The sequence below is a fragment of the Dama dama genome, chromosome 21 (genome assembly GCF_033118175.1).
Source record: "Dama dama isolate Ldn47 chromosome 21, ASM3311817v1, whole genome shotgun sequence".
Classification (NCBI taxonomy): domain Eukaryota; kingdom Metazoa; phylum Chordata; class Mammalia; order Artiodactyla; family Cervidae; genus Dama; species Dama dama.
Genome location: NC_083701.1, coordinates 8,016,038 through 8,304,395, shown reverse-complemented (window position 1 = coordinate 8,304,395; position 288,358 = coordinate 8,016,038). Strand labels below are relative to the sequence as shown.

Genomic DNA, 288,358 nt, shown 5'->3' with positions numbered 1-288,358 from the left:
AGTGATTTTGGAGCCCAAAAAAATAAAGCCTGACACTGTTTCCACTGTTTCCCCATCTATTTGCCATGAAGTGATGGGACCAGATGCCATGATCTTAGTTTTCTGAATGTTGAGCTGTAAGTCAACTTTTTCACTCTCCTCTTTCACTTTCATCAATATATATTATATTGTAACATGTTATATTTTAACAATCTGTATATTATACATAATATGCATATATTCTATATGTATACTTTATGTTATATATATTTTATATGTGTTCACATTATTATATATGTTTTAGAGATAAACAAGTGAAAGCGAGATGAAGAGGAGGGAGATTTATATATATATGTATATGTATATATATATTTATATATATATGTGTGTGTGTATATATATATATATATATATATATATATATATATATATAAAATCACAACCTATCTCAGATAGAGTTCCGCACAATACATATGAAGGGGCCAGAGCAATTATAGACAAAGTCAGCCTACCTAGCCAAGGAAGACTAGCTGTCTCTTCAACATTACAGTTTCTTATAAAAAGTTTTGCTTTTTATAAGCATCTGTCTTTTTTTTTGGCCATGCCACTTGGCTTGCAGGATCTTAGTTCCCAGACCAGGGATTGAACCTGGGTCATGGCAGTGAGAGTGCAGAGTCCTAACCACTGAACCGCTGGACATGCCCTATAAGCGTCCGTTTTCCTGGACAGGCTGGGAGGACGGGTTGCAGGCAAACGATGACGGTTCAGCTCCTCCACTTCCTGTTGATTTGCTGTCTGGCCCTGTGGTCACTGTCAGGCAGTCCAACCTCCTTCGCTCACTGTCATAACAACAGTTTTTACAACGTAAATCCGCCCAGTGTCACGACCAAAGCCCTTCCGGTCCTCCCTCACACTCTCCCGACACGACAGACTCGAGCCGGCGGTGGGTGAGGGCAGTCTGAGAGGGATGTTTTCCCCCTTGCTCACCACACCCCAGTTCTCAGCAGCATTTTCTGGCTCAGGAGGAAACGCCAGGACAGAGGTGATGAGGGCAGAGGACCCAGCACAGCAAGGATATGAATAGGACCGGTTCTCCCCGGACCAGCGGGAGTAGACAGGAGGCTATTGCTCTCCTGGCGCTTTTGAGGGGGTTCTGGAGATGCCCCTCCTGGTGACGACCTTGGATTGCAACCCCTGGAAACAGACGACGCCTCTCCTGCTCTGGAGCTCCATCCAGTCTCTACTGAGCTCCTCCTGGCTGCCCCCTGGGTTGGGGTCCCACATAAGCCCCCTGCCTGCAGGAACACACGTGTGTCCTTGCCCCACTGGGACATACAGGGGGGCTTGCAGCCATGGCGGCCATCACTCTTCCTGCTTCAAAGTAGGCCCACTGCTGTAACCTTATCCTTTCCTATTCCCAGATGGGATTCACACGCAGCACTTAGGATTCCTGAATTCATGGTGGCACAGGGGACACCAGCCCAGCTCTGTCAATTGTCCCTGTGAAACCCCTCAGACTCTGAGGTAGAAAGGAGTCGACATGTGGATGCATGGTACACCTACCTTCACTCTGATAAAAAAACTCTTTCAACCCTTCCATCCCCACCTCTTTAGAGGTTGGAGTGGATGATTTCCAGTGGTGACAGAGCAGATTTCAGCCTGGTAGCAGGCCCTGCATAAGTGACCTGGCCTGACCCACAACTCCTGGTATTCTTGGAATCAACTGTGTTAGCCTTTCATGTCTCAGCCAAAACTGAGACAAAAGACCCCTTTTAATGTCTTCTTGTTGTTGTTTAGTTCCTCAGTCATGTCTGACTCTTTTGCAACCCCATGGACTGTAGCCCACCTCTGCCCATGGGATTCTCCAGGCAAGAATACTGGAGTGGGTTGCCATTTCCTCCTCCAGGGGATCTTCCTAGACCAGGGATTGAACCCCTGTCTCCTGCACTGGCAGACAAATTCTTCAACACTGAGCCACCAAGGAAGCCTCATGCCCTGTTACCCTTGTATGATTAACTAATTAAGACTAACAATGTACAAAGGAATCTTTGGTTTCCCAGGCAAATATGGGACAAAAAGAGTCTCCTTCTAATACCCTGTTATATCTGCAAAATTAAATAATCAAAGACTAAATAACTTAGAAGAGAGCCCACAGGAGAAAGACCAGAGATAAAACTGTTAGGTTGTTAGAATAGGGAAAAGGAGTCCCAAATGGTGGTGGCTAAAAGACCTGGAAGGGAAAAGCCCATGAAAATAGAACAAAGGAAGGTCTGAGGACCGGAGTGAGAACCTCAGGTAAAACAAACAGCACTCCTGGCTGGCCCAGTTTACATAGGACCGGCCCAGAGAGAGAGAAACATATAAAAAGAGGAGCCAAAACTAGCTCTCTCTCTCTCTCCCGCGTGCTGGGGCTCTCTTCTCTTTGCCTCTTTGGATCGATGTGCCCTCATGCCTCGAAGATGGATTTTCCTGCTATTATCTAAATAAAATAGAGCTGTAACACTGACTTATCTAAGAGCTATAACACAGTCCGTTCAAGACCTGAGAGCTATAACACGGTCTGTCCAAGACCCAAGAACTGTGACACGCCGAGGGGGGCTTTAATGTCCATCACCCCAAATCTTTGTTGTGACGAGACAAAAACCGAGGAGCATACAACTCGCCTGACAGAATGAATCCCCTTTCTCCTATTCTTCACTACAGACATGCACAAATATTCACACATATAGGCATGCACACACACACATGCACACATGTTCACACTCACAGGCATGCACTCACATACACACATGTTTACACTTACAGACACACACATGCACACGTGTCCACACTTACAGACATGCACACATGTTCACACACATGAGCATGCACACATGCACATACATGCACACCACAAAAGGCCAGGAGACAGAAAATCTTTGGCAAGTTCTGGAAACAATGAGATGTTCAAATTTGTTAAAAGTGAAGTAAGACTCAATAAGAGTCCAGATAAGACAGATCCACAACATGTATCCCAAGTTCAAACATGGCTTCCAAATGTCTTGGTTATTTTTTTTCCATAATGCCTGTAAGAAATTACTATTTGACCTTTGGACAGGAACCAAAAGTCTGGGGAACTGAGAGTCAGAGTAAGGTCAGGTTTTGCTTTACATACAAAAGGATTTTCTACTGAGTCTGCATTACCATGATAAGCCGGGCCCAAAGCTATACTGGGCAGAAATGTCAATTCTTGCAGGAAGTTTCCCAAGTGGCGTGGTGGTAAAGAATCTGCCTGCCAATGCAGAAGATGTCTTACTAGAGATGCGGGTTTGATCCCTGGGTTGGGAAGATCCCCTGGAGAAGGAAATGGCAACCCACTCCAGTATTCTTGCCTGGAGAATCCCATGGGCAGAGGAGCCTGGTGGGCTACAGTCCATGGGGTCGCGAAGACTTGGACACGACTTAGTGATTAAACAACAACAACTTCACGCATAGGGGCAAATGGGCCACAGGCTACTGACCCTTCTGCCTGGCTGACTGAAAACTCAGGGGCTCCCATGACCTCATCCCCAGGTTTGATAAGTCACTAGGACTTACAGAATTCAGGAAAGTGCTTCACTTATGCTTACTGATTTACCATAAAGGATACAACTGAACAACAGCCAAATGGAAGGGGTGCGTTGAACAAGATATGAGGGGCAAAGAAAGCAGAGTAGCTATTTCTTCTCTGGGTGTACCACTCCTTACCCCCAGTACATCAATTCATTCATCAACCCAGATGTCTCTAAATGCCAGCATTTAGGGATTTTTATTGAGGTTCCATTGTGTGGTGTGATAGATTCAATCATTGGCTATTGGTGGTTGAATGTGATTCCCAGGTCCCCTCCTCTCTCCTTCCTGGCGGGGGTGGGGGCAGTGGGGATGGAGGGGGAGGTATGGTTGATAGTTCTAACCCTCTATTCAGAGGGTTGGTTTTTCTGGCAATCTACTGCAACTTTATAAAGCTACCTAGGGACCCACCAAGAGTCGCCTTATTAGCATGAACTCAGGTATGATCAAAAGGGTTCATTACGAATGAAAGACTCACCTATCATTTGGGAAATTCTAAGGGTTTAAGGAGCCCTATGACAGGAGCCTGAGACATACATCAAATAGCTCTTTATTTGTATTATACCACCCAGACCCAGTGGAGAAGGGAATGGCAGCCCACTCCAGTATTCTTGCCTGGAGAATCCCATGGACAGAGGAGGCTGGTGGGTCACAGTCCATGGGGGCATAAACGGACATGACTGAGTGACTAACATGCACACACACACACAGATAGCCAGCCTCCTACTCTGTAAGCCCCTACCCTGCTCCCCAAGCCCTGGGTCTCCCCGAGGGATTTTTCACTTCTCTGAACCTGCCATCCTCTCTTACCTCCTGGCCTTCGTCATCACTCGTCAACCTGGACCATCTCCCCTTGCTTGTCCCATCAGACCCAGTCTCCGGGATTTTGATGCCGGCTCAGGTGAAGCCGGAGGCCACCACTTCCCTTCAGGTTGGAGCCCTTGGGAGGGAGGTGGCCAAGTGCAGCTTGCTCTGCTCCACGCAACACATGATCTTACAACCCTAGTAGGACTTGCAGGTAAAACCGTCCCAGCAGACTTGACCCTCAACATCCCTGTAATCAAGATTTGTCCAGTAATCAGTTAGGCAAAATAAGGACCCCATCAGAGTATGGATTCTGTGTATCTAAAAAAAACATTGTTTTCTGAGGACGACCTCATTCTATGTTTTCTTTGCTTTTCAAGAATTCCTTGCAGTGATAAAATTAGTCTGTTCACAATATGTCTTAAGAAGGATAATTGAAATAAATATCACCTCTATATTCTCCCCAGGAGGACAGTGGTTATCGCCACTAACTATTTTGCTCTTTTGTTTCCAGTGCGTGATTCATCCCACCCCCTCCTACTCTGGACTGTTTCTTTAGCATAGTTCTTGATAATTAGGGTCCTTTCTATAATCACCCAAGAGGCTTTCACTTAATGCCACTTAAATATGGTAGTTGCCATAGGAAAATATCATTTCATGGGCCATTAATGGGCTTAACAGTCCTACTTAAAAAATATACATTCTCACAGTTCATAATTTCTATGCGGAGTTGAAGCAAAAGCACGATACTATGACCCCTCATTTCACTTCAGCTAATATTTATTTAATGCCTTCCTAGGCCTGATGCTCTGTGCATATATTCTCTTTAGCTCACCCAGCCACCCTACTGGATAGTCATTAATACCCTTAGAAATGAGGATGTGGGTTCAACAAGGTGAAGTTCCTCTGCAAATGGCAGAGTGCTGGGAGACAGCAGCGTCATGACCCAGCCACAGTGGGTCTGACTCTGAGGTCTGTGCTCTTTACTGTACCAAGTGGCCTCTGAGAAGCCAAGAGATACACTTGACACCTGTGGTGAAGAACCCAGAGTCTGGAGCCAAGCCGCTGGGTGCAGTGGCTGTCTCCACCACCAGCAGGTTTTGAGACCTTGGCCAGGTTCCCGTAGTCTGCCTGTGCCTCAGTTTCCCCAGCTGTAAAATAGGAACAATGGCAATAGTGACCCCATCAGACTCCTGAGAGTGAGACCACGCACAAAGCCAGGGAAAGGCAGCCCAGCGCCCACACATGTTCAGCGCATGTTCCTGTCTTCTATTATCTCCAGCCTCCTCGCACTGAACCTTCAGCCGCAGAACAAACCAGCCGTGTATGTTTCCATGAGCTGTGTGTGTTCCGCGTGCAAGTGCGTCAGGACATTGGTGTGGCCTCTGGGACTCTCTCATGCATATTATGACAATGGATGTGTCTCATGCATATTATGACAATGGATGTGATCTTCCAGGTTCCTGTATGAAACTTTAACCTTATATTTTGATACCTTGTATATTTCTCCTGTAGCTCCTGTAATATCTTTTATGGATGAAAACATTCTCTTTTTTTAATTTTTTACTTTATATTGGAGTATAGTTGATTAACAATGCTGTCCTAGTTTCCCACATGCAGCAAACTGATTCGGTTATAACTGAATATATGTATTCAGTTATATGTAATTTTTCAGACTTGTTTCCCATTTAGGTTGCTACATAATATTGAGCAGAGTTCTCTGTATTGTACAGTAGGTCTTTGTTGGTTATTCATTTAAAATAGAGCAATGTGTACATGTCAGCCCCAAACTCCATAACTATGCTTCCCCACCTCCTTCCCTCCTTCACATTCAATTCTTTATCTTCACACACAACTTAAGCCTTCGCCCACACTCTCCTCCCTCTTCTCCCCTGCCCCCGTGGTCTGGAACATTCTTCCATCACCCTTCTGCTGACCAGCAGCCCCCACTTGTGGGAGCAGAACTGACAGTAGGCCACTTCTGAGCAGAAGCTTTCAGAAGCTGCCTGTGGCCAGTGATGGCGTTTTCCCCTCTGCCGTGAGAACCAAACAGCCCCCACAAAAATCTCTGTCATTGCAATGGATCCCAGAACGAAGAGGACACTTGGAAAAGAGCCAAACCTGCCCACAGACAATATGTAGCATGAAAAAGAAATAAAGCTTTGCTGATGGAAGCCACTGACACTTTGGGATAAATGTTTCCTCAGCATAACTGGAGCCGAGGGCTACATCTCTGAACAGCCCCATCCCATCCATTCTGGCCCCTTCCACTCCCCTACTGGGTGATGTTTTAAAAACACAGACCTGATTCTGTAAGTCTCTTGCTTAAATAGGTTTTCCACTGCTCTCAGAAGAAATATCAAAGGTTTGATCACGGCTGCCACGGCTCTGATCCCAGCCTCCCTCTCCGGCGTCGTACGGTCCCACTATCTGTCTCCCCTGCACCCCGACCTCTGTGCCCTTTCTCACACCAGGAATGAATCACATTCCCTTCCACCCAAAAAATGCTGATTTTTCCCCCTAGAATTTTCTTCCCTTTCATTTCTCTATGTGTACTTAATTATTATTCTTCTTTAGACCTTGGCTCAAAAGAATTCGTGTTCATTCAAGGAGTGTTTCCCGAGTGTCTTCTAACGCTATGATCTCTTCTATCCTCTGAGGATACAGTGAAGACAGTTCTTCAGGGAAGACTTCTGCCCACATAGCACCTTGCCCTGTTCTGCTATGGTCCTTACTCCATATGTAATCGTACATCTGGGCTTCCCAGGTGGCACTAGTGGTAAAGAACCTGACTGCCAATGCAGAAGGCATAAGAGACTGGGGTTCAGTCCTTGGGTAGGGAAGATCCCCTGGAGGAGGACATGGCAACTCACTCCAGTATTTTTGCCTGGAGAATCCCATGGACAGAGGAGTCTGGTGGGCTACAATCCATGGGGTTGCAAAGAGCTGGACTGAAGTGATTTAGCTCACATGCATGCACACAATCATACATCTATATATGTGATCTATAGTTATTTGGATGATGTCTGTCTCCCTCACTAGACTAAAATATTCATGGAAACAGGGCCCAAATCTATAGCATTTTCCACTGTGTCCTCTACGTTTAATATAGAATTGGCACATAATACATTTCGTTGAGTATTTTGAATGAAACAGAACTTGGTATTAATATGTGGCAGACACATCTCATCAGAACTCTCTTTGCTGGGTACTGTTCTGATCTCTAGTTTGTGGGTTAAACATGCAAAAGTTAAATGACTTGCCACGGTCATCCAGCTAAAACGTGATAGAGCTGAGATTCAAATACAGGCCGTCTAGCCCCAAAGATCATGCCCTTAGCCACAAGATGAATGAGTGAATTAATTAACACAGGAAGAAGGGAAGGAGGAAGGGAGGAAGGAAGGCCTTTGGAGCGTGAACACTAGGCTCCATTTATTGCTAATGTCACAGGGCTGGCTAAGAAAAGATCCAGCACTTACCGAGTATTTAACAAGTACATGTTGAATGAATGAGACAATTAATCAACCATGGATAAACAAATGAATGAGCTGCCCCAAGTGGTTTGCAGTTTCCAAGAGCAGCAACATGGCAAGTCCCTTCCTTCTGGAACTTGGCACACACAAATACTTTCCTTGGCAGCAGTCACCTCTGAGTCTTCAGGTCAATGATGTGACCCTCCCTGTAGGACACGGAAGGTCCACCCATCTGAGAAGACCCTTGCCCAAAGGGAACCCTCAGGAACTAAGATGGGACCCTTCTCCCCATCTTAGATACCACCGTAGAAGGCTGAGCCTTCCCAGGGGAAGGTGGGGAGAGGAGAGCAGCCTGTAGTGCTTTCAACCCTCCATTCAGTTGGGGAAAGAGTCCAGCTTTTATCTCCGGGAACTCCAGACAGCAGTCATTTGCAGGGAGAGAGGTTTTACAGATGCTGCTGAACCTCATGGGATCACCAGCTGGAGAAAAGCTACTTAGGCAGTGTGTATGTCCCCTTGAGAAGCCACATCACACCTCTACCAAGCTAATCTGAAATGATTATCACACTAACACTCCTGGTCTTTGTGGACATACCAGTACTCCTCAGTTGATTTGGCTCCTAAAAAGATATACTGAAGGAGGAAACAGACAGAACATGCTTTATCTTGAAAGCAGGACTCCATCTTGGGCCAGACTGTGGACTTTGAGCTACATGCTCAGTATCTATGGAAACGACATACCAACTAGAAAATCAGGTCCCCGGAAGGAAGAGCCCCAGGGCTTGTACCTAGACTCTCTGTTGCCTAAAAGAATACCCTAATTGTCTGTGTAACCGAATAGAATCATACATTCTATTGTGCTTATTAGGGTATGACCACAGGCCTATTGATAATTGTCCACTGCTAACTACCTAGGCTTAAGGCATATGAATCACGGGTTAACTTTGACTGATCTTTCTTTTTCCTTTGTTCAGACTAGTTTCAGGGAATTTGGGGAGGCAGGTTTGTGCACGTACACTTAGGGTATACAAGGTTTTCGCAAAAACTGGTTGGGGTCCTTGGCTTAAAGGAGACTCTGCCTTGGCCCCGCCGGTGTAATAAACCGCACTCCACTATCTGCATTGTCCTTCTGAGTGAGTTTGCTTCCCAGAACATGTGGCTACAACAGTGCAACAGCATTGTCAAATCAGAATGCTTATGACATGGTCTCGGAATATTTCTCCATGAACTCAGAACACTTCTTTCAAAAAATGTTTAGGTCATTGAGACACTGTGCGTGAACGCTAAGTCACTTCAGTCGTATCCAACTCTTTGCGACTCCATGGACTAACCCACCCGGCTCCTCTGTCCATGAGATTCTCCAGGCAAGAGTACTGGAGTGGGTTGTCACGCCCTCCTCCACGGGACCTTCCCAACCCAGGGATGGAATCTGCGTCTCTTGTGTCTCCTGCACTGGCAGGCAGGTTCTTTACCACATTGCCTCCTGGGAAGCCCCACTGAGACACTGCTTGAGTTAAATGGATGCCTAAGACTGTACACCAGCTCCTAGGGGCTCACAGCGCAGGGAACAGAGACAGTTTTCTGGCAATTTCGAGCAGACAATGTTGGGACACCAAAGGAGAGAAACATCCCTTAGCTTAAGAGAGGGCATCTTGCAGACTGTAATACTAGAGTTGATCCTTACTAAGTTTCTTATATGGAAGGTCTTTGTAAAACAAACAAACTTTCCTAAAACAAATAATTGTCTTTATATTTTTCAAATGATGGCTTGCTGTTACTCACCAATAAAGGAAAATAACAATAACCAAGACATCTCCAGACATGGTCCAGGCTTGCTTTCTGCAAGCTCTGCTCACCCTCCTGTGGGCCCCCAGAGCCAGAAATGCCAGGGTTTCTACGTCGCTCTATTGTCATGAAGCAACCCTCAGGGTCTAGATTTGCTGGAATTCTTCAGAATTGACCAAGGCTCCCCAACTCTCAGACCTTCCCACAAGCTTTCCAGGCAGGACAGAGGGCCACATCCACATGTTCTCCCAGGCCCCCATGCTCTCCCGGTGAGGCCGTGATCAACATGAGGGCAGCCACTGCCTAACCACCTGCCTGGCTCCTAGAGGCACTCAGGGACTGTTTGCTGAGAAAGGACTGGTTAGATGGATTGCATCAATGATGGATAAACAGCAACTGTATCTGACAATCACACCTAACAAACCAGAAGGGAAACAAAATCTGCCTTTGTATAGGAAACAAAGAACTAACTAAATACTCTGTCACCGCTTACTCATTTTACTCCTGGGAGGAAACCAAACCCTACTTACAGTCCACTTATTATTCTTCTGGATAACATTGAAACATAGCCTAAAGCTTACAGGCATCAGCTCCAAATCCCAGCGCTGTCTCTTTCATGTATGTCTAATGCATCACTTCCTTCTTCTGGGTGTTCATAACAGGCATCCATTCATTTATTCATTCGAAGATTCAACAAACACTTCTGAAGTGCCTAGAATGTGTGAAGCATTGTTCTAAGCACACAAGGATATAGTAACAAAAAAACAAGGTTCTAATAAAGGAAATCAACCCTGAATATTTATTGGAAGGACTGATGCTGAAGCTCCAATACTTTGGCCACCTGACACAAAGAGCCTACTCACTGGAAAAGAACCTGATGCTGGGAAAGACTGAAGGCAAAAGAAGAAGGGTTAGTAGAGGATGAGATGGTGAGATAGCATCACCGACTCATTGGACATGAATTTGAACAAACCCCAAGAGACAGTGAAGGATGGGAAAACCTGGCATGCTGTAGTCTGTAGGGTTGCAAATAGACACAACTGAGCAACTGAACAACAAGCACAGTGAAGGAAGAGAGGCAAAGAACAACACAAATGATTAAAATATTGCATGTGAGATGGTAGATGCTATGGAGAAAATTACTGCAAGCAAGGTGGACAGCGAGTATTCAGGGGAACTAAAACTTAAACTGGGCTGGTCAAGGCAGGATTCTGAACACAGACCTAAAGAACAAGAGAGAGAGAGCCTGGGGCATAGTCCTCCAGAGGGCACAGCAGATGTGAATACCCTGAGACTTGAATGAGCTGGGTAAGTATGACGTACAAAAGAGAGGCAAATAAGGCTGATGCTCACTGGACCACAGGAGAGGAGGAGAGAGAGGTAATGAAGGCAGACCATCCAAGTCCAAGTCCATATTGATGTCCTTGACTTGTGCTCTGAGTGAGAGGGGGGATATTATGGGCCTTGGAGCAGTGGGTAATGGGAATCGACTTATATCTTATTGGTCCCTGGCTGCTGTGTTGAGCACAGACTGAAGGGAACAAGCCCAGAAGGATGGAGGCCAGGTAGGCAGCGAGGTCAGAGGTGGTGATGGTTTGGACCAGGGAGCCATTATGGGAGTGGCTAGAAGAGGTCAGATTCTGGGTATATTTTGGGAGTAGAGCCAAAAGGATTGATCATGTAGTGACAGATAAAGAATGAAGTCAGGATGACTTGAGGATTTTGACCTGCCTCGTTGAAAAAGAGACATGACATGGGTGGGTACGCAAAAAATGTCAAGTTGGTATCATTGACTATGATTTAATTTGTATAGAAACTTGATTATCAAGGTAGAAAAAGTAACTAAGGCGAGATATTCCTAGAGATTGATTGGAAGGAAGAGAAATGCCAGTTAGAAATAGAAGGCTGAACAACTTCATTAAGAGGAGACATGAGAAGTCACAAGAGCCACAGCCACTCAAAGCTAGTCCGTGGGGAGACCCACGTTCCAGCATGTCTAGTAAGTCCCTGGGAACTGTCTTAGAAAAGGTAATTTTTGTAATGCCAGTGAGTCAAACAGAAGATCAAATTATGTTTATTCTATTACACTTAAACAATCAGTAAAGTATGCAACTCATCACAGGAAAACATCCAACTGAAATATTTAAAATAAAACACTTGGCTTTGAAAAGGATGATTCCTCAGATACCTGAGAGAAAGCAGCTCCCTTTTGAGATTCTAGGAAGCTGTATTTTGTTGTAACAGTGGAAACTCATCTATGCTTAAAATCTGAGAGATGCAGTGACATCTATTACCTCCTTTGATGCTCATATAAGCACTTGGAGATAAATAACTATCCCTAACTTCATGGGCATGAATCTTTACTGGCCCAGGAATATGAAGTTAATTGCTAGAAGTCAATGGCAGAATGGACAAAGAGTCAACGGTGGGGATGCAGGGAAAGGATTCTTCCTGGTCAGTTTCTTGTCGCTGGTCTATGCTCTCCAGTGTCCACGTGCTCAGGAGAGCTGCCCACAGTGGTAATATCAAGACCTAGAACTGAAACCCAGTTCTGCCATTAACATCTGTGTGTTGTTTCTGGTGTTCAGTCGCTAAGTCATGTCCTATTCTTTGTGACCCCCTGAGCTGCAGCATGCCAGCATTCTCTATCCTTATCTATCTCCCAGAGTTTGTTCAAATTCATGTCCATTGAGTCGGTGATGCCATCCAACCATCTCATCTTCTGTAGCCCCCTTCACCTCCTGCCCTCAATCTTTCCCAGCATCAGGATCTTTTCCAATGAGTCGGCTCTTTGCATCACGTGGCCAAAGTATTGGAACTTCAGCATCAGTCCTTCCAGTGAATATTCAGGGTTGATTTCCCTTAGGACTGACTGGTAACCTACTCTAATCTAAATAAGGGTGAGCCAAACATCTTTAATTAATCCATGACAGTTTCCAGGAGTCCTGTGTTGAGAGATTCCATGATGAAACAGACTCAACTGGAAAGAGACATGAATTGAATTAGCAGCGTCTGCCAGGAGCAGTGGCTGGGCAACAGAGACATTTGTTGGGTTCTGTGATCTATAAATTCCCTTCCGAATCTCATGTCAGATGATTATGTCTAAACAGGAAAGTCTGGATCATGAATAAAGAAGGAATGGAAATTCACAAATAAAGCAGACTCTCTGTATATGAATCTGTTTTTCCACAACACCAAGAGCATCCAAAAGAGACTTTTTGTGTCAACATTCTCAAATATGTGTGCGTTTTTAGAATATCCTCATTCTGAAAAGCTCAAGGTGATATACTTTACTTATGCTTTTGTATACTTTCCAATTGCGTGTTGTAAAAATTTTATCTTAAATTATGAATCTGCCCTGCAATGCAGGAGACCAGGGTTTGATCCCTAGGTTGGGAAGGGAGAAGGAAATGGCAACCCACTCCAGTGTTCTTGCCTGGGAAATCCCATGGACAGAGGAGCCTGGTGGGCCACAGTCCGTGGGGCAGCAAAGAGGCGGACAGGACTGGGCAGCTAACAAACATGCCAAAAGGAATTTGCTCATATTTCCAGAAGGTATGTGACTGTTAATAGTGGAAGTCTTTTTATTGCCTTATCAGTTATTCTATACATCCTAATTTATTAAATATATGATATTTTTCCAAAGACATAAAATCCCTGGCCTAAAAGTAATAAATAGAACCTACAGTGGGAGCAGTATGATGTAATCTCCACACTCATCTTTACCAAGAATAATTTTCATGGTAAACAGCTTATGTTATTTTGCAGAGGGTGGTTTCTATGGCTTAATTGTGATGTCTCATTGTGCATCAAGGCTATAATAAACATTACTGATGCGTCTGTATAACAAAGGCTACCTTTGACCAACTCAAAAGGAAAAGGGCTAACGACAGCTTCTTTGACTCTGATTAACGCCAGGAAACCTCTAACGTTTACTGCTCCAAACACAATAGCATACCTATGAAATTCACTTGCCTCAGAGGTGTTACCTGTTTTGAGCCACAATATATGTCCAGGTACATTTTATGCCCTACTTAATTTAACACTCACAGCATTTATGACAGGTGTTTGGATTCTTAATCTTGGTATTAAAGATAAGGAGATAGATGTCGGCTCACTGACTCAATAAATATTTCTTGGGCACATATTAGATATCAGAAGCCAATTATATAATGGGTTATGTAACTAGTAGATGGGATTCTCAGGGGACGTTAGTGGTAAAGGATCTACCTGCCAACGCAGGAGACACAAGAGACTGGGGTTCAGTCCCTGGGTCAGGAAGATCCCCTGGAGGAGAGCATGACAACCCACACCAGTATTCTTGCCTGGAGAATCCCACAGACAGAGGAGCCTGGTGGGCCCCCAGCCCACGAGTCACAAAGAGTCGGACACGACTGGAGAGACTGAGCACGCACACAAAACCAGTAAGTGACGGAGCCCAGACCGGAACCGACGACCCGAGTCCACACACCTGATCTTCCTGCGCTCCAGCGTCTCTCACACTGTGCTCTGATATAGCACACCTACACCAGAAGCAACCAGGGTATTTGTAATACCATATCCTTGGTCCCCCCGCTGGCTCAGCGGTAAGGATTCACCAGCAATGCGGGAGACAGGAGTTCGATTCCTGGCTCGGGAAGATCCCCTGGAGAAGGAAATGGAAACCCACTCCAGTATTCTTGCCTGGAGAATCCCACGGACGGAGGAGACTGGTGGGCTACAGTCCCTGGGTCACAAAAAAGTCGAACACGATATAGCAACTAAACAATAACAACACAAGTCTCTAAAGTTAATGTACTATAAGAAATTAAAGGAAACATTAAATCTGTGGAGCTTGTAAACGTGACCACATACTATGCTGTATCCTCACTCCCAGTCCTTTGGTAGTGCTCTTCCGTGTGAAGCTCTGGGCTAGTCCGGGACTTCACTTTGACTGAGACCTTAGCAAACATGCTGCAAACCAAGACTTAAAAGGTATTTGTGGCTTCAAGCTTGTCTTCCCCCGCTGCTCGGAGGAACCTTGGGACTGCTGGGTGCAGGAGCCCGGCCTATCAACTGGAGGACGGAAGAGCACGTGTCTCAGTCGATGCCTTCTATGCCAGCTTGCCTGCCAACTGCCAGGTAGATGAGTGAGGTAATCACAGACATCCATACCCAGCCAAGCCAGCCAGAGCAGAAAAACCACCCAATTAACCTGCAGAAGAGTGAGAAATAGTAAACATGTTGTTATAAGTCACCAAGTTCTGTGGTGTTTATTTTTTTAATGTAACAAAAGCTAACTGAAAGACATTTGCTTGGTTTAATCAATAATATGCAAAAGACAACACTCTTTAAAAAGAAAAACAAGGAAGCATAAAGAGAAACACTAGAAAAGATGAAAAAGTCAGTGACTCCAAGCAGGAAATACTGCTAAGGCTAAAAATACAATAACAAAATCAATATCACAAGGGAGTAAAATAGAAATAACACTGCTAGAAAAACAATGGAGAGAACAAGCTACAGATTTCATCTCCGAATAGACAGGAAAAGGAATAAAATGTACATAATGGAAGTTTGATATGTAAGAAAAAGTTCTTAAGCATGAGTAATGCTAATTCTAGAAGGGGAAAAAAAAGGAAGAGCAATAACAAAGTTGGAAAAGGAGGCAGCGGAGGAGCAGTAGGCAAGGGGAAGAAGAAAACCTTCCAGAGTCCAGATGTGTAAGGCACACTGCATTCCAGGGGACAAGAATGCAGGGAACAGAAATACATCTTTGCACTGTATTAATTACAAGATCAGTAGAAACTACAAATTTCAGGTTGTCTTTATTCACAAAGAATCTGGAAGAAGAAAAGAGGAAAGCCAGGGACAGAGGTATGGAGGAAAGAGAAAAATAGAGTCTGCTGTTCTCTGTAGTGATCTACGTGGGAAAAGAATCTAAAAACAGTGGAGGCATGTGTATACCTGAATCACTGTGCTGTACAGTGGAAACTAACAATGTTTTAAATCAACTATAGGCCAATAAAAATTTTTTAAAATAAAGTGCATTTTAAAAATCTCTGTCAAAAAAATGCAAAATAAAAACTTATACGTTAAAAATAAACAGATAAATACCAATAAACTGAATCAAAAAAAAAAATGTCTATCACTGAAGGTGTCCCTACTATGTATGTACCTGTCCTTACTGTTCTAAACGCTTTATAGACTCTTTTTTTCCACTTAATCATTTTTTTAAATCATTAAACAACTTCATATACCACCACTACCACCTCTTGAATATAAAGCCCAGAAAATAAAAGATAATTACAACTGTTTTAAATATTAAAAGTGAGACACCATCTTGTTAGAAGGGATGAGAAAAATCATAATTTTGAACACTTAATTTTAAATAGTAAGCTAAGAAAACACTTTCATTTGAAAAATAGCAAGAACACAATAATACATTAAAATAAATATTAAGGAATTAGAAAATTAATTTCAGGAAAACTTAAAATTAAAAAACATGCTACATAAGGACTTCCCTGGTGGTCCAGTGGTTAAGAATCTGCCTTGCGATGAGGGGGATGTAGGTTCAATCCCTGGTCAGGGAACGAAGATCCTACACGCCACAGAGCAACTAAGCCTGCACGCTACAACTTCCAAGCCCAAGTGTCACAACTAGAGAATCCATGAGCTGCAATGAAAGATCCCGCATGACACAACAAAGAGCCTGTGTGCTGCAGCCAAGACCAGATGCAGCCAAATAAATAGATTAATATTTTTTAAAATTAAAAATGCTACATAGAAGAATAGAAGATTTTCAACTAGTCCTCATACATTGCTGATGGAAATATAAAATGGTTCAGCCACTTGGAAAAAGGCTTTCACAGTTCCTCAAAAATCAATATATATTGTTAACCAGCAATTTTATTCCTAGTTATATATGAAAGAGAAAAGAAAACACACGTGTCTACACAAAAACCTTTTCACTAATGGTACAGCAGCATTATTCACAATAGCCAAAAGATGAAAACAGCCCAAATGATAAGCCAAAGTGGTATATCCACAAAGGATTATTAGTGGGTAATAAAAAGGAATGGATACTGATACATGCTACAGTATGGATGAACTTTGAAACATGATATTATGTGAAGTAAACCAGACACAAAAAGACACATGCTATAATATATGACTTAATTTATAGAAGATGTCCAGAAAAGGCAAATCTATAGAGAAAGTAGAACGGTGGTTCCAGGGGTTGGAGGGAGGGGGAAATTGAGGGAGGCACTGTGAGTACAGGGTTTCTTTTCGGGAATGATAAACATGCTCTAAAATTAGAGAGTGGTGATGGTTGCACAACAAAACCACTGCATTATACATTTTTAAAGGATGAATTTTATGCTACATGAATTATATCTCAATAAAGCCATCATTTTAAAGTCGATTAGCATATAACTGACTCTAAGTTAGACAACAGTCTCAATGAAACGGAACACATAGATCAGAAACAGAACTTCATATAAATAAGAATTAATATATGATAAGGGAAGAACAGCAAATAAATAGAGAGGAATAGATTATTCAGGACATAGTGTAAAAAATGGCTTTTGCTTTAAAAATACATCAAATTTAGATTCTAACCACTATACGGCAAAATAAATCCTGTTAAGATTAATGATCTGTATGTATAAAGAAACTAGGTACAAACATAGAGTATTTATTGCTCTACAGAAGAGGATAGACTTTCTCAGCATAAAAACAACAGAAGAAAGCCACAAATTAGAACACCAAAGAGTGTGCTACCTTACAATATAAATAAACACCTACGGAAAAGAAAACACCTACGGAAAAGAAAACACCTACAAAATCTAAAAGACAGCAATAAAACTAAACAAAATGCACCTAATAACTTCTTCACCCTAGTGTTTACATTTTTATTAAATGAGTTCATTAAAATGGATGAATCCTTAATTAGAAAATGAATAAATAATATTAACAGACAGAAGAAAATCAAATAGCTAATGAATGTTCAATTTTATGAATAATAACAAAATATGGGGGCATTTTCCCACCTAGCCAACTGAAAAATACTTGCAAATTAGTGCTGCCAGGGGAAGAAGTGATGAGTTAGAAATTCTGGTGGCGGGACAGATCAGTATAGAAGCACTCCTGCAGTATGTAACAAGTTCTTAAAAACCCTAATAGCCAGGTAAGCACATAGCAATTTTTGAAATAAATTTAGTGAAATAAAGTTTAAGCTTTAAAAGAATTCATTTTCTGATAAATGTACTTCTAGGAAGCTATTATAAGAAAAAAAAATCAGACCCATTTACTACATTTCTTTAAAAGAAGTAATCAGACAGTGATGAGGACAAAAGCAGCCGTTTTAAAGCTGGACAAGGGAAAAAACAGAATTCTTATCAGAAAAAAAATAGCTATATCAAAAATGATTCATACATTATATTCAGTCATTGGACAAATATTTATTGAACATTACTGAACACCTACCATGTGCCCAAGTCGGTTCTAGGTAATTAGGATTATAGTGGAGACCAAAACAGACATTAGTATCTGACGCCGCATCTCCTATATGCTGTTGCTATTGTTTTAGTCATTAAGTCTTGTCTGACTCTTTTCGACCTCATGGACTTTAGGCTGCCAGGCTCCTCTGTCCATGGAATTTTCTAGGCAAGAATACTGGAGTGGGTTGCCATTTCCTACTCCAGGGGATCTTCCTGACCCAGACATGGGGTATTCCTGACCCAGGCAGATTCTTTGCCAGTGAGCCACCTGGGAAGCCCATTTCCTATATACAAGACAGACAGTAAATAAAATGTGCTGTATTATATGGCAATGAGTGCACTGGAGCAGCTGATAAACACTGGCATTCCTGGAAAACTCTTCCCATACACCCGGATGTTCCGAGGTTCCTTCTCAGTTGTGGATGCCCTCAGGTGGGCATTAAAGACCCTCGCACCTTGAACATACTAAAGTCCAGCCACCAGCCTCTTCCCCAGGTTTCCATCCAGTCCTGAGCACTGGCCCTGAGTTGGAGCATATTATACTTCCTAGCTTAGCTCTCCCTTCCCTCCACCCAGTTAAACGACCAGGTGTATGGCCACTGCTCTGCACCCTTCCATTGCTCTTGTCATCCAGGGATCCCGCGGGTGGGGCTGCGGTACAGCTCACACATTCATCTACTCTGCTGACCCATACACTACCCAGGCCCAGATGTTCTTCCCCCTCGGTCAGTGACGGCAAGGAACCGAAAAGATGATACTGCATCCTTCCTGCAGCAGAGGGTTCCTCCAGCCAATGGTCACAAGTTTTAGGGGGAACTTCTGGAGGTGTTGTTACTATATTTGCTTGCTGCTGTTTTGCAGATCTCTTCCATGAGGGGACTCAGTTTCCCCTCCAAACATGGGATTCTGGGTTTGAGAACGGCCTCAGATCTAGAAACTGGGTGACAGACCACAAGTTGTCCATGGTGATGGCTAGCTTTAGCCCTATATTCAACAGCTCTTGATTTTCTTCCATTTATACAAGTCAAGCGACATCATTGTTATATGCACTCTGTATGTACTCAATTTTTCAGTTGTGTCTGACTCTTTGAGCATGGACTGTAGTCCACCAGGCTCTTCTGTCCATGGAATTATGGACAAGAATACTGGAGTGGGTTGCCATTTCCTCCTCCAAAGGATCTTCCCATCCCAGGGATTCAACCTGCCGCTCTTGCATCTTCTTCATTGGCAGTAAGATTCTTTACCATTGATGCCACCTGGGAATGGCCAGCTTCAGCCCTCTCTTCACCAACTCTTGACACAAGTCAACCTACATCTTCGTTGGCCGCCTGCTTATCTCTGTGGCCCCTTAGATCACCGTGATCTACTGAACAGTGCTATCGATCCTATAAGTCCACATCATCTGGTGGTCCCTCTGGCCTTGCTGTCCCCTATACGGTAGTAATGATGTCTCCCTGATTCTGGGAGTTAAGCGTGGACACCTCCCTCCTACTAGTTAGACCTCATCGTGTCCATCACAAGGGCATCTTCTGTTGTCAAACCTGGCCCATAAATGCCACAGACTTTTCAGAATCCATGCCCCATCAACCAGCAGTATATCCCTATTGGCTAAACTAAAGGTGTGTCCTGCCTACCCTCCCAGGGAACATAATCAAGTAGTATACTCTGGTTTCACATAATAAATTCAGTTTATTCTTCCCATCTCTCCAAGCCTTCAGACCTCCTTCTCATTTTTCTGCTAAGACATCTCCATCTCATTAAGCCAGCACTGTTTCCAAGTCTCAAGAAGTCATCCCAACAGATTAGGATTGGCTCCAAGGTGTCTGTGCCAGGACATTAAATCTTGAATCACAGGAGAATGCCCTCATATCAATAAATCTCCTCCTACCCAGCTGTACACTGTAGATCGTCCAGTCTGTGTCCATGTATATTATCCAGATCCTGCAACAATTTCAGTATCTAAGCTATTTCCTCCAAGAGAAAAGGAAATGAAAAAGGGGAAATGGGGCCATTTCTAAAGAAAGATCTAAGGAGGAACTTCACAGAGAAGATACCAGATCTGAGTGTGTCAGGAGCTGAGCAGAGCTTCAGAGGGCAGAGAGGGCTGGGGAGAGAGAGACATGCTTGCCAGGTGTGAACAACTGCACGGGTTACCAAATGGCTGGGCACATTGAGGAAATAAGCAAGTAGGATGATTTATCAGGAGTGGAGAGTGTAATCGGAGAACAAGACAACACTCGGAAGCAGACGAGGGTCACGGAAGGAGGAGCATGTGTGCTAAATGCGGATGCTCCCAGGCTCACACGTCCACTAATGCTCACCCAGCCCAGGGAAGGATGACTGACAGCGAGTCTGTAGGACTCAAATATCTCATTTCAAAGGCTGTGGTTTGCAAGGACAGATATTCGTTCAGATACCCACCCCAAGACAATATTAGCCATGGAAACCCTACAGAGCAGACGCTGTGGGGAGGCTGAAATTCCCCCACATGTCAGAGTCACGTTTAGCGGAGCAAGCGATGTTACACCTCACCCGCTGCAGAGGATGGAGTGTCTGATTGACACCTGCCCATCAGACTGGCTGCCATTTTTTATTGCCACTGTGTTTCATATCTTTTGTGTCTCTATCTTACATCTATTTTACGCAGTTTCCCCGCTTTAGAGATGAGAAATTTGTGTTAAGGGAGATACAATGTCGTCCCCAAGCTGTCCCTGCCAGTCAGTGATAGACCTTGAATTCAGACTCAGGCTCCTTGGATGAGTCACCTCCAAACGTGCTGCTTTATCGCATTTGACGTGGAGACTGAACAGGATAACCTGAAGGTTGAAGCTCTTCAAGATTTGCATCTGTGCGTCTTCCTGTTTAATATCTGCCTAGTAAATTCTCTGGGTTATTGCTAGACAATTAATAAGAGCATTGTCAATGATTACAACATACACCAAAGTGTAAGGAGTTTACTGTGATTTTTATTATTAAAGCATCTGCCTGCAGTGCAGGAGACCCCGGCTCATTTCCTGGGCCAGGAAGATCAGTCGGAGAACCGATAGGCTACCCACTCCAGTATTCCTGGACTTTCCTTGTGGCTCAGCTGGAAAAGAATCCGCCTGCAATGTGGGAGACCTGGGTTCAATGTGGGTTCAATCCTTGGGTTGGGAAGATCTCCTGGAGAAGGGAAAGGCTACCCACTCCAGTATTCTGGCCTGGAGAATTCCATGGACTGTATAGTCCATGGGGTCACAAAGAGTCAGACACGACTGAGCAACTTTCACTTTATTACTAGTACTCACATTATTTTGCTTAATTTTTATTGTCATCAGCATCTTAATTTAAAATCATAACTGTCTGAAGATTATTAGCAAGGCAAGTAGTGCAAGCCCCATGGTGCTTTCTTCTTTTCTACTTGGGACTATAAATTAAATTGCGAGAAAACTAACCTTTACTCCAGAGGAGAGATGATTTAATGTTGAATGACACCAACCCAGGTAGAAAATATCCCTGATGAAATAGGAACTCCGAGAGTGATTTAATGCTCGGAGATGTTCAAACAGGAGCAAAACACCCCATGAGGCAATTAACTCCAGATAACGTGACCAATGGGTTTCTGAACCTTGATGAGCGAAGGTGAGGAAGGTCTATAAACTCTGCAGGGAGCCATCCAAGAGGATCTCGGTTTGTAATCAAAACATCCAGAGAGGGAGGGAGAGACGCATGGCATCTGGCAGAGAAGAATTATTTATCCAGATATTTACTCCACCTCGACACCAAGCATCTGGAGAGAGCATTCAGGCACCTGTCTGAGACTGTGTTTGTGATGGGGGTGGGGCACATGAGTGTGTGTGTGTGTGTGCGTGCGCGTGCGTGTGCACGTGAGGGAGAGACCGTATGAAGTGAAATAAATCAAGCATCTGCAGAAAAGATGGAATGACCAAGGTAGGATAGATTAGTTATAAGCCCTCAGTTCTAATTACTATTAGAACTACTTACTATCAGACACAGATGGATTTAAATCCCAGCTCTGACACTATGTGTTCCTTAGAAATTTTCTCAGGCTTCTGTTCCCTATTATGGAAAATGGGAATCGTAACCTAGAGGGTTTGTGCCGGCTACAGAATAAGTGATTAGTCAACCCTGTCCATTATTACAACCACTGTTATTGTTGCCAGTCTACTGTGTGAGCCCTGCAGATGGATAATAAAGCAAAAACCAGCTGGGTTGAATTTTCCTCTTTTTAACCAGATGTGTACATCTCTAACAATGCAGCTGGGATTTCAAATGGTCATGAAAGTAAAAGATTGGGTCACATTCAAAGAGTAGCTTTTGAATTATTTTGAAGCAAAGTCTTCATGAAACATAAGATTCTCTCAACACAATGTGTCCTGGGCATCACCTGGGAGCTTGTTAGAAATGCATGATCATGGGTCCCACCCTGGAGTCTCCTATATCAGAGTCTGCACTGTAACAAGATCACCCCATGACTCTTAAGCATGATAAAGTTCCAGGAGCACCGAGCCAGGACAGGGTCTGCACTTGTTCACAGTCACGTCAAATCCTCTCATGGATGGGAAGGAAATGTCCATGTAGCCAAGCTGCTGATCCACTAGATCCATCCATCCGTCAGTGAGACCTAATCAATCTGTGCCCCAACAAGGACAGAGCAGAGCTGAACAGCTCAAATGGAGCAAAGCCCAGCGCAATCAGCCTAAATGGGAAGCAGATTGTGTGTGTGAAGGGCCATCCAGTAAGACAGTCCCTTGCCCCCATGACGTTTACATCCTCTTAGTGGTAACAGAGGAGTAGAACACTATGTCAAAGTGCTCGATAAGTAACAAGGAGAGGAAGCGATTTTCTGACTTGGAAAATCAGAGTAGCCTTCTTGGGAAAGGTGGCATTTGGGATGGACAGTGATGTATGTGCAGGATTTCCACAGATGAAGAAGGGGAGGAAGAGGCAATTCAAGCAGAGGAAATCCATCGAGAAAAACAGCAGAGAAGTACCTGATGCATTCAGATGCATGAATGGACTCAACGAGAACTAAAGCTTGACCACGTATTTAGGGGTGGATCATATAGTTTTGCCTGGAGGAGGAAATGGCAACCCACTCAGTATTCTTGCCTGGAGAATCCCATGGACAGAGGAGCCTGGCGGGCTACAGTCCATGGGGTCGCAAAGAGTCAGACACAACTGAACAACTTAGCACATACACACACATGTGGTCTTGAAAGCTGAATTGGGTGTTTCATCTTCTACACCAAGGTGAAGAGAATCAAAACATCCAGGAATTCTGCCTTAAAGAGGAAAATGAGTTGACCATGTGTTTTTAGGCCACAACACCATACCTTTTTTGTTGTTGTTGTTGTTGTTGTTTAGTCGCTCAGTCGTACCCGACTCTCTGCGACTCCATGGACTGTAGCCCACCAGGCCCCTCTGTCCATGGGATTCTCCAGGCAAGAACACTGGAGTGGGTTGCCATTTCCTTCTTCAGAGGATCTTCCTGACCCAGGAATTGAACCCACGTCTCCTGCATTATAGGGAGATTCTTTACTGCTGAGCCACCTAGGAAGCCTCATCAATTTTCTTTAGACTTTTGCATAAACGATAGGGTGTAATCTCCATGACCAGGGACAAGACAACTCTATGTTATTCTGCCTTGACTTGTTGTGTGTAGTATCAGAATAAAACCCTTGCTGGTCCTCACTTTGGTATAAGATAGGGAAACCACCTCCGTCTGGGGATTTCTAGACTTACTCAGACATTCCTTATGCACTGTAATTTACCTATTCTTCTGCAGTGCAGAGCTATTCCTGGAAAGCAGCTGCTCATTTTGTCCCATTTTCCAGCCTCTCCTCACACATACATGTAATCATGAGATTAATTCTCACCAAAAGAGTGGGAGCAGAAGCAGTGTGTTCACGCCCGGATCAGAGCTTTAAGGAAGTGGCTGTGTCTTCACTCTTTTCCTTTCCTACAAGCTTGATGCAGATGATTTTGAGGCCCTAGGGGATGGTAGAGTCTGGGTCTTAAGTCTCCAGATGACAAAGCCAACTACCAGCCAGGAGCGTCCACACAGCACTGATACATACAAACAAGAAATAAGCTTCTATTGTGTCTAAGCCACTATACGTTTTGGGGTCTATATGATACAGCAGCTAGCATTACACTAATACAGACCTCACAGTGGCTATTGACAGAATCAAAGGAGAGACAGATAAGAAGGTGCTTTTTAAATTATAATATCCTACATAACACTCTTGCTGCACTAGATATTCAATAAATACGGTATTGATGGAGCAGCTAGTAGAGACCAAGCACGTACTTGGTTCCGAGTAATCGGTGATAACAGGACAGACAAGCTCTCTCTCCCAGGTTGGTATCCAGCCACTACCCAACAGCACTGGCTGAAGCATAAGATTCACACCATCTGCCTTTCAGCAGAGGAAATAGTGCGTCCTATCCTCATTTATCCATCCAAAGGGACAAAAATCAGGCAAAATTTGAGCCTCTCTCAATGAATGGCTTTCACTGAGTTTCTGTGTACGCATTCACTTTTAAATATCTAACTGGCTTTGTTCCAGGAAAATTTAAGACAGCCTAATTGAAAAATAAAAAGAAGCAAAAACAGAATGGCAATATGAAATGGAACCATGATTATAGCTAAATATGCAGTCACTAATGACTTACACACTCACTCTAAATTTAGCTCTGAATTTCCTGGAAGCCGAGTCAAAATGTGATATTCTTTAGTTGTTATGATATCTGTAATTAACTATTTAGTGTCTGTATTCTCACAGACCGAAGGCTTCAGGGAGGACAATGTCTATACTTACACTGTCGTACCCACATGATGTAGCCTAGTTCCCAGTCCACAGAAGTCCAGGATAAGCTTATCATCAGGTAAAAGCAATCAAGGCTGAGGTCCATTCACACCTGGCACTGGGACAGAGGCGTGTCCTCCTAGATCCTCAGCAAGATGGGCCAACATGGTGATGATGGGCCTCCTCAAGTGGACCCAACAGCAAGTGATCCACGACTGGTCCTCATTTTTTCCCAAACCCCACGTACTGATGACACCAAACCAAAGCACAATCCAGAAGAAACAGATTCTGTAGGGAATCCAGCATCCTGTGGTTCCAAACCCCAATTTTTGCTCATCTGATTTGGTTCGGGAACGACCATTGATGACCTGGAGGAGCAGATAGACACATGACTTCTTAAGAACCTGGATGGGAGGGGGGACTGGAGGAGAATGGATGCATGTTTATGTATGGCTGAGTCCTTTTGCTGTCCACCAGAAACTAACATAACATTGTTTATTGGCTACACTCCAATATAAAATAAAAAGTTTAATCTTAAAAAGCTAAAAGAAAAAAGAACCCTAGCAACACTATTTCCCTCGTGGTATTCTTAGATCCCATCAAGGAGGCAACTTGGACTTCATATCTTTGGCATATATAGGTCAGTGTAAGAAACTATTTTCTGAAACTAGAATCTCTTGTCTTCCACGTGGAAAATTGAAAGGAACTGTCTACTCTGTCACTTCGGGGTTCTAGTATGAAGCTATAATTGGTCAGATCAAAGTGACATATAAATGTCATTTTTGCTACAGAATTAGAGAAACCTTTTCTTCATGTCCTTTGGGTTCCTAGGGTTTTCACTTAGGGCCCTGACTCCAGAGACTGGATTGGCAAGATCACCACCAGTGCAGTCCCAGATAATTAATTAGAAAGGTGCCCAGTGCAGGTGGCATAGAGGACCAGCAGGGGCAGCAGAGAGCAGGGCTATGGCTGAGACAAGGCTCTGAATGGAGGCAGATTTACAAACCCAGGTCACTGTGGGGACTGCACACGATTCTGGAGCACATTCCCAAGAATGTATCAGAGTGAAAAAGCTGGGCTGGCGGTGAGCAGGAACCAGTGGCCTCTTGCACAACTCCATAGCAGTGTCCACACTGATGACATTGAGATCAATGCGATGGCGCCCCCTGGAGTTGCGTTGTCCATCTGTCCTGCAGGGCAGAGAGTGAGAGGGCTCATCATCAACAATAACAAGAACCAACACTTACTGAGTGCCTTGGATGCGCTGGGCACTGTGCTAAGTAAGGACTTCACCAGCTTATGAGGCTCTCACCACATCATCGTAAGTCGACACTACCGTCATTCTCATTTCACAAAAGCAGGGTTTGAGACTTAGAGAGATTAAGTAGTTACCCCAAGTCATTCAGCCAGTAACTGATGAAACTAGAATTCACACCCAATCTGACTTCACCATCCTTGCTCTTCACCACTCTGTTATACTGCCTTCCTAAGATTTGATAAAAGGAACTTCACTTTTTCAAGATGATGTACACAACAGTTTGCTTTTTACGGAAGTATAATGACTTCACAATGGTGTGTTAGCTTCTGCAGCACAACAGCATGAGTCTGCCATATGCATGCACATATCCCCTCTTTCTTGACCCTCTCACCCTCCGCCCATCCCTGTGACTCTCTAGAGCACCACGCTGAGTTCCCGGTGCTATTCAGCAGCTTCCCACTAACGATCTATTTGAATTCTGCCCTAGGAACTGAGGCCCCATCCCTAAATTTCCCCTGCCGATTCTACTACCATGTCTAAGGGGACATCTTCATATAATAGTGAGGTGTCAGGTAGGCACACGCATGCCTGCATCCTGGAGAGACATTAGGCCAGAGAGTCATTCACGGTCTAGCCCCGCCAAGTGCTCCCAGCACGGCAGGATGGATGCAGCCTCTAATAGAGCTCGGCAGAAGTGACCTAGGCATTTATTATCAAGCTCCACTGGCTAAATTCTCTTTTCTGATGCTAGCAGATGACTCCCATTCTCCATAACAAGCGTCAGGCAAGTATATTCAAGGGCAGGGCACTGTGGGGGGCTGCATTTTGAAGCCATGAAGTCAGGGCTCAGGGGGGGAGAGATGGCTTGTGACACATCATTCAGAGGGAAGTTGTCAGGGCAGAATGACCCCTTCCCAGCTGCCAGGGCCCCTGCAACCACCTGCAAAGGGATAAGGGGACAGACATCTTCACAGAAAGATTTCAGCAAGCTTTCTAGGCAACCCCCAGATGCTCTCTACTCCCTCAGCAGTGAATCAGTCTAGGTCTAAAAAGATGCAGCAAGATCCGTTTCATCCCGATGGCTCAATGGGTAAAGAATCTGCCTGCAATGCAGGAGATGAAAGAGATGCCAGTTCAATCCCTGGTCTCATTCAACCTGTCTAATTTTTAGAATGATACCCCCCAAATCTCATATACTTAATTATGAAAAGATGTGCATGTATGCACATGTGTATCATATGTATTGGTATCTGTGTCCCAGGTGGTGCTACTGGTGAAGAACCCTCTTGCAGTGCAGGAGATGGGAGTTTGATCCCTGGATCGGGAAGATTCACTGGAGGAGGAAATGGCAACCCACTCCAGTATTCTTGCCTGAGAAATCTCGTGGACAAAAAGAGCCTGGTGGGCTACAGTCAGTGGGGTCACAGAGTCAGACAGGACTCAGCACGAGTATGCAGAACTAAAACCCCCACCAAACAGGAGATGGTAACTACTTGATAAGAAGCAATGCCTCTTCCAGGAAAGGTCACAGTTTGTTCATCATCACCTGATGACAGATGACCTCTGAATTGAAGGAAAGCAGGCCCTGCACACACCCCGATCCATATCAGTAACCCCGTCCCCTTGGACTATAAAACTCCTCACAACTCCCCCCCGCCGCCGGGTCAGGACACAGCTCTGAAGGCATTTGCCTGCTGTGGCCCCCTTTGCCTGGCAAAGCAATAAAGCTATTCTTTTCTACTTCACCCAAAACTCTGTCTCAAAGATTTAATTTGGTGTCAGGGTACAAAGGCTGGATTCAGCTTCATAACCATTAATCAGCAGGGCTAGAATGGACCACAGGATTAATGAGCTTATGCCTTCATCTGTAACTTATGAAGCATGTCCTTGTACCATTCAGCATATACCAGACAATTAAGGACAATGCAAAAACACACAGGCCAAGATGATGTATAAATAGAAAAATGAAAAATGAACGTATATAAAGCAATGGAAAAATAAAAGCAATACAAAAAAAAGGCTTTACCTCCTAAACAAAAATTTTTACTTCCCTTAAATAAATACCTATTTGCTCACAGATCCAAGGATTGCATAATAAATGCAGCAAGACCTCAATAAAACCCTTTCAAGCTCAGATCACTGTTGAGAATGACTCACTTCCCAGAGAAGGTGGAGGATAATTAGGGTGGAAAAAAGTGGCTCAAGGAGCGTATCAATTAAAGCAAGGTTCAAACTGAGGCAGGAGGTACATGGATCCCCCCACAGGGTAAAGTGATATGGGATTTACTCCCTGAGGGCTGAAACTCCAAGACAAGAATAGCAGGACAACTAAAAGGAGGAGGATGGGCCCTGCACAGACCACATATTTCTCATCCTCCAAGTCTGGAGATCCCGTGGAGGAGGGAATGGCAACTCGCTCCAGTATTCTTACCTGGAGAATCCCATGAACAGAGGAGCCTGGAGGGCTACAGTCCACAGGTGGCCAAGAGTCGGACACAACTGAAGTGACTTAGCACACACGCAAAAGTCAGGAGATCTCCCCAACCACACATGCATAGAAAGGCTCCTTGGAGGTCAAAAGGGAGGTGATGTCAAGGGATGCTCTGCCCACAGGCCTTCTTGGTAGAATCCATCTTGGAAAGAGATGCATGCGCATCAGGTGTATCCGACTCTTCAAGATCCCATGGACTGTAGCCCACCAGGCTCCTCTGTCCATGGGATTCTCCAGGCAAGAATACTGGAGTGGGTTGCCATGCCCTCCTCCAGGGGATCTTCTGACCCAGGGATCGAACCCCCATGTCTCTTATGTCCCCTGCATTGGCAGGTGGGTTCTTTACAATTTGCGCCACCTGGGAAGGATCCTGAGATATACCAAATATGGATTGTGAACCAGACAAGTAAAAACGACAGGCCAAAGCAAACCTGGAAGAAATACCCCATAAAAGTAATTCAAACTGCCATGTGGGTGAGATTCAACAAATTCTCTCTTTGAGTCTGCCTGTGTGCCTATTAACACAGACTGTACTCTTTTTCCTCCTAATAAATACTTTACTTGCTTTACTACTTTCCATCTTTGTGGTAATTCTTTTCTGCAAAGCTGAAGAGCCAGGGTCCTTGTCTCTAACCACTGGTCTAGTGGCTAGGATCTGGTGCTCTCACCACCGTGACCCAGACTCAATATCTGCCTGGAAACCCAAGTCCTACTTCAAGCTATTTCAGGCTGAAGCCACCCAAGATCAAAACCACCACCATCAGAGTGCCTCCAGTTGTGAAGGAAGAGACTGTCACAATAGCTGGGACAAAGATGCTGGGTTTATTCCTTTCTAGGCAGAAGAAAGCTATACTTGCAAATCACAGACTCTCTGAACAACGAAAAGAGCATTATTTTTGAAGACATTAGAGGTCAGAGGGCTTCCCTGATAGCTCAGTTGGTAAAGAATCTGCCCACAATGCAGGAGACCCTGGTTCTATTCCTGGGTTGGGAAGATCCGCTACAGAAGGGATGGGCTACCCAAGGCTACCCACTCCAGTATTCTTGGGTTTCCCTTGTGGCACAGCTGGTAAACAATCTGCTTGCAACGTGGGAGACCTGGGTTCAATTCCTGGGTTGGGACGATCCCCTGGAGAAGGGAAAGGCTACCCATTCTAGTATTCTTGGGCTTCCCTTATGGCTTAGCTGGTAAAGAATCCAAATGCAATGCAGGAAACAATGCCCAAGTCTTCACCCCAGGTCTTCTCCCCAAGATCAGGGGATCCCAGAGAAGAACCCCTGGGATCTTCCCAACCCCTGGGAAGATCCCCTGGAGAAGGGACAGGCTATCCACTCCAGTATTCTGGCCTGGAGAATTCCATGGATTGTATAGTACACGAGGTCGCAAGGGGTTGCAAAGAGTCACAAAGTCTTTCCCAAAGAGGAGTATTTAGAAATTGGTTGGCATTCAGAATCATGGTCAAAAAAACACCAGAACAAAGCAACGACAAAAAAACACCAGAACAACCAAAGAAATGTTGACAAGACTGAAATTGGAGAACTTCCCCTTCCCACTCTGGAAACTTACTATAAAGCTAGTTATGAAGATGGCATGGTATTGGTGTAAGGATAAATCAAGGAAAGACAATTCAGAGTCCAGAAATAAATCCTTATTACTTATAATAAATTGAACTAGATAAAGGTGCTGCGGGGGCCCAGAGAAGGCCACCCCAAAATGTGCCTTGAAGGTATACTGAAGTTACTTAAGAAATGGCCAACATAAGAAGGGCACTCTAAATCTCCTTCTGGGCACTTCCCTGGCAGCCCAGCAGTTAAGATGCCCTGCTTCCTCCACTTGTTCAAGACAAAAAGGCTTTGGCCTCTCCTGAACATTTTTTTCTGTCCCCACGTCCACTGTGTTGGCAGATGCTGCTATCTTTTCAATGTATATCCAGAGACCCACCGCTTATCAATATTACCACCATGTCAAGAGCCAGCTACCATCTTGGACAATCACAACAGTCTTTTAACACACATCTCCCTGCTTTACCCTGGCTGCCCTAAAATTTGCTGTTAACTCAGTGGGCAGAGTAAGTTAAAAGGAAGTCCAATCATCTTCCCTGGAGGAGGAAACAGCGATTCACTCTGGTGTTCTTGCCTGGAGAATTCCATGGACACAGGAGCCTAGCAGACCTCAGTCCATGGGGTAGCAGAGAGTCAGAAACAAGTGAGTGACTAACACTTTCACTTTTCTTTTCCAATCATCTTATGCGTGCCTGCATGCTCAGTCACTTCAGTTGTGTCCAACTCTTTGCAACTCCATGGATTATAACCCACCAGGCTCCTCTGTCCATGGGATTCTCCAGGCAAGAATACTAGAGTGGGTTGCCATGCCTTCCTCCAGGGGATCTTGCTGACCCAGGGGTTGAACCCATGTCTCCTGCATTGGCAGGCAGATTCTTTACCACTGAGCCACCAGGGAAGCCCCCAATCACCTTACATTTCTGTGCAAAGCCCTCCGTGGCTGCTCATCTCAATTCAAATCTCTACTGTGTCCTACAAGGTCTTCTCTTAGAAAGTCCCACTTCTGTGACCTCTCCACTTCCTTCTACCCTCTCCACTCCCCCTATTCCGACTCCACCCACCCACCCACCTCTATCTTCTCACCGTTTATCAAAGATGCTATGCATGATGCTGCCTCACCTTTGCAGGTGTGCGTGTGGAGCTCCTCCATCACTCCTTACATACACTCAAATGTAACCTCAGTGAGGTCTCACCTGACCACACATCCCCTGTCCTCCTTGATGGACTGTAAAAAGAGGCCTCAATCTCTCTCCATCTACCCCTTCCTCTGCACTGTGACTCTTCAGACTCTCCCCAAGGCAGGCCTCCACCCTTTCCTAGACTAGTTTGATCTTCTTGCTGTCAAGGGACTCTCAAGAATCGTCTCCAGGACCACCATTTGAAAGCACCAACTCTTCGATGCTCAGCCTTCATTATGGTCCAACTCTCACATCCGTACATGACTACTGGAAAAATCATGGCTTTGACTATACAGACAAGTATTAACTGAGCCCAACCTTGAACTTTCACAAAGCACTTGAGTCGCATTCTGCCAAAGCAATATATCTAAGCTTGTCCTCATGAGATCCCCAGGAGTAAGGAAATCAACCAGGCCATAAGTAGTACAGAGGCAGACAGAGAACTGAGAGTATAAATAGCCTCTCACAGCTGGTGCATGTGGGATTACAAGTAATAACGTTTCCTCGCTGAAGACATTGCACTTCATTGCAGAACCACTTCAGTCGTTGCTCGGATGTGTTTTATAAATAATCCAGAACTCTCAGAGGGTCAGCCCTACGAAGATTCCACCCTCCTGTCAAGAGTTTCTTGAATCTCGGTAGCACCAGTCATGACTGAGTCCCTAGTTAAATCCTGACCTACTTTCGACAGCTCTAATCCGAAATTCTGTGCTATAGTGCCAAGTTGCTCACTGATTATTTGTAACTAATATATGGTGAATGTTATCACTGGGAGATTATGGGATGCCATGGGAACACCCAGCAGGACCTAACTTACTGTGGTCAAAGTGTAGACACTGGGGAGCCTTTCATAAGACAGGTGGTAAACTCCTGGGGTTATGTGATTTTTAACTTGAGAGAATTTCAAGGATAAGAAGTGAACACAGGGTGGGAAGGAGAGGGTGGGACAAACAGACACACATGCGCTTAGCACTGACATGTATACACTACCATCCGTAAGATAAACAGCCAGTGGGAATCTGCTCTGCAGCACAGGGGGTCAGCCTGTGCTGACATGCGTACATAGAGCTGGCTTATGTTTTTAGACAGCAGAAACTAAAACAGCACTGCAAAGCAATTATACTCCAATTACAAATTTTAAAAAGAAAGAGGGCCAAGAACTTCAAGTAATGGAAGCCAACAAAGGAGACAGAGATGGAACCGAGCAAGAGAGGAGAAAAGCAGGTGAAGGATGTCATGGTAGCCAAACTGGACACACATTTAAAAAGTAGGCAGTAGCTAGCAAATTCAGGCAATAGCAAGCTAGTTCTTTACAGATCAACTCTCTTGCCAAGAATAAAGCACAATCAGAATAAATTTTTCCAAAAAAAAAATGCCCCTATTTAAAATATTGGAAAACTACTCAGTCCTTGAGAGCATCAAGGCCAAAGAAAAGGAAAGCACAGGAATGTAAGCTAAAAATTATTACATGCCACTTTTTTTCCCCTCTGCTTTGAACCTAGAGCCTCCAAGAGGCTTGTGAGGCTGGAGGAACAAAACCTGGAAATCAGGATTGATGACAGACATGTCCTTGGTTAAACAGCATGGGTTTTCAGTGGAAATTCCTAAAGGATGAATTCATGAGAGCTGGCGAAGACATGAAACAGATCACTTCTCACAAATACTCATGTCTTTTTTTTTTTTTTTTTTTTAATTTACTTTTTATCTTGGGCTGTTCTGGGTCTCTTGGCTGCATGGGCTTTTCTCTAGTTGTGGCGAGCCGAGGCTACTCTCTGGTTGCCATGCTTCTCGTCTTGGCAGCTTCTCTAGATGAAGAGGATGGACTCTTTGGCATGTAAACTTCAGTGGTCGAGGCTCCCAGGTTCCAGATCACAGGCTCAATCGTTGTGGCACACGGACTTGGTTGCTCCACGGCATGTGGGATCTTCCAAATGCAGGACTCAAACCTGTGTCTCCTGCCTTGGGAAATGGATTCTTTACCCCTGAGCCACCAGTGAAGGTCCCTCAAAACCATTTTTGACAAACCAGGCTTGTCCAACAGAACTGTCTGTAACGATGCAAATATCCTCTCTCTGTGGGGTTCAATATGATAACCACAAGCTACATCTGACTGTTGAGCACTTGAAATGTGGCAAATGCAACTGAGGAATGGAATTTCTATTTTAATTTTAATTATTTTAAATATAACTTTAAATACCCACATCGAGATTGTTTCAGCTAAAGAAGAGTGACCTCACCCAACATCTGGCCTGATTTTCCCAGGGTGACCAACATCACTGAATAGTCCACACACAGGATACAAAGGCCAAGGCACTTGCCTTGATTCAGGACAATTTGGAAAAGCCATTTAGGCCTCTGAGCTCTCCATGGGGCTGTCCAAGCTCCACAGGGACCAATTCACACCTCAAATTCTTCCACTGACCATTCCTTTCGTACCTTTCCCTTCCATAGCTGTTGGTCCCAAGAGTATTCCCCAGTAAAACTCCTGCATGCTAACCTCCAACTCAGTAGTCTAGGTCCCGGGAAACCCAACTTGTAATATTTGGTGCTTGCAGTGGTCTAAGAAAGCAGATATTAATATGGGAATTTGGAGCTAGACACCCTCCACCCAGTTGGCAATGAGGCTCCATCACTGGTGGGAGGTGACACATAGCCTCTGGCACGGCAGCAACACAATTATACAAGTTTCACTAATTGTGAACTGGGACGGGATTCTGAAGGAAGAATTTACATTAATTAGTGTGATGTATCAGACATTTGAGAAATATGAGAGGAACAGTGACTGTAAGGACAGCAGAATTGAGTGCTGTTACTACGTTTTGATGAATGAGCTGGGGAAAAAAAATAATGAACAGCTGAGAGTAATTAAACACCAATTAAAAGATAACATGAAAGCCAGAGGGCTTCCTCAGTAGCATATAAACAGGCACTCCTCTCCCGGAGCACAGAAAGAGCTGAGCGCCTCGCCCCAGGGGCAAGTACAGAGAGTGGTCCAGTTCTAAACATGGCTGTGCTTGCAACGGAGTCAGGCCTGCTGTGACAGGGACCGAGGACAGGAGCTTGGCTGCAAAGCGACGCACCTCCGATGCACCGAGGACATCTGGACTCGTGCACGTGTGCCCAGTCGCTCAGCCGTGTCCGACTCCGGGACCCCATGGACTGTGGCCTGCCAGGCTCCTCTGTCCATGGGACTCTCCAGGCAAGAATACTGGAGTGCATTGCCATGCCCTCCTCCAGGGGATCTTCCCATCCCAGGGATCGAACCTGGGGTTTCTTATGTCTCCTGCACTGGCAGGCAGTTTCTTTACCACTAGCACCACCTGGGAAGCCCCAATTTCCCCTCACTCCCTGTTTAGAGCTAGGGCAATGCAAGGTCCTCCTGCGTCCAAGGAAACAGGCACCCCCTTCAGGATCTTGCCCCGTCTCCCCTCCAGGCCAGTAGGTCTATATATTTAAGTTGAGGCAAAGTCACAATAAAACTCAAGCGATAAGGGACCAAAAAGAACTAGACTCCAGGAGCAGCTTAACCTTGTCAGTATGCTCCATTTTCCATCGAGAGCCAGGGGAGTCTATGTGGGCCTGCATTCTGAGGGTGCTGGATATGACTCATCGTTCAGTCACTAAGTCATGTCCCAGACTCTTTGACACCCTGTGGACTGCAGCACGCCAGGCTCCTTTGTCCCCTATCTCCTGGAGCTTGCTCAAATTCGTGTCCATTGAGTCGGTGATGCCACCTAACCGTCCCATCCTCTGATGCCCTCTTCTCCTCCTGCCTTCAATCTTTCCCAGCCTCAGGGTCTTTTCCAACAAGTCGACTCTTCACATCAGATGGCCAAAGTACTGGAGCTTCACCGTCAGTCCTTCCAATGAATATTCAGGGTTGATTTCCTTTAAGATTGACTGGTTTGATCTCCTTGCAGTCCAAGGGATTCTCAAGCATCTTCTCCAATACCATAGTTCAAAAGCATCAATTCTTCAGTGCTCAGCCTTCTTTATGCTCCAAGGAGTCAGAACCTAAAGCTGGATACAAGTGAGTGTATTGCTTCTGAAGCTCTCTTGTGACATAGGAGTGACATGAAGCCAGGCCCTAAAAGATGCTGCTGATGACTCCTGGAAATGTGAAAAGAAAAGATGTCTCCCAATACATGAGACAGATGCGCTAGGTTTCTTTGGGAGACAGTGGAAGAAGGGATTAAACAGCTAAAAAAAAAAAAGCAGACGTGCTTAAGTGGATAGACCATGGAAAGCTGTAAATCCCCCTGGAGAACTCTTTTCCATGGGAGGAGCCAGAGGATCAGCTATTTCCCCAAGAAATGTGCTAGTGAGTGGACACCAGCATCACTGAGAAGCTTGGTGAGGCAGGGCAGAACAGGAGATGCCATTACACAACTGGGCTCAGTGATAGCAATGGGGATGGGGATTTAGAACAATAGAGTCCCGGTGGCTGTGTGTGACCCTCAGATGCCAGCTGGGTGCAAGCATCATAAATCTAAGTGCAGCCAAATACAGCCTGACCCACAGAGAGCTGCAGATATGGTTAATACAACACGGCAGCCCTAGGAGCAAATGCACGGGCAGCCATCAAGGACCTTGCTCAGTCTGCACTCAGTTCAGTGGCTCAGTCCTGTCCGACTCTTTGTGACCCCACGGACTGCAACACACCAGGCCTCCCTGTCCATCACCAACTGCCGGAGTCCATTGAGTCTGTGATGCAATCCAACCACCTCATCCTCTGTCATCCCCTTCTCCTGCCTTCAATCTTTCCCAGCATCAGGGTCTTTTCAAATGAGTCAGCTCTTCACATCAGGTGGCCAAAGTACTGGAGTTTCAGCTTCAACATCAGTCCTTCCAATGAATATTCAGGACTGATTTCCTTTAGGATGGACTGGTTGGATCTTCTTGCAGTCCAAGGGGCTCTTAACAGTCTTCTCCAACACCACACCTGTCTCCATTTCTCAACTATGTTTCCTCCATGTTGACTTTATTCCTAGGCAAAATTTTCCTTCAGAGTCGCCTATGGTAGCTTCAGTCCTGTATCTTCACAATTAAGTTAGCACTAGGGAAAGAAATAGCTTCTCAGTCCCAGTGGGTTTAGAAACAAGGTAGACTTTCCCTGGAATGGCCCATCATATCATGAGCCACCTCAAACAAGATGGATTTCCCAGGAGGTTATAAGGAATTGATTGACTGTTTTGGGGTCGAGTGCCAAATTTTGGGGCTTCCCTGGTGGCTCAGATGGTAAAGAATCCACCTGCAATGCGGGAGACCTGAGTTTGATCCCTGGGTTGGGCAGATCCCCTGTGGAGGGCATGGCAACCCACTCCAGTATTCTTGCCTAGAGAACCTTCATGGACTGTAGGGTTGAATCTGGACTGGTGGGCTACAGTCCATGGGGTCTCAAAGAGTCAGACACAACTGAGTGACTAAGTACAGCACAGCCAAATTTTTAGAATTGGAGGCTGTGGCCCCTAGTAGCATTACTCCTGGACCAATGCAAAAGGGGTCTCAGTCCTTGATCCCATTCTGTGAGGAAACACATCACAAATAGAAATAGGTTTATTTAAAAAAAAAAAAAAAAAAACAAGGGTGTGTTCGTCACCCAGGATCCAGCAGTCCCTCTTGAACTTCACTGCTCAGGCTCCAGGAAAAGACTTCTTCATGCCTCCTACGATGTCCTTGAAGTGGACTCAGACATTTCTTAAAGCACAGGTGGGAGATGGGGTCTCACCACCAGGAGACCCTTGAGGAGGTTTTGAAATAGTCATTGTGAGGAAGGTAAAGGGGTCCTCAGAGCTGATTCAGAACACCCCCACCCCTGCCTTTCCTGGACACGGTACTCTCTAATGACGCACCGAATGGATCATCTCTAATATTCCTGACCCTGGCTGAGCATCAGTGTGAAGAGAGGAGTCATGTCAGCTCACAGGCGGGCGGTCCAGCCCCGAAACAAGCCCATTTCTGCCTCTTTCTCCATCAAGCACTGGCCTCAGGCCCCCCGAAGTGCTCTGGTCCAGCTCTCAAGGGTCCTGCCAAATGGACTTGAGGAATGAAGAAATTCAAGTCCAGCCCATTTATTTTTAGCTAAATGAACCCTGACTTCCCACTGAAAGTGAGCGTGGCCTCCACCCCCACCTCCCCACCCCCCCCCGCCCCCCCCCCCCCCCGCCAGGACACAGAGCCAGAGGCGCAGAGTCCATCCTCTGGATCTCAAGCCCCACTCAGCATCTTCTCTGTCTCCTTTCCGGCAGGAATCTTTCTTATGTGCAGAGTTAACCATGTGGTGCCCTTGCAGAAAATCCTTATAAGATTCTACAATACGTCATTAAAAGTAACAGAGCACTTCCTACTTGCCAGCCTCTGTTATACGGACTTTGTATTAATTCAATATTTTAACCTCAATGACAACCGGACGATAGAAGCAGTGCCCCCCGTGTTACAGATCAGAAAATCAGGCACAGAGGGGGTGAGCACCCCACGAGGTCACACAGCAATCAAGTGTCAAAGTCAGGACCTGGACGCAGTGTCCGGTGCCCACGACCTGTACTCGTAACACCTGCACCATGCCGTCCCTGGAAAAGTGCGAGAAATGCAAGATCTCAAAGCAGGGAGAAAAGTCCGTGGGAATCCCACGTGCTGTGGGCTAGTCCACCCCCTCCCACTCCCTCTCTGAGCATCTCTCATCAGCCCGAGCAGGATCAGAGTGCTTCGGGGCCCGAGGGAATGCATTTCAGGGCGAAATGCAGCAGAATGGGATGAAAGCCCGTGCCTCCAGCTGTCCCTGTGCATCGCCCAGGTCGGGGGCTGAGAGGGGCCAGGCGAGGAGCTGGGGGGCAGCCCAGACGCAGGGACTTCTTTCCACTCACTGAGCACCAGCCAGAGCCCCAGAAGCCAAGAAGAGCAGCTTCAGGAACTGGGAGCTTTCATTTGAGGGAGACTTTGCTCTTTAATGAAGAGGGTGAGCGTTTGCTCTTGTGATCCATTCTCCAGACATCATTCAACACGTTTACTTCTTCAGTGCTCAGAGAGGGACCAGAGAGGAACCCAGCTACTTAGGGCAGAGGCAAGAGATGGATGTCCAGGCCCCCCAGGGTCCAGTCTGACCTTCTTCTGGCCCTTCTTCACTTCTTTGCTAGGCCCAGGCTATGCCCTCTGCCCGGGACATCTCCTCTCCCCACACCCTCATTCAAACTCTCTCCTGCTTACCCAGGCCAGATGCTACTTCCCCGCCATCCCCCTGCCCCCCGAGGTTCCCGCAGGATGTGGCCTCCTCTCTCAGGACCCCAGGACGTTTTCATTCTACTTTGCACTCACTTTCAGGAGGCTCCCCGCCCCTCCCCGCCACGGGCATGCTGGCACCCTTCTCTGCACTGGCAGCAGTGAGGTAGTCAAGGACCAGATGGACAGGACACACTTGGAGTCACAGGATTAGTCATCAGCGAAGCTGACCCTACCTCCAACGCGGGGGTTTGAAAGCCAGGACTAACAGCATTCTCTGACCTTGGACTTCCTGGCGAGCTCCACTGACCACTTACCCCCAGTGGATGCCTGCTCACTGCCCAGGGGCTTCTGCGTGCTCGTCTTTGGAACCTCATCCCCTGAACTTTTTGTATGACTCACCCAGGACCCTTGGTGGGCTTAAAGCTCCCCTTTCCACCTGCCCCCTCCTCTCCACACTCTGGCCACACTGGTCTGCTCACGTTTCTTTAATGCGGGAAACTCCACCTCTGTCCACCTTGTACCCTTCGCACACCTGGATCCCTTCAGCTGAGTTGTCTTCTTCATCCCCCAGCCTCCTTGTCCTCCAGCCTCCTATCCGGCCTCCTCATCTCAGCTTGGAGAACACTCACCTGCTCAGAGGAGGTCTGCCAGCTTCACAGTCTCACAGCCCTGTTAGGTGTTTATGTTTTTCTTTTTATAAATTTATTATACAAAAATAAGGAATTATTTGCTAATTCATTTAACATGTATTTCCCTGACTAAACTGGCCACATGTGTTTGTGCTCAGTTGTATTTGGACTCTTTGCGACCCCATGGACAGTAGCCCGCCAGGCCCCTCTGTCCATGGAATTTTCTACACAAGAATACTGGAGTGGGTTGCCATTTCCTTCCCCAGGGGATCTTCCCAACCCAAGGGCTGAACCCGTGTTCCCTGCATCTCCTGCTTCCCTGGCAGATTCTTTACCACTGCGGCTGCACGGGTATAAATTAAGCCTCACCTATTTTATCCATCATGACAGCTTTGTGCCTTGCATTGTACCTGCCAGGCGACGGTGACTCTTTCTCTATCTATACTTACATATTATAAATATTATGTGTGTATATCTATATCTATATCTATATCTGCTGAATAAGTAAATTAAAAACACTAAATGAAAGAAATAACCACTGGAAGGATCTTGGAGTACATAACCTAGAAAATTTCTTTTACTTTTAGAATTCAAGAAAGAACATCTTTTTAGACAAGAAAGGGAAACTCAGGTTCTGTCCTTTAAGAGAAAAGTCAGCTTTTCCAATCTCAGCTGCCTAGTCACGTGTTAAGGGTCCACCCAGATTTAATTGCACCATCTGTGGAGGTGGTTCACGTCTCAGGAAGCAAAAGAGATCAAGACGTTGGAAGGTGCCTATTTCACTTGACAGAGGAACAGACTGGAAGGAGCAGGCCGCCTGAGGAGCATTGGGAAGGAGCCCAGAGCCAAGCCTTGAGCTTCTGAACGCCCCAGAGCAGCAGGGGCAGAGCCTGGATGCATTCTCTCCAAAGTCAAAGCCCCAGAGCACAAAACTGTTCTTCCTGCCATTTGCTTCACTCACCCACAACAGCAAGAAAGGGCTGCTCAGCTTTGATTTGATACAGATGATTGAAAATATTGGGCCAGCCGTCTTCACACTCAGATTCAAGCGATGAAATCACAACCAAACAATGGCCTTGGGGCTCACCTTCAGGAGTCTCTCCTCCTCCGCCTGTATCACCCAAAGGGGCTGAAAGGAATTACTGAGTTCATATTCTGGCCCCTTCAATCTTAAAAACTGAACCAAAATGAAGTAGATTCAGAAAATCAGGTTGAACTGTCTGTGCTACCAACTAGTTAATTGGCCTTGGGGAAAACATGTAGCTTTCCTGAAACCTGGCTTTTTGACTTATAAACTATATATCAATTGTCTTTCTCACAGGATCATATCAAGGACCAAGAAAATACTTCCAGAAGCAGCCCAGTGCCATGGCGTGGAAACAGGCAGACTTGGACTGGATGTTGACTCTGCTCTTGTGTGCTGTGTGACCTTGGGCAAGTTACTTAACCTCTCTCAGCTTTAGTGTTATCAGCTGTAATTGGAAATACAAAGATTAATTGCCTATGGTTGCAAGAGTTATTGTAAGAATCAAATTAGAAAATGTATACAAATTATTTATGATGCCTAGTACATGGTAGAAATCCAAGAAATTACAGAAGCAGTAGCAGTATTAATAGCCTTAAAATAGAGTAAGCTATCATTGTTGTTGTTCAGTCACTAAGTCATGTCTGACTCTCTGCAACCCCATGGACTGCCGCACACCCGGCTTCCCTGTCCAGAGTTTGCTCAAACTCAAGTCTGTGATGAGTCATTGAGTCTATGATGCCATCCAATGTAATCTATAATATAATCAAGATGTCAAGATTACCAATGAAGTTAAATCCTATCTTTTTCATGAAGACTTTTCCTAAGAATTATTGCCTATTAATCATTCCTTTTCCTAAACTCCTACAGAACATCTCTGTACTGCATATTTGGAATTTAACCATATTTCTTCACATATTTGCTCACATGGTTTCAGTTGCTGTTAGAAATAAACATAGCTCACCCAGGCCACACCTCCTGAGCTGGAATGGGGATGCTATGGGGGGCAGTAGCCTGATTCAGAGCCTAGAGAGTTGGGGTCCAGGGATTTCATCTAGACTTGGTCCCCAGAACTGAGCATTCTCTTGGGGACAGATTTGCACCAAGTCCCCTCTCCTCTACACCTTAACACACAAAAACAAAAGCATGATTATAAATAAACCTGAATCCTAACACATCCTTTAGAGTGGGAAATAGTAATACCTAAGTATACGAGCATAGCTTTTCACAACCCAGGACTCCCATCACTGACCAGAGGACCTGGGAAGTACCCAGCATGAAGGAAGTGCTCAACAAAAATTTGCTGAATGAATATTATTTTTTTATTGAAGTATAGTTGATTTAAAAAGTGGTCTTAATTTCTTTTTTTAAGATTTTTTTTATGGGAACCATATTTAACATCTTTATTGAATCTGTTACAATATTGCTTCGGTTTCATATTCTGGTTTTTTTGGCCATGGGTCATGTGGGATTGTAGCTTCCCAACTAGGGATCGAACCAGTACTCCATGCATTGGAAGGCAAAGTCTTAACTTCTGGGCCACCAGGGATGTCCCAGTAAATGAGTATTATTAATGGGAGCATTGTTGGAGCAGCAGTTAACTGTTACGACAATGATGCTGCAAAAAAAGCAATCCAAAAAGCTTTGGTGACAAATAACTGCTCTTATATGTCAGATCAACTGCAAGCAAGTTAGGCAGCTGTGCTGTCCTGACTGAGAGATGAGGTGACTGCAGATGGATGACATCAGAAGAGCAGCTGGGCAGGAGTCTACCCTCTAGCACCCCACCCAACCCTCCTACCCTCCTAGGTTCCCCAGAGTCTCTGTGCTAAGATTCTGTGGCAGGCAGAAGTAAAATAGATAGAGGATGCTGGACTTGCAAAGTGCACACATAAACACAGGCTTCCCCAGCACATGCAGGACCAGCAAAATCGCAATGAGCTGGGCTAAGCCAGAAACAAGCTCAAACCCCATTGCCAAACTCCAGGAGGCAGAATTTGGGTCAGCGCAACTAATGGGCTACATCTAATGAGGGACCAGGGAGTGGGAAGGGCTCCTCTGGGGACAGGAGTGTTTGCCTACAAGAGGCAAATCATTCATTCCAGCCACTGCAAGGGAAGCCGTTTGCCTGGTGTCTGCATGTATCACCCTCCAGGGATTGTGCTCTTTTCCAGTTCACAGATCAGAAGTGTTCAGGTGGTAAGTGACTTATTATATCCCTTCTGAAAACCTGGATCCAGGGCTCAGATTGGTCCCACTGGATCCAAGATTACAGTCACAGACACAAACCATCGTGATGAATTACTGTCTTTAAATCTTGCAGGATTCAGTCAAAGCATCATTTGTCTCTTTTCCTGGCTCCAAAAGAGCCAGGTGTGTGGGGGGTTTTCAATCTTCACCAGTGGCTCACATAGAAAGAATACGAATATAAGGTGAGGCAGATGTTAGCCTCTGACCAAGGTCATTCCCCCCACAGGCCTATCTTCCTATGCCATGTGACCAGAAAGGGTGGAATGGCCATTATCCTTTTATCAGAACATGTTAATTCAGTCAGTAAATTTGCATACAGCATAATATGCCAGCCATTGGACTAGACATTAGTGTTAAGAATGGATAAGCCAGGGAACTCCCTGGCAGTCTAGAACTTTCACTGCTGAGGTAAAGAGTTTGATCCCTGGTTGGGGAACTAAGATCTCACAAGCTGCAAGGTGCAGCCTAAAAGAAATAATAATAAAGAATGAATAAGCCAGTTCCTAACCCTCAGTCAATGACTTACAGGTGGTTCTCACTCCTGAGTTTTGTTTTGGTTTTGGGGGTTTTTTTCCTGTCTATAGGGAAAAAGAGAATCATAAATAATTATAAAACCAGTTGGAAAAACATTGCAATGGATATATGAGCTACACAACAGGAGATTAACAAATGAACTTGAAGGAGGAGGTAATACTTAGCCTCCATCTTAAAGGATGAAGTGTGTGTGCCCAGTTGCTTGGTCATGTCTGACTTTTTGCAACCCCATGGACTGTAGCCCACCAGGCTCTTCTGTCCATGGGATTTCTCAGGCAAAAATACTGAAGCAGTACTATACTGGAGCAGGTGACCATTTCCTCCTCGAAGGGATCTTCCTGACCCAGGGATCAAACGAGAGTCTCCTGCATTTCTGGCACTGGCAGGTAGATTCTTTACCACTGTGCCACCTGGGAAGCCCAAAGGATGAAGAGGCAATCCTAAACAGAGAGAAAAGTATGTATGGGATATTGTGGACTGGCTCATTCAAACTCCTTCCCTACATCCTTCTAGGGGAGACTAGAAAGCCAAAATCCACATTTCACAGACTCCCTTGCAGCTAAGGTCTGGAAACAAATGAGAGTCCATCAATTAGATGCTTTTGAGTGGGATTTGAAAGGAGTAAACAACCTGAACCAAACTACCTTCCTTTTCTCGAGCTGCTTTTGCTGGTAAGGATGGCTATGGGAATTCAAATATTTTCTGCAGTAGCATTTCAGGATCTATTGTCTAACTCTATATCTTCCAATAAGCATTAGATATGATAGTAGGAGTCTTTTATTCTAGAAAAGCTTCCTTGACAACCTCAAAAATAGAAGCACCCCTCGTTAATCTATTCTCTGTTGATTTGGCAGTAATTCCTTCCAATGATTTTGTTAGCACTGAAATCCTTATACCAAATGCATTTCTGCTTAAAATACTTAAGCTGATTTCTATCTCTTGCATTTAATTCTTGCTGATATGGAATTTAGAATCAAACAAATGGTTAGAGATGGGAACTTAAGATTTTCTTTCTGAGCTTACAGAGTTTGCAAGCAAGAAAAATGCTATTACCATTTGAAAATGGGATACATGGTATACAGTGGCAAAACAGGTACTTAAATTATCACCTCTGAGCTTCCAGGTATGATGGTCCAACTGGTATCAGACTTGCCTTCCTACAACAAGCAATCATAATATTTCAAATGCACTGATTATAGCAAATGCCCTCTTCCAGCAATACAACAGATGACTCTACACCGTCACCAGATGGTCAATACTGAAATCAGATTGATTATATTCTTTGCAGCCAAAGATGGAGAAGCTCTACACAGTCAGCAAAAACAAGACCAGGAGCTGACTGTGGCTCAGATCATGAACTCCTTATTGTAAAATTCAGACTTAAATTGAAGAAAGTAGGGAAAACCACTAGACCATTCAGATATGACCTAAATCAAATCCCTTAAGATTATACAGTGGAGGTGACAAATAGATTTAAGGGATTAGATCTGATAGACAGAGTGCCGGAAGAACTATGGACAGAGTCTCATGGCATTGTACAGGAGGCAGGGATCAAGACCATCCCCAAGAAAAAGAAGTGCAAAAAGGCCAAATGGTTGTCTGAGGAGACCTTACAAATAGCTGTGAAAAGAAGGGAAGTGAAAGGCAAAGGAGAAAAGGAAAGCTATACCATCTGAAGGCAGATTTCCAAGAATAGCAAGGAGAGAAAAGAAAGCCTTCCTCAGCGATCAATGCAAAGAAATAGAGGAAAACAACAGAATGGGAAAGACTAGAGATCTCTTCAAGAAAATTAGAGATACCAAGGGAACATTTCATGCAAAGATGGGCTCAGTAAAGGACAGAAATGATATGGACCTAACAGAAGCAGAAGATATTGAGAAGAGGTGGCAAAAATACATGGAAGAACCATACAAAAAGATCTTAATGACCCAGATAACCACGATGGTGCGATCACTCACCTAGAGCCAGACATCCTGGAGTGCAAAGTCAAGCGGGCCTTAGTCACTAAAAACACAGTTAGTGGAAGTGATGGAATGCCAGCTGAGCTATTTCATGTCCTAAAAGATGATGCTGTTAAACTGCTGCACTCAATATGCCAGCAAATTTGGAAAACTCAGCAGTGGCCATAGGACTGGAAAAGTCAGTTTTCATTCCAATCCCAAAGAAAGGCAATGCCAAAGAATTCTCAAAGCTACCGCACAATTGCACTCATCTCACATGCTGGTAAAGTAATGCTCAAAATTCTCCAAGCCAGGCTTCAATAGTATGTGAACTGTGAACAATAGATGTTCAAACTGGATTTAGAAAAGGCAGAGGAACCAGAGATCAAATTGCCCACATCCGTTGTATTATCTAAACAACAAGAGAATTCCAGAAAAACATCTACTGCTTCATTGACTACGCCAAAGCCTTTGACTGTGTGGATTACAACAAACTGTGGAAAATTCTTCAAGAGATGGGAATATCAGACCACATTACCTGCCTCCTGAGAAATCTGTATGCAGATCAAGAAGCAATAGTTAGAATCAGATATGGAACAACAGACTGGTTCCAAATTGGGAAACAGTATGTCAAGGCTGTATATTGTCACCCTGCTTATTTAACTTCCATGCAGAGTACATCATGGGAAATGCTGGGCTGGATGAAGCACAAACTGGAATCAAGATTGCCGGGAGAAATATCAATAACCTCAGATATGCAGATGACACCACCCTTATGGCAGAAAGTGAAGAGAAACTAAGGAGCCTCTTGTTTAAAGTGAAAGAAGAGAGTGAAAAATCTGGCTTAAAACTCAACATTCAAAAAACAATCATGGCATCTGGTCCCATCACTTCATGGCAAATAGATGGTGAAACAATGGAAACAGTGACAGACTATTTTCTTGGGCTCCAAAATCATGGCAAATGGTGACTGCAGCCATGAAATTAAGAGTTGCTTGCTCCTTGGAAGAAAAGCTATGACCAACCTAGTTCAGTTCAGTCGCTCAGTCGTGTCCGACTCTTTGCGACCCCATGAATCATAGCATACCAGGCCTCCAGAACCCCATGACCAACCTAGACAGCATATTAAAAAGCAGAGACATTAATTTGTCAACAAAGGTCCATATAGTCAAATCTATGGTTTTTTCTGTTGTCACGTATGGATGTGAGAGTTGAATCATAAGGAAAGCTGAGCACCGAAAAATTGGTGCTTTTGGACTGTGGTGTTGGAAAAGATTCTTGAGAGTCCTTTAGACTGCAAGGAAATCAAACCAGTCCATCCTAAAGGAAATCAGTCCTGAATATCTATTGGAAGGACTGATGCTGAAGCTGATGCTCCAGTATTTTGGCCACCTGATGGGAAGAGCTGACTCATTGGAAAAGACCCTGATGCTGGGAAAGATTGAGGGTGGGAGGAGAAGGGCATGACAGAGGATGAGATGGTTGGATGGCATCACCGACTCGATGGACTTGAGTTTGAGCAGGCTCCAGGAGTTGGTGATAGACAGGGAAGCCTGGCATGCTGCACTCCATGGAGCTGCAAAGAATCAGACACAGCTGCGTGACTGAACTGAACTGAACTGAATATTTTTAAAAAAAGGTCTCAGGATAAAAAGCAGGAATTCTCAGAGCCCTTAATAAGCTATGCATTAAGAATTTCCAAAAGAGACCATCATAAGCAGAGACTACAAAATTTGACTCTCGGACCTTCCCTGGTGGCTCAGACTGTAAAGAATCCACCTGCAATACCAGATACCTAGGTTTGATCCCTGGGTTGGGAAGATCCCCTGGAGAAGGGAATCCCACTCCAGTGTGCTTGCCTGGAGAATTCCATGGAGTCTCAAAGAGTTGGACACAACAGTGTAACTAACACAACAACAGGACCACTCTACCAGGGAGCGTGTCACAGAACCATGTGCTATAGAATTCACTTTGGGAAATAGCCCCCTAAAACTCAGCTCAGGTATTTCTTGGGGTTTCTTGAACCCCAAGATCCTGGGTTCCCAGAGGGTGATGACATTCAGAGTAGGGTGACAGTTACAGTGACAAAAATCCTCTAGGAGTTCAGGGAGGGCACAGAAAAGGAAGAGGAAAGGGCTGAGGACAAATATCCTCCACAGTCCGACCCTGGCTCTGAGCCAGTCCCCACTCAAGTGCTACTTGACATCTGCAGGGTCATAAGCATCATTCAGTGCAAGAGGCCCTGGGAGCCCCCGGGGGAAATCTGGGTCCAACACCAGAAGGCTCATTTCCACCAAAGGAGACAGGAGCCCGGAGAATCGCCAGTGTTCAGGTGGAGAGGACGGCTTTGTGTATTCATGACAGAATTGTAAGGAAGGTCACCCGATATAAAAGAAACAGCTCAAAACCACAAAACACAGTTCTCCAGATCGCAGCTGAGCCTGACCAACTCTTCCTATGTGAGAAATGGGAGAACGCAGGGGTATTAAATGAAATAAACCACAAAATACAAAACAAAAACTCAAGTAATGACGAAAAGAGAGGTCATGTGACTGGCTGCATATTAAAATCCTGTAGGGACTTCCCTGGTGATCCAGCGGCTAAGAGTCCAAGCTACCAAAACAGGAGGTCAGTGTTCGATCCCTAGTCAGGGAACTAGATCCCACATGCCACAAATCAAAGTTCACGTGCAGTGAACTAACGCCCAATGTAGCCAAAAATAAATAAATAAAATCATACAAAGGCATGATCCTTTCATGTAGAGAGCATTTGATTGTTCACTATTCCACTTGATCTTCGTGACAGCACATGAAGCATTTTTTCCATTTTACAGGTGAAGAAACTGAAGCTTAGGAAGTACTGTGAATTTCCAGAGACCACATAATTAGTAAACATTACTAAAAAGTAAAATTACTTTAGTAAATTACATAAAGAATTACATTAGTAATTAGGGTTAATTACATTAGTAAAAATTTTTACTAATTTTACTAAAAAACTGACATTAGTAAAAATCCGGCAAAATTTTTACATTGGTGAAAATCCTGTAAAAATTACAGGATTGAGACACAAATGTAGCTCAACCGAAAAGAAAGGAGCCAGCCAGGGCTAGTCTCTGGCAACATTGTCAGAAGCATACCTTATCTAATCACTTTTCCAAGTCTCTCTTCTCATCACAGCTCCCACCCGCACCATCCCCACCATCAGACCGCTTCCCAGAGCTGCCCTTAACCTGGCAGCTCTTTTCCTCTGTGTGTGTGTGGAGTCACATCAGTCATGTCTGACTCCTTGCAACCCTATGGACCATAGCTCTCCAAGCTCCTATGTCCATGGGATTCTCCAGGCAAGAATACTGAAGTGGGTTGCCATTCCTTCTTCCAGACTCAGGGATCGAACCCACGTCTCTTAAGTCTTGTGCATTGGCGGAAGGGTTGATAGGATACTGACTCTCTCTGCCTCAGTCTCCCCATTCATAAAATGTGATAATGATTTCTTCCATGCCTACCCCATAAGTATCCAAAAAATAAAAGCATAGAAAAGTGCTTTAAAACAAAAAATCATGTGTACATTAGATATAACGTCCTCTTGTCTCATCCTATATTGATTCCTGCAGAATCAATACTATAAATAACTGCTTTTCCTCCAAACAGAAAATTGTCCATTTCTCTAATTATAAAATTATTCAAGCAGATTATGAATAACTTAGACAATACCAAAAGCATAGAGACGGAAGTGAAACATCCATTTTACACACACACATACACACAGGAACAGGTTCAATATATATACAGATATACAACTGATACTGTATACAGATATACAGCAAATATACAACAGATACAGATATACAACAGATAGACAAGATGATATTGTCATCTTTTTATAGACCATGGTCTTTGTCTTGTGGTGTAATATAGCACAGACAAAGAAAAACCTGGATCATAAAACCTTAAGCAACTTTATTGATGCAGGATGATTACCAATATCTTAAGAGCAAGGCTATTGGCATGTCCCAGTGTAGCTCCAGAGCTTAGGCTGATCTAAAACAGAAACGTCCGCTTTGCCCAGTATATCAAGTCTCTCTAACTCCAGGTCATCATCACCATAATAACCCAGAATCCATGAAAGTCAGTGCATATCATTTGATAGTGAAGTACACGCAGAATGACTGATGTCTGAGTGTGCTCATCACTCAGTTGTGTCCGACTCTTTGCGACCCCATGGATTATAGCCCACCAACCTCCTGTCTGTGGAATTTTCCAAGAGAGAATACTAGAGAGGGTTGCCATTTCCTCTTCCAAGGGATCTTCCCAATCTAGTGATCGAATCCACATCTCCTGCACTGCAGTAAGTTCATCTATATTAATATGTCTTCCTCTTTGTTCTCAAAGTTTAGATACGTTTAAGCCCGTGACTGATGTCTTAAAAGTGTCCAAACTTTGAGAAGAGAAAGGCATATTAATATAGATGACTTGACTCAGCCTATGTACCAACACTGCAATTTTAAAACACCTTCAAAAGATATTTTTCTTTAAATAAAAGATAAAATCATAATATTAATATATGTATAATTTTAAATGCCACTGCTTCCTGTTAATAAAATACCATGGGAAACTTATGTCAGTGAGCGTCTATCTATGCATTTGCCTTTTCTGGGCCCTTCATATTAATGGAATCATAGAAGATGTGATCTTCTGCCACTAGCTTCTTTCACTTAGTATAGTGCATTCAAGCAAGCACAGCATGCTTCAGTGCTTCATTCTTTTTTTTATTGCTGAATAATATTCCATTTCTGGATATACTACACTTCGTTTATCATAAGTTTTAATTCACACCGTAAATGGATGAGTAATAGGTTGTTGACTGTCTGTGTCCTCACTATTCCATCCTTTGATGAATGGCATATGGATCTTTTCAAATTTTTAATTTCTATAGACAGCAATGCAAATCATAGATGCATAAATATTTCTTTATATGCATACAATAATATCCTTTCCTCACACCATAAACAAAAATCAATTCCAGATGAATTAGAGATCTAAATATGAAAGATGGTAAACTTCTAGCTGGCAATACAGGAAAATATAAATATGTCCGCTTCTGCCGCGCGAAGCGTGTGTCTCAGCAGCCCAGGGCGCCGGAGAGGGAGCGGCCCCGACCTCGGGGCCACGGCCCTTGCTTCCTTTTCGTTGTCGCGAAACGCCGTGCGCCCCGTAACCGGGGCGATGGGTGCCAACGAGGACCAGGAGATGGAACTGGAGGCATTACGCTCTATTTATGAAGGAGATGAAAGTTTCCGGGAATTAAGTCCAGTTTCATTTCAATACAGGATAGGTGAAAATGGGGATCCCAAAGCCTTCCTCATAGAGATTTCCTGGACAGAAACCTATCCGCAGACCCCTCCCATCATATCCATGAATGCCTTTTTTAACAACACCATATCGTCAGACGTAAAACAGAGCATACTAGCCAAGTTACAGGAGGCGGTGGAAGTCCACCTCGGGACGGCCATGACCTACACGCTGTTTGAATACGCCAAGGACAATAAGGAGCAGTTCATGGAGAACCATCATCCCGTTCATTCTGCTACATCCATAAGCAATATCATCTCAGTTGAAACTCCTAGCACAGCCCCATCGAGCAAGAAAAAAGATAAAAAGGAACAACTTTCAAAAGCCCAGAAACGTAAGCTGGCAGATAAAACAGATCACAAAGGAGAACTTCCTAGAGGATGGAACTGGGTTGATGTGGTGAAGCATTTGAGCAAAACTGGCTCTAAAGACGATGAATAGCCCTTGGAATCCGAGACAAGGGAAGAGCATCCTTTAATAAGTAAACGGGGTTCAAAATCTTTCATTACTCTTTTCTGGTATTGAGGTGGCTTTTTATAAAACAATTGTTTTGTATGTTTCTTATGTAAAAAAAAAATGTTTCAAGTTGAAAGTAAAGGAATCTGGTTGTATTAAATTATTTTCACAAACTTGCCTTAATAAAAGGTGAAAATGTTACTGTTTAGTATAATATTTTATGGAACCAATTATAAACGGACAAATGCAAGGAATTATAAATAATCAATGTCAATTTATGTGATCTTATTCCGGTGGATATGATATTTCTTAAAGGAGTTTTAAGCTCTTTTCAAATTCTTATCCCAATGGAGAATATGAATGAACAATGTGTTCACAGTATGATCTGTATTAATAGGCTTCTCATCTTTAAGTCTTTGTTCCTTCCTTCTTTTAATTACTGAAGCATAAATTGCTTCAGAGAGATTTAAATACTAGTATTTGAACTTTATATGTAATATTCTTTCCAGGTCCTTTTTATTTTTCAAGGGTGAACTGCTTTTTAAGAAATATATATCTGTTAATATTTCTGATTTGGGTAATGATGTTTGATCCTGAGAGCTTTCAATAATATGTGGAATCAGAGAAAGGAAAAAAAAAAGATCTGCCAAATACTTTGGAAAATATTTGAATAAAAGTGCTGGTTCCCATTTAAACCATTTCTCTTTGCTGCATATACCTAGATGGGAGTAAAAGATGCCTTAATATTTAATTTTTATATTGTTAAAGACAGCGGTTTTAATAAATTCCTATTTATCCATTGTGTAAAAAAAAAAAAATATATATAAATATGTCCTTGGAGGAAGAAAAATTTCTTAAACAAAACACACATACACAAAGATGTAACCATTAAGATGGTTAAAAGATGAATAAACTGAACATTTTTAAGATTTAAAACTTTAAAAAACTCAAAGTCACCATTGAATAAGACATTTGCAGTACATGTACCCAACAAAGGTTTCATAGCCAAGATTCCTAGAACACTCCTCCAAATCAATAAGAAAAGAACAGGTAACCCAATAGAATATGGTTAAGAGAAGTGAATAAACACTTCACAGAAAGAATATCAAAACAAAAAATGAACACATGAAAGGCTCCTCCACACCTTCAGTCACAAAGAAATGCAAAGTTAAAGTCACAGTAAGACACAGCTACACACATATCAGAAGAGCTTTTTTTTAAATAATGAATTTGTAGAGCAGTCGGAACTCTCATGGCTGCTGACCTGGGTTTACATTCTGACACTCAGGTAATATTGTAGTATTACAATCACTCTGGAAAACTGCTCAGGAGTACTTACCAAAGCAAACATGTGCCCTAAGACCTAAAAATTCCATGCTGAGGTATGTATCCAACAAAAATAAACACATCCATGCATCAAAAGACATGTAATATGTTCAAAGCAACATAATTCACAGTATCCCAACACTGGACAAAAATATCTAACGACAGCCAAATAAATTGTGATATTTTGCTGTTGTTGAGTCGCTAAGTCTTATCTGACTCTTTTGTAACCCTATGTACTGTAGCCCTCCAGGCTCCTCTGTTCACAGGATTTCCCAGGCAAGAATACTGGAGTGGGTTGCCATGCCCTCCTCCAGAGACTCTTCCTAACCCGGAGATCAAACCCACATCTCCTGTACCTCCTGCCTTGGCAGGTAGATTCTTTACCACTAAGCCACCAGGGAAACCCAAATTGTGACATAGTCTTGTAATAGTAAATGATGCTTGATGAAAATGAACCATTGCTGCCTGCAAAAACATGGATGAAGCTCACAAATATATTGAATCAAGAAAGATAAACACAAGAGAGTAGATGACAAATGGTTCCCTTTGCATAAAGTAAAAAATCAGCAAAGATATTTGACAATGAATGAGGACAACAGGTAACTTTGGGGCATCAGTAAATGTTTCGTTTATGAAAATTCACCAAGCTACGCACGTGGTTTGTGTGTTTTTCTGTACGTATGCTATACTTTGATATACAACTTATATGAAAACGAGGGATACCCAAGAGTGCTGGATCAACTTCATGGCCCCCCCCGCCCCATTGTAAAACAAGCCCTTGTGATGGAGTGGTGAGTCTCCCCACTCACAGTGTAGAACTGGCCACCAACCCCCAGAGAAGGAGGAGGTGGCAGGGGAAGCATGGTCTGATGAGTAAGGAGGCTGGGAAGGAGATTGGTCCAGGAGAAGAGACTCAAGGACCTCAGCGATCTGCAGACTCAGTGGTTCCCCCTGACACCTGGGTTGAAGAAAACTAGGACTGGACACCCTCTGCTTCCTCAGTCTTCTAACTTTATTGAGGTTTTCAGTGGCTAAGTCAAAGATCTCTGGGCAAATGTCACATTGCACTTGAAAATATGTGGATCATTTTCAAATACCTTTTGATATTGATTTCTAGCATAATTCCAGTGATAAAAGAACAGACTCTCTACAATTTCAATACCTTTAGACCATGAAATTTTTGCACCTTGTTTTATGTCCCTGGATATGTTCCAGTGTCTCCTAGTTTATAAATCTATGGAAACTTGAACAGAATTTGTATCCTACTGTTGTGTCAAAATTGTACAAATCTTAATTATGTTGAATTGGTTCATGGTGCTTTTTAGGTCTACTAAATCCTTATTTTTTCTTTATATTCATTCTATTAATTTTGGAGAGCTTGAGAGTTTAAACACCAACTAAAAATCTTAATTTATCTACTTTAAAAAATATAGTAGAACTACATGTAACTTTGCTCTGCATTTTCCAAATCTCCTGTCAATGTGGTATCAGCATTCATAATTTAAAAAATTAAAAGGATAGAGAAAAAACAACAACAAAACAAACAAACAAAAAACTAGGATTGGAGATATGGGATCATCTCTGCTTCCCCGGCTAAAGCAGAAGGACTGGGAAGGTAGCACCTCCTCTCTGCACACCCACTGCCAACTGCCGCTGAGTCAGCGGAGACGTGGACCTTCCTCCGTCACACAGCCAGTGGCAAGCAGCCCATCCCACCCCCTCCACCCTCAAGAGATGGCTCCCAGTCATCATTAGAAGGATAGCAACAAAAAGGCCAGTTCGACACACAGAAAGCCATTTAGGGATATCAAGATTGTGATTATTTAAAATAAAAAAGAGAACGTGAAATTTGAGGACTTGCCTATTGCTCAGAGACAAGATAGATCTCAGCCCCTGCTCTGATGGAGCCAATGCTGGTTTCTGTTGAGTTGTTTCTCTATGATCAGTCGTACTTGGCCCACAGAATGCTAGATCTCCTGAAGGGTGCGTGACCGTGTTTTTTTTCTTTCGCTGCATATAGTTTATGTCCTCCTAAGGACAGCAAGGAGATCAAACCAGTCAATCATAAAGGAAATCAACCCTGAATACTCACTGGAAGGACTGATGCTGAAGCTGAAGCTCAATACTCTGGCCACCTGATCTGAAAGCCAGCTCATTAGAAAAGACTCTGATGCTGGGAAAGAGTGAGGGCAGGAGGAGAAGGGGGCAACAGAGGATGACATGGTTGGCTGGCATCACCGACTCAAAACTCCAGGAGGTAGTGAGGAACAGGGAAGCCTGGCGTGCTGCAGTCCATGTGGTCACAGAGAGACTTGACTTGATGGCTGAACAAAAATAACAGAGGAAGGGCACTCAGGAGAGTCCACCCTACTCATCCCCCAGAGGGGACATGATCTTCTCCTGCCCCATAGTGACAGACACAGAGAATTTTTTTCTTCATCAGTGAGAACTGGGGGAGGAAAGGGGGCTATGAGGAAAGAACCTGCTGAGAATGGAGGGAAAGGGGACAGTGAGGGGAAAGCTGGGTTCCACTGATGGTTCCGGTCTCTGAATCAAGCCACACTTTAACCTGCGTCCTCCTAGAGTTTTCTCTTCTGTGAGTCAGGGAATCTCCTTTGTTCTTTTTTTAAATTAATCTATTTATTTTAATTGGAGACTAATTACTTTACAGTATTGTCGCCTTTGTTCATAAGCCATTTGAGTGTCTTGTCTTTGTTGCTACAGGATTCATATCAGATATGTCAGTTATCCTAAAGAAACCGGAAATCCCTCAAACATAAAAACAAACTTCCTGATGAAACTCTCACCAGGTTACAAGAGAGTTTTTCCTTCCTCTCACTAATATAATTTTGACCTTTAAAAAAAGAAAGAAAATTTTCACTCCTGCCCCCAATCCTAGGCCATCAATTTGACAACAAAAGGCATGGGTCCCAGCAATCCCATTGCTGGGCATACACACCAAGGAAATGAGAATTGAAAGAGACACATGTACCCCAATGTTCATCACAGCACTGTTTACAATAGATAGGACTTGGCAACCTAGGTGTCCATCAGCAGACAAATGGATAAGAAAGTTGTGGTACATATACACAATGGAATATTACTCAGCTATTAAAAAGAATGCATTTGAATCAGTTCTAATGAAGTGGATGAAACTGGAGGCTGTTATATAGAGTGAAGTAAGTCAGAAAGAAAAATACCAACACAGTATACTAACACATATATATAGAATTTAGAAAGATGGTAACTATGAACCAATATGCAAGACAACGAAAGAGACACGGATATAAAGAACAGACTTTTGGACTCTGTGGGAGAAGGCAAGGGTGGGGTGATCTGAGAGAATAGCATTGAAACATATATATTACCGTATATGAAACAGATTGCCAGTCCATGTTCGACACATGAGACGGGGTGCTCAGGGCTGCTGCACTGGGAAGACCCCGAGGGATGGGATGGGGATGGAGGTGGGAGGGGGGTCCAGGATGGGGGACATATGTATACCCATGGCTGAGTCATGTCAATGTACGGCAAAAAACACTACAATATTGTAAAGTAATTAGCCTCCAATTAAAATAAATTAATTGATTTTCTCAAAAAAAGCATACACCCAACTCTCTTCTATTTTTCCAAGATTTCTCTCCCAGTTGGTGGAGAGGTGGGCTGTCCTACCAAAATCACAAAACGTCCCCTCAAAACAGGACATCCGCATCCTTTGATATGAGGACAATAACACACGCATACCAGCAAATGACCAGGGCAGGGTTCCACATCTGCCGACGTACCCCAGCAGCCACGCCCGTCACCCTGCATTTATCGTCCGGGGTCCTTACCAGGGCTGAGCTCTCACGGAACTCATTTTACAGAAGTGCCAGGACTTGACTCAGCCTCCTGGGTCTTGCACAGCCTGAGCTCCATCCCTGGCCTCTTCTGACTCCTGCACAAAAAGGAAACAGATGATTCTCTTCTCAGTGGGGCCGCCGGCTCCCTCCTTCCAATCCATTAAGCATGGCATGGAGCTGTGTAACTCTGCACACACCATCCTGCTCAGTATAAATAGGGACCATCCATCAGGAATGTCACAGACAGGAAGCCAATGAAGTTTCTACAACCAATTTACAATCAGAATCTGTTGTAAAATGCACACGGAAAATACCTTAACAGATTGAGAGGATGTGAAATACGTATTATGCATATGGCCTAGGGAGCCTGGTTAAATTCAGAGGAGGGAGCCCCAAGAAGAAAAAGTGGAAAATGCACAAAAATGAGGGGACAAAGGGTGACAAGGTGGGGTCTATCTTCACATTTGGAAATAAAAAATAACAGCGTGGCAAATAGGAACAGAGTGACAGTGTCCCATTATTTTTTTCCTATCTTGCAAAGTCAGCAAACCCAGGCATACTTGCAAATAAATGTTCTTCTTGATGCTGAATTTACTACCACTAGGCTAAAAAGTAAAAAAAAAAAAAAATTGAAGATTTCTATGGAGACAGAAAATAAATTTAGCCAAGGAGATAGCAGAGCAGGCTCTCTGAGCCTGGGCTGCCAACTTCCTGCAACCTCATCCCAGAAGATCGACTCACACGCGTGAAATATCAACCTGTGTTCAGGGGTGTCACTTCATTTTTTAGAAGCTTTACAACTATCTTTGCAGGAGAGGAAGGAGATCTGTCCATCCTTCTAACCACAGGCATCCTGCTGGCTTGGCTTCCAATCCCACTCTCCCCAGACCCTGCATCCTGACCGCCACTTCACTCCAAGCCCAAGACACCACCCCAAACCATTCCACCATCCACGTGACTTTTGTTGTTGTTTAGTCACCCAGTCCTGTCTGATTCTTTTGCAACTCCACAGACTGTAACCCACCAGGCTCCTCTGTCCATGGGATTCTCCAGCAAGAATACTGGAGTGGGTTGCCATTTCCTCCTCCAGGGGATCTTCCTGACCCAGGGATTGAACCCACGTCTTCCCACGCCTCCTACATTGGAAGCAGTCTTAACTGCTGAGCCACCAGGGAAGCCCTACGTGACTTTTCAGTTCAGTTCAGTTCAGTCGCTCAGTCGTGTCCGACTCTGGGAATTTTACCCAAGCTTAAAATTAAGATACCCACTGAATTCACAGCTGAATGCGTGAGTGCAATCAGGTTCATGATCTAGAATAGAAAGCACCACACAGAGATATTCCTAGGAGGGTTTGTAGGGTGCTATTACAGAGAAATATAATGAAATATTCAGGAGCAGAAAGGAGGTCCCACCCCCAGTACTGTGAGTCAAAAACCTAGAGTCCTTAAACTGCAACTATTGTTTTTTTTATGATAAAGTATTAGGAATGACTTTTAGAACACTTCTTTCAAAGCCATCTCAGAGATCAGTTGTTACTCTACAGTTCTTTACAAGTAAGCAATCTGATTCTCAAAGCTCATGTATATGCCCTCAATAGATCTGTGACCCTCCAGACCAGGGAAGGTGAGCTGGAGTGGTTGGTCACCAAAGACGAAACGTTAATTTCACATCACAGCAAGAAAATCATTTTCCCAGAAGTTACACAAGTCAGCAAACGATAATATTCAAGCCTCTAGCACTGGCCTTGTCCAGGGAAATAAATCTTGAATTTAAGGAGAGAAACTGCCCGAAGAGATTGGGGTGAAGTCACCTGTCTAGAAATTGACAAGACCGGTAACAAAATGCGGACGCTGAGTTCTCCGGCTCTGCAAGGTTAACAGAAATGTCTGTATAGATTGCAAACTGCAGGCCACCGGCTGCTGTAACTTCTCCAAAATGAATAAAACTCCTGTCAATTATAAACTAGTGAGCTTGACTTCCATCATAAAAACTGTCAGATGAAAATGAGAACCTTCTTTACAAGCCCAGCATTAAATATGACTTGTCAAATCAGTCCTGTTCTGAGCTTGCCAGTGGCAATGAACTCAGGGCCTGGAGTTTGCCATGCATATGGTCCAAGACAGGAAAGTGAAAATCCAGGGGAAGAGAGTTGCAGTGAAACTTATCTGATGATTCAGCCTTCTTTGCATATCTCTTTTAATGAAAAAAACCTTTCCCCTCATTTGAAAGAAGCCTTCCTTTCCCCTTGTCCTTCTCAGACCATGTGGTTCACTTGGGGTTGACCTGCACAGGTTCCATGGGTGGGTGGTAGGCAGTCTACCAGCCAGAGGAATCAATGAGCTCCATCCCTCACCATGGTGATTAGTTCCATTTGGATCACGTGACTCAAATCCTGTTAGTTTACAAATGAGCCCCCAGTACATGTAGGGCAAAGAGACTGAGGAAAGAGGCTGACAGTCTAGGTCACTGGTGGCAGGTTTAATAAGTAAGGGGACTAACTTAGGGCCAGAATTGTCTTGGGCTGCAAAATGAGTAGATGTCCACACCCAACCACGGGATTCTTAAAGATGTACAGAGAGGCCTTAACAGACCATCCAGATGGCTTCAACCACACATGCTCTCTCAAGGCCATGAGAACAGTGGGCAGAGCATACAGTCCAAGGGCAGGGGAGGGGTGAGGAGCCTCCAGCTCTCCAGGTCCGGTTCTCAGGTCAACCGGTGGTCACACCTTCTCCATGACCTCCTTCGACAATATCCACCCAGTGAAGTCAATCCTGTGAAGTTTGCTGGAACTCTTGAGAACCGTCTCTCTCTTATCTCTAGGATTGAGATCTTGCTAGAATGTAACCTGGAGTTTCTGGAAGCCGGTACAGGGACAGAAGGTGTATAAGAATAAGGAGAACTCAGAGGGAGACAGAGCTGAGTGATGGAGCATGAGGAGGTGAGGGCTTGCCCATCGGGCCCCAATCCTGCCTGACTCAGGTGAGATCCACTCCTGGCTTCTGCAAAAGCCACTAAATTTTCCTTTTCTCCATAAGGTGCTTCAGTTAACATCCTGCCTGATGTAATCACTGCACTCTCTGTGCCCTGAACAGCACCTCTCCCCAACTGGAACCATTTAGGTTTATCCTCAACCAGCTCAGGAACAAGCCTGCCCTTGCTCGGACTTAACAGAGGAGCTAGGGAATAGTGATTCAAAAGCTTTGATGGCTTCACTGTACCTGTTGCTGATAGGGGCTTTCCAGGAGGCACAGTGGTAAAGAACCCACCTGCCAATGCAGGAGACACAGGAGGCAAGGGTTCGATCCCTGCGTTGAGAAGATTCCCTGGAGGAGGAAATGGCAACCCACTCCAGTATTCTTTCCTGGAGAATCCCATGGCCAGAGGAGCCTGGCAGGTTACAGTTCACGGAGTTGCAAAGAGTCAGACACGACTGAGCAAGCATGCACGTGCTATCCCTCTCTGGTCCCCATTGTCAATAATGCCACTTCCGTCTTGTTCATGTAAACAAGCACCCCCAGGGTCTCCAGTTGTAGAGCCTGGATCCTGTCTCACTCTGTATGCCTTTGACAGTTTGTCTTCAGGAAATTTCCACACAGACACAACTCTACCATCTGTGATTCTAAACTGCCTAGAATAGTGCCTAGGATGTAACACAGATCCATCAGATCTTTGATAAAATTAACAGAGACCCCATTGATTATTTATAGCAGATGATGTGGGTGTCCCACCCAGATCTGTTACCAAGGGGGCACATTCACCCGCAGTTGGCAGGGTTGGCTGCTCAGGGCTCAGTTCTGTACCTACTCTGAAGGTTTGCCCTTGGCTTACCCATGACAGCACGTCTCTATGCTGTCTAGAGGTTAGATCTGCCTAGAGGTTACATCTGCCCCACAGCAGGGTGGAGCTTCTAGACAATGGCTAATTTTATCTAAGCCACCTTTCCTTTGGGCAAGACAACTACTGTGTGCAATTCACCCTCCTGGGCTCCCTGTGGGACCAGGCTGAGGCCAGGTTTTCTCTGATTGCCTAGTTTGGGTTTTTACCCCCAATCTTTCAGTTCAGTTCAGTTCAGTCGCTCAGTTGTGTCCAACTCTTTGCGACCCCATGAATCGCAGCACGCCAGGCCTCCCTGTCCATCACCAACTCCTGGAGTCTACCCAAACCCATGCCCATCAAGTCAGTGATGCATTCCAGTCATCCCATCCTCTGTCATCCCCTTCTCCTCCTGCCCCCAATCCCTCCCAGCATCAGGGTCTTTTCCAATAAGCTAACTGTTTGCATGAGGTGGCCAATCTTTACTGAGGTATAATTGACATGTAACGTTGTATAAGTTTAAGGTATATAAAATGTTGATTTGATACACCTATATGTTGTAAAATGCTTACCGCTGTAGGGTTACCTAACACCTCCATCATGTCACATAATTACCATTTCTTTTTTGTGGTGAGATTATTGAAGATCTGCTTGCTTGCAGATATATATACTGGAAAGTTTCCAGTATATAACAGTATTATTAACTATAACCACCATGTTATACCTTAGATTCCCAGAATCTGTTCATCTTATAACTCTAACCAACATCTATGCTTCCCCCCCACCCAGGACCCCGTAACTGCCATTCTAGTCTCTGTTTCTAGGAGTTCATAAAACCTAGTTTTCTTTGTCTCACTTCTTTCCTTGACCCATCCTGCTGACCTCAGTACCTCATGGGTCCCTCTTTTGAGGTTGGGAAGATCCCCTGGAGGAGGAAATAGCAACCCACTCCAGTATCCTTGCCTGAAAATTCCCGTGGACAGAGGAGCCTGGCAGGCTACAGTCCATGGGGTTACAAAGAGTCGGACACAACTGCGCAACTGCGCACACAGGTACTTTTGAGCAAGCCCTCAATAAATTGCTTTCAGGAGAACTTTTCAGATGTGGTTTCCAGGGATCTAGACCCAAAACATCGATCAAGCAATACTTGTCAATGTTCTGACCACACAGAGCACTACGCAGAAGAGTTGTCACTTCATGGAGACAGCGAGGGATGCACAGGTCACGGGCGGAGGTGGGGAGAAGGTGGGACGTTGCACAGGAAGCCCCATGAGGGAGAGCCCAGGGCAGACGGCTGCAGCAGGAGCACTGGGCAGATGAGACAGGAGGGGAAGCCAAGGGGAATACTTCACTTTCATCTCCTCTGTTTTACTTGAAATACAGCGTCCTGTGCGTGCTGTCGCTTCAGCCGTGTCCACACTCTGACACTCTATGGACTGTTGTCATAGGTTAATGCTTTTTCAATGCAATAACCCGCCAGGCTCCTCTGTCCTAGGATTCCCTAGGCAGGAACACTGGAGTCAGTTGCCATTCCCTTTTCCAGGGGATCTTTGACCCAGGGATTGAACCCACGTCTCCTATGTCTCCTGCATTAGCAAGAGGGTTCTTTACCACTAGCGTCACCTGGGAAGCATAATGTCATGACTGGTCATAGACCACACACTTGAAGCGAGTCCCATTTCCTTCCTGTGGTGCTCTTGCTGGAACTCAGAAGACTCAGCTGGGGGACCATGTGAATCAGTGCCATGCTGAGTGCTTGTCATGGAGACGGATGACAAAGTTTTACACTCAATAGCAAAGAAGGAAAATAATTATCCCAATGCATTTGTACTCACTAAAATATTCCTCAGGAGAAGGAACTTCAGAGGTTAGTTCTAAGAAGAGAAATTGATGAGTAAAGGCCTTGTAAAAGGATTAGGAAAGGAGAGAATACAGTAAATAGCAGATTCATTAAAAGAGTCCTGAACAGATTTTAGACAATTGTCACAAGCAACCATTTATTATTCAAGACTACATGGTTGGCTTTGGATGATCCAGAAGCTGAGAGAAGCAGCTCAGCCACGGTCAGTGTAGTAGTCAGGATGGCCTAAGCTTCACCAATCCCTTAAGCTTATTTCTCTTCTGTTAAATAGTCCATAATGAACATTCCTGGGTAGATGATGTTTTTTATTCACCTATACAAGTAAGGAAGAGTAGATCCTAAAGGCTACATCGAATAATTCTGGGGAAAGAGAAACTACAGAGAGAATAGGGCTTTTTTCAGTGCTCTTGGTAGAAATGGAGCCCAACAACCATGAAATTGTAAATTTACAGATATCTAAGAGGAGAACCGACCTTATAGATCCCAGTCTTTGCCTCCTGGGAGCTAAACCCTTCAGGTTGTCTCAATATTAAGAAATATAAGGAGATGCTCTATAGATATAAACTAACCAGTGATTGAAACTCAGTAAAGGAATTTCCCTGGTGGTCCAGTAGCTAGGCCTCCTGAGACCCCAGTGCAGGTTGTGTGGGTTCAATCCCTGGTCTGGGAACTAGATCCCACATGCCCCAACAAAGCTCCTGGATGCAGCAGCAAACATCCTCCTTGCTACAACTAAGACCCAGCACAGCCAAATAAATAAATATAAATAGTAAACACACACACACACACACACACACACACACACACACACACACACACAAACCCTCGATAAACATGAAGGCAGAGAGGGAATGCATGGTTGCAAGAAAAAGGGATACACAAGAGAAGCCCCAAGTAATTTTTTATATATATTTGGTATTGTCTCACTGCCCATGGCAATACAGTGGATGTTCAGCAAATACTCATTTCATTAAACTGAGGTTATCTTGTTCTACACCTTTAACCTTACCAAGCTTAGGTTTCTTATCTGTAAAATGCCACCAATAATAACCACTGTGCCTTGCTTCCTAGGCTTATGTTAAATGAAATAATTCACATGAATTTTTTTTGTAAATTCTCAGGCACCATGCAAACATATTAACCTTCTCTGAAAGCAAAAATCCCAAAATACTAGCATGCTAATTACTTTTTATTGGTCAAAGATGAACAGAAGGTCAAAATGGTGACTTAGCTATATTGCCAGAAACACAAGAGCTATGGGGAAAAAAAGTGTTTGACATGAGAAAAAGCATTAACCTATGGCAATCTCTTTTTTATTATTTGCTTCTCATGCTCTGTTCCAAGCTTGGGATAGTTAGTTTTCTGAAGAAGCAGATGGATGTTGGTGGATATGTGACCTGCCCACAACAATTACACAACTTTATGGTGCTTTAAATCATCCCAAAGATAAAAATCAAAAACAAAGTTTTGGAGCTTGTCAAAACTAGTCTAATTAAAGCAGCAAATGTGCTAGTTGGCAACTGTGTTTCTGCAATGAGATAATTCAGACACTGCAAGGCAAGCTGGGATATTGTTGACATGATTGCTGAGAGGAAGGATAAAAAAGGCGTTCAGGAGCACAGTGGACTCGGGCTTGATTGGTCCTGACTGTAAGACTCAAGAAAGTGCAAGCTTAGGGGGACAAAGGAAGTGGGAGAACATGGCAATTCACTTGGGCAGGAAACCCTAACCTCTGACTGGCAACATTACAGGTCTGTATCTTTGGAGCTGTCCGAGGTCCTGAGAATGCAGGTTCGAAAGAAAATTTCAGTAGCTCAGAAACTAACAGGCTAGTAAAGAGGACAAAACCATAATCCAAGCAACTTGGCACAATTATAGCAGCATATACCACTTATTGATCCCCTATTCTGTGCCAGACAGTGTGCTAGGCCTTGAGTCATTTTTTGACACCATCAAACAGAAATAGTATTAAACACAACTTCTTGTGCTGACCCCTGCCCACACCTCCTAACTCATTCAAATGAGCATCCTTGGGACAATTTCCACATGCCAAGCATATTGCTGAGAATTTTACACAAATCATCTCATGAACCACAAAAATACAAGGGTGGATCCCAGAAGCCATGTTTTACCACCTGGCCTGAGCTTCCTGGAAGGAAATTATTGTACTGAACACTTTACTCTAAATGGGTTAATGATAATGCTTTTCCTGGGAATTTGGATCTTAAGCTGCTATTTTTGCTTCACTCTGTCTCTTGAACAAAAGAGACAAAAGCTAGGAAATTTTTTGTGGTCTTGAGAACTGAGAAGCAGGTAATTCAGACTGCAGTGAGAATTATTCAATAAATATGCAGAAAGAGCAAAGGTGAAGGATAGGAAATCTTATAGTTCTATGAGCTCATACCAGAGGCCCACATATATCCCTTCCTCCCTTTGGAATCCATCAAATTTAAAGTATTCTCATTTGGTTAAACTAGTTTATGTAAGTCTCTTTTCTTAAAACTAAGAGTCCAAACTAAGGCATCTCCCAAAGATACCTGGATGGTTCACAGGGGTTCACAGCAGTCTTTTGGATGAAGGAAGACTGAGCTCTTACTTACTGCACATTGAACTCCTTACACTACTTTCCTGACACTCTCTCTGCACATCCTCACAATGCACTCCAGTCAAACGGAATGATTGCAAATTATTTAAACTCTCCTTTCTGCCTATTATCTACCTGAATAGCAAATGTTGATCCTTGTGCATAAAGACCCCTTCCCTCCTTGGTCTGGTACATGTTTATCTATCATGCAAGATTTAGCTCAAAAGCACCTCTCATGGGACTTCCCTGGTGGTGCAGTGGTTTTGAAAATCCTGCTTGCCAAGGCAGGCGACCCAGATTTGACTCCAGGTCAAACCTGGAGCAGAGCAACTGAGCCCGGGCACCTAGAACCCATCCATGGTCTCTTGTAGTAGAGAAGCCCACACACCACAATTAAGAGTAGCTCCCAATGGCTGCAACTAGAAAAGGCTTGCATATAGCAACAAAACCCCACTGCAGTCAAAAACATTACATGAATAAATAAACATTTTTTGTTAAAGCACTTCCCAGATTCAAACCCAGGTCTTAAGTCTCCCACGGAGGTTTCCATGCCAGTCCAGCTGGCTGGTCCAGTCCACCAGCCTCTGCCAGGCCCCACATCCTCCTCCTGTGCACACAGTTTTCTGCCCGTTAATTGTGGGTCTCCCTGACCATCCTCAGCAGCAGGGACCAAGTCTCTCATCTCTTTATCTCCACTCTCTGGCAGAATGCCTGGCACCTAGCAAAACCAAAAGTAACCTTTTCTTTGTTTGAATAAACATTAAAATCAACATTTTTGGCTTTGTACATTTCTTCCAGTACCGTGAAAGATGGTTGGAACCTGAGGCAGTGGAGGGAAAAAAACCTGACTGGAAATCCAGATACAGAGTTTATTTGAATTAATCTCATTCCATCCTGGGGTAATTGAATTGAGAAGAATTTCAGGGATTAGCCAGAAACAGGGTCTTTGCTGCTGGCCAAACTGCCCCCTACCTTCTGCCTGCAGCCTCCTTTGTTGCCCCTTTATAGTTCAGTCTCCACACAGCAACCAAGAGTGATCTTTCTGGAAAATGTAAATCAGATTATGACATTATTTAGCTTCCATTGCCTCCAGAATAAAATCCAAATATTTTACTGTAATCTATCCCAGGCGCATCTCTCTCATTTCATCTTGTGCCATGTCCCCTCACTGTTTTAGGAACATTTACTTTCTTTCCATTGTAATTTAACCAAGCTGGAACCTGTCAGCTTCATTTTTTCCCCCTCAAACCACATTTTCAAATGACTAAATCTCATCCCAAACAGCATCTTTTCAAAAAGCCTATCCTGTCTCTTTGGTCTAAAGTAGTCTGACCCTTCTACCATCTCCCTCTTTTGTTGGCTTTACATCTTTGATCATATTAATTATTTTGAGGATTTGTTGGTTTGCACCTAGAGTCACTCTTTCCTTTCTAGAATGTAAGCTCTTTGATGACAGAGACCATATCTCTCTTGCTCGTTGCTGTACACCAGGACCCAGGAAAGTGTCTGACAAATAGACACTCAGTAAGTATACATGGAATAATGCAGTACCTGTGTGTCCCAGTGTTTACTGTCCTTTCCTACTGGGATGACTATGGGGAAAAAAATCATTCATGTTCATGTCCTCTGGGTCTGTTTTCTTATCCATAAAAATTAAGGACCCTAGTAAGCAATTCCACCTGATTTTAAAATGGCACATTAGCATCTATGATGGTGGGCCTTTGGGGGACATTAGAACGAGGGAACTTGCCCTTGGATGACTTTTTAATGACAGCCTTTTAATACAAACATTGACGTCGCAGACTGTGATACTAAGGCTGATCAGCACACATCCAGTTAAGGTGTATTTACTCTGAGTGGAAATGAAGCTCAATCATTGACTTTATAATTATCTCTGGGGCTTTCTAGAGCATCCATTCTGTCCATTTTACAGCCTAGAAATTGCATCATAAAATTAATGTATCTGTTTTCTTTCCCTCAAATTTGTCTCCATCCACCAGCCTATGCAGAAAGGGAGTGTCTGGGTTTATCTAACATTATTGACAGCCTTGCTCTTGGGTCCCTGGCCCTGGTTTAGCAGGGAGGGTAAAAGTTCAAGCCCAACTTAACTACTATGTATCTTCTGTCCTCCTTCCCAAGAAGTCAATTAGGCTTTCAGGGAAAAAAATGGTCGTCAGAGACTCAATTCTCCCAACATTTAGCAGAGACAGTATTTTAAATGATTAATGGACTGTGACCAAGATTGCTTCTCCCCTTACTATATGTATTTCTTCATGCAATGTATCTAACCTCTTTAAATATAATTTAGCTAATTTCATACTATAAGTTCTTTTTTTCATAATATTTTGAAATTATTTCTCCACTGTCTTCTTGACCCCATTGTTACTTGATCCCATTGTTGAGATAACTAATGCCAAGGTGATTTGTATTCCTTAGGGTTTGTGCTCTCTCCTCTCCCTAGAAACTTCAAGAAAGAGGAAAGCTTGGTATTAAGAATCCAGACTCCAAAGCAAGAGACTGCTGGCTTCAAGAGTCATCCCATTCAAGCCCTGGCTATGAGATCTTGGGCAATTTCCTCAAAACACTAAAAAATATTTACCTCCTCAAACTTGAATTTGAATTATACTGGGTTGCATACAAACACAAGTTACTGAACTTATGAAGGAAGCAGGTCAACTGGCCCACATCCAATTGCCCCCCCAAATGCCTTCATGCTGTTGCTCTTGCCCTCTTAGACCTGGTAATGAGCAGAACACCATAACAGATTTCTTACTAGGGCTTCCCAGGTGGCTCAGTAGTAAAGAATCTGCCTGCCAATGGAGAAGATGCAAGAGACCCGGGTTTGATCCCTGGGTCAGGAAGATCCCCTGGAGGAGAAAAATGGCAACCCACGCCAGTATTCTTGCCTGGAAAAAAAATCCCATGGACAGAGGAGCCTGGCAGGCTACTCGCACCCACAGAGAGTTGGACATGACTAAGCAGGTGGGCACACACACAAAGAAAATCAGTGATCAAAGAAATAGAAATACATGAGGACTGAGGCAGAGCTTGTAAGGATCTTGTCCATAGTCATGTGCTGGGGTGATGATGCCTAGTAGCACCAGGCCAGAACAGAGAATAACTCCAATGGCAGAGGGCACCAGGGCGACCAGAACCATGGAGCAAAGCTGGTCCTTGGAGCTGATGAGGGCACAGTGACACAGCTGAAGCCCTGCCTGCATGCATGAACTCTCCCTGACTCTTCCAGATGGAGACTCTGCAGTGAGAGTGACTTGGGTTCAGATCCCCATATCGCCACCCTATTCGTTTATGGCCAAGTAATGTAACTACTCTGTGCCTCTGTTTGTTCATCATAAAGTAGGGCCTGCTGTGACCATCGATCAAGCACCTACCCTAAGCCAGCTGTTGTTCATGAGGAGTCAGCCACGGCCTCTAACCTCCAGGAGACAAGCAGACGGACAATTACAATAAGGTGACGAGGCTGTGGGAGAGGCCAACTCAAGCAAGCAGTCACGGATGGCTTCTTCGTAATCCTGCACTGCAATCTCTTTTCCCATTGATCTCTCAGCCCAAAATCAATTGCTAACTCAAGCTTTCAATAATCACAGCACAATGCTATTATAGAAGCTATTTAGGGACACACAATCAACCCAGAATTTCACCCACGTGTCCTTTTTTTTGTGCTTAACACAAAGGGCTCTGGCATGCAGGCAAAGGACCGAGTTCCACCCCCCTCCATCTCGAAGATGTCCTTCTGACCTTGGCTTGTGTCTTGAGCCAAAGTGACCAGAGCCCGAGGTATGCTGGGAGGTTTCCTGTGTCCATGGAGAGTTGGGAGAGGGAAGGGGGTGGCAGGACCACGCCAGGGGAAATCGTCCCAGCAGTTAGGGTGGCTCTTGCATGGAACGGTCATTTTCAAGGGCCACAGAGAGTTAAAAGGGTCCTGGCGAATGGGCAGTTGGTATGGCGTAGGCTCATCCTCTGTCCGAGGACTTGGAAGCCTGACCAGGAAAAGGACAATAATAAGGCTTGCTTTAAGCATCCCCGGTGGCTCAGTGGTTAAGAATCCTCTTGCCAATGGTGGAGACTTGCAGCTGGGAAGATCCCCTGGAGAAGGAAATGTCAACCCACTCCAGTATTCCTGCCTGGAAAATCCCATGGACAGATGGAGCCTGATGGGCTACCATCCCTGCGGATCCCAAAAGAGTCAGACATAACTTAGCGACAAAACAGTAACAACAAATGCTTGCTCCATCTCTGTCTCCACCATCACAGCAAGCACAGGGCCCCAGGACATATTTGTCAAATGAACTAATGAATAAATTAATCAAAAGACAAAAAATGGATTCCTCCAAGCCTGCAAGTAAACTTTCAAAGGCAAGATTTAAATGTCTCTTAGTCTTGCCAAGAGAGTGTGCGCTAAAGAGCTCTGAGTTTTTATCAATTTAAACTTTCCCCTGAGAAGTGGGAACCAGGAGAAGGCACCCAGCTCCCTCTGGGCCTGACACTTTTGTTGCACTCTCTGAACCAGCTGAGGACTTCGCTGCCTCAGGCTCAGATGGTGGGCTGGGACCACAGGAGCATCAGGAACAGGCCCTGGTACTAGCATTTTAATAAAAGGGGAGTCAAGCAGGATCCCATTGTCTGTGCCTTCCAATCGGGATGAGCAAACAGAGTGGGTCTCTGTGGTCTGTCTTGGGTCTGCAGGCGCATCTGGGAGGCAAGGGTGATCACACAGACCTGAGCACAGGATTCCACACCCTGAGGTCCGGGCGGTCACTCTCGATGCTCCACGCAAGCACACGCATTTTGCATTGAGACAACTTCAGTGTCCTGTGAAGAGGCTGAAGTTATTTGGCTAAACCAGTGGGAGTGACATAGGACGAGCCATGGGCCCAGGGTTGGAAGAAGCTGGGCTGGAATCCCGGCTTGGTTTCTAAGAAAGGGACAATGGCAAGGTGCTCAGCCTCTCTGAGCCTCAGTTTCCTTGTCTGTAAAACAGGAATAAGAAGATCTGCAGCAACATGGATGGACCTAGAGATTATCATACTTAGTGAAGTAAGTCAGACAAACACAAATACTACATGATATCGCTTGAATGTGGAATCAAAAAATTAACACAAATGAATCTAAAAGAGAAACAGAGTCGCAGACATAGAAAACAAACATGGTTACCAAAGTGGGGAGAGATTAAGAGTTCAGGATTAACAGACACACACAACTAACAATTCGATTTCTTCACATCGAATCCCCACTTAATGCTCCACGCGCCGTTCACTGAATTTTGTCTTAAGGAACATGGATCACACAAGTGCGTCTGGGACACACCACACCTTCAGTGAACGCTCCTCGAGTTGATTTACAACAGAATGTATAATTTTACTGCCCCAGGGATGTCATTCAGAAGCCTTTGAAAATCACTTCCATGTAATTAGTGAAAACGTTTGGGTACCAAAGGAAACATCAGTGCAGGGCTGAAGAGGAGGTTGCTTCTGGAATGCACATTTCAAAGCAGTTTCCTCATTGCATCACCATATTCTAACTTACAAAATTAGGGAAACAGGAATTATTAGGCTCATCCCCCTTGTGAGGAAGCCCCCACTACCAGAACTCACAGACTCTCAGATTTCCAAAGTTCATTCATTTGGCGGAAGGTTGGAGACAAGCTTACCTAAACCTTGAGGGACAGAAAGCTGATTCCATACGTAACATGTAGGACAGCTTTTAAGACCTCAAGCCACAACAGCCCCCTGCCCATCCATTAGTGGGGCTTCCCTGGTGGCTCAGCAGTAAAGAAGCCGCCTGCTAATGCAGGAGAAGGAGACACAGGTTCGATCCCTGATCTGGGAAGATCCCCTGGAGAAGAAAACGGTAACCCATTCCAGTATGCTTGCCTAGGAAATGCTACAGACAGAGGAGGCTGGCGGGCTACTGTCCACGGGGTTGCCAAAGAGCTGGACACCACTTAGGGACTGAACAATAAGACCATCTGCTAGTGAACCATGTGTTCAAAGTGACTTTTCAAGTTATCGAAAATACTACCCTACCTAGACGGGTCTATAACGCAGAAGGCGCTGCACCGCACAGCCAAGGAGATCCTGGGGAAACATAGAGACAGATCCAGACAGACAGGAACCAAACAGACTGAAATCACATTGATTTCTTCACTCTAACTCAGCTCAGGGAACGAATGGCTCAAAGACCCTTAACACTGACAAAGAAGATGCATCCTCATGTTAATTGGGGTATTTGTGTAAGGTGCCTCCCCTCTCCCCTTGTGGCTAGCCCAGCTTTCAGAGGTGGAGGCACTCTCCAGAAGAGCAGACTGTCTCTGAGCTGAAGCTCTGAAGATTCTTGAGTGTCTAGTGCAGACATACCTAGGTTCAGATTCCAACTTCCTTATATGCTCTTTGCTAAAGTTAAATCACTGGGCTCACCTATGAAATAAAGCAACAGTAATTGTCCATGCAACTGTATCCATCTACTAGGGTTATCCAAGAGCTCTGTACAATTATACATGCAATTGCTAGATAACATACATTTGTGAATCAGAGCTCATTCGACTCCTTCCCCACCACACCCTTGCTGTGCAACCTTTGACAATGCCTTTGACCTTCCTGGCTCTCATTTCCCTCAGCTGTAAAGTTGGGGAGGATAATCGCATCTCAGACAGGGTTGATGTGAAGATTAAATGAGATTCTATATAAAGCAATTAGCCCAGTGCCTAGCCTGTAGAAGGCACCCAAACGATGTCAGCTATTCACAGTAATAACTGCACTGTTTTTATTATTATCACCGGTCTGTGGAGGAGACAGACCTGTAAATAGTGGTGATAAAGCCCAGCTTGCGCAGTCCTTAGGGAACTCCAGGGCAGAGTGACTAAAGCCAGGCACTTGAAGGACAAGCGCCCCACAGGTTGGGGGCGGGCCTGAGGAGAAGGAGGAGAAAAAAGGAGAACGGGAAAACTAAGGAATGTGAGCACTGAAGCTGGGAGCCAGTTGAGCATTAATGAAATGTCCACATTTTTTAATTCCACTTAAATGTCACATACACACACGCGTGTGCATGCACACACACCCAAAACACTGAACTAAAGAAAGTAAAACAAAGGACTCTGGAAACAAGTTGATAAATGTAAGTAAAGCATCCAGAGGAATAACAGCTATTTTGAATGATGTGCAGGGAAGACAGTAGTCAAGGCTCATTCCTGACCTCATGGGATGAGTCTGACCTTTGGGGCCACAGACTGGGTCCTATTTGCAGCTCCCCATTGATGTCATGAAGTCACCCTGGACCTCAATTACCTCATCTTGTCTGAAAAAACTACAGAGAGGGACTTGCCTCATGGTCCAGGGGTTAAGAATTCTCCTTCTAATGTAAGGTAGGCGGTTTGAGCCCACACGATTCAAGGCTACCTAGCCTGGACGCTGCAACTAGAGAGGCCGTGGCACAGCAACGAAGGCCCCACACAGCCCCCAAAACAAACCGTAACACAGACTTCACGGAGAGCCCCCAGCAGAGTACCCCGCACACAGCAGGCGCCCAGTAAATGATACAGCTGTTAACAACGGCAGCGAACACCCACAGAGGATCCGCTAGCTGCCAGTCCCCAGCGCATGAAATAGTCACTCGTTCAGGCATCATGATCAACCCCTATGAGGGAACTACTAATATTTTCTCTCTTTTACAAAAGAGAAATAGAAGCACAGGAAGGTGAATAACATGTGGAAAGTCACACAGCCAGTCAGTGGCAGGGCTGGGGGCCAAATTCAGGCAGCCTTAACTTTTACCTGCAATGCCTTTCCCCATGTAATAGTAGTGGCCACAGAGGCTCACCCGTTAGAATCACAGGTTCTAAAAAGAAAACGCCTAGCACTTCATTTGTTCAACAAACATTATTGAGGGCATTTTCTGGGCCAGGTGTCATGCCAAGTACTAGGTATACAACTATGAGGGAAACAGGTAAATTTCTCCCATAAATTCATTGTCCTTAGAATTCCCAACACCGGGGAGAAAAAGGAAAGAAGCCACAGTGATACACCAGAGCCAGCTCACATGAGCTTGCAAGAGCCAACTACTAAATTTGCAGAAATTTTGCAAGCTGACTCTTAAATCTAGCCTTCACAGAAAATTAAATTATACAAACATAATTAACAGCAAAGATAAAAAATTATAAAACTTCACCACTTGTTAATCATGTTGCTACAGTTCACCATATCTATGCTCCTAAGATAATTTGCATCTATTGTCTGTTTGGTGGAAAATCTATTAGTGATGCTTCTAAGCATCTCTTCCCAACTCTGAGTTCAATGGCATCATATCAGTAGCTTGAAATCAGTTATAGTGGGAGTGTTCACATTACCTGCTCTCAGGTGCAATTCTGTAAAACGGGAAATTCAGTCAGAGATTATTCCTTCTTTAGGAATCCCCTCTCATGGCTACGTTTTTTGTCACTTTTTCAGGGTCTTCACATTGTAGTGCTGGAGAAAACTCTTGAGCATCTCTTGGACTGTAAGAAGATTAAACCAGTCAATCCTAAAGGAAATCAATTCTGAATATTCATTGGAAGGACTGATGCTGAAGCCAGCTCCAATACTTTGGCCACTGGATGCGAAGAGCCAACTCATTGGAAAAGACCCTGATGCTGGGAAAGGTTAAGGGCAGGAGAAGGGGGAGACAGGATGAGATGGTTAGACAGCTTCACTGATTCAATGGACATGAATTTGAATAAACTCCGGGAGACAGTGAAGGACAGAGGATCCCGGCATGCTGCAGTCCATGGGGTCATGACTTACGGAATGAAGAACAAAAGGGCCTCCACATAGTGCTTTATAAAAATATTTTGTCCAGAGTTTACAGTTGTTGTTTCTAGGAGTGTTGGCCCAGTACAAATGACTCCCTGATGACTAGAAGCAAATTTTCAGCTAAAGATGTCTGATGCAATGAGTTCACAGAACCACAGCTCTTCCTATCGTGACAGCTTAAATTCAAATAAGCAAAAAAACCTCAAAGTTGGAAATCATCTAGTGTTTGCTCGATCAATGTTACTGAATTAAATTGAAGAACAAATGTTGGGATCTCAGGGGCTGAATTGAACAGCTGTAACATGGTTCTAATCAATGGCTTATTGACTGGAGTCCACACTGGGGCTGCAAGAAATGTCTGTGGGCCAGTCCTGAGAGCCCAAAGGTCAGAGGACCTGGGAGGATGGAGTGCTTTTGCTCAGAACCAGGCTGGGAAACCATCTTCCTCCCATAACAAGTTGCCACAATTCTAACACCTTTAGGAACGTCTGAGTTCACAGATTTTAAGGGAAAAAAAGTTGCAAGAGGCAATGAAGGAGCACTGCAGTTTGGAGCCTAGAAATATTCTAGCATGGAATATTTCTAAGACTAGAAGATATATTCTCATAAGGAAAATGTACCAGCGTATAAGGATATCAATATATGACCACATGGGCTTCTCTGGTGGCTTAGCAGTAAAGAATCTGCCTGCCAATGCAGGAGACACAGGTTCAATCCCTGGTCCAGGAAGATCCCCTGGAGGAGAAAATGGCAATCCACTCCAGTGTTCTTGCTGGGAAATCCCATGGACAGAGGAGCCTGGCGGGCTACAGCTCATAGGGTTTCAAGGAATCAGACATGACTTAGTAACTAAACAGCAATAACAAGAACGTATGATCACATAAGTTATCATGCAAAACAGGGCCCTTGTGAGAGTGGGAGGGGCTTCCAGTAAGAATTATGCCAGGGCTCCAGGCCGGAAATGATGCTGCCACAGTCAAACTGGTATGTGTAAAACCCTGAAGGTGCTGGTGTGGTGTTGGCGGTGATGTTGAATCCTCTCCTGGGTGTATTGGAAGATGGTGTAGCCCTGATTCCCTACAAGCAACAAAGTCATGGCCAATGTTGTTACCCAGTCATCAGAGAGACTCCCTGTGTTCCTCATCCTCACCCATCCGTCCCTCTTAAGGCGCGTGTGTGACTCTCTGGACCTGCCAAGCAAAGGCACCAAGTGGCACTGGGGAGGTCTTCCCGCCGCCTCGCTCAGCGGGCCACTCCTTCTCACTTTCATATCTCAGCACAACCAGAGCCCCCTCGGGGCCCAACCTCTCCACCTGACACAAACGCCTGCCCCGCGTTTCCGTACTTCTCCTGGACTGAGATGTCTAATTCTCCACGTGCCTTCCTGGTTAGACTGTGAGCATCCCAGGCCTGGGGCTGTGCCTCATTTGCCCTAGGCCCAAAGCACAGTGGGTGGCACACAGTAGGTGCTCAGTGAATTAATGAGATACAGTCCGGGCTCCAGGCCAGCGGGTAGGAAAGGGGGGAGGGAGGAGGCCCTGATAACAGTGCTCCCATCTTGTAGAAGAGAGCACATGTCTTGTTATCATTAGAAGTTGGTCGGCACAGCGCCACGGCCCAGGCACACCCCCGGGGCAACACAAAAGGAAGTGAATTCCAAGTGGATGTGCCTGGCAAGACTTCCAAGGGCAGGCATCACCTGAGCTGGCTGGGAGGAGAGGAAGGCCGCCCAGCAAACGGGAGGGACTTAGTGGCATGGCCCTGGAGCCCCCATGGTGCTTCTCAGGAGGGGAGGACCAGAGGGCCAGGCATCCCCCAGGGGCCTTCCAGGAGCCCTCCCCCAGGCTCTGCTCCAACCGTCCGAACACCAGCCAGGCCCAGTGCAGAAGCAGAGGCCATCCATCGGCAGGGGCAAGTCAATGCAGACGCCTGGCTTGGATTTACAGTGACGCACATTGATTCTGGCTCTTGGAGGGTGTCAACTCACCCGTAAATTAAAGGATTTATCTCGAGGAGCTACAGAGATAAGTGGCTTTGCACATAAATACCTTTTCTTTTTTTACTAAGAGTGCTGATGTGCTGAGGACTTCTGTGGGAGAGGTTTTAGGAAGCTCCTGCCATATCCCTGGGTCTGGCTCTGGGCAGGTGTGTGGACATGGCCAACGTGCCCCGTCCCTGCTCAGTCGTGTCTGACTTTTTGCGACCCCATGGACTGTGGTCCACCAGGCTTCTCTGTCCGTGGGATTCTCCAGGCATGAATACTGGAGTGGGTGGCCCTTCCCTTCTTCAGGGGATCTTCCCAAAAGGGATTGAATCCAGGTCTCCTGCATTGCAGGCAGATTCTTTCCCATCTGAGCCACCTGGGAAGCCCTCTGCCTCACCTTGCTTGGTGCTAAGGGATTCACTCCCTCGTTCATTCATTCATCAGACGTCAATTGAAGGTTTGTTGCGCTGCTCTGGGGGCCAGGGGCTGTGGATGGACACAGAGGTGGACTAGACCTAGTCCCTGCTCTCCGGAGCTCACCTGCCAGTGGCGGACACAGGTGGCCAATGACTGAGATGACATCAGGTGCGATCCATGCTGTGAGGAAAGGGGACCATTGATGTGAATGGCATGAGCTGGGCTGAGGGTAGAGGCTCATCCGATGGGATGAGCAGGGCAGACCTCTCCGAGGAGGGCGCCTGAGCTGAGCCCCAACGGATGAGAATGAGGTAGTCTTGCAAAGAGGAAGCGGAGGAAGGTTGTTCCAGGCAACGAGAATTACAGAGGCATGGGAACACTTGGAATGTTCCAGAAACAGAAAGGAGGCCAAAGTGGACACTAAGCAGCGAAGGGAGATGGGGGTGGGATGAATTGGGAGGCTGGGATTAACATACATACGCTGCTGTGTACAAAACAGATAACCAGTGAGAACCTGCTATATGCACAGGGAACTCTACTCCACACTCTGCCGTGACGCGAAAGAAATCCACAAAGTAGGGGGTGTGGAGACATACAGCTGATCCACTTGGCTCTACAGCAGGAACTGACACAGCGTTGTAAGGCAACTACACTCCAATAAAAACTTTTAAAAATAAATAAAGTGGCTGGAGGCTGGTGAGCAAGTGGGAAAGAGGTAAGAGATGAGATGGGAGGAGGGGGCCAGGGCTGGACCCCACAGGTCAATGGATGAAGTTCACATTTGATTGAAAACCTCCTGGGAAGCCAGGGAATGGCCTTGAGCAGGGAGTGAGGTGACTCTGTTTGCAGGGTGCTCTGGGGCAACCCTGGAGACCGGATGGGAGGGGTCGGGCCTGGAGGAAGGGAGGTTAGGGCTGGGTGGGCGCCCAGGTCAGAGGGCAGGGAGGCTGCTCAGAGGTGGGGGAGGGGACAGGAAGTGGACAGACACCAGTTGCATTGAAGAACGTGGTCCATTCCTACTCCAGGAGAGAGATCCAGACTGCCAGGCCTCCCGGGCTACAGCTCCTGCAAACACAGCCCAGGCCACCCGTGTGGAGGCCATGCAGCCCATCCTCACAGCCCACGGATGCTGTCCCACGTCCGGGTGGCCTCTGGGCTGAGTCCTCTGAAGCCTGAGAGGCAGCGAGCACCGAGACACATTCTGCTTGGTGGATCGGGTTTATGTTCCTATGAGCCCAGGGCAAGCTCCTGGGAAAAGCACACGTTGTTGCCCTACCAAATGATCCTTTCACCTAAAATCCGTCCCCACGTAGGGTCTTTTCCCTTCTATTTAGATGTCCTGTTATTTTTTTATCCCCCTTTCATAATTTTTGAAAAGGGTCTTTCCCGTCAGGTTTCCTATAATCAATTTTTATCAAAACGTGGTATTTTGGTTTGTATCCTTAGGAGTTTGTTATCAGGCTAACTGCTTATTTGGCAAAATGGCTTTCCACTGATTGGTCCCAAAAGGATCGGTTTGGGGTGACGCCCCCATGCTAGCATCCTCCACAGGAGAGCTGTTTCTCAGAGATGAGGATTCGCTGGAAGCAGACCACCAAGGGTACCCGCACTCCCCTTAGCCACGGAGGACCCCGACCTCCAAAGCAGTCTGCAGCTCCCTTTACTTCTTGGTGCCTGTGCTGGAAGCGATGCTCTTTTTCTTTTTTCTCATTGCCTGCCGACGCATCAAGAGAGACTAAAGTTGGAAATCCAGTTCCTGGTACCGAAACAGTGGGTACAGGTGCTGGGGCTCAGGCTTTGGAAGGAGTCAGCCCCAAGGCAGCCAAGGTCACGTGTGGAGGGGGCAAAGCCCTTCCATCAGGCAGAGAGAACGGCTGGAAAAAAAAGGGGAAAATCAAAGAATGGGGGGAGAGGGCCAACTACTGACAGGAGGGCACGGAGGAAGGAGAAGAGCCCACACGGGCTGGGCTCAGGTCGTCTTTGGCAAATGTTAAGGTTCAGGGGTAGGCATCTTGGGGCCACTCCTGTCTCCTGATCAAAAGGCACTTTCATCATCACAGCACAGAGCAGTCCAGGAGCTGAATGGTGGCAAATTGATTCTCAGCTCTGTGTGTGTGTGCTATAGCCGACCATTAATAATTCATGCTGCAGCGAGATGACGAGAGAGTCAGAGCTGTCATCAGCGCCCTCCCCCAGCCGCCAGCACCTGCTCCCTGCCACCGACCCCTTTGGGGGACCGCCGTCCCTCTCTCTGCCTGGGACCAGAAGCGCCAGCCTGCTGTATCATGCCGTGCCTGACACGCCCGTGACAAATGCTGACATCCTGCCTCAAGCGTTTCCTTCCAACCACCCCAAATCAGACGGGCTACAATGTGGCGATTTATCCTCCTCCCGTTGTCCTCAGCCTCACCCCTGCCCCTCGGAGGATGCAGGCCAGCTGGACAGGTCCCCGGGTTGCAGCTTAACTCCCTCTGACCTCTGCCCTGCAGCAGCAGACGACCCCATGTGGGCCTGGACATCCAGCCCTGGGACCGGCTTTTGCGATATCTCAGATCGCAAAAAGACAGCGGCCTGTCTTCAGGCCGCTGGGCAGGTTTCAAAGCGGGTGATGAAGGCTGTGTTATTTCCCTCCTCCTGCCCCCCCAGCCCTCATTTTTGGTGCAGTGTGTCCTGGCAGATCCCCGGACAGCCATTCCCATTCTAGCCTGAGCAGAGCTTCAGGACGCCTCCCGGCCCTTCTTCACTCCACTCCTCAAAGCGGCCCCACACATTCTCATGGTGGTGACCAGGCAGGCCCCGTGGTGGGGAGAGGAGCTGTGACTCAGCCCCCCACCCCAGCTGGTGCAGCCGCAGCCCCTCTCATCGCATCCCACATCAGGGGGGCTTACAGGTCAATGCAGCCCATGATAAATCAAACCAAGACCGCAAAGCAGGGTCACTGCAGACGCCCTGGCAATCCGGGGACCCAGGGATGGCGAGCACCACTCCCCGGACCCCATGCTTCACGGCATCATTTCTTGCTGCTGCTTTTCTTTCCCATTTACCTCCTGAGGGTATTCATTTTTTTATTCAATAACTTGGAACCCTTACAATATGCCAGGCACTGTGCACCAGGCCCTGGGGGGCGGGGGTGGTGAAGTGAAGAGCAAAATGCAGCCGCTGGAGCCTGGGTTCTAGAGTGAGGGGAGGAGAGGGGCAATAATCACTACATAGGGGTGCGGATGCAGACAGAGACGCAGGTACTGATGTTAGCACTGAGCTGGGGGAGGGTAACAAACACATTGCAAGGCCTCTTCACTCCCTTTACTGATGCCATCTCTGATATAAGAGTCTTCAATTGTTCACCCGAAACCAACACACTGCAAGTCAACTATTCAACTTTTAAAAATGGTTAAAAATGCAAATACCATTTTCTGAACACACATCCCTCTATGAAGCACGTAGCTTAGCTGCACCTGTGCAGAATGAAGACAACCCCCACCCTTTTCCTCACCTCCAGTCTCCCTTCCCCAAGCTCCCCAAGCCTCAGACCACCCTTCTTCAGTATCCCTAAACATCCCAGCCCCTCACCTCAGGGAAACAGGTTTGAGATTTGTTCTCGAATCTCCTGGCTTGGCCGCCTGATGAATACACCTTTTCTCTGTTGCAGACCCTGGTGTCTCTGTGATTGGCTTACTGAGCGTCAGGCAAAGGAGCCTGGTGGGGTCACAGGAGGGGCAGCAGGGAGCTGGGAGGCTGGAAGGAGGAGGAGGTGCTGGGAGGTCGTGGCCCGAGCAGGGGCTCGGCCCCACGGGTGGAGGGGGCCGCGGTAGACTGGACGGGCTTGTGCACCTAATCGTGTCTTCACGGGCCCCTCAGGCAGCTGGGCTGAAAACGAGCATAAAGAGCACAGGCAGGAGAAGGGACGTGAGCCGGTCGGGAGCAGGACCAGGCCAGCTGGTGCTGGCACCAGCGGGTAGCTGGGAATGGTGCCTGGGGACATTTTCCTGATGTTACTCTTACAGGGAAAAACCTGTTCCTTTATTTTTTATTTTTTTTTATTTTTTTTTATTATTTTTATTTTTTTTTTCCAGTGGGTTTTGTCATACATTGATATGAATCACCCATGGATTTACATGTATTCCCAATCCCGATCCCCCCTCCCACCTCCCTCTCCACCCGATTCCTCTGGGTCTTCCCAGTGCACCAGGCCGGAGCACTTGTCTCGTGCATCCCACCTGGGCTGGTGACCCAGCAATCCCACTTCTGGGCATACACACTGAGGAAACCAGATCTGAAAGAGACACGTGCACCCCAATGTTCATCGCAGCACTGTTTATAATAGCCAGGACATGGAAGCAACCTAGATGCCCATCAGCAGATGAATGGATAAGGAAGCTGTGGTACATATACACCATGGAATAAACCTGTTCCTTTAAACTTTGCTTCAAGTTCTGTTGCTTTTGTTCGCTAAAAGGAAACTGTCTATTCATAAGGGCCTACCCCTCTGCCTGAAAGTTAACACATCCCCTCCCCTAGGCCTTTCCAGGAGATATTTGCAAGATCAAAGGCCTTTTTACTTTACTTCCTCCCCTCACTGTTCCGTAAAAGAAACTGGCCTACAGACCCCAATAAGATGGTTTTTCTGAGACATTACTCTACCAGCTTGTCCACCTGCTGGCTTTCCTTGCCCCATACGCTTGTCTTTCTACTCCTCTCCTTAGTGTCTTCCCCACGGAGTCTCACATGTGCACTCCAACTTACTGGTCTGTCCTTTGGTGAGCAGAGCGATCTTTTTTTTTTTTTTTTACTTTGTATTTTGTACTGGGATATAGCCGATTAACAATGTTGTGACAATTTCAGGTGAAGAGCAAAGGGACTCAGCCATACATATATATATGTATCCACTCTCCCCTAAACGCCCCTCCCATCCAGGCAGCCACATAATAACATTGAGCAGAGTTCCTTGTGCGGTACAGTAGGTTCCTGTTGGTTACCCATCTCAAACAGAGCAGTGGGTACATGTCATACGTGTCCATCCCAAACTCCCTAACTATCCCTTCCCTCTTCCCACCCACTCCCCACACCACGCTCCTGCCGCCTCTGCAACCATAAGTTCATTCTCTAAACCAAAGTGAGCTTGACTCAGTAACGCTTCTACAGGGGAGAGTGGTGGGTGGGCCGATGGGCTGGATGTGGGGCAAATAGACGCCCCTCCTCCCGGCAGAACCCATGCCATCCACTACATCTGGAGGCGGCGCTGTCTGCTGCCCACAGCTCGCTCCCGGGAGGCCCCGCTGCACCAGACGAGCTCTGACCTGGGTGATGTTGCTTCTGCTCCTCCCCAGAGCTAGGTGGACGAGATGACCAAATGGGCCTTCCCGTGCTGAGCGCCTACTGTGCGCACGGCTCGGCCAGGCCCTTCCCTGAGGACTTTCAACCAGTCTTCACGACTGACCTCTGTTGAGTCCCCAGGGCACAGACAGGGTGCCTCGGCATCTCAGACTAGCATGGGTGGAGTTAACCCTGCAGGGTCTCGGCCCCAGGAGCTGGCAGGCAGCGAGCGCAGCTCACACCTGGGCCACAGGACTCCGAGCCACCTCCCTTCTGCCGTAAGAGAATTCTGGTTTCCTCTCCCTTGGTCCTGGTACGGACAAGCTGTGAGCCTCTCCCGGCTCAACTCTTTCACTGACTCACAAAGACACCTTCCGCCGTTCCTTCCCCGAGTCCTCCCTTGGTTTTAAGTCTTTGAAAAGGAGCGATTTTATGGGAAATCATATAGATTCTATACACTTTTTATAAAACAAAGTATACGTTTATGCTTACATAGATACATTGAAAATAAATCCATAAAAGATAAACCGTTTTGTTCTCTAGAGTTTGTATTTTCTTCTCTGTTCTTTCCTGTACTTTTCCAAATTCCCTGCCATTTACAGGAGGCGTTATTGCACGAGGTTTACAAACATGGAGTCTGGGACTGGGAGGCCTGGATTCATATCCTTGGCCCCACGGACTCCTCTGATCCGGGGTCAATCCTCAGCCTCTTCTTTCTCTTCTGTAAAATGGGGTCATAAGAACACCTCGGCCACTGTGTTAGGGCTGTTGTCAGGACCAGTGAGGTGGGGCCAGGGATATGTGGGTGGTTCTGCGGTGAGCACTCCAAGCTGAGTGAGTGACAGCTCTCATGATGGCCTTGACCTGCTTTAAAATCACAGGGTGCAGAGCATTTTCAGAGAATTATTAAAAAAAAATAATTCAAGAGCCAGGGTGGGGGCAAGAGAATTAAAACTCATTCTAATCTTCAAAGACTGTGAATCTGAGGCTTCAAAGCCTGTGAATCTGTCTGCATCACAGACATTTTCAAAGCTTCCTGGAACCTATCTTCATTTGGTGCCTAGGCACGGGGGAAAGAGGACAAACAGGCCTGCAGCCAGTCAATTAAGAAGTCATTGGATGTGAGGAGACGTTCCTCGGGGAAGAAGCAGGACCTCCCTTGCTGTGTCGTGTGGGTGGGGGCTACGGAGCTAGGGGTGTGTGTGTGTGTGTGTGTGTGTGTGTGTGTGATGTATGTGACAGAGGTGGGTATGGTGTGTTTATATGTGTGGTGTGTGTGTGTGTCTATGTCTCTGTGCGTGGTGCGCTGGTGCCAACGTGGGTCTCCAGGGCTGGCACCACAAAAATAACAGAGTTGGAGTGCATGTGTGTGACTCCATGGGAAGAACACGAAGTAGACCATTTCCCTCCACACCCAGGGAAGCTGGCGGTGTCTTGGCTGCAGAGGCCAAGTGCACGTCCAGGGGAGGGAAGCACGCAGGCGCTCCGCGCTGGCCCGGCAGTGACACGGGCCAGGCACCGTCAGGAGACCAGAGGCAGGAAAAGCCAGCAGGAGGAGAAAGGCCTCTGAGGGTGGGGACAATGCCGGGCCACAAAGAGCGCTTGCTGTTTAGTCACTAAGTCATCACCGACTCCTTGTGACTCCATGGACTGCAGCCCACCAGGCTCCTCTGTCTATGGGATTCTAGAGGCAACCTACTGGAGTGGGTTGTCACTTTCTCCTCCAGGGGATCTTCCCGGACCAGGGATTGAACCCACATCTCCTGCACTGGCAGGCAAATTCTTTACCACTAAGCCACCACGGAAGCCCAAGGAGGAACACACTTTTGGTTCAATGGGATTCCGAAGTCCAGGTCAAAATTCACATCCCTCTCTGATACAGGCTGGGGGTGGGGTGGATCGGTTAGAAGTTGAGGGACCGGGTCAGACCGATGGAGCTCGGGATTAGCAACAGAGAGCCTGTATTTAGGGAGGACATTTTCCCAGCCTCTCTGGGAGGCACAGCCAGATCAAATTGAACCTAAAACCCTGGCTGAGGCGGAAAGCATTCATTGCTTTTGTAAGCCCAAGGAAGATCATCCAACTTAATTAAGATGGGCTCACCCTGGGCCCATCCCTGTTAGTAGCAGGAAGACAGCAGAGAGTGGGAGGAGGGAAGGGGGTGCAAAGGGGCAGTGGCCTCTGGGCAGAGCAAGAGACCCCCCAGCGAGGGGTCTGCCCAGTATTCCTGGGGGTCCAGCCTCCGGGGTCTGCCGTCTTGGACAGCGGAGAGCAGCGCAGTGTCTTAATTAATCCACAGAGAGTGCCTTGACCTCAGCATCACCTTCTGTTCTAAATCACTCAATCCTTCTAATTTCCTAGCAATTTAATTAAAGGATCTTCCCTCTTACAAGAATGTTTCATTTTCCTTGGAGCAGCAGTAAAAGAATCAGGAGCCTCTAGAGTTGCTTCCCTATCAGAACAGAAAGGAGCCAACACGACGACTCAGATGCCCCCCAACCCCACACCCTGTCTCCCACCCCCATCCCATCCCTCATTCCACCCCTATCCCCCACCCGATAACCAGAGCAGAAAATCGAGGCCCAGGGAGAAGAGGGGTATCCTCAGGGTCACAAGAATGAGTAGCAGACTCGAATCATGACAAACCTATCCCCTCCATCCCCACTCTGTCCACTCCATGAAGGGCTGGAATCTTCAAGCAGTGACTCTACTTTATTCCTCTTGAAAATGGCATGGTGCCCATCAAAGTTAAATTTGAGGGTAAAAGTGTGTGGTTGCTGGAAATCAACACTGAGACAAATGCCTTTGCAGTTCCTAAGAATCTGGCCCTGTAGACCCCGGCACCTAGGACAGGGGTCCATTAACAACAGCCTGTGGGCCCCATCTGGCCCAACAACTATTTTTGACAATAAAGTTTTATTGGAACACACACATTTGTACAGAGTTACCATACCGTCTTACGGCTGCTTTCGGGTGACATGGGCAGAGCTGAATAGTTTGCCACAGACTAGGCGGCCCACAAGGCCTAAAATATTAAACCCCAGGCGGGAGTCTGTGATCTCATCAAGAAGCCTCCAAGGGCGGGACGAATCAAAATACGTTCCCTGAGAAATCAGAGTAGCAACAGCTACAGTACATGGAGTGCAGGCTGCATGCGAGGAAACCAGAGGCCAGCTTTTAGAACGCGGCCACGGGGAATTCTCGCTGACCCCACGGCGGGGTGAGCACGTCCCCGCGCACAGAGGAGCTCACAGAAGCTCTGGGGGGCAGAGGGGCCCCAGAGGCCATGGAGCTGTGAGCCGAGGACAGAGCCTCGCTCCACACCTGCTGACGGCAGCTCCTCCACACGGGGCGGTGTCCTCAGCGGTCCTCCAGCCCCAACCCCATGCCCGCTGGTAGGGAATGGACGCCCAGGTCGCCAAAGAGACCTCCGAGGCCGCTCAGAAATGGCGAAAGGCCCAGGGCTCCTGGCTGCCCACGCAGAGCTCCATCCGTCGCGTCGGGCTGGGCCGAGGTGACGGGGCGGCCAGAATGATGCGGCACCCGCTCCGAGCCGGGTGAGGCACCCAGCAGGTGAGGCGTGCTTGCCAAGTCGCTCAGTCGTGTCCAACTTTTCGCAACTCCGTGGACTGTAGCCCTCCAGGCCCCTCTGTCCATGGGACTCTCCAGGCAAGCATACTGGAGCAGGTTGCCGTGTCCTCCTCCAGGGGGTCTTCCCGACCCAGGCATTGAACCCGAGGTTCTTACATCTCCTGCATTGGCAGATGGGTTCTTCACCACTAGTGCCACCTGGGAAGCCCTGCTCAGCAGGTACCAAACCTCACGTCCAGCCACAGAAGAGCAACCAACACAAGTTCAGCATCCCTGCTTTTCAGATGAAGGCACTGGGGCTCAGAAACAGAAAGGGCTATGTCCCAGGGCACCCAGCTAGCTGAGCCCATGCACGGACACAGGTTCCCACAAGCCCCAAGTGTGCTTCTTCCCGCTGCCCCAGGCTTCCGGGTGAACTGGAGACAGAGGCAGAGAAGGTCACGACCCCCTTCTGCTCTCCCAGGCAGTCCTGATCCTCTGAACCCACTGTGTGCCTGCCAGGCACCCAGCCCGGCTCAGGGACTTGGTCATCCAGGAAGCTCCTGGCTCCCCCTGCTGGCGTTGATCCCACAGCCCCATCTCTCTGAGTTAAAAATCTGCTCTGGCTTAGTTTTCACTCCCACCTGCCCGGAGCTTGCAGGTTACAAAGAGATTCCACAGGCTTTGGCCCAAGTGACACGCACACAGACTACATGAGGGTGGAGGAGGGCTGGAAACAAAGGGCTTTGGAGCTGGGCATGCCTGCGTTCAAATCCCCACGAGCCACCAGCGGCCAGGGTAATGTCCTCCTGACCTCTTTCCCCTCATACGATTACGGGGGAGAAAAGTAAGTCAAGAAGTATTTGTTGAGCACCTACTGACCTCCTGCCCCGCTAGACTTCGGGTATGCAGACGCCTGACTGTGTGACGCTGGCCAGACCTGACTTTAGTGTCTTGTGTATTTTATTCTGAAAATCAAGGAGGCTAAATTGGATCAAGGCTCTTTGCTTAGGACCCATGAAGCTCGTGTGTGTGTGTGTGTGTGTGTGTGTGTGTATGTGTGCGCGTGCTCAGTCATGTCTCTTCTTTACGACCCTACGGACCGTAGCCCACCAGACTCCTTTGCCCATGGGGTTTTCCAGGCAAGAGTACTGGAATGGATCACCGTTTCCTTCTCCAGGGGATTTTTCTGACCCAGCAATCAAGCCGGTATCTCCTGCATTGGCAGACTGATTCTTTTAGCGCTGAGCCACCAGGGAAGCCCTGCTCTGTTCTGATTATCACAAACCAGGGAGTCAGCTGATGCCTCACCCAGGCCCTGGGGCTCCTCTGGTGGTAACCCACCCTCCAGCCACTCTACCACTCATTCGCACATTCAACACGGTTATGAGAGAAGATGACATTAATTGTGAAAGTTTTTCAGTCATGTCCAGCTCTTTGTGACCCCATGGTCCATGGAATTCTCCAGGCCAGAATACTGGAATGGGTAACCTTTCCCTTCTCCGGGGGATCTTTCCAACCCAGGGATCAAACCCAGGTCTCTCACATTGTAGGCAGATTCTTTACCAGCTGAGCCACAAGGGAAGCTCCAATAATTGTGGGGATGGTAATAATTAACCCAGCTCGGACACTTGTGCTGCATTAGGAGATGAACAGGCATCACCTTATCTAAGCCTCACCATGACTCAGAAGGAAGGTGCTCTTGTGATCTCCATTTTAGAGATGGAAAAACTGAGGCTCAGAGATAACGTGTGATGGCCCAGCTTGTAAGTGGTGAACCCCGTTTCAACCCAGGAGTCTGACCTCAGACATAGCAAAGGCTCAGCTGTTCATGGCATATCCACACTTCACAGGATGCCAGGTAATAGGTTTGCAGAGAACCCCCATCCTGGGCCGACTCTACTGATGATTACAGCCAACCTGTTGTGACCAAGGAGGCACAGATGTCAGGCAAGCATCCCACCCTCCAGGCCAGGCAGGAGCTGTCTTTCGAGGCTCATTTCTGTCGAGGTACCTGAGAGGGATGTATGTGACCTAAGAACTCACCACAGGTAGTTCTGCCACTGGTGGTTCCCTCATCAGTTTCTCCCGGTCCATCACAAGCCCCGCCCCCGGGGGCGGGGCTACTCGCCATCACCCGCTGGTCTGGTTCTGGGATGCATGGCCCTAAAAGAGGTGCATCATGGAAGGACCAAGGCGGGGGGGGGGGGGGGGGGGTGTGAAAACTCCGCGGATGACTCTGACCTGACCCGCCTTCTGTCAACACCAACATTCCTTCCTTTGTCTGTTCCGTGATAGTTTAGTATACCAAGCCATCACTGCCTTCTTAGCCTGCAGGAATTGTAACAACTGTTATCCACCACAAACCACCGAAGCCTTAAATTGCAGCAGGAACAGTGACAGTAGTGATAGATTAGAATTTTTAAAATCAAACCAAAACGTGGCCCCGTCACGGCTAAGAGAAGGGCCAAGTTGACTGGAAAATAATTTACTTAGAAAATTTTGTGATGCACGGTAAATTAAGTCCTCCCTTCAGAACATGTTTCTGCTTTTGTTTTTTGTTTTTTCTCTTCCAAAGTAATAGTCCACTTAATTGATTCCCAAAGACCTCCTGCTACGACCTAAAACTATTATCGCTGGGGGGAGATGGACGTGGACCTGATCTGTGGGTGAGATGGACAGTTCATTTTGAAATTTTAAAAGGGGTGAGGTGGGGTGATGGATTTGGAATCAGTCTTTTCTCTTCAGCCTTGAAGGATGGAACCAAAGGATACAGGGAACATCATCAGTGACAACAGATAATGAATTTTAAATACTTAGTACAAGAAAAATTAATTTGCTAAATTGGCCCTGTAGATACAGTTATATAATAAGTCACCATCTCCTTAAGCAACTCAAAACTTGGGGCTTCCCTGGTGGCTCAGCTGGTAAAGGATCCACCTGTAACGCAGGAGACGGGGGTTCCATCCCTGGGTTGGGAAGATCCCCTGGAGAAGGGAAAGGCTACCCACTCTGGTATTCTGGCCTGGAGAATTCCTTGGACTGTATCATCCACAGGGTCAACAATCTAAGATAACTGGAAATCTCCAGATAAAATAATTTAAACTCGAAACTCAGAGCCACTAACGTACCTGCACATCCACGGCCACGCTGGGAGGTCACAGCCTCCTTACTGGGCATTTCTCAAGGGGCAGAGCTGTCCCTCTCTGCCCGACACTGTGCCAAGCACCTCACGTACATTCTCTCGGTGAATCTCAGTACCTCTGAGTCTTATCGTCACCTGTGTGACACATCGAGCATACTAGACTAACTGTGGCAATCATTTTGTAATGTATAAAAATATCCAGTGACTATCCCATGTACCTCGAACTTGAACATAGTGTGTAGGTCAACCACACAGCAAGAAACAAACAAAAACACAAGCTTCTAAACACTGAGGGAAAAAAACCCATCATTTGGTTGTACCATTCACTTTTACCAAGATTGGTGAAAAACCCACCATCCTTACTAGAGAATAACTCAAAGTTCATTCTTTAGTGTTGTTGTTTAGTCGCTGAGTCCTGTCCAACTCTCAATCCCACGGACTGTGGGATTTTCCAGGCAAGAATACTAGAGTGGGTTGCCATTTCCTTCTTCAGGGGATCTTCCCGATCCAGGAATCAAACCTTCATCTCCTGTATTTATAGGTGGATTCTTTACCACGGATCCCCCAGGGAGGCCCCATTCTTCACTGAAAATGGGTCAATAATGTCTTCCTTGGCCACAAAAGAGAACTAGCCGCTGTAGGATTGAAAATGATTCTCAAGCTTTTTTCTTCATTACTGAACCAAAACTTTTAGTTGTTTTTGGTACCCAAATAGCATCAAGGGCTTCGTTTCACATGAACAGTTTTGTGAGTCCTCCTATGACATGTCCTTCCATTATTTCATTGTGTAGTCTAGAAATGTGAAAGTCGAAAACCATGAAGCAACAGTTTGGCATTTTACACCTCAAAAGGATGGTTTATTCAAATAATTGGTTAGAATCACTATAAATTAAATAAAACTTCATTTGATTAAAAAAAAAAAATCTTGACCTCAGTGAGCTGGACAGTGAGTGACGCCGTCAGGAGACCCCAGGGCTGGACGGGGGGTGGCGTTACTTGCCTTGATACCCCCGCAAAGCTGTCACACAGCAGAGGCGCAAAAGGTATGGGTTTACCAAGAGCCCCTGGACAAAAAGGTCAGACTTAGGAGCATCGGGAAGGCCTGACGGTGGGTCTACTGCCCCTCCTGAAGCAGGGAGTGGCCGCTGCCTCCTCTAGGCTGCAGCAAACCAAAGTGAGGTGCCAGGAAGTGGAAGGGAAGACCACTGGCCTCTAATAGTGACCCCAAAACAAGGCTCGTGCTTTGGAGGGAGAACGACCTGACCATCACCGTCGAGTTCTGGGGCCCGGGGTCTCAGAGGGGGTGGCCCTGGGTAGTGGGGGGGGGGGGCACATAAACCCACCAACCTAAAGGAGGAGAAGGACTCAGGTAGAGTAATGCTTCAACTCTATCCACCCCACCTCCTTAGAGTTGGAAGGGAATAGGAAAAAGTGCATTTATTGGAAAAGCAAAAGAATTCCAAGAGAGGAAGCTGAGACCACCCCCACCTGGGATGGGGACTGGGAGGGTCATCGAATCACGCTCACGTCACATGATAGTAAGCGCCTCGGAGGCTCCAGGAGGGCGGGACTCTGCACGTCCATCCCTCCCCTCGTTTCTCTCCTAAGTGATTCAGAAACGGTAAGGTCACCTCCTCTGGCGGCTATCTCTCGGTCACATCTGGGGCTGTCCCAGAGAAAGATGGGGCACGTACACGGGGCGAGAGGTGCGGTTGGGGCCATGATCCAGGGACGGTGCTGGTGAGGACTGGGGTGGGGAGGGGTGGTCTCTGAATCTCGACGCAAAGGGGCTGCCCCGGGAGAGCCCTGTTTGGGGGAGTTGATGCGCAAGCCCTCCTGGAAGCGGATGAAGTGGGGTGGCTGTGTGTGTGTGTCTGCTGCGGGGAGGGGAGAGGGGGCCCCCGTATTGCTGGTGATGCCGACCGATGGCCTCGCCACCCAGAGGAGGGCCACGAGGGCCCCGCGTGGCCGCTGGAGCCGGGAGGGCAGAGGCGAGCGCGTGCAGAGCCCTGGTCTGGGGCCTCCCTGGGCGCCTCGCGGCTCCATGGCACGCCGCGGGTCCCCTAGAGCTCGGGGGCCGGCGGCCCCGCGGCCTGCTCCTCCACGGGCTGCACGGCCTCCTGCACGTAGACGATGAACTCCGAGGCCTCCCCGCCCTGCGTGTAGACGGTGACCGTCTCGATGCCCTCCACGTCGTCGGACGACACCACCAGATGGTGCTGCTCGGCCAGCTCCACGGAGGCCTGCTGGAGGGTCTCCTGGATCATGACCGTGTGGTTGGAGCTGGGCTCCTCGTCCGTGACCTGCGGGAGGGCGAGAGAGAGGTCACAAGGCGGGCCCCGCTTCGGAGTCCAGCCGGGACCAGAGGAATCACGGCGACTGCCTACAGAGCAGGCCGACTCCAGACAAGGCCAAACGCCAGCTGCTACCAAAGCCCTGACTCTGTGTTCTGGTCTGTTTTACAACTGCTTTTGATCTTGAGAAGAGAAATAATACAGATACCATAGGCAAGAATTAGAAAGTGTTGTGACCCTAAGAGGTGCAAAAACAACTGATAGAAAACCAGTCCAGGAGGAAAGTGAAGGGCCCAGGCTGGCTGAGCTGGGGAATGACCACGTCAGACACAGGAACAGATGTCAGGGAGACTGGCCTTGCCCAGGGGGGCATGAAGGAGAGGCAGGAAGAACTCTGTCCTGCACTTGGTGGGGCTCCAACAGCAGCTCCCTCGCTGTGGGCTATGGGCCTCGGGAAGGCCACTTTCCCCCATGACCCTCTGCTATCTCATCTGTGAAACAGAAGTTAGAATGCCCACTTCACAGAATGGCTCGGAGAACCGAAGAAGCTTTTGTAAGCAGAGTGGGTGCTTGATAACATCACCTCGCCTTCCAGGCCTTCATTCATGTGCTAACAACGTTTTCCTAAGGGACTGCAGCCTGTCAGTTACTCGTTCATTCATTCATTCCATTCAACACGACCGACCGTCCTCGTTTCAGTGGACTGAGCTCTCTGAGGGCCAGGACGTCATTGCCGTGGCACAGCTCCCCCCAGATCCAGGCGGGGCGGGTGTGGGCCAGGAGCAAGCACCCAGTGTCTGCAGAAGGGTGCTCCGCTGGCTGCAGGTGAATGATGGGTGCTCGGGGAGCACGCGGGGGAAAACCAGCCTGGGGGGGCAGACACAGGACAGGGCGATGCTCTGACCGAGCGGGAGGGCAGCCTCCAGGGGAGGCACGGGAGTGGGCTCCAGGCAGAGCAGGGACAGAAGGAGCAAGGGCTCCCAGGACCCCCAGGAGAGACCCGGAGCAGCGGGCTTGCCCGGGTGGCCTCTGTGAGCTCCCACTTGTGAAACACTTTCTGACCCCCCGCTGGCTGGAGCCTGGGTTACAGTTTCCTCCCTGCCCAGCCCCCTGTAAACATGACCCACACTATCTCTGGGACCCACGTTCGGGTTTCCAGGGGTCTCCCTCAGCCCTGGGCCTGAGCCATTCCCTGCTAGCAGGAAGGGCTGTGTTGGGGGCAACATGGTCAGGTTTAATTCAGAGAAGAAATCGGATGAGGTCCATCTGGGGTGGGCACCACACAGTTATTGATTGGAAGGAACCTCCAACTTGCACAGAACTTTCCAGAAGCTAGAGAGATACCCTGAGTGGCAACTATTAGCACATTTAGTCTGAGCTGTCTTTCTACAGTAGATGGAGGCCTTTTATCTCCCCTTCTTCTACTGTTTGTTTCAATTTCATGAAACGGGAAAATGTACTGTGAACCAAGACTTTAGAAGTAAATATTGATTTACTTCACTTTGAAAGAGGGAACCTGACAGAAGGGTGGGGAAGCGGGGAGGGAACACTGAACAAACACTTTCCTCTGAACTGTCGGTCAATGCCGCATGAAAGTAAGGAGTCGGGGGGCATGCGGCATTTATGCTGCGGTTCCAGGACCTCACGTGGGCAAATCAAGCCCATCGACTTCAGGTAAACAGATGCCACAGTGGTGATAAAACAGGCGAGATCCACCAATACACGAGCTTTGAGACGCACTCCTGGCGTGACAGCACTCTTCATGTATAGCGACTGCCATCAGAGGTGAAGCCCCGAACAAGGAAGAAGTCACCAACGGCGGACGTCACCGTCCTCTGGAACAACTCTAACACCTGAGTACTCATCAGGGCTGACACCGCTGCGCAGACAAGGAGACCCCTCCAGGCCCGGCCTCGGATGAGCACAGCCTGCAATGTCTGTCCCCAAGGTGGCAGGGCGGGCCCCCAGGAGCCGGGCCCTCGAGACATGACCACCGCCCACAGATGTGGGAAGAAGGGCAGAGGCCAAGATGAGGCCTCGGGGCTCGAAACAAGGGAAGATCACGTGCTAACTCTGTCCCATGAGGGCTGGGGCCACTTTGTGGAAGGCGGTGGTGTCTGCAGACGGAGGGAGGGCGGAGGGGAGGCAGCAAAGAGCAGGCGTGTGCCCATCGCTCTGCTAGTCGCCAAACTCACTGGGCAGGGTCCCCACCTTCCAGATAGGATCACCAGTTCGGTTCATGCACTGCCAGTTCTGAGAGCAAAATGAACTTTCCAAACGCGGTCCTCTGGGCTTACTTCACCAGGAAGAGTGATGAAGACGAAGGTGAATGTGCAGCCACAGAAATCCTGCAAAGGGTGACCCTCCTGGCCGGCACAGGTGTCATGGGAGGGGCGTTCAAAGCGTAACTACGACACCCAGGGTTCGGTCGCCGCCTGGTACTGGCCCGAGTTCACGGTCTCACGAGCTTGCATGTGCAAATGCCCGGCTTCACATGAGGCTGTGGAAACGGGAACTGGGAGGCGTGGAGGGCTGCATCACAGAGGCGGGTTCTGAGCCCTTCCCTCACCCTCATGCACTCCACCTCAGACATGACCCACACTCTGCTTCTATGTTTTCTGTTTCTGCAAAGCACAGACTTCCTTCTCTGCCCCCATGGCACCCCGGGGACGCTCTCCTCACCCCAGGCCCGTCACTTGCACACGGCATCTTGTGGCCTGGGCATCTCAGGGAAACCTCTAGTGCCCATGACTCATCTAAGGTCAGTGGGCTGGAAGGTAGTTCAAATCTGGATGTTAATCCAGGTGACCTCAAGTCCAGGGACCTTCCCTGGCTGGTGCTGTGTGGCAGCGACTAAAGAGATGACGCGTCATAGATCAGTAGGGCTAAATTATGGCTCTCTACCCGTCCTAATCAGTTTAGGGCTGACTGTATAGCTCTCGACCATTTTCTTTGTTCAGAACGATCGCTCTAGCAGTTTAAACCATTAGCACAGGCTTACAATTGTTCTCCACGGTAGAAATAATCTGCCTTCACGGTGTCATTATCCCCCGAGATGGGTACTCCATTTTCCCCAAGTGCTGTATCTAACACATCTTCCAGCTAAATTATTAGCAGCACAGAGAGCTTAATGGAAAACCTTAACCCACAGGACTGTGCAAATTATTCACTAAATCAGGCTCTGAGTTCTGCAGCTCTGCCCACCTCGAGTGTTCCAGAATCTAGTTTTCTTCCCTGTGCGTGTGTGTGCTAAGTCACTTCAGTCGTGTCCAACTCTTTGCAACCCTACGGACTGTAGCCCACCAGGCTCTTATGTCCACGGGATTCTCCAGGCAAGACACTGGAGTGGCTTGCCATGCCCTCCTCCAGGGGCTCTTACTGACCTTGGGATCGAACCAGGGTCTCTTAGGTCTCCTGCATTGGCAGGCGGGGTCTTTACCACGAGCGCTGTCTAGAGCAGATCACGAACAGAGCCCGGCGCTCTGCAGGGCTCTTCTCTCTCGGAGTTTCCCGTCAAGACCCCATCCTTTCCACAAAGATACAGCGGCTAAGGGGCATCTGGGAAACGAATGGGGCTGGCCTGCGCCCCAGTCCACACCTCTGCCCTGCCTCCCAAAGACATGGAGAGGGTCCCATCTGTAAGACCGGATGCTCAGCTCCCCCCACCCGCCCTACAAACTCTGCCATGAGTGACAAGAGGGCTTTTGAGTGAATAAATGAAAAGAGGGCAGCCCACAATCCTGTGTGCCATCCTGCGTGTCCCCACGCTCCACACAGCCCCCCGGGTGTCCCTGCCCAGCCAGACCCTGCGTGGCCGGAGCCGCCGCCCTGCACCCAGTACCCTGCTGGCCGCCTGGCCCTCCCCGAAACGTGACTGCCCTGCTTGGAGCCCCTCCGTCACTCGAGCTCCTGCCTCAGCTGTGGAAAAGCTGACCTCTCCAGAGCAGTCCATCGGGCACTCGGCCTGCACCCCGGGAGAAGATGATGAGGGCAAAGGTCCCAAGGCCACGTGTCCCCTCAGCCTGCGCCCCGAGAAGATGAAAGCGGTCCCAAAGCCGCACATCCCCTGCAGCAGCAGGAATGGGAGTCACTGTGCAGAGTGAATGCAGTGGACCCTGCAGGAGGCGGATGTGGCTATCGAGTGGAGGCTGATTTTCTCAGGAAGACAAGATCTGGTTCTGAAGGGACCTTGCAGCATAAAATGCTGCTCGCCGGGGTCCCCACATGCAGTCAGGCCCCTCGGAGCATCGCCTGATGATGGTGGCCAGTGGGTGGGCAGACAAAGGTTCCCTGGGCCCAGAGCAACTGAGAAACCAGAAGAGGGATGAAAACAAGCTTTAAAATCAGGAGCAGATCTGAAGGGCGGGTGCCTACAATGGCTGCGGGGCGGCAAAGGCGCGGCCTTGGTTGAAACAGGGACATGTCACATTAGCACCTGCTCTGCAAGACAGACAGAGCAGTGGGCTCTGTCTGGACACCTCTGGACACTGAACCACTTACTGAATAAGGCATCGGACAAGTATCTGGCTCTCGTCTGTCATACACTCAGCCCTCTGTATTTCAAACGCTCTCGCTGAGAGTTAATTGTCAGACACTCTGCTAGAGGCTGGAGACAGAACTGTGGGTCTCCCACGTTCTAAACACAAAAGGGTCTCCAGTTCAGTGGAGGGATTGGAGAGGACACTTCTCCTGGACCCCCAGGGTGGGGCGGAGCTGGGAGGGCAGGGAGCGGGTGGTGGTCAGCAGTGGTTTCCTGCAGATGACCCCGGTCTTGAACAATGGAGGGTTTCCAGGAATTGAAAGAATGCAAACATCCTCTAAGGTCCCTTGCACTGCAGAAATTCTCAGACTCCAGGATACAGAGAATAAGAGGGCTGCAGACAAAAATCCAAACACAACAAACCGGAAAACAATAATGAAAAAGAACCCTGTGGTCAGTTCCTTTAGGTGAAACGCTCCCCTGGGTGTGTTGAAGCTCTAGGGAAGGTGTCTTATTTTTTCCAGCAATTAGGGTTTCACTCACTGCTTAAATTATAGCCAATCAAGAGCTTCCTCCAGCATTCTCAATAGGAGACTGCAGACCCATTTTCCAAGATTAATAAGCAAGCATGTTTACTGTAACAACCCTAGGTCAGGTGTGGTGTTGCCTGAATGAGAAACAAAGGGAAATGGTAAATATGATCCTGAATTTATAGAGGAAAGAAAAGGTATAAACGAATGTGGTTTATAAAAAAGCATCATAAATTCCCAACTCTAAAAATATATACATATCTAGGGGATCAAAAAAAAAAAAAAAGAGGAGGTGAATACTATGTGCAAGAAATTTGTGGAAATATCAAAAGATAGCAAAAGATATTCACAGACAGGGAGAAACCATTCCAGAGATCAAAGAAAATTTAAAGCCTTTTAAAAAAAGAGCATGAATCCCCCCAGGAAGGGAGGAGGCCTGTGACGCATGCCCGCTTTCATGAGACAACGGCATCATCCCCTCCCACCCCACCGTATTTTGCTCTTGGTTGCAAGGAAACAGCAGATACTTTCTTCTTTTCTGAAAATACACACCCCATAAACAGTGCAAAGTCCAGGTTGTAAAGACTGACTGCTCGATAAAAAGTCCCCGCTAGCGTGTCCTTGCTCTGAGACGCTGAGGGGTCCATCTGGCGACACTGGGCTCCCCAGTGCTGAGACGCCAGGGCACCAGGGAGCCCCCTGCACAGTGTGGCCTTGGTCAGGGGTGTCCTGGCCTGGGGGGAATGGGCGTGTCTCTTTGCCCGGAAACGGGAAGAGATACCTCGAGTTCGTCACAGGATGAGTGTGGAAAGGCTTGCACGTTGGCCAGACCGACTGGGCAGGCAGCTGGGTTAGAGGCAGGGGCCCAGGCAGCAAAAAGGAGGAGTGCGTGGCCAGGACCCGCTGTGTTTCTCAGGCGTCTGAGCGCAGATTGGTGTGATCTCAGTAAACCAGGGGGCTCAGGAAAACAGAATCCTTCTGCTGTGAATGGTGGTACAGCGGGAAGGGTGGCATGACCTCACTTGAGAATTAAGAAACAGTGGGGACCCAGAGCCTGGCACGGGGCAGGGGTGTGAAGCGGCGTGAGGTGCTCATGATTGCTGGTGGGTCAGCCCCTCCAGGGCAGCGTCCCCACCACTGCCACCTCCACACGGCCCTCTCCCCCGCGTCTTGATTAGCACACCCTCCTCCGGACAATGTGCACACAGCACGGAGCTTCCCACAGGCCTGACGTGAATGAGTCTAATGTTTGCCTCCAGAGATATTTTCAAACAGAACCCAAACAGAGTATCTTCCCAGCGACAGGGAGGGAGGGGGCAGGTGGTGGCTTCTGACCGCCTCTAAGTATCTTCTGATATTTAGACAAGTTTGCTGCGCGGGATGCTGCCTTTTGGCGACCCGTCAGCACACATACGCTAATTTCCACTGACTGCCCCACATGCCTGGGCTCCGCATCGCTGGCAGGCACCTGGCCCTGAGGGGGCGGGGTGTGGGGGGAATGCGTTTCTCCTGGAAGCCTCCCCCTGCCTGGCAGCCCGTCCACAGGTGGACCACTCTCCGGTCAGGCAGGGTTCCCAATACCGTGCTCAGTGAAGCCCCCTCCACTCCATTTGGGTGCATTTCCCTCTGCACGTGGCTCAGGACAAAAGACCTCCGCCCTGCTGATGTTCACCAGCCCCTGGACCTGGCGGCAGGCGCTCCATGGAGACCTGGGCCTGACAGACTCCTCCCCCTGCCGTCCCCAGGGCCCCGCTCCGTGCTGGGCCGGGAGGTGGCACTGGCTTCTCGCCTCAGCGGTTGACTCTTCTTCCTGCGAGCCAGCAATCTGTTTCCTCTAGAAGTTTCTCTCTGTGTCCTTCAACACAGGTGACGGGCAGCCTCCAGGAGACCCTGGGGACCGGGACATGGAGCTGGCAGGACACACCGTGTTCCCCCCAGGACCTTCAGAGCCGCCAGCCCTGCTCAAGAGAGACAGACCGAACTCTCAGCGACTCAGCACACCCGACTTCTGTTTGTTGTTGATCAGTCGCTAAGTTGTGTCTGACTCTGAGACCCCAGGGACTGCAGCACGCCAGGCTTCCCTGTCCTCTACTATCTCCCGGAGTTTGCCCAAACTCGTGTCCCTTGTATGGGTGATGCCATCCAACCATCTCATCCTCTGTCGTCCCCTTCTCCTCCTGTCTTCACTCTTTCCCGGCATCAGGGTCTTTTCCAGTAAGTTGGCTCTTGGCATCAGGTGGCCAAAGTATTGGAGCTTCAGCATCAGCATCGTCCTTCCAATAAATATGAAGAGTTGATTTCCTTTAGGATTAACGGATTTGATCTTGCAATCCAAGGGACTCTCAAATGTCTTCTCTAGCACAATTCGAAAGCATCAATTGTTCGACACTCGGTTTTCTTTATGGTCCAACTCTCTTATCTGTACAAGACTTCAGGAAAGACCATAGTTTTGACTAGATGAATCTCAGCCGGCAAGTGATGCCTCTACTGGTCTAATATGATGTCTAGGTTTGTCAGAGCATCCTGTTTAAAGAATGTCAATCATAACAAAACATAAACCACTCCAATCACTCTTCAAACTCACCCAGGTAGGTTCGTTAGTAACAAAGTAGGTCTAAGAACAGAGTCAGGGACCGTGAGGGTCTTACTCTGAGGCCAGTGCAACTCCAAGGTTGACGCCCACCACGTGCACTGCTGTGAGCAGCCCCAAACCCCGAGCAAAAACTCCACTGGACACCGCCTCCTGCTCCTCAGGCCACAGCTCCCTTCCTTCCGACGTGTACTTCTCTCTCTGGGTAGGGAGATCTGCCCACCTGGGGTCTCTCTGGCCCTGCGCTGAAGTCAGGTGCCCCTTCTGGCTCAGAGCCCCCCAACCAACTCCCTGTTACTTTGGGCAGCAGGTCCCATGATGCTGCTTGGCACCAGCTTTTCCATATCAGCCTCCTCTAGGGCCTTCTCCAGGGATGTTGTGTGTGTTCGTCGTTCAATCGTGTCCTCTTTGCGACCCCATGGACTGCAGCCAGCCGGGCTCCTCTATCCGTGGGATTCTCCAGGCAAGAATACTGGAGTGGGTTGCCATGCCCTTGTCCATTTTCCAGAGGGTTGACCCCGAATGTCACAACCACGGCATGTGGGAGGGGGTCATGTTGTCTCCAGCCGTGAACATGATGCAACCATCTGCCTGGACCAGGCAACAGGCTCTGCTACGAAGCAGGTGGTGTCTCATCCACGCTGGGACTCTCACTGCTGAGCACGGGGCCTGGACGGCTGCATTGGAACCTGCCTGCTGCACAGAAGCTTCCAGAAGCAGAAACAGTTGTGGCTGACTTGTAGGAGCTCAGACTGGAGTTAAGGAGCTCTGTCACTCCTGTGACAGGAGCTAAGATTAGACTCAAGCAGAGCCAGGCACGCTGCCAGCTGCTTTATTTGCATAATTATGCATAACCCGCAGAGCAGCCCCACAGGGTAGGTTCTATTATTTTCCCACTTTACAGATGAAACAACAGAATTTCCGAGAGGAGAAGGGCTTTGCCCCAGGCCACACTATTAAGGGAACAACACAGGGTCAAGTGCAGCCAGTCTGGCTCCCTTTCAGCCGCTTACTGCACTACTGGCTGCATCCTTCTCCACCCACTGTGACCTGGCCTGGGGTGAGCCCTGAAATGGGCTTCTCAGGAGACCCCCTCTGCACTGCTCATCTAGGAAGGGGCTCCGTCTTCAGGGCCTGAGGCTCCCCGGGCAGGGCATCCACAGCAACTGGAAATCACAGGTTGTCCCACCACGGGCACCCCAGCGCACCCAGCTCAGCGTCCGGAATCTGGTCCCCCAGGGATGCCGGGATCTGGTTCACATTTTGAAAAGATCACTCTGTCTGAAAACTGGATTTTAGAGCTGCAAGGGAGAAAGTACGTGGCCTGGTGAAGAGCCAGGTCTGTGACCAGGGAGGGAGGCTGACAGCTCAGGGCAGAGCTCCCTGGGCTCCACGACACTCACAAGCCACCCGGGGAGGGGACGATGGTGCGATGCAGGGTCTGATTCAGCAGGCCTGAGGGGGTCTGCCAGACAGTCTACGTTTCCTTTTTTTTTTTTTTTTTTTTTAGTTGGAGGCTAATTACTTCACAACATTTCAGTGGGTTTTGTCATACATTGATATGAATCAGCCATAGATTTACACGTATTCCCCATCCCGATCCCCCCTCCCACCTCCCTCTCCACCCGATTCCTCTGGGTCTTCCCAGTGCACCAGGCCCGAGCACTTGTCTCATGCATCCCACCTGGGCTGGTGATCTGTTTCACCATAGATAGTATACATACTATTCTTTTGAAATATCCCACCCTCACATTCTCCCACAGAGTTCAAAAGTCTGTTTTGTATTTCTGTGTCTCTTTTTCTGTTTTGCATATTGGGTTGTCGTTACCATCTTTCTAAATTCCATATATATGTGTTAGTCTACGTTTCTAACAAGCTCCGTGATGCTGATGCTGCTGGCCCGGGGACCACATTCTGCGTAGTCAGGGCTCGATGGGGACAGCGGCCTGGGGACAGAGGGACAATTCAAGGTACCTTACGAAGTGAGCGCCCACAGCAGGAAGAGGATTTGCTGATGGATCAGACGTGGGGGTGAGAGAGGCCGAGGAGGGAAGACAGACTCCAGGAGCAGGAGTAGAGAGCTGCATTTACTAGATGGACAGGCGGCAGGGGGCGGGGTGTGGGGTCCAGAGGCCTTGCTTAGGGGAGCTTCTGGGCTAAGACGAGCGCTGCCACCCAAGTGGGAGTGACGAGCACGAACCAGCCTGCAGCAGCACTGCCCTGGGCCGAGCGTGAGGAAGGCTGGACCAGACCCCCTTCGGATGGTGACTGCAGCTCTGGGTCCTCCTATCACAGCTCTGCCTTTGCCCAAATCTGCAGCAGACCTAGAGACCTCAGCCAGCAAGGGGACGCTGCAGGGACGGGAGGAGGCAACTAAACCCCAGCTGCCCTGGCCAAGGACGCGGATCAGGAAACAGGCACCCGAGCAAACAGTAACAAACACGAGAGTCGGGCTGTTGTTGTTTAGTTGCTAAGTCGTGTCCAACTCTTTGCAACCCAACCCCACGGACTGTAGCCCACCACACTCCTCTGTCCATGGGATTTCCCAGGCAAGAATACGGAAGTGAGTTGCCATTTTCTTCTCCAAGGGATCTTCCCAACCCAGGGATCATACCCGCATCTCCTGCATCGTCGGGAGGGTTTACCACTGAGCCGCCAGGGAAGCCTCAAACACAAGAGTATTAACACTCAAATAAAGTGGGATTCTGCAAACTGCACCAACCGAGCTGCAGCTTCTGAGGCACAAGGGGAAATCAGGTCTTAGGGAAAAGGGTAACAGAAGCAGGGTTCAATGACTGACACCTTCGGGGCAGCGAACAACGTCTTACATGAAAAGGAGTGTCAGGATGGGGTAGGGAAAAGCTTTTATTCTCTGTTTTTTCAGACAATTTCCCATATGATCATGGATATATAACAGAACTTACTTTTACTTTTAAAATTTCACAAAGAGATGGAATTTTCAGTCACTGCCACGGAATAGGAGGGCTCAGCAGGTCATAAAAGAGCCATGAAAGGAAGCAGTCATGAATATCAGCCTCAGACATCACACCGGAAGTGGAAATCACTGAGGGAAGTTGTATTTAAGACAAAGATTGAAATGGCTGAGGCAGGCTCAGCAAGGACAGCAGCTGGCATGACGTGACCAGGAGGGTAACCCGTAGCCAAGCCCCCGAGTGAACTGTCTGGATCTATATGCTGAAGGTCACCACTCGGCTCGGCAGCAGGCACTCCACAAGCAATGTGAAGTGGGCAAATATTTGAAGAGGCTACCTGTGTGTGTAATTAGATGCTTGAGGTAATTCAAGTTGGCAGAGCCCCAGGATCAAATAAATTGTGCCACAAAGTTCTTTAGGCAGGAGCCAGACCTCACCAATCAAAACACGCCTGTGAAAACTGGCTCTCATGGGAAGGGCTATAAGAGGGAGAAACAGAGAAAGGAGTCGGTGAGACTTCCCCATTTATATAACAATCAAAAGAACTGGGAATCAGAAGATAAAAGGTAGATGTCTCTCTGGATGGCAGGCATCGCTTCTACCGCTAACAGAGAATCCAGAATTTGATCAGCCAATGGTCAGCAAGCACAGGGGATGCTGATGACCTCAGTTCTGCAGTCTGCATTGAATCTGACCGCCTGTGAAAGGCAGGTGGCTCCCCGCCATGGGCCTTCCAAGGCACAAATCCATCGTGACTGCCACTACCCTGCAGAGTCAACGCGCGTGGGAGGGTGTGGGACATTCCCACCACATGGTGAGGACACACAGAAACACTGGCAGTACTTCCAGAGGAGGAAGGCTGAAGCTACCATCAGTTCTTTGACACCATACACAGTCTCCCTCTTCCAGGAAAGAATCCTTAGACGAACCACAGCGGTGGTAAAGCCACTGTATCAGGGAAGTAGAACAGTCAACTGAAGGTGCCAGGGTTTGGCGATGAGGAAAAGCATAAAAATCTCCCGTGCTCACAAGCAAGTGATCTGAAGACAGAGCAGGTTCTGAGGAGAGATGTGAGTGGAGAGAAAAGAAGGGGTGGCTCTCCTGTTATTTGCACGTGTTTGGGGGAGTCGGGGAGAGGGCTGTTTATGGTGTGATTCCAACAGAGCCTCTGCAGGAACGAGGAAAGGACGCTCATTAACTCCCAGATTATTGGAGCTAAAAGGGATAACAGAACAGGGTGGCTCCACCCAGCGCCGTCTGCATGCAGGATGAGGAGGAGACCTCAACTCAGTCTCCCTTTACGGCAACGCGGGCGGCCAGTATCTCCTGTGATTTCCACGGTTTACAAGAGCATCTCATGCAGACGTGTCTGCATCAGGTCTCTCACTGAGAGTTAAGAGACCAAATTCGGGGAATGGAGTGACTGTTTTTAAGTAGCAATGAACATAGCTTTTGTTCCCTCACACAAATCACCTTCCAAGTCCCTCCCCCCATTGTTTTGCCACAAATCTTATGAGGATGCTCAACATTTGCCCCCGGCGGGTCAGGAGGCCCATCCTGGGCTCCCCTGAAGGATGGACACAGCAGCAAGGCCCCCCCACTCAGAGGCTGCACTTGAGGAGTCCCCTCTGAAGAGTGGCTTCTCCATACCAGATGCCCCCATACAGACGGAGAGAGTGAAAGAGGTTCCGGGGACCACATGACCCAGGGCCTTACACAAAAAACAGGACAGGCTGGACCCCAGTTTCCCTGAAAACAGGCAACTGATGTACACGGACGGCCACAGGAGTGGACAGCATTTCCTCATGGAAATAACGAACCACAAATAACAGACAGCAATTCCAGTGCTGGCTGCCAACCAAAGTGCCTCCTCCAGCGAGAGCAGCTACGGAAACTGCCTCTTGGGCTGCCTGCTGGGCCCTCGAGAGGCAGGGTGCTTTTGACAAAGCTGGAACTTCTGCTTTGGGGTTTGATTTTTGTTTATATTTTCATCAGCACTAAAAGCGAGTGAGAAGAACACTTGGGATTTTGAACAGGATGGCGGCAGCATCATTCTGGGCCTGCCAGGCTGAGGGTCTACACGGGGAAGTGGGTGAGGGCCTGCATGTCTGGGGGGAGCGGGTCTGAGCCTCCAGCACGTGGGAGGGAACAAAAGCAGGAGAGCGGCAATTCTAGGAAGCGCTGCAGAGACACAGGAGCAGCGACAGAGACACAGGCCTGTCCAGAGGGCCTGCTAACCACAGTCCCTACTGAGCCCCTCACTCCACGGGGGAGGAACAAGGAGGACCACCTGCTCACTCTTGACCTGCGGATGAAAGTGGCGGACTCCTGAGGGTCGCCCCTCCTCAATCATGACTCTTTCAAGGACCTGCAAGGTGGCTCTCATTCTTGAACCTGGAGGGGAAATGTCACCTGTGATTAGAAACAAGGGTGTCCCAAGGTGTGTGTGCTTCCCAAGGCTGCCACCTCACACTGATGTCTGTGACTCAAAATCGTCTCTATGACAACGTAGTATCTCAGTAAACAGTAGCCTGGATTAACAAAGACTTTCTGCTGACAAAGAGGCCCTCATACTTTGAAATGTACCACAAATGTGAAGGTTAATATTGTATGGCACCTCAATTGAGCCAAGGGGTGCCCAGCTCAGCCGCCTACTGTGTAGGGGTAACCTCTGCAGCAGACAGCACCCAAATTATCTCAGAAAGACCCTGGATTATCACGAGGCCATAAGATACTGTGACCCCATGGACTGCAGCACTCCAGGCTTCCCTGTCCTTTACCATCTCCTGGAGCTTGCTTAAACTCATGTCCGTTGAGGCGGTGATGCCATCCAACCATTTCATCCTCTGTTGTCCCCTTCTCCTCCTGCCTTCAATCTTTCCCAGCATCAGGGTCTTTTCCAATGAGTCAGTTCTTCGCATCAGGTGGCCAAAGTATTAGAGCTTCAGCTTCAGCATCAGTCCTTCCAATGAATATTCAGGGGTGATTTCCTTTGGAATTGACTTGCTATCCAAGGTACTCTCAAGAGTCTTCTCTAGCACTACAGTTTGAAAGCATCAAATCTTAGGCGCTCAGCCTAAGTCATGTACTCTCACATTTGTACATGACTCTGGGAAAAGCAAAGCTTTGATTACATGGACCATTATTGAGAGTACCTTAGACAGCAAGGAGATCAAACCAGTCAATCCTAAATCCAGGGTGAGGGGAACATCACTGATTCCCAGCAGGTGCCCCAGAGTCCACATCTGAGGGGCTTACACACACTTGGTAAACAGATATGATTTCTCTACTGGAAAATTCTAAACCAGAATTTAGTTAAAAGAAAAAAAAAAAAAAGAAACTGATTTCTGTACTAAAAACAGCTGTATTGGGACATCCCTAGTGGTCCAATGGCTAAGACACCACACACCCAGAGCAGAGGGCCCGGGTTTGATCTCTGGTCAAGAAACTAGATCCTGCCTGCAAGCTACAACTAAAGATCCTGTATTAACGCAAATAAGGAACTAGAATGGCCAAATAAATAACTTTAAAAAAACAGCTATATTTAAGCTTAAATAAGACAACTGAATAGAGAGGTCATTCCTTTAGCTAGGGGAGCCTGACATAGTGCAACCCCATAGGCATTGCAGGGGCCATCTGAGGCCTCCCTGCCCATCTGTCCATCCATCCATTTTCCCATCCATCATTTATCAACAGCCTTAGAGCTCCAGGTGCCAGCCAGGCAAACACGACTCACATCTCCACCAGGCTCCTCTGTCTACGGAATTCTCCAGGCAAGAATACTGGAGAGGGTACCCACTCCCTTCTCCAGGGGATCTTCCCAACCCAGGGATCAAACCCAGGTATCCTGCATTACAGGCAGATTCTTTACCATCTGAGCCACCAGGGACGCCCCCAGTTAACCCCTGATGCTCCAGGTCAGCCAGGCGGACAGGACTCACAGCCTCAGGGAACATTTCCAAGTGCAGTGACTCAGGCCCTCGTTAAACAGTGACATCCCTGAGCCCTGCTTTGAATAAACCGAAGACTGAAGGGTGCCCCTGCTTTCCACCACTGTGAACACATTATCCCTTTTTACAGGGCTGCACCGGAGGCTTATCTGCCTTATCCCTCGTCACGCTGTCACCCTAATGCCTCGGAACACAGCTAAGACATCTCCTCCACCCGCAACCTCGCGTATCACTGCTCCGCCTGCGACATGCAATAAATCATGTCTCCAGGGAGCAGCAAATCCATCCTGTCCCTAGAAGGAAGTCTTGAGACACAGCGGTGGCACCCCCCTGAAGTTCTGCAAAGGATCTAGCATGCCCGAAACAGCCAAAGGTCCCCTGATGCCCTTCCCAAAGTGGCCGGGTCTAGCTAGGGACTCCACAAGCCACGATACAGACAAGGACTTTCAGAAGAGATTACGGGGCATACTGAGGACGCAATCTAACAAATACAAAGAAAAGCTGAGAGAGCGTTTGGCCCAGAGTCGTTATGAATCGGCTCCCAACAATGCAGAACATGCGGCCCCTGCAGCCTGAAACAACAAACTCCTGCTGTCCCGTCTGACCTCTGCCCAGGGTCTCACTGAGAGAGAGCGTCCTAACGGAGGAGTACAAACATGTGGAGTATCCAAACGATCATCTAGATGCACTAAGTCTTGTCTGAGCAGCCGGAAATCCAGAGCTGAACCCGCATGCATTAATTCCGCTGGGAGCTCCCTAGCCTGAACTCCCTGCCTGCGCTGTGGCCTGGCCCTGGACGCACCTCAGGGTGGGGGTGGGGGGCAGTCGGGGGGCAGCCCTGGGAAGCCCACCGAGTCATCGGAGGCAAGTCACAACACATTGCGCAGGGAGAGGACAGCCGCATTAAGAAATTATTTGTTATTTGCCAAGAAAACCTTACCCTTCTGCTGTTACCTGTTTCACGCTTCCTTCTTGTTATCATCACACTTGGCACCACAGGTACAGCAGAATTTGGATCGTTCTAGTGAAGCCCACCTCTCCCGGGTCTCGGGGCAAACGTCAGCGCTCTGCCCCAGCAACCCTTTATGAAACAGGCCGCAGCCCCCACTTCCTCAGCCCCTGTCCCTCCCCCTTTCTGATTTTTCTTTTCTCCACTGCCCTTGTTCACAGTTTGACAACCTCTCTGTCTTACTTATCTTTTTCCCACCAGGGTAACCACTTTGATGGCAGACGTCGCTTCTCTCCTGGAGAGCCAGCAATGAGAACACTGCAGCCACTTACTAACACTTCCTGCGTGAATCGCTGAAACAATGGATAACCGTGTAAAATGCTACGGTCTGCCATTCAACTTTCTCCACGAACTTGAACTTCAATTCTAAACGGCACACCCTGGGTCGGCCCTTTTTCTGACGTGCTTGCTGTGTTGGTTTTCTTAAGCATTTGCGTAAGCCAGCTTACAAGTCTTGTACAGTGAAGCTGGAGGCAGTAGAGAGAGAGGTATGGACAGACAAACAGGATGACTTGATCATGACGCACACCGCACCCTAACAGATGGTGAAGCCTCCTCTGAGGTTAGGAGGAGAGGAAATGAGCCAGATGGTATAACAACTCCAATAAGTGGAGTAACTTTTACTCACAGAGTGGCCATCCTCTTCCCATCGGTTCAGTTCAGCCATCCTCTGTGCTGATTCCATCAAGTGATGTTTAGTATTTAAAAGGCCAGGCCCCTGGAAGCCCTCCTGGCTCCTCTGGCGGTCCCCACGGCCTCCATGCTCCACTGACTCGTGCCTTAGGCACTGAGGCTGCTTTTGACCACAGATGTGTACAGACCCGTCCACACCACACTCGTTTCACTCGGGGATTCCTTTCATTGAAAGGAAAGGAATGAAGTGTCCGGCACTTCATTCTGGAAGGGGTGATGCACCTTCCTCAGGATCACGGCCCGGACATATGGAGCTCTTGCAGATACAATCAATCCCATAACAAGAGGAAGAGAATGGGACCTCCCTAGTGGTCCAGGGGTTCAGGATCAGCCTGCCAGTGCAGGGGACACAGGTTTAACCCCTGGTCCAGGAAGATCCCAGGTGCCGCGGGGCAACTAAGCCCGTAAGTTCCAATGACTGAGCCTGTGTGCTCCAAAGCCTGTGCTCCACAACAAGAGAATCCACCGCAGTGAGAAGACCTCACACCAAAACTAGAGAGCAGCCCCTGCTCGCTGCAACTAGAGAAAGCCCAGCCACAGCAACGAAGACCCAGCACAGCCAAAAATGAATGAATAAATAACTTAAAAAAAAAAAAAAGAATAAGAGAATGTATGAGACTAGATCAGTTTCACTCCAAACTCCCCGTCGGGTAGGTCAAAGCCCTGAAAACCAAAGCGGGCAGGGGGCAGAGGCTGCGTGGCAGTGTGAGGAGGCGTATTTAAGGACAAGGGGCGGGTCCTACCTGCTTCACGACCGTCACGGTGCCCGGCGCCATGGCGACCACTGAGGCAACAGCGGCGGCATCGTGGGTCTCGCTGCCCAGCTCGATGATCTGCTGGAGGATGTTGACGGCCGTAGGGTCAAGTCGGTCACCTGAGCGGGAAGAAGCAAACAGGAGACAGTTATGTCCAAGGGCGGTGAAGGTCACTGAATGCAGAAGCAGCCCTTCCTATAGGCCACGGTTGGGTGGTACCTTCTCCAAGGATGCACGCGGTCTCAGTAAGCGCTCACTGTGACCACAGAAACAAAGTGTGTGGTACGTCACAGCTCACAACACACTCCCTGTAAGAATGTCTCCAAACTCCACACAACCTGTGAGGGATGACACTGTGATGGTATATCCCCACTTTATAGATTAGTTGCTTCACTGCAAAAAATCGAAGAGACCTGCCTTGGGCCGTCGAATCGGCTACATCACAAGGCTAGGGCTCAAGCCTGGATGTCCTGAATCCAAACTTGTGGACACAGGGCTGCCTCTCAGAACGGAACTCCAGGGAAGCACACCGCAGGGCTGGTTTCCCTCCAGCACGGTGGCAGGCGGCCAGTGAGAGTGAGCCAGTTACACGGGATACGGGCAGGACACGTGAGGACGTCCCAGTCATCAAGTTGGTGGTCTGTCAGACTTCTAAACCAACAGAAGCTCGAGGTTCTCATTTACTCATCTCAGAAGCCTGGAATTGACATCATCAGGACAGCTACTTACTGAGGGCACCCTGCCTGCTCTCGCCATATGCTTGGCCATCTGCAACTCTCCTGAACACGCCACTCTGACCCCGATCGTTAATTCACCAGGAGGGAAATTACTGCCTGGTCTCCAGGTTAGCATAATAGTACGAAGTCTCCTCCAATGTCTACATCCTCCTGGACAGCTTTCTGCGGGCCTTGTTCCAACATGAATCACTAAGAGATGAGAGAAGGGCATTCACTATGTTCTACACGGAAGGTAGGACATGGCATACGACTGAAGCAATGACATGGGCATCTGCTCACCAGGCACAGGCCTAGTGTCCCCTGCACACACCTCACACACAGACACACACACACTCCTGGGGGGGGGCGCGTGCCTTGCAGCCAACCATCCTAAACAGCCAAACACTAAACAAAACACTGACCCTTAAAAAAACGCACAGAAGTAAGATTCTAATTCTTCATCCGTTTCCTTTGTTAATGACCATTTATCAAGCCCCAAGTGTCAGCCAGGAACATGGTCCCCAGTGGGAACACAAAGACCTAATGCTGCCTGCCCGCTTCTCCTTCTGGGACTTGCAGGTGACCGAGACAGATGGTAAGCCACTGTTTCCAGCCCCTGGTCAGTTCCATATCAGGGGGGCGACTAGGAGCTCTGCAGGACAGTCAGGTGGGCTCCCGAGAGGTGACACACAGCCTGAACCCTGAGGATGAAGATGCCATTGCTAGGAAAAGTGCTGGGTGGGAGAGGAGCAGACTCAGTTTGTGCTCAGACGTGCAGAGTCTGGCCCAGGCGGGCACAGCTCCGAGGTGGCCAGAGACACGGTGCAGGCAAGCCAGGACCCAGAGCGGAGGCCCAGCTGTAGCGCCTGCATTGTTTCCTAACAGCCAGGAGGACACGTGGAGAACCTGTCAAAGGAGAGAGGGGGCGCGGGAGCGAGGGAGTGTGTGTGTGTGGGGGCCCCGGCTGGCCTGGCCGGGCGTGAGCAGTTGCTGAAGTCACTGCATGTGACGGAAGGAAACGTGAGCAGACGCGGCGTCAGCTCTGGGGACCGCGCTGACAAGGGGACCCGGACACCCTGTCCGCAGGGCCTGCCACTCTCACAGGCTACGGGTGCCTCCCGAGTCACCCCAGCACATCGGGCAGTGAGCACAGCGCCGGCCTTGGTCTTCTCCAAAGAGAGCGGCCCACAGGACTGTTCTGTGCACCCTTCTTACCACCTGGGGCTGAGGGAATAAGAGCTCGGTGAAAGGGTGAGCTCCTATCTCCTGTCACCATCTGACTTCACCGCGCGCTTCCTCTAATCCCACCTGCCTGACCTCTGCTCCCCCCATACACAGAGCGCTGCGGCACCTTATATTAACTTGTCTTCTGTTCCTGTTTTTTAAAGAGCATTAAGAAAAAGTGTTCTCAGCCCAATGCCCCAAGTGCCAGTAGGCTGGCACAGTGGTTTGTTTTTTAAATTGATCTAACATTGGACAATGATGACATCTGACACGAAGATCCTGATTTGAGGCTTTTCAGAAGAACTGGGCAGCAGACAGTCCTGGGCCCACAGATCCGTAAAGGGCCATTAGGAAGGCCAGCAGACTGGCCCTCGGTCTCAGCCACGCCCCCTGTCTGCCTCCTGCAGACCCTGGAACAAGCCCCCAGGAACAGATGACTCTGAGGGAGCCTGAAGCAGGGATGGTGCTCCAACAAGAAGTTAGGAGACCAAGACCAGCTCCAACACCCAAGTAGTGGGTAACCCTCAGCCAACCATTTACAAGGAGGAAGTCTCCTGCCTCTTGTGAAGTAAGGACTATAAGACCTGTCTTCCCACACACTGCTCAGAGCCGTGATGAGTCTACGGCCATACCACCATGAACGCGCCCGATCTCGTCTGATCTCGGAAGCTAAGCAGGGTTGGGCCTGGTTAGCACCTGGAAGGGAGAGACGTGACGATACGCGTGGACATCCAGCAACACCGATGGTGGCACCACTTCACCTGCAGCTCTGTTCTAGAACACTCTGCAAGAGATCTCTACCTCCAAGCCTGACAACTAGACCACTCCTGAGGGCACAATGCAGCTGAAGGAGATCAACTGACGGACATCACTCCTTCACAAGTTCATTCATTCATTCAGCCTGTCAAAGACCAGCTCTAAGGTGTCGGGAGGCTGGGGGCACTCTCACCGCTCTCCGAGGTGTATCTCAGGTCCTGGAGGGCGGCCACGGCTGCCTGTGTGCCCTGAACGTCCTCTTCGGCTTCTGCGATGTGCAGGTACTGGGTGGAGGGCTCCTCGGGAGTTTCTGTTGCTGGCTAAACGAAAACACAAAATCATCAATGGGACCGCCTAGAAGATCCCCTAAAAGGTCCCCAGAAGCCCCAAAATAACGGATTCAGACAAAACAAACACACACCAGCAATGTGTCTGCAGCAGCTCATTTGCCTGGCACCCCTGAGACACCAGCACTCCGATAAAAACCCATTTCCCAAAGAGGAAACTTCTCTGTGCCACGTGCCGAGACTTTAAAAACCAGCTTCGGAGGAAAGCTTCCCGTGACACGTTCTTGCCGCAGGGAACAGAGGATGTTGTTCACAGTGAGAGATGAGACGCGCACAGAGAGACTCTCCTGTGTGCTCTGCTCTGCCCACTGCCACCAACATTGCTCTGACCCCCTGTGCCCGGGGCCCCCTGCCATGAGGTCACGAGGGACGCACGGCCATGCTGGCTATGGACGGGAGGAGAGGACCGGTCACTACACAACATCTGGCCCGCTTAGAGCACGGGTCCCGGCACACAGCAAGATCTCAGCAGATCTCAGCTACTTGGGCAGCCTGCGGGCTCATTTTATTTTTACAGGATGGATATGACAAATGCAACTGACCAGAGAAGATACACCTGTGCAGAATCAGGACCCCACGAGAGAAGGAGATGCTAAAGGGACATTTACAGAAATCTCACACCAATAAGGAGAGGACAGGTGGACATTTCACAAGAACTAGATATTCATAATCACCTCTTCCTGGCACTGGAAGGCAGGCAAGCATGAATGTCACCAGAAAAGAAGAACGAAAAGATTTTACACACAATTTATAGGAGCCAAAGTTATCACACTCTGTAAGCACTTATCAGCTATTCACAAAGGCTCAGAATAGAATGTGATTATTCTCTTATAGCCAAGTGGTCAAGTTCATTTAGTTCATTTCCAGCCTGATGTTTAGTAGACACCCAATGAGTATCTGATGAACACATAAAGGAACAAAAAGAAGCGTGGTTCCCTATAAGTACCAAGAGGCAACATTTTGGCCAACGTGGACTGGATCTCAGCCTGTGATGAACAGGAAGGGTGTGCTACGGCTCCCCCGCTTTGGGGTACTCTCTGTAATAACCATCTGTGGAAAGGCGGTGCTTTACCGGCACTCCAGGGAGCCTGGCGACAGCCTGACTGCTAGAACAGGCAGCCTGTCACCACTCGGGGGCCACCCCTGGCCAGCTTCTTGGCTGCTCAACTGTCGCACTTCTGGAGTCTAGTGTGTGACTTTGTGTCAACTGTATGTGTAGAGTCACAGCTCTGCTGAAGGTGTCGAGGTCTATAAGAAGCCAGGTCTTCAGAGGAGAGGGGCATGACTGCACGAACAGAAGCACCAGCTGGCCAGAAGAGATGCTGTTTACACCAGGAACTGGCATTACACGTCTATCTCTTAACAGACAGCAAAGCCCTGCAAGTGTGGACTAGAAGCACCAGAGGACTGAGGGTTTCCGTAGATGGGCATGCGATGGTGATGTTGCTGACACCATCGCCGCCGTCCCCAACCGCGGCGGCTGTTTATCGCGGGCCTGCCGGGGACTAGACAGTAACCCTGGCATTTCATACATCCTGTATCCCAATCCTTTTGACCTCTTGAGTGGCAGGAGTCTCACTGTAGACATCAGAACACAGAGGTCACAGAGGTTCAATAAACAATGGATCAAGGTCAAACTGTTTACAGGAAGAGCCAGGAAATCGCAAGAAGTCTGTCGAAATCCACATTCCTTAAATTTTCTTAGAGAAAGTGTCAAACATACACAAGACGGAGAAGCGAACCTCCCTGCTCACATCATCACTTCAACAGTCATCATCTCATGGCCACTCCTGTTTTGCCGACACCCCCACTACGGTCCACACAACTGCCCTTTGATTTTGAAGCAAATGCAGATGTCATATCAATTTAAATATTTCAGAAGGCACCTCTAAAAGATAAAACTCTTTCAAACCAGAACTACAACACCACCGTCACACTCAGAACACTTAACAGTGATTCCTGAATGTCTTCACATACCTCAGTGGTGTCCTAATTTCCCCGATTCATTTTTTCACAACTTAATCCTACAAGTCATACTTAAGTTACTGAAATCCATATATTAGAACCGTCTGATAAAAGTCTCATAAGACTGGCGTTTATAGGCTCTCCTTCCACTCTGACTTTCTCCTCTGCTTATCGTTTCACTGTGAAAAGTGGTCACTTGCCATCAGTTTCCGACAGCCTCTGCCGTCTGCACCACCTGGGGATCACTGAGTGTGTTCCCCGCCCACACTGTATTCCCCATAAACTGACAGTCAGACGCGGAAGTTTCATCAGGCAACCAGTTCCCTTTACGGCAGCAGGACTCCACGGTAAACTGTGTACTTTCATCAGGGGACACTCCGTGATGGAGCGTCTCTGAGCGTCTGCTGTGTTGGCAGGAGGCTGACGGTCATCGCTAGACCCATGATGCCAGTGGAGGGTTGTAAAACAGAGGTCACGTAAATCTTCACTGGTTGGCTGGAACACTTCTACACAAAGAAATCTCTCTCCTCCAACATTCAGTTATTCTGAGATGTGGTTTGTTTAGATGAGGTAGAATAATTGTTCGACTCTGAGCCTTACCAAAATAAGGATTTTATTTACCAAAATAGAGTTGATTCACTATTACTCTGCAAAGGAAACTAAGGAGTTTTCTCCCAGGATTATTATAAACTCATGGATTTAAACACATTTGATGTGCTTCACTCCAGTCTGCAAATACTAACAACAGCCTTAGAGTAATACTATCAACCACTGCTGGTGGAATAACTGGAGAACGGTATGTTTTTTTGCCAGTTCCTTTCACCCTTAGGTTCTAATCCACTGGGGAGGAACAATCCAATTTCTATCTTAAGATCTCTTAAAATAATTCTTCTCTATGTAGTTCTGCCATTGCTTTGACATACCGTTTAGATCCTTGATTTCATTCTACTCTCACTTTTCAGGGCTTGCTTTTTTAAAGTTCGATTTTGTTTTTATTGTTATATAAAACCAGAGTCGAATCTGCACAGTGGGTCTGCTAAGACAAGTTTAGGTTCTCTTCTAACCCCTCCATCTCATTATGTCTCTGCATTTTCTCCCTTTGAGCCCCTCCCCCTTTTTATAACTATTTGATTTTGAAATAATTTCGCATTTATAAAAGAGTCCCAGATATAACACAAGGTTCCCACACACCCTTCCCCTCCTGTTGACATCTGACATAACCATGGTACAATGATTAAAACCAAGAAATGAACAGTGGATCAGTACCAATAACCAAACTACAAGCTCTGACCAGATTCCACTGGGGTCCTTTTACTGTTCCAGGATTTAATCCACGATTCCACCGTGCATGGAGTGCTCCTGTCTTCAGAGTCTCCTCCGACTTCCAACAGTCCTCCAGACACTTCTGAGAAGAGCCGGTCAGGTATCTGACCGTCAACATCATTGCACTGTTTGGATACATCTGATGGTTTCTTGTGATTAGGTAGGGGCCGAGGACTGTTGGAAGAGCACCATGAGGTGACGGACTTTCTGATCACATCACATCGTGGGGTACATGATGTCACTCTGTCCTACTACCGAGAACTCTAACCTCGGTCACATGGCTAAGGTGGTGTCAGCCAGGTGTCTGAACTGTGATGTTACTACTTTTCCCTTCATAACTCACAATTATTTAGGGGGAGATATTTTGAGGTTACATCAATACTCTATTTCTCCTCAAAACTCCTGTTGACTAATTCTGGCATTCATCAATAGATCTTAGCTACTGTAATTATTACTATGGTGTTCGAATGGTAATTTTCTATTTCCCTCATTCTTTCTAGATTAATCAGAATTCTTCTGTAGGTAAGAACTGTTCCTTCTCCACTATTTGTTCAATCATTTATCAGTATGGATGCAGAGATATTTACCCTATGTTTTGAGTGATTTTTTAGTTCAATACTATCATGATTTACTTTGTTACTCAAATTGTTCCAGTTTGGAGCCGTTAGGAATTCTCTAGCGGATTCCCTGTTAGCTCAGCTGGTAAAGAATCTGCCTGCAACGCAGGAGACCTTGGTTAGATTCCTGGGTCAGGAAGACCTGCTGGAGAACGGATAGGATACCCACCCCAGTATTCTTGGGCTTCCCTAGTGGCTCAGCTGGTAAAGAATCCACCTGCAATGCGGGAGACCTGGGTTTGATCCCTGGTTTGGGAAGATCCCCTGGAGAAGGGAAAGGCTAGGAACTCTCTGGGTTGTCTCCTGTGTCATTTTGACATGTTTCTGTTTTACTTTTGTGGAGCACATGGTTGTTACTTTCTAAAACTACAAAATGCTCCAGGATCACCTTACGTAATTTCTGCCACTGCCCTGAAGTCAACCACTTTTTCCAGGGGACCCTGGTCCTCTTCTTGGAGAATCCTGTTAGAAACCAAGACCTGGAGACTAGGCACGCTCATTGCCAGTTGGGGGTCACTGTTTCTAGGCTCTCTAAGCACAAAAAGCTAAGAAATACATGCATGTATACTAACCATGTATACACATATATCTGGAATTATTTCTGCATCAATCTATTGGTGTACACACACACACACACAATCTTCACATACTACATTAATAGAGTTGTAATAAACAGCCTTGTGTAGACACCGTCCCTCATTTTTGTGAGTATAGCCTTGGGACAGTTTTCTAATGGTGGGATTGTTTAGTTAATGGAAAAAGAAGCGCATATGTAATGTCAGTAGATATTGCTAGATTCCCCTTCATAAAGGTCACACTGTTTTGCACTCCCACCAGCAATGTATGAGAATGCCTATTTACTCAGCCTCTCCAGCAGAGATGATGTCTAACTTGTGGATTCTTGCCAGTCGAATAGGTAAGAAATTCTGTCTCTGTCTAGTTTTAATTACATTTATTACATGTGAGGCTGATCACGCTTTCAGAGAGTCAAGGTCATTTGCATTTCTTTTTCTTCATACCTTTCTTATCTCTTGCATATTAGGCTGTTGATCTTTTTCATCAGTATTTCTAGAAGAAGCCTTTTATGACATTAAGATAGTCACCTTTTTTCTATGATACGACTGAAAATAGTTTTTTTTGTCATTTTGCCCCTCTATGAGTTCTTTCACATAAAATTTTAAAAATGTTTTTCATGTGGCTAATTTGTTTTCAATCTTTTTCCTAATTGAATCTGGATTTTGAGTTACAGTTAGGAAGTTCTCCACACTCTCAGGTTACAAATAGATTCACTTATGTTTTCTTCTGGTATTTGTAAAATATCTCTGTTTTCACATTTAAATCTCTGTTCTTTTGTTCTAAGTTCTCTCTCTATAAAAGCCATTGATTATTGTATATTGATGTTTTAATCTTCTGCTTATCATATGTAGTAGATTTTCATTCATTGTTAAGATTTTCAAAAACATAATCCTGAATCTACAGAGATATTTCTTCTTCTCTGATTCTTCTGCCTCTATTTACCCTACCTTGTCCAACATAGCAGCTGAGGCCTCCCATGATGTTAAAAGACCAGACCCCCTAGGGCATTCTCATCTTGTTCCCAAATCTAGTGAGAAACTTAAGATGCTGGCTTTTGAGCAGAAACACATATGTTTTTCATCTTAAAGACAGATGCATCAAATTCTGCTTTATTGACTGTTTTTAATCAGTGGATGTGGAATTTTGTCAAATGCCTTTTCTGCATCTATGAAGATGATCATTTCAGTTTTCCCTCTAGTTCTGATACCATGATGGGTTATGTTAATAGATTAACACATTCCCTCCCCCTGGACAACCCTTCCCTTGCTTTCTGGAATAACCCCCACACGGTTGTTGGATTTGTTTCTGAGCCCTTACTCTTAACTGGAATAAACCCACTGGATACCCTGATATGACAGAAATGTCTCAGAAAGTGGTTCTCAGCTGAGGGTCATTTTGACTCCTGGGGAACACTGGCAATGTCTGTGCTTTCTCTCTGGTTTTCACAAATGGCTGTGCTAGTGGATCCTCGTGGGCAGAGGTCAAGGATGCTACTAAACATTCTAAAATGCGGAGTGCAGCCCTCTACAACAAAGAATTGTCCAGATCATAATTTCAGCAGCACTGAGTTTGAGAAACTCCATCTCAGGTAAACTGTAATTTGGTAGTGACCCCTGGTACCTGAAAGAGAAACAGTTACTGGCTTACAAAAAACAGCTACTGGGAAAAAAAAAAAACAAAAAACAAAAAAACAGCTACTGGCTTTTACAGAACTCAGCCAGGAGCTGGTTCCAACATCTGATTGGAAAACAAAGGTGACAGGGAGGAGCAGCTGCCTTCAGCTGAGGGAGACGAAGACCTAAAATCAGCAAGCGGGGCCCTTCTCTGCTCTCTGGGTGGGGACCAACAATATATACCCTGTCGTGCATTTTTCTTTCAGATGCAGTTTCTGAAACTGTGGATTCAAGATAACAGAAGTAAATATATCAATGAGCCCGATGCAGACATTCATTCACAAACCAGTCTAAACACAACTCAGCGTAAGAAGTCACAACCATGGCCCGGACTTCACCCAGTATACCCCCATCAGATGAGAGACGGGGTTCGAAAAGATGTCCCAGTTTCCCACCAGAAAACCCACTGCTCCGAGGAACGGCACTGGGCTTGCCTGGTTTGTTGTCTGTGCTGAGCAAAGTCACGATCAAGACCAAGCTTTCAAATGTACCTCCCACTTGGGGTCTCCTTCGCTCTCCACCAGCTTCAGGCCGTGCTTGTTCTTCAGGTGCCTGTTGAACTCCCATTTGGTGCCGTAGACGAAGCTGCACACTGGGCACTTCAAGCCCCCTGGAAGCACAGACACAGGTCAGAGAGCGCGCACAGCCTTCCGTCCGAACGCCCCAAGCCTGAGAGGGGCGTCCGTCTCCAGTCTTTGCTTTCAACCCAAGCTTCCTTCACTAGTGAACAGAAGAGCAGCAGTTCAATATGCTTTTCAGAGCAGAGATTTTAAAACTTAATGCATTTCTTTTCATTTATTGAATCAGAATTTGCAGAGAATCTAATACACACTTAATATTTCAGGTGACAGAGAGTCAAGATGAGTAATATCATTCCTTTGGCCGAGTGGATAAAGTGGCTTAAATCATTTTTTCACATTTTTATTTGAAAATAATAAATAATCTAGAAAGCGAAAAATAACTGAAGAACAATGGTTGCTTTTCTCAATCTCTTTTGTCCTAAAACATTAAGGCAGAGGGCCAGATGCTCAGTCTCCTTCACGTCAGAAGTGAAGCCAGGTATATAAATCCCCACTTGTATATCCCCATAAAGGACAAATGAAAAAGCTGGTCACATCCTTGAAATGTCACTATTTATTTAACTGATTAAATCTGACACATATTCCAGGAAGTACCTGCGTGCTTTAATTAAGAGACTATAAAATTCTAGAATTAAAAAAAAAACAAAAACTGAAAGTCATACAAAGACTACCTATCTAAGATTTTATCAGAAGCAGTAACTAAATTTGGAGCTGGACAAAAATCATTTGCTTATTTGTTCATCTGAAGCACAGCTGGTTTACAATGAATGTTGTCAGTTTCACCTAAGTGTTAGCACAGGGGAGTGACTGATCAGGACGTGCTTTTGGAAGCAGACTAGTCCCCCGGGAGGCTAGTTGTAGTCCCAGTGGTGCTGTTGCATCCAATTCTTTGCGACCCCATCAACTGTAGCCCATCATCAGGTTCCTCTGTCCATGGGATGCTCCAGGCAAGAATACTGGAGTAGATTGCCATTTCCTCCTCCAGGGGATTTTCCCAACCCAGGGACTGAACCCACATTTGCTGCGTTGGCACGTGGGTTCTTTATCATCTAAGCCACCAGAGAAGCCAGGCATCAGGCCTCTAACCTACCGGACGCTGAGCAGGCTAGAGTCAGACCTAGTGCTATCAGCATCAGGCCTGCCCCCGAGGGGCCAGGGCAGTGAGATGGGAACAGAAGGCCTCTAACTGGTCTCCCACAGCCACTGTGCGTCTGCTCTCCACCCAGCACAACGACTGGTCTTAAAAACTCAGCTGAAATCACATCTCTCGTAGGTGTAAGCGCCCCCACCGGCTTCCCTTCACAGCCAGAACAAAATCCTAGCTCCTTGCTGTGGCCTCTGACCCCGTGTGGCCTCGTCCCTGCCGCCCTCCCCAGCCCCGTCTCCTCCCCTTCTCCCCCACCCCTCTCCTTCTCTGCCTTCTGCATTCGCCGAGCTCCTTCCCTCCTCCGGACACTGCGGCTGTCCACCTGTCCGCTGACTCGGCCCCTGGTCTCCGCCGGATCTGTGTGCTCTCCTGGGCCCTCCCAGCGTCAGCGTTTATCTGCTGCTCACTGGGGCCCTAAGGAAGGAGGAAAAGGAATTCTGTCCTGATGACAGGCTGTCTTAACAAATTATACAAGAACCAGACAGATCTCACGGGACACATCGCAGAACTGAAGCATCTCTTGGATGCGGCTATGCTGTGCCAGCTCCCCGAGTCAATGCCACATCCGTGCACCTTAGACAGCACCGCTCTGTAACCAGGGCGGCTTGTCTATCACTTGAGGTGGTGGGTGGTTCCCCAGACGGCCACGGGCAGGAATGGCAGCCTGCCCAAGTGGCTGACGGCACAGTCCCTTGAGCCTCGGCCTCTCCACGCTGGGCCAGCACAGAGGAGCACGCAGGTGCGACAGAGACAGCGGCCAGAGTCAGCGCTGACAGCGGCCTGCGTGTGAGCACTCAGTCGCTTCCGCTGTGTCCAATGCTTTGCGATGCTATGGACCATAGCCTGCCAGGCTCCTCCGTCCATAGGATTCTCCAGGCAAGAATAATGCCATGCCTTCCTCCAGGGAATCTTCCTGACCCAGGGCTCAAATAAACCTGTGTCTCTTTTTACTCCTGCCTTGGCAGACGGTTTCTTTATGGCTAGTGCCCACAGAGACTGGCAATGGTTATCAAATCCTGAATTTCTAGAACATTCTACAGAAAAGGCAGCTTAGACAGTTGTTTTCTGAAACTCAAACAGACTGCACTTCTTTAGGCAAAATCAAATGAGCTTGTTCTTTCTTGCCCAGAGGATAATTAAACTTAGTTCTTAATCTTCTTTGTTATTGCTTGTTCATCATCTAAAATGATGCATTTTCTTACAGTCATCTTTTAAAACCCTCCAAGGCACGAGAACCACCACCTTGTCTTTGGGTTAAGCTGACGCTGCTTCTATAAAGACTTAAAATGTGGCAATGAACACAAACAAACTACTGAAGGTTAAATGTAGGCTTTAAAATGAAACTAAGGATTCCTTCTGGGCTATTCTTCAATGGAAACTAATTTAGGGAGAAAAAACATCCTTATATTATGGTTAAATTAAAATTAATATGAGAATGCCCCCACATCAATTAAAACTCCCACCTTTATCACGGTGGCTTTAATTAAAGAACAACAAATGGAAATATGTAATATAGATGGAAGGTGTAACTGTGCCAGGTAATTGACATCAAAACTGAGAAAAATTAATTTTCATTTCAATTCATTATATGCTTAGGCAACACTTGGCAAAGGTCACAGGGAGACCTAGTGAGTTTCCTTGCAGCCCTGATATTAAGTGCACCGCATAAAAACCACAACCCCCCCTCCCCGCAAGTTGCAATCTTCCTCACAAGGAAAGACGAACCAAGCCAAAGGACAGAATTTCAGGAGCAATTTGAAAACTCCATCATGGCATCTTTTGTTCTTTTTGGAATTCAATCTATTCTGGAGGAATTTCAAGTGTTAAACTATTTTCACTCTTTTGCAGTGGCTGACGTTATTGAAAATTCAATTTCATTTTCAATAATATAACTCCCAGAATGGCATGGACACTCGGTTGGACAGTCAGGAGATCTGCACTTGTCACTTGGCTCACGTGACTCAGAACCACTTCCTTGAATGCTTGGGTCTTGGGTTTTTGGGTTTTTTTCCTCCTATGAAGGCAAAAATGCTAAAGCTTATATCCTTATAAAAGGCGGTGTATTAAGTCAGAAGAGAAATATCATATGACATCCCTTATATGTGGAATCTAAAAGGAAATGATGCAAATGAACTTACAAAACAGAAACAGACTCATAGACTCAGAAAACAAACTTATGGTGGCCAAGGGGAAGGGGCCGCTAGGGAGTCGGGATGACCATGGACACACGACTACGTTTTAAATGGAGAGCCAACAGGGCCGATTATATAGCACAGGGAGCTCTGCTCAGCGTCATGTGGCAGCCTGGACGGGAGGGGAGTTTAGGGGAGGACAGATACACATATACGGATGGCCGAGTCCCTTCACACGGCTACACTTTAAATGTATAGCCAACAGGGCCGATTATATAGCACAGGGAGCTCTCTGCTCAGTGTCATGTGGCAGCCTGGACGGGAGGGGAGTTTAGGGGAGGACAGATACACATATACGGATGGGCGAGTCCCTTGGCTGTTCACCTGAAACTACCACAACATTGTTAATCAGCTGTACCCCAGTACAAAATAAAAAGCAAAAAAAAAAAGAAGAAGAAGAAGACAGTGTGGGGCCAGCAGAATAACAGGCTCCCTAGAGATGTTCATGTCCTAAACCCTAGAACATGTGAAAATGAAACCTCAGGTGGCGGAAAGGATGTCAGAGGTAAGGATCAGGTAAGGGGCTGGAGATGGGGCGATTATCCTGCAGCATCTGGACGGGCCCAATATTATCACAAGGATCCTTCTCAGAGCGGGCAGGAGAGCAGACCCCAGCGCCATCACCTGACAAAGAAAGGCTACCGGCTTTGGAGATGGAGGAGAGGCAGAGCCAAGGACTGCAGACAGCCTCCAGAAGCTGGGAAAAGAAGGCATCCTGCTCTTGAGACTCCAGAAGGAATATCTGGGAACCTGACTTGAGCCTGTGACACCAGCTTGGGCTCCTTACCTTCAGAATGGCAAGATAATAAATCTGTGCTGTCTTAAACCACCACCAACCATGTGGTCATTTGTTACAGCAGCAATAAGAACCTAATACAGACGCTCAAGGGTGACTGGACCAAAGGCAGCTTAATGATCCACGGAAAGTGGACACAGAGGACTTTTATTTTATTAACATGTGAAACACGAAGTCGGACTTGGGGAAATACTGCAGACGGAAAACAAAGTGCATTTGACTCTGAGTCAGGCTAAGTCAGAGCTTAACCAAGGTCTCCCTCATCCCTTCTGGTCCTCCCACACACTTCTCAAAATCTTGATGATCTGAGATCCTCTGGACAACCAGGGAAGGGCTGGAAAGAGAGAGAGAGAGGTCCTAGAGTCAGCCTTGGGTCAGGTTAGCAGTCAGACCTGGAGGCAAAGTAAGACAAAGCAGACAGCTCCCGCGTGTGTAACCTTTCAACACATCCTCGTGTGATCTCGTGTGACCACCAGCAAATGCAAACCAGTCCCCAACAGGACCACATCTCCTCTTCTTCCTCCTCCTCAACAAGTGCACAGTTGAGACTCACGTTAGGGGACACAGCCCACCCGTGGTGAGAAGCCAGATTCTGAATCAGGACCTGGGTCTGGCATGATGACCTGCACTGTGTAGCTGGGGTCCAGTCCTTTCTCCTCTCTGCACCTCCTCATTTTAAAATGGGAAAGATGATGCCAACCTCATGAGAGAGAAGGTAACACAGAAAATAACGACCAACAGCACAGCATCACATCACTGGAAGCATCTTCCAGTGATGTATGGGATCTGAGCCCTAATAAAAACAATTTTAAAATAAAAATGTCCAAAAATCAAATAAAGGACTCTAGGTTAGCTGATTGTTTCTGGATTTTTATACAATTTTCCCCGAATCTGGTGTGGAAGGGCTTCCCTGATAGCTCAGTTGGTATAGAATCCGCCTACAATGCAGGAGACCCCAGTTCGATTCCTGGGTCGGGAAGATTCCCTAGAGAAGGGATAGGCTACCCACTTCAGTATTCTTGGGCTTCCCGTGTGGCTTAGCTGGTAAAGAATCCACCTGCAATGTGGGAGACCTGGGTTCGATCCCTGGGTTGGCTGACAGTTTCTGGATTTTTTTCTATACTACTTTCCCCAAATATGGTGTGAAAAAACTAAGACATGAATGTACATCAAAGGTATGGATATACACATTTACACTCTTAATATAACTGTTCAAAATAACACAAAGATTTCAGCAGATGCCACAAACTAAGCCTTCTCTGGCCCTCTTCCTCATATCTTTTCTTATTTCATTTACCTACCCCCCTGCTCAATGACTCCTTAAAACAAGGGACCTGAGATAAGGTCTCACCACCGGAGAGAAGCAGTGAACTTTTCTCCTATAGCAACATGGGGCCTGTTAAAAGGAGCGCATACTTTCTGTTAGAAGATCAGAACACAGAAGAGCTGCCCAGGCTTCATCCCCAACCCAGAATGACAACAAACGCCACCACATCCCAGTGCCTCGCACAGTGTGGGGAACACGATGAGCTTAAGATACCCTGTGAAGAAGGCAATGGAATAGACACGATAAGGAATGTGAGCCATTTACCAGGTGCGGTATGGGATCTTCGAGAAAAGATCTCATCTTTGCAAACTGATGCTCGGAGAAGCTGAGTAACTGGTCCAGGGGCCACAGTGATCACAGACGGGCTCCAGGGCTGTGCTCCCGACCCTAGACTTGTGCCAACATCCTGGGGCGCCTTGAAGGAGGGCCGTGAGGTCCCCGGAAAAGGACCAGCCCATCCTTACCAGGCTATGAGCTCCAGGAATGAGCTTGAGAGTTTGTGACGCTGAGCACCAAGCACCTGATGCCTCTCACAACCTCTGGTTTTAGTTAACCAGCTCTCGAGCTGGCTTCATCGGGCTTTTTAAGAGGAGGAAAGAGGGAGGCCCACTGAAGCAATACAACAGGAAAATGTATATTTTGTGGGAAAATGCCTCAAATCCGTATTAATGAACAAGTGACTGGCAGAGAGGAATAAATAAGAGATTGATCTGCTTTCAAAACATCAGAAGTAGATAAAACACAAGCAGGGGATAAAGCATTTACACAGCATTCAGTACAAGTCTGACTGCCAGGAAAGTGCTGGAGTCCAAGTGCCTCTGGCTGAGGCCCAGCTGGCACGCGGCTGGCACGCGGCCTGTGCCCCACAGGACCAGACGTGTGCTGGAGCCTGTGGGAACCAGCTTAGTAGCTGTCTGGGCACATCCCTGCCCAACTCAGCGATATCACATGGGAAGCTTGACATTGGCCCTGGTGGAAATACTCACAGCACAGAAACTGGAAAATGCTACAAATCAGCACCCTGTCCTCCGCCCTGGGAAAGCCAGCTGGTGAACATTTCTAAAACACGACGGGCAGATGCCCCAGCAGCCTCCACTCCAGGGTTCGTGGAAAAGGACCCAAACTGCAGGGAAAACACCACAGTCCCTTCCATGATAAACCTGCCCGAAGCGGAAAGCTCAGCCTTTTAGGTCCTCTCCCCGCCTCCTCTACAAAAGTGCTCGGACCCCCCCTGCAAACCCCTGAGCCTGGGGCAGAACCATCCTTCTCAGCAATCGATGGCTCCCGTGTGTCACTATTTCAACACAGCGGATGGACAAGGAGTCCCTGCACTTGGTTTCAGGAGACTGCAACATCATTTTGAGAAAACTACATTTATGATTTTTTACATTTTTTTTAAATTTTAGAAATACTTTTTAATTTACTTATTCAGAGGATAATTATTTTACAATATGTTTCTTCCATACATCAATATGCATCGGTCATAGGTCTATGTGTGGTTTTTTATTATGTCATTTTAAGACCTATTCCTCTATCTCAAAAGAAGAAATTATAAAGTCCCAGGAAAATAATTTTTGAGGGGTTGGTAGGAGAGGAAAATAAAACCAAACAAGGATGGGGAGAATTACATGAAATTAATCAAAAGAAAATGAGAAAAGTTCCAGTGAGTGATCCCAAACGACTCAGCATTATAGTCCTATTTATTCAGCCCCACCTTCTCCCTCTCTCCTTCTCTCCCTCAGATGCAAGAATAGCGAGAGCTGTGTGCTCTTGAGGGCTCTGAGCTGCACTAACCCTTAACCAGCTCTCAGATTTCAGAGACAGTTCTCCTGCCAAGACACAAAGGCATGGTGTCTCCTATGAGCCAAAACACATTCCATTGCTTCCTTCCACGTGAGTCTCTTGATGGAAGCATAGCAAAAATAAATAAATACACACATGAAGGCCAAAAATAGCCCTGCAAAGATTAGAAAACCCAGGGAATGCCAACTGATTATAGAGCAAGTTAGAAAGTTAACTTAGGGCATGAAGAAAATGTAGGGCATGAAGCAACTTGACCTCAGCACATTTTGTGCAAGGTAGTAATGAAAGTCTGAAAGCAGGGAACTATGACAGAGGCATCAATCAGATCCCCACACCTGTCCCAATGACCAAGTAAACGTCTATTTCCCACCAATCCAGCCTAAGAGTGTGAACGATGTTGAAATGAATCGCTAGCCCTGTACTCCAATTATTTACTGTGACTTGAAGGCAACCTAAGAGAAGGGGAAGACAGAGGATGAGATGGCTGTATGGCATCACCGACTCGATGGACATGGTTTGAGTAAGCTTTGTGAGTTGGTGATGAACACGGAAGCCTGGCGTGCTACAGTCCATGGGGTCAAAAAGAGTCGGACATGACTGAGTGACTGAACTGAACTGAAGGCAATCCACCCTCTCTTCTGTGATTCCTGGACAGCGGGGTCCTCAAAAATGATACACCAGCTCTAGAAGCCTTAGCATATTTTATTTTCAGAAAAGAAAAAAAAAAGGAATGCAAATGTACTAAGTGCCAGACACTCAAGTGTTCTTGTTTCATCCTCCTGTGATCCTGTGTGATAGTGGCTGTGAGCTCCAGGCGAGGTTCGGGCCCACCGGTGGAGGGTGGGTAACTTGCCCTAATGGCAACACTTCAGCCTGCCCTCCAACTCCTAGAAACTGCCTTTAATGCCAACACCAGGCACATGCCCCCATTATCCCAGATGGATGACTTACAATTATCCAAGTTTTCTGCTGCTCGTCTATTTCTATACATAAGCCCTGTCACCGGAAGTGCTGAAGGATACAGTCAATTTATTTGTTTTACATTAGGACACCTTTCATGGGGGTTACAGCAAGTAGAGCTTCACACACCAGGGATGGTGGGAGAGGGTGGGAGGTTTCTAAAATGGTCTTCAGCTTCAAAGAGTCACAGGATCCAGGAAAGAGCAACCACTGATGCACTGCACACTGCAATCATTTTTCAGCTGAATTACCGGAGCACAGATATGAATACAACAGCATTTCTATGTAGCAACAGCACGTGAGCTAAACCCTCGCAAATGGAAATGTGACCATGTTTTGAAAAACCCCCAAACTTTTCAAAGATATTAGAGTTTTCATTCATTCTCTTTAGTTTATATGTTCTAAATCATTTCTTCTTTTCAGGAGGAACATGTAATCTGAGCACTCAGATATTTATAGATTAAGAACCCCACCCATAAATGTGCTTAATATAGTGCTGTTTATAATTGCAGTAAAAGGAAAATCTAGAAACCCTACAATGTTCAACAACAGGAGTATGGTTAAATATAAAGTAGGGTGGGGCTTTCCTGGTGGTCTGGTGGTTAACAATCTACCTTCCAATGGAGGCAAACAGGGGTTTCATCCCTGATCAGGGAAACTAAGATCCCACATGACTCAGGGCAACTAAGCCCGTGTGCCCAACTACTGAGCCTGTGTGCTGCAATTGAGACACAGCGCAGCCAGAAAAGCAAAGTAAATGAATATTTAAAATAAATAAAGTGGGGTGTTCCCCTTTGATGCTGTACCGCAAAAGCCCTGAGAAGCTGAAGTAGGAAGACGGCATGGCAAAGGAAAACAAACTGTGCATGTTAACCAACGTTAAGTAAAGAAAGTCAGCCACGAACTTTCATTTGTGCAAAAAGTGTGCATGGATTAAGGACAAAAGGCCACACAGTTGACCCTTCGAACCCCCAGGTTCCGCATCCTATGTGGGGCTGAAAATGCAGACACCAACTGTTCTCTGCCATTTTACACAAGGAACTTGAGCGTCCTCAGACGGTGGGATCCATGAGGGTCCTGGAACTGATCCCCTGCTGATAACAAGGGACGACTGTACCGATAAACGAACATTATGGGAAGGGTGGTAAAATGTATCACTTTTTTCGTTGAAGATTTCCATCAAAAGTGAAAGTGTTAGTTGCTCAGCTGTGTCCAACTCTGTGATCCCATGGACTATAGCCCGCCAGGCTCCTCTGTCCATGGGATTCTCCAGGTAAGAACATTGGAATGGGTTGCCATTCCCTTCTCCAGGGGATCTTCCTGACCCAGGGATTGAAACCAGGTCTCCCATACTGCAGGCAGATTCTTTACCGTCTGAGCCACCGGGGAACCCCTACGGTTTCCATTAAGGTTGCTGTAATATGGTCCTGGCCACAGGTAACACTGACGCTCACTGGGAAGAGAAGGAAGCGAACAGTGACGACCAGGAACACGCGGGCTGTGCTGAGGGAGGTCGCGGAGCTGCCCCGGGGGGCGCGGCCGGGCACAAGGGCGCAGCCGCTCGCCTACCTTGCTGGATGAGCGCGTCGGCCGCCAGCTCCCCGGTGCCCACGTTGCTGTACTCCTCGTTGGGGTGCTTCCGGTTGTAGTGCCGCTTCAGGGAGCCCGAGATGTTGCATGAGTAATGGCAGTGGGCGCAGCGGAAAGGCTGGGGGACGAGGAGGAGGGTTAGGGCCAGGCCAGCCCCGTGCCATCAGCCTCCAGGGGAAGGAAGAGGCCCCCAACCCCACCCCGCTCATCCTCCTCGACTCCCCCATCCGTGGAGCAGGCACTTCCTGGAAGGCCTGCAAGGAGCAGCCCATGCCTCGGGAAATGCTCCAGGAAAAGGCACAAACCTGGGGTGGCCGAGTCCTGCCTCTGCAGGGAACCCCCCAAGTGACTGGGCAGGAGTCCCCAGAGCAGGAGGTGACTCTGCTAAACGAGGCTGCTTTCATATCGTTCTCTGTTGTTCACCCCAGAGTTTATATTTCTTGTTCAAGAAGAAAATCACAAAAAATTCAACACAGGAATCTATCACTTTTCTTTTTCAAGTGAATGCTATTCAAGTAACTCCCCTTACCATTAATTCTGACGTACTTGCCTTTCTCCATATAAGTGAGTTCTATGAAATTATTCTTGGAACATTAGCATTCGCACGGAAATCAAAAAGAACAACCAAAAAAATGCTCTCCTGCCAGTGCTGGGTGGTCAGTGGGCACAGAGGCAAGAGGGGCAATTAAAATGAGAAATGGTCCTATGAACATAACTTCAGGCTCAAGAGCCAATTCCATCCTTCTTAGAGCAAAGCAGATAAACTGCCTCATAAGAGTTTCAACTCCATGTATTTCCCCACGCCTGCTCCTTGGTGGAATTGCTAATGAAAAGAACTCCCAAAACGTTTGAGTAGATATGTCAAAAAATAGGCAGGTGACTCCAAAAGAGAACTCAAGTTTCTTAGCTACTGATTTCTATGAAAATCTTCAATTCTTAAAGCCAGAAGGGACGCTTTCAAAGACTGGCTGTGACCAAACCTCCCTCCATGACGAGACAGCCTTCTTTCATCTCTGACGTCTGTGATCTCGGCCTTTGTTACAGGCATGGAGGTCAGCCCCCTGGCCCCCTGCACTACTGAACGGCTCCAGGGTTTAGGAGGACAAACCTTTCCATGTATTCCATTCCCTGGTACCATCATCACCTTTTACAGGAATTCAATCACTACCTAACATCTTCTTGGGACCCTCTCTCCCTAAACAATGTGGCTGAGCCGCATCTGGGCTTTTCACGCAGAACAATCTTGAACTTGTGGGATGCTGCCACATTTCAGCAAGGCCTTCTGCCGGGGTAGTCAGTGCAGGGCAGGAGACGGAGGCAAAGTGGAGCGTGGGCAATGCCCCGTACCCACTGCAGGCATAGGGTCTGACTGCGTCATGAGCAGGGCGCCTCTTGGGATTCCATTTACGAAGCATGTGTTGTATTTACTGACATCCTGCTACGAGGCAGACCTTGTTCTCACCTGGGGACACGGTGACAAATGAGAGACTTCTGATTCCCTGAATGCACACGAGTTTTTGGACTTAGATATCAACTGCAAAGATTAAATGTTATCTAGGCAGACTAAATCACAACACTTGTTTCTTAAGTCAGATACTTGCAGATAGCAAATGACACTACATCTCAAAGGAAAGTTATTTATTGAGAGCTTTCGGGCCAGCATCCAGCTAAGAGTTATGAGGAAAATATATGCAGGTTGCAGTCCTATAGTGCATGTGAGACAAAATGACAAAAAAAAAGTGGATCAAAAACAAGGGAGGAAGCTGCCGTCATGCCTACAACATGGTGTTACAGTGCCTTTGTGAAGTAGCGTAACCTACCATAATTTATGACTATTTTAGCTCGACTTTACTGATAGCTACCATATGCCAGAGAGTTCTAAGTCTTGCATGGATTAATTCCTGCAAATCTCACAACAACCTCCTACAGTAGGTACAACTGCTATTCCCATTTCACAGATTTAAAAAAACTGAAACGCAAAAGGGTTAAGGAATTTGCCCGAAGCTTCACAATCTCCCAGCCCTCCTACCACTTGTCTGCGCTGGATTTTGGGCCCCTGGTCCAGCCAGCAATGAAGAGATGATCTGACTTCCCACCCATCGTCCCTGGGAGGGGCATGGTTTGGTCTGCGTGCATTTCCCGAACATAAGGCAGCCCAAGTCTAACCATCAACTTGAACAAACGAGGACCGCCAAGGTAAGCCGGGCGGAACACAGGCCGTTCCACGAGGGCTGCGACAAGGTGGGGCTGGGTGGGGCTGGGAAGAGGGTGGAAGGTGACCAGGTCACAGGGGGACGCGCTGTGTTAGGAAACTGACTCGAGACAGCGTTCCCGGTGGGTATCAGGCAGGGGGTGACGCGCCAGTTTCAGAGTTTTTGCTCTGGAAATGAATGGAGGGCAGATTATTTGAAAGGAACAAGACTGAGGCAAGGAACCATGCATCCAGCTGCTGCCATGGTGAAAACGAGATCTAGAGGCCTAAAATTTGACAGTGGAACAGAAAAACCACAACTAAAATGAAAACTCTGGATGAAATGTTTCTTAAAATGACATTAAATGTAACAACTTTAAAAGACATGGGGTGGGGGGATGGGGAGCAACAGCATGAGAGACTGTATTTATAACATGTAACCCAAAAAGTGATCCCCACCCCAGATACATGAAGGATTCCAGAAAACAAACAAGAAAGCAAAACCATTCAATAGAAAAATATGGGGAAATATTTGAACAGTATTAAAAACAAAAAAAAGGAAAGAGAAATAAATCCAAATGGCCAGAAAAATTTATGGGAAAGGGCTCAATTCCATTAACCATCATGAACATGAAAACAAAGCCACACAGAGAGGCTGGCGCAGGCCCAGCAGGCTGGCCATGCTGCACGTCCCCCCGGACACGGGGCAGCAGAGGCTCCGGGCCGGGCACCCCGCTGCTGGCATAACCCGGCACAGCCACCGTGGGAAGCGGTTGGGCTTGCCTCGTGAAGCTGAAGACGCGCCTACGGCCCTGCCAAGTGCCCGCCAGGTGTGTCCACCCCGGGGGTTCTCGTGGACACCTGCGCAGACGGCGCGCAGCAGCAGAGCTGGTGACAGAGACGCCACAGAGAGAGCCCCACCGTCCCTACACCCGGGGGGGTGAACGTGCCCGCGAGGGCTGCACAGCACCCGCTATTTCACACCGGGGAGTACGGACGGGGACTTCCTGGTGGTCTAGTGGCCAAGCGCCGTGCTCCCGATGCAGGGAGCCTGGGTTTGATTCCTGGTCAGATACTGCATGCCACAGCTAAGACCCCAGTGCAGCCAAATAAATAAATAATGCTTAAAAGAAGAAAAAGGTCATAGAACCATCAGTTTAAAAAGAAAAAACAGATGGAGGAGGATGACATGCAGTCTCATCAACATACCATCCAGTAAAGAAGCCAAGTTCAGAACAAAGAATAAAATAAATTTCATATATAAATCCATATATCTAGATATGGATATATATCTATATGTGGATTTACATATATATGTGTGTGTGCTCAGTCACTTAGTTGTCTGACTCTGCGACCCCATGGACTGTAGCCCACCAGGCTCCTCTGTCTAGGGGATTCTCCAGGCAAGAATACTGGAGTGGGTTGCCGTGCCCTCCTCCAGGGGAGCTTCCCAACCCAGGGATCAAACCCAGGTCTCCAGCATTGCTGCTGCTGCTGCTGCTGCTGCTAAGTTGCTTCCGTAGTGTCCGACTCTGTGCGACCCCATAGACGGCAGCCCACCAGACTCCCCGTCCCTGGGATTCTCCAGGCAAGAACACTGGAGTGGGTTGCCATTTCCTTCTCCAATGCATGAAAGTGAAAAGTGAACGTGAAGTCGCTCAGTCGTGTCCAACTCTTCGCGACCCCATGGACTGCAGCCTACCAGGCTCCTCCGTCCATGGGATTTTCCAGGCAAGAATACTAGAGTGGGGTGCCATTGCCTTCTCCGCTCCAGCATTGCAGGCAGATTCTTTACCATCTGAGCCACCAGGGAAGCCTTCATACATATTTAAATCCATATATATGTAAATCCATAAATAGATACATACCCATATCCAGACATATGGATAATATAAAGCTCAAAAGCATGCAATGTTGCTAAATTAGTCTGCGTAGGGATGTATATGGCAATGGTAGAACCACTAAGAAAACCAGAAAGTAATGCTCAGGTTAACAGTCACGCCTTGGGTAGAGAAGGGGGTGGGCCCATGAAGGAGGTCTGAGTACAGGCAACGGTCCATCTCTGGGCAGTGGGACATGAGTGTTCACATCACAATTATTCATCACCCACACACTCGTGTGTACATCTGATATTCTGGATGTACATTCTACCTCACAACAAGAGAAGTAAAAAAGAAATGGGTGATCAAATGGGACAATATGTGACCAAAAAAACTCTCTTCACAAGGCTTTGATGATCACACGTAACTTAGATAAATGGCTTGAATGACACAGCACCCAATGAGCAGCATTATTAATATTAATAACAGCACAGCAGCAACGGCATTCATACCCTGACATATAAAGCAATTTTCACCTTTATTTTCTTTTATCAGTGTGATGGAAATTATGCTGACACTAGAACAAAGTTCTCACACATCTGCCCTTCGGCATGTCCGAAAATGTCCAAAAAGAACACTGCAGTTGGGAGCTCTCTCTAAAAGACCTGGTGACAGGTCCGGAGGAAATATGAACTATCACAGTAGCATCACCAAACCTGAATCAAGACACAAGGTGGAGAGACGTCCTGGATTATGCAAGCGCTGACCTGGGGCTTGGGTTGTAGGACACCTCTAAGATTTACAGCAGTAAATCTGCAGCAAAGAAACCAGGCGGGAAGATGAGATTTTTTTTTTTTTTTCATGAATGTCTGAGGGGGACACCAATTTTCTAAAATGCAAGCCAGCACCAAGTCAGGCTGAAGAGCATGAAGCTGGGCTGGGCTGGGGGCCCTCAGCTACTCATGCACGGACAGCAAGGCCCGTGCAGACAAGCCCCGCCTTAGCAACAATCTCCCCTGGGGGATGGATTAAACAGATGATTTCTGTAGCTTTCCCTATTATGATGTATTCTCAGTTTTGCAAATGACTGTTTCCAGTTACAGAACCAATAAGATACTGCTGTTTTCACAGGAGTATTTCCAGCTCAGAAAGTTCTGGTAAAACAAACTGCTCGCTTTGCTTCCCCAGCCTTGCTATCCCAGTCCCCCCGTGGGGACCTTTCGCTGCACAGCCCCCTATCTGCATGGCCCGCGGAGCTCCCCGCCACCCGCCGCCACCTCCAAAACTGCGGGTCAGATGGTGGGCGACACTGCCACACCGAAGTCCACCATGCCTACGTTTCCACCGGCTTCCAAGGAACACACCAGAAAAAGACTACACACATTCCCTTTGACGGGAATCTCCACTGAGCACATCCTGAAAGAAACACAATGATGAAGCGGGGCTTACTCTGCCTGCCGTGAGAAAACACCACGCTTCTAGATATTAAATCCGCGCCCTGCTGAGAACAGCTCCTGCCGGGCCACATGGGGCCTCCTGACTCACGCCGTGTCTGGCTCACAGCCGGGGGTCAACAGCACTGGGTGAATTGAGAGACCCCGGGACCTTGGGAACACGCTTGGTTACATGTGCTTTTTCTCACTGCCCCTCGCTGCTACAAGGGAAGGAAATATTAAGGGTTCAAGGCCATGCAGGGAACCGAGGGCAGAGTGAAGAGCAGGCAGGGCCCAGCAAGGACAAGCCACTGAACTCTGTGCCCTTGTGGCTACAAGACTTCCTAGGAGCCCAGAAGCCCGCCTCCACCTGGATGGCTTCCGTGATCAGCCTTTGTCACTGCAGTTCTATAGAATCGATTCATTTACTCATTTGCTCATTCCACAAATGATAATTAAGTGTTGCCTCTGTGCTGAGTCTAGAACAAAAACTAGAACAAAGTGCCTCACAGACAAAACAGTCTAACAAAAACAACGAACCACACCATCTGCCAGGTACCATCAGACATCATGGAAAAAATTAAAGCCTGGCCCTTGGCGGATGTTCAGGATCAGGTCCTGAGCTGGGAGACTGTAATGCCTCACAAATCTTCAGAGCATGTCCCCACAGCCTGCTCCCTTTCAGCAGAGCCACATGCAGGCCCCTCACCCTGTAGCAAGAGAAACACATGCTGGCCAGGTCAATCGCTAAAGAGTATGTCTGTACCAGTCTGGGGAGTGAGCCACTCAAAAAGAAAAACATGCATATTCATGGGGAAAAGGACCAAGACTGTAAATCGTAAGACACGTGATGAGGCTGAGAAGGGACATTCCTAGAGAGCATTTGTATCCAGAATCCTGGCTCCCTCGCCTCCGCCTCAGCCTGAGTTCAGAGACAGATGTGAACTACACAGACGTAGAACCAAGCGTAGGGACTGATACACTAACCCCCAGCCCGACACACACAAAGAGCCTAAGGATGCAGAGACGGTCACAGGGGAACAGACAAGGGAAAAAGGGACATAGAGGCAGAAGCAAAGAGATACACTCCAGAAAGGAAAGGACCTGCATCCCAAGGAGGGCTAGGGACAAGTGGACATCCATGGACTCACGTTCTTGACAGTCAACCCTTTAAAGAGGTTTGTGCCAGAAATTCCTACGGTCCAAGGGTTGGGCTTCCCAGGTGGCACTAGTGGTAAAGAACCCACCTGCCAATGCAGGAGACGTAAGAGATGTGGGTTCGATACCTGGGTTGGGAAGATCCCCTGGAGGAGGGCACAGAAACCCATTCCATTATTCTTGCCTGGAGAACGCCATGGACAGAGGACTGTAGCCTGGTGGGCTACAGTCCATAGGGTTGCAAAGAGTCAGACGTGACTGAAGCGACTTAGCACGCACGCACGGCAGTGGTTAAGACTCTGTGCTTCCACTGCAGGAGGGTTCAAGCCCTGGTGGGGGAACTAGATCCCATATGCTGCATGGTGTGGCCAAAAAAATTTTTTTCATAAAAAAAAAAAAAAAAAGGTTTGTGCCAAAGCTTTTGAAGGGATGCTGCCGATGTGAACGAGAGAACCACCTCCTTCTCCTTGTCCCGCCAGCCACACGTGCTCTGCTACCTGAGCTGCCCATCTATGCAGAAGAGAAGAGAACTGTGATTTTTCTTCTTTTCCTTTTTTTTTTGGCCGCGTCTTTTGAGGATTGTAAGCCTGAGAGCACAAGGTTGGGACTGCACTGACCTGGGCCAACCCAACTGGGAAACAAAACCAAGCCTGGGACCAAGGATCCAGAGGAAAAAAAGCCAGGTCTTCACACTATTCACCAAGCACAAAGCAGGCCAGAGACAAATTAAACAATTTAAAAGAACAAATGTTTTAAAGCCATGGGGTACCACAAGGTCCAAAATGGCTTTACATTAGGCAATTATCTCATCACGATAAATAACAGTAAATCAATCCACACTAATTGCCTTCCATGCAAGAGCTCAGAAGACTCTTCAGCGTTCTCCAGTTATTGATTTTTTTTGGTAATCACTTATGCTGTCAAAATGCAATATTTCCCAAGAATATACTGCATACTATTAGACAGACAGGATTTTAATTTAACATAAAACAATCCAATTTCCCTTTTTTTATCCCCCAAAGTGTTTTAAAAAATCTAAAATACAAGGAAGCTGAAGATAGTGTAACAGGTTTTGAGCAGAGATGTTTCAGTTCAAAATAAGTAAATGGCCCCCTCTGACCCCATGCTCCCCACCATGACCCTTCCTCCTACACACACACACACACACACACACCCCTAAAGGAAAAAAGGGAAACAATCTCAGATTCTTCACTTTTGTGGAAATTAAGAACTGAAAAGCAAAATAAACACTACTAACAACAACCCTCCACTTGACTTCTTACTCTCTTTGTACCATGGTTCAGTAATTTCCACTGAACTTGGGAAATGCTACAGCGGCTAAGTTTATACTCAGTCAGCATTTTATATAAAGATTTTGCTTGAGTTTTGATGGCTAAACATCTAACTGCAGGCTTACACAATCAAAGCAGTGAGGGGAAAGGGGGTCAAAATGTCCTTCCGCTTGGCTTGAGGGTAAGAAAGGGGAGGGTGGCAGACGAGGGTAGCTTTGTCTATGAAGAGCTACAGCTCGACGTCCCAGCTCCACTACTCAACAACTGTGTTATTTCTGAGTACATTACTTAACTGGGCTCTGGGCCTGTTTCCTCATCTCTAAAATGGGAAGATTAATACCTACATCATAGTGTCTTTGAAGGCAAAATAAGGTAAATACTGACACACTTGTAATGCCCAGCAGATGGTTATTATAAAAAGGGATCAGTCCATCTGTCTTTTTTATTCTGACACAAGATACTTAAACATTCAACACTGTGGTGGAAGCTTATGTTTTTATATTTATTTACTTGGCAGCACCGCGCCTTAGTTGTAGCATGCGGAATCTAGTTTCCTGACCAGGGGTCGAACCCAGGTCCCCTCCACTGGGAGCACGGAATGTTAGCCACAGGACCACCACTTCCCTGTGGCCGAAGTTTCTGATGGAAGCACGAAACCATCTCCTGGGTAAAAGAAGCCATAGCAGAAATAAAGCCACGATGCTTGCTATAAGCAGCACCAGCTGACCCAGCATGCTGGGGGATACTGAGGATCTCAGACTGAGGATTAACTTGAATTGTTTACGAAAGTGTGGTTCTCAACACTCTGCTTCTTTGAGATCATTTCTGTACTTTCACTCCCTTGTTTACTAAGTTTAGACTGGAAGCTAGGAGTGATTTAGTTACACAACCGCATCCCGGCTGACTTCATCCAAACACCCCCTCCGCTCAGTTCAGCATTTAAGCCCCTTACCCATCCTATGAGGTCAGCTGGCTGGCATTTTCTATATGCATACCTTGACTCAGCCTCCTATGGACACACTGTGAATGAACGCCTCTGGGACCAAGTTCATTGTCAGAAATACAACAAGGGATTACACTAATTCCCTTTGATTTGTGGACATTGGTCAACTATAACTTTTCGGTTGCTACAGGTTTCAACCACTATAGGTTTTACATGATAACATAATACTCTATTAACTCAATTACAATATAGCTTCTAAAAAATGACAGAGTTGGAATAGTTAGCTGCTCTTCTGGGTTCCCACAGAGCTTAGCACATAACTGTCTGGCAGCAGATAATGTACTTGCTTTTTACACACAGATGGCTCTCCCCAAACCCGTGAGCCTGGCGTCAGACACAGGCCTGGCTTCACCCCAACACCGCCTGCCCTGGCACACGCTGGGTGCACAGAAAAGGCAGCAAGGACTCCTGGGCTGACGCAGGACAGGGGAAGGAAGCCCACCACCACCCTCATCAGGGGCACGGAGCCTTCGGCAGCTGCACTGCATGTTCTCCTGAGGCTGGGCAGAGACGGGAAAGAGCTCCCAGGGAGCAGAAAGCCAAAGAGACACAGGACCGTCCCAGCAACCACGCACCAACCAAGGGCCACGCTCGCAGTCACAGCTTTGAAAGGACAGCGTCGGGCCTGCTATCCTCTGTGCGGTCCCCACTGCGATGGCCTGATGCAGAGAGGGATCTACTTTTCCATGGCCATCAGTCTCTACTGTTCTTCCACACGTAACATCAAGTATCCAAGTAAACATTATGAGACGTACAGAGAAGAAAATGTAACTCAATTCAAGGAAAAAAGTCAACAGAAACCTAGGCAGAGATTGCTCAGATATTGAAATTACTAGACAGAAATATTTAAATAACAATGATAAAAATGTTCAAGACTCTAATGGAAAACATGTGTGAACAAATGATACGTACATTTTAGCAGAGGAAAAAGAACTAAATGTAAATGCTATAAATCAAAGAAACCCGGAAATGAATAATTCATTTTAACATCTAAACAGCAGAACTGACATATCAGAGAAAGAATAAGTAAACTTAAAGATTAATACAAATCACAAAAACTGAAACACAAAGATAAAGAAGAATTAGAGAGAGAAAGAAAGAAATCATCTGAATGCTGTGAGATATCAAACAGGTCAATACAGGAGGTATTACAGTCCTATGGGGAAAAAAGAGAAGACAAATGAGGCAGAAGCAGTGTTTAAAGAGATCACGGCTGAGAAAGGCCAAAACCTCACACATGACATCAACAGATTTAAAATGTCAGGAAGGTAAACACTAGGAAACCACACCTAAGCTTAATTAATGACATTAATACAATGAAAAAACAAAGAGAAAAAAAAATCTTAAATTAGTCAGAGAGGAAAAAGCCATTACATATAAGAGGAAATGATAAGGCTCAAAAATAATGAAGGACAAAATGTCCTTTAAGGAACAATACCTTGAGAGTGAAGTCCCCCTAGAAATCTACAGTCATCAACATAGTCCTCCAGAAATGAAGACAAAGAATTTCCAAACAGACACAAGCTAAAATAATTAAACTCCAGCAAACCAGCATATAAAAAATGCTAAAAAAACTGAAGGAGAATTTATCACATGGAAGCTAGGCTTGCAGGAAAAAATAAAGGACACCAGAAAGGCTAAGTATGTAAGTAAACGAAAAAGAAATTCTTAAGATTATTTTTCATATGTATTTTTAAATGCCCTTTAAAGAAAAAAATAATACTATATTGAGGAGTTTAGAACACAAAGAGAAATGATATATATGACAATAAGAACCCAAAGGGTAGGACGGAGTAATACAAATTATGATTCATAGTGTTTCCATTGTTTATGAAATAGCATATCTACAGTTAGTTAGAACGTGTTAGAATACATATACATAGTGTAATGTCCACAGCAGTGACTAAAAAAGAAAAAAAACAACAGAAACTAAATTTAAAAAAAGTATATCTAAAAAGTAAACAAATCCTAGTTGAGGAATATGCTATAAAATACCTCTTCAGTACTCCAAGGGCTTCCCTGGTAGCTCAACTGTTAGAGAATCTGCCTGCAATGCAGGAGACCCCAGTTCGATTCCTTGGTCGGGAAGATCTGCTGGAGAAGGGATAGGCTACCCACTCCAGTATTCTTGGGCTTCCCTTGTGGCTCAGCTGGTAAAGAATCTGCCCGCAATGCGGGAGACCTGGGTTCGATCTCTGAGTGGGGAAGATCCCCTGGAAAAGGAAAAGGCTACCCACTCTAATATTCTGGCCTGGAGAATTCCATGGACTGTATAGTCCACGGGGTCGCAAAGAGCTGGACACGACTGAGTACTATTCACTGCTGCTGCTGCTGCTAAGTCACTTCAGTAGTGTCTGACTCTGTGCGACCTCATAGATGGCAGCCCACCAGGCTCCCCCATCCCTGGGATTCTCCAGGCAAGAATACTAGAGTGGGTTGCCATTTCCTTCTCCAATGCATGAAAGTGAAAAATGAAAGTGAAGTCTCTCAGTCGTGTCCGACTCTTAGCAATCCAATGGACTGCAGCCTACCAGGCTCCTCCGTCCATGGGATTTTCCAGCCAAGAGTACTGGAGTGGGGTGCCACTGACTTCTCCGGTACACTCCTCAAAACTGCCAAGGCCATCAAAAAACTGGGGAAAGTCTAAGACACTGTCCCATCCAAAAGCAGCCTAGACATCATGACTAAACATAATATAGTATCCTAATAGGCTCCTGGAACAGAAAAAGGACATCAGGTAGAATCTAGGGAAGTCCGACTAAAATATGGACTTTAGCTAATAATGACATGCAGCGAATGTGATATATAATCGTCAGATGCTAACAATAGGAGAAACTGGGTACGTGGAATATGGAAACTCCCCATATTACTGTAACGATTTTTCTGTAATTCTACATCTGTCCTAAAAAGTTTACCTGAAAAAGAAAATTTCTACTCTCAGAGGAAAAAGTCAATAGACGAGATAAAATGGAATACTGGAAAAACACCTAATTCACCCGACAGAAGCCAGAAGAGAAGACGAGAGGATCGAAGAATGGACATGACGGAGAAAATCAACACTAACTTCCCAGTGAGTCATGTCAAAAATTACATTAAATGCAAATGGACTGAGTACTACAATTAAAGAGCAGTGATTGCCAGACGGGGTGTGTACAGGCATGCGGACACACACACGGGCACTAACAAGATCCAGCTCTATGCCATGCACAGGAACACACTTTATACGAAAACCCAGACAGGACCTTTCCTTCACAGTTTGAAACCCAGCACAGAGGCTGGCAGCCTGGACTCGTGGAGTCCCTGCGTCAGAAGCACACGGGGCTGGGATGGAGTTGAAGATGCTGGGCTGGCCTCCAGGCTTACTGAAAGAGAAGAACTAGTCTGACGGGAAAGGTGGCCGAGGCCAGAGCTGCCCCACCCCCGATCCTGTTCTAAGAGAGCAAGTCTGAGATCCTCCCAGCACCTCCTCCCTCAGGCTGGCCTGCACAGGGCTAGTGGTCCGAGTCTGCCCCAAGCTCTGGGGGCACTTTCCTTCTAATCTGCTCCCTCAAATCAACCCCTCCTTCTTAAAGCAGCCCTTGAAATAATGGTATCATTGTTCGTTCACAATTTCCAAATAAGGAGACTGTGGCCCAAAAGGGCGAAAGATCAGAATCCCAGAAGGTAGCCTAGTTAGTAAGCAGTGGCATCCAGATTTTGATCCTTGTATGCCTAAACAACAACATAAACAAGGCCAAAAACAACAACAAAAGTAAAATAACACCAATGTCTTAAAATTACATAAAAGGAAAACAACACCTGGAAGAGATTTAGAATGAGTGATTTGCAAACATAAGTTGAAACTATGATCAGACTAAAATTATTTCAAAATGCTTTTAAATTAAATAAAGTCACTCTTTACTATTAAAGTGCAGGGAGACTGGCGTGGTATCCACCAGCCCTACAACTGAGGACATTTCTATCAGCAGAGTCACAGGTTCATCTAAGCCTAACGGACAAAACTCCACAAGTGAGTCTGCCTGTTGATCATGCGGCTTACAGCACAGTGGGTAGCTTGTTTATGTGTAAGCAGCAGAGAGCTTCCGGGACGCGAGAACAAGTCTGTGTCTGTTTAGAGACTCCTTGCTCGGCACTGGTTCCTCTCGTCCAAGCATCTTCCCTGGCATCTCTTTAAGGTTAGGTGTCAGCTCCACCCTAGGGGATGCACTTTATTTACAGCTGCAAGAAGCACATACAACACCTTCACTGTTTGTGAATCCTCAGTGGTTTGGCCAGCTTCGCCCAGTGTTTCACAGTCTGTGAAATTTAGGGTGATGTGGAAATGCTTTTGGGATAATGTCCACTATCAGGCTACTTACAACAGCAAGAACTAGGAATGACCAAACTGTGCAGGTACGAGGGGACTGTTTAATTAAAACTATGAGTCTCATCCTTATGCAGCCATTAAAACTAGTTAATAAATGAATTTTCATGTAATGAGAAAAGGCCTATGAAATGAGAATTTTTTTTTTAAAAAAAGGGCAATACCAGACTGGTGGTACAGTGGTTAGGAGTCTACCTGCCAATAAAGGGAACAGGGGTTCGATCTCTGATCCTCCATTAAGATTGTACATCCCGCAGGGCAACTACGCCCGTGTGCCACAACTATGCAGCCGGAGCTACAGAGCCTGTGCTCTGCAAGGAGAGAAGCTACCCCAGTGAGACGCTCGCATACCACGACTAGAGAAAGCCCACGAAGAACCAACACAACCAAAAATTTAAAAATACTTTTAATTAAAAAGGCAAGGCAATATGTATGATGCCTAAAGCATGTAGGTGCCCCAGTCTAGCCTCTAGCTGTTGAGACTACTCTAACTCAGGAGTGGGGTATTCTTAGCAAACCATCTGGCCACTCATCTAAGCCACATTTTCCAACAGAGCTTTATCACTGATAAAGCTGACATGTTAATCCCCATCAAAAAAATAAAATGCTCATTTACGGTGTGACCTCAATCGTGTCTAAAAATATCACCAAAGATTCCTCCAGGGAAAAGGATCAGAAAGCATTTTCCAAATCTTATTTAGTGAACACATTCTAATTTCATTCTTAAAAAATATATAAATTATATCATGTAATTTTAAAAGGTGATACAGGAGTCTGCCCTTTCCTGACACAAATTATATATTGAAAATCACACATCCAGGCCTAGAGAGGCAAACTGGTTTCCTCTAGGAAGCCCACTGCAACGGATGAGCAATGCTGCCCCAAGACTGGAAGTCTCACCTTGGGGTGGGAAAACACCGAAGCTTGACTTCTTCATCATCCTTACTGAGGGCAGGAAAAGGGAACTCGGGAGATGCATACTATGTTTTATTAGCATGCATGAAAATTTTCTACCACAGAGTAGATGTGAGAGGAAGGAAAAAGAGGAGGGGAATTCAGGGGAAGAAAAACACCCTCCCTGAAGATGACTGCTTTTAAGGCAGGAGACCCAGGTTACACCCTGGGTTGGGGAGATCCTCTGGAGAAGCAAATGGCTACCCACTCCAGTGTTCTTGCCTGGAGAATGCCATGGACAGAGGAGCCTGGCAAGCTATGGTCCATGGGGTCCCAAAGAGTCGGACATGACTGAGTGACTAAGCACAAAGATGACCATGTCCTAATCTCCAGAACCGTATGTATACGGCAAAAAGGAATTAAGACTCCAGGTAGAACTAAGGTTACTGATCCTCTGACTTTAAGATAATACTGTCCTGGGTTATCTAACTGCGTGCACTGTAGTCACAAGGGCCCACACGAGCTGGAAGAGGCGGGCAGAAGAGAACAGGAGGAGGAGAAGGATGAGGATGGCCACTGGCTTTGAAGACAGACGAAGGGGCCACGAGCCTTCGGACAGCCTACAGGAGCCAGAGAGCAAGGAAGGAAGAGCATGTCACGTGGACGCTGGCCCAGTGTGGCCCATGCTGGAATTCTGAACCACGGAGACCCTGAGAGAATGAACCTGTGCTGCTTAAGTTACGAAGATGCAAGTAATTTGTAACAACATAATGGAAAACTAATGGACTGAAAGGAAAGGAAAAGGACAATTACTGTTGGGATGAAGGCGGCCGGCAGGCATCAGCGTCATTTTGCCTCGCTGGCCCTAGGCAATTGAGAAGCATGATTTACCCACGTGTGTTCAAGAGCACCCAGACCTAAAGGAAGGGAGGAGCCCAGGACTGACTCACTGGTTCTCACTCAGACTGAACCTCATCCCCAGCAGGGGCACCGCTCAGCCAGGGGTTACACCTACATCCACAGGGAGCCCACGGGAAACTGGCCATGACTTGGGGTCCAGCTTAGTGGGGCTCCCAAAGCCCCCCAGGGCAGCTATGTGATGGAGACCACACACGCCTGCAATTAAACCACCCCCAAATGCACTTCTTCTGCACACAAACCAGAGATGTAAAGCTCTGAGGAACAAATCCACAAGCATTTCGGGGCAGAGAGCCTTTCAGCCAAGTCTGGTTAGGAAGGGAAGATGCTCCACACTGAGACCTAGGAAGAGATTAGAAGTCTAGCTCCGACTCTGGAATAGCAAGGACAGAAATCAGCCTCCCCGGGTCTACATCTCTCGTCTGTGAAGTGAAAGTTGCCCTGACATTCATCCTCTAGTCCTGTCACTGTACCAGTCTAGGGAAATCTGGAGTCCCTCCTCAAAGAAACACGTCTAAGAGATGCGGAATGGACATCAAGCCCTGAACTTTCACTACGTACAATGTACACAAACACAGAACATCCCGACTGAGACATTTCACACTCCCACTGGGTGACACGTGGGTCCCACCTAAGAAACTTGTGTTCAGTGCAGATGTTAAAGCAGCTACAGAATCGACAGGCACAGCAGCCTCAGATGCCCCAACTGGCCCCTCTCTGCCGATGCCCAGGGGCTGAGATCTGGTGAGGGGCGCCCAGGCCTGGGACCCTAGAGGCCAAGCCCCAGTTCCGGCTCCCTCACCTCCTGGACAGTTAAATCACCAGAGCCCTCATTTCACCCCGAGCCACCCAGCTTCTTAACGACAAGAGGAGGGATCATGGGCTTCCTGTGACTTCACCCCAAGGCTGTTCTGAGCATCAGATGAGCTTGTCGACGGACAGCATCACCTCGGAAGGGGTGATGACACAAGCTGGCCGCGATTACAACAGCGACTGAAATCTGTGGATCTGGGCATTGAGTTAAGACTTGTGGGGGTCATTTGTCTGAGATGCAGGCTGTTCAGGTGTCAAATCCGGGCAATGACGTCTACTGTGTGGAATCAGAGTGAGGTAGGTGAAGTTCCTGGCATGACACGGGAACACAGGAGATGCTCAGTAAATGCAACCTCCAAGTGTGGTCGCCCATGGTCCCTTCCACATTCTACCGGGACTTAGTGGTGGACATGATTTCAACAAACATCTCAGAGCATCGTGTTCCTCTCTCCACATGTGCACGCCAGCAATAGCAGCACTGGTTTTAAGGGTCAAGTTGCTGAGTGCTGAGCAGCACTTTTTACGAAACAAATTCATGGGACTGGAACTCCTGCCACCAGTACCCACAAGCCATGGTCCAGGGGAGTTACCATCCACACAGAAGAAACATCAGCTGGAGGCACTAGAGAATAGCAGAGATCAGGAAAGCCAGGGCCTCCAGAGCCCCTGCTGCACGCTGCCTCCGCGCCTCCAGCTCTCTCACCAGCGCCGGCCAGCCCAGCATCATCACACCTGCCACGTCGGGGCAATCCAGGATCTGACAGTGCACACACTCATCCTTAAATACTCTTTGCTCTAAATCATGACAGGTTTTCCTAAGACACTCACATTTTAAAATCTATTTATTTATTTTAAATGGAGGATAATTACAATATTGTGACGGTCCCTCCAGGCTGTCACAGAGCACCGGCTCTGGATGCCCTGCATCCCGTCAGACATCAAACTCACACTGGCTATCTACTTTACATATGGAAAGGTATATGTTTCAACGCTATTCTCTCAAATCATCCCACCCTCTCCTAATCCCACGGAGTCCAAAAGCCTGTTCTACACATCTTACTACAGCAAGAGCGCGCCTTTTTTTTCTCCAGTCTGCATCCTCCTAACACTCCTCCTGGACTTGGCTCCCAAAGTACAGAGAAGTGCTACGCTTGCACAAGCAGCGGGCCTGCAGGCACGTGACCGGCCCCACGTGCACTGGCTCAGCCCGGAGGGGCGGGGAAGGGGGCTCTCCCGTCCTTATTTTGAGAAGCGGCGCACTTCCAACCTGGAGGTCCGCTCTGCTGGCCGGGCGCCCTTACCTTGAAGGAGGCGTGCTGCTCCATGTGCCGTAGCAGCTGCGGCTTCTGGGCGGCCGTGTAGTCACACACCGTGCACTTGAACTGCTTCCCTGAAGAGAAGCAGAAGGAGGTGAGCAGGGTCAGGCTGCAGCCCCTGTGTGTGCCTGGGGCGGGAATGAAGGCCCTGGGACACCCCAGGCCATCGAGGGGTGGGGGGCCCAGGACCTCAGGGGAACCGGCAGGGAAGCACAAGGCAGCAGCCTCGGCCTCGGCCGGCAGAGAATTGGGGGTCAGATGCCAGGGGCCTCAGGGTCTCCCTAGGAGCTGGGACGCCACCCCGAGAGCCAGGAGGAGCTGCAGGATGCCCTTCAGCCAAAGAAGAGATCTGTGTTTGGGAATTCCCAGCTCCGGCAGGGAGATTCTCAGGTGGCTCAGCGGTAAAGAATCTGCCTGCTCATGCAACAGACGTGGGATTGATCTCTGAGTCAGGCAGATCCCCTGGAGAAGGAAATGGCAACCCACTCCAGTATTCTTGCTGGGAAAATTCCATGGACAGAGGAGTCTGGCGGGCTACAGCCCACGGGGGTCACAAAAAGTCAGACGCAACTGAGCAACTGAGCAACAACTCCAGTAGGTGCGTAAAAGGCAGATTTGAGGGGGTGCTAGAGAGAAAACGACAGAGAAATGTGAAATACTGGCCTTTTGAGAGGATTTATGTTTCAGCAATTTGTAAACATTCAGCAACGCGATAAACAAGCCCACGTGTTAAATCGACAGATACATGTGGCACGCTACATTTTTTTACCCCCCCGATGAGGAAAAATAAAACAACTTGCAAAAACAGCAACGTGCAACCAGATATAAAGGTGACCTACTTCTCAAGGCAGCATCGCTCGTCATGAACTCCTAGTGGCCACTGAGCTTTCCTCGGGGACAAGGACCACGGTGGCCCCTTCTGGGGACACTCCCACCTCTCCTTCTTCCACAAGCTGGCTGAAACAGCTGCCCCTCTGCAGCCTCCACACTCCCTTCCTACTTGCTTGTGAACCCACCCCCTGGAAGATGGCACCAGCTCACCCCAAAACCTGTCTCACCAAGGTGACCAGTGACCAACAATGCCAACCCACCAAGCCAAAGGCAGATTTCAGCCCTTATCTTTCACAGGTTCCACTGCACGTGGCTCTGCCGATGGGCCGTGCTTAGGGAACCCTCTGCGCCTCTGACTCCACGCCCCTCCTGCCCCTCCGTGCCTCTCTGATCACTCTCCGCGTGCTGGAGACACCATCTCCCATCTCCACCCTTTACACACTCAAGTCCGAGTGCCCCAGCCACACTCCCGTCCTTCTTCTTTTGTAAACCTTTGATATCAAAATCTATCTTCTACTCACACTCGTTCTAATCCGGAATCACTGTCTCACCCATCAAATGGGTTCCACTTCTGACCTTCCTAGGTGATTACTGACCTCATCACCCAAGTTAGAGACCTGGCAGCCTCCGTCAACGTCGCCACAACCCCAGCTTCACTCATTTTTTCAGCACCTGATTTCAACTCCTAATAGTTTTTTATCTATTTCCCTTTCTTTCTAAAACCTCCACACTGGTTTTAGACCCCATTCATTTGTTTTCTGGGCAGTGGTAAAAGCCTTCTGAACCAGTTCCCTTAACCCCCATCCATCACCAATCCTCTCCCCACCTCCAGCATCCATCCATCCATCCATCCATCCTGAAGCCCCATCCTCCATTCTGATCTAACACAGAAATGCCCACAGCCCTTCCTGCCTAAACCCTCAACAACTCCAAAGACAGGTCAAAGCTGAGGTTCCAGGGCCTGGGCACAGAAGGTCCGCAGATCCAGAAATGTCTCTCCCCTCCTGACTCCTCTCTCTGACTTCCTGTTTTGCCTTTGCCGTCTAAGACCCCAGCTGCTACTGCTACTGCTAAGTCACTTCAGTCGTGTCGGAGCCTCTGCCAACACTTTCCATGCCTGGGATGCACTGTCTCTTGGCATCTGGTCATTCTTCCCTTTAACACAAAACTCAAGCTGATCAACATCTCTGGCACAAGCAGGCGAGGAGCCAGCGCTCCACACACTCTGCCCCGGCTCTGCGGCATCATCGCCACCTGCCATCAGCCACCCACAGGCGGGAACCATGTCTTACTCATTCTGGCCCTCCCAGCACCTGAATGCATGGCACACATTGTAACTAGCCTGTGCATTTTACCAAACTGAGCTGGGCAAGAAACAAAAAGGGAATTTTGGACAACTCACATGAATAGTATTTTCAAAAGGAGCAGCGAAAGGAAAACAGTAGTATAAACATGTGGCTACTGCAACTGTACCTGTGAATGACCCCCATGCTCTAGATTCTACGAATTCTGCAAGTTCAAAGCGTAAGGAAAACCTTTTCATGCTTAAGGCAAATCAGTCATAACTGGAGAGCGATTTCCTTAGAAGAAAAGCTATGAGAAACCTAGACAGCATATTAAAAAAGCAGAGATATCATTGTTCTAACAGAGGTCCATCAATCCTAAAGAGAATCACCCCTGAATATTCATGGGAACGACTGATGCTGAAGCTGAAGCTCCAATACTTTGGCCACCTGATGCAAAGAGTTGACTCATTGGAAAAGACTCTGATGCTGAGAAAGACTGAAGGCAGGAGGAGAAGGGGATGACAGAGGATGAGATAGTTGGATGGCATCACCGACTCCATGGACATGAGTTTAAGAAAACTCCAGGAGATGGTGAAAGACAAGGAAGCCTGGTGTGCTGCAGTCCAAGTGGTGGCAAAGAGTTAGATATGACTTAGCAACTGAACAATAACAAGAGAGCAATTAACACCTTCTCTTAAACACAGTATCATCTTTTTCAAACAGAAGGCCATCCATTGCTGCACATCTCCTACCTAAACTCAGACAACCATACTTCCCCGCTGGCGTATGACTCACCCAGAAAATCATTATTGTGCCAGGCAGCCTGAGCAGAATGGTGTCTGGGTTCCCCACTGGCACAGCATGGGGAGGAAAGCTGATAAAACCACTCTCCACATTGATAAATATTTTCACTCATTACTAATACATCTGGATCAAAGAGTAAGAGATAAAGTGCTAAAAATGATTAGTGCCTGAAATGAATAAATGGAATCACCTCATTGGAGAGCCAAAGTCAGCCTTTTATGAATATATTCCCGGGATTCAGCAAGAGACAAGGAGAGAAGGCAGCTCCTAAGAGCATCCCTTACGAGGCACAGAGCTCCAGCAATAAATATGACAGATGTTTCCAACAACCACTGACGCCCCCACCAAACAGGCCTGGGAGAGCACTGGACAGAATCTTTTGTTGCCTAATTAAAATAATGCAATATAGACACATGACTAAACACAAAAAAGCACTGATTTGAGACTATCAGATTGCTTTCCATTGAGACTCCCGGCTATCACAGGGAGAGCCGGCTAGAAACGCAGAATTTACTTGAGGTTAGAGTGACCTCAAAGGGCTGGGCGACGCACAGCAAATGGCTGTGTCAGTATGAGTCCCAGAGCAGCCAGGGAAGAGAAAGAAACGATGACAAAGGAAAAAGGAGGTGGGTTTAAAAAAAAAAAAAGAAAAACTTCATTCATTTTTTTCACACAACATGCCTGGCAAGCTCTGCGTGCTGAGCTGCTGGCCATCAACAGCTGTGCCAGGACTTGGCCTGTCTGATCTCACCTAGCACCACCAAAGCCCTGGGACACAGGCAGGACACCACTCTTATGAAAGAGGAACCGGGAACAAGAAGCTGAGCAACTTGTCAGGTTGTGAAGCAGCTGGTGGTAGAGCCTGGACGTGCACCCCAAAGCCCTGGATCACACATACCTAAGAATCCACATACACATTGCTGTATTTAAAATGGATAACCAACAAGGAACTACTGTATAGCACAGGGAACTCTGCTCGATAATAACCTCAATGGGGAAAGAACTTGAAAAAGGATAGATACATATGCATAACTGAGTCACTTTACTGTACACTGGAAACTAACATAACATTGCTAATCAGCTATACTCCAATGCAAAATAAAAAGCTGAAAAAAAAAAGCACAATGTGACCTACATTATTGGAAAGGGAAAAAAAAGATTCATCTCACTGATTCATTTTTGACATCCCTCATTTTGTAACATTTTCACATTGAAATTGAACCACTTCATATTCATACTTGCATTTCTCAATATTTGAGGTATCTTCATAACTCAGTTGTAATACACCCCTGTTTTACTGATTTATCTTGTTTCTCATCTAGCGTCATGATGGTGGGGAATCTGTGTTTTCTCTCTGGTTGCTGCTGGTATTACCTGTTTCTGTATCCAAAATGCCTAATTACTGGGGTCGGGGGGTGGGGGGTGTGGCTCATGGAGTCGTCTCTGGCTGGTCCCTGGCCCCTGTGGTGCCCTCGCGGGGTGGCTGCACTTTGGGGACGGGACAGCAGACATCTCATCCCATGCCCTTGTGCCCGCAGAGCCGGGACAGGAGCGTCCCAGCCGGAGGAGGCTCAGCCACGCGCCCTCCCCTCCCCACGCCCACCATCCCCCGCCCGCAGCTGCAGATGATGGGACCACAGTGGACAGTGAGCGGACGGAGCCAGGAACCTGAACTGTGGGATCTGAAGCAGGTAACTCAGGAGCTGTCCGTCATTCGATGTCCACTCTGTGGATGAAACAAGTGAACAAACCAACTGCAAAGGGAGACAGACAGAGCATCAGGACAAGGAGGCCGAGAGGAGCGGAGGTTGAGGGACGAAGGCCTCCAGCTCACGAGCTCTCCCTGAGGGACAACGGCGCGGCGAGACCAGGCCTGCGCCCCAAGCACCGACGGGAGCTGACGGGAGCCCAAGCCCCCCTGGGGAAGCTAAGGGGCCGCGCCCAGTCGCAGTGGGCGGCGGAGGGAGCGCCCAGGGTGGCAGGCTGCGGGAAGAGGGGGCCAGGGTGGGGCTGGGCCGTCAGGGAAGGCCTCTGTGGGGAAGGAACAGGCAAGCTAAGACGGAAGGGTGCTGGGGCCCAGACACGGAAGAGGAGGCAGAACAGTCCTGAGGAGAAACCCAAACACAAGGGCCCGAGACTTCCAGATGTGCCAGCAGCTAGGATCTCGCCTTCCAATGCAGGGGTGGGGGTTCGACCCCCAGCCAGGGAGCTAAGATCCCACGTGCCCCAAAACCAAACCATAAAACAGAAGCAGTACTGTAACAAATTCAATAAAGACTGTAGAAATGGCCCACATCAAAAAATAATAATAATCTTAAACACACACACACGTCTAAGTCTCTGCAGTGCAGTTCAGTTCAGTCACTCAGTCGTGTCCAACTCTCTGCGACCCCAAGGACTGCAGCACACCGGGCCTCCCTGTGCATCACCAACTCCCGGAGTTTGCTCAAACTCATGTCCATCCAGTCAGTGATGCCATCCAGCTATCTCATCCTCTGTCCTCCCCTTCTCCTACTGCCTTCAATCTTTCCCAGCATCAGGGGCTTTTCTAAATGAGTCAGTTCTTCACATCTGGTAGCCAAAGTGTTGGAGCTTCATCTTCAGCATCAGTCCCTCCAATAAATATTCAGGACTGATTTCTTTTAGGATTGACTGGTTTCATCTTCTTGCAGTCCAAGGGACAGTCTCTGAGGGATACAATAAATGTCCCTTTTCTGTTTCAATGACCGCAAGTGAGCTTCTGTCAACAGCAACCAAAAGAGGCCCAGCAAATACAGCTGTTGAATGAATCCATGAGTGCAAGAATAAAAAAACATCAAAACTCCTCAAAGCAAACACGGAAGAAAGGGCATGAACAAACAATGCACTCAAGAGAGGATTAAATCCAATTTAATTAATCAAAAGAAGTTCAATGACCACAAAGAAGTTTACACACAGTGCTAGGAACCAGTCAACGTTACAAGTTCCTCACACATGTTACTCATTTAATCCATCAAATCCTCTGATTCAGCAGTCCCCAACCTTTTTGGCACCGGGGACTGATTCTGTGGAAGACAATTTTTCCAAGGATTGGGAATGGGGGGATGGTTTCGGGATGATTCAAGCACACTACATCCATTGTGCACTTTATTTCTAACCTAATTTCTAATCTAATGATCTGACAGGAGGTACCAGCCCCTGGCCCAGAGGTTGGGGACCCCTCCTCTAATTCACCTGATTGATATCATGAGTCATCAAAACACTAAAAAGTATAATGAAATGATAATATTTGATATCCACTGAACTAAGAAACTGAACATGTTTAATAAGATGCGATGCTAAAAATGAAAGAGTTCAGCGGGAACACTGTTATGTTTCTGGTATAATTTTTTGAAAAGTAAGCTGGCAGCGCGGTGCACGATTTAAAGAACCAAAGTGGAACAGCCCTCCTGAGCCCTCCTGCTCCTGGAAATATGTCCTAGGGAATTAATTCGAAAAGAAGGAAAGGTTCATATGCAAGAAAAAGTTTCCCGCAATGTAAGTTGTAATAATGGGAGGGAAAAAAGAAAACCATATACTGCCCCCAAATAACTAGGTGATGGATGTTAAATAAACTTACTGTGAGTCACTTCATAATATATACATGTATCAAACCATTATGTTGTACACCTTAAGCTAATACAACATTACATGTGGACTGTATTTCAGTAAAACTGGAAATAGTTCTTTAAAAAAAAGAAAAGAAACACACACCGGCTGTCTCCTTTGTTTCTTACTACACCCTCATCCGGCTTGATGAGCTTCCCCGAGGACAGTTCCAGCTGCTTAGTTACTTTAAATAGAGCTCTATATAAAACCAGGGACGAATGGAATGGCAGAAACACCTTACATCGTCAGAAGAAAACAAAACCGTCCCCTTGTCTTCTGGCATTTGGATTCCATCAGAACACAAAGACAGAGATGGAAAACACGCTTTAAGGCAGCATGTTTGAAATAACTGCTAAGTTAAACAATTCCTGCCAAATCAAGCTTCATGTGTACCTTAAACTTGAAGAAGCACTAAAATACTTAGAAAAAAAAAAAATCTGTATAAACTGTAAAAATACCAGGAGGCATAAAAGCGAAAATGCCTTCCTATGACTGTTTATCCAGTCTTACTGAAAAAGGTGGTATTTTGCATAAGCAAATTTTTCAGAAAACTGCCTTTACCCTTTTAAAAACTGATACTCTTCAAATATTAACTATTGCACTGTGTCTTCCTATTGAAGGAATATTTGAGAGAAAAGGAATTTGATCTTTCGTAAATGAAACAGATGACACAGACTAATCACCACAAAGATCTATCTGCGCCTGTGTAGAGGTGCCCCCTGGGTGCAGGCCCACCCTGAGGGGGCTGGGCACGTGGGGATACCGATCACCGAGAGCAGGTGCACACACCCAGCACCGAGCATCAGCTGACTCGGCGTGTGGGGCCCGGCCAACCTCCCCACAGCCCCACTGAGCCAAGGCAATCATGCCCTCCCGCCAAGATCGCTGCTTACTGGCTAACTTCTGTCTGACACTTCTGCCTGACACTTCTGCGACCCCGTGGGCTATAGCCCGCCAGGCTCCTCTGTCCATGGGATTTCCCAGGCAAGAATACTGGAGTGGCTTGCCATGTCCTTCTCCAGTGGATCTTCCCCACCCAGGAATCAAACCTGCCTCTCCTGCACTGGCAAATGAATCAGAGCCTGTAAACATCACCTTATACACAGAAGGGATTTTGCAGATGGGATCAAGTTAAAAATCCGGAGTTAGGGGATGATCCTGGACTATACAGGTGGGCCCAATGAAGCCGCGAGGGTCCTTACTGGGGGGTTGCGGGGAGTCAGACTCAGAGGAGATGTGACGACAGAAGCACAGAGAGAGAGAGAATGAGAGCTACGTCCTGGCTGAGATGAAGGAGGGGCTTGCAAACCAAGAGATGCAAGCAGCCTCTAGAGGCCAGAGAGCTTAAAGGAACAGATTCTCCCCGGGGGTCTCCAGAAGAAAGGCAGTCCTGTTGACACCTCAATTTTAGACTTCCAACCTCCAGAGCTGTCACATGGTAAACCTGCTGTTTGAAGCCACTACATGTGTGGCGGTCTGTTACAGCAGCCGTGGGAAATGAATGCACCCGCATGCATAGGAATCGTCATCGACCCCAAGTTACAAACATGGATGACGAGGCATCTGCTCAAGGGCACGCAGGCAGGAAGCGGTTCCGACCTGGGACTGCCCTCGGGGGCCCAAGGTCTCACCCACTCTGCCGCGCTGCCTCTCCACACAGCCTGGCATGCACGGGTCAGCCGCCTCAAGTGAGAAATGCACCCTGCAGGAGGCACTGCAGGCAGGCATTGTGCAGCAGGCATTTTGCAAAGTGAAACGCGTCTTTCCAGTTCTGGCATCTGCGGTAATTTGTCCAATGGCAACTCAGAACAGAAATAGCTACAGCAATAAAAAGGCCGTTTAAGAAGTCTCTGTACTTTAGCAGCTGAACTTGAAGCAACCGTAGTGAGGGATGGATGATTCTCTGTAATTAGTACTTCGGTTCTGATACCAGGAGGAATGGATCAGCATTAGACAGGGAGAGAAACAGAAGGCAGAGCGCGATACAAGACCAGGGAAGAACACGGCACCAGACCTGGATTAAATTCGAGATGCTGAGCCAGGTATTTGCAGCTGAGTCTCCTCTGCCCAGGTGAGACTGTAGGTAACCAAGCCTAACTCAACAGTTAAATCTGTGTGTTCGTCTAAGCTAACTGTTCAGTCAGCTCGGCGGTTCATTTTAGAGTATGAGCTCAGTTACTCTTATGGTTTTATAAAAAACCTCAGAAAAAGAGCTTCAGTCAGTCCCAGGCAGGATGCAGAGACGTGGGAGTCCTGGATACTGGAGTCAGCCCTCCCCTCTCCTGCCCATCACCAGGACCCAGCCCATGAAGACAAGTCACAGAAAAAGACCACTGTGTTCACTTGTTGCCCCACTCCCACCCATGACCCTTGACCTTCTCTCTAGCAGGAAGTCGGAGGAAGAGCAGGAGAAGGATGCTTCGGAGAGGCCAGGCTCACTGCAGCCTAGTCAGTGGACTTGCTAAGATTACCCAAATGGCTGCTCAAGTACCATCTTCTTTTAACTTCTTGGTTCTAGAGTGCATCTTCTTTGAAGTAAAGAGGACACAGATAAGTGGGGCTACTTTACCCTAGAGTGATTGTGTTTTTCAGGGGAAAGAGGACCTTGAAAAAACTCCGGACTTAAATCTCCAAGAATATTTCAACGTGGAGCCATGGGATCTCTTATTATAAATTGAAGAAGCATGGGGAAAAGTGGTACTTCCTCCCCTCAGACCTCATTTCCATATTCAATTCTCCACTTGTCCAATTACTACACACACAAGAGTGTTTGAAGCTTGGGTAATTCCTCTTTGAAAATTTTACCAGGAAACTTCTTCATCTCAAGTGTAAGAGGGAAGGTTGGATTGGGGGAAGAAGGGGACCCAAAGGAATTAGCATTGAACTTCAAAGAGCTTTTCATTTCATGATTAGAGAATTCCTGTTTGATTACATAACATAAAGGCACTGCACCACTGAACCTTTCCCATCTGTTCTGGGTGGGCAGAATGATGTACAAACCTCTAGACCACATAACATGTGTCTAGACCCTCTTTAAAGTCAAAAGTGGGGAGACGTGTCACTGGCACGATTTCTGCATTAAATTCTTGTACCTGTTGGCATACATGCAAAGGGTTTAATCGGGCCCTTTATGAATCAATCTCTCTCTTTGTACATATCGACTGGAAGATCTTTTTAACTGAAACCGTCACCCATTCCGGTCTATCACTTCTAAGGCACAGTAATGAGCTCCTTTGGGAAATAGGAATGAATAAACAAGGCTAGATCACTTTAAAGAAGCCAATACATGTGAAAAATTAAGATTCGCAAGCAGGTAAAGGAGAGGATAATTACTCAGTTCCTTTTTACTTCATTAAAAGAGATCCAAGGACTTCCCCGATGGTACAATGGATAAGAACCCGCCTGCCAGTGCAAGGGACAGGGGTTTGATCCCTGGTCCAGGAAGATCCCAGCTGTCAAGGAGCAACCAAGCCTGAGCTCCACAACCCTTGAGCCCAAGCTCGAGAGCCTGTGAGCTGCAACTGGAGAGTAGCTCCCACTCGGTACAATTGGAGAAAGTGCTTAACAGGAACAAAGACCCCGCGTGGCGAAAAATAACATTTTTACAATTGTGTTTAAGGCCATGCAGCAGACAGGACCGCTGAGGGGGCAGCTGTAGACAGAAGAGTCCTCAGTGTGGAGATTGGGGCTGAGGAGGCACTAGGAAGGAGACCGAGTGGGGGACTGCAAGAAGGAGGCCTGGGCGAGGAGCAGGGCATCGCTTGCAGCTCACCCTCACACCCAGCAGAAGGGGAGGCGCAACTATCCCCACTTCACTAGCAGGAAGCCGAGGCACAGAGAGGTCACCGTACCAGGTGGAGGCGGGCAAGACTGACGCCTCTCCAGCTCCGTCTGCTCCAACGTGGCTTCTCTGGAACAACCTACGGAATTATCACTGCCACAACAGCTGCACTGAAAACCGAACCCCTTCAGGCCAGCTCTAAAGGCACGCGCAGCTCAAAGTGAAGCGGGAACCCTACGGCTACAGGCTGGGCGCCTCATCAAGGTAGCCAGGCCCTATATGAGCACACTTCCCCGAGGATTCAAAGCCTGCTTCAGAAGTTGCCAAACAGCTCATGAGGCTCCCTAGTTTACCCAAAGAAACAGTTAAAAAAGAAAAACATCTCTGTCCACCTGAATTCCTCTCCCTGCCGACAAACTCGGGGAAGCCGGCGGGGAGAAAGGGGGGATGGGCTGAGTGTCCCGAGGATGCTAGCTGGGACATGGCTGTTCACGCTGATCCCATCCCCCCAAGACCCCGACAGCCTGTCTGCAGTGCCCGATCAGACTTGAGTGCCACTGTCTCAACACCCCTCAGTGCCGAGCCCAGAGCTCAGGGCCAGGCAGAGATCACGGTGCCCGCCCCGGGCCCCCAGACCCCACCCCAGAGGCCCAGGGACACGCCAGACCCTCCTGGCTCCGGGGGCCGCCACATCTCGTAACCGGGGCATCACTGGGGACTTCAGGGATAATCTGCTTACCCTGTCAAGAAACATCAGTGAGGCTTATTGCTGGCGGAGGTGTGAGAACTCATGAATAATTACACGACTTAATGCTTCCATTACTCAGGATACGACGGATTTACTATCATTGTATTTTTAATTATTTTGATTATGGATTTATTAATTTACAGCACACTGCTTGAGTCTGAATGAATAGCAGGGCTCTGGCTTTGGTGCAGCCCGAGGCAAACCTGATCCTAAGTTCCGATGGATTCCAGGCTAAGCGCTCAGCTTTCCCTCGAGGCCCTCGGGCCGGCTCACTGACAGCACATAAGACAGACCCCCAGAACCACCTCAAATTAAAGGCAGAACAGACCAGCAGGATCACCCTCTATGTGCTAAAACAAAAAATCTCCATTGAAACCACTTTGTTTTTACAGCAGACTCCGATTTTTGTACCTAATTGTGCTAAAATAACATTTCGTTTGTACAATTTATTAATCTCATTACATGGAATATTGAGAAGACCCTCATATGATTGTGGTTTAAAGAAGAATTTTAAATGTGATAGTTCTTTTACTGTATAGCTGCCTGTCTTCCTAAAACAACTGTGCAATTCTGCCTTTCTCTGTCTCTCTGGCTCCTTGCCGGATGACTTTCCTGGTGACTGGGACACACAGCAGGTATAGTCATGGCAGCTCCTCAAGGTCATCAGGCTCGGGTGGGGAGGGAGGGTTGAACAGGACTGAAACTTCCAGATCAAGGTCTCCTGAGGATGCCTTATTCCCTGGGGTAGAGTCCCCTCCACGCCCACCCCCACAAATGCATGCACATGCTTACACACACACACACACACACACACACACACACACACACACACACACGTGCAGCAAGTGTCCAGCAAGCACAGGTGGGGTCAGCACAGAGCCCAGGGCACTGAGGAAGCAGGCAAGGTCACTCTGCCCTCCTTCAGAAGAGAAATTCCAGACCCTGGCTCCCCTCTCTTCCACGCACAACCACGGCGTAGGCTGGACTTGGAAGGCCCACCTCAAACCGCACTCCTAGGAGAGAAAGCTCGCTGTGGCGTCACTCACTCACCGTCGGCGGTGTGAAGGAGCTTGTGGCTTTTCAGCGTCCCTTTGGACTTGAACTTCTTGCCACACATGTCACACAGGTGGGTCTTCTCAGTGCTGTGACGATTCATGTGAGCCTTGAGGTTGCTCTTGCTACGAGTTGCGTACTCACACAAGGAACACTTGAAGGGCTTTACACCTGTCAGAGGAGAAAAAAACAGAGAGATGAACATAGGTACTCATGTATACGTGTGTGCATCTGAAGGAATGTATACGCATACATGTCTACACACACACATCCCCTTGTCCACTGTGAATAAAGCAGTGCACACACCACACACTCCCCCAGGCCTCTCTCTGACCCATGCTGTTCCTTCCAACTACGATGCCCTTCCTCCTTCCAGGAAGGAGGATGCCCTTCCTCCTGGGCCTGCAGCAGAGTCCCTCCTCGCCTCCTCATCAGTGCCCCCGAGCCCCGTCATGACCGCTGCACCGTCCACTGCACTTCACAGTGAGTCCCTTACAGCCCCTCCGCACGGTCTGGGATCTCCGAGGGCCCAGACTCTGAGCACTTGCAGCAGCGGCCGTTCATTCCACTGAACTGAGTTACAATGACAAGCGCTAACCAAGGGCCTTGGCAAAAGTCGCCAGGCCTGGGTGCGCAGGACCACGTGTGAGAGCGTGTCTCAGCTCATAAGGTGAACGGAGCTTCACCACGCCCAGCGCTGCTGCGGGGCTGACGGCCCCACTGCCGGGGCATCCTTACCACTTGGCTCGTCCTCTTCCACTTCCCGACTATCCGCCAGGGCCCATGAAAAAGCATCTACCAACCTTGGCTTTGGTCTCAGCTCCTTCTGCCGTGTCCATCAGTTACTGCTCTCTTTACTGAACCATTCATTTGATCACAGATTGTAGAAAGTACTTCATCTGTGCCCCTGGGGAGCTGTCCTGTCATCCTGACTGCAGCACTGTGGGTTCCCAACTCACAGGAAGGCCGCCCCCCAGCCTCAGGGCTCCGAGCCTCTTCGCTGGGAAGGCATGTCCCCTCCCAGGGGGAGAAGTACAGCCCCACTGTCTCTGACAGACCCCAACCATCAGCTGCCCCGAGTGCCCGTGTGCGGCCCACGCCTCCGCGCACAGGCGAGCACCCTGGGGCACAGGCTGCCGCCCTCCTCCCCCTGCCTGGTCTCCACCCAGGCCTTCCCCGCCCGCCGGAATCAGAGGATCTGCTGTCCTCGGGGCCTTCCTTCGTCCAGTACCCCAGCACCTCCTCAACGCCACCACGCGCAGGGCACCGGGGCGACCACCAGGGTCACCCCCAAGACTGGGCCAGAGCTTTGGTTCCTGCTCTCCTGAAGCTCACTTTCTGCACAGGAATCATGGTGACTTGCTCAACTACAGCTCCAAGCAGGCCATGAAGACTGCACATCTCTGCTCCCTGCGACTGAGTCATGCACAGCTGAAACCACTGGTCTCAGCTGGTTGGCAGACACATTTTTGCAGTAGGTAAAGAGAATTCTAGCTGCAAGGGGTGTGGACATGGCTTCCTCCTAAAGAACCCCAAGTGAAAGTGCTAATCACTCAACGGTGTCCAGCTCTTTGCGACCCCATGGGACTGTAGCCCACCAGGCTCCTCTCTCCAAGAGATTTCCCAGGCAAGAATACTGGAGTGGATTACCATTTCCTTCCCCAGGGGAATCTTCCCAACCCAAGGATCAAACCCGGGTCTCCCACATTGCAGGCAGATTCTTTACCGTTTGAGCCACCAGGGAAGCCCTAAGAACTCCCGTAGGCAGCACAGAATCACATACACACTCCGTTCTGACAGAAGGATACGCACCTTCATGAGCCCAGATGTGACGCTGAAGGTCTGAGCCATTCTTCATGAAATAGAAATCACAGTACGGGCACTTCATGGCTCTCTTGCCAATGAGCCCTTTTAGCTGGACCCTCCTCCCGAGAACCTCGGAGATGGTGCTCATGGAAACCTCTAGAAGAAAAGCGGATGACAACCAGAAGCGGCCAAAGAACCGTGGTTCCAGTGAGAGGTTAAGTGGGCCTCGTGACAGAGCCTGGACCCCACCCCACCCCACCCCTGCACAGTCAATCCTGGCAGCTCTGAGGCAGCAAGGTAAGTTGTGCCTTGTGGGGTCATGGGAGAGAGCTTTTGCCTAAAAAGACACCAGAATCAGAGTGAGTCTCTCAGACCTAGACTCCTGCTAACACAAAATGTGAGGGGTTGAGAAGCAGTATGACAAGGCAAGTCGGACAAAAGCAGAATATGGGAAATAAGGGGAAAAGACTGAGCTTCCCCAGTGAATCAGCATCCTGGGGTGGGGGTGTCCTGTAGAACACAAGGAGCTCAGGCGACATGACAACTTCATTCAAACAACCCAACTGCAAAAAAGAAAGTCTTGTGTCAACTGGTTGTTGCTGTTGTTGAGTCGCTAAGTTGTGTCCAACTCTTTTGGGAATCGATGGACTGTGGCCCGCCAGGCTCCTCTGTCCATGGGACTCTCCAGGCAAGAATACTGGGGTGGGTTGCCATTTCCTTCTCCAGGGGATCTTCCTGACAACAGGGATCAAATGTCTCTTATGTATCTTAAGTCTCCTGCATTGGCAGGCAGGTGCTTTCCCACTAGCGCCACCTGGGCAGGCAGCACAGTTTTACAAAGGGGAGGACAGCCATGGGACTGGGGCCAGATGCCTCTGAAGACTAGATAAAATGATAAAATAAAGCAAATCGTTATATAAACACCTGAGCTGTAAGTAAAGATAACTCTTCCCCTTGAATTGACTCATATCTTCATCTCTCTTTTAGTTTCATTTAACATAGCTGCTATACAATGCTGTATCTTAAAATAAACATAAGCATTTTTAAAATCGGTCTCCCACTCTGAGATGCATAACCTTACCGGGATGGTTGGTCTTGATATGTGACTTTATCAATCGATCTTCTGAAAAAGACTTTTCACACACAGGACAAGAATAACTCCTTTTGTCCTTAACAGAAAGAGAGCATAATCAATGGACTGTCTCATTTACACCCAGGGTCTGAGGGAAATACCACCACCACCACCACAGCGAGACACACAGACACCTTTCCCAGCGCCCGCAGCCGGCCCTGCACGGCCCAGAGACTCGAGGGCAGCAGGGCAGTGGCCTCGCCTCCCTTTCATGAGGGAGAGACTGACCTTAGAAATAACAGTCCTGTGGATGCGGCTGGGCCAGTGGAGAGCAGAGCTCAGCCTCAGGGTCTACAACGGAGACCATCATCTCCCAAAGTTAACATTTCCATCATCTCCCAAAGTTCCCTCCTTTATCAAGATTATCATGTGTGCGACAAGAACACTTAATATAAGATCTGCCCTCTAGCAAATCTTAGGTATACAGTACATACTGTTGGTTATGGGCACCATGCGGTATATTAGATCTCCAAGACCCGATGAACATTTCACCCTCCAGTGCTCAAGACGTGTGTGCACATGAGTTATTTTAATCAGACTCACAGCCACTCTTGAAGGACAGGCATTATTACGCTGTTACAGATTAAGAAACCAAGGCCCAGGGCGACGAGCCCCAGGACTCTGAGGAAGAGCCGGCTTTGGAACTCGAGCGTACGGGTGCCCACCTCAGGCCCTGACGTACGGGTGCCCACCTCAGGCCCTGACCACCCCCAGGCCACGTCCCATCCAGGCCGCAGGGAAGGCGTCCACTCTGCACTGTCACCTACCGCCTGCCTGCGGTGCCACGTCCTCAGTTGGGGAGAAGCTTTGGTGAATGAAAGCTCTGTATAGCTCATCCATGTTTCCTCTCACTTTAATGCCATTTCCCGTGAAAACTTTTCAGAGAGCGGATGTTATGGGTTAAATTCTGTCCCCTACAAATTCACATGTTGAACTCCTAATCCCGCAGTATCTCAGTGTGACCTTATTTAGAAATGTGGTCATTACAGATGTAATCAGTTAAGATGAGGTTGCAGGCCCTCATCCAATATGACTAATGTTCTTAGGAGAAGGGAAAATTTAGACAGAGACCTGCAAGAGGGAGAATGCCATGTCTTCATGGCAGAAAGAAAATACCCAAGCCCAGCCAAAGGGAAAAAAAATGACAAACCAGTATCTCTCAAGAACACAGATACAAATATCCTCAACAAAATATTAGCACATAAAACCCAAAATGTTTAAAAAAAACTGTAAGTCACAACCAAGTGGGATTTATCTCATTTGATTCAACATTCTAAAATTAATTAATATAATCCATCACGTCAACAGGTTAAGAAATAAAAGTCACATGATAACATCAGTAGAGGCAGAAAATTAATGAGGCAAAATCAAATACCTACTCACGATAAGCAATTTCAATAACCCAGGAATAGAGAGGAACTTCCTCAACTCAATAAAGAAAGTCCACAAACAACCTATAGCTAACATTACTTAATGGTGAGAAACCAGAAACTTTCCCACTAAGATTAGAAACACAGCAAGGATGCCCCCTCCCAGCACTCCTTTTTAACATCATATCTGAAGCCTTAGGTAATGCAATAAGACAAGAAAAGGAAATAAAAGATAACAGAGAATGAGAAAGAAGATGACATGATCACCTAAGAAGAAATTCTCAAAGAATAGACAAAGATACTCCTGGAGCTAATAAGCAATTATGGCAAATTATAAGTTTAATATACAAAAGTCAGTTGCTTTTCTATATACTAGCAATGAACAAGTGAAATTTGAAATTAAAAACACAGAACTATTTACATTAGCACACAAAAAATGAAATGGTACAAATAAATACCATTATTTACAATGAATAGGTATAAACAAATATAACAAAATATGTATAAGATCTATATGAGGAAAACTTCAAAACTGATGAAAGGAATCAAAGCACTAAATAAATGGAGAGCTATTCCAAGATCAAGGATAGGAAGATTCAATGTTGTCTGGACAAAAGTTCTTCCCAATCTGATGGGTAGATTCAATGTAATTTCAATCAAAATCTCAGCAAGTTATTTTGTGGGTATTGATAAACTGATTATGAAGTTTATAAGGAGATGCAAAAGACCCAGAAGCCTACACAAAATGATAGAGGAGAAGAACAAAGTCAGAGGACTGACATTACTCAACTTCTAAACTGACTATAAAGCTACAGTGATGAAGAGCATGTGATATTGGTGAACTAAGAGTCAAATAGATCAAATGGTACAGAACAGAGTCCAGAAATAAACTCTCTTAAATACAGTCAATTAATCTTTGACACACAAGCAAATACTACACAGTAGAACAAAGACAGTTATCTCAGCATGATGCTGAAACTGGGCAGCCATGTGCAAAAAGAAGAAAGTGAACCTGGACAAAAACCTCACACCTTTTCACAAATACTAACTCATACTGGATCACAGATCTAGAAGCAAAATGCAAAACTATAAAACTCCTAGAAGACACAGAAAAAAACCTGGATGACCTGGAGTATGATAATGATTTTTTAGATCCAACACCCAAGGCATTATTCATGAGAAAAGAAAAAAGAACTGATAAACAGTGAAAGACACTGAAAGAACAAGCCACATTCTGAGAGAGAATGTTTTCAAAGGACACATCCGGTAAAACTGGCCAAAGACCTGAACGGACACCCCACCAGAGAGGATATACAAATGCCAAGTAAGCACGTGAAAAGACGTTCCATATCATGTGTCAACAGAGAAATCCAACACAAAACAAGACACCATCACACATCTACAGAATGGTCCAAATCTAGAACACTGACAACATCAAGCGCCGGTGAGGATGCGGAGCAGTGGGAACTCTCATTAGTTCTGGATGGGAATACAAAATGATACAGCCATCTTGGAAGACAATTTGGCAGTTTCTCTCAAAACTAAAACACTCTTACCATAAGATTCAACAATTGCACTCCTTGCTTTTTACCCTAATGAGCTGAAAACTCATGTCCACACAAAAACCTACACACGGATGAAGCAGCTTTATTCATAACGGACAAAACTTAGAAGCAACCAAGATGTTCTTCCGTATGTGAATGGACTAACCATGGTACATCTCAACAATGGACTGTTATTTAGCTCTAAGAGAAAAATGAGCTATGAAGTCTTGAAAAGATGTATAAGAAACTTATATGCACTTTTGGACTCTGTGGGAGAAGGCGAGCGTGGGATGTTCTGAGAGAACAGCATTGAAACAAGTATACTATCAAGGGTGAAACAGATCACCAGCCCAGGTTGGATGCATGAGACAAGTGCTCAGGGCTGGTGCACTGGGAAGACCCAGAGGGATGGGATGGAGAGGGAGGCGGGAGGGGGGATCGGGAAGGGGAACACACGCAAATCCATGGCTGATTCATGTCAACGTATGGCAAAAACCACTACAATACTGTAAAGTAATTAGCCTCCAACTAATAAAAATAAATGAAAAAAGAAAAAGAAACTTAAATGCATAACTACGAGAAAAGAAAGGCCAATGTGAAAAGGCTACATATTCTATGACTCCAACTAGAAGACATTCTGAAAACGGTAGAACGATGGGGACAGTAAAGGGATCCGTGGTAGCCAGGGGGCAGACGGAGAGAGGAATGAGGAGGAGGAGCAAGGAGGAGTTTTAGGGGAGTGAAACTTCTCTGCATGACACTCTCATGAGGTATATCCATCACTCCACATTGGTCAAAACGCCAAAAATGTGCAGCACCCAGGCTGGGCCTTAACGTAAACTATGGACTCTGGGCGTTACTCCATGTGTCAATGCAGGTTCATCAACTGTAGGAAAGGCAAAGCGCTAAGATACAGGATGTCAAGAGGAGGGGAAGCTGTGCCTGTGGGGGGACAGGGGGTATATGGGGAAACCTCTGTACTTTCTGTTTAGCTTTGCAATGCATCTAAAACTGCTCTAAAAAGGTTTATCAAAAGAAAACACACACTATGTGCTCAGAACAGAGCTTAGCCTATAACGAGAGCCCAATAAATCTGAAAGACTTTGCTGCTGTGGTTTTAGTTTTGCCATTAATGCAACTCAGACTCAGCTAACAGACCTTCTTATGGGCTAATGCACGCTGGGAAGTCCCAAAGGGGCCTCTGAGTGACCATTCCTCCAAATTCTTTTGTGGACTGCTACTACTGCAGAATGTCTCCTGGGGCTGGGGTTCCTGAAGCTCACTTAAGAAAAGTGGGCTGTTGTCTTGCTCAGTCACTCAGTCGTGTCTGACTCTTTGCAACTCCATGGACTGTAGCCACCAGGCTCCTCTGTCCATGTAATTTCCCAGGCTAGAATACTGGAGTGGGTTGCCAGGCAATCTTTCCAAACCCAGGATTGAACCTGCATTTCCTGCATTGGCAGGTGCCACCTGGGAAGCCCAAGAAACATGTACTTGATATTCAAAAACAAAAATGAAATGGAAGACCTTCTGAACAACCAGTCTGGATGCACTTCCCACCAAGCATCTGGGTTCCAAGCAAGGCCTGCCATGCCCAGATGCCTAAGGGGTCCAGGCAGCTCCCATGAAACGGTCCTGGCTTTCTGCTCAGCTAATGCCACTGACTCCCGCCCAGGCTATATCACAGAGTCCAGGCTTGTCACTGTCCTCCTATGCCCTTGACCTTCTAGGTCACTCCATCATTCCTAGATCTTGCAGACGAACTCATGCTCACATGCCCTTCTGAAAGATGCCCTGGGCACACGCTACACACATTCTGCAGGGGGCTGTCACCACCCACTGCTGCCTGGGCGTTGTCAGAGCTGATGGAGGCGTTCAGAAGGGCTTTGAAGGAGTTTACAGTGATCTCTCCTGAGCCCCTGCTATTTGATTTTTCTTTTAATCTATGATAGTCTGAAAGCAATTTATCTTAGAGCTTATCAGGGCCCCTCATTTCTTGATGCCTTTGAAGACTCTCAGAAGGACACAGGTAGTGGGAAAGGGTGCTGTGAGAAGGGTACATTCTAAGGACTCATTTATTTCTTTTTCAAAAACCTCAGTTCCCAACCAGAGATGAAAACCCAAACTGACACAGGAAACTTGAAAAGAACAGCGGTTAAAAGAGTCCTTCGCAGAGGAGGAGAGTGCGAGCCCCACGAGGTAATGACGGGAAGAGAGCCCAGCCCCCGTTGTTTGCTTGCTCTGATGGAAATGCCTTCAAAGCACTGCAGGGCTCTTTGAAAGAAGGGAGGCAATAGCCCTGTGTTGAGGGGTCAGGGGGCAGGGGCTACGGGAGCAGCTCTGGGGGCAAAGCTCCCAGCCCAGGTCACAGCAATGGGTGAACCCAGCCCTGGCCTACACCTCGGCCCCAGAAGCAAATGGGCTATTCTCAAGTCTGAAACTACTAGTGAGTGGAAAACACCAAATCTGCCTCCTACTCAGCCACCGAGTATATTAACTATCACATAAGCACATCTATAAAGTCTCTGACATCAAGATTAAAAAAAATAAAATGGGAGATTCCACTCTGAACAATTTCTCAGGAATAAATAGCCCATGGTTTTAGCAGATGCTGACCTCAACGGACTCAATCTTTCCTCCACCCTTCTGGGGCCCATGTCAGCTCAGGCACGGTGCTGGGCACAGAGCTGGGAGACTCTGACCCTGCCCTCACAGGGCTCATGAGAACTGCCAGCACACAGAGGCCATGAACTATCACAGGACAAGGAGAAAATAGTCATGTGCGGTAGTCACATATGTATGTATGCATGTGAGAGTTGGACCATAAAGAAGGCTGAACACCAAAGAACTCATGGTTTTGAACTGTGGTGCTGGAGAAGACTCTTGAGAGTCCCCTGGACAGCAAGAAGATAAACCAGTCAATCCTAAAGGAAATCAACCCTGAATATTCATTGGAAGGACTGATGCTGAAGCTGAAGTTCTAATACTTTGGCCACCTGATGCGAACAGTGGTCTCACTGGAAAAGACCCTGATGCTGGGAAAGATTGAGGGCAGTAGAAGGGAGCAACAGAGGATGAGATGGTTGGATGGCATCATCGACTCAATGGACATGAGTTTGAGTAAGCTCCAGGAGAGACTGAAGGACAGGGAAGGCTGTACTATAGCCCATGGGGTCGCAAAGAGTCGGACATGACTCAGCAACAGAAAAACAAATGGAGAAAGTATGACAAAGACCAGAAAACTGACACAACACTGTGGCTAAGTTAGCAAGTTAGGAAAGAGCCGGAAACGTGCTCCAGCCTGGATTTCAATTTCCAGGCTCTTCCTGTCCACTTAGTCAGGCCATGCCCCTCACTTCCAGTCCTCGGGCTTGCTCATGGGCAGTTGCTTTATACACAGGAAACTCTGCAGTCTGAGGTCCCCAGGGAATAAATGTCCAAACAGGGCGGCACAGAAACAGGTGGTCTGTGATAACAGAAGAAACGACCATATACCCTCACAGCTGTTGGAAAGGAAAAAACTTTCCTGCAATCGCTTTAGTTCAATAACATTTTACTCTACTTCAAAAAAAAAAAAAAAAAAAGCGCCCTCTACTTCTCTGTGCATTGTTGGCAATATATTATTTTAGTTTACTTCCAGAAAATAACAGGTGAAGTTTTATATATGTATCTTTAAAGACAAGCACAGACAGGCGCTGATTTTAAATGTTTGCTGAAAAGCCACTACCACCACCACTGTGCCTATGGCTTCTCCTGCTACCGCCACCAACAAGAAGAGAGAGCTAGTGTAGACTGCCCTGCCCCATGCCTGGACCTCTGCTGGGGCCCTCACAGATGTTCCCACGGAAACCCTGAAGGCCGGGACTGTCACTCCACTTTTACAGACGAGGGGTCACACCACTTACAAGTGAAGGAGTCAGGACGCAAGGCCAGAATGAGTCCACTCCTCCCAGGTGAAGGCTGGTGACAGTCACGGTGCCCTGAGCATCGAGTGCCTGCAAGGGCTCCTGAGAAGGCGCACAAGCCAGGAACAAAGGGGACAAACTGATATATCCTGAACATCCACTGGAAGCTTGACTTCCTGCTACTTCACACGTCTGTGTTGGGATGAACTTGATTCAAAAATAGGCTCCCAGGTCCCCCCCACAAATTATGGTGGAGGTATGAGCCAGGAATCTCATTCATAACAATTACCCGCGAGTACTGCTGATTCAGCATGTCATAAATTACATCATCGGGGTCAACGACTTGCAAACTCATCTAACGGGACCTACACAAGAGGTCACCCATTTGACATCACCACCGAGAACATACGTGTACACACACTGGCATATAAACACACTGAAACACGGAACCAAAGGTCTCAGAAAACAATACTTATTACCTTGTTATAGGTAAAGAGTGCTGATTAATTTCTACTTCATTCTATTTCATTTTTAAGATACACTACATTCAAAAGACTAAGATCGTGGCATCCGGTCCCATCACTTCATGTCAAATAGATGGGGAAACTGGAAACAGTGAAAGACTTTATTTTCTTGGGCCCCAAAATCACTGCAGATGGTGACTGCTGCCATGAAATTAAAAGACGTTTGCTCCTTGGAAGAAAAGCTATGACAAACCTAGACAGTATATCAAAAAGCAGAGACATTACTTTGCCAACAAAGGTCCATCTAGTCAAAGCTATGGTTTTTCCAGTAGTCATGTATGGGTGTAAGAGTTGGACCATAAAGAAAGCTGAGCACTGAAGAATTGATGCTTTTGAACTGTGGTGTTGGAGAAGACTCTTGAGAGTCCCTTGGACTGCAAGGAGATCAAACCAGTCAACCCTCAAGGAAATGAGTCCTGAATATTCATTGGAAGGACTGATGCTGAAGCCGAAGCTCCAATACTTTGGCCACCTGGTGCTAAGAACTGACTCCTTGGAAAAGACCCTGATGCTGGGAAAGATTGAAGGCAGGAGGAAAAGGGGACAACAGAGGATGAGATGGTTGGATGGCATCACCAACGCGATGCACATGAGTTTGAACAAGCTCCGGAGTTGGTGATGGACAGGGAAGCCTGGTGTGCTGCAGTCCTTGGGGTCACAAAGAGTTGAACATGACTGAGCAACTGAACGGAAGAGTTGTAATCCACTGCACTAATTTCACAATCCTCTAATGGATCATGACCTGGGGGCTGAAAAAACACTGACCTGGGTGTTCTATACTTATTCTCTAGATTAATCTTCACTATCTGGAGAAGTCAAAGAAAGTAACATATCTCCATTTCACAGAGGAGAATACTGAGGGTCAGTGATGCTAAGCCATTTGCCCAAGATCTCAGAGGTGGCTATGGGGTCTGAACTTTTAACATGCTAGAACCAAACTTGGTTTTCTCAAGTCTTTCTTTCACAGAGTTTGCCCAGTGCTGTTTAAAAAAAAAAACAAAAAAAAAGGATTCAGAAATGTCATTGACTAACTTCCTTGACCAGGTCCCCATGTTTCCTTGATGGCAATACACCCTTGACTCTGAGTCATGCTGCCTAGTCACTGATGGGAGGGAGGAGGTGGTGGGAAGCAGCTACACAGTCGCCTGTACAAGCACTGAGCCAAGTTCTTTACTCAGAGTGCTCCATTTAACGTCCCAATGATCCAAGAGACCTATGTACAGATCCAAAGACATACGTATGTGTACACGTATATTATGTGTGTAGAGGTATGTGTGATACATGCGTGCACACATGTGTGGGTGTGTATAATGCATGTGTGGATACGTCTGTGCATACACGTGAATATATGTGTGTGTATAAAGAGCCAGTATGCTTTTTAATACATATTTCACAGAAGGCTACCGAGTCTCAGAGAGGACAAGCGATTGGTCCAGTGTCACACAGCCTGTGCGATTACTGAAGACAATATCTGAATCCAGTTATCCAACCCCTAAGCACGTGCTCTTTATACCCACTAAACCCAAAACACCCTGACTTTGCCCTTGGTAACGCACTTCCCGAGTGCTAGTGATTTCAGGCCAGGAAACAGAGGTGCCAGATCAAGTTTCTGAAGCCTCGTCTGCGTGGAGAAAGGGACGCGGTTGGAGCAGAGGCACACCTGGGCCAGGTGTGCCTCCCTTACAGCTTAGAGAGTCTCGAATCGCTCTCCGGTGCCGGGCTCTCAAGATAGAGGAGCATATGCGAAAATAAACACTCACTCAGTGTTACAGGATCACCCACCGGAGAATCAGACAGCTTTTACCACCATGAGACTATTTAACAGCACCTTGAATTAGCATATCACTTTTTTAAAATGCTTTGCAGACATTCTTTTGCAGGGTCTCCAAGGAGTAACGTGATAGGATCATCAGTGATTGTCAGTGCTGACTGCACTCTCACTATGACTCAGCGTGCCCAGCACTCGGCAGGCGTCATCTCACTTAGCCTCTCAACAGCTTCCAGTGCTGGCTATTAGTATTATCGGCCCTGTTATTAACTGTCCTTTAAACCGTCATTTAAGAGAGCAGTTCCCCAACCATTGTGGGACCAGGGACGGGTTTCATGGAAAACAAAGTTTCCACGGACCGGGGCTGGGGAGGGGATGTTTTCGGGATGATTCAAGCACATCACGTTTATTATGCCGCCGCTGCTCTGACAGGAGGTGGTCAGAGAGAGAGGTCAGGAGAGGTCAGGCGGTCCTGTGAGAGAGGGGGAGTGGCTGGAAACACAGATGAAGCTTGGCTCCCTGGCCCGCCGCTCACCTCCTGCTGTGCAGCCCAGCTCCTAACAGGCCACGGACTGCTACAGGTCCATGGCCCGGGGGGTGGGGACCCCTGATTTAAGAAACCTTTGCTTTAATTCTATTCTGTAGATCTTTCTTCTATAGGCTTTCTCTGATGCTGAAAAATCTGCAGAGGAAGCCAATGTTTTCAACGGGATCGTCTTCCCAACAGACGCGAGGCTCTCCCTGTGAGAAAGGCCCTGGGGTGAAGGAGGGCCTCTGTTAACGTGAGGGGCCTGTGTCGTGAGAAGGGCCTCTCCGTTCTCCGGGGTGGATGCTCACACACCGGGCTCCCGACGGAGCAGGGGCACCTCCGTGCGCATCGCCGAGAGGAAGCGGGGAGCACCCAGGGGAGACGGGGCTGCCACTAGGGCGGGCTACTTACCAGCTCAGTGTGGACTTTAAGATGTGCCTGCAGCTTATATTTATCTGGAGTCGAGTAGTCACAGCCGTCAGTGGGACACTTCAGCAAGATGTTACTGTGTTTCTGAATTACATGGCGTTTAAGGCAGTTTTTGGTGATGGAAGAATAGTGACACTGGGAGCAATAATACAGATGTTCCCGGGTGTGGGTGCGGACATGCATGTCAAAATGCACTTGGTACCAAAAAAGTTTGCCTAAAAAAATATTTTCACATGAGAACAAGGAAGTTTCTTTTATCCTGAATTTGATTTTTTTTTAAATTAGTATTATTATTATTTTATTTTTTTAACGACTATCTTCCTTTCCCTCTCATGCTTGTCCGGGTCACCCTTCACACTTTGTACCACATCTCTGTCTGGAAATGACTTTTCAAAGGTGGCAGGTGGCAAAAATCAAGGGTGCTGCTACTACTTCTGCATGACATCAGTGCTGGGAAGAGGAGTAAAGGAGGGTTATCGAGGACCAGTTACGGTGCCACGTATGTTTATGCACATGGGTGACATCACCAGGCTCTAAACTCTGCCGGCACCTGGGCCATCTCCCGTGGGTCCTGCCCGCTCTCAGGAGACCCCGAGGCCACGCTTCCACCGTGAGCTGCGAGGGATGCACTCAGCGTCTCCCTACAAAGAGCTGCAGTCACTCCCATTAACATCTCTCTGCCCATCTAGGCAACGGCCACAACTTACTAAACCTGGACTTTTAAACTTCTCATGCGCCAGAAGAAAGGTGCCTCTTGGCTAAAGCTCAGGCGGGGGCCGCGGATAAACCTCCGCCTTGCAGGCCTGGCCGAGCCAGCGGGTTTGGCTGTCCCAGCATCCTAGCTGCCTTCACAGACTTCACAGGCTACACTGCACCACGGTGGCACCATTCCTATCTACCCAGGACGGCGAGCTCACTTAGAAGGTGTTCTTTGCAAAGAGACACGAGCTCAACTCAAACAGGAGGTGGACCCGCAGCCAGGTGGCCGGATGGGCTGCGGGGAAGAGAGCCCCCCAGCCTCGCGCCCCGGCCCCCACCCCTTACCACAGTATTCACACTCCAGGTCCCCGTACACTTTCCGGATCCTCTCACACAGGCCGGTGTTCATCCGCCTCTTCTGCAAACTGTCCAGGATCTTCATGAAGGCAGTGAGGCCGGCCCGGTGCTCGGGGGCGGGCGTGCAAGAGGCAGGCTGGCACAGGGCCGCCTCCCTCCCACCAGCTCCCGGGGGAGGGTCTGAGGCCTGAGCTGGGTTGGACCTGAGACCTCTGCTGGGATCTGGGCCGTCGCATGGGGAGGCTGCCACTGTCTGCCCCTCGACCGGGGGGCTCTCGGCGCCCGGGGTCTCGGGGTTTGCTTCCATGCCTTTGGCCTTGGATAACAGAGGTGCCACGTCCTGGCCCTGAGTTGGGGCGGCGCCTCCCTGCTGGGTGTCGCCTGTCTTCTCGGGAGCAGCAGCTGGAGCCTCGGCAGTGGGGGGATCGCTCTTCATCAAGAACTCACTGGAAAGCCCCGCATGCGGATGGAGGTCCGGGGACACAGCGGAGGCCGCCAGCTCACTGGGCGGAGGGGCCGGGGCGGCACTGTCAGGCTGGGCAGTGGCCGAGCGCACTGGCGGGGCGGGCACCTCTGCGGGGGCCCCGGGCTCCACCGCAGGCCGCGCCTCCCCGGGGCCGGCCGCCTCCTTGGGCACATTCACCCCCTGGAACACGAACTCCTCTTCTGCCAGTTGCAGCTGCCCGCCCAGGGCCTCCTGCTGGATGTCCCCGCCGGGCTCCAGGAGGCAGAAGCTCTGGTTGATGGAGCTGGTGAAGACCAGGGTCTCCTGGGCGGCCCCGTGCGCCTCCTTGATGTGCGCGCGCAGGCGGATGGAGCTGACGAACTTCTTGGGGCACAGGGCGCACACGTACACAAACGGGTGCTTCCGGACGTGCAGCTCCAGCGCCTGGTACTTGGTGGCGCCGTGGCCACAGAGCTCGCAGGCGAAGGGCCACTTGTCGCCGTGGACCAGCATGTGGCGGTCGCGGTCCAGCTCGTTCTTGAACTTGCGCTCGCAGATGTGGCAATCGTAGAGCAGCTGCCGCTTGCCCTCCCTCGTCATCAGGCACAGCTCGTCCAGGGCCTCCTGCACCGGCTTGTCCTGCGGGTCGTGCGCGTCGCGGATGTGCTTGATGAGGTTCTTGACGTCCGAGTACTTCTTCTTGCAGAAGCGGCAGTGCTGCTTGATCTTCTTGTGCACGCGCTCCACGTGCACCTTGAGGTGGCCCTTGCTCAGGCAGGTGAAGGAGCAGCAGTCGCACGCGAACTTCTCGCCCGTGTGCTTGCGCAGGTGCACGTTGAGGTTGGCCTTGATGGCGCTGGCGTAGCTGCACTGGGAGCACTTGTAGGGCTTCTCGTTGGTGTGGATCCGCAGGTGGGCCTGCAGCGAGTGCTTGAACTTGAAGACCTTGTTGCAGTACTCACAGGTGAAAATCTTGAGCTGGGTGGGCCCGAGCCTAGGAACAGAGGGCAGCATGGTTACCGGTGGAGACCCTGCACTTTCCCCATGCCTCGCCCCCGGCCCTCTTCCTTCTAGGTGCCAAAACACCCAAGGCTTCAAGGTGAGCTAGCAGACCCTGGGGCTGAGGATGGGGGAGGCATTCATTCATCAACAAGCAAGACTGGACGATCTGCAATCCACAAATGATAGTCACCAAAGAGCTGCACCTTGTACCAGGGACAGGAGTTGGCAGGTGAGCCCAGGGGGTGGGTGAGGCTTTTTCTCCTTCCAGGGAGGTCCTCAGAAACACAATGATCATTTAGTGCCATTAATCAGACACCATTAAGCTGTACCCACGGTAACCGTAGGGCTTCCCTGGTGGCTCAGTGGTAAAGAACCCATCTGCCAATGCAGGTGACACAGGTTCAATCCTTGGGTTGGGAAGATCCCCTGGAGGAGGGCACTGGCAACCCCCTCCAGTGTTCTTGCCTGGAGAATCCCATGGACAGAGGAGCCTGACGGGCTACAGTCCATGGGGTCGCAAAGAGTAGGACAGGACTGAAGCAACTTAGAAAACTCACACTGTAACTGTAAAGTCTATTTATGGAACTAACCATACAACTATGTTTGACCAACACAGGTTCCTCTATGTTTTAAATGAAAAATATTTAAACAGATTGCAGCCTGTAAACACCAGAGGGTACAAGTCTCCTGTTGTAATTAAGACATTTCAGATCTGAAGGTCGGTACTATGCCTGCATGCTAAACCCAAGGCTAATTTAAGGAAACAAATCTGGATATTTCTCAAATGACAGAGATATCCAGAAGGTGATCATTTTACTTGGTGGAAGAAACTCTGGGTTCATAGTGTTAATTAAATAAACAAATCACGGGTATTTCCTTCTCGAATGCAAGGTCTAAATGGTCTTAGGAAAATCTCTGGTTCTGATTTTTTTCGTATTATTACACGGATACCTGGCCAGGCCCTCAGTGCTGCCCCTCACCAAGGTGGATGAATTGGAAGACGTGGCCGGGCCACCTGCACTGGGCTCTCAGGTGCGAGCTGACTCACTGAGTTGTGATGTCGTGTGATTCCTATCACATTATCTCACCCCGAATGTCCCCTTATTCAATTCAAGAGGCACTCTCACCCACTGCTTGAAAGCATTCAGGCAGAGTTTTAAAAGATCAGACCCCTTGATCCAGTTATCCACTGGAATCTATCTGCTGAGAATCTATCAAAAGAAAGAATACAAAATTCAAATGAAGGTGCTCACTGTGCCATTTTCACAATAGTTAGGAGTGGAAAGCTGCTTGAAGGTTCCAACATAGGGAACTAATTTGCACATTTTTTTTCATTCATTCATTTGAAAAAGTGTTCCAGGCAGTGGGGACACAATGGGGACAAAAGCAAACACACTCCATGCTCTCTCGGAGTTCACCTTCTAGAGGAAGCACTGGGCCAGTCTGATAACCATATAAATGAGCAAATAGGACCACCAGCTCCCTGCCGTGATGGAAAAAGACAGGATGCTCTGGGAGCCCAGGCCAAGGAGGACTGAGCTGTCCAGGGGACAGGGCAGGCCGCCCTGAAATGGGACATCTGAGCAGGCAGCTGAAGTAGAAACAGGAGTTAACCAAGTCGGGGAATGGGAGGGGGGAGGCTGGCACCAGGAAGAGGAAGAGGTCAAGAGAGGTCAGGGAAACAGAAAGCACCCAGATGGGGATTCCCTGGAGGTACAGTGGGTAAGGCTCCGGGCTGCCACGGCAGGAGGCAAAGGTTCCGTCATTGGTTGGGAAACTAAGATCTCAAATTCCATATGATGCAGCTTCAAAAAAAAAAAGACCGAGGGAGAGGCATGGACGCACATCCACTATTATATGTAAAACAGAGAGTGGAATTTGCTATATGAATCAGGGAGCTCAAACCGGGGCCCTGTAACAACCTAGAGGGGTGGGAAAGGGTGGGAGGTGGGAAGGGTGTTCAAGATGGAGGGGACATATGTATACCTATGACTAATTCATGTTGATGTTAGCTAAGTAAGTAAGTAAGTGTTGGGTCGCTCAGTCATGCTGGACTCTGCCACCCCATGAACTGTAGCCCTCCAGTCCTCTCTGTCTGTGGGATTCTCCAAGCAGGAATACTGGAGTGGGTTGCCATTCCCTTCTCCAGAGGATCTTCCTGACCCAGGGATCGAACCCAGGTCTCCCGCATTGCAGGAAGGTTCTTCACCTTTTGAGCTACAGGGAAGTCCATGTGGATTTATGGCAGAAACCAAAGCAATATTCTAAAGCAATTATCCTTCAATTAAAAATAAATAAAATTTTTTAAAAAAGGACCCAGATTGGCTGGAGCAGATGCTGGAGCACAGAGAACCAGAGGGAGAGGTGGCTCTATAGGCCTAGTTCTCCTAACAACAGTGTGAGGCCTTAAAAGCTACAACCAAAGGGGCATTTTTACAAAAAGCGCACTGGCCGCAGTGTAGAGAGCTGAGTAGGGGGTCGCAGGAGAGCCTCATGATATTACCGCATGTCACTACAAGGCATAGTTTGTGAATAATTTGAGGAACAAAGGAAAGTAAGTATAATGTGGTTAAGTACTAAAAGCAGGATACAAAATTGCATATAAAATAAACTCAGTTTTATAAAATATATGGGCTGAGAAAAGGCTGAAAGGAAATAACATTAAATAATATTAACGGTGGTTATCTTAGGGGAGTGAGATTACGACTGATTTTTTTTCCTTACAGTTTTCCTGACTTTTGTCATATAAAAAGCCTCTTTCATAACTATTTTATAATTTAGACAATAAAATATTAATAGAATGCTTGACAACAGGAATACAGCCTCCATCTACTGATTAAATATTGAGTATATTTACCTGCAACCAGATGAGCATGGAGTTTTGAAACCCTCCCCAAGAGACCTTGAAATATTATGAGGAGTCTACAAATCAAGCTGTGTTGAGACAAGGGTGGTCTTCAAAATTAATTGTATCTCAGTTTTGCCAAAGGAGTCCATATTTTTACAACTTCACTGATACATTCAGTTGCTCACATTTGCGAAAAGAGAGGACTGAGGCTAGAAATTAATGAGGCACCGCAGACGACACGATGTTATAATTTAACAAGACCACTTTCCAAAGATGTGATCATTTTATGCCACCACTAAACTGAGTCAGGTTCTTTTAGACAGTCTCCTGTGTGGTGCTGAGAGGCTCAGAGGCAAAATCACTTGTGTCCAGTCCCAGCAGAGCGGAAGCCTCTGTCTGTCCCAATCTTCCTCCCCACCCACCCCCGCAGTGCCTGGAACACAGCAGGTGTTTGAGCTGTTGAACTGAAGTCCAGCAGAAAGATCTAGGGGCTTCCCAGGTGGCTCAGTGGTCATGAATCTGCCTGCCAATGCAGGAGACGCCAGTTTGGTCCCTGGGTTGGGACAATCCCCTGGAGAAGGGCGTGCCAACCTTCACCAGTATTCTTGCCTGAAGAATCCCATGGACAGAGGAGGGCTACAGGCCATGGGGTCACAAAGAGTCAGGTACAGCTGAAGCGACTGAGCACACACAGGAGGATCTAGAGCCAACCCAGGACTGTCTGGCACTAAATCTTACGCTCTCATCCAGAACGCCTTCTTCCCCCTTTTCCAGAAACAGGGAACCCCCTGTCTGGCATCTTCCTTGTCTTCCCTCTCAGCCTGGAAAACGTGTGCAGAGCTCAGGCGATGGGAGTTTGCTGATCCACATCAGCAGGTATGTACCATGGCCAAGACTGTGACCACAGGGAGGGTGTAAGGTGGTCAGGCTAGCTGTGAGGCATCAGTTCACCCAGTGTGTTTGGAGGGCAGTTTTCAATGTAGATTAAAGTTTCAACGCTCATATCCTTTAAGACAGCAATTTCAGGGACTTTCTGGGTGATCCAGTGGCTAAGACGTCAGGCTCCCGATGCAGGGGGCCGGGGTTTGATCCCTGGCCAGGTACCTAGATCCCACATGCAGCAACTAAGACCAGCTGCAGTCAAATGAGTATCTTTTCCAAAAAAAGAGCAACGTCAATTCTAGTGACTCATCCCAGAAGTCCTGAAGACTCACTGAAAGAGCCTTGAGCACATTTCCTGCCAAGCAAAAACTGACTCTAGTAAACTAGAGAATCCACACAATAGCAAACGCACTTTAAAAAAAATTATCTACCGAAAAGGAAAAAGTCAAACGTAAGTTTTTTAAAAAAGGTTGATAACAGTGCCTTTGGTGTTTTGTGTTAGGAAAAAAATAAAAAAATTAAAGTGCTATAGTTTCGTATATCATGAAAAAAAAATTATGGTGGCCTGTGAACCACGCTGTCTGTAGAGGTAACCTCAACCACAAGAGGCGAGATGGTTACTGCAGCTGCGTGTTACACAGACTCTGGAAATTTCTACAGGACACTTGTGTTACTTACGAAAGTAGGGGAGAAATAAAGATTTTTTTTTTCCTTACAAATTGTGCAGCTATAAAAACCAGCAGACTTATGAAGTAAGGCCTTGTTCACACCACTTTTTATTCAGATGAAGCATACCTGGAGTAAAATGCTCCACCTTCATTAAACCAACTGGTGCTGAGTTTCCCAAGCCGGCTGCTCTGCCTCACATCCCACAGAGGCTGCTTGGGCTCGGCCAGCACACCACGAAGCCATCATGGAGAGGCTGGTTCTTACGTTCAAGTTAAGAAACCAGAACGCCTTACCGATAGCTTAGCCAGCACAGTCCTAGTAAGTGCAAATGCTGCTCTCCCACCCTCTGAGGTGGTGGCTGGGGTCACACACAACAGAAGATGCGTTACCTGCTGGACTTCATGGGCTGCTCGTAGGCCGTCTGCTGGATGGCGTACTCCTGGTACCCCCTCCGGGGCGCCAGGTCAGCTGCTGTGGCCTCGGGGTCTGCAGCTCCTGTTTCCGGGGGCCCGGCCTCCACTGGAACAATCTTGGTAGCACCTGAGAGGGAGGCACAACTCAGTGAGTAATAAAGAGACACCTCGAGGCCCCTGATTCCCACCCCCCGCCCCAGTGTAGGGAGCACAGCCTGGGAAGTGTGTTTCTTTACTGCGTGGCACCCATGCGGGGGGCGAGTGTTCCTTCAGCTCACACATGTAACTTGTATGTCTGTGTGTGTGTTTCGGGGGAGTTATCCAATAATCCATCAAAACCTTCTTGTGAGATGCATTTTCACTTGATCTCTTTATTAAAAGGGCTTCCCTAGTGGCTTAGTTGGTAAAGAATCTGCCTGTGGTGCAGGAGACCTGGGTTCGCGCCCTGAGTCGGGAAGATCTCCTGGTGAAGGAAACAGCAGCCCACTCCAGTATTCTTGTCTGTAGAATCCCACGGGCATGGGAACTGGGCAGGCTACAGACCATGGGGCCACAGAGTCAGACACGACTGTGTGACTAACTTTCTTTTTTCTTTATTGAAAACCCAAAACACAAGACAGATACACATATACACATATGCTTCCCTGCAAGATTTCATAGCTCCTAATGTGTTAAACTTTGAGTAAGCGTCAAACAGCATCAAGAGAGAAAGGAGCAGTGGACTCAATGGTGAGCAGGAATCTCCGCTGTCTGGGATCAGGTCCCAAACAGGACATCAGCCTCCCACCCTCAGGGCCCCTGCGTCCACCCTGTGAAGTGAACGGTCTGGGGTGGAAAACTCAGAGGTCACCTTTACTTATTCAAGTCTACGATGTGAAATGATCAAAGACTGTTTATAGAAGTGTGTGTGCACATGAATAGCAAAGGAAATTAATTATACTTTTCACCACCGCCCCCTCCCCCCACTCACAGAAATCTCAAATACTATCATTCTTTTTTAAGAAACCATTATAGAAACTTTAACTCAAGATGGCTAAACACAGGAATCTCTCTCCTGGGGTTTCCATTTCCTGGAGTAACACTTGTCTGAAGGACAGTGAAACCACTTCAAGCTGCATAATCTTATGTGGCTTTTTTCTCTACTGCGTACCTCGCCCTACAGTGAAGTATTGGGTTGGCCAAAAAGCTAGTTTGGGGTTTTCTGTGACATGTTACGGGATATAAAATATAAATATTATATGTATATAATATAAAAAGGTATTTATTTAGTGTTTTCATTTCAGTTTCTATTAGCGTTGAAAACAGATGCTTTAAAAGGCTCTCAGTTCAATTCAGTTGCTCAGTTGTGTCCGACTCTTTGCAACCCCATGGACTGCAGCACGCCAGGTTCCAGCTGACCTCAAAATCCTAAACTTGATTTTTTTTTTAATTTATTTGACAGTTGTCACCCCAAACGCACAGGGGGAAAAAAAAACATTATTATACTTTAGCATCTACTATCCTTAACTGCTCTTTGTCTAAGGTATCTTTTCCTGGAGGAGGCCTTTTTAAAAAGGGGTAATATATCCACTGGTTACTTTATGTGAAAAGAAAAGGAGATAGAAATCTCTAGTACTATAAAATAAATGATGAACCTAATAAAAAATGCAAAAAAAAAAAACTGGAAGAAATTGTGTGGAGGGTTTTGGCACCGTCTGCTGTGAGTCATCTTACTCTCTGGCCGGGGCAGGAAGAAGGAGCATGGACATACAGGAGAGGGTCTTGGGAGGGCTGGGGGGCCCCAAGGAAAGAACCGCTCTCCAGGGCCACTGCTCCTCTGAACGGCTGCTCACATGCGAGCACAGGCCGTAGGCAGCAGCCGCGGGAGCAGCCCTCGCGCCCTGACCTCTGGACGCGGTCATCCACCGCAGCCCTGGGCAGAGGTAACTCCGCCGAAAGCCCCGCAGCAATCACAGCCCCCGCCCAGAGGTTCCTGCCGCCCCCTCCCACCACCGTGCACACCTGGAATCGCCTCGTGTGCCGTTAACACCACGCTGATGATGGGCTTCTTGGCCCCAGATATCTGCGGGGCCTCCTTTCCTGAGCAGACTTTATGGATTTTCTCCGCTCTCTGCGTCCGTGGCCTCTTCGGGGCCTTTTCTCGATCGTCTTCCTTATATTTCTTCTCCAGTTCAAGGTCAGATTCATTACCTAAGGGGCAAATACCAGGATGTATAAAATACCCTTTTTATACCAGTGATGGAGTCGGGGAGGGCACAGAACCCTTTTTATGGGCAGACAGTAAAGGGGATATACCTGTGTGATAGAAACACTGGTTCCTGGACTTCCCTAGTGGTGCAGTGGATAGGAATCTGCCTGCCCAATGCAGGAGACACGGGTTCAACCCCTGGCCAGGGAAGATTCCACAGGCCTCGGAGCAACTAAGCCCATGCAGCAGACTACTGAGCCTGCATCCCGGAGCCTGGCGAGAAGCCACACGCTGCAGCTAAACAGCCCCCATTCTCCACTCTAGACAAAGCACCCAGCAACCAAGGCCCAGCGCAACTGAGGAATCAGTTTATAAAAGAAACACTGATCCCCAGCGAAGCGGCCACGGTACCACTTCGGGGGTCACCTCCGCTTCCTCGGTCTTGCCTCCGACTCAGTGAACACCATTCCCCCGGCACAGGCCCCCACGTGGGCACTGAGGGCCCACTGCGGACATGGCAGGCACGGGCCCTCCCCTTGCTCTCAGGAAGCCCACCGGACCTCAGAGTCATCAGTCAACCACCTGCGGGGAAGACACGGCGGTCTTCTTTACACAGTCTAAGAAGGGATGCACATGCTCAGCATCCAGGTATTAGGTGCCTTCCGTGTGCCAGGCGTGGTGGACACCAAGGCTGACAGGGCACAGACCCAGAGCCCACCCTCGAAAGCCCTGCCGTCTGGTGGGAGGGATGGATGGGGCAGTCCGCTGTGCGCCCACTGAAGCGAGAAGGGGTCTCGGATGACCGAGGGGAGCGACGGGAGATTCTACCCGAGGCATCAGACAAGCCACTCCGGGCAGGCAGCCCTTTGGTCAGTGTGAACAGCAAGCATTTCTGAAGCTGTGGACAGGGCTGCAGGGAACAGGGGCGGAGGAGGTGTGGGGGGCGGAGGGCACAGGAGACTGTGGTGTGGGGACCAGTGGTGGGCTCGGTGCTAAGGAAGGGGGCCTGAAGATGAGGAGGAATGCTTGGCTGGGCACCCTGCGGGGCTAACTTGGTGAAGAAGCTGGGAGGGAGGAACAGAACCAGGGAAGGGAGTGAAATCGAGGGCCTCAAATACCCATAGGACGTGGGGAGCTGTCCTTTGACGAGTGGGGTGGGGGGTGAACGCCAATGCCAGGGGAGACCACGCAGGAGCGTGAGTGAGTGAGGCTGGCCGGGGGGACGGTGGGGACACAGCACAACTCCAGCCCTGGTCAGGGCAGAATCACAGGACACACACAAGCCACGGTATCAATGTATCAACAGTGGGACTCCCCACACTGCTTTGCAGTCATCTGTCTGGAAGCCTCATCCGTGCCATGACCTCTGGGAGCTCGGGGCTGTGTCTTCTTTTTACTGAGCCTGAGGACCTAACCTTACAACACAAGGAAGACCTGCTCTGCACATGAAGCAATGAACCGATGGGTAGAGATCAGCAACAGACTTCGCCACAGGAAGAAACGTCTAGCAGTTAGAGCCACGCAGGGCCTCCCAGGTGGCTCAGTCGGTAAAGAATCCGCCTGCAGTGCAGCAGATGCAGGAGACCCGGGTTCGATCCCTGGATCGGGAAGATCCCCTGGAGGAGGACATGGCAAGCCACTCCAGTATTCTTGCCTGGAGAATCCCCACGGACAGAGGAGCCTGGCAGGCTACAGTCCATGGGGTCACAAAGAGTGGGACAGGACTGAAGTGACTGAGCACGTACACAAGCAGAGCCATCCCAGGAGGGAGGGGTGGCTTCAGAGAAACGTTTCTCAGGAGGGTGTCGAGGGGCTTCACACAGCAATCGTGATGCCCTGGGAGAAACTGGACCACACAGCAGCGGGCGGGGTGGGGCATCCAATCAGACAAGCCCTGCATCTCTGGACTCTGAGACCCTCCCGACAGGGCAGTGGGAGAAAGACGGTGGAGGACTGGGGAGACCCGACCCTGCTGGAACCCGAGACAAGTTACCCCGCAGGCTCTATGGACGCGCTCCCTTGTATCTGCAGGACGCTTCCTGCGTGTGGCTCAGAAAGGCCAGGTCCACCCGGGGCCTGGCTCCACCCCCCTCTCCTGTTCCTCTGCCTGTTTGCTCGTAACAACCCTCTCCTCCATCTGATGAAATACTCATATCAAGTACCGCTCTTCTGAAACAGAATTTCTCTAACACCAAGTTCAGCAGTGATCCCCTCGTACTTAATAAAACATTCTCTTTGCAAGCTTTTTTTTTTCCCTCTTGTTCTCTCTCCTATTTCCAATTTTTCTCAGGGTCCATCTTCAAACAAAACATCATTTCCGCACAAAAGAAAGAAATATTTACTTGGAAATTATCCCAGCAGTGCAGAATGTATTTGTTCTTTACCGGCCACAGTTCATTCAGAAGATACGTGCAGAATGCCAGGCCCTATTCTAAGCACCTGGGACACCGCAGGGTACAAGACAGGGACGCCTGCCCCCTGGAGTATGTGCTGGTGGGAAAAGGCAGACAATACAGCTGAAACATAGTAAGTCAGTTACATAATATGTCAGAAGGTAACTTTAAAATTTCTCATTTTACCTGTGCCCAGTGAAAGAGCATAGGCATAGACAAGTCTGATTTCTTTTTTTGAAAAGAGAACTGCTTGGGCCTCGCTGGTGGCTCAGTGGTAAAGAATCCGCCTGCCAGTGCAGGAGACACGGGTTTGATTCCTGATCCCCGAAGACCCCACATGCCTCACAACTAAACTCGTGCGCCACAACTACTGCGCCTGTGCTCCACAGCCAGTGCTCTGCCACTAGAGAAAGCCCGCGATGCAAAGTCCACGCCCTGCAACTGGAGCGTAGCCCCCACTCGCTGCAACGAGAGCAGGGCCCTTGAAGCAGTGAAGACCCAGCACAGTCAGAAGGCTCTAACAGAGGTGCTTTTCAGAACACAAGGCGCTTGGGTGAAGCGCCCTCATCTGTCAGACTTCACATCGCGCCACATCACCAACCGAATCCAGTCGCGATCCTCGCTGCACCAGGATGTGCTTTTCAAACATTTTTTTTTTTTTTTGGCAGCAAACATTTTGAGTGAGTTCTTTAAGCAATTTCAATATACCTAATGAAAAGGCGTGGCTTCTCTGGTTAAAGAGGGTGCGGTCCAGACTAGCCCCCACCACCACCAGACCCTCCCAGTCCTCCAATCCTCAGCCACAAGTGCCTCCAACAGCCCTGGAAACAGCTTTAAAAGGAGTGGATGAGGCTGTAGGAGGGATGGTGTCCGATACCTCCTGCAGCACAGTTACCGCTCTGAGCCGCCGTGGTAGAGTCGTGGAGTGTATGAGCCACACTCCAGCCTCTGCCTTCCAGCTGGACCAGCTCTGAACTCGCTGAACCCAGGGTCACAAAGTGAGTGGCTGTGAGGCTCAGGTCGGGGAAGGTCGCAGAGCCCTCTGTCACGTGGGGAGTCATGCTGTCGCCCCCCATCCCCGGCGGCATGTCTGCGGTGGTGACGTCATGCCTGAAGACACACTTGTGCGGCTCGGGGCTGGGCTGGGACCACAGCTTCCGGGGAGTCCCGTCGGGTCCGTGCAAACAGGAAAGGCACAGGGAAGGCTGCACCCCCAGCCCGGTGTGTTCCGTGGAATCGCTGATGTTCGGGAAAGACAGTGTTTAATTTCTTGACGTCTGTGCATCATTGTTCTTCAACCCCAGCACATTGACCTAATTCTTTATATTTCATCTCCTTTTGAGAAGATGGCGTTTAAAAACCGATGACGCTGCAGCGTGGAAGCAGGAGTTCCCAGGGGGGTGCAGAGACCCCACTCTTATGACAGTGCCTGGGGTCCTCACATGCAGGGAGGTGTCCAGACTTCAGATGGAGGCAGCGCAGCTTCAGGAGCAGAGACTTGGCATAGGCCCCATTTGAAGGGTAATGAGCAAAAAATCCAGTGTCCCCCGTGTTCTGCAAAGTTCCCGCTTGTCCCTCCAGGCCGACCCTCATCTTTCTCCACCAGCTCCTGGAGGCTGACCTATAATGGGTCACACGGGGGCTCCACTGCTCCTGGCTTCCCATGGGGTTTGGCCGGTGCAGTCACCAGAAGCTGGGAGGGGGGAGATTTGGGGGAGAGTGGATGAGTTAGTTCTGGTCACACAGTGAGTTTGGAAGAGTGTCGGGTTCCCAGGAGGTGTTATCCACCTGGGTGGGGGTCTGCAGGCGGGCCTTTTGTGGGTGAGGGCACAAGTGGGTGATGATGAGAGGCTGGGATGGAACAGAAGTGCGCACACACACACACACACACACACACACCCTCCCTTAACTTGGATGAGCCTGCCTGACTTAACTAAGAAAAACGAAGCTCATCTGATACAAAAGCTCTCAACTAAGCTCCTTTGATCTCAGAATCTCCCTGCTCTTCACTCACCACCCTCTCCTGTCCTAGAGGAGCTTCTCTGGGAGGGAAGTTACTCCACTTGCCAAACCCCACACTCTCAGGAGAGGGGGGAGTGGTCGGGGAATCTGTGTCTGTGTTCACCCTCTAACTCCTCTTGGAACCTCTCAGGGTCCCCAACACGTAATAGCATCCAGGCAAGGCGAGCTGACCTGGTAGCGGGCCGATGAAGAGTTAACGGTACGGGCAGTCATACATTTGTAGAAATTAGTTCATGTGCACTCATTTATAATTAACAACAGCGCTAATATTCTAAAGTACCTATTCCAAATTGCCCCAGAACTAATTAAATCTCAAAACACCCCAGAGAGTCAAGTGTTATCAGCCACATTAATAAAAAAAAAAGCCCAGAAGAGTTGTCAGAACAGCAGACTGATAAGGGATTATACTCTGGGACTCTGCCACCGATTCATTCCAGGCTGCTAATGCAGCAGTTTAACGAACTTATTAGCCCACGATTATTCTATCAAACCTGCTGAATATGCATCCCTCTTGCCTTCCCTCTTGCCCTCGGGCTTTCTCGCGTCTTCCTGCCTCTCCAGCTCCAAGGGGAGGCCAGGAGAGCACCGGCTCTGAGCACCGTGTCCCCACCGAGGGGCCACGATGACCGTGAGCACACACGGCACCAGGCAGCCAGCCTCCTCCTGACCCACACCCACCGCAGTGAACCAGCCCGCCTTCCTCACCCGATCCCCCGGCACCTGCAGGCTTTCACAGGAACCATGGCGAGGGGAATGCCTGTCCCGCTCCCGCCCCCGCCGGCAGCCCTGGACGGGCGTTCACGGCCCCTGTCTCCAGGGAGCCCTCCAGGATGTTCCCGCCGCAGGTGGTCCTGCCGTTCCCACCCTGCACCGGGCTGACCCCCGCATCATCCTGTATCTATTTGGTCCTCGTCCCCCCGGGCTCAGCTGCTCCAGAGAACAGACTTGTCTTACTTGCTTTGATCCCCATAGTCTGGCGCAGGGCCCAGCGGCCACAGCACAGGCCCCGGAAGGGGGAGAACAGAGAGGAGAGGGCTGGCCTCCACGGGGACCTCCTGAGACCTCGGCTCCAGGCGGCTCCTCGGTAGCTGGGAAGCACCAGGCGCAGCAGCGAGTGCGGCTTTAAAGGCTGCTGGGCCCTGGGCCGCGGGCCCTTCCCTGCAGCACCTCTCAGCAGTCAGGCTGTGATGGTCAAAGAGACTCCTTTTCAAGACGGGGGTCATAACGCATCGCTGCCACTCATTGGAAGAGCCATCACTTGGCGCAAAGGCCCGCAGTGTCACCGGCTCCAGCCCCCCGCCACCCACCCCATCACATCCCTCCAGGAACCTCTGAGAGCACGATGCTATGGGGCTGCCGGCCAGCCTCCAAGACGCTGGACAGGGAAGGCCTCCTCTCAGAGTCCCAGCATAGGGCTTCCCTGGCGATCCAGCGGCTCAGATTCCGAGCTTCCAGTGCAGGGGGCGTGGGTTTGACCCCTGGTTGGGGAACTGAGATCCCACATGGCATGGCCAAAACAATTTAAAAATAAAAGTCCCAACTTCAAGTCCTGCTTGGTGGGACTTAGTTAGCTCCTCTTCTCCCCTGGCCCCACCCCCTCCATGAAGAAAGGGTCGTGAGTGCCCTCTGTTTCCCCGAGAGTCACGCAAGTCTGCGGCAGACAGCACAGGTGCACAGGGCCAGCTCCATGTCCCAGGTCTCATGTCGGGACACTCAGTGACCAAAGGGCCCGGGGGTTTAATTCAGGTGACTCTGGGCCAGGACCCGGGGAGGATCGCATCTGAAGATGGCTGGACACCCGGGACAAAAGCTGGAGCTCGGAAATCAAAGGGACTGGGGTTCGTGTAATTACGAGCTGGCCCTCAGGCAGCTTTCTCCGTCTGGCAGAGCCTGATTCTTCATGGAACGAGGAGAGGACAGCCCCACCCCAGCTCCCAGCAGGGGGATGAGAGCAGACGCTCAGCGCCCTGATGGCAGCAGGCACTGGTGCGCGCAGGGGAAGAGGAGGCGTCATCACACCGGGGCCTGGGATTCCGCAGACCTACGGGACGCTCTGGACCCACTCGCCTCTGGAATCCTGGAAGCAGGTAAACAAACGCCTGCCAGACTTTGCAGCCCGCTCCACACCCAGTCAGCTCATCTGGGGCCTGTCGGGGATCCCAGGGGCTCAAGGCTGTGGATCTCACACTCCATTCCTTCCCGAGACAACTCTGACGATGGAGCCTGGTATCACGTATCTGAATTTTATTCCAAGTCTCAGAAGCTACTGCACAGAGAATGGTCACATGCAGGTGATTTTCTTCAGGGAAAGCTTACCAGGGCTGCCTGCACTGGGGCGCCATGCCGGTCTCAAGGATGAGAAGGAGCTGGCGGGCTGCCTTAGGGGGTGGAGGGTAGTTTTTTTGAGAAGAGATGGCTCCATAGGACAAGGAGGGGTTAGAAAGCAGACAGTGTCCCACGATAAGGGGGTGATCTCTCCACGAGGGGGAGAGAAGGCTCAGCAGACATGGGCATGTCACCATTGCGTGTGACATCATTCTGTGAAGGGCGGGCTTATGGGGAGCAAGTCCAGAAGTGGGGTGGCTAGTCCACCACGCAGAGAGTCTACAGGAGAGAGGAGAAGGCCAGACCAGGGGCAGGGAGGACAGCCAGAGAGGAGACCACGGGCATCAGAGTCGTGGGGAGCAGGGCACCGGGCCGAGGGGGCCGGCAGGCTGGGGGTGAGCGGGAAGAGGACTCCAGGAGGACTCAGATTCTAGCTCCAAGGACGGCAGAGCACCAGCGAAGGAGGTGAGTGCGCGGAGCAGGTCACGTGACGCGGCAGAGGCCCCAGGTTCATTGCTGCTGCCTGTCCAGCCGTCACACGGGCGCCCACTTGGCCTCTGACTCTGCGGGTACTTCTTGCTTCCTTCTACCCCGGTCCTCCCATTTCAGGTTCCTGCTGCCTTTCTTTTCACCTGTATCTGAGGTCTGCCTGTGAGTCACCTGACCGGCAGCAGAGATGCAGGGCAGAATCGAAGAAACATTCAGCAGGCAAAGCCCAGCAAGTGGCTGGATGTGACAGGTGAGAGAGAAGCCTCTGGATGAGATGCCTGGATGGGTGGCCGGTCGCCAGGACAGAGGCTGTGTGTGGGGGTGGGGGAGGACATTTATAAGGAGCCTCTGGGACCCCAGACCGAGACGCAGGCCTTGAGCTCAGGACAGGGCCGGGGCAAGGAGGCCACGTGCCGGTCCCTGGACCACAGCTGTGGGCGAGCCCACGGAAATGGCAGGAGCCATGCATGTGCCCCTAGTGAGAGCCACCCGGCATGTCCAGGCCTCGCCCACCGCGGGCACAGCAGGGTCGCACACCGTGAGGTCAGTTCTGGCCAATGAACTGCGGGGCCAGGACGGACGGAGGCCACCTCTGGGCCGACGGTAAGCCTCGGGCCTTCCTCCCCGCCGCCCATGACCAGACACGCTCAGGGCGGTGGCTGCTCTCCGGCTGATCCCTGGGTGAGCAGAGCCTCCTGAGGGCCTGCGGCAGAACGAGAAGGAAAGCCGGATCTGTGAGCCCCCCGCGGTGGGGGAGGCTGGCTGAGGGAGGTAACCTGGAACACACCAGCAGTACCCGCCACACTGCAGGGCTTCACAGCAGGACCGACCTCACAGGGCAGCGGGAGAGACAGGAGCAAAGTGGGGCAAGTGGAGGCGGCGGAGGCGGGGGGCGTCACAGAGAGTGATCCCAACCGTCCCCAAGGCCCACATTTCCAAGCATGCCTCGGACCACGCACAGCTGCGGGCCACTGCACTCTGCGTTTCCCTGATGAGCAGAGCTGAAGCGAGGGTTCACAAAGCAGTGAGAGGAAGCAGACCAGCCCATTCCACATCTTTCCATGGAGAAAAGGTCACGCTCAGAAGACTGACACCACTCTGCCTTTCCACCTGCAGATTTCCGAACCCGACTCCCGCAAAGCAGTTTTCAGCCTCTGCAGCTACTGATCAAGTCAGCGCTTTTGCTAACACAAAGATAGTAGAAGACACTTGAAATACTGTTGTGTGAAATCCTCACGAAGATTGCAGGTGCATCTTAGGTAAGATCTTAGAATAAATGCCTTGCCTTCTTTAGGGAGGATTTAACAAGTATAAGAGCAAATTTTTGCAGCTCTCCTTGCATAAAATGACCCCAGAAATAACAAGCTTAGAAAGGTTCAGAAGTGACTTTTGTAAACTTGACACATTGATTTCTGTAGGCTGCAAAATGTTTTTTTTCAAAAATACCAGCTGTTCCACATAATGGCATTAGGGGGGAAAAAAAATCTCTTTTCCTGGTTTCTTTTACTACTCAGATGCAGAATGAAATAAATAAATGTTGAATACATAACAAAATTGTTATTTTAACTTGCTATGGTTCAGTGTAGGGAAAAAGCTTATTTTGTTTTCTTCTAATTGTTTTAACAAGCCAAAGAGTCAAGGTCAACTGTTTGAAATGTCACTAAACTGCTCTTTACCGAGCATATATTAAAACAATTAGGCAAGAATTTTCCAAATTGTAATATTGTGTTTGGCAAACTGAGGAACATGGAGCAATCATCACAGGTATGTCAGCCGCTAGGCGGCCGGGCGTTAGGTCATTTCTGCATATTTTAGAGGCTTCAGCAGTGGCCAGAAAGGGAAAAACACCGGGAGCTTCCACCTTTCCGTTTGGTATTTGTTAAATTAGAGTCCACTTAGGTCATTCAAATCAATGGACTACGAGGCCATTTTCTATGCAGCTTAGCACTGGAGGAAGCTGATAATCTTATTAGGAAGGACGGTGCCTGTCTGCCGCTGCTGAAGAGACTGCCTAATTAATTACAGAACAGAAAATAAAGGTGAGGACTGCACAGGGTGGAACGTGCCTTTCGCATGAGGTTAGAGAAAAAGCTGAGAGTGGTATGCTGAAATGAACAAAGTCAACATCCACAAAGAAGAAAGAAGACTGGTTTTAAGGCGCGAACATGGTGGAGCTGGGCCGTCTGCAGGGGAAAAGCAGGGAGTCAGAGGGTGGTACCCAGCCCACCTCCAAGGAGCTGTGCGACTCTTAGAGAACCGTCATTCTGCACCTCAACTTCCTCAAGTATAAAATTATGAAACTGGCTTGAAAAGGGGGGTTTCTAAGCCAATCTTAAAAGATCACACACAGTGTGTCACGGCTGGTGTAACATTCTCGACATGACAATCACAGGTGGGCTCAGTGGCTGTGGGGTTGGGGTGACTGTGAGGTGGAACACGGGGAGCCCTCAGGGCGACGGCAGTCCTGCCTCCTGACTGCCGTGGTGCCTACACAAGCCTACACGTGGATGAACGGTGATGAGTGATGACCTCCGCACACAGTACCTCCCTGTCAGGGTTCCTGATCCTGACACCGTGCCACAGCTCTGCAAGACACCGCCGGGGAGAGCAGGGTGAAGAGCCCGAGACTCTCTCTACCATCTTTGCAACTCCCTGTTCTCCCACTAATTGTTTTCAGAATATGAAGTGTTTTACTTTTTCAAGGCTTGACTTGGAATCAGACCCTTATTCTCTGTAGACCCTATGATTTGAAATAGTTTATCTGCAAACTGCACTTAATGAAGAACATTCCTTTGCCCATATTTACTGATTAAATATGTATGACTGTCTTACTTCACAACTTTCACAAAAATACAATTTCCAGAGGGATCAAAAATACAGATAAAGAATGAAACCATATGTATAACAGAGGAATATATAGAAGGTTTTTTTTATTATTTGGGGCATATAGGTAATGTCCCAAGCTTCGATAAGAAGGGCATGGAATTTGACAGTAATGACAAATGCTGATATTTAAAACTTCAGTAAAATGCAAAAGGAAAGAAAAAGAAATTCTACACATGAAAAGACAAATGATAAAGCTGGAAAATATCTTCAGAATATATGGCAATCCAAAAGTGTAGTAAGTAAAGGACATGAGCAAGGAATGCCCCAAATTACACACAAGACAAAAACCTGAATATCTGCAACGAGATTGTGCACTAGTGACCGGGCAGATAAAACTCACAGAATGTTAAATTAACCATTTTAGAATGAACAGTCCAGTGGCATTTAGAGCATCCATAATGTTATGTAACCACCACCTTTATCTAGATACAAAATCTTTCCTATCATTTAAAATAAAACTCATTAAACAGTTTCTCCCCATCCTCCCCTCTCCTCCAACCCCTGGTAATTACCAACTGTCCTCTGTCTCTATGGATTTATCTGTTCTGAATATACATGGAATCATACAGTATGTGACCTAAAAGATGCCCTCTTAGTCTGGGAATTACATTACTAGATATTTACCTAAGATAACAAAGGCACAAGTACAAAATATAATAATAATAGAATAAAATTGTAGGCTCAAGATTATACACCTGAGTATAGTTTTTTTGTTTTCTTTTTTTTAAAGAAAAATTTTAAACAGTATTCAATGTCAATCAACTGGAGACCTGATGAAGGAAAACTTAAGGTCCACACACACACAGTGAAATGCTGTGCGGCCTTTAAAAGTAACGAAAATCTACATTTACTGACTCTTTGGTCAGAAAACAGAGCATTTTAATCAAGAGCACAGACCCTGCAGCCAGACTGTGTGAGTTCAGCGTACAGCCCCGGCCCTTACGGGCTGTGTGATGCTGGCAGACTCCTGACGGCTCTGCCTCGGCTTCCTGTCTCTAAAGCGGGGATGATAACAGTGTCCACAGAGCCGCCATGGAACGCATTGAGCGCAGAGTCGTAAAAGCACTGAGAACAGTGTCTGCAGCACAGAAAGCGCCACAGAACAGCTTGTTGAAGAAAAAATACCTGACGTGAGAAATTTATCCGCTCCATTAACTGCATGAAAAAAGAACACGGAACATTATGTATGACCTCAATTTCTGAAAAACGTATGTGAACATACATAGAAGTGAGAAAGGGCTCTCTTCACTCACATACAGTGTAACAGAAATTATACCTAAGCAGTGGAATTGTGCACTATTTTCACTTTCTTCTTAGTATTTTTTATATCATTACACGTGTTAAAAAAGAAAACAAATGATAACACCCAATTGGTACTTTTGGACACTTCTGGAACCTCAACTGGGCTGTGCTTTCTAGGAGGGATATTGGCAAAATGTAATACACTTTCTGGGCCAGTAGTTCTACTTTCAGGCATTTATCCTATAAAAATAACAAACAATAATCCACACATACACATATAGAAATGTACACATGTACATAAGGGAATATTTATAACAGCAAAAAAAAAATAATAGGAAATAACCTAAATTTCATTAGATGTCCCACAGTGGGCACGAACAACGGAAAACTTATCACATCGCATGGAAAGATGATGCCACGAAGCTCCAGGAAACACACTCTCTGCGAAGCCTGTGCAGACCCAGGTGAGTAGCTGGCACTCTGCTTTGGGGGTAAGACACCACCAGAGTGGGTCTCAGGAAGAAACCCCGGGGGCAGCACAGCCTGGGGGCTGGGCGGGAGTGGAGGGGACCCCCACGCACAGGACTGAACCTCTCAGTTACTTCTAAGCCTGAGTCCAGAGGAGGAGGGAACTGGAATGTCTGGCGTCACCAAAGAGGGAAATTCCCTGATCTCTAACAACAGCCATGCAGAAAGCCCAGGGGTCTCCCAGAGGGGGCTGACAGGACAAGCCAGCCATGGGGAGGCACCAAATCAGAACAGATTCTCAACAGGGGCTAGAGCTGGCCCCTCTGACTACGCCGTGATGACCACTAAGGGTCAGTGCAGGAGACGCAGCGGCGGGGTGCATGGGTGAGCGCGTGATACACACTCAGAGGGCCACAGGGGTGGGGCGGTGCAGTGAGGTGAAAGGACAGGGAGCCCCTCCATGACCACGTCCAGTAGGAACAAGCGCGCTGCGAACCAGCGCCTCGGGTACAGTGCCGTGAGCTCCTGTCCCTCCCTCCCCGGGCCATCTCACTGCTGAATTTCTGCGTGCTTGCCAAAGCACCCGAGGCTCTGAAGTGAGACACTGCTTCCCCCGAAACCACCGGGCTCCCCGCCTCCACTTCCCACGCGGCGGGCGCTCAGCTCTGTCTGGACACGGCTGCCACCCCACTGCCGCATCTCGCCTGAATTTGCAACAGCCCCTGCAGCCTAGTAAGAGTGCATGTGGTCACCTGAGAGCAGCTCTTTAAAGGAAAGAGTGCTTTGTGTCTTCTACAGCTGGCACAGGTGTTGGCAATGAGCTTTGGCCACCAACTCGATGTCTGATGAATCTTAGGTGGTGCCTGTGAGCATGCTAAGTTGCTTCAGTCATTTCCATCTCTGTGCAACCCCATGGACTGTAGCCGGCCAGGCTCCTCTGTCCATGGGATTCTCCAGGCAAGCATATGGAGGGGGTTGCCATGCCCTCCTCCAGGGGATCTTCCTGACCCAGGGATCGAACCCCAGCCTCCTGCACTGGCAGACTTCTTTACCCCTAGCGCCACCTGGGGGGCCCATTAAGTGGTGCATCCCCTCAATAATGTGCTCAGTTCAGTTCAGTTCAGTTGCTCAGTCATACGACTCTTTGCGACCCCATGGACTGCAGCACACCAGGCCTCCCTATCCATCACCAACTCCCGGAGCCTGCTCAAACTCATGTCCATTAAGTCAGTGATGTCATCCAACCATCTCATCCTCTGTCATCCCCTTCTCCTCCCACCTTCAATCTTTCCCAGCATTAACGTGCTAGGATTTTACAAACCAAGGGCCTTGCACTGTTGGGAGGTGTTTCTAGGACTGAAGAACTGCGGTTCAGAGTCAGACAATCTGGGTTCAAAGGCCAGGAGGATCCCTTTCTAACTAAAAGACCCTGGATAAACTGCCTCATTTCTGAGTGTCTAAATGCTCTTACCTGTGAAACAGGAGGGACAGCAGGAGCACTGTGCCCACGGGGCTGTGAAGAACAATGACAGCTAACATGTACGGGGAGCTTTTGAAATGGCAGGTGTTCTTCTAAGCACTGTAGGAAGTCCTGTCTCATTGAATCCTCCAAGCAACCAAATTAGCTAGTGTTGTTTTTATTCCCATTTTACAGAGGAGGAAAACAAAGCAGAATAAAGTTAGTAAGTACTGGAGCTGCCATTCAAAGCCAGGCAGCCAAAGTCCAAAGCTCACATCCTGAACCAGAACCCATGTGATGTGCGTGTGTGCTCAGTCGCTCAGGAGTGTCCTACTCTTTGTGACTCCATGGCCAGTAGCCTACCAGGCTCCTCTGTCCATGGGATTCTGCAGGCAAGAATACTGGAATGGGTTGCCATTTCCACTCCAGGGGTAAAATACTTAGCCTGGTACAAAACAGTAAGAACTTTCTACATTCTTAGACATATTTTGAAAACTTCGAAACTAGTGCAAGAATCAAACGAGGACAACAAAGCCCACGGCAGAGGCCTTTGCTGTTTCACTCCTCCTAGACAGTTGTCTAGGAGACTTTCCCGCTCACGCTCACACTCTTTTCAGCCTCTTTTAGAAGCTGCTTCAGAGCCAAAGCCTTGCTAAGTTCTTACCTGAAGGCAGCACCGGGTATCCTGTATGTTCTTCAAAGAGCGCCAGCCACAGTCAAGGCCATCAAGGTCACTCACAGGGGCTCAAGCATCCTAACCTCAGCCTCTCTGCTCACAGAGCCCCACAACATGGTTCCAGAACAAGAAAAGCCCCCCAACGCAATGAGAAGCCCCCCCCCGCACCCCAACTAGAGAGTAGCCCCTGCTCTCCTCAGCTAAAGAAAAGCCCGAGCAGCAATGCAGATGCAGCACGGCCATAAATAAAGGAGTAAATAAAATTATTTTTAAAATCTTTAAAGAAAAAAAAGTTCAAATGAGACAGCTGGTTTAAAAAAAGGGGGTGCGAGCCGTCGGCGCTCCCTGCCAGGGTGCGCTCTTACCTGCGTCCCCCTCCGCCTCGCCCAGGTTCAGCACGATGATGCAGATGTGCTTGCGGAGCTGGCGTGGGTTGGAGAACTTGCGGCAGCACTTGCTACACTCTAGGCTGCCCCCTTCCTCGGGGGCCCGCAAGCCGTCTGCGCCGGGCAGGGCACTGCGCTCCGCCATCTCCTCCTCCGGGCTGGGCTTCTTCGTGGACCCCTTGGGCCTGCCTCTCTTCCTCTTCATGACCGAAAATTCTGCGGAGGAAACCAGAGGGCACCGTGGGGTCACAGAGGGCGAAAGGGTGGGCCATGCGCTCGGTTTCCAAGCATGGAAATGTGTCTGCTTCCACGGGGAGCTCACGTAATACAGAATCCACCTGCAGTGCAGGAGGCCTGGGTTCCATCCCCACGTGGCGAAGATCCCCTGGAGAAGGGGATGGCTACCCACCACCCCAGCATTCTTGCCTGGAGAATTCCATGGACGGGGATGCCTGGCTGGGCTACAAGTCCATGGGGTCGCCAAGAGTCGGACACAATTGAGCGACTAACACTTTCACTTCCCACATTTTATTAAAAAAAGGGAAGCTTGAAGCAGTTCCAGAAATGAGCAGCTGCAAACAATCATTTAGTGCTAACATCTCTGCACCTCTGTGCTATTATACAATCGATTCTGTAACCATGTGATTTGAGAACATTAATTTATCAGAACCTGCGCACTGTGCCTCTTCCATAAAGTGGGGAGGGTTTTAAGCTGTGACTGTCAGCTCCAGATCACAAACCAGGCTCCTTAGAAACCACCATTTCCACTGAAAACTAGTTCTCAGAAACTTGCTAAGGACTGTCTCTGCAAAGGGTTCTCAAAGGCTGCTTAGCTTGTCACGCTCTTAATGAGTTACACAACTATTCCGACTATTTAAGCCATCATAATTATTAGGTCCAAATTGTTCTGATGGAAAAGAGACAAAAATAATTGCAATTTAAAGCCAAAGATTATAGGGCTAGAGACAATATTTTTCAAGTTTCCTGGAGACCGGAGGATTTAAATGACATCATCAGAGCTGCTTTGGAGCAAGTTTCAAATCATTTCTCACCTCTTATCTCTTCTTAATGAGCATTCATTTTTAAGGCATTCATCTCCAAAGGAAGGTGGGAATTAAGATAGGTGAGCGGGCTGAGGGGGCCTCCTGCCGTTGTAGGAAAGTGGAGCGCTTCAGGTGATTCGACGTGAGGGGTGCCCTGGCTGGCACAGCCTGGCTGCCCTGCCATCTCTGGAGAGCCATCTGTCTGGCCAAGGCATGGCATGTCAGCAGCCAGCCGTCTTTGCATCTGAACATCAGGGCAGAGGAAGGGTCCTAGGTTCGAGCACCATCTTGGGAGAACGGTCATCTATGCAATTATGACATGTTCGGGGTCCCTCCTGCTCTCCCTGTGGTTCTGCCCAAGAAAGCATCAGCCACAATGCCCCCTGCTATCACCGTGAAGACCCTTTACAGGGGCCACCTGGGCTCCCAAATCAGACAGGGAAGCCACAGGGGCAGGAGAGGAGGGCAGGAAGGCTCTGCAGGGGAAGCACAGCGGGACAACGTGGGCTCTGACGGAGGCACCTGCTCGGACGTGGGGTCCCCAGGAACTCAGAGACCAGGCACCGCCGGAATGGGGAGGGGGCGCTGAGAGAGGGGAGCTCTCGCAGAAGCAGGGTTTCCACTGAGCTGCAGGGCCAAGGCGTGTCCACCTTGACCTAGAGCTCCAAGCCAGAGCCTTCCACGGCCGGGGCAGCCAGACTGATGCCTCCATCTCGCCGGGCTTGCTGGAGATCGGGCTCCCCTGTCGGCCCCGAGATCACAGCAGGAGGATGACAGCTGTTGGGCCAGGAGGCCCAGCACTGCAGACAGGAGGCTGAGGAGGGAGGTGAGGAGGGGAACGTGCAGCGTAAGGACAAAGCGTTCACCTCAGAGCCGTCAAAACCCCCCTCCTGATTATTCTTTACAACAGAGGCTTACTGAAGCAGCAGTTAACAGCGGGAGGAGCAGGGTGAGCGGAGAGGCTGTAAACCACCCACCGCACGTCACATCCGCCGAGCTGGGGACATGTGTTAGAGGACGGTTTACGGGAGGGCCGGCCCAGCCCCAGCCCCATGCCCTGCCCTGCCCTGCAGACAGAGTTCCTCCTCTGACGCGTGCTGAGGATGCAGCTGTACAGTGGAGAGGGGGCTTCATCCGTACAGAGGTCCGGCCTCCGCCCGTGGCCACGCGGGTGACCTTAGGTCTGACCTCTGAACACAGTCTGACCTCATGGGGTAGCTGGAGACTGGGGGCCAGTCACGCAGGCGGGCATCATCAAACTCCATAAAAACTCTGGACACCAAGGACGTGGGTAAGTGTCCCTGGCTGGAAACACTCCTAAGTCCTATTATGTAATATAACCGCAAGAAGACAGAGGCGTCCAGGACACCATGGGGCATGGAGGAGGACCAAAGACCCCGCGTCTGGGACCCCCTGAGCCCCCAACCTCACCTGCCATCACTGCCTTTGGCCTGCTCTGACCTGCACCCTTTTTGTTTAGAACTGTCATCCAAGTACAGAGCTTTCCTGAGTTCTGTGAGTCATTCTATAAGACTGGTGAACCTGAGGGAGTCCTTTGGGTCCCCGAAATTTGTACCTAACTGGAAAAGTGCGGGTGGCCCTGGGAACCCCAGATTTGCAAGGTGTCAGCAATCCTTTTCTTTGGTTGCGCTGGGTCTTCACTGCTGCACAGTTTTCTCCAGTTGAGGCCAGTATTGGGCCGCACAGGCCTCTCGTGGTGGCAGCTTCGCTCGTTGCAGAGCAAGGCTCTAGGCGCGCTGGCTTCAGGAGCTGCAGGTCGCAGTCTCTACAGCTCGGGCTCAGCAGTTGTGGCTCATGGGCTTTACTTGTTCCGTGGCATGTGGAATCTTCCCAGACCAGGGATCGAACCTGCATCCCCTGCAATGGCACGTGGATTCCTATCCACTGTACCACCAAGGAAGCCCGGCGTCAGCAATCCTGAGCAGATGCAGAAGCCTTGCGGGAGCGGTGCCCTCCATCTCAGCTTCAGGTTCGGCACTCATCGCGTCAGGGGACCCAGAGTCCGCTCCATGGAGACGTGCAGAGCACGTTGCAGCCGCATCACCCATGGGTGCGAGCCTCTCCCAGCGTGGTGGGAGTGCAGCCCAGCTGGCCAGACCCGAGAGTGGTCTGTATCCCCCAGCACCTGACCCGGTGTCCCACCCAGCAGGCGCCCTGCAAATCCTTGGTGAATGAACTCAACAAGCAGGGTGCAATCTGTTGTCAAAGAGTAAACATAAAATCGACCCTGAAAGCTTTGGAAAACCTCTAACATGATGGTGACGAAGCTAATCTTACATCTGACCGCATCCATAATTCAGATCCTCAAGACCAATTAGCTAGCTAAAAATGAAATTTTCATAAATGAACTTGGAACAAGTTAAGCACCGAAAGTGAACTGCTGCCATCAGCTACCCGCGTGGTACAAAAGAGCGGAGAATCCTGAAAGCGGGCAAGGGAAACGCGGGCACCTCTACTAGCTCACGCCGTGATGGCATCTCAGTGCGGGGAGCTTCAGCTCCTCGTCCTCCTCCCTGAATCCCTGCATTCAGGTGCCACTGACCTCTGCGGATTTTGCCCCAAAGACGCCTGCTGGCAAACCCCGTCTCGGTGCACCCAGACCCCCGCCCACCAGCTCAGTGGCTGCCTTCCACTCTGCTCTCTCTCGGCCTCCATCCCTTGTCTCACTGCCACCCCCTTGCTCTAGAACTTTCCATGGTTCTTGAGCAGTTTGCCCCACGACTCTCAGACCTGGCTTTTCAGGCCCCTTAGCACATGGTCCAACCCTGCACATGCACACAAGTGCGCGTGCAAACACACACACCCTCAGCACTGTGCTTGCTCCCTCTCTCCCCTCACTACCCACCCACTCAGGGCCACGTCCAAGGCCTCCCGAAATACATGGAGGTGACACCTGTCTCTTTTTAACTTACCTGTACTGCACCCCCTCTTGCATCCTGATCAGAATCCAACTCCTGTTGCAAATCCTAACACTTCAGGCCCCGTTCAAATCCCAGTACATCCTCTGTGAGATGGTTCATCCCCCAGGGGCTGTGTGAGGCACACACTCGTACAAACTCCCCCACACTGTTTCCTGACTGTGTTTCCCTTCCCCCACCATCACACACGATCACACACCCTGAGGTGTGAGCTGCCTTTTCATCCTCAAGTTCCACAGGATCCGGGGCAGTGCTAGAGGCACAGCACAGTCTCCATACAAGAAACACATGTTGTCAAAGCTGTGGTTTCCCAGTGGTCATGCACGGATGTGACCGCTGGGCCGTAAAGAAGGCTGAGCACCGAAGAACTGATGCTTTTGAATTGTGGTGTTACAGAAGACGCTTGAGAGTCCCTTGGACTGCAAGGAGATCCAACCAGTCCATCCTAAAGAAAATCAACCCTAAATATTCACTGGATGGACTGATGCTGAAGCTGAAGCTCCAATACTTTGCCCACTTGATGCGAAGAGCCAACTCACTGGAAAAGACCCTGATGCTGGGAAAGATTGAAGGCAGGAGAAGAAGGGGACGACAGAGGATGAGATCGTTAAGTACCACCATTAACTCAATGGATATGAGTCTGAGCAAACTCCAGGAGACTGTGAAGGACAGGGAAGCCTGGTGTGCTGCAGTCCATGGGGTTGAAAAGAGTTGGACACAACTGAGCTACTGAACAAAGTCATTTCATAATAGGAAAGGAAGCAGTTAGAAAACAAGTCATTTCCTACGTCCCAAGATTCCACCAGGAAGAAAGAAGTGAGCCATGGTGCACCTTGACTCCATCTCAGATCCAGTCTGGGGATAACTTCCTCATGGTCAGAAAATTACCCTTGCAGATCCAAGGCCAGAACTAGCAAGGGACAGAAAGAGTCAGCTGGAGTTGTTTAAATTTAATCAAATGACAACGTGAGCATTATGAAAAAAAATCTCGACATTATCAACCATCTAATAACATAAGTCCTTTATTTGTACATCACTCAAGTCTGTGAGGCACTTTCCCAGCTATTATCTTGTTTTATCTTCATAAAAACCTTGAGATAGATGCAGCAAATGTAACTCCTCAATGGGAGAAGAAATCAAGGACCCAAAGGTTCGAGGGACTTGGCACATTTTCCAGAACTTGCCGCTGAACTGGGCAAGGCTGGGACCTGGGTTCCTTCTTCCTTGCCCAGGTCTTTCTGCTGAGCCACCTGGCCCTCAGGTCTGTTCTGGAGACGGTAACGAAACCAAGACCTGCACTGCCGAGAACAGCGGCCGGGAGTTAAGCCGACCTGGTCCAAATCCACCAGCCTCAGCTTATCTCTTTTTTTAGTAAAGACTGTATTTCTTTTATTTTAATATTTGACTTTATTTTATTTGGCTGTGCCAGGTCTTAGCTGCAGCATGTGGAATCTTTAGCTGCGGCATGCGGGATCTAGTTCCCTGACCAGGGATTGAACCCAAGGCCCCCTGCATTGGGAGGGTGGAGTCTTGTCCACTGGACCACCAGGGTGGAAACTGGCCCCCCAGCCTCAGTGCCTAACACAAAAGATAAATACGAAACCGCTATTCTATAAAAAGTCGCTATTAAATAAAAAGCAGCCCATTACAATGCCGAGCAGAGCACTTAAGAAGTGAAGGATAAATGGCAATGGTTCCTTATTCCGGCTCCAGTCATGAATATGCTGACTTGGGCCGTCTCTGAAGACACTATTACCCTCCCAGCCTGTCCACTGTGAGATCCTGCGATTTCTCAACGTACACACATTCTTGTTCATTAAGGTGCTTTCTCCTCGATTTCTTCATTTTAAAACATCTCACACACGGAAAAGGCCAGTACAGAACTAGGGAGTACAAATTCCACTCTGCCTGAAAACAAGGATAAAGCCAGCCCTTCAGCTCCTGTTCTGCAGCTCCATCTCCAGTCACGCCAGCTCAAGAATTTAGGAAAATCGTGGGGCATTAACACTGCCAGGCCTGACAGTCAGCCTCTCTGACGGGTAGTCCCCAGGAGCCCAGGAACAAAGAGACAGTGGACTGGACGATGTCAGCGCCCAGGCAGACAGCCGGGGCAGTTACGGGGTAGATCAAGAAGGGAGGAAGGCGGGAGAAGGAAGAGACGGAAGGGAGAAGAGTTCCTGTTCAACATCCGAAAGGGGGAGTGACGGCAGAACCGGAATCCGGCTCTCAGGAGACCCACGTAAATTCCTCCTAGCGTAAGCCCAGTGTCCCCACCTCCACCAGAACAAGCGTGCACACGCACACTCATCCATCTCACAACACTCCCATCAGACCTGCACCCACCCATCACACACACTCACCCATCTCTCTCTCACACACACATACACTCATCACACACACTCACCCATCACTCACATTCACCCATCTCTCTCACACACACATACACTCATCACACACACTCACCCATCACACACACTCACCAATCTCTCTCTCACACACACATACACTCATTACACACACTCAGCCATCACACACCCTCACCCATCTCTCACACACATACACTCATCACACACTCACCCATCACACACACTCACCCATCTCTCTCTCACACACACTCATTACACACACTAACCCATCACACACATCCATCTCTCTCACACATACACTCATCACACACACTCACCCATCACACACACTCACCCATCTCTCTCTCACACACACATACACTCATCACACACACTCACCCATTACACACACACTCCCATTAGACCTGCACCTACCCATCACATATACACTCACCTATCACACACACTCCCATCAGACCTGCACCCACCCGTCACACACACCCATCACACACACACTCCCATCTCTCTCTCACACACACATACACTCATCACACACACCCATCACACACTCACCCATCTCTCACACACACATACACTCACACACACACTCACCCATCACACACACTCACCCATCTCACACACACAATCACACACACCAATTACACACTCCCATCTCTCTCTCACACACACATACACTCATCACACACACTCACCCATGACACACACACTCCCATCAGACCCACACCCATCCATCACATACACACATACTCATCACATACACACTCAACCCATCACACACACACTCACCCATCACACACACTCACTGCCACACAGTCACAGATACAACCATACATTCACATGCACACATTCTCTTATATACTCATACAAACACACAAGAGGAAGAATAAACTTGGTCCATTAGGGAACTTTTTTCTTGGAGCATAGTCAGAGATTTGATTAGGAGGAAGGGAGAAAAAAATGAAAAGTTCTTTTGCAGACCACTTCCAACATGAGCAAAAGAGATTAAAAGGCTATAAAATCAACCAGAGGACTTAGGAAGCTTCATGTTATAAAGGGAGGCCAAAATAATAAATCAATTACTACCCAGTTAGAGGTTTAATTAAACCGTTTCAAGCATCTCTCAACATAAAATGAATTGTGAAAGTTAAACCCGAATGAAAATCATTAGAGAGGAAACTAAGATTCCAGAAGTCTCAAATTTTATGGACTTGGACAAAGAGGGAAGGAAAGACTTGGGGCTCTTAATGAAAGACTTTTGAAGAAATGTTCTCATGTTAACAGTCTAGGTCTAATTAAAATCTTAAGAAATACTTTTTTAAATTACATAGGCAACTAACTTTCCAGTATACACACACACACACAAACACAAACAGAAAGTGTATGCAAGAAGAATTTAAGTCAAAAGTGAATTAGTAAATGAAGGAAAATAACTTCTAAAAGTTCAGTGGTAAGAATCTGATTATGCCCCAAGTGCCACAAGAACACCGTGGTCAGGCCTCTCAGGATAGCTGCTCTCTTGCTCTCTGCCCATCCCGTGCCTGACCAGCCTGCTTCGTCTACACCCTCCTAAGAGGAGTAACCCTCGTTTGTATTGGGCTGGCCAAAAAGTTCATCCCGGTTTTTCCGTAACAGTGAACTTTTGGGCCAGCCCAATACTTGCCCCAGGCCTCAGCTAATGATAGCTCATCCAAGGGGTGGTGAGGGGCGCGCCCCTCTGGTTTCCCTAGTAACTAATGAGCCCAGCTGACACTGATTCCCCTCTATCTGACAACACCTTCTTCCCCTGGGGAGCAAAGGCCCACTGTCCACTGCACGTGGTGGGGTGTCGCTCCAGGACTCGGCTTCAGCGTGTAAGCCCCCCATCCGTTAAACCACCGAAGTCTCTGTTGCTGACCCCAGGCTCTTCATTGGGTCTTGCGCTTGTGCTTGGGTCAAGTAGGTGCAGCCCCAAAACTGGCAGAACAGCCAGGAGACTCCGTGAGCACTGAGATGTCAAGATGTTGGGAAATACAGGACGGGGGATGGAAAGTCTGAGGGCCTACCCGCTAGGGTGGTGCTCTGGAGTTACAGGGAGATCCCCGGGAGGCCGATCTTGCTGAATGGGGGCTGCCAGGTGCTCTGAAGAACAGGGGCCTCTTCACGGTTCTGCTATTGTATCACGGTGAGCCTTTCGTCATTGGTTAAGCTATTGATGGCATTCTGGGCTGCCCAGGTGGCCCAGTGGTAAAGCATCTGCCTGCCAGTGCAGGAGACATGAGTTTGCTCCCTGGCCCCTGGTCACAAAGGGGTGATGATGTGACTGAGCACACAGCACCCAAGGCAGCTTTCTAGGAGGGACTGGACTGAGCGCACAGCACCCAAAGCAGCTTTCTAGGAGGGACTGGACTGAGCACACAGCACCCAAGGCAGCTTTCTAGAAGGGAAGTGACTGAGCACACAGCACCCAAGGCAGCTTTCTAGGAGGGACTGGTATTTCTCTTGTGCCTTCAAAATGAAAATGATCTACCTGGGCTCTCTGGAATGTTAGCCTTTTGTGATCTCTAAGAGTAAAGGAGAATAAGAGCTTTTAGATAAACTCTAGAAATAACCACGTCTTGGGAATGAGAACTTTTGAACTCTTGAGGATTTCATTCCCCCCTCAACCTATGTGGACAACAACTGAGGAGCCTATGCGGGCAACTGACCAGATTTATTTTGCAAATGGATTGGTTTTAATTGGCTGTCCTTGGTGGAGATGAGGATCATTTTAGACAGAAGACTGTTGTACTTCAGTGGATATTAAATTCTAATTTTGTTAATTGAGGTCTTAATACATTGTATTTATGAAAGTTATTGTATTAGCCATACTTTTGTCTTAATGTGTTTTGTTTAATCACTAAGTTGTGTCTGACTCTTTGAGACCCCATAGACTGTAGTCCACCAGGCTCCTCTGTCCATGCAATTCTCCAGGCAGGAGTACTGGAGTGGGTTGCCATTTCCTACTCCAGGGGATCTTCCCAACCCAGGGATTGAACCCACGTCTCCTGTGTTGGCAGGCGGATTTTTACTACTAAGCCACCTAGGGATGGAGAGAAAATTATCTAGTGAAATTGTCAAAGAGTATAACTGCTCACGAAGTGTGACACTGTTTCTTCAGGTCTGCTGCTAAAGGCACATGCACAACGACAATCGAGTATAAGGAATAAAATGTAGAGCCTGTAAAGAAGGGTTTCCCCGATAACATACCTCTGAGTCTATTCACGAGATCTGGTTAGCCTTTCCCCAGCGTGAACGACCACGTGAATGTAAAGGAGGCCTAGAACCGAGGGACCTGATCTGAACCAGGGGTGGGAGCTAGCACCCCAGCATCACAGGACGAATATTTTTGATCATCAGTGCTCTCTATTGGAAGATTTATGATCAAAAGGGGAAACAATGGAAAATCTGCATGTACCAAGGCATGAGGAAGTCATTCTGGCTAACACATGGTTTAACTTCGGCTTCATGGACCAGAGCAGCCTGCTTTGTGGCCTTTCAGACTTATATTGCACACTCACTTTGGCCATTGAGGAAAGGAATGCATTAGAAAGCTAAAATGGAGTAGCGTGCTTCAGACATCCAAGGTAAAAACTGGTGGCCATTGTATATGGGATTTTAGACATGTTCTTCTTTTACTGCAGGGTTTTCTGAGCTAAACCGCAAAGTGCGTGCTAAGTCGTTTCAGTCATGTCCAACTCTGCAATGCTATGGAATATAGCCCACCAGGCTCCTCTGTCCATGGGGTTCTCCAGTCAGGAATACTAGAGTGGGTAACCATTTCCTCCTCCAAGGGATCTTCCCGACCCAGGGATCAAAACTGCACCTCTTAGGTCTCCTGTGTTGGCAGGTGGTTTCAAAAGCCAGAGGTGGTATTATCTCAGTTGGGGTCGCTGCTTGTGTTCGCTTAATGCTCATGCTCTCCCCTGTGCTGGACTTGCCGGGTGTCTTACATTTCGTCCCTAGTCTGAGGGAGGAAGTCTATTCGAGGACCGAGCAGCAACCTGCCCCCCTGTGAAATGAGTCTAACTGCTAGGTCTCCAGTGAGACACAATCCTCCTCCTCCTCTGGGCTTCCATGAAAAGTCAACCAGCTACTGTGCCTACATGGAGACTACCATCCATGGTGGGACCTTCCTGTCCCATGGGCCAGTACATCAGAAGGACCGCCGTCGGTAAGGGTCACCGTATGACTGACCGCCTGTGAGTTCCCCGGGCTGGGCTGTCTGCAGTGGAATGGGATTAACTGTTTTCTGTTTGGAAAGACCTAAGGGGTGCACCTCTAATGGCACCCAACATAACACGGGATGGCAGACCTGTCCCGTGACTGCTGACTCCTGGCGAGGCCACCAGGATGCTTCCATTAAAACTGGGCCTCCCCCTCCCCATGGGGGTGGCTCTGGGTGTGTGAGAGGACCAGGGTGGCCTGACTTTCCTCGTAATGGCCAGGGCGCAGCAGCCATTGACCTTGTAAGCAGCCGGCTCCAGAATCTGCCCACACTGTGATGAAGGACCGTCCTTAGCATACTAGACGCCTTCCTCTTGACACTCTGGCTGCTGCTGTCTGTACTGTTTGTAGTATCCGGATGCAGTGCCTCCAGCACACCTGACCCCGGGAATATCGCAGAAGACGGACTGACCAGGACTGTGAGGGTCGTTCGGGGTGTGGAGGGGCGCAGTGAGTGGCCAGGCCTCTCCAGGTAGCTGCTCCCTTGTTCTCTGTCCATCCCCTGCCCGACCACAGCGGCTTCATCTACACCCTCCTGACGTCAGTGACCCTCATCTATACCCACCCCAGCTAATGAGGGCTTATCAGAGCGGCGGTGAGGGGCATGCCCCTACCAGTTTCCCTGGTAACTAATGAGTCCACCGACATCAACTCCCCTACTACTGGTCATCTCCCTTCCCCTCAGAAGTGAAGACTGCCCCCGAGTCCTGCCCGCTGTCCGCCACACACAGGAACGTGTCACTCCAGGGCCCTGCTTCAGACATGCAAACCCCCATCCATTAAACCACCGATGCCTCTGTTGCTGACTCCAGGCTCTTTCTTGGATCTGCAAACTGGGCGAGTACAGGGCGTGTGGGTCTGTGCGGTGCGGCCCAACAAACACGCAAGCATGACATGCGCAAATCTCACTTTCCAACTTACTAGAGCAGCGGTTCCCAATCTTTTTGGCACCAGGGAGTGGTTTTGCAGAAGATAATTTTTCCAAGAAGCAGAGTCCACTGGGGAGGGCGGGAATGGTTTGGGGATGATTCAAGCTCATTACATTTATCATGCACTTTATTTCTATTGCTATTACATCAGCTTCACCTCAGATCATCAGCAATCAGACTCTGAGGTTGGGGACCCTTGAACTAGATGACCTTGAGTATGCTGTTTTAACTCTACTCTCTGAAACACATGTTCCTCAATTATAAAATCTGGGCACCAGCAAGGAAATAGAAGACATGACAATACTATAAACCAACAAAACCTAACACACACACATAGGACATGCCTACCCATCAACAGAATACCAATTCTTCTCAAGTGCACAAGGGACATTCTCCAGGTTAGATCACAATGATCAGCCATAAATCAAGTCTCAGTAAGTTTATAAGGGCTGAAATTAGAAACAAAGAGAAGGACTTCCCTGGTGGTCCAGTGGTTGGGAGCCTGCCTGCCCGTGCAGGGGACACAGGTTTGATCCCTGGTCCGGGAAGATTCTACATGTCACAGGGCAACCAAGCCCAAGCACCAGAACCACTTAAGGCCATGCACCTGAGAGCCTGTGCCCCGCAATAGGAGAAGCCGCCACACTGTGGAGCCCGAGCACCACGGCCGGGAGCAGCCCCTGCGTGCACCAGTGAAGACCCAGGGCAGCCCTAAGTAAATAAATAAATAAGAATTTAAAAAAAAAAAGAGAGAAGAGCAGAATGAAATTTGGGAAATTCAGAGATAAATGGAAATTAAATGGCACTCCTAAATAAATAATGAGTCAAAAAAGAAATCATAAGGGAAATTAGAAAATTCATTGAGACGGAAAAGCAGAAAAACGCAACAGACCAAAACTAATGAGATGCAGCAAAAGCAGTGCTTAGAGGCCAATTTAAAGCTGTAAATGTTAAATAAAGAAGAAAGAGACCAGTAGCCTACTCCTCCAGCTAAAAAACTAGAAAAACTAGAAGCAAACTAGATGCAATGCAAGCAGAGAACAGAAATGATAAAGACAGGAGTGAAACAATGAAATAGAATACAGAAGTGAAACATATACCCGGAAGACCTAAGTGCTCACTACCATTAATTACCAAGAAAATGCAAATCAGAACCACAGTGTGATACTAGCCCAGACCCACAAGGATGGCTAGCATCAAACACAGGAAAAGTAACAAGTGCTGGGGAAGCTGCAGAGAAATTGGATCCCTCGTATATTAACAGGAACAGACATTAACAGGAATGGTCCAGGGCTTCATCTGGTTGGAAAATGGTTTTGCAGCCCTCGTCTCGAAAAGTGAAACACAGAATTAGCCTATGATCCAACAATTCCACTCCGAGGTATAAAATTAATAAAAATCTGTATCTATACAAATGCTTCTACACAAATTCTTCTACATCTACACAAGTGCTCCTACACAAGTGTTTACAGAAGTATGATTGATGATAGTCAGAAAGAAGAAATAACCCAAGTGTTTGTCAACAAATCAATGGGTGGACAAAATGTGGCCAGTCCATACAATGAAAGTTTATTCAGCCATTAAAAAAAAAAATGAAGCACTGTCAGACTACAACCTGGAAACACGCTAAATGAAAGAAGTCAGGCACAAATGACTACATATTACATGATTCCATTTGTATGAAACTTACAAAAAAGGCAAACCCAAAGAGAAAAAAAGTACATTAATGGTTGCCAAGGTATAGAGGAAAGGAAAACTGAAGTGACTTTTTTTTTTTTTTGGTAATCGTACCTTTACTGAGATGTAAGTCACCTACCATAAAATTCATCCTTAAGTTTAAAAGTGTCCATTTCAGTGATTTTTACACATTTGCAAAGTTGTCCAACTATCACCACTGTCTGGTTTTAGAATATTTTCATCATCCACCAAAGAAAACCCATATTTTCTGATAGTCATTCTCCATCAGCCCCTCCCCCAGCCCCTGCTAGGGCTTCCTAGGCGGCTCAGTGGTAGAGAATATACCTGTCAAAGCAGGAGACGTGGGTCCAATCTCTGGGTCAGGAAGATCCCCTGGAGAAGGAAATGGCAAACCATGGGAGCAACTTCTTAATGGGTACAGGGTTTCTGAGGTGGCTGAGATGCATTACAGTGTAAATATACTAATAACCACTGAATTATACACTTTAAAATGATGGATTTTATATAAACCTTATCTGTAACCTTGTTTATAATGACACAAAGCTGGGGAGAAGATATATATCATCAGGAAAGAAATGGTTATGTAAATTAAGAATTACCCATAGAATGAAATACAGACAATAAAAAGAATGGAGACATGTTGGTAGTGAAGTGGCAGGCTATTCATATAGTGCTGACAGTTCTGTTACTAAATAACAGGACAACAGAGAGTTTATATGCTCATATATGCATATAGAAATGTCTAGGGACACACTTAATTGTTAGCAGTGATACTGAAGCTGAGCAGGACCTATGGGGCTTCTGGGCACAAACGTCTTTCTGTCTTCCTCTTTGCTTCATTATAGAAAATGGGCTTCGTTCCATGACCTTCCCTGAGTTCCATCAGGCAGGTTCAGACAGCTAGCTGCTGAAGGAAGGAGGTGCACAGACAAGCGAGGAACAGTCAAAGGAAACAACAGTGCAGCCTTCCTGCAGGGTCCTGGTTCCCCTTCAAGGGATACACAGCATCACAACAGTATCTCTGAGCTGCTTTGCAGACACTAACATTCCTACCAGGTGAGAGGAGTTAACGGTACGCTGCCCAGAAGCACTGCAGACCCCAGGTGAGCTGGAGTCATAAGCGTGATGATGAGGATGCCCACTCACCTCCCCACCAACCAATCCAAAGAACATCCACGAGCTGCTGGCGTCCTTTTTGAACCGCTGCTATTGAACTCAATACCCCTTCAGGTCGAGACACCAAATGCTCAGTGCATTAGCCAGCTGTGTCCCCTTTGCCTGGCAATGCAATAAAGCTGTTCTTTCCTACTCCACCCAAAACTCTGTCCCTGAGATTTAGTTCAGTGTTGGGGCTCAGAGGCTGGATTCAGTTTTAGTATTTCTAGGATCTCGGAGGGATGGTTAGCGAGATGTACCTTCTTCACTGTATATTGTTTTAACATTTTTCCAGCAAAGTGTCATTACTTTTTTAATTGAAAATAAAAATATAAAGACGTGATTGCTTTGATGGGTTTACTCACACGGTGGGTGCAAGGCCCAGGAGAAGCCCTGGGGTGCGCCTGAGGAGTGCAGGGGAGCTTCACGGGAATGGGTTCCCACGCGGCACTAAGGAGAAAGGTCTGGGGTCTAGAGAATCTATGCAGCTCTCAGGGGGCCCGAAGTATCAGAGGAGGAGCAGGCCCCAGCGCGGCCTTCACGCCGCCCGCGACACCGCAGAGAAGGGAAGGGGGCTCATGCCGGTCAGAAGGGTTTCCAGGTCTGATAGGTTTGAATGAAGGCTAGCTGCTGGAGCTTCCTGAATGCCAGGTAGAACGCAACACACACTGCCTGAGACAGAGGAGCAGAAGGCTGGTGGGGGGAGAAAACCCGAGGACACAGGTGACTGTTTCCATCAGGGCCCCGTGTCAGCGCCTGAGCAGGACCCGGGACAGCCCAGGCCCCTCTCCGGTGCATCCTGCCAGCACAGGATGGGACAGACAGACTGGGGTGGGGGGGCGGGGGTCAGAGGGGCCCCGAGGAGGGCCTCCCACCCCCACCTGGGCCAGGCACGCGTTCCCAGGAGGAGGGAGGCACTCGGGACGGCCGTCCGGCCCACAGGGACGCCGCTCACAAACATCGGAGAGGAGGGAAGGGGTAGAAGTCAGAACATGTACCTTCCAACACGGACACACACATATCCCTGTGGATTCTACCTGCTTTATTATTACTTATTCCTTCATTGTTTAGAAATGAAATGAAAAATTCAAAGTATTGTATCTCTTACATTTCATTTCAGGAGGAGGAAAAAGCTTTTAATGTGGCTGTGCAGCATGTGGGATCTTAGTTCCCCAACCAGGGACTGAACCCGGGCCCCCTATGTTGGGAGCATGGAGTCTTAACCACTGGACGGCCAGGGAAGTCCCTAAGAGGAGGAGAACTCTTAGTAAGCAAAGCTGAATAAAAATAGAATGAAGAGCTTTCCAACAGCCTTTCTGAGTTCTTTGCATGTTAATCTGTATGACAACCATCTGCCACAGGAATTTTACAAAAAGAGATTATCTGTTTTTCTGAGTTTATAGATGTTGAGGCGGGGACACACACACATTTGAAGTCCTTGACTTAAAGCCATGGTTCCATCTGCCCGCGAAGCTACACTCTTTGGGAAGCTGAGGCCCCTCAACCGCTCAGCAGGGAGGTGGCCGTAGGGAAGGCAGGGCTCCTGACGGGATGGGGGAGGCTTGCTCACTCCCAGACCTGGGGGCACAGGGCGGGGGTCTGAGCTTTGAGCCCTGGCATCAGGCAGATTCTTTTTTTTTCCCCCCAGCTTTATTGAGGCATCACTGACAAACAAAAACTGTATATATTTAGGTTGTACAATGTGATTTTTTAAGGTGTACAAGGTGGTTTAATATATGAATGCATTGTGACATGCGTACCACATCAAGCTTATGAACACAACTACTACCTCACATAAAACCATTTTGTATGTGCGGGTGAGAACAGTTAAGATCTACTCTCTTAGCAAACTTCAAGTACACAATTCAGTGTTGTCAGCTAGAATCGCCGTGCTAGAATCTGTCAGATCCCTAGATCTAATAGGAAAACTCACACACATTGACCAGCAGCTCCCCATTTCCCCCACCCCCAGGCAACCACTGCTCTACCGCCTGGTTCTATGAATCTAGCTGGTTTCAATACCACATATAAGTGAGATCATACAGTATCTGTCTGTGTCTGGCTTATTTCACTTAGTATAAAGTCCTCCACTTTCATCCACATAGCAAATGGCAAGGTTTCCTTTTTCATAGCTGAATAATATTCCCATCTGTGTGTGCATGTGCATGTATGTATCTTATTTTCTGCATCCAGTCATCAGCTGATGAACACTTGGGCTGTTTTCATATCTCGCCTACTATGAACACAGAGGTCCCTCCTTATCCATGGGGGACACTTTCCAAGATCCCCGGCAGATGCCTGAAACCACAAACTGTGGTTTGAACCCTGTAAGCACCCTATAATGTACTGAACCCTGTAAGTACTATGTTTCTGCCTATACATACATATCAAAGATAAATTTATCAGACAGTGAGAGATTAATAATAATAAAATACAATTATAATAAAATATAATAAATGTAGTCTCTCTCTCTCTCAAAACATCCTACTGTACTGTATTCACCCTTCCTTTCTTTTTGGCTACACCACATGGCTTGCAGAATACATGATCTTAGTTCCCCAGCCAGGGTTGAACCCACACCCCCAGCAGTGGAAGCACGGTGTCTTAACCACTGGACTGCTATAGGAGTCCCACCTCACCCTTCTTCTTATGATGATGTGAGATGAGAAATGCCTAAGTGAATGGTGTAGGCACTGTGATGGAGTGTGAGGCTGCTATAACCTTCTGACCATGTGTCAGAGGGAGGTCACATGCTCCAGGTGACCCTGGGTGGATGTCAGGATCAGATGATGCCATGTTGGTAGGTGGGGCCTCAGGAAGGAATGAGCTCATTATGCTACTCAGAAGAGTGTGCAATTTAAAACTGATGTGATTTTTATTTCTGGAATTTTCCCATTTACGATTTCTAGACTACAGTTGACCAAGCGTAAGAGAAGGCATGGGAAGTGAAACCACAGATAAGCAGGGATTTAACACTGCAGTGGGCAGGGGACGGGGGTATCTCTGAGATCCTGACTTCATTTCCTTTGAACACAGGCCCAGCAGTGGGATCGCCGGATCACATGGTGGTGCTATTTTTAATTGTTTAAGGAACCGCCCTACTGCTTTCCCACCAATAGGGCAGGAGGGGTCCCTTTTCTCCACACCCTCATGGACACCTATTAGCTCTTTTCATTTTCATGACAGCCATTCTCACAACCGGGAGGCGGTGACAGCTCAGGTGGTGTTGATTTGCATTTCCCTGGTGATTAGTAATGTTGAGCACTTTTTCACATACCTTATGGCCATTTGTACATCTTCATTGTGAAAAGGTCTCCTCAGGTTTTCTGCCCATTTTTTAATCAAGTTATGGGGCAGATGCTCAGTGCCTGACACAGACCTTTCCCCACCCCCATACTCTTCCTCCCTAAAGCAATCAAGTGTAACCCACCCCCCTCACTCCAGCTTCCTCTGGTGGGGGTAGGTCAGACCTGTCTCCCGGGCTGGCGGGAGGGGATGAGGAACTCCTCAGACACACCACCCAGATTCGTGACAGCGACGCAGACACTTCTTGCCCCTCCTCATTTGCCTGGCTTCTCTTAGTTTCTCCTTATGCCACTAAGAGTTAAACAGAACTTCTCCTAACTTCCCAACAACTCAATCCTCTGTCAGGCAAGCTTTTCTGAGCACCCTGGGAATGGCCAGAGGGACTCGTTAACCAAAACATTTCGTGTCTGGAGTCTCTCCTTGTTAACGGTGTCAGACAGATGATCAATAAGCCAGCCCGTTCAAAGATGCCAGCCTGAATATTCCCAGGAAAGAGCAATTGGATTATTACTGTAACTAATGAATCCTGCGACGAGAAGTTTACTGCCACAGACTGAGGTTCGGCACAGGAGGCCGGCCGCCCTCTCTCATCACGGAAAAAGTTTTGTGGGGGCTTTTTCTGACACTGGCTTGTAGCTGTTCCTCCCAGATTATATATTTTCTTTGTCTGCAGGGACCTAATTACAGCGCCTGGACGGTTCCTCCAACCCAGCCACCTGCTGCATCTCATGCCGTTCAGTGGGAGGTCTGGACACTGCAAACCAGTGTATTTCACATCTGACACTTGACTGTGAACCTGAAGGATTCTGCGATGGGGCTCCTTGCTCCAGGGACACATGGGCCATCCATATGTTTCTAAGATTACCTGTACTTATTCATTCATGATGTATGTTATCGTAACCGCTTCCCTGCTGTCTTCCCTGTTCCAGGCATCATCCGTGGTGCTATCACCGTATCTCTGACCTCATCCTCACAGCACCCCCTTGCGCCAGGCAGATCTGTTTTCATTTTTCAGGTGAGCAGGGTGAAGCTCAGGGAAAACATCATCTGCTTCAGGTAATGCAGGAGCTGGTGCTGGAACTGGGTTAAACCCACACTTCTCTGACAACGAGCTTGTCCTTTTTGCGCGGGTGGATGGTGTTGACTCCTTTCATCTATTCATTCATTCATTCATCCATCCCTCCATCTACCAACCAGACACTGGAGAAGCACCTACAGAGACGGGGTTCAGGGAATTCAGAAACACATCCTGTCTGAGCAGATCTACAAATGGAAATTACTGCGGCTTCTGGTTGGAAACTTGGATTCTTCTGAGGCCCTACACCTGCCAGACAGAAACCAGGCACCAAAGCTGCTGTTCTTATTCTTCTTGTCACTCCAGCGTGCACAACTCTTTTGCGACCCCATGGACTGTAGCCCACCAGGCTCCGCTGTCCATGCCGTTGTCCAGGCGAGACTACTGGAGTGGGTTGCCATTTCCTTCTCCAGGGGATCTTCCCAACCCAGGGATCAAACCCTCGTCTCCTGCACTGGCAGGAGGATTATCACTAGTCCACCAGGGAAGCCCTAGAACCAAAGTGTTTGAAAGCAAATGAGCAGCATCACTGCCCACAGGCACCATTGCCCAGCACCCCAGCCCCCTTACCATCTCCGGGTTTGCCTGGGTTGGTGGGCTCAGGGGTGCTCAGAGGCCTGAGGGGAATGATGATTTCATCTGCATTAACCCCTTCCTCTGCGTGCTTCTCGGAAACGTGGGAGAGGAGTTCCGACTGACTTGGTGAGAAAAGGTTACAACATTTACACATGAAGATGGCTGGGTTTTCTGCAAGGAAAAAGAAACAAAACAAAAGCAAAATATGTTATTTCATCTTCACAAAAAACAATGGTTGCATCCAACTGCCAAAGAAAAAATACTGAAGGCTGCTCGTCTGAGCGATGGCCAGCCTCCCACAGGCTGCGTCTGGCCAGGCAGCTCGCTTCTTGCTTTATGTGGCCCCGGCTGCCAGAAAATTCTTTCTTCAGTATTTCACGAGGCAGTGGGCCGACACGGCGCTGCCACAGTGAGGGTGGAGCCCAGAAACCAAGTCCCTCTCTGCCTTCAAAGATAGGGTTTCTCCACCAAGCAGGCGGGGTAATGACCTACGAGAATTCTTTACCAAATAACACATGAAATGGAAATTTAACAAAGCAGAACATTGCTTCGTCAATGCAAGTCTCTCGTGAATACCGCCAATCGATATTTTATTTTTTCCAAGAAATGCTTCGTTCCTAAGGAACCCAAAATGCTTCCAAAACAAGAAGAGATTACAGTGATAGATTTCTTTCTTCATAAGAGGCCATGTCATTTTCAATGTGTGTCCTGCTGACCCCACAACGACCCCTACGATTTAGGCAAAGGGGGGTTAGTCATCCCTATTCCATAGCCGAGGACACTGAGGCTGTGAGAAGAAGTAACCTGCCCAGGCCAAAGCCTGGACTCTGCCGCCTGCTTCTGACATGACCTCCATTTGGCTGCAGACCATGAGCTGAGTTGCCCCCAAGTTAAAGCTAAAAGGCTTATCCCTGTAGTCAACCGAATCTGAAATGAAAACCACTCCAGAGAGGAGCATAATCCCAAAACCACATACTAAGTGCTGCCACGGTCATTTCAGCGTCTGTGGAGCCACGGCCACGGGGTGGCCCCCACGTCAGGCATCAGGGACTCAGGGATGAACTGGGCGTGGGGTCCTCCACAGATGAGCCACCAGCCCACTGGGGAGACAGACACGCCCAGAACAACTGCATTGCAACGTTTTCACTGCAACTGTTACCCAAGTAGCCTGGACTTACTCATGATTCCTGCTATGCTTTCAGGAGAAAGAGAATTCTGCGACAGGTAACAGAGCAGCACTTGGGGGTCGGCAGGGCTCCTGTGAGGCCCCCCGGTCCCCGCACACACCAAGCACTGTCTGGAGACCACCCAGGTAAGACTACATGTGCGTCTGCACATGACCAAGTGATAGCACCGCTTGTAACCAACCTACTGCCCAGGGGCCCCCACAGCCCGAAGGCCTGGGCAGCCCGGGACGCCTCCTGGCCCTGGCCACCTGTGTCAATCGGCACACTTCCCAAATGCCCATCGTGGGTCCAGTGCTGGGTCTGGAGTCCCCGGGGTGCCGGCAGAGACTGACCACACCCGACCCAGGACGACTGTCACAGAGGAAAGGGTGCAGCGTGGGATGGAGACAGAGGTGGGGAGGCAGCCCGCAGCTGCACTGAGACCAGGGAAGCCGTGCCCCAGGGAGGCCGGCCTGGCACCCCCGCCCCGCAGGACCTATGCCCTAGATGCTGATGGGTATACGCCTGCCACCAACCAAGGGGCCAAGAGCCCCGAAGACACTCGCTAGTGACTCCTGAGCAGTGGTTCTACTTCTCGAGATCTGGCATCATAATCATCCAAAATGCAAACAAGGGCTCTGCACAGAGATGCTCAACACGGAGGTCATTTAGGATGACAAGTTCCAGAAACCACCTGCGTGCTCCACAGTGAGCATGCCAGGACACGTCCCCCAGAGCAGTTCCACAAGCTGCTGAGAACCAAAGGGGGAAGAACTCTGGACGGCATGGAAATGCTCAGAACGGACGTTCACTTCTACAGAGTGGGATGCACCACAGCTTGACAGGTACGTGGCTTTGTTCCTAAGGGAGAGACAGATTTACGGGTGGATGGATGGAAGAACAGATGGCCAGGCAGAAAGGATCCTGCCTGCTGGACTCTTTTTTAATAGTCACTTACGGATTTCCTATAACGAGTCTATGCATGCGTTCTCAGTCATGTCTGTTTGTGATCCCCATGGACTGTAGCCCACCAGGCTCCTCTGTCCATGGGATTCTCCAGGCAAGAATAATGGAGTTGGTTGCCATTTCCTCCTCCAGGGGATCTTCCCGAGCCAGGGACAGAACCCAAGTCTTTTGAATCTCCTGTTTACATGAGTTTAAAAATCAGGAAGGCTGAGACGCGAGGTGACAGGTACATATGGCATTCAGGTCGTGGCTCCAGGTGATGAGCGTTGAGCGGCTTGGGCAGGGCAGCCTCCTGCTAAGGCTGCTGCCTCCAGCCTGCCCGGGGTAGCTGTTCAAGGAACGTCTGAGCCAAGATGCTGCTGCGAACAGCAGACACCCTGGGCAGAGGGAAGGCAGAGATCCTGGGCTAAAGTGCTAGGAAGGCTTCCCAGAGGAGGCACTGAAAGGATCTCGAAAGCGGCCCTGGGAAGGACCCTTGGGCGCCCAAGGGCACCAGACCGGGCTCCAGGACCCACCCCACAACACAACCTCGCGTGCTCCCCAAGCTCTTAGCTACAGGTGCAGCCCTGGGGCTCAGAGAGACTGGCCTCAGGGGGCACCCAGCTTGACCTGGAGAAGGCAATGGCACCCCACTCCAGTACTCTTGCCTGGAAAATCCTGTGGGTGGAGGAGCCTGGTGGGCTGCGGTCCATGGGATCGCTAAGAGTGGACACGACTGAGCGTGTTCACTTTCACTTTTCACTTTCATGTATCGGAGAAGGCAATGGCACCCCACTCCAGTGTTCTTGCCTGGAGAATCCCAGGGACGGGGGAGCCCGGTGGGCTGACGTCCAAGGGGTCGCACAGAGTCGGACACGACTGAAGAGACTTAGCAGCAGCAGAAGCAGCAGCAGGCCCAAGCTCTACAATGTGCAACACGGCCCCTGGGGTCAGCACCGACGGGGACACGGCTACACAACAGCCGGCCGGACCACACGGCCCCCGGAGCTGTGCTGATGGATCAGCTAGGCTCTGCCGTCCCGAGTGCCGCCCTGTCGGCGGAGCAGGCCGCGGTGTCCCCCTGGAACGGCGTCCGTGACACGCCCAGGCCTCTGACTCGGAAGGAGGCTGAGCGCTCTGCAGGGACATGCGGCAACCACAGCGCAGACAACAAGACGCCGAGACACAGGGGACGGGCTCGTCGGGCTGCAGCCCCAAATGGGAAGAACTCTTCATCTACCAAAATAACAACAAAGCCGCTCTTGTCATTTTTTCATAGTAGATGCATGTGGAAAAAAAAAGATCTTATAGCCTGAAATATAAGCATAATTATGTTGTCAACTAATTCTGATGAAGATGCTATAATTTGCCTGCGTTTTTAGGTTCAGTTACTGTGCACTCATCCTTATCAAAAGGACTCGGGAGGGGAAATGGCGTGTTCAGCACAAGGAAAGTCACAGAAGTCTGGAGCTTGAGTGTGCAATTTCTGTGATTTTTTGCCAGTTTGTAACCAGCTACTCTGCACTGTTAAAATGGAAAATCTTAAAATAACCACGTCAACAAATCCTCATTTCTGAACCCTGATTTGCAAACACTCCCAGCCTGGAAGAGCCGGGTCCTGCCTGTGACCTCTGACCCCCCACCTGCTCGCCCTGCCTGGGGACCAGAGACGAATGAGTGAGGGCCTCTGTCCACTCCTCCCAGAAGAAGGTCCCAACCTAGACGGGCCTGCAGTCCGGGCGGGGGGGAGGGTGGGCCCCTGGGAGCTCCCCTGGGCGCTGACGGGTCACGGTTACGGGCTGGCCAGGCCCCCCGCCCCCACCTTTGCAATTGTGCAGCCCCTGTGTTGGCTGGAGCTGGTTCACTCCTGACGGACCCTTCCCCACCTCTTGGGCCCCCAAGGAAACCGGCGAAGGAGGTCGGCGCAGACGAGCTGAAGTTGCGGGCTCCGGCCAGCTCCCAGCACATCCAGCCCGGCCCACAGTCAAGGAGAACTCTGCTGCTGTCCTGAGTAAGGGCATCTCCTGTCGGGATGGGCAGAGCATAGCAGGATGCAGGCGTTCCAGGTCTCCCGGCCCTCGGAGCCCCCTTTTAAAATCACTGTTATTGATTATTACAGGAGTCACAGGGTGAAGTTGTGGAACAGTCGGATAACACAGAAGCATGCGGGGTAGAGACAACACCTGACCATCCCCTGGGAAGGAGAGCATCCCAGAGCATGGGGCTTCTGCTGTGCATCTGGGAGGGAAAGAGGTAGGGGCACCCCACGCACATGCCCCCGACGCCCCCCGGGGGGCTCCCAGCACCCTGGGGCCTCTTCCCTCCCTCCACCCCCAGTGCTGGGCTCCCCACAGAGGAGGGAGAGGCAATATCGGGTGTCACAGACAGGGACCCCAAGCATAAACTCCAAAGTCGTTGTCTTACAGAAGCAGCGTTAGCAGCGGCCCCACGTCTGAGAGGTCTCTGCGTCCCGCAGGGCCGGAGTGAGGCGGCTCCCGGGCGGGGCAGCAGGGGTTCAGTCCAGGCCCCTGCCCACCTCTGGGAGGAGGCAGGGATCAGCCCCAGGACCCCCCACACCACCTACCACACCACCTGCCGTCGGAGCCCCGCCAGACCCAGCGTCACCCATCCTCCTCTCAACCACGCTGCCGCTAGGAAAACAGGAGGGCTGGACAAATGTCAGGTGAACTGATGGCTACAAATAGCCTAAATATTTATTGATAACCATAAGGAGACAAAACGCTCATTACCAGACTATGAGATTTCTCTATTTAAAAACTATAGTGTAAAAAAGAGTTCTCTTCCTTCCTCTCCTCAATCAGTATGTCATGCTCTGCTTTTTAACCGTCTTTTACTTGGATTGATCAACTTTAAATAAAGAGAGTTCAACAGACAAAACTAACATCCTATTAAACTGCCGACCTCATGAAAAGTCAGATGGCAGATTCTTTGGGAGTTAAGTTTTTGTCTTCCTGTTGTTCACTTGCCCTTAAGTTATTAAATTCGTAAGAGCTGGCAGCATCCCAACAGGAGCAGAAACAGTAACACGAAGCCAGACTGCTGTCACATCCAAGGTAGGGAACAAACCCTCATATTGTGCAGCTCACTACAATCGAAAATACTTTTTCCCTTTATCTTCAGAAAAGGAGGCCCGGGCTTGATCAAAATGCTCTCCTTCCATTTAGTCTGTTCTGCACAACTTTTAACGAGCTGTGGATATGCCTAATATAACATCATCATAGCCAGCGCACTTTGTGAGAACTCGCTGTAACCAAAATAAAGGAATTCAAAGAGGAAGAAGGAGAAGAGTCGGAAGTTTAAATCAATTACACCCTCACCATGAGGTGGGAGCATGCAAGGCTCAGGCCAGGTGTGTCTAATCTGCACGACACGCCCGTGAAATGGGTTTCATTATTGTATTTCCTCAACTCTAAGACAGCATTTATCTTCAGACGCATGGATACTTTACAATACGACTAAAAGATGACTAAAATGCTACCAAATAAACTAAGGCATGTCTTATCACATCAACTGTAGGACACTTCCTGATGTTAGAGATATTAAAATGTGAGTCTTTCAATCAATGAAACACAGAGACATTCCCGGGTTCCAACGGAGATGCAGCATGAGCTGAGGGCCTGGGAGGCTGGACTCCCAACAACCCCTGCTCATCCCCTGGAAGGCCCCACATCCCCACTCGGCACCCCCAACACACACACTTGCCTGGGGGCCCTGCCTCTGGGCTCACCTCCATGACAGCACTTCAAACTCTGCTTTCAAGAGAAGCTTGAAAAGATGACAAAACCTTCCCTGAGGGCCACACTCCCTGTCACCTCTCATCCTGATGAGCAGGGTGGCTGCGAGCCCGCAAGGCACCTCTGTGAGAAAGGGAAAAGGGCGCCATTTCCTAAAGACATTAGTTCCCTCTGTCAGACAGTGGTCACAGTGTACTGATTTTGTGAGAACAAGATACTTTACTACCACTTGCAGAAAACTGTCATGATGAATATACGAATCCACGGCATGAAATGATGCCCTTAGATATGCTACTCTTGTGCAGTGTGCAACCTGCACAGCTGTACACAGCGGCCCTGACAAGTTGGCCACTAAGGTATTACTCTCCCATGTTACTGATGAAGCAGCTGTAACTTGCCCCAGCAGATCAAGTTCCGGCCTATATGTTTTCAAAGCTACTCAGTCAACACATAAGGAACTTAAAAAAATCAGGCAGAAACACAGGTCAGGGCCAATGGGACCCTGTGAGGAACACAAGAAGCCTTGGGCCCCACCCTATACCCAGCTTTGTGGCTACAGAGACATTTCTAACAATTAAGCACAACTAAGAGTAACTACAGCACAAAGGGAACTTTACTCCCTGTGTGTTTATTTTGTGCAATTTACAACAGCAACTCCCTTCAGGGAGCAGAAAGCTAGGAAATGAGAATGCCAGATGCAGGGCCACCAACCCACCAGAACACACACTTAATAAACATGCCTCCACACGGCTTGGCAACAGGTCTGAAGCAGGGAACAGAGAACCACCACATGCAGTGGATCAGCTTTCCTTGGCAAGAAAAAAAAGGTTACCAGCACACAGAGTAAACCCAGGCCCTTCAGGCCAGAGTGCGCATCATACACGCGCCAGCAGCACCCTCTGGTGGCCGGTCTGAGCACTACACCCACCATTCCGGGGATGAAGCCATTCCCAAGACCGGCAGACAAGACCCTCCTGAAAATACAGCGAACACTCCCCGAGTCCCAATTCCGCCGGATGCCATCCTTGGTCCGCCACCCACTTCATTTTCACATTAACCCAGTGAGGGAGGGGCGGCTCTCCCCACTGGTAAGCGAGTACACTGAGCCCTGGGAGCGGACTCCGAGGTCACCAACAGCGGGCAGCACAGTGAGCTGAGGCCCAAACCTGGCCCTAGACCGCCCTGGGCCCCGCAGCCGTGCGCCCCGGCACGCGGACCCGGCCTCCTGGCCCTCCACGCCCACACCTGCTGGGCGTCTGCTGGAGCCGCAGGGGCTCCCAGCTCGCTGACCGACCCCTCCAAGGCACCGCCGCACCCGAAGCAGCAGGAAGGGTGCCCGCCTGAGTCAGGACCCGGATCCCCCGCTCCCCACCTCCACGGTGGCGGGCGGAGTCTGCCTAAGCCTCTGAGCCTTTCGAGGTCCTAGTGAGAAGTGGCCTTCGAATGGCTTAAAATAGAACCTGCTCTCCGAGCCTCACCCAGAGGCTCCTTGACAGAGACACAGAGCCGCCTGGACGGAACCCAGGGTATGCGGGCAGCCCCAGCCAGCGCCTGCTGCCCCCACGGCCTCGAGGGGCCCCAAAAGGCACTTGCCTTCCCACCTGCCACCTCCACCCCCAAGATGCCGCCCCCAGCTCTGAGGTTCAGTGGGCGGAAGTTCCAATAAATGCATGCCCTCATTTGTGGTATTATTACCATGCAGCTCATGAAATGCTGATGAGCACGCCAACTTCCATAGCCCACAAAGTTAACATTTCTATTAGATGCAAAGGAGATAGCCCCTGGGTGTTCCTTTGTTGAAAGTGGATTAAGAAATAAAATGAGAAATGCTCAGTATCAGCTATAATTAAGCCTAGGCTGAACAGTGGCATTATAATTTTATGCATACGCATTTCTTCCACGTTGAAACTTGGCATAATTTTTTTAAAGTTATTTTTAAGCACTCTCAAAGTGAGAGCCCTGGGCAATAGAGTCTACTCATATTTACCATAATCACAGCTGAAGAGCAGCCCTGGGGCCCTTTCCGTGGGAAAGCACCACAAATAATTTGATGTAAACAGGAACCGTGTCCCCATCACCCAGTTCTCTGAGTGGTGGCGCTATGCCCGCCCCAGCAGATGTGGGGGAGGCTCCAAGGAGGTGTGAGCCTGCACGGGGACCCCTGACATCACCACTCCCCTTACGCAAGTCACCGAGGTGGCCCCAGAACTCCCAGGCCAACCACCACGTCTCCGGGTCATTTCCACGGGGTGGGGGACCGTCAGTCTTAACGTTGGAAGGTGACGGGCCGCCTGGCGCCTGCTTCAGCACTGGACCTCGGGATGGAGGCTTCGGGCTCAGACCCCACTGTGGCTACTTCTGCGTGGCTGGAGGAGCTTCTCCCTTGACAAACCCAAACGTCCTTGGCTGGAAACCCACAGAGACCACTGCAGCCGCCCTGCTGACCTCATGAGGACTGACGGTGAGGGGCAGGGGTCAATCACACGGAGGGAACACCGGCAAAGGGCTGCTCCACGTGCCACAGGCGCAGAGCAGAACCGGGCAGGGCAGGGCAGACGGGCTTGCACACACAACCCAGGGGGCAGGTGGACGAGCCTCAACACACACACCATTCCCGGACGTGCAGATGGCCGGCGTACGGACACTGCCTCTCGTGCAGAAACACACAGACGTGAGGCTCCGCGAGGGCTGCCCCTTAGACCACCAGGGCTCAAGAGGCCCAACGCCCCCGGCCAGGCCCGCGCCGTCCACAGGAATAGGACCACTGGTGTGATTTCAGGTTTTTCAAGTAGCCGCATTAAAATGAAACAAGGAAAATTAATTCTAATACTACGCTTTGTTACCCCAGTATATCCAAATATTATCCTTTCCCTTGTAATCCATGAGATTAGAAATGGGTGAGAGAGTTCAACGCTCTTTTTTATTGTGGTTGCTATACCAAGTATTCACAGTCTGGTGTGTGTTTTCCACTTACAAGCACGTGACAGTTTGGCCTAGAACACAAATCTAGTCTCACGTTCTCTCCAGGACTCCAGCAGCTTTTTCACTGCAGACTAGAGAAATGTGGCTTGCAGGGCCCACTCCCTGGCAGCCAGTGGGATGGGAGAGGGCCTCCAGCACCCCAAAATCTTTGAGGACCCGCAGACTTAGGAAAATGGAGACAAGGAATTAGGAAGCTTAGACCACGTCGACCAGAACTCCTGTCCACACTGTTAAGAAACAGGAGCTATGGACACGGCAGGGGAGGAGAGGGTGGGGTGAGTTGAGGAAGGAGCGTTGACGCAGACTCTCAGGAGTAACGCAGACAGCTGCTGGGAGGCTGCTGCAGAGCTTGGGAGCTGACCCCGGCGCTCCGCGAGGACCTGCAGTGGTGGGGCGGGTGTGCGTTCGTACGACGGGCTCACGCTGTTCTACAGCAGAAACCAACACAACGTTGTAAAGCAATCAGCCTCCAATGAAAGAAAAACAGAGGCTGAAGACGGGGACCTTTTCATTTATTATCATGACACAGGCCTTAGAAGCTGGCTGTCTGCTCTGGGCTCCTGAGGTCATAATCAAAGGAGATAAAATAACAGCCCGACAGGAACTGTGGGAAACACACAAATTCAATGGGAAATTTGAAATACCTGCTCTACTTATCATGAAAGCCTGTGACTGGTCTCAGTTACAAAGCATTTTGAACTCGACAATTAATTCCAGAAGAAAGAACTGCCCTCTAATACTCAGATGTGTCTAAGGTCTGTTCAAATTCCAGAGCAGAGCTTTAAATTTAAGCAAGAGCCACAGGGAAAAGAATTTTCCAAACCCCACCAGCCACCCAGCTCCAGGCCAGCAGAATCATCTGGTCCTTTCCGCCTGGTAACTAACACAGGAAGTAAGCAGCAGGTGTTCTCTCCACATACCTGGGTCATTCAGTTTTTTACTGGGGAAAAAAGAAATTTTCAACTTAGTCACACAATTCAGCATTTAATGAATGCCTAGTATGTACCACATACTATGTATGCTAAGCACATTTTAAAATGAGTAAGATACAAACTCCAGAAACATAAATAAATAATTCTGTTTTGTTCATGAAAACAATCTAAAATGACTGTGGTTTTGTTTGTGGCCCAAATTCATAGACTCCTGCTTTAGAAGGGACAGAGCCCGGTCTTGCAGCCAGTGCCCTACACTCCCCTTATTAGTTGAGCAGCTACCTCTCTGTCTCCCGTCCCATCACTTCATGGCGAATAGATGGGGACACAATGGAAACAGTGACAGACTTTATTTTCTTGGACTCCATAATCACTGCACGTGGTATCTGTAGCCATGAAATTACAAGACACTTGCTCCTCAGAAGAAAAGCAACGACCAATCTAGATAGCATATTAAAAAGCAGAGACGTTACTTTGCCAACAAAGGTCCATCTAGTCAAAGCTATGGTTTCTCCAGTGGTCATGTACGAATGTGAGAGCTGGACAATAAAGAAATCTGAGCAGCAAAGAACTGATGTCTTCAAACTGTGGTGCTGGAGAAGACTCTTGAGAGTCCCTTGGACAGCTAGGAGATCCAACCAGTCTATTCTAAAGGAAATCAACCCTGAATATTCATTGGAAGGACTGATGCCAAAGCTGAAGCTCCAATACTGTGGCCACCTGATGTGAAGAGCTGACTCACTGGAAAAGATCCTGATACTGGGAAAGGTTGAAGGCAGGAGGAGAAGGGGACGACAGAGGATGAGATGGTTGGGTGACATCACCAACTCAATGGACATGAGTTTGAGCATACTCCTAGAGATGGTGAAGGATCGGAAAGCCTGGCATGATGCAGTCCATGGGGTCACAAAGAGTCGAACACGACTGAGCGTCTGAACAACCACAACCACTCTGTTTACGAGGCAGGGAACTTTAGAAGGTCAGGCAGCCTGTCCTCCGCCCTGATCCGGCTCCAGCCAGTGCAGCCTCGGGGTGACCCTGGCAAGACCAGTCCCTCCCACTGCATCTGATCAGGCTACCCAGTGGCCCCTGGTCTCCTCCCCTGGAGGCCCAGCATCCCAGGCCCTCCGTCGTGCCTGACATCCACACGGGCGGCTGCCCCTCTGTAGACAAGGGTGTGTCCCGAGCTCCTGTCCTTTCCCACACATGACCCAGAGGGGGCGACAGAGGGCAAAGGAAAACTCTGGTTCTGAGCTGCCCGAAATTCTGGAGATGATCACACTAAGTGAGGGAAGTCAGACTGAAAAAGACAACTATCATACCATAGTGATTCAGGGGGGAAAACACACATGAACTTATTTACAAAACAGACTCACAGACTAGAGAACCGCCTCATGGTTACTAAAGGGAAAGGTCGGGGGGAAAGGGAATAAACCGGGAGTCTGGGATCGACATGTACACACGACTGGGTTTAAACAGATAACCAAACAAGGACCTGCTATAGAGCGCAGGGAACTCTGCTCAGGGTTTTGTAATAACCAAGTGGGAAAAGAATTTGAAAGAGAATAGATACACGTACAACTAAATCACTACACTGTATACCTAAAACTAACACAATATTGTAAATCAACTGTAGTCCAATATAAAAAAAATTTTTTTAATCATAAAAAAAAATTCTGCAAAGTGGAGAGGGCTGCTTTCTGATCACCAAACTTTAAAAAAAAAATTCAGAACATAGTTTTAGCTTTAACCTCAGTTTCTCAGAGAGACTTTTCTAAAACCCCCTTCAATACAAATTACGTCTCCATTACTTTCTCTTGCCCACTCCCCCACCACCCTCCACTTTCAAGCAGTTTCCCCAATTTGTAATCATATATTTGGTGGTGTGTTTATTTGTTTAACCTCTGTCTCCTCTAAAAGATTATAAACTCCAAAAACATCAATGTCACTTAATTCAAAATCAGTTAAAAGCTTAAAGAGATCAATGAGGTTAACAAACATATTTATTTCTAAACAGAAATGCTGCAATTCCTTTGTCAGAAGGACTAGAACATTTCCAGAATGTTCACCTTAGAACCCCTGAGAAGAACGTTAACCAAAGCACTCAACTCCTGCTCCCTAGAGAAACACCCAAGATCCAGGGCTGGGGGAGAAGGAGCGGCTCAGGGTGGGACAGCCTGCGGCCAACCCAGAACCCCTAAAACCCGCAACTTCACTGTCCCTCTGACTCCTGCCACGTGGCCCTCCTGAAAACTGTGGGCCATGGCCGTGTGTACGGAGCCTGGAGAGGTTCGTGGCCCCGTGCCGGTTCGGTTCATCACTGTTCTTGCCCCTAAAAAGAAACATGGACGAAGACTGGCTGGTCTCTGTGTTAAAGCCCGATCAGCCATCAGTCCCACAGGCCTTCCTCTGCTCCATGTCTCTAAACCTGCCCCAACCTCCATTCCCACGGCCGCCACTGCACCAAGACAGCACCTAACACGGGGTCTCGCTCCTGCCGGCGTTTCTGCCCCTCCAAAGGACGTCCTCCTGTTTATTCTTTATAAGCTCAAGAATAACTAGAAAGCTACAGTAATTCAGACAGTGTGATGCGGACCGAGGATAAACAAACAGATCAATGGAACAGACCTAAGAGCTCAGAAATGGACCCACATACTTTTTCAACAAAAGGACCGAGGTGACTAAGGGCTGGGCTAGGGGCACCTGCGCCCTACCCCTCAAGCCCTCAGTTCTCGGGACTTAGTTCCATCATGACGTCTGGCACCATCTCCCAAAGGATCCGCTTTCCACTGCTAGGACTGCATGAGACCCTCAAGAGGAGTCGGTGAGTCGCATCTGACTCTGCATTCTCGCTTCCCCGCACAAAGTTGTGCACAAACATTTGGGTGAACCAGGGAATCTGCTTAGAAGAAAGAAGGGAGGGAAGGAGAGAAGGAGGGAGGGAGTACCCTACAGAGCAAGGCAGTGGTGGTGGCCCCTGAAGGAGAGGCCTGCTGGCAGAGATGGGAAGAAAACATTCAACAGGAAGAAGGACAGGACACCCTACAGGGAGTCCTGGGGCCGACTTACAAAGCCCTCCAAGTTGCCAGGACATCCAGGACCCCCATTTTCCAGAATGCTACTCCCAAAACCCCCTGCACCTTGGCTCTGGATGCTGTAACTGATCTGGTCCTCTCAACCCCCTACACCCCCAACAAGGCCAGCAGCTGCCTCTGAAGCTGCTCCCCACCCTTCCATCCTGCCTTGGTCCTGACCCGGTGGGGGCACAAAGGTGCCGGATTCCAGAATTAAGCAATTTGCAGCTCCCTTTGTTACATGATTTAAAAGAAGAAAAGTCTGTTACCCCATTTAAAGTCTTTTTTTTTTTCCTATTAATATGCCAAGCATGATCTGCTTGTGAAAGCTGCTCAGTCGTGTCCAACTCTTTGTGATCCAGTCCACGGAATTCTCCAGGCCAGGATACTGGAGTGGGTAGCCTTTCCCTTCTCCAGGGGATCTTCCCAACCCAGGGATTGAACCCAGGTCTCCCACATTGCAGACGGATTCTTTACCAGATGAGCCACAAGGGAAGCCCAAGAATACTGGAGTGGGTAGCCTATCCCTTCTCCAGCGGATCTTGCCAACCCAGGAATCAAACCGGGGTCTCCTGCATTGCAGGCAGATTCTTTACCAGCTGAGCTCTGGGGGAAGCCCCTATCATCTGCTTATAATCTGTGCCCCCCGCAGAGGCCTAGGCTGGAGCTCTGGTCAGGGAACTTGATCTCACATGCCACAACTAAGGGTCCACGTGCCACAGTGAAGATCCAAAATCGCGCATGCCGCAACTAAGACCCAGCACAGTCAAACGAAGGAAAATAAATTTTTTTAAGATGACTCCACTAAAAAAAAAAAAAAAAAAAAAAAAGACTGTAACTTCAAACCTGTAATAAGTTTTTAATACCAGATTTTTTTTTTCTTAAAAAAAAAAAAATCAGTCAACATCTGTCACACTTTTCCAACCACAATGTTTTCAAGAAGCAAGTGGGTGACAGAGCACTCGGCCGCAGGGCAGGAGACTGGGTCTGGGTGAAAGGGATGAAAAGCAGAACCACCAGCCTCCAGGGCACCGGGACCGCATCTCCTGCAGATGCAGGCGCGGGTCCCAAGAGTTACGTGACTCCTCTCAGGTCAGGAATCTGGTGAGAGCAGAACCCAGGCCCCAGAGCACGTGTTCATTCCACCCTCCAGGCCCGTTCCTGCCCTTAAAGTTGACACCTGCCCTCGAGAAATTGCAAAGAAAGTGAAAGTTTAACGGGATAAACAGTTGAGAACAAAAAGAAAACTTAACTCCAGGCTAAATCCCTTCTACATAATTAAACCGGCCACTCTCACTGGGGAGGTTTGCATAAGCAGCCTGCATGAAACTGTCTATAAAAGGAAATGCAATTACGGGAGAGTCTTTTTAATATATCTAATTCCTGACTGCCCTTGCCTTAGGCAGAAACTTAATTCTACTGAAGGAGAGCTGTCTTTGAAAAGCTGTTAGGTAAAATGTAAGGTAACGCAGGAATCACTGTTCTACCAGGACTGAGAAGGGAGCAGCGTGGTGACAGACAGATCTCCAGTTCAAGGCAGCGCCCATCACGGCGGGCCCACCACCGAGAAGCTGCCCCTTAAGAGACCAAATGCGACTCCACATTGTCCTTCATTGTACACACTCTCCTGCCGTAACCCAACAACCAAGCAAAACAGGAGACTCTTTTCAGTAATTAGAGATGGCAAGTTAACAGCAATATATTCTAAAACATGATCTCTGTCACTTACAGCTGAAAACTCAAGGAAACTACAACAATGTCCAGGATTGTTTTTAGAAACTGTTAGGTAAACTCCAGAAGAGAAGTGGGCAGTGCATGCCATGTATCTATACTTGGGAGAAGGCAAGCACTAAACAAAGACAGTTCAGTAGGGAAGATCAGGTCCGACTCCACAGCGGATCTGTTCCTTCTACTTTAACCTTTGTATTGTATTGCTTTTGCTGCCAGTTGAGAAATGTTGCCTACAGCCTGAAATATACAGGATGGCCCCTTCTCAAGGCTCTGCCTTTAAAGTACAACACTTTTCCATTCATACAGGTAAAAACTTGCAGAACAGAGAATAACATTTGTCTTGGAGGTTTATAGGAACATTGTGGCCAGACCTAGGAGCACAGCTGCAAGCACTAAGGATTCAGACACCAAGAAGTCTGCACCAACCAACCACGCCCCCTCTCCCCTTTCAGGATAAAAGAAGCCTGAATTCTAACTCAGGTCCAATAGTGCTTTGGGACACTGGTCCATCACCTTCTCAAGCTGCGGGCTTTCCAAATAAAGTCACTGTTCCCTGCCCCAGCGATTCATCTCTCGATTTACTGACCCATCGTGTGGCAAGCAGTACGGGTTTTGGACTCAGTAACATCATTAATGTCAGAAAGCATGCCTGGCATAGTTCACAGCTCCCGAGGATCTGGGTCTGCTCCATCATCACACACACACACACACACACACACACACACACACACACACACACACACACACACACACTTTACTGTACTGGCTCTCCTTGTCGGAATCTGACACAATGGTATGAGGGCAGGACCAAGGGTCCAAGGGCTCTTTACTCATTCGTGCCTGGCATGTAAAGAATAGTATCACCAATGCTTCAACTGAAGAATCCATGAAACGTGCCCCTGGGGTTTGGGTACCAAATACCATACATAAGCTCAAATGCCTTCTGCAACCCTCAGTATGGGCGACACTCAGTGTAACTGCTTCAACATGGTTATAGGCTCAGAAGTTGATACTAGAGGGGCCATTGTTGAGAGTAAGCCCTATGACACCAAGAGTTAACTGCTTAGTCATGTCCAACTATTAGGGACCCCACCGACTGTAGCCCACCAGGCTCCTCTGTCCATGGGATTTTCCAGGCAAGACTACTGGAATGGGTTGCCATTCCCTTCTCCAGAGGATCTTCCCGACCCAGGGATGGAACCCCGGTCTCCTGCACTGCTCTTCCCGACCCAGGGATCGAACCCGGGTCTCCTGTACTGTAGGCAGATTTTCCAGTCTGAGTCACCAAGCTTATATCAGTATTTCTTAAGTCACCGGGCTCTGCCAGGGAACCAGGCTGGAAGGGGCAGGAGGTGGTCAGTGCAGCCAGGCATTCACTCTTCCCATCGCTAAAGGTGCCCTACAGCACCCACTGGAGGCCAGGCACTTGAACTTCCAGGAGCCAGAAGTACAAACCGGGCAGGCACCCCGAGTCTGGATTTCATCCCAAGCTGGAGGAAGTTGATTTTTTAAAGCCTCAGTTCTGCCATTTCCAAACTGTATGAAGTTGACCTCTCTGAACTTTTGTTCCTCGTCAGTAAACGACATACAAATTACAACTGTTGGTAGAAAGTGAGCAGCAGAAAGCACGAGGTCAGTGCCCCAATGCAGACGCTTCTTAATCCCGCAGGAAGGAGCCCCAGGCTCAGCGCCAAGGGGCTCGGGCCAGGTGCTAAGAAGATCCATCCTGCTCTTGCGCCCAGGGGCAGAAAGGCTGCGTCCCCCCGCCCGGAAAGCCAGAGACGGACGGCTGCCTGGAGGAGGTGGCATTTCAGCTTAACTTTAACGGGTGAGGACCAAAGGGCCCGCAGGGCTAGGCGGCAGGTAGGGGATAAATTACAGTTTATCACAGGATGTTACAGGGTTACCGGCAGCCAGAACGCTAATAATCTCAGGCGTTTATGGCTCCCTCTTCAGGACACCACGAAACTTCCCTTCAGCAGCTCGGTGGAACCCTGTCCCGTCAACACATCCTGCCCAAGGAACTTGGGTCTGAAAGAGCTACCCAATTCACGGAGGAGGAAACAGGGCAGGCAAGAAGGAGGCAGAGCGGCCAAAGAGTCGGCGGCGCGGGGATTCGAACATCCCGCCCGCCGGCACGCCTGCGCTCGGTCGCTGGCGCGCGCCCCGGCCCCACCCGTTGCCCTGGAAACGGCCCCGCGCACGCGCGCGCGCACAGCCTTCCCTCGCTCGTTCTGCCGCTAGCATCCTCGTTACTTTTTTTCTCAATAAAAACCCGAGGCGGCGGGATACTGCCAACACCGAACGTGCCGTCGAAGGACGCCGCTACGTCCGCTCTCCGCCCGGGGCCGCGGATCCCTCCGCCGCCCAGCGGCCCGCGCGCTCCTTCTCGACTCCGAGCTCGCAACGGCTTCCCGCGCGCCGCGCCGCGCCCCACCCCCACCCCTTCCCCACCCCAACCCCCAGCCCGGCTCACCTGCCGCCCGCGTCTCCATGGCAACGCCCCGCCGCGGAGGGAAAAAAAAGCGTCGGGCTCTTCCGGGCCCCCTCCCGCGCCGACCGAGAAGGCGGGGCGCCCCGCTGATGCTTCGCTTTTTATTTTTATTTTTTTAAGAAAAGAGCCGGCGCGGTTATGGCGAATCTGCGGCATTCAACATGGCGGATGGAGTCTTCGCCCTCCTCTTCCCGGGGCGCTGACGTCGGCGTCGCGGACGTCAGGCTCGGATGACCCTCCCCGCCAGCGGCGAGAGCGGCCGGGCTGGGCCGGGCTACTGCGCATGCGCTGACTCGGCGGCCAGGCTTAGCCATCCGGTTCGGCGGATCCACCGTCTCCGCGTTTTGAGCCTCTCCTGGAAGAGGGCTCACGGGAGGCCGGGAGTGAGGACTGCAGAAGCGCGAGTCTATCCTATTCTGCCCGGAGCCGGCGTCTGCATGCCAGCCCCATCCTTGGACCGCACCGGGCTGGACGAGGAAGGAGAGTTTCAGCGCTCTTATCCCAGTTCTCAGCGATTTGACTTTTCTTGGCTTTCATTTATTTACTCATTTGTCAATCGGGCGGTCACAGCCGGCCTCGCTCGCTCTCTTTCCAAGGTTGCACTGTTTGCAGATGCTTTCCGCTAGGAGTCAGTTCAGTTCCTCGCTCAGTCGTGTCCGACTGTGCACTGCAGCACGCCAGGCCTCCCTGTCCATCACCAACTCCCGGAGTTTACGCAAACTCCTGTCCATCGAGTCGGTGATGCCATCCAACCATCTCATCTTCTGTTGTCCCCTTTTCCTCCCGCCTTCAATCTTTCCCAGCATCAGGGTCTTTTCCAGTGAGTGAGTACTTCTCATCAAGTGGCCAGAGGATTGGAGTTTCAGCTTAGATTTAGTCTTACAGGTAGAATTCAGCCGCTGGAACCCTCCCAACCGAGCGCATGCCTTCTCTCCGCGCTCCACACTGTCTTGCAGAAAGTGTTGGCTGGCTGTGAGCCCGCCACCCCATCACTTACCCCTCTCCCTGAATCTGGCTTGCAGTCTTCTTTCTGCAAGTCGCAGTATCTGCTTGAGTTGTAATGACCTCGTTTTCCTTTTCGTTCTACCACTTCCTTCAGATCTCTGCTCAAATGACATATTGTAGCGGGCCCTGCCGGGCCACCCCATCCAAAGGAACCTTCCTAAGTCACTTTCTGTTTTCTCCATAGGATCTATTGCTGTCTGACATTAATTTATCCCGATTTCGTCCTGGTCACCCCTTTGGCCACCAAAACTAGAAACAGCCTGACAGTGATTTATTAAATTAATGAGTTCCTATTGCTTTTATTTAAAGGTTAGCTTCTGTTTATAGCAAATGTCTTTCATTTATGGTAGTAATCGTGTAAAGTTTTCTTTTTAAATCCAACCTGTTTACATTTTCTAAAATTAGTTGACTTTGCATGTGGTAACAGAGATAAGGTAAAGTAAATGTGAAAGTGAACTTGAAGTGAGAAATTTGGGAAATACTGATTTGTTTTGCTGGTTCTCCTGAAATGCTAATCTTTGCCTGTTGTAAGCCTTTTCCTGAAATAACCTCCCCTCTTTTGTGGCTCAGTTTAAGGAATTCTCTGTCAGCTCATGACTGTTCCCACACTCCTGTTCACACTTCGCGCCTGCACCATCCCAAGCCCACTGCATTTATCTGTTTGCACAGCCCCCTCCCAATGATCTAGACCATGAACTTCTTGCGCACAGAAGCCACGCAGATTTTTTAATCTTTGTTTCCCAGCTCCTCCTGCAGTGTTACTCAGTGAACACATTTGTTCTCATTGGTACTTGTTTTCCAGTTAGTAAAACTCCCACGAACATCCCACAACTCTGGGAGATGGTGAGGACAGGGAAGCCTGGCGTGCTGCGTCCATGGGGTCGGGAAGAGCCCCACAGAGTATTGAGCTGGGGGAGGGGGGTGGGTGAGGCTTTGATTTATCCGGAACCTTGTCTTGCTCCTTAACCCTGTTTGGGGGAAATAGAGACCCAAGATTATAAGACCCCAAATTTACCCAGTCTGTTAAATATATCTTGAGGTATCCCTCCGCCCACTCCTTCCTTAGCTTCACAACAATAGGAGGGCTAATTTGGACAAATAAGAATATCCTTTTCAAGAAGAGAAAAATGTGCAGAGAGGTTAGGTGGCTTTCTGAGCTCACACAGCAGGTCAGTGAAATCCCAGGTGTAGAACTGGTCTCCATGCCCAGTACTCTCCCCACATCGCCTGTGGGATGTGTCCACAGTACCCACCACATCCCCAAAAGGGCCACTCCACTGCAATCCTAGGGTTATTGCTACACACCCACCACCTCCCACAGTGCTTCCCAAGTCTCAAGATAGATGCCTGAGTGGAGCTCATCACAGTCTTTGATTTGCAAATGAATGCTCAAAAAGCTGCACGGATGAGTGTTCCCTTCCAGAGGGATAAATATTTGCAATAACCACTATTTTGCTGTGAATCGATTTCCGAGTTGTTCTGAGTCGCTGACAGTATTGGTTTTGTGCTGGGTTGCCTTTCTAACAACAGCATTTAAATGTTAGTTCTTGATTAGCCGATGGGTTACTCGTGGATGTTGTGACCAAAATGAATTTTGGAAATGAAGCAATTTAAAATTTGTCTCACAACCCAATTGCTTCAGAATATTAATAAAGTCAAATTTTAAAAAAAATAATGGATTGTGAATGACATTCCTGAATTAATGATATGGACAGCTATGATTTTCTCTGTTATTCTCATGGTATTTTCTTCCTTCTCTGTTCAAAGAAGAGTTACTGAGCCCCTATCATTACTGGCCACAGGCATACAGAAATGACCAAGAGACAGTCCCTTTCTAAGGGACCAGATTTGCAAATGGAGAGATGAGTCTGCCCATGGCCCTGCTGAGTAATTGGCATGTATTCAGTCAGCAAACATCTTTATACTTTCCATTTGCATGCTGTCCCAGAATGCCTTCAATTAGTGAAGGCACATTAATAGAAGTAAATATAAATTGCTCAAAATTGTCTAAGTAATAGCATCCTGCTTCAGCGACAGTCCTAGAGGGCGTGAGCCTCCCAGCTTGCCCTCTGGTGGCCTTCAGCCTCTCAAGACAGGCACGAGAGTGAATCTGTGCCAGAAATGTATTACATGAAATGACATTTCATTATGCAATAATAGATTAACATAATTGAATATATTTGTGTCAATAGTTTTATAATTATATCTAATAGCTCTATGGCAAACATGCATTTACATGAAGCCAGAATAATTTGTATACATAATTTTATGTTTTCTTGAATGCAGGTTTTGATAAAGGATACATAAGAGGGACCGCAAAATAATGGACCTGAAGGCACAATGCTAAAAATCAGAGGTTGGGATAATCACAGTGTTAAAAATCTGAATAGACACATTGTAGGGAAAAATTCATTTAAAATTGTATATAAAAAAGATGTTGTAATATTCAAACGATTTGAGCAACTTGAAAACATAATTATGACCTTAGGAAGCAACGTCTTTTCTCATTCTTTCTTTTCAGCGGCCATAGGGTGCCGTCTCCACCAGCACACACACAGTGTACCCTCAGCACACACGTATTGATCTCAATAGCATTTTTCGTTAGCAGTACCCAGGGCTCCTTCAGAGAACCCGAGTTCACGTCTGGGAGCAAAAAGAAATTGCAATGGCCTGAGACATCTTGCTGTTGCCAGAAAACCAGGCTGCTGCCAAAAGTGCTAGCTATTGCTGAAAGGACAAAGGAATCAGGTGAAAGGGAAAGAGGGTCCCTCAGGTCAGGTTGTAACAACTTAGATATAACAAAGAGTAACTAGGTCTACAGTTGCTGATTTACAAGAACAAGTTGAGTCTGTGAAAAGCCATGAGTCCTTAGAGATCAAAAAGGAAAAGTTAATATTATATGTAATGACAAAGCTAGTTATAGCTCAAAGAAAGTATAAAAACAGCATTTTAGTAAGTAGGTAAGTTTGGCATATATGGGACTCTTTCTTACTTGAAGTTCAGTATGTCTGTTTGGGAAACAGTGTATCTGTGTAAGTTGAGAAGAACAGATAACTTTACTATAAGTCAAAGATTTCCAAAAAGAGTAAGAACTGTACCAAAACCAGGAAGGGTAGGTCAAGATCAGCAGCCTCCAAAATAACCGGGTAGAGGAAAGGTTCATAATTGGTGCTGTGAGTTAATGAATTAGCCAGATGTCCTAGCAGAATGGTTGATGGATTAAACTGCTGTATGGTCCTGCTGATTATAATGAATGCTAATGGGGCATAATCAAGTTAATTGTAAACTGAGGCAAAACATCATGTACTCAAAATTCAATGGACATGGAGATTGCAAGAACTTACTTGTAAGTCCTGTTGACTTAGCAGTTGAACCTGGTTGGAGGGCATCCCAACCGGGAAATGCCTGCTGCTGCTTGAGTTACCTTGAAGGGTTCAGTGTTCCCACTAAGAATCCATCAATCATTGACACAGAGGCTGTGATTTCCATGTTCCTGGGAAGGAGATAATCATTCTGTCTTGTATCTGATCTTGCAATCCTGGAGAACTACAAAAATGTATCTTCTGTAGCTAACACATTGGTTGAATCAATAGTTCTTATTTGTACAAATAAGTTTAAGTATGGGTACAGTAAAAACTTTTGTGTTGTTAAGGTGGTTGAAACATTCAGGAGAAGTTATGTTAGACTCAGTGAAATATGGCAATTTGACTCAGTGGATAAATGATTCAGGAAATTTGATTCACAAAGTTTTAAGTTTATCAGCTGTGTTTAAATAGTTTACCCAAGAAAAGTTAATAGATTTATAAGTGTAATAAATATTCTGTAAAGCAACCACAAGCGGTAGTAACTGGGCAATGTTAAAAAAAATTCAATTTTAAAAAGGGAGGAGTGGCCTTGGATCCCAGCGGCAAGGAGGGTAAAACAGGAGGGCTGCCAGAGACTAGGCGCGTGCCAGACCCAACACGGAGGCCCAGGAAACAGTTATGGAAGGAAGGGAGAGGGTTGGAAGGATGGAGGCTGGATCAAGGGATGAACACTGGGGAGAGCCTGTGTGTGCAAGTTGGCTAGGACCTCTAAGGACTGCAGCATCTCTGCTTCCTGGGGCTTCCAGATTCCTCCTGGGACAACAAGTTAGCCTAGGGATGCCCTTCTCACGGTGATGGCAGGAGCCAAAAAGGGCAAGTAGAAATGTCAAGTGCTTCTTCAAGTCTCTTCTACCAGCGCACTACCAGTGCAAGTTACATGACCAAACTCAGAATCAGCAAGAAGAAAAATGTACTCACCTTTTTGGTAAGAGAAGAGAAATTTCCAGTACAAAGAGTGTCTCCTTAGGGTAGAGTGAAGAGATGGGACCATTAATATAATCTACCACTCCTTCCTGGAGAAGGAAATGACAACCCACTCCAATATTCTTTTGTGGAAAATCCCATGGATTTTCCCTGTCAGGCTCCTCTGACCACGGGGTCACAAAGAGTCCTCCGACAGGACAACCACCACTCATTCCATCATGAACCCACAGGGAAAAAGTCATAAGCGTGTACTCAGGGGAATTCCCTGGAAGTCCAGTGGTTAGAACTCTGTGCTTCCAATGCCAGGGGTCCAGGGTTTGATACCTGGTTGGGGAACTAAGATCCCACAAGCCACATGGTAAGACCAGAAAAGCAAATTAATTACTTTTTAAAGAAGGGTACCCAGTAATTTATTTTCTAAAGAGCCAGCTGACCATGTGCTTGGATGAATAGAAGAAAAGATTTGGTCATTCAGGATTTGGTATCAACAAGGGATATCTTTTTAATCTTGAGTTTCTATATACGATGGATTTGAGTTCAGGGTTGATTCTGCCATTTGTTGCCTGTGTGACCTTGGACAAGTGACACTCAGTCCATAGTAAATGTTCATTCTCCTGGTCTGCCTTCTCCCAGCGACAGCATCCACCTTTCCTCCAGGAACTTCCTTGCCCTGGTGGAGTGATTTTTTTTTATGTCACTATTATTGATGGTATAATTGACACTACTGAGCTCTGTGACCCGGAGGCCCCCATTCATGGGCCCATCAGTAAAACTGGGGGAGAGTTAGATTAAGCAGGATTTCATCAACTCACCACTGCAACACCAGTTAGCCAAGCTGCCAAGCCTCCAGTCCTGACATGCCAGTGAACGTTTGCTTGCAAGCATGAAGCCCTGTCACTGCGCTTGTTAAAGGATTGTGATAAAGAGCAATGTCTGTAAAGCAAGACAACTAGGCGCCCTGTCTAAGTTTTAAAACAGTGTCTCAGTTTCCCCGTTCAGAAAACAAGGCTGATCATCTCCACTGCATGGGCTTAAATTGTGAGGCTTAAATGAATTAACACACAACAGCTACGTTTTCTTTTACAAATTCAAAGCAGTGATCCTATGAGACTCTATGGAGTTTGATATCACGAAAACCTAATTCGTATTTTCATTTTCTCCACCCTGCCTTCACATTTTGGCAGTGTTTGGGTCAGTTAAATTATGCTGGTCTCTGCAGAATTCAAATATCAGAGGGGCCTGCCATCCAGGCTTGCTGACTGGTTCTTTGGTCCTTACACACCACTGACACTAGTGTCAGGGAGGAAGCCAAGAGCAGTCTGGCCTGGAAGTCATTTGCTGCAAATGAAATGAATCCTGAGAAGAGTGAGGGTGAAACCAGCCCTCCCCAGACTCTAGAGGGAGCAGTGCCTCAGGCCACCTCCTCCAGGGAACAGACTCAGACAACCATCAGCTCCTCCGTCCCCCCAGTCACCTCCCAGCCTCGGGTGGCGTCCGTCAGTGCCGACATTTCCCAGGATTCTTGCTTTCTTACAACGCATTCCGTGGACCATACTGGGTCCCTCAGTTACACCGTCCACCTCGCCCTCCTGCTGAAGCTGTGTGTCTACCAGGAGAAACCTAGATCAGTCTTACCTTCCCGAGCACCTTCTGCCTCACCTGGGACATCCTTGGCTCTCAGAAACTATTGTCTATTTGTTGGAAGGAAGAGAAATGGAATGAATAAATGTCTTCACTTTCTACTGTCAGCAGATAAACATTAACAGGAATATCTGGGGATGGGAGTTCCCTGTTTAGACATGCATGTGGGCATCTCTGCGGGGGCTCCCAACTTAAGGTTTAACACAGAATACTGGGGTTAAAACGACTTTAAAGATCTTTACATCAGACCTCCTTATTTTCAGATGGTTAAACTGAGGCCCAGAGATGCGAAGCCTGTTGTTCACCAGGCAACCAGGATTGTGAAAGCATAAAAACCATGTGCTACAAGCCACTTTTGAGAAGTTGGAGATGTTTAGCATTCCTTTCCTGGGAGAAGACAGCATTCAGTGGGTAAACGTATGTTGATCTTTACATATCCAAAAGGCGACTCTATGAAGAAGAGCTTCTTAAGAAAACAAAGTGTAGGGACTTCCCTGGTGATTCAGTGGTTAAGACTCCATGCTTCTACTGCAGGGTGCTGCTGCTGCTGCTAAGTCGCTTCAGTCGTGTCCGACTCTGTGCAACCCCAGGGTACATGGGTTCAATTTCTGGTCGGGCCCAGCAATCCCACTGCTGGGCATACACACCAAGGAAACCAGAACTGAAAGAGACATGTGTACCCCAATGTTCATTGCAGCACTGTTTATAATAGCCAGGACATGGAAGCAACCTAGACGTCCATCAGCAGACGAATGGATTAGAAAGCTGTGGTACATATACACAGTGGAATATTACTCAGCCATTAAAAAGAATGCATTTGAATTAGTTCTAATGAGGTGGATGAAACTGGGGCCTATTATACAGAGTGAAGTAAGCCAGAAAGAAAATCACCAATACAGTATACTAATGCATATATGTGGAATTTAGAAAGATGGTAATGATGACCCTATATTCAAGATGGCAAAAGAGACACAGATGCAAAGAGAGAATAGCATTGAAACATGAATATTATCATATATGAAACAGATCGCCAGTCCAGGTTCGATGCATAAGACAGGGTGCTCAGGGCTGGTGCCCTGGGATGACCCTGAGGGATGGGATGGAAAGGGAGGTGGGAGGGGGATTCAGGACGGGGAACACGTGCACACCCATGGCTGATTCATGTCAGTGTATGGCAAAAACCACTACAATACTGTAAAGTAATTAGCCTCCAATTAAACTAAATAAATTAATTTTTTTTAAAAATTTCTGGTCGGGAAACTAAAATCCTGCATGTTGCGTGGCATGGCCAAAAACAACAAAGAGAAGAAAAAGAAAACAAAAGATTTAACAGTCGCCACTAGACTCAGTGAATGCTCTTAACCCTGTAAATGCCCAACCATGAAACTGAGAAATAAATTATAAAGAGAAGAATCAAAACAGAGGTAGGGAAAATGCTAAAGACAAATACCAGTGGGACAGGACATGGAGCAGGTGGAGCTCTCAGATACTGCTTGTGGGACAAGTCATGGCACAGCCACTTCAGAAAACTGGTTGATGGCTTTTGACAAGGCTAAACGTAGATCTGCCCTGTAATCTAACAAGTTCACCCCCGGGAACAGACACAACAGAAATGCACCTGCTTGTTTCACCAAAAGACGTACAAGTTCTCCACACATCACTCTTCAGAGCCCCAACTTGGAAACTACAAAACTGCTCATTAACAGTAAAATGAGCAAATGAATTTCAGTATATTCACATGATGGAATACTATATAGAAGTCAAAAACCTTTTTGTAAAGAGGCAGATAGCATCTCCAGGTTTGTGGGCCATATGGTCTTCTCAGCTCTTGTCACTGTAGTACGGTGTAGAATGCAGCCCTAGACATGTACAGAACTGAACCGGCATGGCTGTGCTTTAAAAAAAAACTTTATGAAACCAGATGGAAGGCTGACTTTGGGCCGCCAGCCCTAGAATGCCAATGGTACAAAGCAGTAGTAAAAATGGACAATTCACAGCCATATCCAACAATATGGATGAATCTCACAAACATCGTATTGGGCAAAATAGGTCAGGCCCAAGAGCACGTTCTGCGTGATGCTAGTTTTATGAGGTCCAAGCACAGGCAGAGCTGCTGTGGAGGGCGTTGGAGGTCAGGACGGTAGCTGTGCCGTTACCGATTGAGCCTACGGAAGCGGGGATGAGGAGGCTCTCAGGATGCTTTTTCCCATCTGGGCTCTGAGTACATAGAGTGTTCAGCTTTTCAAAATTCATCAATGTGCAGAGTTATGTGCAATGTTCATGTACTTTCTTTATTTTTGGCTGTGCTGGGGAGGCTCGTGGGATCTCAGTTCCCCAACCAGGGATTAAACATTGATCATGGCAGTGAAAGTGCTGAATCCCAACCACTAGACCACCAGGGAACTCTCTGATATGTGTACTCTTGAATGTATATAAAAATATTTTCAATTAAAAAAAAGATTTCCCCCTGACTAGAAAAGATGCATGCATCGCAATTGTTATAGCAGCATTATTTACAATACCCAAGATATGGGAGCAACCTAAGTGTCCACCAACAGATGAATGAATAAAGAGATGGTATATGTATATTTAACTATCCCTGGTGGCTTAGATGGTAAAGAGTACATAGATATATATTTTCATTGGAATATTTATTGGAAGAACTGATACTGAGCTGAAACCCTCTAATACTTTGGCCACCTGATGTAAAGAACTGACTCATTGGAAAAGACCCTGATGCTTGGAAAGATTGAAGGCAGGAGGAAAAGGGGGTGATAGAGGATGAGATGGTTGGATAGCATCACAGACTCGATGGACATGGGTTTGAGCAAACTCTGGGAGTTGGTGATGGATAGACAAGCCTGGCGTGCTGTAATCCATGGAATCACAAAGAGTCAGACACAACTGAGTGACTGAACTGAACTTATATATCTGTATACACACACACACACACACACACACACATATGTATACACACACACAAATACACACAATAGAATACTACTCAGTCATAAAAAGAAACGAAGTTTTGCCATTTGCAGCAATGTAGATTGAGTTGGAGGGCATTATGCTAAATGAAATAAGTCAGAGAAAGACAAATACTTTATGATATCACTTACATGTGGAACCTAAAAAATGCAACAAACTCGTGAATATAACAAATAAGCAGACTCACAGAAATAGAGAACAAACTAGTGGTTACCACTGGGGAGAGGGAAGGGGGAAGGGCAAGATAGAGGTAGGGAAGTAAGAGATACAAACTATTAGGTATAAACTAAGCTACATGAATTCCCATGTGGCACAGTGGTAAAGAATCTGCCTGCAAATGCAGGAGTCACAAGAGACACAGGTTCAATCCTTGGGTCGGGACGATTCCCTGGAGGAGGAAATGGCAACCCACTCTAGTATTCTTGCCTGGAAAATTCCATGGACAGAGGAGCTTCATGGGCTTCTGTCCATGGGATTGCAAAGAGTTGGACACAACTGAGGGACTGAGCACACACACAAGATATATTGTACAACACAGGGAATATGGCCAATATTTTACAATAACTATAAATTGAATATAACCTTTAAAAATTGTGACTCACTATATTGTACACCTGTAATACATAATATCATGCAGCAACTGTACTTCAATTACTAATGTAAAAAATAAAGAAGGTTTTCAATAAAAAGTTTAAAAATAAATAGGAGCAGGGCAACTGTTGGCTTGTGTGTCTGATTTATGACTAATCCCTGGTCACAAAGTTGGATGATAACAAAGCTGGAACTGAAATCCAGGTCTCCAGCTCCCAGTAAGGAGCAGGCAAGGACTGAACATTTCTGTATGCAAGCCACCTGTAACATTCAATCTTCCTAATAACTCTCAGAGAAGATATTATTGGGCTCATTTTTTCAGTTGAGAACATTGGGGCCCAGAGAGGGTTTGGATATAGCTAGTTAGAGGCACCAGAAATGTCATCTGAGCCCTGGACTGTCTGATTCCCGACCCCCTGTTCCTCAGCTGCTCCTCGGGTTTTAAATGCAAACATGGTTCTCCTTATACGAGCATTGTATGAGCATAAAAGTAAACTGTAAGCCCCATTTTAGAAATATTATCCAGTTATCACTGACTTTGACTGCGGGCAGCCAGGCCTGCTCAGTCTTACTAGGGGATGGCTATGCTGGCTGCTTCTGGACAAACCCTGGCCACAGTCACTGCCGGGAGGAAAGATGTAGACCAGATCTCCATGGGCATTTTCACTGCGCTTTCTCTCTCGAAGCAAGCAGAGCGTGTGGGAGTGAGGGAGAAGGAGGAAGGAATGAGAACAAGGTGGATCCTGGAGAAGGCAGGCACGCTGACCTTGGAGGGGCTTGTCCCAAACTGAGCAAGCTTGAACCTGAAACCAGAAACCAAATTGAAAACTGGAAGCCGTCCTTCCTTCAGGAGCCATTTCTCTCTCATGGCTTCCATGTCTGAGATGACTCTCCCCGTCTGCCCAATCCCCTGCCTCCAACACTGGTTGAGGGCAGTAAAGAAACTCTGTATGGTGCTGTGTTGGTAGATACATGTCACTGTGCATTTGTCAAAACCCATAGAACTGGGACTTCCCCTGTGGTGTAGTGGATAAGAATCTGCCTGCCAAAGCAGGGGAGATGGCTTCCATCCCTGGTCCGGGAAGATCCCACAGGCCACGAGGCAACTGGGGCTGTGTCCCACAACTACTAAGTCCGTGCTCTGCAACAAGAGAAGCCACCACAACGAGACATCCAAGCACCACAATTGGAGAGTAGTCCCTGCTTGCTGAAGCTAAAGAAAACCTGAGAAAGTCCACGCCAAAAAAAAAAAAAAAAAAAAATCAATGAAGACTCAGTGCATCCAAAAATAAATAAATAATTAAAAAAAAAAAAAAACCCATAGAATGTATAACACTTAATGTATCAATATTGGTTCACCAGTTGCAACCAGTGTACCACAATAATGCAAGATGTTAATAAGTGGAGAAACTGGAGTGAGGGTCAGGAAGAGGGAATATGCCAACTCCCTATATTTTCCATGCTTTTTTTTTTGTAACCTAAAGCTGCTCTAGAAAATAGCCTATTAATTTTAAAAAATTCCTATGAGTTCATGGAAAATCTGGATTTCTGGCTTCCCTGGGAAAACCCGGTCTGTGAACACAGAGCCTGGGGCATTCCTAGGTCTGCCAGACTCCAGCAATAATCAATCCCATGGAAGAAGCACAGAACTTCTCCTTTACTAGCTTCTCCCTGTACTAGGACATGAGATGGTTGGATGGCATCACTGACTCAATGGACATGAGTTTGAGCAGGCTCTGGGAGTTGATGATGGACAGGGAAGCCTGGCGTGCTGCACTCCACGGGGTCACAAAGAGTTGGACACGACTGAGCAACTGAACTGAACTGAACTCCTAAGACACCCCGATTTTGCACAGCCAAAGCAAGCCAATGTCACTTTTTTGTTTTCCCTCTGGACCTTGGGGTCTTTGGAGTTTGGGATGCCTGGGGTAAGACCATAATTTAGTGCAAGGAGTTTCAAACTGGGTTCCTCAAAGACCTTCCTGCCTCCAGGGGTATCAGGTCTGGGGAGGAGACAAGGTGTGGGGCGGGGGGTGGGGTGGGGGTAGGGCTCTGCGCCCCTCACGGCTGCTTCTCCTTTATCTGCTGGACCTGTTGGGCTTAACTGGATAAGATGCATTCTAAGAAAGTGGTCTGTGGGTAAATACATGTGCAGACGCTGGACTAGCCCAATGACCGGGGAGCTGAGGCTGCAGACGGCAGTATTCGAAGGACTGAAGGGGACTGCTCAGAGGTGGAGGTAGGGCTACGTCTCTCTTATTTATTTGTTTGTGGCTGCACTGGGTCTTGGTTGCTGCGAGGGCTTTTCTCTAGTTGCGGTGAGCAGGGATGACGCTCTAGTTGTGGTGTGCAGGCTTCTTATTGCAGTGGCCTCAGTAGCTGAGACTCCCAGGCTCGCCAGCGCAGGCTCAGTAGTTGCGGCGCGTGGGCTCAGCTGCTCTGAGGCCTGTGGAATCTTCCAGGACCAGGGATCAAACCCACGTCCCCTGCATCGGCAGGCAGATTCTCATCCACTGGACCACGGAAGCCTGGTGCTCCGCCTTTTGACTGACCCTCTGAAGTCGCCCCCATCAGACCCCTCTGTTACTGTTTGTGTCTCGTCACTGGCGGTTCATCGTGGCGTCACCCGTTTCTGATGTGACTTGTTCTGACGACCATTTCCTGCTGATGGAGCATCCCTTCCCATCTGTTCCGGTCTGCTCGTGTGCTGGACCAGCTTCGTCCTCCTACCACACCGCTCCTCCCAGACCCTTTCAGTTCAGGGTTAAGGCCCAGGGATTTAATTAAAAGAAAACAATTCTTGTAGGCCTGATACACAGAAGGTCTGTGAGATGCACTAGGAAAACAAGATCCCTGCACGAAAACTTCCACAGGGCTCACTCTTGGTGCAGAGCATGGAGAAGTCCTTCTTACTCCAGGAAGCCCTTTAGGGTTTCTGAAAAGATGCTGGAAGGGCCCAGGCTCCAGGCTCCAAGGCTCTAGTCTGCCAGCTGCACCCCCTGTGTCCGCTTTGAGCTGCTCATGTTTCACTCGGCTCCTTCTGCGTCAGGCTGCTCTTATACACCTTTGTGATTAGTAGTCTTTACTTTTAGGAAAGAAGCGCTCATGAACTTGGTGCTTCTCCAGGGTGTCTGTCTCCTGCATGTATCCTGTATGTGTTGGCTGTTTCCTTTTTGTATGCATAGTTTTATTTTTGGCTGTGCTGGGTCTTGGCTGCAGCGCAGGCTTTTTCTCTGGTTGCAGAGAAGAAGGGCTACCCTCTAGCTGTGGTGTGCACGCTTTTCATTGCAGGAGCTTCTCTTATTGTGGTACACTGGGTTAGTTGTCCTGCGGCATGTGGGATCTTCTCAGATCAGGGATCAAACCCGAGTCTCCTGCATTGGCAGGCCAATTCTTTACTGCTGAGTCACCAAGGAAGCCCCTGGTCACTTTCTTTTCATAAGTTGACCATTTATTTATCAGTGGTAGTATCCCAGAAACTTTCAAGAATTTTTTTTGGCCACCCAGCGGGCTTGCAGGATCTCAGCTCCTCGGTCAGGGATCGAATCCCAGTACTTGGCATTGGAAGCTCAGAGTCCTAACCCCTGGACCATCAGGGAAGTCCCAGCCAGACATGTTTACAAAGTAACTGTTCCGTGCCAGGCTGTGTAGGAAGCTGGTCTGGGTCCTCAGGAATCTCATCCTCTTGATCAGGAAGATAATCACATGAAAGAACAACTGCAGTAGGAGCCGCGCGTGGACGGCACAGTGAGTGCCGGGAGAGAGGGGTGGGCATGGGGCCAGGAGAGCTCAGGCCGGAGCTGCTGAACCCATGGGAGGAACCAGGGCAACCGCTCAGAGGTGAAACTTGAGGTGGCCTTGAAGCGCAAGCGTGTACTTGATGGGAGGGCGGGCCGTCGTGCACAGAGGGCACAGCCTGGGCAAAGGTGTACAGAACACTGTGTGTTCAGGAATGGCTGGTGGCTCTGGAAGGGGGCACGCAGCGACTGCCCCGACAGAGACACATTCTCCATCCGAGAAAGAGCTAAGCCTGGGCAGCTGCTTAGTCTGAGGGCATTAGGGCTGGTGGGAGGGGTGCCGAAACCTAATCTTCTTAGCAGATCAGCTCAGCCCGGTCCTGCCTCCCGGCGGTAGCCTCCTCCTTTCCACCGTGTCAGCAGATCGCCAGGGGGCAGGTGAGCCACACCTGCCGCTTGTCCCGTGCTGGCACGGGCTGGCAGAAGTGAAGCCACGTGGGTACAAGCCTGCTTGTCACCTGTTCCACTTCTATGATTTATGAGGGTCGGCTCTCCAATTTGTGCTTCTCCATATATCAACTTCATCGTCATCTTCCACTGTTGGTGCTGGAAAGATTTCAGAGCAGGAGTTTTTGTCCATGCTTTGGGGACATGAACATCCTGAAATTATACACAAAATTCCATTCGTAGGGGCATTCTTTTTCCTAGGGAAAGGCTCCCTAGGTTTATTCAAGCCTTAAAGTGTTCTGAGACCCCTTACACTAGAGGGACAACCAAAAAAACCTATGCTTTCTCCCAAGAGCATAAGTATAGGGAGAAGCAGCTCTGAGATGAGCACTGAAGCTGGACAGAGAGTGTAGTCGATCCTATGTCCAATCAAATAAATAGGTACATCAAAAAATGCTTAGTAGTAGTACTGTTAGTTGCTCAGTCGTGTCTGACTCTTTGCGACCCAATGGACTGTAGCCCCCAGGCTCCTCTGTCCGTGGGATTCTCCAGGCAAGAATACTGGAGAGGGTTGCCATTTTCCTTCTCCAGAGTATCTTCCCGACCCAGGGATCGAACCCGGGTCTCCTGCATTGCAGGCAGATTCTTTACTGTTTGGACTACAGGGAAGACTAAAATACTTAATTTACCAAAATACTTAAGTTACTAAAATTCAAAATAAAGCAAATATTGTGATCTTTTTTCATTTTTTAAAAAAGATTTTTTATGTGGGCCATTTATTTAATATATCATATTATTTATTTGTTTGTTTTTGGCTGTGCAGGGTCTACACTGTGGGCACAGGCTTTTCTCCAGCTGTGGCGACTGGCGGCTACTCTCTAGTTGTGGTTCGAGGGCTTCTCTTGCAGAGCATGGGCTTAGGGCACAGCAGAGCTTCAGCAGTTGCGGCTCCCAGGCTCTAGAGCACAAGCTCAATAGTTGGGTCACACAGGCTTAGTTGCTCTGCAGTATGTGGGGTCTTCCTGACCCAGGGATCAAACCCACATCTCCTGCATTGGCAGGTGGATTCTTTACCCCTGAGCCATCAGGGAAGCCCTGATATGGACCATTTTTAAAGTCTTTTTTTTCAATATTGCTTCTGCTTTATGTTTTTTATTTTCTGGACCCAAGGCATGTGGAATCTTAACTCCCCAGACAGTGATCGAACTTGTACCCCGCTGCTTTGGAAGGGAAAATCTTAACCACTGGGCCTCCAGGCAAGTCCCAAAGTTGTAATCTTTGACAACGCTTGACTGCTTAGTGTAACCATTATCATAGGAGTTCTAATTGACTTTTTTGTGTTTGTGTGTTTTTCATATTTTATTATCTTTTTACTTATTAAGGGGTTTCTTCTGGTGCCCTAATCTGCACATGAAATACTGAGGGGTCACAGCAACCTGAGAGTGTGGGGCTTTGTTTGTTCATTTGCTCTAAAATACGATCAATAAACCCCTCATGAGGTCTGAAATAGAGATTAAATGCATATGAGTGACTATGACATGTCATGCCATTACCGTTAAAGCTGACTTCATGATCCCAAGAGGGTGAAACATGTTTTTCACTGATTTCAGGGTCAGGCAAAATAGAATATGAGTCAGAATTTTTAAAAAGTAAAAAAATGGCAAATGATATTGAATGCCAACTCTAAGTCCGTCCCTGATTCATGTACTTTTTAACCATTCAGGAGGCGGGGCACTGACTCCAAGGCGGTGGGCAGAGATGGATAAGGTCCAGCCTCCAGTTTTATTTGGAAGTTGGAGTCTCAGGCAGTTGAGACACAGACTGGGGAGCCAGGACCAGGGTTCTGTTGGCCCCAGATGTTAGAACGGAAACCCATTAACAGGGTCATGGTGGTGAGAGAAGACCATGGCCACAGAACCCCAGTCATTAAAGTGGGAACATGGGACTTCCCTAGCAAGCCAGTGGTAAAGACTCCACTTGCAATGCAAGGGTCGTGGTTTCAATCCCTGATGGGGGAACCAGGATCCACATGCCATGTGTCACAGCCAAGCAAATTTAAAGTAATCATAATAAATGGGAACCTGTCAGGTAGGGAGAGAAGAGGGGAGTGGGTTGAGAATTTAAAATGACCACACCCTGGCCACCTACTGCAGGTGCCTTTGCTTGTATGTTTTTTCCATCACTAATGGGTCCTTTCTCACGAATTATATATGACCCTCATGACCACTATTCATGTGCAAAAGCAGACATGTTCACACATCAGAAGTTTTAAGGGCCACATATGAACATTTCAGGACAGGACAAGGGTGCCCTGTCTGCCATCTGAACTTAGTTCAACAGAGTAGACGTCTTTGTTTCTGAAATTTGCTGCAGGTGGACTCAAGTGATTATTTGAGAGTGATAGTGTTGCCACTGCTCCTAGAGTTGGATTGGCCCTTGCTGGCCTCCAGGTCTCTTGAAACATCCAGCACAAGCTGTTGTGCCCACATAGAGTACCCCTGTAAGACAACGCTTGTGGGACTTTCCTGATGGTCCCGAGGTTAAGACTCTGTGCTTCCAATGAAGGGATCTTGAGTTTGACCCTTGGTCAAGGAGCTAAGATCCCATATGCTGGGGAGTGAGGCCATAAAATAAAAAATAATTAAATATAAGTGAAAGTGAAAGTCGCTCAGTCATGTCCGACTCTTTGTGACCCCATGAGCTTTACAGTCCATGGGATTTTCCAGGCCAGAATACTGGAGTGGGTAGGGTAGCTTTTCCCTTCTCCAAGGGGTCTTCCCAACCCGGGGATCAAACCCAGGTCTCCCACACTGCAGGCTGATTCTTTACCAGCTGAGCCATAAGGGAAGTCCAAGAATACTAGAGTGGGTAGCCTATCCTTTCTCCAGTGGATCTTCCTGGCCCGGGAATCTAACCGGGGTCTCCTGCATTGTAGGTGGATTCCTTACCAACTGACCTATGAGGGAAGCCCAATTAAATAAAAGGTATCACTTAAAAGAAAAAAAAACCTTTTGCTGTTAGAACTTTTTTGTTAATTTAAAAATAGTTCTATTGATCTTTAGAACTATTTGATCAATAGTTCTATTGATCTTTCCGTAATTTCTATTCCATGAAGATCAGTGGAATGAGGCACTGAAAGCAGTGACAGTCAGAGTAAGCAGGTCAAAAGCGGCATTTTGCTGGGACTTCCCTGGTGGTTGAGTGGCTAAGACTCCACGCTCCTGATGCAGAGGGCCCAGGTTCGATACCTGATCAAGGAACTAGATCCCACATCCTGCAACTAAATCCTGGTGCAGTCAAATAAATCAATTAAATAAGTACTTAAAAAAAAAAAGCAGACAAATAGGGACAAATAGGGACTCAAGCTGGGGCTCTCTGTGTTCTGTCCTTGGGGATAAACAAAGTTAAACAGATACAAATTCTGGGGTCAAAGCAGTGTCAAAGATCTTGTCTACAAAGTAACGAATCATTAAGGAAACAGTCTCATTTCTGGCAGATGGTTTTTAGCCCTTAACCTTCAGGCATATTTTTGCCTATGCAAGTTGGGACTGCACATCTCAGGCAGGGGTGGAGGTGGGGATAAACCTGAGCGGGGGTAGTGAGGGCCTGGGGCTGTTTAGTTCATTTGAGTTTCCAGTCAGAATGGGTCTGGGAAAGGGGCAGCTGATACACCAAAGGTGATGGGTGGTGGATGCAGGGACCAGCACCTCCGGTATTGGAAGGTGAAGGCTTAACCACTGGACCTCCAGGGAAGTCTCCAAACTTTCACCAATTTTTGTGCAAGGAAATCAGTCTGCATTGTGCTGCTCTTCGGGTCTCTTGATAGAACTGCCAGCATAAACCCCTGGCACACCACTTCATTCATTCCCATGACAGTCCAAGGTTGAGCAGCAGTTTGTCGTGATCTCCACTTCTCCTGTCTAGTGCTGCTTGTATCTCAGCTTCCTATCAACACAGAGATAGGATCATCTCAGGAGCATCGACAAAGAAAACAAACAGGTAGAACTCATATTTCCCTAGGTGACTCCGCCCAGCCTCCTTCCCCAAGGTCCCCAAGGTGTTGAAACCAGGCAGCTGTCAATCCAAATGCTGAGCTGTCAGGCTGAAAAGCTATTTGGACTTGGACAAACCCAAGCCTTCTGAGTTTCTGTCTCCTTATCTATAAAATGCGATTAATAATAGTTATCTTGGGAGGAGCTGGTGAGGATTAGCTTTTAATTTGATCATTAATCCCTTCATGCGTTTCAAATATCTGAGCACCAGCTCTGCTGGAGATGAAGTGCTGAGTGAAACCCAGACACTGTTCCTCTTTCTCAGGGAATTTAGACCCTAAAAGGGGAAGTTGTCCTGCCCACAAATGATGCCAATAAATAGGGTCCATTTTAGAAAAAAACTTTTTATGGTTGTGCTGGATCTTTGCTGTTGCGCAAGCTTTTTCTTTAGTCGCAGTGAGCGGGGGCTGTTCTCTAGTTGCGGTGCTCAGGCCTCTCACTGCAGTGGCTTCTCTTGCAGCGCCTGGGCTCTAGGCATGCAGGCTTCAGTACTTGTGGCACACAGGCTTATTTGCTCCACAGCACGTGAGATTGTCCCAGATCAGGGATGGAACCTGTGTAAAGTGGATTCTTTACCGCTGAGCCACCAAGGAAGCCCAAGAGTGTCCACTTTTACTCTGGAATAATGGCTAAGAGGCAAGTAATGTTTTAAGAGTTCCAGGTAGGTGGTATGAGAGCTCATTTGGGTGTTTGGGGTAGGGGAGACAGGGAGACCGAGCAAGAGTTCTTCCCTCAGGAAGACACCTGAGCTGAAGAGTGAGGGGCAGGAGAGAGAGGAAGACGAGGAGAAAGGGGAAGGAATTAGGCAGAAGCAACTGGACAGAAACTGCCTGCAATGCAGGAGACCTGGGTTTGATCCCTGGGTCAGAAAGATCCCCTGAAGAAGGAAATGACAATCCACTCCAGTATTCTTGCCTGGAGAGTTTCATGGACAGAGGAGCCTGGCGGGCTACAGTCCATGGGGTCGCAAAGAGTCAGACTCCACCAAGCAGGCAACACTTTAACTTTCAAGGGGATTGCATTCCAGACAGAGCAAGCAGCATGTGCAAAGGCCCTGGGGTGGGGACATTAAGACAGTGGTTGAGGAATTCACAGAAGCCCCGTGTGGCAGTGTTCCAGGGAAGAACAAAATCTGACTCCATGTTGGATTTATTCCTTTTACTTTAATGCTTGCTTCCTGTTGCTTTCGTTCACTAAGAGGATACTGTCTGTACAGAATGACCTGCCTGGGGGAAACTTGACCCTCTGCCTGAATGTTAAACCAAAGTGCCTTTGTTCAGGGAAATGTCCAGACCCTGATCACCTGTGAATGGCTTCAAGAAAGAAGAAACACTCCCCAGCCCCATCCCAGGGCAGAGTTATGGAGTTAAGTCTGCAAGACTTACAGACTTCCTCACCTCCTCCTCCATCTTCGTTCTATAAAAGAAACTGGCATCCAGACCCCAATAAGATGGTTATTTTGAGACATTAGTCTGCCATCTTTTCAGTCTGCTGGCTTTCCGGATAAAGTCATCATTCTTTGCCTCAACACCTTGTCTCCTGACTTACTGGCCTGTCGTGCAGTGAGCAGAGAAGTCTTGAACTTGACAACAGCAGGAGAGCAGAGGGATGGACATAGCGGTGGGACCAACCACAGGGCCTGAGCTCAGAAGCAAGCCTCAGAAGCCCTTCTAGAAAAACAGCCCAGGGGACAGGCACAGCTGAGCCTGCTAAGAGTCGCTGAAACCAGAAATGCCTTCAGGAGATACAGGGTGGGTATGACTCTGGTGATAGTTCTCAGTGGGCCTGAGGGGGCCACAGCTGAAGGCACTGCCCTTTCCTGTAGACTATGAAGTCCATCGGGGGCCATTCTGCACAGCCTCAGGATGGACAACTCAATAGATCCCAGCCAGGTTTGCAACTTGTAAGTATCTATCGGAATATTCTTGTTAGCCGTACATATACATATATGGCTTACTCCCTTCACCATTCACCTGAAACTATCACAATATTGTTAATGGGTTATACCCTAATACAAAAGAAAAAGTTCAAAAAATTATAAAATATCAGGTCCCTCCCCCCTCCCCCCAAAAAAGGATACACGGGTTCACATAGGAAAATTAAGGAGTCACAAGATGATTTTTTAATATGTTGATTATCTTATAAAATATTTATTGTCATTGCTTTACAACACACAATAAAATTTCCAGAAAAAAAAGAAAAGATAAACAAAGAATACTCTCATTGGGTTTCCCTGGTGATCCAGTGGTTAAGAGTCCCCCTTGCAGTGGGGGACACAGCTTAGACTCCTGCTCCAGACGCCACACGCCACGGGGCAACTAAGCCTCGTGCCTACAGCTCAAGCTCTGCAACCAGAGGGCAGCCTCCGCTCTCTCCAACTAGAGAAACCCCGTGTGCTGCAACGAAGACCCAGAGCAGCCAAAAATAAATAAATAGTTTTTAAAAATTTTAAAAAGAATATTCTTGTTACCTAAAACCTGGGTTTACTTCTTGTTGGGTATCAAGCTAAAAGACACAGCCAAGCCCAAGAGTAGCATAAGGAATGATTTATTACTTGAGGCAAGTAAGGACAATATAGGGGAACTTAAAATACAGGGGAACTTAAAACTGAACCGAATTGGGGGAGTTTTAAGCTAAGGGTATCTGCATGTTCACAAAGGAGCTTGGGCGATTGATAGAGGTTAGTTGACCCGACTCTTGTGGGTCAAAAAAAGTCAACATCAACATCTCTCAGGTTCCAGTTGATCTGGTGGTTGAGTGCTTCAGGCTGATCTTTATTACTGAGACAGACTGAGAGTCTTCACTCTCAGGTAACAATGGTCTGTTCCTGCATTCTGTTGTTCCCTTCAGATCATTAATTACTGAGACCCATTCCAGCACAAGCCTTGTGTCCAGGCTTACATCACAAAACGGCTTAGGTCAAAAATAGCTTCTCTTCTGTTAAGAAAGCCATGCCTAGTTTCAAAAGAGGTATCAAGTATGTACAGATTGGAAGTCAACGGTGTGTGCAGCGTGGGGGTAAGGAATGGAGATGAAAATTTCTAGATAGCTATAATTAGACGAGAAGAACCTGATTTAGGAACTGGGAGATCTGAGTCTGCTACTGGTTACCTGCATAACCTAGTGCAGGTGACGGTCCTCAGAGCCTGGGTTTCTTCAGTCGTAAAACGAGGATAAGCATTCCTACCCTGGAGTTCTTGAAGGTCAGAGTCACACATTCTTCATCTTCTGGGTACTAGAGACCACACCCTACAATGAGGTTCAGAGATCAGGCCCCAGCCTCTGCCTTAAGGGAGCTCCTAATCTAGGTCCTAGATGCTAAGAAAGAAACAAGGAAATAGAAAACAACATACAATGTGATGGGCATTGAGCAAAAGAAAGATGCAGGCGTGATGGGACTGCGTATAGAGGCTGCACGTATAGCAGAGGCTGCTGACTCCCTGCCCTTGTCCAGCTGTTCCAGCTACAGCTCCTGCATATCCATGCCTGGAGGCTCTCTCCCCCGACTGGAGCCTGCAGGCAGGAAATGAGGAGGGATAACCACCTTCCCCAGCAGCTCTCAACCTATGCATGGATGGCAGTGTTGCATCAGTACCAAACCTTGGGCCCTAAGTAGGCCAACTTTGAGGTGAGTGTCTCCTGATTTCAGAACTTTCCCCAGCAGGACCCAGGTCAACTGCCCCCATGATGGCTTGTTTATCACTCCCCTGTTAGTGACTCCTTCCTTGAATCATTTCACTTTCCCAATCTCTCTCTTTTTCAACATATCCTTTTTAAAAATATTTTCTTTTCTTTATTTTTTATTTTATAGTTTCTTTATCAATTAATGCATTATTGGTTTATTATAATTGATAAATGTATATAACAATAAATATATGGATCCTCATTGCTGCTCGAGGGCTTTCTCTAATTGCTAGGAACTACAAGGGCTACTCTTCCTTGCTGTGCACAGCTTCTCATCGCGGCGGCTTCTCTTGCTAGGGAGCACAGTCTCTAGATCACAGGTTCGGTAGTTCTGATGCTCTGGCCTAGCTGCAGCTTGGTATGTGGGGTCCTCCTGGACCAGGGATCAAACCCGTGTCCCCTGCATTAGTAGGCAGAGTCTTAACCACTGGACCACCAGGGAAGCCCCTCACTCTCCAATAACCTAACAATACTTTATACGGTCACTTACCAACAGTTCCCCAGCACTCAAATGCTTGTCTGGGAACCTGTTTCTTGGGAAACCCACTGGAAGAAGGGGGAGACAGAGTCTCTGGAATGAAACCTCTGACCTGAGCTCTTGGGTCTCTGAAGGGAAGCACAGTTGACCACCCCTAACCTCCAGACACAAGTAAGGCATCCGATTCAGCATCTTTATTAAAAGAAAAAACTGACCAAAGCCTGGTCTTTGATCCAGGGCAGGTCCAAGAACAATGTGTTATGGGTCCAATGACAGGAAGTGTGAGTAAGCCTTCGTCTGCATCAAGAAATTGAACAGAATGAACCTTTATTACAACTTGTCGAGAAGCCCAAGTTTAGAATGCCCGGTCCCTTTCTTAACCATGTTGTTTCTCTTTCTTGTGTCCACAAGCTAACAATGGTGCTTTGTCCCAAGTCTTTCCCAGGATAGGTCAACCCAGAGAAGAAATAAAGCACAAAGGCCCCTCACACGGCATTTAGCCTCAGGCTTCCGGAACCATGGGGTGCTCTGGCCTTTGGAAGGACCCCCTTCTGGCCCCCAGGTTTCCAAGGGCTCCAGCTCACATGCTGCCCCTCCGGAGGGCTGGGAGCCACATCAGCCGAGCCTGGCAATCACTCTTGGCACAGCCAAGCAAAGAGAAGCCAATTAGTGGAACAATGTCTAGAAGTGTGCATGTGTGTGCATGCTCGGTCATGTCCGACTGCGACCCCATGGACTGTAGCCCGCCAGACTCCCCTGTCCATGGGATTTTCCAGGCAAGAACACTGGAGTGGGTTGCCACTGCCTCCTCCAGGGGATCTTCCTGACCCAGGGGCTGAATCTGTGTCTCCTGCGTCTCCTGCATTGGCAGGCGATTCTTCACCACTGAGCCCTGTGGGAAGCCTATCAGGTCTAGGAGACTGAGTACCAGACGTCAGAAGCAAGAACTGATGGCACCTCCTCTACCAGAGCCGACCGGTGAGCACAGCTTTGAAGATGCTTCTGAGAACAGGCCGGAAAAGTATCAAACTGGATACACAGCCTTTCTCTGCCACTCCCCCACTATAGTCACAGTAGAGCCAGGGCTGTACATACGGTAGGTGCTCGAGAAAGTTTTTAAAAACATAACAGAAAAATATGCTCTGATTTTTTTTCCTTTGATTTCCATCTTAGTTGAAGACCTTCTCTCTGATTTCACATAATGTAGTTGTATGAGTGGGTAAGCACCTTGATTTCGTTCAGGTTGCCACCCAGGTGTTTCTTTTTTTTTTTTTTTTTTTTTTTTTTGAGGAATTAAAAAGCAACTCTACTATCTTACTGGAGAAGGCAATGGCACCCCACTCCAGTACTCTTGCCTGGAAAATCCCATGGACGGAGGAGCCTGGTAGGCTACAGTCCATGGGGTCGCTAAGAGTCGGACATGACTGAGTGTCTTCACTTTCACTTTTCATCTTCATGCACTGGAGAAGGAAATGGCAACCCACTCCAGTATTCTTGCCTGGAGAATCCCAGGGACGGGAGCCTGGTGGGCTGGCGTCTATGGGGTCGCACAAAGTCGGACACGGTTCATGTGACTTAGCAGCAGCAGCAGCTACTATCTTACAAATCAAGTCTTTACAAGAACAGAAATGTGGCTATAGAAACAATGGAAAGCCTACCTACTCCTTTACCAATCCCAAATTCTCCCGTATCATCTCAAAAAGCTTGCAGATATTGTAGAAGACCTGGGCTTAGGGAACAAAACTCCTTCATGGTGGAAGGTCTCCTCCATCCATATTGACTCCTTCCCCAAAGAATTAAAACCAAGTTCTTTCCCTTCAACACACAATCTCTCATCATCCTCCTCCTCCTGTCTCTCCCCACCCCACACAAGGTTCCTGAAAGAATGATCCTTCTATCTTTACTCTGAATTGTATTTTTAAATTTATTTTTATTTATTAATTTATTTGGCTTACACCTGTTCTTAGTTGTGGCCTGTGGGATCTAGTTCCCTGCCCAGGGATGGAACATGGGCCCCCTGCCTCGGGAACATGGAATCTTAGCCACTGCACCACCAGGGAAGTCCCCCAAATGGCCTTTTCTTTCAATTTAATTTCAGCTTTTTTTCATATTTTTTAATGTTACCTATTATTTAGTTGCACCCAGTAATAGTTGTGGCACTCTGAGGCTTCTCTCTCCTGCTTGGATGTCTCAGTGGGCTTAGCTGCCTCCAGGCAGGTGGGATCTTAGTTCCCTGACCGGGTATCAAACCTGTGTCCTCTGCATTGGAAGGTGGATTCTTAACCACTGAACCACCAGGGAAGTCCCTAATTTCAGCTGTATTTATTTATCTATTTTTTAATTTTTTAATAAGAATTTTTTGTTGTTGTTTGGTCGTGCTGGGTCTTCGTAGCTGTGAGCAGGCTCTCTCTCGTTGCGGAGAGCAGGGACTGCCCTCCTCCAGCCGTGTGCAGGCTTCTCGCTGTGGGGGTTTCTCTTGTTGCAGAGCAGGGGCCCTAGGAGCACAGGCTTCAGTCTTTGTGGCGCCTGGGCTTAGTGGCTTGGTGACTCCGAGGCACATGGGGTCTTCCTGGACCAGGGATTGAACCCGAGTCCCCTGCACTGGCAGGGGGAACCCCCATCCACCGCACCGCCATTGTACCCCTCAATCATCTCCTTCTGGTCCCTGCCCCAGGGCTCCTCTGAAACTGCTCTGGTCAAGGGCCCATCGACCTGAACGTGAATAAGCCCTTCCCAGGTCTGCATCGACCACGCCTCTCTGTCGTGGTTGGGGACTCTCCTTTCTCCCCTCCTCTGTTCCTCGACTTTGTGACATCACACCCTCCCATCTCAGGCGTACGGCTCCAGCCCAGGTGACTTTGCCAGTCTGCTCTTTTCTGGCTGCTTCTTAAATGGAGGTGTTTTCCAAGATTCTTTCCCACATCTTCTGTTCTCGCCGTTCGCACTCTTCCTGGTGATGGAAACATTTCTGGACTCTGGTTACCGTCCTTAGGCATATGCTTTCTAAAGCCATATCCAGCCTGGGTTGCTCTTCTTAGCATAAGACCCAGAAGCTTCCAGATCTAGACTCGTAGGCAGGGATATGGGACTGGACCTCAGAGCCTGCTTCTCCTTCTTGGCCTCCCCAGGATGGTGAAGACAGTAGAACTTGCTACCAGCCTTTTTCTACTTGTCAGGCACTGGGGAGATACATCCCCACCTGGGCCTGCCAGAATTCAGACTGCCTTTCCCTTCTGAGCAGAGAAGGACATTGGTTTTGCGGGGGGGTGGGGCTTCCCTGGCAGCTCAGTGGTGAAGAATCCACCTAAGCCATGGGTTCAATCCCTGGTTCAGGAAGATCCCACATGCCATAGAGCAAATGGACCTGTGCACCACAGCTACCGAGGCTGAGCTCTGGAGCTCAAAACCTGCAAGTACTGAGTTTGCGTGCCACAGCTACTGAAACCCGAGCCTAGAACCCGTGCTCTGCTACGAGAGGAGCCACTGCAATGAGAAGCCAGCACACTGCAGCTAGAGAAAGCCTGAGCAGCGGTGAAGACCATGTGCAGCCAAAAATAAACTCATTCTAAAAAGAAGGGCAGGGCATTGGTTTTTTATTGTGATGCCGCAGAGAATGCAGGCTCTCAAGAGAAAATGACACGGATGAGCCAAGTGGGTTTCTCGCTCTTGCACACATTTTCTATTGCATGTAGTTATTGCAAAACATATTACCACAAGTTTAGAAAAAATTAAAGCTGTACACATCTGTTATTTCACACCTTCCATGGGTCAAAAGTCTGGATATGGGTTCAGTGGGTTCTCGGGTCAGGGTTTCACCAGGCTACAATCAAGGTGTCATCTGGGTTGGGGTTCCATCCGAGACTTGGGGGTCTTAAGCTCACTGGTGTTGGCAGAATTCTTTCCTCATGACTGTTTGACTGAGATTCCCTTTTTTTTTGCTGGCTATTGACTGAGGCACTGGTGGCTCAGACAGTAAAGACTCTACCTCCAAGGCAGAAGACCTGGGTTTGATCCCTGGGTTGGGAAGATCCCCTGGAGAAGAAAATGGCAATCCACTTCAGAATTTTTGCCTGGAGAATCCCATGGCCAGAGGAGTCTGGTGGGCTACAGTTCATGGGGTCACAAAGAGTTGGTCACAACTGAGTGACTTTCACTTCACTTCACTCTCAAGGCCTACAGTTCCTTGCTACATTGCTCCCTCTCTAGGCCGGCCCATGTGGCAGGTTACTTCTTCAAAGCCTGCAGGAGAGGGTCTTCCCTGGTGGTCCAGTGGCTAAAACTCTGCACTCCCAATGCAGGGGGGCCCGGTTTGATCCCTTGTCAGGGAACTAGATCCCACAGGCTGTGACTAAGAGTTTGCAAGCCACAGCTGGTGACCCTGCATACCACGACCAAGACCCAGCACAGTCAAATAAATAATTTTTTTTTGAAGCCAGCAGGAGACTCTTTAGTGCTTTAAATCTCTTCTTTATTAAAGACCCAGGTGTCTTTAAAGGGTTCACCTGATGTGGTCAGACTCATTCAGGATAAACATCCTTTGGAGTAACTCAAAGTCAACTGATTTGGGACCCTCACTGTATCTACAAAACTTCTTCCTCATTGTACCCAACTACAAGAATGAGATCCATCATATTCATGGTCCACCCCATGCTCCAGGGAGGCGGACTGTGCAAGAATATACAGAAGGCATCAAGATTCTAGCACCACCTGGAAATTCTGCCCAGCACACCTCCCTGTTTGAATTCCTCATGCCATGCCATGCCAAGCCATACCCGGGGTCACGTGCATTGCCCGTGTACTCTGCTGCAGGGGTTGGTGCAGTCTGCCAAGCTTGTCTGGCTATGAAGATGGGTGCCGAAAGCTTCTGCCCTGAGTCTACAGCTGAATGAATATTCCAGCAGGGAGAGCGTTGAGAGAAGTGTGAAAGAAGGCTGTGAACCTTACTACTGTCTCCATGACAGAAACGGCAAAAATGGGGGCTGATGATAACTTGAAATCACAACTTTCTTTTGCCTAATGTGGATAATGAGTGTGCCATGTACTCCCAATTTTTGTAGAAAAATTCATCATAGGCAAATGTGTTTTCTAGGCAAAGGAGATTTTGTCAGGGGATAAAAATTTTTCTGTCTTGCAGGTTTGAGATCTAAGATTCCACGGAAGGCAATTCCTCAAGGGTTATCAATAGGAGCATTGTTTTATTTAATTGTCAAAAAAGCTCTGTGAGATGGTTATATTTCCATTATTTTTCCCATTTTATAAATAAGGAAACCAAAGCTCAGAGAGGTTAAGTAACTTGCTCAAAGTTGCAGAGCTATTAAGCATAGAAAGACATGACTGATAGCAGGTCTGTGTGGCTCCAAGGCCCTTGCTGGTTACCATTCGTGAGGCATTGTCTCTCTTTCTCACCCGGTCACTGCTTCCATCTTCCCTCTAAGATGAAATCTCCCCAGGTCTTCTCACGTGGCTTGATTTCCATAATATCCCTAACCCCACCTGTCCTCTGGCCAACTATTTGGTTCATCATTTCCCTCTCAAAATGAGATACTCCAAATCGAAGAGCATTTCTGCTCCATCTAGCGAGTCTAGAACACTGTGAGATCATCACCCACTTTGATGTGGACACTATGCTTGTATTAATATTGGGCTGGCCAAAATGTTCACTTGGGTTTTTCGATAACATCATATGGAAAAACCCATATGAACTTTTCAGCCAACCCAATACATCCTAAAATCATATTAGCTTTTCAAGTGGCCTCATCACATTGGTGGCTCAAATGTATAATGTACTGTGCTGCGCTTGGTCGCTCAGTCATGTCCAACTCTTTGCGACCCCACGGACTGCAAACTGCCAGACTCCTCGATCCATGGGGATTTTCCAGGCAAGAATTCTGGAGTGGGTTGCCATGCCCTCCTCTAAATGTAGACTACACTTGGCTAAAACCTTGGGTCTTTCCTAACTACACTGACGTCAGGTCAGATCATCTCAATCCTGACCTTGTGTGGCTGAACTTTTTCTACTGTTTTTCAGTAGTTTCAGTCCTCTTTTGAAACATGTTTAAACTCTTCTACATGTGCGTCTGCAATGCAAGGTATAAACCCTTCTTCCAGTTCTGGGTCAGTTGATAAGTACATTTTCTTCCTCTCAATCCAGATGTTAATCAAGTTGTATAAGGGACAGGTTGAAGAACTGAATTCTTAGAGGTTGGCATGACAATTTTATTAACCTGACAGCTTTAAAAAAATCTTTAACTTCTTCACTGAACCATCATCGATGCCTTGTGAATATTGAGATGAGGTATGTCAGTGACATGCTCTTTACCCATGAACCTAGTAACTCTCTTAAAAATGAAATAAGATTAATGAGAAAAACTGTCCCTAGAAAAACTGTACTGATTCTTAATCATTACTAATGATCACAACCCATTTGTTAACATTCATAGCCCACTGCTTTTGGGGAATTGATGCTATTATAATCTGGTCCTGGAGTATACCTTCTTCACTTTTCTAAACATCATTAGACTGATTGGAAACTTGTTTAAGCATATTTTCTGAAATTTCATTTGTTTAAATGATCGGTGTATATTAATATTTTTTCCTAATAGATTTTCTAAAAAATTCAACACTTCTCTCCAAAATACCAAATTGGCAAAGTCTTTATAAGTTTTCTGACTGCTATTATTTATAACTCACATACCTCCAAAAGACAGCTAAATATATCATGCTTTTATGTATATATATGCTTTATATATATATATATATATATATATATACACCGTGCTTTTGAAATAAATTTATGGAACTTGTAACTGTGAAGAACGAAACAGGTAATTCACAGCCTCCAGTTGGCAGGGATGGAATGAATCTAGGCCACTTATATTTCTCCTTATTTTGAGTTTAATCTTTTCCTGACTGTTTCTGGGGACCTTGAATTTTGTGCTTCTAATTCTGTTTTTTTTTTTTTTAAATCATAATGAAGGCATCATCATTATATTAAGTTCTGAGTAGACCAAAGGAGACATAAATTAGTCTGAAGCATCCCTGGTCTCTGATGCTGGTTGAAAGCCACTTGGGCTACCATCTTGATGAAGTCCAGAATTAATGAAAGATGGATAACAATGGTCAAAGGTTATTTCTGATAAGGAATGTACCTAGTGTGTTTGGGTTAGTTAAGTTTGTCCATTTTACTATAATACCATATTTCATTTCATCTTAGAAATATCTGGGGTTTGGGGGATAGTTTTTTTAAAAAGCAGTTTAAAGTTTAAAGCATATTGTGTAGACAAAGCATAAATGTCCATATAGAGTTGAATAAATTGTTGTAAAGTGAACACCCGTGCAGTCTTCTCTGGACCAAGAGGCAGACATGTCTGACTCCAAGAGTCCCCTCTGTCTTCTACTCATGGCCATGTCCCTCCTGTGTCCTCACATGATGCAGGGACAGCGGGGAGAGTTCTTCTTTCTCTCCTTATAAGGATACCATCTGGCAGCCCAGGGGTTAAGACTGTGCTCCCACTGCAGTCCTCTGATGGGGAACTAAGATCTCACATGTCGCATGGTGCAGGAAAAAAAGAGGCAAAATAAGGTATTCTGCACATAAAAATCTATCTATATTTTGTTTGGGTGAAAGTGAGAGAAATGGAAAGTTGAGGAGTGTGAGAAATGAGAGAGAGAGACAGGCAAAAGTCAGTTCAGATTTTATCTCCTGAATGACTGGGATCATGGAAAAATAGATTCAATGATATGGTCTTGGGCTTTCCAGGCGGTGCTAGTGGTAAAGAACCTGCCTGGCGACGCAGGAGATATGAGACACAGGTTTGATCCCTGGGTTGAGAAGATCCCCTGGAGAAGGAAATAGCATATTCTTGCCTGGAGAATCCCATGGACAGAGGAGCCTGGGAGGCTACAGTCCATGGGGCCGCAAAGAGTCGGACATGACTTAACGACTAAGCAACAACAACAAAAGTAGAGTTGTGGAATTTCAGAGCCAGGAAAGGTGTTAGGTGATTAAGCTGAGGTCACACAGTTGGTATATAGCACTGAAATAGAAGCAGCCTTCAGAGTCACAGAAATCCACCTGCAATGCAGGAGACCTGGGTTCGATCCCTGAGTTGGGAAGATCCCCTGGAGAAGGGAACGGCTACCCACTCCAGTATTCTGGCCTGGAGAATTCCATGGACTGTATAGTCTATGGGGTCACAAAGAGTCGGACACGACTGAGCGACTTTCACTTCATTTCACTTTAGAGTCACAGGGACCACGTTTCAAACGCTGGAAGCTTCACTTCCTAGCTATGTCTCAGTCATGGGTTCCCTCAAACCATGATCCCACGGCCATATGCCCAGGGCTGTCACCCTCCCTGGACCACTGGGGAAGGGTCTTCAGTGCCAGCTGGCCAGCAAGTGGTCCGTGTCTAAAAGCCCATTCCATTTTTAATGAAGTAAGTTGATTTACAATGTCGCGTTAGTTTCTGTTGTACAGCCAAGTGATTCAGTTATGTCCATATTTTTTCAGATTCTTTTCCATTATATTTTACTACAAGATATTGAAAACCATGTCCTGTGCTATGCAACAGGTCCTTGTTTATCTGCTTTACATATGTGCGTGCTCATTCACTCAGTCGTGTTCAACTCTTCCTGACCCCATGGACTGTAGCCTGCCAGACTTCTCTTTCCATGGGACTTTCCAGCAAGAAGACGAGTAGGTTGCCATTTTCTCCTCCAGGGGATCTTCCTGACCCAGGGATTGAACCATCATCTCCTGAGTCTCCTGCACTGGCAGGCAGTCTTTACCACTGAGCCACCTGGGAAGCCCTGTTTTACACCTAGTAGTCTGTATCTGCTAATCCCAAAGTCCTAGCTTATCCCTTCCACCCCCCGCCCCCTGCTTTCCCCTTTGGTAACCATAACCCCTTTGTCTTCCATGTTTGTGAGTCTATTTCTTCTGAGATCAGAGGAGATCGGGCACGTTCAGGGTGGTATGGCCATAGACTCTATTTCTGTTTTGTAACTAAGTTCTTTGGTATCACTTTTTTTAGATTCCTCATATGAGTGGTAGCATATGATATTTGTCTTTCTCTGACTCACTTCACTTAGTATGATCATCCCTATGTCCACCTCTGTTGCTGGAAATGGCATTATTTCATTCTCTTCTATGGCTGAGTAATTAAAATCCATCTCAGAGTTGACTTCCCAGGACCACTTCTAGTACCAACTGCCTTAGACTGATACCCTGGCAGACAGACTCGGAGATAGGGAGTTAAGCGCTGAAAGTCAGAAAGGTTTTCAGGAGACAAGTGCGTAAGGAAAGGAGGGAGGGAGAAGCTGGCAAAACTGTCACTGGCCATGAACTGGGATGGGGTACCAGCGACAGGGGACAGCCTCCTGGTGTAATATTCCTGGCACTAGAGAGGCGTGAGGAGAATGGGAGCTAGAAAGAGTGGCATTAATGGTTATTGCAGAGCCCCACTGATCTGATGGAAAGAGAAGACGGGCTCAGGATGAGAGAAGGGAAGGGCCCCTGCTGTCCGGAGTGACTTTCAGTGGACAGGTTGTGGGGCTGGAGCTGCCATGGCTGCTTCCTGGATGTGTTGGGTCCCCCTTCACCAGGAAACCGGCACGGGGGGTGCTCTGGAGCTGGCAGCCCCCTGGGCAGGACAGGTCAGCAAAGCTGTGACTTTGGTTATTGCTCCTGGAAGCTCAAGCCAGAGATATGTCTCCAGCCCTCCCAAGGATTCTGCAGCCGAAAGCTGATCAATTCCAACCCAAGTCTGTCTGATTTCAAAACCCATGTTCTGTCTCTACACCCACGTGGTGACTGGGAAGACTTGAGCTGTCAGGGCCTAAAATGAACTGCCTCAGGGCAAGGACACGTAGTTGGAGGGAGGTGGAGGAGGAAATGTGTTCAGCTGGGGGAGTAAGACAGGATCATCCATGGTCCCATCCACGGGACCATCCAGCAGAAATTGCGGATGAGGGATTGGCTTTTATTGGAGAGCCTGGGACTAACAATGTAGATTTTGAATTCCCTCCTGGAAGAGATGGTTGACGGCATGGTCCTGGATATGACTGCCTAGCAAGTGTGTAGCAAGAGTGGAGAGCTGAGAGGAGGGCTGTAGGTAAGGAAAAGGAGGCAGTGGAAAAAAATAAAAGCAGCCAATTGGGAATAAAATAACCTGGATTCAAGTCCCTGCTCTACATCATACTAGCTGTGTGATGTTGGGGAAGTTACTTGCCCTCTGTCCTTGGTTTAGGAGAGAGATCTAAGCACCTCAGGCTCCTGGAGCCAATTTTTGGTTCTGTTCGGTGGAGAGTAGAGAACCTGCTTGCTGCCTCATGTTTGCAAGATGGCTTTTCACAGCTCTGGCCGTTGAGTCCTCACATAACCATGTTCAAGAAAGGAAGACGAAAGAGATGGAGTGGAAAGAGGGCCCTTGTTTAATCTGGAGGCAGCTTCGCTCCAGGTACCTTTCAGTGAATGTGTTTTCAGGTCTCATTGGTCGGGATCGGGTTACAAGGTCACCCTTGGTCACACGGGAGGCTGGGAACAAGCCAAGTTTATTGCTGTCTTGGAGCTTTTTCTTGCTGATCTCTGTCCTTAGAACGTTCTTCCTCCAGACACTGGATTGGCTTGCTCCTTCATTTCACATAGTTCTCTGCTCATATCTTATATTTGATCTCCTTAACCTTCTCCACCATTCTCTTTGCTCTTAATACTTTTTTTTTTTTTTTTTTTTTTACGGTGCTCATTGATTGATATATCTATTTATTTAGCTACTCAAATATACATTTACTAGGATGTAAGCTCCACAAATGCAGGAGTTTTGATATACTCACAGGTGCACCTTTGTGCCTGGCACAAAGAAGGTGCCTCTTGTGGAAGGAATACAAAGATGGGTGAATGATCTTTCAACAGCCGTATGAATCATGTGCATGTATGAGGTACTGCCCCTTTTATGATGGAGGGAACAGCGCCTTGGGAATGTCCAGCAGCTTGTCTGCGCTTTATAGCTAGCTAATCAATCACCCGGCAGATTTCCTGGAGTTCCCGTCTATCTGATTCTGTCAAACCACACCCAGTCTAAGAGTTAGGAAATCAGGCTTCCTGTCCTGGCTCTAGGCACAGTTTTGTGTGATCTTGGGCAAATTAGAAAAGCTGAATTTTCTAAACCCTGTTATTCTAAAGGCAAGATTTTTGTTGTTTTGTTTTTAACCTCCAAGGTCTTTACCAGATTTATCTTTATTTAAATATCAAATAATTCACACTTACCAGTTAATCATTGTTGCCATCTTTGCTTTCGGCCTTGGAACAGAGAATGCAGGGGAGAGTATTCGAATGTGGGTATGCAGTTAGTGGTCCCACCCTCACCTCCAAAGTCCACCTGGGCCTCTCTTGCTCTGCCTGGCAGGGGACCCAGTCACTCCTGGGTTTGCCAGACGGCTGCGGCCCTTGCTCTTGCTAGTTCTCTCCTCTTGGGCAAGACATGTGTCTTCTCTAAGCTTCAAATCTTTCCTGGGAAGGTTAAGTGGGGTAATATACATAAGCCAGGGTTAAAATTGCTTGTGGCTCAGCAGCGGTTACAATGAAAACTGGCCACAGACAGACAAACGGGCTGTGATGCTGTTGCTTTGACAACTGCCGTGTGTCGTTCCTACCACTGAAAATATTGCTGGGGCTTCCCCGGTGGTGCAGTGGCTAAGATTCCAGGCTATCGACGCAGCAAGCTCGGGCTCCGTTAGACCCCTGGTCACGGAACTAGATCCCACATGCCACAACGAAGATCAAAGATCCTGGGAGCCACAACTAAGACCCCTCGCGGCCAAACAAATAAATATTTTTTTTAAAAGAGAATATTGCTGACCTGTGGAAATGTAGTAAACACAGGATCATGTATTTTTCTGGCAAAGAATCATTTAAAGGCGTAGCTTTGCACAGCTCATTAAAGGCAAGAAGACTACAGCCTAGAACATGGCTCATAAAGTCAGCATGACTTTCTCTTTGACCAGGGTGAGGGAAGAGATGAAGTAGCAAGTACCATGCCAGACACCTGTAGACATGTGATCCCACGTAATGCCCTAAAAAAAAAAAAAAAATGTTTATTTGACTGTGCTAGATCTTAGCTGCAGCATACAGGATCTAGCTCCCTGATCAGGGATTGAACCAGAGCCCCCCTGCATTGGGAGCATGGAATCTTGGCCACTAGATCACCAGTGGAGTCCCTTATATGCACTTTATTTGTATGTTCTCGAAAGTCTGTTGTTTTGTACGCATTGGGCTTCCTTGGTGGCTCAGACGGTAAAGAATCTGCGTGCAGTGCAGGAGAACGGAGCTCAGTCCAGGGGTCGGGAAGATCCCTGGAGGAGGAAATGGCAACCCGCTCCAGTGTTCTTGCCTGGAGAGTCCCATGGACAGAGGAGCCTGGCGGGCTACAGTCCATGGGGTTGCAGAGTTGGACATGACTGAGCTATAAACACTTTCACTTTCAAATAAATAGCACTGTTTTACGGATCTCCTGTTTTACCTTTTATCTCTAAGCACTCTGCTTCTGCAAGGGGTCCGTGTGCCAGGACAGATGTTTCGATTGCTGTGTGGTATTGCTCATCTCGCACTGACGTACCTGGTGAGGGGGACTTGGAAGCCCTGGGCTACCGGGGGGAAGGCGGGTAAGCTGCGATGGCCCTTCTGGAGAACAGCCTGCCAGAATGCTGGGTCACGGGCCAGTCACACATCCTGCGACAGACGCCAGGGAGAAACCTGTTCATCATCTAGGCCCTAGAGGTGACGACACCTACCGAGTGGTGGGAATGCTATGTAATACTCCACTCCACCGGCCATCTAGTTCCCTCTCTGTGTTCAGGGTCATCACACTGGCAGCTTGAAATAGGCCATCGCGGGAATAATTACACCATGGAAATTAGCAAATGTTAAACTCAGGATTTTTTTGTTTTCTGCCCCGAGAACCAGTTGTTAGACATTCACCAGTTCACTGGAGACTGAGGAGTTATCTCTCCTTTCCAAACGAGGAAAATGAGGCTCAGGCAGATTGTGAAACTTGCCCTCAGCCACACAACTTTTGAGTAGGAGAAACTAGATTCAGATCCAGGTCTGTCTCAGACCTTGTATATTTGATAAAAATTAGAAGTGAATTACATCATTTAAACTTAACAATTCTTACCTTACCACCAGCAGTGCATTTATGTTTCTTGTTTATTTTTTAATTTTTTGGCTGCACTGTGCAGCTTGCAGTGTCTTACTTCCTTGACCGGGGATTGAACCTAGGCCCTCAGCAGTAAAAGTGTGGAGTCCAAACCACTGGGCTGCCAGGAAAGTCCCTCTTTGGCAACTTTGTGGTTGTTGTTCTTTGGCCATGCCACGTGGCATGGGGGATCTTAGTTCCCTGACCGGGGATTGAACCCATGGCACCGGTATCAGAAACGTGGAGTCTTAACCACTTGACCACCTGGCCTCTTTTGTAAGGGCATCACTCCCATTTGTGAGGGCTCTGCTCTCACATCCTAATCACCTCTCCAAAGCCCCACTTCCAGTTACCATCACCTTGGCAGTTAGGATTTCAACATAAAATTTTGGGGAGGAGAGCACAACCATTCAGACCCTAGAATTACTAATTTTATAGTCTAAACTGAACCTCAAGATACTACTGGGTCTCTGTGGCCAAAGGAATGGTAACTGGGCTCTGCGCCGAAGAAACAAGTGCAGACACATTCCCCTCGAGTGAGGTCAGTCCTGCAGGGCTCACACTGCGCGTTCATCAACTAAGTGAGGGAAGGCGGACAGTGCAGAGAGGCTCGGGAGAGCGTGGTTCAAGTTCTCACTCTGCGGCTTCCTTTCTGTGACCCCTCAGCAGGAAGAAATCCCTGCTATTAATACCTGAGCCTCAAACTCTTATCTCGCATATTAGAGAGAGGGCTAGGTTGTTACAACAAAGATCCAGTAGCTTCAAAAAAATGGGGATTTACTTCTCTCTCCAGTAACAGTCTGGCCAATCAGTTAGCAGGGTAACTGCTCTGTGAGGTCACTCAGAGACGTAGGTGTCTCCATATGCTGTTCTGATGTTCCTGAGAGTGTTGCCTTGTTTGCGTGTTTGAAGAAGAGTTGCAGGCGTGTCCGTGCTCAGGCTGTACGGAGAAGCGCACACACCCTTTCTGCCTCCATTCCATTGGTTACATGACATACCTGGGTGCCTGGGAGACTCTGGGTGCTCCAGGCCCAAGAAAAGGGAAAGAAAGGACTTTGAGGGGAGCTAGCACTCAGCCACAACTTGAGAACAGAAAGTCAAGCAAAGTATTTCTAACATGACTCAGCTCAACATTTTTAAGCATCACATGTTCTCTAAAATGTGAATATGAGTTGAACAGTACTTTTTTTTTTTTTTTTTTTTACCATTACATCACATTACATTTTTTGCCATTACATCTGGGAGTTCTCAACCTCCCAGAGCAGTAAATGGTTAAATACAACAATGACAGAAAACAAAACAATAGGCTATTTTTTAAAAGCATTTTTCATAAAGAAAATTTTGAAGGTATGCCAAAGTACAGAAGACAGTATTAACAAATCCTACTGCTAAACCTTAACCATTTTCAACCCACAACCAATCATGTTTCATGTATTACACCTCCCACCTTGATATCTGGGCATTTCATTTATCCAGTTTATATGTATCTTATCTTAAGCATCTCCTCTATTCTAGATACTGTGTACTACATACATAATTCCATCAAAGCAAGCAGGCTTTCCAGTGCTCCTGTAGTATGGCCACCATTCATCTCGTTAAGCCATTTAATCTTCTAACAATCTTATGCAACAGATACTACCATTTTGCAGATGAAAGAACTAAAATACATTCCCCAGTGGGTTAAGCACAAGAGTGGGGTTTCAAATGCAGGCAGTCTGGTTTTGGAGGCCATGCCTTTACCCAGATACCACTGAGTATCACACAGGAATTTTCATTGCTCCACTGGACACTGAACTGCTTATCCAGAGCTTCTGCATTAAAACTGTTCCCACCCTGCTTTTCCCAAGATCAATGAATAGAGCCATCCTCAAAAGACTTCCAGGGGACTTCTCTGGAGGTCCAGTTGTAAGACTCCATGTTTCTAATGCAGGGGCATGGGTTTGGGGTTTGATCCCTGGTCTGGGCACTAGGATCCCATATGCCTTGGGGGATGGCCAAAAAGTTAGGGGAAAAAAAGACTCTTTGAGTGGTCCAACTTCCCCCAAACAAAATAACTTACCAAAGCCATGTTCTAATATATTTGTAATTTTGAAATATCAGCTTCCTTTTCTTCTTCTTTCCTTTTAACTTTACCCATTCAGGTTTTATGAATCTTAGAATTGAGTTTCTCCTAGGGCATGCTATTAAAATAAAACTTTAAAAGTTTTCTAAACAAGATTATGAATTTAAAGTGTTCTGCATGAGTGCTAAGTCACTTAAGTTGTATCTGACTCTTTGTGACCCTATGGACTATTGCCCACCAGGCTCTTCTGTCCATGGCATTCTCCAGTCATGAATACCAGAGTGGGTTGCTGTGCCTTCCTCCAAAGGATCTTCCCAACCCAGAGATCGAACTCATGTCTCTTACGTCTCCTACATTGGCAGGTGGGTTCTTTACCACGAACACCACTTGAGAAGCCCCAAAAGTGTTTACACTTATTGAATTATATCCTAATGAAACAATGTATGCAATGTGCCTAATACAGGGCCTGGCAGAGTTCACTACAGATATTAATATTTACTGTAATAATCATATAAAGTAGGTTGGACAGGCACTATTAATCAGATGTGACAGATGAAGAAACTGAAATATAAAGAGGTCCTATTTATCAGCATTTCATTAAGACCAATTCCAACATGAAGTTTCTCGATTCACGAGGTCTCCCAGTTCACATGAGTGTATATTAACCCAAGCTTGCAGTTCTTTGGGTCTACGCAGTATTTCTTCCTGGAGAAGGAGTTGGGTCGCCTTTCTTGGGCTGTGACCCGATTCTGCTAATCTGGAGGAAAGAAGGGAGACAGAAGCAGAGCTAAGGACAAACACCATCTCATGTGGCTCCTGCCTTTGGTGGTGTCTGCAGGCATGAAAGACCACTGTCCTCTATGAAGAGGGAGGGCACTGCTTCTGGGGTTAAAGGTGCTCAGGTTTGTCCATTCAAATACCCCCATGGCAAGTCTGAAGGTCTACCTTTTCCTTATCTGGGTCCTGACACTGACACCAGAGATTGTTAAGGCTGTGTTTGTTCTCCGTGGTAGCTGTGTTGTGCTCACAATTAAACCCTGGGACTGAATTTCAGCCATCTTCCTGCGGCTGTGGGCAGGAAGGCGACCATCTCTGAGCTGCCGGAGGAGCATTCCCAGTTTCACAGCATTCCTTGAGGTTGACAGTTGGCTAACCAAGCCTGCCAGTTTCCTTTCCTTTTACAAGACTTCTAAAGACCAGCGACCAAAGTCAGCCAGTTCTACATTCCTGGTCACGAACACTGACCATACATTTATTTTTAATGTGTTTTGACTCATAAAAGATGCTTCATCTTCCATCTTCATGATTCTAATTCACTGCTGGTGAAAATCTCAGTAACTGTGATGTTGCTGCATACCAAGGGTTAAGACCACCCCACTTATCAATAAAGATGGGATCCTTATCACTGTCCAATTGGTTCAAGTCTAGAATCCACCTGGAATGTCTGTTTGTGGAGCTGCTTGTGGTACCAAGTATTTTAACCTGGGTTCCCAAAGAAACAATGTTGAGAAAAGTACTTGCAGTCAAGAGTTTATTTTGGAATATGATTTCAAGGAAAAAGAATGGGATCTGGGGAGAATAAAACAAGGAGGACAATCCTATTCAAAGGGTGCTTTATTGAGTTGATCACTGCCGAGAGGAACTGGAGCTTTTTCTGAGGACTGAGGATTCATGTAGAATCAGCCAATTGAGGGTGACCTGATGAATATTTTTCTACCATTTCTCACCGCCTAGCAGGTAAGGTTGCCCCCTGCAATCTTACTGTTTTAAAATCTCTCATGATTGTGGATTTATATATTTCTCCTTGTAGATATATTGATTTTTGCTTCATGTGTTTTGAAGTCATATTAAATAGAAGCTAGAATTAGTGTATTTTGCTGGTGATTTGAATTTTTACCACTATAAATGACCTTCTTAGTGATGCTTTTTGCCTTAAATTTTATTTTATGTAATAATAGCTACCATGGTGTAACTTAATTCCATTATTTCAATCTAGTAGTATTCATATGTTGTACATGTGTCTCTTGTAATAGTGTGCAGTTGGACTTTTTAGTTTCACAATTCTTGTATTTTAATTGGAACATTTACTCCATTTACTTTTAATCTCAATGACAAATTTAGATTTAAACCCACTCTTACTGTGTTTCCTATCTTGCCTCTGTCCCACCACCCTCTAGATGTTTGTCTTTTTCAGTCATTCTATTTTGCATTCACTATTAGTGAAAGTAATACATTTTTTCTTTTAGTGATCTCACAAAGCAAAATATGGGCTTCCCTGGTGGCTTGGTGGTAAAGAATCTGCCTGCCAAGTCAGAGATATGGGTTTGATCCCTAGGTTGGGAAGATCCCCTTAAGGAAATAGCAAACCACTCCAGTATTCTTGCCTAGACAATCCCATGGACAAAGGAGCCTGGAGGGCTACAGTCCATGGGGTCGAAAACGAGTTGGATAAGACTTAGTAACCAAACAACAAAAGCAAAACATCCATTGTTGACTTACCGGAGTCTAACGTGAATTGATACCTTTACTCTCTTCTCAGGCAATGTGAGCACTTTAGTGCACCTGAACTGCATTTACCTGCTTCATGATTTGTATGCTAGTGTTAGAGTGTATTTTAGTTCTAAATATTTTTAACTACACATTTATCACTTTCTTTACTGTTTAATCATTCCTGCCTCACTGAACTTTGATCAGCTCGAGGATTACCATTAGAATGTCTCTTGTGCAGGTTTATTGGTGATAGAGTATGATTTTATCATCTGAAAATGTCTTTATTTATTTGGCTACACTGCACAGCATTCAGGGTCTTAGTCCCCCGACCAGGGACAGAACCTGAGCCCTGGCAGTGAAAGCCCAAGCGCTGTACTGCAGAGAAGTCCGACTCCGAGCTTCCTTGAGCACATTTCTTCCCTGTCTTTGGCGTCTGCTTTTGCTGCTGAGAAGTTTAGTTCTCACTTTTTAAAAGGTAAGTGCCCTCCCCCACTTTTTTAGCTTGCCCTTAAGATTTTTCTCATTGTCTTTAGCTTTCTACAGTTTCATTACATTGTGGATTTCCATGTCTTTATCTTGCTTGACATTTGTATGGTCTGTTGAATCTGTGGACTAATGCTTTTCTCTGTTTCTGGAAAATTCTCAGGTTATCATCCCACACAAACTGACTCCTCCCTTTTCTCTCCTGTGTCCTGCTGGGACTCTAAGTAAACAGGTGGTAGGTCTTCTCACTGTATTCTTCTCGACACTTACTCTCTTCCGTTTATTTCCCGCTCCCAGCTGTATGTCTCTCCAGTCCTCATCCTGTAGATTCTTTCTAATCTATCTTCTCACTCATGAGCTCTCTCTAACTGTGTCTTCTACTGTCTCATCTGGGGCTAAATCCCTCCAGTGAATCCCAGCACTTTACTTAGAGCATAGCTCACTTGTTTTTTTCGTGTTTGGGGATACTAATATTTGAAGCCTCTGTGGGCCTGTTTTGTGTTTCTGATTGTATGCAGTGTATTGTAATTGAAAATTTATTTATAGAAATAATTTGAAGCATAAGAGGATTTTTGTTTGCTTCTCGTAGGCACCTGGTCGGGGGGAGCACTTACAGATTTCAAGGTTTTCTATGTTCTCAATGACCCATGTGACATGAAGCCTGGTTACATAGATTGATGACTGGCTTCGTTCTGGTTCGCTCTGGTTCCCAGGATATTAACCTTTCGGGTTCCAGACCCAAATGATGATTTTAGGACTTACGTGGGTAAGTCCTAAACATTGACTTTGTTCCTGTAGCCCAAATGCCATGAATGTGCAGCTGTGACTCTCGGCTTCCTCCCTAGTTTGGCAAATTCTCTTGAGACAGAAATGTTGGTGGGGAGTTCCCGGGCAGTCTAGAGGTTAAGACACTGCGCTTGCACTGCAGGGGACACAGGTTCCCTAAGATCGTGCAGGCCATGCGGCAAGGCGTGGCCAAAAAAACAAACAAAAAAATTGGTTGCGGATGCTGCTGGCAATTCTTCACTATAGTAGTTCTTCTTTGACTTAAAAGATTATTTGGTCCAGGCTTTTTGGTTGTCTTCTGTGGGAGGACTGGTATAAATTATTGAATATTCTATTATCAGAAGAAGAAAATCCCCCTGTTATCTTTACTTCCTCCCAAAGCCCATGATGGTTAAAGCTCTTTGACAGGATAAAGAACTGTTTTTCTCTATTCTAGTAATACATCAAAACATGCATCTTCAATGTTGAGAATAACAAAGAGAAGTGAAAGGGAGATTTTCGATTCACTTCATTTTGCCTTATCATCATAATAAAATTGGAAAAGCTGTGATGTGAATAAAGCATTATGGTTAACAAATATTTTCTCATGTTTACTTTGAAGTCCAATATTCCAAACAACTAACAAATATTTTCCAATAAAAATGGCAATCCCTAAACCACCCCCTAGGCTTTATTAACTGTGCTCCCCTTCTTTGCTATGGATAGGTCAAAATCACACTTCCTGATATTATTTATATACATGCTGTTACCAGCTATTTTTTCAAATTGTTACCCCTAAGTCTTTTTATGTATAAACACAAATTCCTCCATCCACATATCATCTGACTTCAGACGCTCAGCAGCATTGTGTGGCTTTATAATACTCATTTTATAGACATAGAAAGTGAGGTGTTAAGAAGCAGACTGCTCTAATTCCAGCTCCTGGGTCCAAATCTAGGGTTCTTCTCATCCTGTCATTTTACCTGCTCACTGTGGGTAAATCAGCTCAAGGCCATGCCTCCTTATGAAGGGACTTCTCTAGTGCTCTACTGGTTAAGACTTGAGGGTTGAGTTTGATCCCTGGCCAGGGCACTAAGATCCCACATGCCTCCCAGGTGCCTCCAGGACAAAAAATAAAACAAAAACAGAAGCAATATTGTAACAACTTCAATAAAGACCTTAAAAATGGTCCACAGCAAAAAAAAAAAAAAAAAGAAATCTTTAAAGTAAAATGTGAAGGTGAGACCATACAACCACTACCGTCCCCCTTTTATTCTGACATCTTCTGGGCTTGTTTAGCTGGGGGATTTTGTAGCAGTTACGTAAGAAGTCACAGGCAGAGTTGTGGGCTGGACTTTCTTTCAGTGGGTGGAATTCTAATCTGAGCCTTCCCTGCCGAGGCCCGCCCTCATATCATTTGGAATAAATAATAATGGTTTAACCATTTGCATGTTCTCTGCTATGCCTGTTTGTGGAATGTTTTGACATTTTTTGACAGAGAGTTAGTGTCTGCACATCCAGATAATGACAGCAGGATATGGAGCAGTTTGTCAGTGAGGTTTGTTATGCGGCTAATACATTTCATGTCTTAGAAAGATAAGTTTTTCTTAAGATAAGAGAAGAAACAAGTGGAGCCCTGGAGAGTGAAATCTTCCTCATCCTTAGAAAAAACTCACACACGTTCTCATTCAAGGAGGTGGTGGAAAGAGTATCTGGCATCAGGAATTCTGGATTGAGTTAAAATCCTCTGCTATTAATTAGCTATGTGACTTTGGGAAAGTCACAAATTTATTTGGAATTTAATTTTCTCTCTTGCACAATGAGGATGAAATGAGATGTTGCAGATTCTTTGTAAATTCCTGGAATGCCATTCACATGTAAATTATCAGCTTTTTATAACATCAATCTAGACACTGAATAGATTAGTTGTGGGGGGTGGGTGGGGGGGGGAGGCGTACTCCCATTAAAGATGCAGCTTTGCTCATCTCCAAAGGAAGGAAAGAAGAGGTAGAGAAAGGAAATTAACGGTTTCGGGCACTTTTGCTCCCTGTAATAGGTTTACCAGGTGGTGCAGTGGTAGGTAAAGACTCTGTCTGCCAGTGCAGGAGACATAAGAGACTTGGGTTCCATCCCTGGGTCGGGAAGATACCCTGGAGGAGGGCATGGCAACCCATTCCAGGATTCTTGCCTGGAGAATCCCATGGACAGAAGAGCCTGAGAGGCTATAGTCCTTGGGGTCACGAAGAATCAGACATGACTGAGTGACTTAGCACGCATGCATGGGGCTGGTCCAGCTCTATCTGCGCCACAGGCACAGAGAGAGAAAACTGCCTAAGCTGTACTCCTTTTTGGGGTAATAGTGAAGATTTCCTGAGACACCTCACAAAAAAGTTGAGTATTATGGATATTGTAGATGCTCAATAAATGCAAGTTCCATTCTTTCCTTCCAAGAAGGGAATTGCTGCATTTATGAATTTAATTTTGTTAACCTTTTATCGAGGGTTCATTGATGGAATTCCATATGGAAAGGGAAAACTTAAGGAGAAAATCTCTCCAGGACTTTTTGCTCTGTGATAATTAGCTAGGGAAAGTAATGTGCCAATTAGGCTAAGAGGACAGTGAAGCTTAAATATTATCTGAGTGATTTTGAAAACTGTTTTGAACACAGCTTCCAGTTTGTTTCAGTCTCTCATCATCCTTGAGCACTCGAATGTAAAACATTCTTCCTTTCAAGGATATGGTTTGTTGTTTAAGACACACACACAAAAAAGGCAAGCAAAATGATGTGTCACTGGCCTTCTTTCTGCCAGCTTCAAATTACCCCCATTTAACCCCAGAAGAACAATCCAAAGAGCAGCATCCTTCAGCTGAAATTTCAGCTTAAATGTTTTGATAGCTTCCCAGCTGAATTGTCATTCGTAAGCCTTTTAAAAATTAATTATTAAAACCATTTCCATTAGTCTTTTGCTTGGCCTTCATGCAATCATTTTTCTTGTGCTGTTTAACAAGTGACAAACCACCAGCATTAGCTATAAATACACGGCACCAGATATGGGAGAGAGGGCATATGACTCACGCTGGACTGTTCCCCAGGGCCACCCGGTGATGACTAGATTCTGGGAAGTGGTGTCAGGTTCACTCCTAACCTACAGGCAAATTCCAAGGCAGCCGGCCCTCTGAAGAGAATTCTCTTCTTTGTTCCTTCTGCTCCCCTGCTGGGTTCAAGTTATTGGGACACTTCATTCACCTGGTCTGTTGGTAAATTCCTTCTTTTATATGTCCATCTTCTTGTCCATCCACCCATCCATCCATCAAGTAGACATTATTCATCACTTTACCAACCACATGCCTAACGCAGGAAGCAGAATATCAAATAACAATGTGTTTCTGCCCTTAAAACTGCAAAACAGAAGGACTCTCTGCTGAAGCAGACAAGGTTAGGTAGGAATGGCTAGACTGGAGAGTTCATTGAGGCCAGTGGCCAAAGATGAGGAGGGTAAGGAAGGCAGCCTTGTGTTAGCGGCAGTCAAGTCAGGCTCCTCCCCTGCTTCCAGGGATTAGATTCGGGGAGCAGCCCAGCAATTGGGCTCACAGGTGTGTGACTTATGTTGGGCTTTGATGAAAGATTTCTATTTATTTTTTGGCCAGGTGGTGTGCAGGATCTTAACTCCCCGACCAAGGATGGAACCTGCACCAGGGGCAGTGGGAGTGTGGAAACATAACCACTAGACCGCCAGGGAAGTCCCCGAAAGTTTCCTTTTTTTGTTTGTCTGTTTGTTTTATTTTTAATTGGAGGATAATTGCTTTATAATATTGTGTTGGTTTCTGCCATACATCAACATGAATCAGCCACAGGTACACTTTATGTCCTCTCCCTCATGAACCTCCCTCCCACCTCCCTCACCATCCCACCCCTCTAGGCTGAGACAGAGCACAGGGTTTGACCTCCAAGTGCATACAGCAAATCCCCACTGGCTATCTGTTTTACATATGGTGATGTATATGTTTCAATGTTACAAGATTTCTTTTTTAAAGGATATGTTCCCTTATAAGAAATGTTTGAAAACCACTGGCCTAGACAACGAAGCATCTTGTGCTAAATCGAGGGGCATGATCCTTGTCTTCCAGTGTTCAGAAGGTTGAGTGATGAAGACTGTCTCATTTCTGTCTCGTCTTCCACAGGACAGTGACTCTCAAGAGGAGGAGTGGGTCTCAATGGAAGTTTAGATCAGGAAAAACCTACGGGCTGTTTTAACAATACACACTACAAGAATTGAAATCTGACAAAACTGGCTGGTGGAAAAAGCAAACAACAACAACAATAAATCAAACAGGCAAAGAAAACTGGCTGATAGAATATGAGTTAAAATGTTACAAAGAACTGCTGGACAGGTAGGCGCCGCGCAGGATACAAGGTAGGTGCAGGAATCCACCTGTCTGGTAGCTCTCGTGCCCTCCTGACTCTGGTAACCAGCGGAGAATGCGCAGCACAGGGGAATTTACCATCTGTCCTTTCATTAGTCTTATGAAAAACATGAAAATTGAGCAGTTACAACACTCACAGTGACTAATGTCCAGAATGAGGTTTCCCTTGGCTCAGAGTACCACTTTTATTTGGAAAGTTGGGCTACCGGAGCATGATTTAGTTCTATTTAAAAACCATTGCTGAGAGAAATGAGAAATATACAGATCTATTTTACAAGTCTTATACATTTTGGCGGGGGGTGGGGAAGCCTGTAAAACCATATTAGAGCACATGTTATGATAAACTCCCTATTTTCAACTTTATTTCACCTTTACAGTAGGAATGATGTTGGTGCTGCTGAAACATAAAACTCATCATCTACATCAGTCTTTACATTTTTCAAAGTATTCTCACATTGGTTATTTTATACCCATAACCCAAAAGGTAAGACAGATGTAACGGAGGTTCAATACACTCATACAATTTAAGAATGCATAATTGGACTTTGCTGGTGGTCCGGTGGCTAAGAATCAGAGGATATGGGTTCAATCCCTGGTCCAGGAAGGCCCACGTGCTGCAGGGGAAATAAGCCTGTGTGCCACAAATATTGAGCCCGTGCTCTAGAGCCTGAGTGCCACATCTGCTCAGCCTGTGTGCTGAAGCTAATGAAGTCTGTATGCTTAGAGTCCATGCTCTGCAACAAGAGAAGCCACTGCAGTGAGAAGCCTGTGCACCCCAACAAAGAGTAGCTCCCGCTTGCTGCAACCAGAGAAAGCTCAAGAGCAACAACAAAGACTCAGCACAGTCAAAAATAAAAATAAAATTTAAAAATAAAAATGTTTAAGTGCATATACAGTGCATTGTGTTAAGGGAAGAGGTTTACTGAATTCTACCATGCACCCAGGTCTATTGAATTCTACCTCTGTGTTTCAAAACCCCAACCCCTCTCCACCTTACATCAACAGCTACTTTATAAAGGATTTTTCAAAAGGTACAAGCTTCTTATTATAAGGTGAACAAATATTGAGGACATAATGTACAGCATGCAGACTATAGCTAACACTACTGTATATTTGAAAGTTGCTAAGACTGAGCGACTGAACTGAACTGAAAACCATAGATCCTAAAAGCTCTGATCAGAAGGAAAAAATATTTGTTGCATCTATATGATATGACAGATATTAAACAAACTGATTGTGGTTGTCATTTCACAGTATATGTTAGTCACTATGCCGTACACTGGGCTTCCCTAGTGGCTCAGTAGTAAAGAATCCGCCTGCCGTGCAGGGGGCGCAAGAGTCACAGGTTGATCCCTGGGTTGGGAAGATCACCTGGAGAAGGAAACATTCCAGTATTCTTGCCTGGAAATCCCACAAACGGAGGAGCCTGGTGGACTACAGTCCATGGGGTCGTAAGAATTGGACACGACTTGGGGACTGAACAGCAACAAATGTCAATTGTATCTCAATAAAACTGGAAGGGAAAGAAAATGACAAACTTAAGCAAACACACAAGTTGGTTGCCATCACCATGGTGCTCTGATGTGGTACGTTGACCAAATGATGAGTGTTAAGAGTATAGGCTCTCTCCTGACCTTAGGGAAATGAGAAGAATCTCCCATCTTTGCTTCCTGTTTCCTCAGTAACTTCCCCATCTACCCATGCCCATTTCTTGTCCTGGGACCAACTGACCACAGAGGCAGCACACCTAGTGTGTGTTCTCATCCCCAAGACCCACAATGCTGGGCTCCTCCTGGTAGGGAACCTGGTAAATGGTAACTATAGTTACCACCTTCCCTTGCTGATAACGTTCATTCTTCTTCATCTTCTTAATTCCAGCTATCCTCCAGGGCCTCCTAAAAGTCCTGCCTGGTTCCAGAAGCCTCCCTGAACTGCTCCCCCACCCCCGACACCAGTGTCTTCTTTCTCTTACCTCCTCTATTGTTGCTTCCCTTCACCAGACTGCTTAACATTTGGATCCTAGCTTTCTTGTATTGTGGGTGATTTTTGGAAGCATGTGTTTTGAAGCCAGAAACAACGGGTTTGAAGGCTAGCTCTGGATCCATCCAATTTTGTTACTTCACTTCCCTGGGCTTCAGTTTCCATGTGAGAAACAAGGAGAACACCTCGTTAGGCAAATATGAGGACAATTAATACATTAAGTTCTCAGCTCTCTGACCCCCACACCTTACATGCAGTAGGTGCTCAGTAAATGTTGAGAAAATGGCATGAGCTGTGTTGTACTCTTCTTTCATCTCTCGTGTAACCTCGTGTGGATGACAAAGGAAAAGCGAAATGAGTGTTCATTACTTTTCCTTATTCATAGCTGACAGCTCACCTCTGGTCTCAGGAACCGAGAAAGCATGTTTTTCTTTCTTTTCCCTTCACAATTAAAATTAGCCCTCATGAGTCTCATCACAGTAATGATGGTAATACTTTTTAGGACTCATTTACATAGTATTTTAACATTTATAAAAGATTTCTTCTTTTATTTTCTTTTTAAATGTTTATTATCTCATTTGATTCTCCCAGTAACTCCCTGAATGTTGGTAGGGAAGGTATCATTAAATTTTATACACTAGAAGTCTGAATTCAGTATGGTTCACATTAGTACCACTTTACCCTAATTTACAGTTTACAAAGCATTTTAAAAACCATTTGCTTGTTTGATGAGTACTTAAGATCCTACTAGTATTTAACTTTTAATACCTTTAAAATCATCTAGGTATCAGCAGACAATAAACTTGGCATGACCTCTATAACTGCTTCAAAGAGCAAAAATTTTTTTAAAAGAAAACACAAATTATGTACATTGCTTCAATTGTAAACCTAAATGGGTTTAGAATCCTGCTCCCAGCATAAAGGAAATTAACCCTTGAGAAGGACATGGCTTACTGTTTGTAAAAGAGCTGATTTTATGAATCCTCAGAATGTATGCTCCTCTCTCCCCTTACTCACCTAATCTCTCAATGTTCTTTATTTATTTATTTTTTTATTAGTTGGAGGCCAATCACTTCACAACATTTCAGTGGGTTTTGTCATACATTCTTTAATTTATAGATTGACAAAATTGAAAGAGAACTTGGTATGTCTCTGGAATGTATACCACAGCCTTCATATCTTTATGAGAATCAGTTTTCAAGTTTCCACAGTTCAAAATAACTGACCCTACCAGCATGACCATACTCCCCACAGAGGGCCGGTTAAACAAGAATTCAGCATGACCCTGAGCAATTCACCTAACAAGGCCTATTTCTTAACTGAGGACTTGAGGAATTTGAAGCAGCTGAGGTCTTTAGCACAATCATTCTAAAATTCCAAGATAAGCAGATTTGGTGAAATAAGATTTTATATATGTGTGTGTATATATATATATATATATATATATATGTATATATATATATATGTGTATGTATATGTATATATATACACACACACACACATATATATAAAGTATCAATAAAGTAAAACCTTTTCATTTGTTTTACGAGACTCAGTCCTAGTCTATACCATGCCACCATGAATGCGCCTGATCCTACCTGATCTCGGAAGCTAAACAGGGTCGGGTCTGATGAGCACTTGGATGGGAGACACCCATTCTCCCACACCCCCACCACCCCGAATCTCTTTTTTTTTTTTTTTTCCCCGAATCTCTCCTTTTAAGAATGAAAATCTGACAAATGAATCTTATCTTCTATTCCATTTGTTCCACAGAGTTCACCACAATCCTTAAGTTTGAGATATCCTCCTTAATCTTTTAGGTAATCCTTTAGGTTTTACCTGTACATTTGGGCTTCCCAGGTGGCTCAGTAGTAAAGAATCCGCTTGCCAATGCAAGTGACATGGGTTTCATCCCTGGGTTGGGAAGATCCCCTGGAGGAGGAAATGGCAACCCACTCCAATATTCTTGCCCGGAGAATCCCCATGAACAGAGGAGCTTGATGGGCTACAGTCTGTGGAGTTGCAAGAGTGGGACATGACTTAGCAATTAAACAACAAGCTGTACATTTACTGATGTGTGTGTGTTAGTTGCCATTTCCTTCTCCAGGGGATCTTCCTGACGCAGGGATGGAACCCAGGTCTCCTGCATTGCAGGCAGATTCTTTACCATCTGAGCTGTAAGGAAGTCTTCATAGCTTAAGTTACACCAATAGTATCATACTGTTTTATTCTTCTGTTACTTTTTTCACTTAAAACAGTTGGAGCTTTATTTATATCTTTATTCATCCATTTTAACTGATTTCAATGTATGAAAATAACATAGGTTATTTATTTGCTACATTTCTGCATGAGTTGGCAAGAGTTTTCTGTATAGGGCCAGACAGAAAATATTTTAAGCTTCACAGGACATGTATATGGTTTCTACTGTGTGTTCTTAAAAAAAGTATTTTTTTCTTTAAATATGTTGTGTCAGGGTCCCCAAGATCACCCTCTAGGTGATAAAACTCAGAAAAGTGGTTGACTGTTACAATCTATAGCAAAAAGACAGTTTAAAATCAGTGAATGTAAAAGGCACATAAGGAAGAGTTCAGAAAAGCAGGTACAAGCTTCCAGGTGTCCTCTCTAAAAGTCGCATGGACAGCATTTAATTCTCCCCAAAGTGATGTAAAAGGGCACACATACAGACTGGTCAACTAGGGAAACCTGCCTAAGACTTCATGTCCAGGGCTGTCATCAAGGGTCAGTTCTCACAGGCATGGAGCACCCACATGGCTGACCTTAAGTTACTAAGTTCCTAAATCCTCTGGAGATCAAACTGATCCTGTGATTCACAAGGCCCCACCTGCCAGAAACCACTATTAGGATAAACTATCTGATGTGATTCAGGCCCCAGGTAGACACAGGCACTCAGGGAAGGCGGGTTATTTCAAGAGCTTAAAGGTTATCTCCCAGGGAAGCTGGCCAAGGGGTGGACTTACCTTTGGAATGTGCAGGATTGAGTAAGTCAGACTCACTAAGTCCTTCACTGGCACACCAGTAAAACCATTCTTAGCTTAGGGCTATAGACTGGATTTGACTGGAGGCTCTAGTGCTAGCATGTAAGTCACCTATTTTTGCCCCTGTTATTTCAAACATTGCTGTAAGAAACGTCCCTGCAGATGTCTTAAAGAATGAAAAAAAAAAAAGAAGGGAAAGTGTTAGTCGCTCAGTCGTGTCCTACTCCTTGCGATCTCATGGACTGTAGTCTGCCAGGCTCCTGTCCATGGGATTCTCCAGGCAAGAATACTGGAGTGGGTAGCCATTCCCTTCTCCAGGGGATTTTGCCCACCCAGGGATCAAACCAACCTGGGTCTCCTTCATTGGTAGGTGATTCTTTACCGTCTGAGCCACCAGGGAAGCCCAAATAAGCACACAATATATTGTGGGAACAATGACATAAGTAACTTCTTCCAGAAATAAAAATATGAAGTTAGAAATATGTGACTCTCTTTAGAAATCAATCTATAACACTAACCACTAGGATTTAAAAATTATGTATTTATACACAGGACTATAAAATCTCAGCCTTTCTTTATAAGGAAAGCGATTTTACAACTAGTGAACTAAATATAAACTCTGTTAGATACTAAGAGATTAATGCAAAGGTCTCAAAGAGATATTAAATTTGAGTCTATGTATTTATCATAAGCAACAAGTTGCTCTGTTGTGTTTTTATGCATATGTATAAACTATTTTGTTATTTTATTACATCTATTTTCTTTTTGAAAATTATTTATTTGGCTGCATAGGTGCAACGTGAGGGCTGTCTTCCCAAAGCAGGTGGAATCTTAGTTCCCCAACCGGGGGATTGAACTCATGTGGGATTGCTGGGATATGGTGGTTTTATTCCTAGTTGGGTTTTTTGCTTATTTTTCTTTTTCTCCTTAGTTTTTAAAGGAATCTCTTCCATGGATGGTGGCTGTACCAAGTGGCAGTTCCAATTCACATTCCCACCAACAGTGCAAGAGGGTTCTCTCTTCTCCACACCCTCTCCAGCATTTATTGTTTGTAGACTTTTTGATGACGGTCATTTTGACCGGTTTGTGGTGATACCTCATTGTAGTTTTGATTTTCATTTCTCTAATAATGAGCGATGTTGGGCATCTTTTCATGTGCTTGTTAGCCATCTGTATGTCTTCTTTAGAGAAATGTCTGTTTTTCCCCACTTTCTGATTGGGTTGTTTGTTTTTCTGGTATTGAGATATATGAGCTGTTTGTATATTTTGGAAATTAATCCTTTGTCACTTGTTTCATTTGCTATTATTTTCTCCCATTCTGAGGGTTGTCGTTTCACCTTGTTTATAGTTTCCTTTGCTGTGCAAAAGCTTTTAAGTTTAATTAGGTCCCACTTGTTTACTTTTGTTTTTATTTCCATTACTCTAGGAGATGGGTCATAAAGGATCTTGCTTTATGTCATCGAGCGTTCTACCTATGTTTTCCTCTAAGAGTTTTATAGTTTCTGGTCTTACACTTAGAGACCTAAAATATTTTTGTGTTAACTGACCTTTTGGGTCTTTCATGTATTATTTTTTTCCCCTTAATTCATCCTTTCTATAATCTGGACACTTCCCTTTGTCAGTTACTGGTAGATACATTGCAAGTTCACTGCAAGTTTGTGGGTTGTCTTTTCATATTTAGTGTCTTTTGCACTAAGTTTCTAAGTTTAATACAAACAGATGCACTTTTCTTTTTATGGATCACTTTGTGTCATATTCAACTACTTCTTTGCACTAGGTCATGATATTTTTCTATGTCCTTTTCTTTTCTGTCTTTCCGAAGTATTTTTAAAATGTCCTCAATCTACCAAATTTTTTTGTATATGGTGTGATGTGAAAAAGGTACATAATTTTTTCCCACATGGACATGCAATTGTCCTAATGCCATTTATCAAAAACTCCTTTAAAACTAGTGAGTCTGCATGCGTAGTGCTCTTTAACAAGAGAAGCCACTGCAGTGAGCCTACTCCCCTTAATTAGAAAGTAGCCCCCACTCAGAGGAACTAGAGAAAGCTCGTGTGCACTAGGGAAGACCCAGCAAATAAAGCCAAAAGAACTTTATTTCCCCACTTTCTGTCATATCAAGTTCTCATATATCTGGACCTTTATTCTATACAATAGATCTATACATCCCAAACTTGCACCACTAGGGCTGTTTAATCACCATAACTTTTTTAAGTCCTGTTGTCTTGCCTAAAATATAGGTGCCCCTCCCCTCTTATGATTCTCTTAAAAAAACTGTCTTGGCTCTCTGTCTTTCCATATTAAGTTAGGTAGGTTTATTGTAGTCCATGAAAAATTTTGTTGAGAATTTGTTTGGAACTTCAGCGAATTTCTAGATGGCTTTGGCAAGAACTGACACTTTAATATATTAGCTTTTCCCATCCTGAAACATGGAATATTGCTTCATTTATTTTGGTTCTGCTTTTATATAATTCTTGCACATTTTTTACTAGGCGTTTTATTAGGTGTCTTATAGTGTTTATTGTGAATGAAACTTTTAAATAGAGCACTACTGTTTCTTGTATATTGCATATTCTAGCCCCAAACCCTCAACTTTCTTATTAGTTACAGTACTTTGCAATTTCCCTAGGACTTTCAAATAAACAATTATATTGCTCATTAATAATTGTTTCTTACTTTACAATCCTTATATCTATTTCTTCTTCTAATCTTACTGTGCTGGCTAGGTTCTCAGCGCAATGTGGAACAAGATGCACAATAGTCATCCCTGTCCTACTGCTGACATATCTAGTTACTAGTTAGACCATTAACTCATCATGTTATTGTGGCATATGGGATCAAGTTCCCTGACCAGGGATCGGACCCAGGCCCCCTGCTTTGGTAGTGCCGCAGTCTTTACCACTGGACCACCAAGGAAGTCCCAAACCATTTTTTGTTTGTTTTTTAATGTGTGTGTGTTTATATTAACTAACTTGTGTCCAACTCTTTGTGACTCTATGGACTGTACCTGGAATGGGTTGCCATTTCCCTCTCCAGGGGATTTTCCTGACCCAGGGACTGAACCCTTGTCTCCTTCACCTCCTGCATTGCAGGCAGATTCTTTGCCCACTGAGCCAGTTACCATTTACCATATTAAGGAAGAGAAGGGAAAGTTGCTCAGTTGTGTCCGACTCTTCATGACCCCACAGACTATACAGTCCATGGAATTCTCCAGGCCAGAATACTGGAGTGGGTAACCTTTCCCTTCTCCAGGGGATCTTCCCAACCCAGGGATCGAACCCAAGTCTCCGGAATTGCAGGCGGATTCTTTACCAGCTGGGCCATGAGGGAAGCCCATATCAAAACCATACTAAGGAAGCTTCTGTCTATACATAATCCATCAAGGGAATGTTTTGTTTGGCTGATCTTTCCCCCTATTTTTTGGTCACATCGAATGGCATTTGGGATCTTAGTTTCCCAGTCAAGGATCCAATGTGTGCTCCCTGCACTGGAAGCATTTAGCCATGGGAATGCCAGGGAAGTCCCTCATTTTGTTGATTTTTAAAATGAGTGCTGCATTTTGTTTCCTCTTGCATTCATTAATATTTTTCTCTTTATAAATGTGGCATGTTACATGGAAAGATTTCTCCAGTGTATATCATTCTTCCATTTTGGCCATCAATTTTACTTTGCCACAGTGAGTGTATTGTAACTGGTGAAAGTGAAATTCTACCATTTATATTAGTTTAACCATGTTCATGAGACTGGACTATATTACTTTCCCTTCACATACCCCATTTAACTTCAGAGTCACAGTTGAGCTTCCCCCTCCTTTTAAAAAAATCTTCTACTACAGTATTTATAAAGATTGTTTCTTGAATGTTTGACAGACCACATCATAAGCCATCCAGATCTGGTGGATTACTTGGGAGATTTTAAAAAACAGATTCAGTGTTATTTTATATACAATGATCCACATTTTAAAAAATATCTAAAACTTCAAATTTACCTGCAGATTCACAATAGCTTTGTCATTAAAAGAAAAAAAAAAACACCTTAACTATGCGCGTGTGCGCTCAGTCACTGTAGTCGTGTCTGACTCTTACTGACTAGACTGCAGCATGCCAAGCTACTCAGCCATGGGCTTCTCCAGGCAAGAACACTGGAGTGGGTTGTCATGCCCACCTCCAGGTCTTCCCAACCCAGGGATCGAACCCACATCTCCTGCATCTCTTACTTTGCAGGCAAATTCTTTAACAGCTGAGCCACCAGGGAAGCCCTTATCTCTATAACAACCTTAACTATATCCTTATTCATATCTTCTTTTATGATATCAACTTGATTTTTCAATTCAAAATTGGCCAGTATAAACTCTTGTCACCACTGTTTTTAGTCTACAAGTTGTGTCCAACTCTTTTGTGTCCCCATGGACGGCAGCCTGCCAGCCTTCTCTGTCCACGGGATTTGGTTAGCTTCAAACCTTTTCCCCATGTTACGTGGCCTGTCAAATCTTTAAGAAACTTTCCTAAGTACTGTTGAGTTTCTCCTGACCAACATACAATGCTTTGCTAATTTATATACTAAATGTCAGAAGTTTTAATTGGTGAAATCAGTGGCCTGTTAACTAAAGTGAGGAACTTAAAAAATTGGGCCCTGATGGTTAAAGGTTTCCAAGATTACATGGATTGGCCAAGAGTGGAGTTGCACATCCACTCTGCAAGAACAGGCCAAAGAATTCAGCTTAGTCTGAACCCTCACCCTTTGGGAAGATGTCATAATACAGGCCCCTGGAAGGTCCTCTGTCCAGCCATGAACAAGGTTTTGTTAAGGGTAACAGAATTCTGCTTCTTGAAGGGGATTTTTAGGCAAGGCAGTAGTTAGGGTATCTCAAAGGCAGAGAACAACTTCCTTAAGCCTACAGAAGAGGCAGTAAGAACTGTTTTAATTAAGCTGTATTGGTGACATAAATTGCTAAGAAACTGTCTTCCTTATGACCTGGCTGTTAGGGGCTGACGGGAGGGCAGGAGAGGGTGTGTGTGGGGAGTGAGTGGGCTTTCAGCGGGTGCTATTATCTACCAAGGGTGGTACATGAATACACAAGTTCAGGGCAGCTCACAACTGCCACACCCATTTTTTTATTTTCTCCTGCTTAAAACCCCTGAAATATATATGTGCACTGGATCTTCCTTGTGTGAATAATTTCTCCCCATCTCTTTTACACTTATTCTATCTTATTCCTGCCATTTCAAAGTCTATCAAGTGTGTATGATCCGTACAACAGTAAATTTCTTTCCAGCGGCAGAGGAAGAGCGGCCCCCAAGAGGGCAGACTTTTGTTTTCTTCGGTGCTTCGCCACCAGCACCCCACTGCACCCGCACATTAAGGAGGCGCTCCCAGTAATTCCTGAGCTGAGCTTTAGCTCTCCTCACGGGACCATTCCTTTCCCCCACCCCGTCTCAGGTTCAGAGGCCGCTGTGCGGAGCTCTGCACCCCCCCTGAGGCTGCAGCGTCAGCGGGGGGCTCGGGCCCCCTCCCCGGAACTGTCAGGCTCTGTCTCGCTGTAAAAGCCCCACAGTTCAAGGGCGAGGTTCTCAGCCAAGATGACGATCCTGAAGGTCAGTGTCTCTTCCAGTTCCTCCGTGTACTGCTCTGCTCTCTCACTTCCGGCAGCTGGGACTTCCTTTCCTTCCTTTTGCTGTTGGCTGTGTACAGGTTATGTTTTATTTGACATCTGGAGTTTGGAGTTATGGGATGGTTATCTTAATTCAGTCGGCCCTTCCATGGAGATTCCTGGAAACAAACTACGTAAGAGGGTAGAACCGTAAACCAGCATCTTAAGCCAGAGTTCGGCAGTTTTCTATTACACTGCAGTAAAATTCACTCACTCACTGATGCACTTTGAAAAGCAGAACAAATGAAGAAAACAAAAACTGAAGAGTTGGGAGAAAATGTTTATTTAGTAAAACAGTATGAGGTTCAAAACCAGTAAAACAGGGAACGGAGAACTTACCAGTGGGGGATTTTGAGGGGTTCCTTTAAAACAACGGCAACTGGGAAGTGACTTGGACAAAAATTTCACAGGTGACAAAGGTTCAGATACCATATGCACTATGCTGAAAGGCACCTAATAGTTTTATTTCTACCAGTAGTACGAAGAATAACTTTCCCTTCAATGCCATCTTTTCTAAGGAACATGCAATCAATGAAGACCTAGTTGGCTTTAATGCTTTGTGTGTGTCTCAAGTTACCAAACTTAACTGTAAGAGTTACAGGATGAAGGAGAGACCCATATGTTTGTTGAGAAAATATTAACCTTTAATCGTACAACTTAATTCTCAGGTATGCCTTTGCTGTTCATTCTTCCCTACAACACTGGCATGATGGAAGTATAATCACTTGGTCACCACTTACATCTTAGTTCTGTTTTTCAACATGGAACCGAGGGTACAATCAATTTAAATACCTTTAACAATAAAAAATTGTGTATTAGATAAAATAAATAGGCTCCCCCCTCCCCCAAATTTCAAGGGTATGGTATGAGTTGAACTAACTCCACTCAGGAAGTAACTGTGTTCTAGCAAGCAGGTCCAGTGCTGGCACTACATGAATATCACCTCCTATTAAGTTATAAGAACTTAGAGAAGACTTGCGAGACCAGAGCACCACCAGAGGACTCTAGCCCTTCAGATCCTGGAGTCTGTATTTCTACCGTTAGAAGTCCCAGGAAGCATGCCCGCTTTGTAGAGTCAGACAGATACAATAATTCGATCACTGTCATATGGCGAGAAAGTAGCAGATGCTGTAACATGAACCCAGGGCCTTGATTCCAGGAGCAACTCTTTTGTGCTGCCATTGTGATGTCTTTATTCTCCATCAGGCAGTCATTTTCTTACTTTAGTTTTTTAAATAAGGAAAACACTGTGAAGAAGCAAAGTAAAAAAAACTGATTGAATCCTTGGGAGTACAGTGGCAATTAAATAACTTAAAAAAAAAAAAAAAAAAGAAAGAAAGAAAGGTGTTTGGAGAATACGCCCAACATTTTTTTTTTTTTTTTTTTTTTAAATTTTGCTGTGCTGGGTCTTAGTAGCAGCATGTGAGAACTTTAGTCACGGCATGGGAACTCTAAATTCCCTGAGCAGGGATCGAACCCAAGCCCCCTGCACTGGAAGCATGGAGTCTTAACCCTTGGACCACCAGAGAAGTCCCCATGCCCAGGATTTTTGAGAATATTTCTACTGGACACCTTTGTTCCAACATTATCTTCTTCTGAGAGAGGAGGGGACCTTATTTAAAAACAGGAATAAACTTTTTTTCCTCCAACAGAATTTATCATGCCAGACACTGAATTTATGAAGACAAATAAGCTTGTTTCTGTCCTCAAGGGGCTCATAATCTAAGTGGAGCACTACACACGTAGATAAACTGGTGATGGTTTTAGTACCGGTGCTAAACAGCACTGCTAGCACCCATAACATGGTGCTAAACGAGAAGACAGCAGAAGGCATATTTATGGCACAATGAGAAGAACTCTCCCTCCCTTTTACCTGGGAGGTCCGAGATTCAGGTAATATTGAGACATTTGAACAGAGTTTTGAAGAGCAAGTTATTTCCTGAGGGCTTAGTATGGGCCAGATACTGTGCTAAGGGACTATCTGGATTATCTAATTAAATTACTGCTACAATTTTGGAGACAGGTAACCTTGTTTACAGATGAATTCAGGTGGTTTCATCTAGGACTCAGTCTGCTAAATATTAACACTGTGAGCTACTGACATACACGAATGCACAGTAAAACAGATCACCGGATGGAGTCAGAGGGATAAAGGGGTGTACACATCCAAATGTTCTCATTTACACAAAAGGCTATGAAGTCAGGATGCTGCAAGAATTAGCCAAAGGTCACATAACACAGACAGAGATAATCCTTTATCCTCTCAAGGGCTCGTCCATCCACGGTATGATCACGTTTTCCTGGAAATGTTACTTTCTTCCTGCCTTTCCTTTTAGCTCCTTCCCTTTAGACACTCCATCACCAAAGGCCACCTCAAACCACGTGCCAACTTACCGAAGGGCGAAGCTGTTGAAGGACACAGGGTTGGATGGGGCTGGCCTACATCTAAAAGAAGATATTTACTGTACATACCAGTGTTTCATAAGCAATGATCTGTAAAGGCTGA

General features: G+C 47.4%; 2 protein-coding genes across 5 annotated transcripts; one reads left to right on the top strand and one right to left on the bottom strand.

Moving 5' to 3' along the window:
* Positions 1 to 50,106: 50,106 nt before the first annotated feature.
* LOC133042508 (RWD domain-containing protein 4) lies at positions 50,107 to 51,610 on the top strand. Its single transcript, XM_061123141.1, has one exon. The coding sequence runs from the start codon at positions 50,229 to 50,231 to the stop codon at positions 50,793 to 50,795; it is 567 nt and encodes a 188-aa protein (XP_060979124.1). The 5' UTR covers positions 50,107 to 50,228; the 3' UTR covers positions 50,796 to 51,610.
* A 36,697-nt stretch (positions 51,611 to 88,307) lies between these two features.
* On the bottom strand, positions 88,308 to 234,268 carry ZFAT (zinc finger and AT-hook domain containing). 4 transcript variants are annotated; one of them, XM_061123143.1, is made up of 17 exons: positions 234,183 to 234,268; positions 233,244 to 233,392; positions 211,810 to 211,986; positions 192,466 to 192,702; positions 177,954 to 178,142; positions 175,929 to 176,079; positions 169,682 to 171,132; positions 168,620 to 168,852; positions 158,518 to 158,605; positions 157,443 to 157,592; positions 155,628 to 155,801; positions 143,486 to 143,574; positions 126,279 to 126,417; positions 116,395 to 116,513; positions 109,596 to 109,722; positions 106,695 to 106,825; positions 88,308 to 89,775 (listed from the first exon to the last, which is right to left on the bottom strand). In XM_061123143.1, the coding sequence occupies exons 3-17, from the start codon at positions 211,967 to 211,969 to the stop codon at positions 89,536 to 89,538; spliced, it is 3,678 nt and encodes a 1,225-aa protein (XP_060979126.1). In that variant the 5' UTR covers positions 211,970 to 211,986; positions 233,244 to 233,392; positions 234,183 to 234,268; the 3' UTR covers positions 88,308 to 89,535. The 4 variants fall into 4 exon arrangements, with proteins under 4 accessions (XP_060979126.1, XP_060979125.1, XP_060979127.1 ...); XM_061123142.1 differs by lacking the exons at positions 233,244 to 233,392; positions 234,183 to 234,268 and adding an exon at positions 228,877 to 229,041; XM_061123144.1 differs by lacking the exons at positions 192,466 to 192,702; positions 233,244 to 233,392; positions 234,183 to 234,268 and adding an exon at positions 228,877 to 229,041.
* Positions 234,269 to 288,358: the final 54,090 nt, after the last annotated feature.

Excerpts from the sequence above, each read along its gene's own strand:
- LOC133042508 (XM_061123141.1), top strand. The coding sequence starts at position 50,229 with ATGGGTGCCAACGAGGACCAGGAGATGGAACTGGAGGCATTACGCTCT.
- ZFAT (XM_061123142.1), bottom strand. Across the intron at positions 116,514-126,278 it reads CGACGCGCTCATCCAGCAAG|GGGGCTTGAAGTGCCCAGTG; the intron begins GTAGGCGAGCGG and ends CTGTGCTTCCAG. Across the intron at positions 106,826-109,595 it reads GAGATACACCTCGGAGAGCG|GTGACCGACTTGACCCTACG; the intron begins GTGAGAGTGCCC and ends CTTCCCGCTCAG.